Source organism: Copadichromis virginalis, linkage group LG9 (genome assembly GCF_057382275.1).
Source record: "Copadichromis virginalis isolate Kocher_CV1m ecotype Utaka linkage group LG9, C_Virginalis_male_GT1.1, whole genome shotgun sequence".
Classification (NCBI taxonomy): domain Eukaryota; kingdom Metazoa; phylum Chordata; class Actinopteri; order Cichliformes; family Cichlidae; genus Copadichromis; species Copadichromis virginalis.
The window spans coordinates 33,392,249-33,680,606 of NC_140626.1; the positions used below are offsets into that span (position 1 = coordinate 33,392,249).

Below are 288,358 nucleotides of genomic sequence, written 5' to 3' on the forward strand. Positions count from 1 at the left end.
TGTCAGAAAGGGAAATATTCAAACTCCCCCCCTTTCCTAAGAAAAAGGCAACTTTCTCAAGATATGAGGTTTCTTTGGGACTGATATGACACTGGAAATCTGCAAACCAGTTCGCCACCCGCTGTGAAACCAGTGACGGTGTAAATGGGACGACTGTGGTTTAAGCAGTGAGAAGATGCCTGGAAAAACCAAACCCATGACGGCGGGAAAAATAATAATAATAAAAAAAAACCAAAAGCATCATTTTTATTATCCTCATACTGTAAATAAGATACAACATCACTCACTGCCTGTTTACACAACTGTTGTATTGCATTTATCACACAGTTAATAGTAAGAATAGCAATAATAGAGAACAATGAAACCTCTGGTTTTCTGTGCATTTCCTCCGTGTGGGTGTTTGTCGTTTTGTTTCGAGGATGATGAAGCAGCTTTTGGTTTTCAAACAGGGGAAGAAGGCAAAAAGGAGCAGAGATTCTCAGTTTGTGTTTTAAACACCCCCCTCCCTTCATAAAATGGACTCTTCCAAACCCCTCAGTAGCACCACATGGTCTGACCCACAGCTTGGAGCAAAGATGGTGTTTAATTTGCTCAGACTTTGAACAGTTTATCATATCAGAGCAGGAAAAATCATAAAGCAGACAGATTTTTGTTCTGTTTTTCATTCTGAGTGCTCAAACATTTTGGAGGTTATTTAGAAGGCTTTGTTACTTTCCCTTGTACAGACTGTTCAGGGACAAAGCTGCTCTTTGTTTTGCTGCTGTAATTGCTTCATTGTTTGTTTCAGGTGAACAAACTTCTGAGCAGCCAACTGTCCCAGTGATTGCAGTAAGTGTTTGAATGTGTTTTTGTGCTCAGTGCAAACCAAAGTCTGAGGTCCAGATTCACTGAAGCAACACTCTGACAAAAGCTTGTGCAGTTTTCTTTTTTCCACTGCAGCAAATACTGAATATCAGTTTGAGAGAGCTGGATATGTCAGGATGAGGTTGCCAAGCAGTACCCACCAAGTAATATCACCCTGGAGCTGTAGACTGGCACAAACTACAACACTGTTAACAGGATGCCTCCAGTAGTAAACCCCGGAGGTTTGAGCTTTCAAGAAGCTTCTCAAAGCATAAAAACGGATTTGTCTCAAAGCTGGGCCTCCTGTTTTACTGATGAATCCTAAATCCTAAATGAACTATTTCTAATTACCTTTGTAAACTTGAACTGAAACGTCCATGATCAGGGGCAACAACTAGAGTATGTTTCTTGTAAACTCTTGAGGCTTTGCCATTCCCTGGCTGTCCTTGTAAATACGAATATGCTTTGAGTGACTCACCTGGTTAAATAAAGGCTGCACTGTCTCACTACAAAGACAGCTCAACTTCGTCTGATATCTCTCGAGCACAGTATTGATGTTTTACATGCATTGTGTTGATAGCTTTAGGTAATTTTGGAAGGATTTAAACAATCTTTGAAAACGGGATTCAAGACTTCATGAGCAGATCTCTGTTTGAAATCTAAGTAGACTAATGCCAATAACTGAGCCTTTAATTTGATGACTGTTCTTTTGCTGATATCTTTACTGACCTGGAAACACTCTGAAGAAAGTCCGTTTTTCTTTCTGGTCCTCTGAAAGGGTTCAAGCCAGCTCTAAGAAAATCACCGTCCTCTTTTAAAGTTCTAGTGAAGCTGTCTTTGTTCCAAATTTGGTAGTGAGTGTACAGGTCTACTGGAAATTTGATCTATAAGCTCAGTAAACGGTTTACTTATCCTTTATGATCACAGCCGCTAGTTTCAAGTCTTACAGATTAAAACATGATCTTCATTTTATAATTGATAGTCCTGTTAGAAAACCAGATTTTTGCTGTCAGAGACCTAAGACGTCAGGCTTGGAGACCAGCCAGGTTGCTACAGGAAAATTTGCATTCTTTTGCACAGAGTTCACCCAACATCTCCAGGTGAACTCAATTTCAAAGAGGTATACGCTGTTGGACTAAAAACTTTACTGCAATTGCTTTGGTTGCTAGAAGATTGCAGGGCGATCGTGGCTCAAGAGTTGGGAGTTTGCCTTGTAATCGGAAGGTTGCCGGTTCGAGCCCCAGCTTGGACAGTCTCGGTTGTTGTGTGCTTGGGCAAGACACTTCACCTGTTGCCTACTGGTGGTGGTCAGAAGGCCCGGTGGTGCCAGTGTCCGGCAGCCTCGCCTCTGTCAGTGCGCCCCAGGGTGGCTGTGGCTACAATGTAGCTGCCATCACCAGTGTGTGTGTGGATGGGTGGATGACTGATTGTGTAAAGCACTTTGAGGTCCTTAGGGACTAGTAAAGCGCTATACAAATACAGGCCATTTACCAAGATGGCCACAAGTTCCCACAGTCTTGGTTTCATTACTGCTTGTGAGTAGTTGGCAAGTGTTAGTGGACGTATTTCATGCAAAGTATGAGCAACCAAAGCAATCACAGGGTGCGGCAACTTAAACTGCTTAAAAGTTTCCTGATGAATTTATTTCTCTCACTCGCTTATTGAACAAAACATGGTGTTCATTTAGAAAACTGTGGCCCTATTAGAGTGAAACAGTCAGATCAGCATACAGGTTAGTGAGGGCCTAATCCTGCTTGCCTGCGTCAAGACATTTCAAAAACTTAAGATGGACAAGCCTTCCTGCTTGAAACTTGAAAAATGAGACTTGGCAAGCCAGTAAGGGATTTCATGTTCATCTTTTATATGCAGTTTATGGGAATTAAACAGCTGGATGTTTTCTTATTCAGCTGTCTCCATTTTAACATCTCAGTATGGAATTACATGCCAGCATGTGCTCTGCTGACAACACTGCACGCTTTTCCCTGCAGACATTAGTGAATCTGGACCTTTTTGACAGTTAAAAGTGACGTCAGCCTGTTAGCTCTCTGTGCTGTTTGTTCGATAGGTTATGAGGAAGAGTCACAGCAGTGATGGAGGGGAGGGGACTGTGGAGACTGTGTTAATGATCAAAAACCATAAGAATCAATGCATCAACCAACCAAACATGAAACCAGTCAAGAAATCAGAAAAATCAACTGGCTCATCAATCAGTCAAGCATATTATCAATCAACCAATGGTAAAGCATGGCTTGGAGTGATGGGGTTCATGTGTAGCAGGCACACTCTGGGTCTATTGCTACTGAAAACAGCCCTTCAGCACAACTGCAACCTGAAATATTATTATTATTATTAAATACGCCTCGCAGCACAGTTCAGCAGTGTATTAGTATTTACCTAGTTTATATCGTTATCTATTCTCAATAGAATCTAGTAGAAATAGAGTCCAGACGGTGCCAGTAAAATTTTTTTCTACTTTTTTTCCTTTTTAAAATTAGTCTAGGAAAGCGTTTAGTAAAGATCCCTCGGGTGACCACAACGACAGAGACAGAGAGAGAGGTTGTTTGAAATATTGAAGCAGACTGAACAAATGCTGTACACGCACACTTTGACACTTCGTCTTAATAAAAACAAGCGGTAACGCTGCTTCACGTCGGCTTCGTGCCACTGTATGGACCCGTGTGTCTGTAAGTCCACAGTAACGCCATCAGTGCTGCATCCGGCTAATCAGATTCCACCAAATGCTCAAAGTGTTAGTGTGGGATTTTTCCCTTTAATCCACAGACACATACAGTGAGAAAAAGCATCTGTGAAGTCAAGCGTTACTCAAGAAGTCAGTTAAAAGGTATCTGCAAACCGTTATTGCTTGACGCGGTTTGTGTTTGTTTTGTTAGGGTTTTTTTTTTGTTTCTCTGTGCAAAATAGATAAAGAGCCGTCTCGCTCGACCTCCTCTCCTCCTCCAGCCAAAATGCAAAAATAATTATCATAAAAAAGATAAATAAAAATAAAGCAATTGACCTGAAAATCTTCCCAAAAAAGTAGATGAATAAATAAATAAATAAATAAATGAAGCAGTGTTTTGGTTTTGAAGAGTTGATTTTTCAATCATTGGGGGAAAAAAATGACATCAGCAAAGTCTTCAATGTGCTGAATATAAAATCTGCACCTAGAAAAATGGGCACACCTATTTCACCACAGAAGGTTCATTTTGAATTGTTTGATATTTTCAGTAAAAACTAAAGCTATAAATTCTCCGCGTAGGAGTCAGAATTCACCAATTTATCTCCTCACACTGAAATGAAATGCTTCATTTGGAGAAAGAATGAAGCAGAAAAGCTTTCAGTGTCCTGGATAAACCCGAAATGTATAATCATTGAACAACTGGGATAAAAAAATGAAAGATGTTATTTATGGTTTATGGATTAATCTGAAGCTGTAAATAGTTCATATATTTTGGCAGCTGAACGTCCAGCACCACAGAGAGCTCTGTGGTCTTCTAGCTCCATAGGGGGCGGTGTTGAGCTCATCCAGAGTGAACTGGGCAGTAAAACAAAAATTTTAAATTTTCGAGGAAAACATTTTCTTCCCGAAGTTTGCATGTTTTTTTTTCGGTAGAAGGGCTCAAGACAATGAGTGGAGTTCGATTTTTTTTTTTTACAGGTTTCTATTGTAGTAGAATCTCTTTCTGTGATTATCAGAGATTCACAACTTCACCACATAGGAACTTCTGACGGGGTTTCTGCTGCCATGGCGGGAGGACGTTCCATCCCAATTGCTTAAGTAATCAGCACCCATTAGCAGCATGCTAGTGTTTAATGTGCAAAACCAGCTTAACTGTGAGAAAAACCGAACATAAGTGTTGTTTTGATTAATCTCAGACATGCTGTTGATGCTGGATTTATGAAAAGTAATATAGATGTTTTTGAATAGAAGCAGGTGGAAGTCATTAACTTAGCTGTTTAGCTCCATTCACCCTTTTTCACTAAAGACAGTCTTGCCAGCGCCCCCTTCTGGATCTCTGACTGAATTGCAGCCAAATTCCGATAAAATTTGGTTAATGGGAAGCAAAATGTGTGTGAATTACTGAGCCTCATTTACATGAAATGTATCTCCGCAGGGAGGCGTGTGACCTCTTGCGTTATTCATTGACAGTACCAAGAGTATTCATACTTCTGTCACACTGACAGCTAGTCAGGAACAAAATACTAAAACTTTGGCAAAGTAACAGAGTTTCATTGCCTTTTGTGCAGTCTCTGGTTTCTTCAATGTTGTCATATTGCTGTTGAGTTTTCAAGATAAGGTTGTTCCAGGACACTGGTGATGGTCAAACACGAGAGTCAGCGTGGCCTTTTAAGCTTTTCATGAAACCAAATGGGGAGAAATCCTGATGCAGATGTGCTGAGCTGATTGTCGCTCTGTAGTCAGAGCTGGCTGACACCACCAGGACCTTAAAGCCGGTTTGTGCCGAGCCGAACTCAGACCAGACAGATGCTGAATGACAGCGGGTGATTTGTCATAAAAGTTGACAATGTTCAGTTTGTACAGAGACATCAAATGCTCTTAGGAAAAGAAAAAAAATGAAAGGAGGCATTTATGGCATTAAAATAGGCTAACAGGTGTCCTGCATGAATCTCAGTGTTCTGCGCTTGTTATTGCTGTCTTGCTTCCTTTTGAATTGATCTTTTACTTCTGACCTGTGGTCATTTTTGTATGTTTTTTTAACCTCTTTGTTCAGATGTTTTTATTTTGCTTTTTGATTCTTTCTATGAAGCGCTTTGTAACATTGTTAGGAAAAAGCTATATAAAATCTACGACTATTATTATTATTACCATCATCATTATTTTTATTACATGTCTTTGTTCAGTTGTTAAAAAGCAAAGACTAGTGGTTTGCTGCATGCTTAAACCTATTTTGAATTTGTGCTAGGCTGGTGTTAAACCAGCAGTCTGATGCTTTTACTAAACTGAATAATAAAAAAAAGAGTAAATTCACCTGCAGTCTTGACTATTTTTGGCATAGGAGAATAACACTACAGTTGACAAGCCTCTTATTTTCCTTCCACCCAGGCAGGTGTTTTTCAAAGCATTCCATAAAACTTATTCCTAAATCATGCATCCTTAATCAATGAAAGCCAGTAAGCTTCATTTTTCTCCCCACTCAGTGTGGTGACAGTGAAATAGGACTCTTCTGCTTCATGTTATAGGGAAGTGAAGCTGGAATATCTAACATGACTTTTAGACAAATCACCCACAAGCCAACAAACTGCCGAGTATGAGGGCGTCCACCACTGGGCAAAGATGCGTGTTAGAAGAGTTTGGGACCGTGTAGAAAATCTCATTGTGCACTTGTGTCATTTTTTTGGTGTTATCGCAAAAAGTTTTGAGAAGAAAAATAATGAAATCCCAGGCTCTTCTACACTGTGCCTTCGCCCAGGTGCGGTAAAGCGAGAGCAGGTGCAAACTCAAAAAGTGCAAAACTGCCAACAAAAACAGATGAAGATTCAGGTTGTTGAGATTTTTTTTTCCTGACCGCACCTTCTCCTCTCATCTATTACAACATAGTAGTTCAGCCACTTTTTCATAGCTAGTGCCACTCCGAAGTCAAAAGAGAGACCGCTAACTGGTTTTCTTCAACTTACTCTAAAAAATATAAAAAATAGTAATAATTGTACCGCTATTAAAAGACTGGTAACATCAACAACGTACTTTTACTACGAAAACATTGTTTTGAAATCACGTTGTCATTATTTTCCCTCCTCTCTCAAGTGTCAGTCAGAACGCCACCGACCCTTAACGTGTTGAGAAACACCGCCGTCACTCTTACAAGAAAACATACTCTGAGAATATTGATCAACTGTGGGAAGGCACAAACTCCCCAGGCCAAAAAATGATGGATACATTTGTGATATAGTTGCTCTGCCCCCTCTGACCACCTGTAGCTTTGGTGAAAGGTCATTGTTCTAAACTCCCGGTTCTGGTTGACCCAAGAGTAGGTTTTCCTTTACTGTCTATTACTCCAACAAAGGCAGAGTTGACCTGACAGACAGGGTTACCCTCTCTGTTTTGCAGTTGCTTTGCTTCCTTTCAGGAAACTCCCAAAACACTTTCTCCAGGGAACAGGAAATGACATTAAAGGTAGTAATTCTTCCATGTTGCAGGCTCCTCATAGTTCTTCATAGCTTCTTTCTGCTGCCGCTTCAGCGTTCTCAGCTATGGTACATCCAGTAAACAAAAGAATAAACAGGCCAACCTCAAATGAGAAAATCCTCATTTGTTAATTATTTTTTTGCTTTTCTGTTCCTGCTATGGCGTCATTTCCTGCTGTCTGTCATGGGTGATTTCTGACTGTGATTGTTCACTTTGTTCGCTGCCCGCAGTGTCGGCAACAGTTTCTGTCTTGACAGCGAGCGGTTGAAAGATCTCGGATGTGGCCCGTGTTACGCTGTCATATGAAGGTGGAGATGAGGTGGAGGAAATCGTCTCTGAGCGCTCGATCCCTAACATGCTTGAGCCGTAGTTTTCTCTCATCATGGTAGCAATCAGCCCTTCTTTCTCAGGCGCATCCTCCCCAAACACTACTTCACCTCCTTGTTCACCTTCACCTCCCGCATGCCGAGGTGTGGTGATCTGGCGGTACATGTAGGAGGCGGCCTTCAGCTGTCGCCTCACAAGGTGTCTGCGGTAACACCTCTGGATGATGGTGGCGGAGACTTCTTCCTGCTTGCGCCTCAAAGTTGTAGTTATGGGTTCATAAGAGATTTTGGACGGGTTCGCCATCATGAACTTCTCCTCCATCTGCTGCTTGAGGGCATCCATCTCTCCTGACTCGCCCAGGACACGCTTGGTAAAGGCAAACAGGATGTCCAGGCAGTGGATTTTGTCTCCACTGACCATGGGCAGGTCCATGGAGATCAGTTTGATCTTGTTAGGCTTGGCGATGCGCAGCGGCTCTAGCAGCGAGTCAGCAAAGTCGGACAGCTTGGAGTACTCGATAAACTGCGTGGCCTCCGGGTCGAACTTCTCCCAGACCTCGTAGAACATCTCGAAGTCGTCTTCGCTGAGGGGTTCAGTGCTTTCCTCAGTGGCAACACTGAAGTTCTCCAGGATGATGGCGATATACATGTTTACCACAATCAGAAAGGAGATGATAATGTAGGTGACAAAGAAGGTGATGCCCACTGATGGGTTCCCACAGTTCCCCCTGACGGTGGTGCCAGTGTGGGGGATGTTGGCATCGCACTCCTCAGGGGAGTTGTTGAGAATGGGATTGAGAAGGCTGTCCCATCCTGCAGAGGTGGTGATCTGAAACAAGCAGATCATGCTGTTCCCAAACGTCTCAAAGTTGAACATGTCATCGATCCCCCCCTGCCGTTTCACGTAGGCAAAGTTGGCCATACCAAAGATGGCGTAGATGAACATGACAAGGAACAGGAGAAGTCCAATATTAAAGAGAGCAGGAAGGGACATCATGAGGGCAAACAGTAACGTCCGGATTCCTTTAGCGCCTCTGATGAGGCGCAGAATTCGTCCAATACGAGCCAATCGGATCACTCTGAACAGTGTGGGTGACACAAAGTACTTTTCAATGATATCAGCAAGCACGATCCCTGAAAACAAAAAGCAACAAAGATGTAAGTCACACCACTTATATGCATTTATAGAAACATTTGCAACTCCTGGGTGAGCTTCTAATTTGATTTGTTTCTTGTTTTAGGTCTGTGAAACAAAGAATTGTGTTTTGTTTTTATTCATTATCCACTTCTATCACTTGTTTCTCTGATAATGTCTCTGGTTGGAAAAGGTTACCAGTTTTTGTTGGGAGTAAGAGTGAAACGACATGTTTGATCCCCCCTTTTTATGTGAATGTGCTCAGATCCTGAAGTAGAAATCTTGGGTTCAATTTGATTACAACAATCATGACACCGCTTATGTCTGACTTCAGTCAAGCCAGCTAATGTAAAGAAAGTCTGACTATGTTGAACACGCACCCTTCTGGTATCTGTGGGATGCACCAATACAGTTTCTGGACACAGGGTGCTAACTAAGCTTGCCAGTGTTAGCTGACAGCGTAGTACGTCATCCTGAAGCCTCAGTCACACAGGCCTATAGACTGTTCCCCAATGAGTTGGTGAGTGGTTGCTGGATACTGCAGCGTGTTATCTACCACAAGAAGGTTGTAGCACCAAAAACCTGTTTCTTATTGCTTTGGTTGCTCCAGGCTCCAACTTGTCAGCAGTTACTTACTAGGACTGGGCGATATATTGAGTTAAAAAAAAAAGGATATATTTTTATTCGAGATATAAGATGTGACAATATTGTTTATATCGATATAGTCTATGTTACGTTATAATTATACTTGTGGAGCCGCAAGTTTGCCTCTCTTTCGTCCACTTTTGTCTCTATGCAACGTTACTCGGCCTCGCCTGTCCTTCACTGAACACAACTCCCCCATAGCTTCACCTGCAGGCAATGACAAGATGGACACGGCAAATCTCCGTTAACGAGTTACCGTGGATCGCCTTGTGCGTGGGGCTGGATGGCGTCAACGTGTTAGCGAGCTAACCGTGCTAATGAGCTAACCGTGCTAACGAGCTAACCGTGCTAACAAGCTAGCCCACAGGGGCTGCATGGCCTAAAATCCTTTCATTTTCTCACAAATCGACAGCACGCCTTATGTATGAATTCTGGTTGTGCTTACTGACCGTGAACCGATTTTATATGGTACACGGCGCTCAGCAATCTGTCAAAAAATGTTTTAGTATGACTTTGGTAAGCTACGCTTGATGGATTGTTGGAGCATTACGGCTACTGTAGTCTGGAGCCTCACGGAGGCTGATAATTTATTTTTGAGTAATTTCTTCATGTACATCTACGCTGTATGTTAATAAAAGTGCCTGTGTGACATCTGGGACACAGCTTTGACTAAGAGCTCTCTTTTTGTTCTTACCTTATAGCTTAAAAAAAAAATTGAGATATATATCGTATATCGCCATCAAGCTAAAAAATATCGAGATATGAATTTTGGGTCATATCGCCCAGTCCTATTACTTACCAACCAACCAGCAACTAATGCTGAATAAATATCATATATATGTTTGTGACCAATGTCACTTGGTGAGACATTTCCTGCAACTACTGGCCAGCTTGTTGGGGAACACATATTTTTCCTTAGTGACCAGTGGTACCATGGAGTCATTGGCCAGTCCTTTACCATACATGACTGGGGCCTAATATGGTCACTTCTGGCTCTAAAGAGATGTCCATAAAGTGGAGTGATCATCATCCAGTCTTTGACATTAGATGGGCATGCCCATCGTTTATACACTATAATTTTAAAAGTGGTCATTCCATCTATCACATGGTCTTAGCTATTAGTCACTGGTTCTACCTGCAGTGCCTAATTTAGATAATTTTGGCTTAAATATAACAATTAATAAAAAGCAGTGATACTTGAAAAGGAACTGTTTTCTGATGTACCAAACTAAGAATTGATTACCTCCAGACTATTGAATTTTCTTTAATGTGTTGGCATTCCTGTGAGTTACATCATCTAAAAGCTCTCAGTTTGGCTCTCTCAGTGTTTATGTGGCAGGTCTGCTGTGATTACAACTTGACTAATTGGATCTGGAGAGCTGAGGCGTCTTTTCCCACTAACAGCAAGTCAAACGCTGTAATTCATCCGTCTTTTCCTTGTTATCGGAGAGGGAAACACACACACACACACACACACACACACACACACACACACACACACACACACACACACACACACACACACACACACACACACAAATACTGTTTTCTTTCATTCACCTCCCTGTGTAAGTTATAGGTGATGGAAGGAAGGAGTGGAGGGAGTCGAGAGGGAATCACCATCACATCGTACATCAACTCAGCTTATGCCCTCCATCCTAACATCTCTCTCTCACACACACAGACGCAGAACAGACGCAATCATGTTTGATTTGTCTTCAGGGACCGCCCTGTGGCAGCTCCGATTGCTGCTGTTACCTTCACCTCCCCCATGCAGCCTCGCCTCAGCGTGCACACTAACACACACACAGACACACACTTAATTACACACATACACCCAATCTTGTCAGGCGAACAGGAGCAGCAGCGCACGCGACGTATGAACACTGATAGCTGAATTAACTGCTTGGGATACTCTGTGCTGTCCCTGCAGACTGCCTGTCATGTGTGTTATTGTGTGTATGTGTGTGTGTGTGTGTGTAATTGTAACATGACCGCACAAGACCTTGGTGCAGGTTAAACATAAAGGCCAACCACATGGTCACTTTGGTGACAAATAACTGTCAGGCAGACGTCCCATTGTTTTCTGCTGCCACAGCTGATGGCTGACACACATGTGTACACATGCGGGGTATCATGAGCTCCACACACACACAAAGCCTTATGTCAGCTGTAAGTTATGTGAAACAGCAGTATATAAGTTTGACACATGTCATGTCTGATAATGAAGGAAAGCAAGATGATTTGTTTAATCTTTCGTTTCAGCTTGTATTTTGGTCAAAATGATTTTAAACTAAGTTTAGAACAAAAGAAGAACTTTGAAATACTGCCTCACAGTTTCAGTATTGTAGTTTAATCACCAGCAGTTTTAAAAAAAAACCTTAAGAAAACATTTTAGTTTCCTAGAAACTATTTCCTTAAAGTTAGCTACGATGAATGAGCAGCTCTTTGTTGAGTACCGGTAATGTCAGAGGTAAGTGAAATGTCTCCTTAATTCAAAATTTCTTAGAAAAAAACTCTTAGAAGTTGATTCGTCAAAAATGTGACAGATTTTAGTCACTTTATTTTAGAGGAAACTTTGCACATCAGTCCTTCTGCTGCACCGCATTTAAAATAAAGTTGTCTTTATTTTGCTCCAGTTGGAGATCCTTATCTTTAAACCTTACCGATATCTAAACACGTAATAAAAGTTTTTTTTTACCATGCTGTTAACTTACTTTTTAATGCTGTGAATCTGAGCATTTTCATAAAATAAAGCCTGCCTCAAGAGGCCATTATTGGAACTGCAATTATTATTTTTCAATAGATCAACACAATGTACAACTTTCTAGGAAGCTTTGGTTTATACTTTGATTTATGTCTGTGTTTGAAATACTCTGCACTCACAAGACACTGCTCTTTTTTTCTTTCTGTTATTAAAATGAACTGAATGTGCCTGTGCTTAACACTGCAGATTTTGTGTGAAACTAACCGCACCTGTGAGCACTGTTTATGGATTTGGGGACCATCTGCTTTTTACCCCGTTTAGTAAATCTGGCTCAAAATCTTTTTGAAGCCGAACTCACCCACGATGGAGAGAATGACCACCACGAAGTCGAAGATGTTCCAGCCAACGGTGAAGAAGTAGCAACGCAGCGCCATGATCTTGATCAGGCACTCGGCAGTGAAGATGATGATGAAGGCCAGGTTGATGTTGTTCAGGATCTTCTCCATCTGAGGCGGCTGCTCGTCCGTCTCCACCATCATGGTGATCATGTTGAAGAGGATCAGCACCATGATGATGATGTCGAACGCTTGCTTCCCAACCAGGTCGAAGAAGAAGCCCTGCAGAGCGTTCTAAGAAGCAAGAATGTTCGGTTAGCCGATAAACCCCCATTTAGTGTTTCTGTCTTTGCTAAGCCACGTCAGGTTGTTTATAAGCCAGTCATTAAAGACGCCAATCAAAGTGCTGTACAGCAGACATTTACAGGCTTCGCTGCCACAAAGGCAGATGCAGAATTTTTTGCCACTTAATTCAACAACTTTCTGTCCAGACGAGAATAATCTGTTCTCTAATTTGAGACTTCAATTTTAATCTGACACTTTCATGCGCCGAGCTTCTTTAATATGCTGCACAGGGTTGTGACAGACGTTCATGCAAGGGACACCTTAGCCTTCAGTCACACTAAAGCAGGAAAAACTGGTAGCTGGAGAGTGATTGTATTCACTTTTTGGTTGCCCAAAAGTTTAGAGTTCTGAGAGGTTGCAGAAGAGAGAGGCAACCTGACTGGGATCCCTCTCAAAGAGCTCGGCGAAGGTTTGCAATTAATCGCCATCCTCTCAACAAGACAACCAGCCTGGCATGGTGACTCAGTCAGAGAGAGTGTGTGCCAGTGAGGTGAACATGAGGTCCGAAGGTTTGTCGCAGGTAATTTACTGCAAATGATGCTAAACGTAACAGCAAAAAGCACATCTTATTTTCATTTTATACTGCCACGTTTGTTTGTTGTACTTGTTAAGTTAATATTTTATTTCCATTTGATTTTCTTATTCTTTACCAGCTACTTTGTTCTCTCCCTTATAGAGACATTTAACTCTAACAAATTCTCGAGAATCTCATTTCTAATTGAGTAATTCTACTTTGGGGATTCTATTCTGTCTATTGTATTCTGAGAGTTATTCTGCTTTAATAAGTTATCGTATTATTCTGTTATTAGATGCTTTTCTTGCTGCTATAACAGGAAAGCGACCATTTAATTATTCAGTTTTAAGAAGAATAATGGACTTTGAGAGGACATGGAACCTGCAGGCTGATTAATGATGCTGAGACGCTCCTGTAAGCTGAACCTGGACTGAAAAAGACCTTCAGATGAGGTGCGTTTTTAGATCTGAAGACTGTTGGAGAGGGTCGATGACCCGATCTGGAGGGGGAGAGTTCAAGTGTCTCAGAGCGTGGTTCTTGGGACTGCTGACAGCTGCTGCTCAGCTGATGTAAATAAAACAGCCTGCGATTTAAAAGTGTACCAGCTCAGACATATACTCAGGGGGACGCCCATATTTGTGCTTATGTGTATCATGTATGTTTTTGAAACAAATCCTAAACTTGACTTATTGTTCTTATTGTGTTTACATGCACCAATAAGGAGTCTAACACCTTTCTACACTTACATTTCTACAAAAGTAAAGGACTGAAGGAATCTCTGTACGTGTGCATGGTTGGGGCGTGAGAACGTGGAGAATTTGTCATCCGTCGCCTTCTTTACTTTGATGTTAGTAAACAGCTGGAGCGTGACACAGCAGCAAGATTCATGCAGTTCTGCTGTAATGTGAGCAATGATGACCTTTGTGCAGGATAAACATCAAGACTGCCCGGATGGCCATCCTGCTGACAGATAACTGTCAGGCAGACATTAGATATATTAGCTCACTGCATAGTTTTATATTTTTATCTTTATGCTTCTCAGGCAAGTTACAAGAAACTCCACTATATGAATTTTATAAATATCAGAAGAAAATGTTTTAAAACTTGAATCTTAGTTTAAATTAATTAGAAGTTTACAAAATAGAAGTTTTTAGATTGCTTTTTAAACTCAACATCAACTGCTGTTGAGCCCCGGCCACAGTTTAGCTAATGATTAGTGATTAAAAAGAAAACCTTGACAAAAACACTTGATTTCATGTTGTTCAATTTCCACAAAAACTCTTTCTTTTCCTAGAAATGTAAGAGGTTAGATGTATAATACAAACATAATTACTGCATAGTTTGGTACTGATTACTTGAAATGGAAAGTGTGGTTGTGGCTACATTTATTATGCACCCACTAACGTAGCAGTTAACTGAAAAAAAAAAAGGCTCATAAACTATCAGTTTCCTAGAAAGGCTCGTCTAAATTCTTGGAGCAGTAGAAGCTGATCTTCAGGTGAATTTTGAGGTACATACAGAGGTATACTATAGGTGTATATCATAACATCTCTTATCAGGTATAAAGGGCATGTTGTGCGTCACTGTGAAGTACACTCATATTAATGGTCCAGATCTTTTTAAGTAAACAGATTCTTCAGTGAGAGGCTGCTCTGTTTTCTGATATGCTGGTAAGTCAAACATTCCTCTGAAGGCCAGTCGATAAACTGAAGATGACATACATGTCTTACTACAGCTACATCTCTCATACACTTTCCCAACAACGCTTCCTGCACATTTCAGATGTTCACAGGACGTAATCTCTAATCTATTGAACAGTTGGATTCATATGTTGTTTGCACAGTGGCACAATTTTTCTAATTTTGCTTAAAAAAACTCTTAAAAAAATGAAAATCTGAACTTGGATCACTATGATGTGATCCAAGTTCAGATTTCATTTTTTTAATACTTGGATGAAACTCCTTTGCATTTAATGACAGCCTGAAGTCTAGAAACTGTGACCATCACCAGAAGCTGTGGGTCTTTGTGGGTCTTAACTGGGCAAACATTGTCTCGAGTTGAGATCAGGAGACTGACTTTGCCATTTAAGAAGATCCCATTTCTGATTTCTCCTCAATTTCTCTTATCCTGAGAAACTGCCGTTTTTTCTCTTCCCATCATTCTGGGACAAATTCATCTTCGGTCTTTAGGGTTTTTTTTCTTTCTTTCTTGTCTCTTTCAGATGTTTTCTGTCGAAGCCTAATCAGACCTTGCTGAGTGTAACCAGTGGTTTGCATCTTTTATTATGTTTTTTTTTTTTTTAATTGAAGACTTTGATTATGGCTCTCGTACGTTCTTTAGAGTTTTCGTGATTCAGTTAGATGTTGTCAAATTGTTTTTCTTAACTAAGGAAAGAATTCTGTGATCATCCACTTCTCTTGTCCTTTAGGGCATTTTGGTACTGTTGAGCTGGTCAGTGCAGTCATCATTTTTAAGACTGTTTGTTGAGCCACTTTTAAAAGTTTGACTCGTCTTGCTTTGTCTTTCCAGCCTAACGATGGCATCGCTCACTTCCATCGACATCTTTCACGGCCTGATATTTAAATTTAAAGTGAAAAGCTATAAAATACAAACTTAACGCTTTGATACTTCACTGGCCACAGGACTGCTGGCCAGTCAATTATCCAGTTAATTCACACTGTGTGTGAAAATGTCTGTAATTCCTAATCAGTTAAAGCAACACTTTTGTGAAACCCCTCAAATTAAAGCTGAAAGAATCCACTGTGGTGGTGTACAGAGGAAAAGTGAAATCTAATAACTAACCTAACTATTGTGTTTGCAGCCAAATATTAATTGAAAAAAAGCAAAAGTGGTCAAAATTAATTTTAGATCATCATTGGAATGATTACATACATATTTAAAGGTAGTTTCCTCCATTCAGCTTCGACTTGATAATAAAAAACGCTTCTGTCCTTACAAAGTTAACTTTAACATACTTAATAAACTGTTAATTAAAACTGAGTGTTCAAAATCTGTTTGAATAGAAACAATACCAATGAAACCATTTCTGGACGTATCATGTAGAACTGAATCTGTTTTTAAGGTGGACGTGCTGTGTGTCGGTACCATCGGTCTGGGAATGGGCTTCTGAGGTTTTTTGGAGCCGAGTTTCTTCATGGCGTTGTAATACTTCTTCTGCTCCTCGGTCATGAAGATGTCCTGTCCTCCTAAGTAAACAAACCAAGCAACATCTATGTTATTTTATAAGACTTAAGGTTGCCATCTAATGTTCTTACAAAGAACCTGCAAACCTGTTAATATATATTCAGACGCTTTTGCTTTGATTTAAAATGCGAAGCTGTAGAAAGTAAACGTGCGTTTCCTGTGCCATGTGTGACGCTGGTGTCAGCCGTGGTACTTATCTTTCTCTTCTGCTGGTTGAAGTTGTCGATGATGACACCGATGAACAGGTTGAGGGTGAAGAAGGAGCCGAAGATGATGAAGATGACAAAGTACAGGTACATGTATAGATTGATCTCCTTGATAGGCTGCTCCTCCACCTGTTCAGGGAACACACGGATCTGTTTCTGAGTTTCAGTTTGACTGTATTCAATGTTTGTTCCACCTTTAATCCTGTTCACATCTGACATTTTAAAGACATTATCAGTTATTAACACGACATCATATCAATCTGTTTAGATTTCTTTTTCATTGAACTTTAATTTGACCCTTTTTTGTTTCCAGTCCTAATCGAGCGCCAACATCCACAGAAGAAAACTAAAGATGACGCTGAAGTGGCGAAACCTGCAGTTCCTCTAATGTCCAGAGGAGGTGCTAAAAGTGATGCTGAACTCACTTTGAATCTTACTCTATTCAGAACGTGAAAAGATTCAGAATCACGTGCACATTCAAAATGTTGTCGTTACTCACAGCTCTCGAGTCCACCGCTGCGTACATGATATCCATCCAGCCTTTGAACGTTGCCTTGAAACCAAACAAAATCACAGAAATGAGTTAACTGTTGTCACTTTAACCTTACCAACTGTAGCGAGACAGAACCACTGATTTCTTTAGTGTAGGGAGATGTACAACTTTCCCACTCCATAAGAGACAATTATTCAGTTCATGTTCATGCAAACTTGTGATCGAAGTACAAATTTTATTCAGTTTTTTGAGGACAGAAGGCTGATACCCACTGACCCGATGTATGTATGTTTGCATGTGAAAGACTTTAAGATGTCGAGACTTAAAAGTCCGAGATGACTCTCTGGGAGAGGCAAGAATAACTTAGCTGAACACTCAGGACTGAAACATGTTCGTTTACATCAGGGGTGCGGAACTCCAGGCCTCGAGGGCCGGTGTCCTGCAGGTTTTAGATCTCATCCTGGGTCAGCACACCTGAATCAAATGATTAGTTCATTACCAGGCCTCTGGAGAACTTCAAGACATGTTGAGGAGGTCATTTAGCCGTTTAAATCAGCTGTCTTGGATCAAAACCTGCAGGACACCGGGTCTCGGGGCCTGGAGTTTGACACCTGTGCTTTACATGAACCTGACATGAAGGGAAGACATCCAGTGATTGTCCTCGCTTTATGATCCAAAAGGAATGGGTGGTGGGAATCTGCGGCAGATGTTAGTGCATGTGCAAAATCAGGGAAGGGGGTGTCGGGGGTGTTTGGTCTCTTCAGCTGTAGAAGGCTGCATTTTTGATTTGGGATTTCAGGTTGAGCCGTTTGCACTGACTTCATGTTTTCAGTTTAGTAAAATCACAATTCGCAACACCTGCAGGCTACATGAGGCTACATGAGGCTACATGAGGCTACATGAGGCTACATGAGGCTACACTCAATGCTAATGTGCTAAACGGACCGCCTACTTTAAGCAGCCATTAGCTGCACAGACTGCAGCTTTAAATAAAATCTCTTCTCTACTTTTCAGATGCTTATCAATAGAAAAGAGAGAAAAAAAATCACAGCTCCTGTTCTTTCTGTTTCTGGGGATGTCAAGCGAGTTTCTCTGTTCCCACGTCACCAAGGCGACGTTGTGCACATTTCCTCCACTCAAGAGAATAACTGAACAAAAAGGGTCTTGAAGCAAACCTCCTGCTTTATCAGAAAATTAGCAGAGAGCAGTACTGCTGCTGCGTTTTTCTCAATGAAGGATCAACAGGTCCATTTAGGGACTTCCGTCCTCGCCGAGAGAGGATGTGAGATGGAGGGAACAGAGAAGAAAGAAGGGAAACAGGATACTTTGGTCTGAGTGGGCACCTGCTGTCTGTCACATTTAGACCTGAAATCAGCTTGTCACCGCGGGTTACCACCTGTTGTTATTATGGGCTGTCAGTGAGAAGGGTTCACGCTGTAAAAGGATGTTAAAAAGTCAGCGATGACATTTACGGGTGGCTGCTGAACATTATTTTGTGTGGTTTTTGAAGCGCAGTGCTGAGTCTCCATAACTGAGCTGCTCCGTCATAAACAACGCCCGGTCAGAAGTAAATCCCACCACTGACAGCCAGCTGCGTAACACAGTCATCTTAAATTATCTTTTGGTCACGCCGTCTTTGATCCTAGTCGGGTGCCCAGACCACCTCAACTGGATCCGTTAGATGTGGAGGAGCAGGGGCTACTCAAATGGCTGAGCTCCTCACCCTGTGTCTAAGGGAGTGCCCAGCCACAGGTAGAAGGAGAGTCCTTTTTGGCCCTGGTATCTGTAACCTCTCTCTTTTGGTCACCACCCAGAGCTCGTGACTGTAGGTGAGGAAGCAACATAGATTGAGCGGTAAATGGAGAGCTTCGTGCTGAGTGCTGTTGGGTTATCTCCACAGTGACTTTGATGAGAAGCAGCACCTTCACTGACATCACGAGGAAGCGGTGCCAACCCATTATTTTGGGGAAGGTGATGGCGTGAAGTGACACTTTTCAGCTGTGCTAACTTGAATTTTAACAGGAGACCATTAAAAATCATACATATCGTATAATATTATTTATTGATGATTAACTGAGAGAACACACTGGATTCAGAATCTCAGTAAAGTGTCTGCATCACTTTTTGCAGTGTGGAGATATTTCCAGATGCTAATAGAAGGTTTGCCCCCACCAACTGTTGCCGCGCCGACCAGCCAAAAACAGAGATGTGCTGAGCAACTGGTTGCCAAGGCGACCGTACTCTGGCAACTCTTAAGTTCTGGGAGGCTGACGGTGAAAGCAGCAGCACGCCGTTCCACAACTTTTTTTATGGTCCTTTCGCCTCCTCCTCTGTGAAATCCACCACATTTCCCTCGACTCCAACCTCTCCGTCCTTTTATCTCCATCTTCGCCTTCTCTTTCACTGCTGTTTAAGTTTAATATTTCTAATTCTACGTGCACTTTTCCTCCCTCCATCTCTGCATTTCTCTCCCACTTGGCTGAAGTCGCTCTAAAAATAAAAGCCTCTCAGACGCTGATTGATTGGAGGCTCTCAGGACTCCCATGGTGGGCGTCAGAGAGCGAGAACGAAGGAAAAAGGAGTGAGTGAAGTAAAGACAGAGAGATAGAGAGAAGAAAATGAAGGTTTGCAAGGAAGGTGATGGAGAGATATAAAGGACGGAGGGGGAAATGGAGTTGTAGTTGCAGTATTTTGCCCTGTCCGTGTTGTGTTGAATAACAGAAGATGGAGAGACAGGAAGGAGGGACAGGCAAAGAAAGAAATGGAAAAGCAGAAAAGAAAAAGAGAGCGAAAGGATGAAGAGCAAGAAACTCATCGTAAATTCTTTTATATCATCATGTGAAGTTTGTCGTTCTAACTCTAATGCTCCAGGCAGGCATGCCACTGCCAGTCTCTTTGTATCCTGAATATAATAAGTATAAAGGCTTTTCATTTCATATCTCATTATGTACCTGCGTTGGACTTTTAGTTACATGTGCAGTAAATCTTACAGTGTTGTTGAAAAGCTGGAGTAACAGCAACAGAACGTCATTTTTATCTAATTATGAAAACAAGCAAGTGACACGCAGCCGCAGACAGTTAACCCAGTGGTTTTCATGCTTAAACTGAACTAGGAGACATATTTATTTCATCAAATCAAATCTGTGCTGTATTTGACTTAAACGTGCGTCTCTGACATGTGGGCCAAATGATTTGCTCCACCACAAATCTCTGCAGCCTCCAGATATGGACCTTTTTTGCCTTATAAAAGTGGAAAATATTTATTGTGTCTAAGCAATGAATTTGCAACAGTTGTTTAAATGTTTAGTGGTAAATACATTTTAAAGAATTGATTGGAACATTGTATGTGTCTGATGTGTGATTTGATCCTCACATATAATGATACGTGGTGTTAGGGCTGTTCGATATAACGATTATATCGGATGACGATATAAAAACATCGTTTCATTTTACGCTATCGTTTGTTGTTTCGTGGTGTCGCAAAATAAACTGTTTACGGCAATATGTTTTCATGGTTCTGATGTCACTGTAGTGGCTATATTCATTTCTTAAAGTTCTCTCTTTCTCTTATATGTAATATAACCACACTACGGACGGATAAGCACCTGTTTTTATGTGTTGACATTAGCAACAACGACGGTAACACCATCGCGTGTCCGCTCATTTATGTGCCACATAAACCTTTCACAATAAAGCTCAAGATCCTGCTGAGACTTTTCAAAATAAACTGAATCACGTGAAAGAGCAGATTATTTACGGATGAGAAGTAAAAAAAGAGCCGTCAGGTGCTAAAAAATAAATCTTAGACTCAAACGTTAGAACAGGCTTTCCCCGCAGCAGGCTGTGTAATAAATACTCACAAAGAAAACGGCGTCCGTTACAACTTATGTCTAAAAATGTATCGTTTCATGCATCAGTTAAAACACTCGACTCCAGCTACATGGCGCCCAGCTGGAAACACTTCCCGCAAGTCGAGCTGCCCGAGATTCACAGAATTTACAGAAAATGTTACGTTTTTGTGATTTATATCGTTATCGGACGATATAATTCTTATATCGGGATATGAGATTTTGGTCATATCGCACAGCCCTACGTGGTGTCACAAACAATGGCAGTAAGAAATATAGTGAAATAGCTCTATAAAAATATTTCTACTTTGACCTCGGTTGATGTCAGCCAAATTTGAATCCATTGTTAAGAGTCCACTCTACATCCCCCCACAGTTTTATCAGAATTCATTCAACTGGTCCCTCTTTTGACCAATAGTTAAATAATGTAAAATCAAGTTTAGTTCTTGAGAAGCTGACCTATGTGGTTAGGAAAAGATCACTAGAATTTTTCATACATTTGGAAGATGTTTCTGGACAGCCCGTTCTCACTCCCGAGGCGTAACAACCTGATGATTTGTCACGTCCCGCAGCGTTCCTGAGGAATGCGAAAGGCGACCTTCGGCGTTGTTATGGTACATGCCAGGTTATGGGTGAAATACAGTCAAATGACGCTCTCGCGGTAAAACACGGTTCAGCCATGTATTGCAGCCCATGTATTGTTGGTTGCCCAGAAGCGTAACATGTTGACGATTTGTCACCTAGCGTAATATATTACGCCTCGGGAGTGAGGACGTGTTGTTCTGGAGCTATTAAAGACTGGGGAAGTTGAGGAACTGGAGGGAGAGCGGGGTAATGAAAATATGTAACTAAATTTGGGAATGTATAAAGTAACCTCTACTGTTTTTATTGTATTTTATTTTATATATATATATATATATATATATATATATATATATATATATATATATATATATATATATATATATATATATATATATATATATATATTTAATTTTTTAAGTATAATTTTTTTAATTTGTTTTTGTTTTTTGAGTGTCTTGTGTTTTTATTGCTTTCTTACTGCCATATGTTTAAAGTGTTTGATGTTTATGAAACCAAAATTCAATAAATATATGTTTACAAAAAATAATTCATTCAATGGTTTTCCACTGATCATGTTTACAGACAGAGTGAGGTGCATGCATGAAAACGCTGCCAACAACAAAACCTGTTCGTTGGAAATAACTAATCAAAAATATGTGACTCTAAATAAATTCATGTCCGGAAACACAGATGAAGATTAACGGCTGTGACTGACCGTGAGAGGTATTATTTTTTTAATAATAACCTCCCAACAGATTTTCAATTATTTTTCCCATCAGTACCTCCCAGTTATTCACAGCTTATGTGTTACTTATTCAAATTGCAGTTTGTGTACCTGCCACTTACTGTAGGCAATGTGAGGTTTAAAACTGCTCTCATAAATGACAGAGAAGACAGAAGGCTGTGGAACGACAGCAACGTTAACAGGACAAAGAGAGGCAGGCAGAGTGGACAAGTGGAAAAGACAAAAGCAAGAGCAATGAAGAACAGGTGTGGGAGGAAAATTAAGGCGACAAATTGATGAAACGAAAAGACGAGATCAAGAGAGAGAGAGAGGGACGGGAGAAGCGGAAAAGTCAATCCTCCTACGGCATGTGGAGGAGACTCTCAGCTTTAATTTGTTTTGAAGGAGAGGATTTTTCACTTTGTGCCTCGATTTCTTCACTCGAACCTCTTTGTTTCCCTCAAAGCTTCACACAGGCGCCGCAATGACAGAATTTTGTTCTTCGTTTTCATCTGCGGCTCTGCCTCGTGATCCTGTTTCAGTGGGTGTGTGCTAGTGATTGTTTTGCACAGCTGCACTGAGATCTGTAGGGGGTAGAACTTCCCAGGGAACGCGTCTTCAAACAGGACATATAAAAAGAGTAAAAGAACCGCGGCTGGCGTGGCGAGTCTGAAAACATCCTACACATTTCCTGTCGTGTCACTCTCTCCAGGTCTCTGGGTCTGAATGCATTTTTTGAAAACACAAAGTAGGCAAGGAAAGCTGCGACCCACGCCATAAATAAAGCACTGGGGGTGCTTTTAGGTGTCTAATAACAACTTAAAAGTGACCTTTGTGAAAGGTCACATAATGAATCATGACTCACTGTGCAGCAAAACCCCAAGCTGGCATCTCTCTTTGCCAACTGTGAAAATGGCTTTTAAAAAAAGTGCTCCAACTTTTTCTCTCTACAGAGCACAGAAGCACAGGCAGCGGTGGGAAATGTGGGAAACTTCCATTCTGGCCTCATTATGCATGATAAGTCTGTGCATATTCACCGTGCATCATAATTATCTGGCTACCTTATTAAATTAATGCAAACGTGAAAATGTTGGCCAAAGAGCCGCTACTAGAAGCTTTCTTTTATTTAACTAACCAGGATCTGTGTGTACATCTGTATTTTTATACCTTAGTAAAAGAGAGAACCTTGGCACACGTTTGACCAGTAAAAACTGAAAATAAATCTTTCATGGAAACCAAAGAAATCTAAGTACAAATTTGAAAAGCCAAAAACAAAAAAAGTGGAGATCATAAAAGTCTCTGATTCCAATAAGTAAACATAAAGTATCTTACCACTTGTAGCAGGGCCAGGTACCCGGCACCCACGTTGTCAAAGTTGACCTTGACTTTGCTCCAGTAGTGCGTCGAGGTGTCGTTGTGGGTCTCGCACTGCGACTTATTGGTGATTGCAGAAGCGTCGTAGACTTGGCCCGTGCTGTTGACGCAGCGGCCAAACTTCCCGGCAAAAAGGTTGACGCCCATGATGCTGAAGATGAGCCAGAAGATGAGACAGACCAGCAGCACGTTCATGATGGAGGGAATCGCGCCGATCAGAGCGTTGACCACCACCTGCACGGAAACCAGCATTCATACGTACAGACAAACCATTTACATGTGGTCTCTAGTTACAGTAAATGTTAAGGTTTCAGTGTGTTGCTGATCAGGTGGTGGCGGAGCAAACCAAAATCAACATGCTCAAACAGATGGATGAACCCAGAAACTGATCAGAGACCAGAGTTAGACCAGACAACATCAGTGTTGCCAACAATGAATGACCACCTGACCAACACATTAATTTTAACAACACAGCACGCCATGCAGTTGGATGATAGACAGTATAAAAGATGGACATGTAAACTGTGAGTCACCCATTGGTTCATCAAGTCCTGTTTTGAACCCTCAAGATGAGCACTGGCATTTTAAAACTGGTGACAAGTGATTGGTGTATCTGACTGTGAAAGTGTATAATCCTCCTTTGTGACACTTTTCATGGACCAAAATGTACAAAACCGACTTCATTTCCCCCCAATATGACTACAGATGAGCGACCAAGCCTATAAACTCTAGGGGTGCAACGATACACAAAATTCATGGTTCGATTCGATACTTTGGTGTCATGGTTCAATATTTTTTTGATACAAAAAAATGTTCATGCTTTTTTAATTTGTCATTTATTAAAATTATAAATATATATTTTAACTCAAAAATACAGTTTTTAAATTTAATGTTGCTGAAACAAGAAAATAATAATAAAAAAAAATCTATCTGATGGAGAAATCAGTCATCTTTGGAAAAGAGAGTTTATTACAGAGAAATGTCTCTTTCCAAAATAACAGCTATACTATACGCTTCTTCTGGGCTATATTCTCAGCAGCATATTAAACATATCAGGTCCCCATAAGGAGAATCCTGTGCTAACGGCTGTCTAAATGACTCGGGTAAAGTTTGTAGCATGCGTGCTTGTTGTTTTTGTCTGCTTCCACTTGTCTTTGCACTAGGATGCTGTCGGAGTAAATGTGCAGTCATATTCGTTGTGTTCCCACTAGTGCTGTCAGCGTTAATCTCGTTAAAATGACGTTAACGCCATAACGCGGCAAAACTCCCTTAACGAGTTACCGCTGGACGGCGTCAACACGTTAACGAGCTAACTGCGCTAACGCACTAGTTCCCACCAATTGAGCATTGCGTGGCACATCCGACATACTGTTTTACTTTTGTCCATGACTCGCTTACCTTCAGGGTCATACGTCACATGAAAACCAAGATAGTTCCAAACGCCAGATCTGAATGAGGGTGGGGGAGGTTCAATTTGCCATGTTGCAAGGAGAGCTTAACTTCTGTCTTGCTAGCTTGCCCTGCGCTCAGTAGATCTGCACTCGACAGTCCAGCCTAGGCGGAGTAGTCGAACGCAGATCCACTGAGCTCTCAGCACAGCCAGCATCGTCAGAAGAAAAGTTGCTAAAATAAATAAAATTTTTTGTATTGTTCAATACATATGCGTACCGAACCGAAAGCACTGTATCGAACGGTTCAATACCGATACAAGTATTGTTGCACCCCTAATAAACTCATCAGGAAAGTGTTTATTTGCTTCACTTTGTGGACTCGGAGGCTACGTCCATCTTCTTTATTGTCTTTCAGTCGGATGTGACAGAGGAAAAAAGTGACAGTTTAAATTCGACGTTGGGTCGAGAAAAGGCTGCAGAGTTGTAAATCACTACGGTAACCATCGGTTGCTTTATTAAAGTATATTTCGTGACCAGTTGGTGAGTTGTTGCTTGCTGTTGCTAAGTGGAATTGGTCAGAAAGAGGTATACAGTGCTTTTCTTGGTCTTCTATGTGGAAGATCCTGACTCGCTGAAACTAACAGATGTACCACAAAATGAAACCGTTCACCTTTGAAGGCAAATGATTATCCCTTTGCAGTAAAGCTGGCATTTTTCATGATTGTGCAACCGATTTCATACAGTAACAGCCAGCAACTTCCAGCAACCATTCCCCAACCAGTCTGAGAATACTCATTTTTCACAAGCAACCTGATGCTGACAGCAGATCGCCAGCCTGTGAAACTGAGGCCTAATATGGGAGAGAACACAGTTTCTAAATACATACAGTATTTAATTAATGTGACATTATTTTACTAGTTAATCATTTGTGTTTTTAATTGTATGTCTTCATTTTTTTTTCAAGAAACTGACATTTTTCAACACTTAAAAATGTGAATTTCTTGAGTAGATTCATCCGACATGTTTATGTTGATTTACACTCTGGAATTATTTGCTAGCATTTCTTTACAACCTTAAAATCCCAACTTCTTTAAGTTACATTTAAGTGTGGCATTGAACGTCCTAATTCATTTTGGAGTTTTAAAATCAGACAGTGGATCTATACATAATGTTCACAGAGGTTTATGTGACGCAAACCCGACTTGAAGGTACTTGAAGTTTGTTTTATTTAAGGGTTGCATACAGATACTATGCAGTTCAGTGCAGGTTAAAGTGGTTAGTTTGCAGTGTTCTGACAAAGATTACAGTGATGCAGTATCGGGCTGCTTATATCTAGGGTTGTTACTAGGTTACATCAAATCTAGCAGACATTAATTTATATTTAAGTTGATGATGCTGATTAGATTCACCCGCTAAATTCTGCCTTTGACCTTACAGTGTCCACTGGTTTGAAACCAGCCATGCAGCTCGTGTGACTTGTTTAGGTTGAATCCTGTACGTCATGATTTGATTTATTTTATCAGCCTTTTATAAAAAAGGAAAGGCAGTGTGAACTCACATGACTGTTTTCGCCAATTACTTGATGAGTCCTGACATGCAAGAAGTAGAAAATTCTGCTCCCATGTGAAATAAATGCAGTGCCATTAATCACTCGGTTCTCCTTCATTATGTGATTTTTATTTTTCTGAGAAATCCACCGTCCTGCTTCCTATTGTTGCAGATCTATAGACGGCGGTGAGTCAGCTTGTGTGTTTGGTCGTCCTCATCTGCACTCACAAAGCACATTTACGTCTTGTGTTTTTTTTATACCCAGAATGCCTTGCTGAGTAAGCAATGTGATGCTGAGTGCTGAGCATTTTTAAATTTAACACAGAAAATCATCTGTTTAGTCTTCCAGAGAGCGAGTCTGTCTCCTGCAAACCCCAAGCTGCTGTTTGATGAACCGAAGAGTTCAAGTATTCTTTAGGTTTAATAAAAAAACAATTATGTTATGTGTTAAATAATTGTTATGTTAACCCCAAAATTAATTCCATGTTTTTAAACATTATAAGGCCACATATTCTCTTGTGAGAGCTTTGATACATAAAAGCTTTCCTCGTAAATTCCCACCATTCACATTGCCCATTTACTTAGTTTTGTAAGTTTTATGTTTGTTTTTCATGTTTTGAAATATATTTCTACACAAAAGAATTGAAATCAAAATTGTGAGAATGATTTTCTATGAACCAAATATAGTTTTGTGTTTTCTAAATTTGTCATTAAAGTCTGACGTTAGTCTTTTTGCAGGACAGGGGCGTGGTTTCCAAATATTTACCCACAGCTACGGCTAATATTTGAATGTAAGTGAAAGGAGTGTGCTGTCAGGAACATTCGTCCTCATTTCAGGAGACTGTGTTTGCAGGACACCGACTCTGTGCTATTCACAGTAATACTGGTGACAGAAACACAAACAGTAACTTGATATTTGTCTCCTGCTCACAAAGGCTGATGGACATAAGTTAACATGAAAGAGAAATCAGAAAAAATACACATCAAATTCACAGGAGGCAATAAAACAACACAGCAAAAAGAAAGAAAGAACTAAATTCAAAAGAAGATGAACCCGTCAGAGAGCAGGAAGCAGAGAGTAAAGTTTAATATGAAGTGACAGATAAGAAATGATAGGATGACACACGGTGAGAAAACACTGAGGGGATGTTCATTACAAACACACCTGGGCACAAACATGTCCTCACTTCAGTTAGTTGATTTATCTTCCTTTATATCTAAATAATTCAGTTCAGTCAGTAATTCTAGAATTTTCCAGAGAACAGATTAGCTGTGTTACACTAATAAAAACTGCTGTAATAATACATTTACTTTACAGTAATTTGCTGTTATGTGTGAATTACAGGCGAATGATGTAAATATCTTCCGTGAAAAAATATTTTTAGAAAGCTACTGTATTACACATTCTTTTTGTAAATTTAAATGTTTAAGTTTAATTTATTAATTCAGAAGCATTAACTGTGATCTGTTTATGGAGAAGTACTAAACTGTAAAAACAGTTTATACAATAAATTATAGATTTTTACTATTGCTTTTACTGTAATTTAACTTATTGATAGATCAGTTACTTTTTTCTATTTGAATCATATATTAATAAATCTAAATTTTGAGCCATCGGGCAGCCTGCACAAACTGTTAACTAAGTTGCCCTTCTTTTTTTCTTCTGATTTGTAGATCAATAATATGCAGCGGTATGAATCCCTGATGCGTTTTCCATTGTTGATCCGTTTTTCTCACCAATCAGAAAGCAGTACACAGTCATGTAAAAGTACATCCTTACTACCTCCATAGGACTTAAAAGAAGCCACATGCTGCTGATGAAATACACTTGATTAATTGATGATCATCAGTGTGAGCTCCTCCATAAAAGTGTGTATGAGTTAACACAATGCCACAATCCTCCCAGATGGGAATTTTTCGGCAAATAATTGCAATTTTTGGACACTCGCACTTTATGTAGTCCAGCGTTGATTGTCTGTTATATGTAGCACCATGGTCCCGGAGGAACACTGTCTCGTTTCACTGTGTACTGTACCACCGCACAAGGTTGAAATGACAATAAAGCCACTTTACTTGAAAATCAACCCAAGGTCAGACCGTGCAATGCTGCACTGTCCACTTTCTGTTGTAACAAAATAAATTTCCCATGTGTGGGATTAATAAAGGTTATTTCATCTTATCTTAAAGAAACTGTAAAACCCCCAAGAGCTTCACCTTCTGCTTCTACATCTTCAACTCTACAGGCCTCAGTAAGCATGTTAAATGTTAAAGTCCATTACAGCACATCAGAAAAACACTGAACTCCACCTGAACAAACCACAAGACTTCTGGATTTCCAATGGACAGATGAGATGAAAGTGGACGATAATCCCAAGCACGGCAGAAAATCTACAACAAATACCTTCATGTATATACACACACACACATATATATATATATATATATATATATATATATATATATATATATATATATGTATACACACACACAAACACACACACACACATATATATATATATATATTCTCTTATATCTCTTTTATTTTGAAATTTGTATTTATCGTCTATTTTAAATGCCAATGCCTATGTTATTGAAAAATTGCTAATTTGTTGATCATTATAAATTTAACACACTTTTTTTTGTATATTTAATGTGAACTATGTAACTGCAAAGAAAATATATGTAGAGGAGAAGCTCTTTTTTTACCCAAGATCTTTTACTTTTTCCCGTTTTTAGTGATAAATTAAAGCATAAGTGCACTAAATCCTTTGACATTCAGCTGGACTCTCGACATTGATGCCCAGATGTGTTTGCTTTGATAATACTGACTCTTACCCTCATGCCTTCAAATCTGGAGAGGGCTCTGAGGGGCCGCAGGGCCCGCAGCGTCCGCAGGGATTTGATGGCTGCTAAGTCTGAATAACCCAATGTGTTGGCTACCAAACTGACCAATGAGACCTGGAGGAGAGAGAGAGAGAGGACAGAAAAAGATAGGGACAGGAATATAGAGACAGAAGAAGGAGGAAGGGAAAGAAAAGAGAAGCAGGACAGTTAACTGCTATTCTAATGAAGGGAAAGTGAGAGAAAGTTCTGATCCAGGAGACGAAGCTGCAGTTGAATGATGATGCCTGAAAAAGGAAGGGTGATGGTTTGTGATCACTGAGCTCATGACGAAGGACTCACTGCTACAATTTTTTTTATCATTGTTGAAACCTTTCTCAGGTGAAGCTGCAAGCAGACAAGGAAATGGTTATTTTACAGACTCTTCTAGGAAGCCAGCACAAAGAACCGGAGAAATGAGAAAGAATAAATGTGTTTATTGATTGGTCGAGTGAGTCCTGAGTGATCCATGGCTTTTAAAACAAGACAATAAAGCAGACTGTTTTGTGACACTTTGATAAGCCACTGAGTGCTTATAGAGATGGATGTGCAGATCACTGAACGACTGCTTTAAACAGCTTCAGGGTTTATGTTTAGCTGTAAAAGGGATGGTTAGGTGTTAAACATACTACCTGTATCCACAACAGTCTGAGATATCACCTCTGATTAAAGCCAGGATGGCATCACCTCCCAATCAAACCCAGAAACATTTAAAGCCACGACACATATGATTTCCAGCACCGAGCAGCAGGTCTCAGGTCGGTCGAGCTGCAGGTGAACGCAGCTCATTCTTACCCTGATACCAGCGAAGCGGGACACAGCCCGGAGAGGACGGAGAGCTCTTAATGTCCTCAGCACACGCATGGTGGTGATGTGGTCCACTGAGATGTACTGAGCCATCAGACCCAACACTGAGATCTACAGGGTTCGGTTACACAGTAAACAACAACATTTCTACACATAAATACAAAGTAGCTTCAGACTGTGCAAAGAACAAAAACATGATCGAAATAAAGGGGACGTCCTCTGCTTTTCTGTCATTTATAATTTAATAAGTAATGAGGTCGCAGCCCATGCTGTGAGCAAGCTCCATCCACCAGCTATTTAAATCTTCAGTTTAAGATGGGCATCCAATCAGGAGAAAGTTGGCTTAAAGGGAGGGGCAGAAGCTTAAACAACTTGTTTCCAACTGAAGATGAGCTGACAGGCTGCAATCAACCAACAACGTCTGAGTTTGGAAAACTTGCAGATCCACTAATGTCCTCAAGTGGACATTACTGGAACTTTTCCATTTTTCTATACAGTGTATGTGTGCTACAACAGCACCAGTAAGACAAATAAGGATGAATTTGAACTAGGAATCATGCAAAGCTACTTCAGAGAATCCAAGAAGATATTCGAAATGCAGAGCAGGAACTTAGCAGAAAAGGTTCCCGTGAAAAAGTAACAGACATTTTAGCATTTCTTAAATTCTTACTCTGTTGTTTTTTGTTTTTTCTTACTATTTTTCCCTAATTAATTTCAGTTTAAGTTCACAATTCTTAATTTCTGTGTTAAGCTATGAGCCAATAAATAGCTACACTTACTTCTTACATTTCAAAATAAAAGCTTCTTAGAAAGAGAAAACTTTTTATTCAAGCAGTTTCTTTCAAAATAATGATAAAGCAACACAGCAGAGATAACTAAGTAATTTGCAAATAAAAAAATCTAAAGAAGCTAAAACTTTCTTTTGATTACTTTATATCATCTTCTGATGCTTTTCTGCCCTCTAGTGCTCAAAAATGAAATCCTGAAGCTTTAAGCATGTCTCTCTCTTTCTCCATTTCCGATTGTGTTAATAAAACTCTGTTTCTTGTCTCATCTTTGCTTGGTTAGTTCGGTGACTCAAGATTTCTCCCTCTCGTTCCCCTTCAGGCCACTACAGTCAGATAAAAACGTCAGTGTCATTTATGAAGACGGCTAGGCGGAAAACACCCGGAGTGAGAGAGACGGGGGAGTGGGTCGATTTCCGACTCAGTGCATGCATATGTATGGTGTGCATCATAAACTTTGTGTGCCACTTGCCCAGAACACTGGAAGAAAGTGTGAGCGTCTAAACATACACATCTCTGAGTGTGTGTGTGTGTGTGTGTGTGTATGTGTGTGTATGTGTGTGTGTATAGGTTCAAAAGCCACGGCTGATTATTTGTCCGGAGGCTGTTTGAACTTCTTTCTCGCTCTCTCTCTCTGTGCCTCTCTTTGTCGCTCAGTGTCTCTCACTCTTTTATTTATAGTGGGAAGTTGCTGCACTAAGACAACAACTGTGACACTGCTGACAGTGAGAAATACTGAATCATTCTCTTCTTATACATAAACTGCACATTTAACATAGACCATGTTTAACATGGAGAATTTACACAGCAAGGGTAAAAAATAGATATGAAGTGTGATTAAAGAGTTCAGACAGCAGGTCCATCACAAGAAACCCTTCCCTGATTTAAATTTGGCAATCTCCTCTTCAAAGTCATCCTCTCAGGAATGCCCAAGAAGCTCCCAGCACCGCTGCTATTTTTAGATCTCTTCCAGGACGTCTCTGACATTATAGTTTCCACATTTGTGGTTCGCTTGGGTCCCTGTGACGTGACTCACTCACTGTCCATTGACGAGTTTGAATGCGAGAGTCTGAGCGGACGTGAAACATACCTGCCTGATTTTTGTGCCCATGCAAAAAAACGCGCACCAACTACAAATGTGCCCAGGCACCGAACCTAAAAGAAGTATTACTGAGGAATGATCACTCGGCCATCGAGTCTCCAGCTGTACATGTCCACAACAGAGTATAATCCAAGCTCGCTACTGTGCACTCTGTGATTTTACTGTGAAAACCTGCATAGAAACTGACCTGAATTGTGTAAGGAAGCTCGTAGTGATGAGAGCTGAGATTTCGGCTACAACCAAACCTGTGCAACAGAATTTGTCCAAAGGAGAGGAGTCAGACTGTTGGAATGCATCGGGACAGAATGAGAGATCTAAAAATAGATGTTGTACTGAAAGTCATCCTGAGGTTCACAAGACGATGATCTTGAACAGTCAAACCCAGGAAAGATGTTTGAAACCCTGATGTTAAGTCCCTGGAACATCTGCAGAAACTGAACTACAGACAGATTGACGTCCAGGAAACATTAAACATTAAATAAACACCTCAAACTGACAGTGAGTTTTTATCTCCGACATCGCAACAACATTTATTCTGGAGCTTTCTTCCAACCATGACGAGACGTAGAGAGAACACGTCCTGATGGTTATTGAATTTCAAAATGTTTGCTGGGACTTTAAATCAGGGGCCCGATTTTTAGAGGTCAGTCTCTGGAACTTTTTGATCACACTCTTACTTTTGCATCACAGCATTCATAGTGTTTCCCAAGTTGTAGACTAACAGGGACAAAATACCATCTATGACAACACAATGGATACATGCAGTCAATAAAATACTCAGATTACTTTTGTCTGTACAAAATACTTATTATACTTATTTTTTCTTCATCACAGTTTGCTGTCTGTCAAAATTAGGGATGGGTATCGTTTAGGTTTTATCCGATACCGGTGCCAAACCGGTACTTTTGAAACGGTGCCGGTGCTTAAAGAATGGAGAACACAAACTTTGTCCAAAAACCTCTCATGTTCAGCTGTTTTTTGTAAAAAGATAACAATGTTAGCCTTTTCTGCAGCTATGGGGCATATATGGCATCACTCTTGGCTGGAAGCAGTGCTTAAACAATGGAAAAAACACAAACTTTGTCCTAAACCTCTCATGTTTAACTGTTTTCCACTTTTTCTTTGGTCATTTTAGCCTTTTTGGCCAGGGTGAAGGGAGTATCTGCCATCAAACAAGAAGACAGCCGCATGTAGCTATGATGATGTTTGCTAGTTCACCTTACATGCATTAATGTAATAACGTGGTTAGCCTACTCAACGTAAATTACACACGAACAACATTAAGCTACTCACGCAGAGAAGAACGGCTGCTGCTGCATCATCATCCTCATCATTTCTGCTACACTGGCAGGGCTAGGGGCCAGGATTCTCCTCTTCGGATGTTGGGATGTTGCTAACTCCGGGTCTGATAACAGGCACCACACCCACAGTAGATGTGCTCGGTGTGAAGTCTCGCAGCAAGCTATCAAATACGGCGCATTTCTCGGCTTTAACAAAAGGCTATGCGTTGCCAGGTGTTTCATCGGATTCAAGGTGTTACCTCCTTTGACAGTATCACAGTATCAGCTTAAAGCACTTGTTGCTGCTGAGTTTGCATATTTTGCTGTGAAGTACAGCCAGACTTTTGACCGCTTCGCCTTGGACATTTTTGATCCGTAGCTCTGCTCTAAAAGAACGTATGTACCTGGACCCGTCTCCTATTCTTGGAAAGGTAAAATGATTGGCTAGAATCCAAAGTGTATGACATCTCAGAAAAAAAAGCACCGAAATAAAGCACCGAAATGTGCACTGCTTTTCAGTCTGGTTACTACCGTTTATGCCAGACACCGGTACCCATCCCTAGTCAAAATTTGTAGCCTTTTTGTGTCACCAACATAAAAGCTAAAGTGAGTGACTGGCTGATAATCTGATAAATAAATAAATCAATAACTTACATCAACGATGAGGAAGTCCAGCCAGCACCAGTAGTTGGTGAAGTACTTTTTGAAGCCGTAGGCGAGCCACTTGAGCAACATCTCCAGGATGAAAATGTAGGTGAAGATCTTGTCGGCGTACTCTAGCACCACTTTGATCACCCTCCTCTGCTCGATGTAGATGTCCTCAAAAGCCTGAACGGGGGTGGAGAGAGCTTTGATTTGATTCACTTCAACAATTTTTAGTCTCAGATTTTAGCGGCTCACTCCAGCTATGTAGTCCTGGATCTCCAACATCAACTGCATACATTATATGTTTACATTATATTATTACAAACAGCTGTGCTGATGATCAGTGAAATGTGTTTTATGTATATATGAAGATAATTGTGTAAATCACTGCTAATCCAGAACAAAGAACGGATTTATGTTGCTGCTGTTTGTCTCAATTTTTGAAAGCGAACTCAAAATGTGTTGATCATCTGTTCTGTAATTAGACGGTTCATTAAATGTAAATCTGTGTAAGGCCGGAGTTTGACTTCATCCAGATAAAAAGTGAATGTTTTCATACGGTTTATTTTTCAGCACAAAGACTCAGGAGACAAAGAAACAAAGACGTTTTTATGAATGCTTAATGGTTTTACTGGTCTGGCTCATTTGAGATTAAATGGGGCCGATGAACTAAAATGGGTCTGACAGTAGAATATATTAGTAATGCTGTGTATATAAACACAAATAAACACAGTAAGTGATATAAACTAAAGTACAGTGAAGTAAAGTGGTATTCATTGAACTAATTCAGTGATGCTGCCTTCATTAGACAGTTGCAGTCAACTGAAGCAAGAGGATTTCTTTAGTTCAGTTACTTTACTGAGTAAATATATAAATGTAAATAGAGCTCATTTATTGTATAAATGAAAGTACATTAAGATACAAAAACATAAAGTTAAAAATACAACCGCAATAAATAAAACAATAGTTAGCAAAAAATTATCTTTATTACAGTTAGAATGAAGCTAAAGGAGACTGTGTGTGTGTGTGTGCGTGTGCGTGTGTGTGTGCGTGTGTGTGTGTGTGTGTGCGTGTGTGTGTGTGTGTGTGTGTGCATGTGCATGTGCGTGTGTGTGTGTGTGTGTGTGTGTGCATGTGCATGTGCGTGTGTGTGTGTGTGTGCATGTGTGTGTGTGTGTGTGTGTGTGTGTGTGTGTGCATGTGCGTGTGTGTGTGTGCGTGTGTGTGTGTGTGTGTGTGTGTGTGCATGTGCGTGTGTGTGTGTGTGTGTGTGTGCATGTGTGTGTGTGTGTGTGTGTGTGTGTGTGCGTGCAAGTGCAAGTGCGTGTGTGTGTGTGTGTGTGCATGTGCGTGTGTGTGTGTGTGTGTGTGTGCATGTGTGTGTGCGTGTGCGTGCAAGTGCGTGCGTGTGTGTGTGTGTGTGTGTGTGTGTGTGTGTCTGACCAGCGCTCCGGAGCTGAGGAGGATCATGAAGATGATGAAGGTCTCGAACCAGCTGTGCTCTACAATCTGGTAACAGGTCTTCCTCGTCCTCCACCACATCTGTCCGAGACCTACGGTGGTGTCGATGTCGCAGCACTGAAACCTGGCCACGCACACTGTGGGCGAGAGAGAAGCGCACAAAGAGACAGAAAAATGACTGCACATTCATTTCATTACACCTTAACCGTCAGATACTTTGAAGCCCTTATCATAATAATGAGGTATAACAAAGGAGCAAGATGAGAGGTTTTCCTCCCGTCGACTCTTTCCTTGATCGCACGAAGTTTAACAAACTGAGCTTGTGTGAGTTTGAACTCACAGTTGTGCCTTGCTTCGGGGCACGCTGGTGTCATCGCTACAACAGAAACTCAGGACCACAACACGCCTGCTTTGTAGTATGCAGATGACCCGGAGCCTAAAGTGCTGTGTGTGTGTTCTCTTGCATAAGCCCCGACTCCTCGGCAGATGTTAAGCTTCCGCTTTCCCACAACAACCCAATGATCGTGCGTGTGTGCATGTGTGTGTGTGTGTGTGTGTGCATGTGTGTGTGTGTGTGCGTGTGTGTGTGCATGTGTGTGTGTGTGTGTGCGTGATGCAGTGAAGATGGTAGCAGATTGCTGCAGATTTATTTTCTGCTCCAAACTGTATTTAACTCTTTCAATCCACTTTCCAGTTTCTTTCATGTTTCTTTAAAATGACCTTTTGTGTCTTTCTTCATATTTCCTGTCATATTTCTCCTGTTCCACTGAGATGCGATGTTCATATTAAACGTGGCCAAAGATTCAGTTACTAAGCTGTCTAAGCACCTTATTGTCATTGCATATGTACAAGGAAATTATGGAAAATACATTATTTGACTGAATTCAATATTTGGTATTTTTATATGAAATGATATAGATTTCATGTGGGTGATTAAAATGATAGTGAAGTGGTACAAAAAAGAAACCTGAGCCAATAAGATGAATTTTGTCAAATTAATTTAGTTTTTCAAGTTTTCAAGTGAACAAGATAAAATGGTAAATAAATAAATTAAATGGTAAATGGCCTGTATTTATATAGCGCTTTACTAGTCCCTAAGGACCCCAAAGCGCTTTACACATCCAGTCATCCACCCATTCACACACTGGTGATGGCAGCTACATTGTAAATGTAAAGTTTAGATAAAATCTGGTGCTTAGTTACAGATCCTAGTTATTTTGTTTTTCCTGTATAACTTTCTGATCTGCGTCTGTCATTTAAACTCTGATGAAAAAGATCCTAAAATGAAAAACACACTACAGCTTTGTGCTTCTCTTTTTTTATCAGTGCGTGTCGTCACTTTGTACACTGAGTACTGCTGAGCTGCGTTGAAATGCAGTGATATTATCACTCAGCCAGTTACTTACTGCCGTGCATCATCCTATGAGTAAGTGCTGATGAAGCGAGGATCAGATTCCCGTTATTCCTGCTTTATCGCCCATTAAACGCTTGCTGCTAGCATGTCCGGGTTCAGCCAGTTTGGGCTACTAGAACAGCAGATTGCAACCTGATGTTGACTCACAATCAGGACCGGGAACTTCAAGACAATGATTGCTTGAGTTAGGGATGCTGACGTTCCCTTTGGCAAGACATGATGATGGCTTAGTAACTGACAGTGGAGATGGGGGAATGAGCTTGACAACTTGATCAAGTGCATGTGGTCAGTGGAGAGTGATGGCTCAGCGGTGACATCACACAGAGAGGGGTAGGTCATGACTCAACTCTATGATCTGTTGTGCAACAACTTCCCCATCCATATTTTTCCAGGAGTAGCTACACAACTATAGTTTTTTCTACTAATGGCAATTTCTCAGCCATGTGAATTTGATGCTTGTGTTTTATATTCATTCCTGCTAAAATCAGACAAGACCCCAGCATCTGTTAACAAATGTTATTTCATGCAGGCCTTTTCCCACTTGCATGATGGATGAATGGACAGAGTTCGTGTTTCCTCCATTTGAAACTGCTTCCGTAGGTTTAAGCGGGATTATTTTAACATTTAAGAATTAGGGGTAGGGCATCTCACGGTTTTGATAACCAAGTGCTGGTGAGTTGGTAATGTTTGAATGCTGTGATGGTGAGAGCTGAAAAGAAATACTCCTTTGGTATGACATGAACTGTGGGTACTTCTCACTTGTGGGCTATAAAAAGCTGGCACTTAAAACATGAAAAAATGTTTTTCCCCCCTTTTGATTTCTCTGAGTATTTATTAGTTGCTGACAGTTTGTTTTGCTATGAACCACCGGATGTCAATTAAACCTCAGTCACACAGTCGTAGAGACTTTTTGGTGACCCCCTGGTGACTCCCAGTCCCTACAGAAAAATAACTATTCCTCAACCAGTTGGTGAGTGGTCTGGACATTGTTGGCAGTTGCTGGTTAACCCTTTAAGACCTACCATAGAACCAAGTCCGCCAGAGCTTATATTATATTTTTACATGCTGTAGTGCCATTTTTGGGAGCATTTCAAGTTGCTATGCATCAATACAACCATTATAGCCGAAATGTTAATAATATGTCTGCATTAAGTGCATAGTAACTACATAAATTGCAAAAAAGTGCAATAAACTACAAAAAAATTGAAAATCGTTTTTGTTTTTTTAACATATATTTGTAGTTAGAGAAATTTAAGAGGCTTATCCCTCAAAACTGTAAATACAAAAAAGTTGCACAAAATAGTTTCCCACCACAGGAAATTTATTTTGAGTGTCTTCATAGTTTTATTTTTGAAAGACACCAATTTTTATATAGTGCAGGAAAAACGAAAATAAATATTATAGTGCAAATTTGCAAAAAAGCAGCATATGCATCAAAATAAACTATTTCCAGCAGTGCAATATGAGTCCTCAGCATCCCAGAAACGACACAGAAAGTCATAAAGTCAAACATAACTTTTAAAAAGACCAGTATAGGCCCTGAGGCCCTGATGGTAAAAAACTACATTTCCGTGAAAATGACATCACTTCCGGTTTCAGGAAGGTCATGGCGGACATGTGATAGTTCGCACTGACATCTATTCCAACGTAGGAAGTGTTACAAACAGCTGATCGGATCGGCAAAGCGTGTTTCTGGAATATTATGTTTTTGTTGCTGCAAGTGCTTTTTATGCAGTTTTTGCAAAGCTATATGTGGAAGGAAACTGTGACCGAGGACAAGCTGATGGCATCAGATGTAAGTACAACTCCTCCAGTTTCGTATGCAAAAAAAATTATTGCGCTAGCTCACGTGGTTGCAGTGCTACCGGGATTTAAAAAATAGTTGTGCAAAACAGAGCGTGCCCGCTCTGACCGGCTTTGAAGGGTTATAAGTGCAACCAAAAACCTCCTTGCATTCTATTTGGCTGATAGCAAGTTGCTGAAATCATCTGTAGCTTGCTTGGAAGATGCCAGCTTGTTTGCAAACCCTGGGATTCTCAGGCAAATTCTGTAGTTCTGTTTCCTTCAAACGTATTATTATAGGAAACAATGCAAGCGTTTGGGTACAGTTTAAAAAAATGAAGTAAACCGATTTTCAGTTAACACCAGTTGATGATTTAAGAACTGTCAGTGAATTTTTCTGATAAAAATTTTTTTTTTTTTTGTTTCAACTGCACCAGAATTCTTTTTCAATGACTGAAATTTAGACTTAAACAAAAAGGAAAATCTGCAAATATAAAGAGAACTATATATTTGGATTTAAGCCATTTATATGGAAGAGGAATAACTGTGGCCCAAGAGTGGAGCCCTGATGAACACCAAACTTTTACTGTGCTTTTACAGAAAGGCAGCTCAACTCTATCATTGTTTCATTTTAGTTGTTAAGACTTAATGCCTTCAACTTTAAGGCACCCCAGTACTGCCATCAAGATGAGCCGTAATAAATATGTAGTCACATGTCACTTTATGTACAGTAAGTGAAAACATTTTCTCCTGGTTTCATGGTTGTTTCCTATAACAAACAGAATGAAAAAAATCACAAGCTGCTCTTCACTCTGCTGATTGCCGCGTTCGCCTGCCTGTAATTAGAGCTCTGATTACCCCGGCTTTCTGTCTCCATGGCTACTAATAGGCTTTTCTCCAATATGTCAGTCGGATAATCCAATGAAAACAAGTGAACAGTAATCCGACACTCAATCAGCCCACTTGGCAAGAGTTATTATCTGTGCGCGTGTGTGCATTAGGAAACCCCCTCTGCTTGTACTGACTGCAGTCTTAATAAACACATTTGCTGCTATAAACTCTTACTGAATGTCTCGTTACATCACCTGTTGGTCAACCTGACGCCTCCTTCGTTACTCTCGATCTCTGCTGTGCACACCATTGATCCGTTATTGAACGCTACTGAGAAAACGCTCCTGAATGATCTCCTGCCAGGTGATTGCATTTGATCCTTGTTGCCTCCACATAAATGTCACAATCTCAACACACACACACACACACACACACACACACACACACACACACACACACACACACACACACACACACACCCCTATACTATATCAGCAGAAATTCTAGAAAGTTCAAATGTGAATATTCTTCCAAAAGGTGTCTGATGGGCGAGTGAATAAGCTGACATCATCAGCCTCAGCTCCCTACGCTCTGCATACTACGTTCGTCTTCATATATAAAACTAATGTCACATTTAAAATAAAATAAAGGTTAATAAACAGTCGGGCGAGTAGTAAAGTCAACTAAGTAAAGACATAAAGAGCAGAGGCTGTGAAGGTGCTGGAGGATGCCCATGACCATGCATTTACAATAATTATACACTTAATAACCTTTTATTTTCTTTAGTTTCTCCTTGTAATAGATCCTGTACTTATCCCCTTTGTCAATGAATTATATATACCTTCACGGGGTCACTTCATTAGGTACAGCTTGTGCTTTAATACCTCATAACTTTCTCAGGGATTCATAATATATTCTGATTCTGATACAGATTAAGTAAAGCTGCTGATGGACGTAAATCAACTAAAGGCTTCAGTCGGCTGCAGGAAAGTTTCACATTTCAAACTGAACCCTTGTAATTTGAAGATGTGAGGAGGAAAGTGGTTCAAAAAATGAATAATGTGATCAAAATGACTAAATATTTAAACAAGAACTGCAGTTTTGGGTCTGTTTAATAGTAGATGTCCACAGTGATTTACCTCTGGTGGGTGAAAGGTTCAGTACATGCTGTCCTCAGCATCTCGGCTCACATTAGGAGGAAGCGTTTAAATGATCAAGACAAAGCGCTAAAAGATCCATGCGACAGTGTGACAGAGGAGGCGGCGGCATGTTCGCGCCTTGCTCAGGGGCCCTTCAGCAGCCACCTTGTGTCGGCTCATACCTGAGACCTTTCAGTTAGAGGAGCAGCAAACGCTGCTGCTGCCGCCTCTGCAGGCATCACACGCTGCCCACCGAGGCAGAAACACACTCGCATATTCTGTCTCAATCGTGTGTCGCGTGGCATCAAAACATTAACCAATGAGCTGGCATTTAGAGGACTAATGAGGCAGCTAATCTAACGCTCACTGTTAGTACAGATGTGTCTGTCTGTGTGTTTGTGTGTGAGCGGGAGAGAGTGAGTCCGACTTGAATCAGTGAATGTCTGTGTTTATATCTTCAGTGGAGCTGATACATTTTCTGCATTCATGTTAAATGATGACCTGCTGTGTGCACACCTGTAAAGCACATATATGTACATTGTGTGTGTGTGTGTGTGTGTGTGTGTGTGTGTGTGTGTGTGTGGAGATAAGAGTGAGTGAATGTTTGTGCCAGGACATCAGAGCCTGTTCGTGTGTGTCGGCTCTGGGCCCGGGGAAAATACTGAAACTACAGCAGCAACCTGGAGACGACTGAAAGCAACCAAACCTGCTCTGATGTGGGTCTCTTTTTCCACCAAGAGCCCCCAAAAGACTTCACTTTGCACATTTTACTTTTAATTTGATGACAATGATGGAAGCAAAACATAAAGCCAGAGGGAGACTGGTAGTAAATGCAGTAAAATAAAACCACTGAGCAATCTCATGAAGAACACGCACTGAGAGAAATGTGGTGGAGAGAGATATAATGTGCTAAAAGTCACCATCCTGACTACACTACACAGCAGCAGGAACCGAGTGACCTAACGGGCAGGACCCTGAAGGATTTGATGTATATCAGATATTATGACATCTTTGTGTTACCTAGCAACCACTCTATATGGGCTAAAATGGGCCATCACATCATATTAATTTCATGTCAATAAAAAAAAATCAGAATCTGTACTAAACAAAAAGGCAGAACAACATTTAAAACCTGATTCTGTGATGGGGTCAGGAATGCTTCCAGAAATCCCTGTCTGGGAACACAGCTCACCATCCCATCCACACACGCAGGTTAACGCGTCATTGTGCAGAGAAGAAAGGACATGGGAACGCGATCCAGAAACACTGCTGTCAAAAAGGTGGACGGCACATCCTCTGAACTAAAGAGAAGAGAGGGGCCATCCGACTTGTTATCAGCGCTCAGTTCAAAAGCCCGAATCTCTGATTGGATGGGAGTGTAAGGAATTAGCAGGCTGCACATCTGGAAAGGCAACAGATCCTCTCAGATCCTTCAGTGAGGGCTTGCATATGTCAGCAAGACGATGCTAAACTGCACAATGCAACTACTCACACAGCACGGTGTCATACAGTACTACAAGAGTCTGGGAGCTGAATTGGCCTCAAATTTTCCTCTTTTCTTGCATTATTGCATTAAATTGTAAAGCAGGACCGCACAATGTTTATTATGAAGTGCATTAAGTATAGGATTACTTTGAGTTTGCTGGGTTTGTTTCGCTCAGGCAGATTGTTGTGATATGTTCAACTTTAACCTTTTCAAAGCTGTTTCGAGGATGTAAGTCATCTTTAATATATCTCATGTAATGTATGTCAGGTGATCATGTAAGTCAATTCACACTTGAGCAGAAGGAGGAGATTCTGTTTTCAGTGTGTGCTTTAAAAAAGCGAACACGCGACCTTTATCAGCTCCCGCAGATAAACACTGACCCTTTCATCCCACTTGCAACTGCACACATGTGAACTTCCTCTCAGAAAGTGTGAGTGTTGCTTCAGAGCTCAGGTCTCACAGGGTCAAGTACATCTTTTGGAGCTGTCTTCCCCTCACTGAATGCTCGGGTAATTATTTCCCCTTTAAAGCAGAAATAAAGAGGCCTTTGTTTGGTTTGATCAGGTAAAAGCAGGAAATGTGAAAGCGAACCGATGACCTTCATTCATCTGAGGAGGTTCTTTATGCTGCCGTTCTCCGGCTCGTTAGCGCTACTCGCTGAGCTTTCCCCGTTCGACCGACCTTTCTTCCCGCCTGATGAATAATTAGCGGCAGGGGAGCGTTGCCATTCAGGCCGACACACACACTCTGTCTTCCTGACAGCTAGAGGGAGCAGCAGGGAGGCACGCTGCTTTTTGTGCTTTGTAATCACAGCATGGAGGAACACACACATATACCACATGTATATAAATATATACAAAGACATGAAGACGCACAGAAACAATTCTTCAAAGCTGACACTGCAGCGCTGTGAGGATTAAAAACACTGCTCCAGCATTTGCATGTTAGCAAGAAAAGTTTGAATCTGTGCGATTTTAATGTTCTCAAAGAGGCTGAACCTTCCTTCTTCTTATTTATCTTTCCTCATATGTCTTTTTACTCTTTACTCACTGTTGTCATGTGTACATTCAAACCCAGGATTAATAGTAAAACTACAGAACACATCAAGTCCATCAGGTAATATTTCACATGACTTCTTCCTGTTTTTTAAAGTAATGCAGTACGTTAAACACTGAGTTCCTAAAGAAAGTAATTTGTTACGCTACTTGTGGCATTAACACTCCAGTCCCGATCATCTCTAAAGTGGCCTGAAAGTTAGTTAGTTAGTGCTCTAATATAACTTAACAATATGACACTTAAGCTACAGACCCACACACCAACACAAAACTTTGTCCTAATGACGACCCACATACAATCTTTCTATTAGTTTTTTTGTATGAACACAAAGCACAAAGGAAACAACAAAACCAGCACAAAGACACTTCAAAGCCATCACTTTGTGGTTGCTCGTTTTCCTTTTGTTTGCTTTGTTCATTTGTCTCTTTTAATTCTATTTTTTTTATACTTTTTCAACATGTTCAAAATAAAGATTCAATCAATCAATCAATCAATCACCATGGTGATTCTACTATAAAAACACGAACAGGTTACAAACCTTTGGGCCCGACTGCCCATCACTGCCTTTGTTACCTTTGTTTCAGGTGTAAGATCGCTCTGCTAGCTTAGCATTAGCTCGTCCGTGTGCAGATGCTCGCAAAGAGCTGAAGTTGTGTTAGCGGCACGATGCGGCGGTTTCTGTCCTGGACAGTTTCCACTTTACCATCACGCTCTCGTCCTTTTGTGCAACAAAAATAAAAGTAATGAAGATAAATAAGCTCCTCAAAAGCTGTATCGGCGTAACGCTCCGGCATTTCCCTCCTGCCAGCACGCAAACTGAAACGAGCTGACTGCAGCACAGAAAGAAAAGCACGTTTGTTTGATGTGTCTCTCCCATTTCTATCTGCCCAGCCTCTGTAACGCAAGTAACGACATAATGGTAACTGAAAAACGTAATGTGATTACAATAGCGTAATCACACCCTGACCATGTGTGATGAGTTGTGAGAAGATCAGGATGGAGATCTGTTTACAATAAATCCATATAAAGCTGTTACGAGTGGGGACCGCCTGACCGTGGGTTTAAACGTGGGGCAGCGTGGAGATGTTAAAACACTCCCGGGACTCTGCCTTCCAGATGGCCACACACACACACACACACACACACACACACACACACACACACACACACACACACACACACACACACACACACACAGCAAAGTAAACTGCTTCCTCCTCGTATTCATATACACACACAGCTGGTGCCTGCCTGCTGCTGTTAGTCATTTTCCTGGCCTACTTCTGCAGCAGCTGGCCGAGTCGCCGGAACCACTGCTCCCCACACACACACACACACACACACACACACACACACACACACACACACACACACACACACACACACAGCAGCACATAGCTGTGTCAGCATACTGGTGGTACTGGTCCAGTGTGTAAAGGGACTGTGAGCTGAGTCAGGAGGGAAGCCAGGCGGCAACAGCGGCAGCACGCCGGAGGTCGAAATCTGTTTCTCTATCCAAAAATCTGTTGATGTCAGTAAGGTCAAAAGGTCAACAGGTCAAACACCACCATCATCATCATCATCTTTCCTTCTGGGCCTTTCTGTCCTCGCTTCCTGTTCCTCTCTCTTCTGTTTTCCTTTCGTCTCACTTGTTCTCTTGAGCTTTTTTTTTCATTCTAATTAGCAGCTCTTTCTTCTTTTTCTCTCGCACATTTTATCCTCATCTTCACCCTTCCGATCTTCATCATCACATCTTCTGTATCAGCCAGAACAACATTTTTTTCCAAGAGGTACGGAGAGTGAGGTTCATACCGTCAAGGTCCGCTTTGTTTTGCACTTTCTCTCACTTCCTTTTGTCTCTTTTCACATCTTATTCATTTGTTTTTAATCTCCTCTCGTCTATAGCTTCTTATCATGCACCCGCTTGCCGGCGACCCATCGAGGGTCAGGGAGGTGAAAATATCTCGATGACTCTTCTTGTTAAAACCGATTGGAGAGGAGAGTCAGTGGCAACGCATGGCCCGCCAGGTCACTCAGAGTAACACGTGGTCTCAAACTCAACCAACTTAGAGTTAGTTTCCAGCCCTTTTAATACAGTTTTGTCTGTGTGGAGCTCTGTAGCATTAGACCTAAACAAAAGCTAACCTCAGATGGGTCGACAGTAAGAGGCTTGTTCTCTCACAGAATTTTTTCTCCTCCCTTTCTGTTTTTCAGCCACTCTTCCCTTCATCTCCTCTCTGTTCAGTTTCTTCTTCTTATTGGTTTCATGTTCTCCTTCTTTGATTTTCCTCTTTCCCTTTTTCATCAGTATTTAACACAGACACACAGGTGACAGGACTGCAGCATAAAGAAGGACTTTCGTTCGTGTTCATCTCTCTGCTGTCGCTGCTCCAGCGGCTGATCCGAGTCCAGCCGGTGACAAACGTCTGCCTGCTGTGAAGGACTCTGCTGAATCAGGAAGAAGCGGGTGGCGTGTTGGGACATTCGCGATGGACGCATCAATCTTCTAAATGAATCAAAGCTAATACAACATCTGCTGTTTGGCAGCCGCTTTCATACAAAGCACCGCTCGCTGGGAACGGGCCCCGCTTTGGTTTAACACTGGAAAGTGATGGAGAGTGAGCCTCTGCAAAATATGATCCAGTACCGAGCGATACCAGGGTCAGAATTAGCAATATCAAGAGCCTTTCTTCTATTGTGTCACAGTGAATTATGTTTATTATGTATGGAAGGCCAACCCGTTCTCACTCCCAAAGCGTAACATTTTACGCTAGGTGACAAATCGTCAACATATTACGCTTTCGGCTACCCACCACGTTCCTAAATGACGACCTCGGAAAAAAGAGGACATATGAGAACCGTCTGGACTGAATCTACACATGTTCGCTCTTTTTCTTCAAATCACTTAGAAACACGCTATTTAACATCATTAAAGACCTGGTTAAGGTCAGGAATAAGGTTATGGTTAGGGCTAGGGATAAGGTTAGGTTTAGGGCTGGAATACAGGGCTGGAACGTCTATTACCGCGGGAGTGTCATTCACTGGATTCCAGCCATAACCCGCCGCGTACCATAAGAACGCCGAAGGTCTCCTTTCGCGTTCCTCAGGAATGCCGCGGGACGTGACAAAACGTCGACATGTTACGACTCGGGAGTGAGAACGCTCTGGGAAGGCTTTCATGTCCATGTGCTATATGGTTAGTGCTCAATTGTGTGGCAGTACAGTCTCATGTCCAGTGCTTCTGGCATGCAGGGTGTCTTTACTGGGTAGTATTTAAGCTGTAAAACCTATGTCTTTCCTGTGGGGAATCATAATATGTGGGCCATTCGTGCATTGCACTGTTTCATTCGGTAACCAACAGTGTAAAAGTCAAACTGTTTCTGTTGATCTTAAAGGCTAACCATTGTGCTTTTTGAACTCTACTAGAGTGGCTTTGCATAAGTCATAGTTCATAATAATCCTTGTTTACCGTACACTAGACCTTGGTACAGCCTCTCAGTTCACTCTGAAGGGGAGGGGGAGGTAAAAATGGTGCCTGAAACACACTCCTTTAAGCCCGCTTCACTCTTATTGGCTCTCCTTTAAATAGAAAGTTTGAAGAGCTGGTGAGTGTGGCTTCTGTATTGCTTTCACAGCCTGAAATGACCATATTAGACATATTAAAGGTTATCAAATGGCAGTCGATGTGGGTGAAGAATAAAGCCAGTGTGGAAGTAACTGTAGTCTCACAGACTTCCATGTCAAAATGTCCAAGAGTACAGCAGACATAAACATGTTTACAGCCTGCTATGAAGAACGGTTTGGCCTCTGTGGCTAATTTCAGCCAGTTTTTCATAACAGATTCAATTCAGGCTCAAGGTTAAGGGCTTGTCTGTGCAGTAATTGTACTAGCAGATGGTACAAAAAGCCTGTGCTTCAGTTTCAGTGAGTTAAATTCAAGGATTTTAGCAGTCTGTTACGTAGCACTAATGCAGGTATTGGCAACTTCACACTTTGGACACAGAGCTTTGGTAGTAGCAAGTCAAAATTGTGGCAGCCAAAATGCTGACCCCTTGGCTATGTCCATCCTGGCCATGTTTAACAAGAGCATCCAACACTGTAACGGCACACATGACAGAAAACATAGTCTTGGAAAGAGTCTCTTGGCAAAATCCAGTCCAATTTATGAAGTAGCATTTATTTGTATTCTTAATTATCTATTAACAAACTGATAAATAGACACAAAAGTAGATACTTTTTTTGTAAGCATGGGGCTTGCATTGTTATAATCTACAGTTTGTCTAATTGCTCTGAATCATTCAAGATGTTTGTCACTTGTAAACACTGCATGTTACACGATGGAGTCTCACTAATGAATTCTCTGCAGGTGTTCCACAGAGAGGGTTTTCCAGCTGGCTGGCCTGATTCTTTCTGAGCCTCTTCCCACTGTAACCTCACATTACCTCCCAAAGCCAAATACAGACATAAAGGTTTAACTGAAAAGCTTGACGAAATTAAATTAGTTATCGATGCATTTTGAGTCATTTTACCAACATGTGCAAACCATCCCCCCGACAGCTCATGTGTCTCTTTTGTGGCATGCTGGCTTTGCTGAACTGTGTCTAAGACAAATCTGTGCATTCCAGGAGGAAACCGGCTGAGTCAGGAGGGAAACAAGGTGTTTGCTTTTCACCTGGGTTAGTCCGTACAGGATCATAAATCTCGTTGTGAAAGTATTGGGGCAAGTGGGTGGCGGGATGGGCTTGTGGTTAGTGGAACCATTATGTGACTGCAGGGATGCATCTCCACTCCCAGCAAGTCAGAGGCTTTGTACTTTAAACCAAGCTCGTGACCAAAAGGGCAGCAATAGATGAACATGTCCAGATTCTACCATCATTTTGGGAAATACGTGAACTAAACCAGATGGGAGTGCACTTAATTGAATGTATAAGTACTACCACAACAAAGAAAAATAGCTAAACACGTCTCTAATCAAATTAAGTTGCATTCATATCTGCATAATACAAAAGATGCTTTCACTGGAACTTGAAACCACAAAAAAGATCCATGCAGATTCAATTTAAAGTGAACTGTGCATCGTGGTTTTCATGTGGATGCAGCCACCCAAACTTAACAACAACAGCTAAACGACTCATGGAACATGACATTAATCATAGCCAACGAGCTGCCCCCCATACTTTCAAAACCCCAATCAAATCAAGAATCCACGAGACTTTCTGGAACTGGTTGTGCCGTGGAGGCCGTTCGGTTACGTAAGCCCTGAAGCACGTGGTTGCCACTGTTGCTTCTCAGTGGTTGGATCCTGGGACTTATTGTGAAAAGTTCGCACCTTCTATGTGTGCTTGCATGGGTTTCCTTGGGGAGCTCTGGTCTCTCCTCCCATCAAAAACTTGCCTCATTCACCTGTGACGGTGCTCTTGACTACAGTACTGGCTTACAGCTGCAGATGGTCCCCAGGCTTTGCAGTTCTGAAATCTCAGGATGGATTAAATGCAGGGAATGAGTTTCCCTATTGGGATCAATAAAACAGATCTTATCTCAGAGGATCCAATTCTAATGCTGAAGTGCCCCACAGGACACCCCCACAGATCCTATGTGTACAGGCCGATGGCAGTACAATCTGTGGAATGCATTTTAAATGCTGCATCAATAGTGTCACTCTCATAATCTGACTCATTAAACTTTTAGTGTACAGCAAAACAAAAGAACTGGACTATGTAGCTGTATCACAAAAAGCAAAAAGCTTGGAGGCTTTTCCACATCAAAGCTTAAATTATCTCAGCTTTTACTTTGAAAATATGTATTCAATTCCTATAACTACCCCAGGACATTTATTTTGAAAGTCAGGCACTGCACGTCTTTGTGCGTTGGTTTGCAGCGTTGTTTCAGAGAGCAGCAAAGGCAAGGATGATGTTTGACCTCAGGTTATTTGACTGATGACCATCTGTCCCGCTGTAGCTCCTATAAATCACAGCTACTCTCTTCTTTTGCTCTGATAATGACCTGCTCCGCCTTATCTTTCTTATCTCGGTACAACGTTGTGTAAAGTGCATGTGAAGAAAATGAAATCTGGCAATATGCAAATGAACAGCTGTGTGTCATCTGCATACAGACAGAAATAAATGTGCCTGAAGTTCTGCAGCTACCGTTAGAACATAATACATCATATTTCACCTCCGCTCTCCATGAGCTTGCCCTTCATTGGCTGATGTTAGCCCAATAAAACTCCAGTGTTCCCCCAGTCTCTCTTGCTCCCCTGTGCCTCTGCATCATTGCCACACTAGCCTGTGCCGAACGGGGTCTAAGACAAATCTCTGCGCTCCAGGAGGAAACCGGCTGAGTCAGGAAGGAAACAAGGTGTTTGCTTTTCACCTGGGTTAGTCAGAACAGGATCATAAATCTCTTGCTGAAAGTTTTGGGGCAAGTGGGAGGTGTGGACGGGCTCTCATGGCGAGTGAAACTACGAGAGTCTGAAAGGATACAGCTCCACAGCTTCAACAGATCCTGAGATACAGAAATGTAATGATTGTACTGGTGAAGACCAGTATGGTGGTAGAATTACAACTTGATATGAAAGCTGGATTAAAACATGGAAAAAGAAGGAACTGAAGAAATCCGCTTAATGAAGTGAAACGGTAAAGTACACTGTTTTAGAAACTAAGACGATGGAAAACAATCTTGTGAATGTGCATCATGGTGGAGCTGCAGTAAGGATGTGGTTTTGGGAATGTTGTAACAAGTTACAAATTACTCTGGTAAAAATGTAACAAACGATGTAGCTTTCGAACTATTCCATTAAAATAAAGATACATTTGATTGCTTTATTTGGTTAACTATTGATTAACTGTTGATTTCTCAGGTTTGACATTGAGCTTTAACACTACTGGTACTTGTATCGATACCACCACATTCACAGCACAATATAGGCATTCTGTCCAAAGACATGGTCTCGGTGTGGTTATCGCACACACAGGTTGCTTACTGGAATGTGCGGTGATTTGATGAGATGGAGCTAAACAGAAGAACCCCTCAAAAGCAACAGAGGGATAAAAAACACTCCCACTCTTATAGATGCTGAACATCTATAAGGAACATAATGACTGGGGTTAACAGTGACCGGGATGGCGTCATCACCTATGAAGATTTAGACCCCAGAGGGTTAATTAAATACAAGAATTCTTTCAGCAGATTTAGTCGTTTTTGACATCGGAGTTGTTGAAGTTTAAAGATAATGAATAAAGGCTGACAAGGACAAAAAAAATCTGTGGATGGGGAGATTAAGGAAGTTATTCTTTGCAGTATTACTTTTCCAACAGGGAGGCATCCATGGACATGCTGCCAGTCCATCTCAGGGACACAACACATGCTCAAATGCACAGCAGCAGCCAATCAAAATCATCCTTTAAATTAGGGCGCTTGTCTTTAATTGTGTGTGTGTCTGTGTGTGTGCTTACTATCTGGGAAACAGTTGTCAGGGTCCATCGCCTCTTCAGCCATCTCTGAGTACTCATCCTCTTCCTCTCCAGGCTTCCTCAGGTCCACCGTGCTGCCCTCTGATAGGCTGATGTCGTCTTTCGGCTGAATAAAACAAAAACAAACAACCAGTCATGGACTCGTCACCTTCACCACATCGACCTGAGACTGGTTAATATCACCTACTCACGATTAAAATGAATAAATAAATAAAGAAGAATAGAAAACGCCTGCACAGATTAGGTGAGGGTGGGTTGGAAAGCAGCTTGCAGATGCAACAACTACTGTAGGAAGGTTAAAGACAATTATGTAACCTGCCCTATACTGGAGCTACCACTTGAATGCATGAAGAAGGGTACCAGCTAACAGGATTGAGCTTAACTCTGCGTCTTGCCTGAACTAATGTTATCTAATGCTAACAGTCAGTTTAACTCTGAGTGAAAGTATTCATTAGTGCCAATCATAGCACTAATGTGAGCAATCAATACACGTCAGCTGTTTTTAAATTATTCTTCTATTTTGTATTTATGAAAACAAAAATCATTCTGACTCAGAGTGTTTAAGCCAAACCACTAAAGGCTAATCAGTCTGAACATGCTGCCAACTGATAGGTCAAAAAGTGAGGTTTTTCAGTTGCTATTTAATATTTTCTCATTAACAGTATAAAAATGGCTGTAGTGGTTAGAACAGACCTGTTATGAAGAGTCAAGCTGAGTGTTTTCACTTTGACAACTGAGGTTAGGAACAGATTTTGAAACCACACACAATCCTGGTTACTCTTCCTTCTGACTCTTAGATTGACTTTAATTAACAAAACTGAGTTAATGTTGTATTAATTATGACTCAAAACTAGTGACTGAACCCATCAATCCAGTAGGAGTTCCCCTACTGAAGGAACGGGAAAAGAAAGATGAGTCTTCTACAGGTCGCCCCCTGTTGGCCATTAAAGAAGGTTAACGGTACTTCCACGCTGGCTCAGTGTTGTCATGCTTGTGAACTGAGGCATGCGCCAAAATCAATCGCTTTTCTAATCATATTCCAGCCCTGAAGCTGGATCAGATCTATCATTAACTATAAATACTTACAGGGGTGTGCTGATGTCACAGTTAATGCTAACAGTGACCAACGCAACAACCATAACCACAACATAACACAACAAATACACTGTAACAGATTTAACCTCATAAAAAAGAAAAATTCTAGTGTGTAAATGATTTACGCAAGTCACCAAACTTTTAATCAAAGTCCTTGAAACCAGTGCTGACTATCAGCAGCCTCTTATTCTCATTCTCTGTTGTTATGTCCACCTATCCATCCACCGAAACCTCCTCCCTGCCTTTAAGGCTTTTAAATAACTCCACTTTAGCTCCAACCGGTGTTGTCATTTCTCTGTAATAAAGGAACACATTTCAGAGTGTGTTTTTAATAGTCCCTGGGCAACAATGGAGCTCTAAAACACACACACACACACACACACACACACACACACACACACACACACACACACACACACACACACACACACACACACACACACTTGACATTTTCATCTGTTGACAATAAGAAATCACATCTCCAGTAAAGTAAGGCTTCCTGCTCGCATCTGAATTTGTTTTACTATGAGCGCTGTTCAAGCTGTTTGTATGTATTTGCGCGTTTTTTGTTTGTGCGATTGTCACTTTGCTACAGTCGAGGCTGAATGAGTCAGATTTAATGTTACGTAACTGACAGGAATCCTGGCTGAGAAAACAGAGAGACGCCACCTTCCAAACCTTCCCTCCCACCGCTAGGAAAACTGCCGTCTGTTCGATCTGGGCAAAACTAGACGTTAGGAAATCCCCCCCCACCCCCACCTCTCACGTCCCCCCTCATCCCAGCGGACTTCAAAGGTCCCTGTTTGCTAAGCATCATGGGAGTTTAACTCTACAAAGGGACGAGAGAGATGAAGGGATAGGAAACAGGTTTTCTGTTGAGGCCTGAGGAAGGAAATTTGGCAAGTTTTGTTGACTGTCAGGACAAAAGACACAGCAGGGGTGTGAGTGTGTGTGTGTGAGTGTGTGTGTGTGAGTGTGTGTGAGTGTGTGGACAGGTGAGCTAACTACCTGTGTCAACAGCTAACTCATGAATACATTCAGAGTCTGGGAACAGAAAGCAGCCACTGTGACGAATGCCAGCCTTGGACACACACACACGCATGCAAAGGTGAAACTAAACAGACGTGAATACACGGCTAATCTCTGACAGACACACACACACACACACACACACACACACACACACACACACACACACATACACGTGAAGAGACGCACACATAAAGTGGATAATATAATATAACACACACGCAGCAGCCTTGGGCCAAAACCTCCTGACGGTTGACGTCTATAATGAGCGGTTTAAATGTATTTCTAGTCATAAGCTGTTTCTATTGTGGAGCCAGAGAGGAGCAGCAGGCAGCACATTCACGAACATTAGAGTCACGTGTAATCGGATTACTGTAATCCAAGTAAGAGAACAAGTACATAAAAAACAAAAATTACAATTAATGAAAACCGTCTGTGCTTTGAGTGCATCAGCAGGTTTATTTAACACGTCTTCACTCAGTAGAAAAAGCTTTCTGTAATTCATCACTGACATCTGCTGATTTGAAAGATTCTGATGATGTTCTTTTAACCCTTTAAGACCTACCATAGAACCAAGTCCGCCAGAGCTTATATTATATTTTTACATGCTGTAGTGCCATTTCTGGGAGCATTTCAAGTTGATATACATCAATACAACCATTGGAGCCTAAATGTTAATAATATGTCTGCATTAAGTGCATAGTAATTACATAAATTGCAAAAAAGTGCAATAAACTACAAAAAAATTGAAAATCGTTTTCGTTTTTTTTAACATATATTTCTAGTTAGAGAAATTTAAGAGGCTTATCCCTCAAAACTGTAAATACAAAAAAGTTGCACAAAATAGTTTCCCACCACAGGAAATTTATTTTGAGTGTCTTCATAGTTTTATTTTTGAAATGCACCAATTTTTATACACTGCAGGAAAAACGAAAAATAAATATTATAGTGCAAATTTGCAAAAAAGCAGCATATGCATCAAAATAAACTATTTCCAGCAGTGCAATATGAGTCCTCAGCATCCCAGAAACGACACAGAAAGTCATAAAGTCAAAGGTAACTTTTAAAAAGACCAGTATAGGCTCATAAGGCCCTGATGGTAAAAAACGACATTTCTGTGAAAATGATGTCACTTCCGGTTTAGGGCAGGTCATGGTGGTCATGCAATAGTTCGCGCTGACGTCTATTCCAATGTAGGAAGTGTTACAAACAGCTGATCGGATCGGCAAAGCGTGTTTCTGGAATATTATGTTTTTGTTGCTGCAAGTGCTTTTTATGCAGTTTTAGCAAAGCTTTATGTGGAAGGAAACCGTGACCGAGGACAAGCTGATGGCATAAGATGTAAGTACAACTTCTCCGGTTTCATATGCAAAAAAATTATTGCGCTAGCTCACGTGATTGCAGTGCTACGGGATTTAAAAATAGTTACACAAAACAGAGCGTGCCCGCTCTGACCGGCTCTAAAGGGTTAAAGAAGACAAGTGAACAAAGACCATCGATAGCAGCTTTGTCTTTTGTTTTTGTCCACTTTATTAATTTAATGACAACAAAAAGTGAAGCTGACGTGGAAATAACTTAAAGCTGCATTCTCCTAGTGGCCAACAGGGGGCGATTCCTCTGGCTGCAGAAAGGCTTCCTGTGATGGTTCTCTTCTTATTTGTCCTTCTGTATTTTGTTGTAGTCTGCTCTCTGTGTTCTGGATTATTTCGTGTTTCTGTATGAGCTCTTCATATTTGTTAGCGTTATGTTCTGATTTTGAGCTTTTAGCTTTCCTGACAGCGTTGGAGTTTTTCCTTTTTTAAAATCCTGTAGTCCTGGGATACTCAATTAAACTTAAGGAGGCCCAGTTAGAGAAACGTCCTCAAACAAAGGTCCAGAATATCATAAAGTTTGCCATGCACTACAATTCAGTGCAAAATATTTTGAAGTATTTTATCCGATCAACAACTGGCTGTCGAGTAAAATAAAGAAAGCATTTCAAGAATGTTTATTATGAATTTTCATAATGACGTGGAGCGTACTCTAATAATAATTAAATATTAATAAAAAGTTATTTTCTTGTCAGTTAAATATTGTTTGCAAACAAAAGGAAAACAGCTTTTGAAAGTGTCTTTGAACAAAGTGCGTGATTTAAAATAATGTTTGAGTTTCCTCTAAGCTGCATTTGTGCGACTGGATTCTTCAGACTTCTGTGTCCGGTCTCCTCGCCGAGCTTCCTGTGTTCACAGCCGTTCTGAATCAGTCATTTAACTGTTTCAGGTATGTGATAATAGTTCTCCAACTTATGCTCCTTATTAGAATCAGAATTAGGATAACCCAGGGTTTGCTCATCATCTGCTGCCTCGGTCCGGCACTGCTGGTGGTTTCTAGATACCAAGATGGTGACAGGGAAAACACTTGGGGGTTCAACAGTTTATGGGCCAAAATTAAATATTTTGCAGCCCAAAATAAGCAAACGACTGAATTCTTATCTTAAACTCAACAAGATGGCAGCCCAAACACAAAAGCTTCAAAAGGCAGAAATCTGAAACCGATGGTGATGTCACAGAGGCGTAATCCATCTTTTATATACAGTCTATGCGTCTGAAACCCTCTGAATAGACAATAAATTGAAAATCCACAACAATGGAGTGTTTAGTTGTTTGTTCAGCAGGTAGCTGCCAGAGTGAAAGACATTTCATTCATTCATCAGCAAAGCCAAGCGTGTCGCATTGTTCGTCTTCACTAGGCAGGAGGAATGGCATGTCCACTACTAACGAGGACCAACACAACATTGTTTGTTCCCTGCAGTCTGCCCTTTTGTTTGTTTCAATCCAACAAATGCAGACATAAGATAGATTTTATATTTACACAAGGCTGAGAGAGAGACGGAGAGAGGGAAACAAGCGAGAAGGCAGCAGAGATGGATGCAGGCAGAAGTGCAGACTCTTACATTTAGTCAGATGAGCAGCTCCAAGTGGAGAAACATCTTCTGCAGCACAAAATAATGACATCACACATGCAGAAAACAGCTGAGCGAGCAGGTCAGGAAACACACGGCGCGTTGGCCGGTCGGGGTGAACGTGGACATACGGCAGGACGGTTTATGCTTCACAGAGAAGGCAGACCATGTTCAATGCATTGAATTTAATCAATTCACTTCAGTTTTATTTGTACAACACCAGATCACAGCAACAGCTGCCTCAAGGTGCTTTATATTGTGAGGTAAACACAACTGAAAATACAGACAAGCCTTAACGAAGGTGAGAAGGAAAAACCCTTTTTTACAGAGAAAGCTTTGAAGAATCACTGCATGTTTCGTGCTGCTCATGCAGCTGCTGTAGAAGCTTCTGGAGCTTTATTAAAATGACATTTCCACCAGTCACTGACAGCAAACTAGAACATAATTCCCCTTCTTTCAATGCATGGCAGTCCCAGGACCCAAACGAAGCTAATATACACTGATTTAATGTGGGGATCATGTCACATGATCGCCTGGGTTCCTGTGTCTTTACATCAACAGCAGAAGTTTGAAAACGTAGGAGTTAAAACCGATCTTTGCTTCTTTAGATGAAACCGTATGTCCGGTGCTGGTCCTGTGGGTGAGGATGCCTTTCTGTGTTTCTCTGAAGTAACTCTGCAGAGCTGCAGCTCGAGAGCTCATCGACATCCAATCCGGGAGGTTTTGATGTCGGCCATTTCATAACAGACAGGAGAAATCAAAGCCAGGCCGCCGCGTCCATTTCCCACCACCTGTCTCTGCAGACAGCACCTGGACATCTGCTGGCGGGGATCCTGAACTATACCGGGGTCAGAGGTCACCAGCTTGAGACTGTGGTAGCAGTCGGGGTCACAGTGAGTTTTACTAGCTGACATTTAAGGGCGCGCACACACATGCGCACACACACTCAAACAGCTGTGAGGACAGGGTACAGCTGGCACAAACAGAGGAAAGTCACACACATGCTCAGCTGTTTCTACATTCATGCCTGTAAGAGCCAACCAGCTTCAGTCCACTCGTGCTTTTCCTTATGTTGCTTATTTGTCTCCTGCTTCACTGGTGGATGTTCAGACCAAACATGGCCAAAGCTTCAAAAAATGACATCAGTGCACTGAAAAGCAATCAGCAAGCGATCTTTTTTCTGCTTTCTGCTCTATATGATGTCACAAAGACAGGACATCCTTAATATGGTCGTCTCAGGCACAGAAGCTCCGCCCACCTGCAGTTCAAACCCTCTTTGTGGGAAGAACTGAGGGGCTGCATCGAAGCCCAGTATGAGATCAGTGTGAACTGTGCAAAGCTGCTGTAGTAAAGTCACAGAGTGAAAACACGGAGCTGGAGCTTTAACCTAAAGTCCGACTCCAGCGTTTGCCTCGCAGGCGTCCTGACGGTGGAGCTGTTTCTAAATGATCTAAATAAAGAAGCGCGCTGCGGCTCACTCAATAGTTTTCCAACAACAGTGTTGGTCTTTAGCTCGGAGAAATCAGACATGTCAGGCTTCTTGGATTCTTTGTTTTAGCCCAAATCACAGCGTGGACACGGAGTTTTTATGCCTAAACCAAAGCAACAGTGACAGTTTCAGCTTTTGTGTCAATCCTCGGATGTGTTTGTGTCTCTGCCACCATCCTAATGTGAATTTGTTTTTAAAGCAGCAGTGTCCCTGTACGCAGCTGATCTATGCAAATCTACACGGTTACATTTTAACCGCAGTGAAACATGTAAAGCTCATTTAGAGTTGTTTAGGACGAGCGTGTAAAAGGCTGCAGTGATGCTGCAGGGATTCGCTGCATTCTTGAAATGTTTTGGACCATTTGAATTATGAAGCTTTTAAACAAGAGCAATTTTGACATTAGAGTCGTTGGGAGGTCGAGAGGTGTTATAAAAGGAGCCAGAATGCTTTACAGCAGATGATTATGAAGCTTCGTGATGGTATCCAGGCTGCAGCCGTTGCGTACCTGAAGTACCGAGCTTAGAAAACACAAGCAAACAATAAATCACAGGAGCTTTTATTTGGCGAGAACAATGCCGTCTTAATAACACTCTTAAATTATTTAAAACTTTCCCATCCAGTCGGAGCAAAAGGATCTAAAGGTCAACTGCCAATGACTGCCACTTTGGTGACCTTTGACCTTAGCTGTTGACCATGGGCATGACGACCAGCTGATTCCAATCTTTTACAAGACAGTAAAAAACCACATTCAGTGATTTATAACACCATTAAAGGCTCGGTCAGCTATTTAATCATTACATAACCAAACCAAGGGTCTATTAAAACTGGAGTGCCGGAGCGGCTTAACAGCTTCTATTTACAGTGAGCTGTTTGTGTACTGGAAATAAATTACATACAACTGAGCTGGCGGGAGTGGGGAGATGGGCCGAGAGATATAGAGAGTAGCAGAGGAGAGAGAGAGGACGACAGCAGAGGGGAAAAACAAGGAATTACAGCTGGAAGAGACGTAACAAGAGGGAGATGAATGGCTGCGGTGGCTTTGTTAGCTTCACTACGACTGATCAGCTGTCGCAGCTGCACATTTAAAATAAAGAATTTTGGCCTTTATTCGGTTACATAACAGACTCTATACAATTATTGATATTCGAGGCCGGCTAAAGAGTGAGTGAAAGTGATAATAAATAATAGTTAAAAATCATAAAATGGTAACCCCACTTGGAAGTCAAACCCTCGTCTCCTGAGTGGAAGTCTGTGGACTGCGAGCTTCTCACCACACAGCAGGAGAAAACACGTTTCTGTCAAACTAATGAACATGAAAGACTCATGAGTGCCTACATCAGCCCGTCCCAAACTTTAACCTTGACTCTGAATCATCAAGAAACGGGCCAGAACAATCTGCAGCTAATCTCTACTGTTCTGCTAAAGCTGAACATGAAAGACGCCACTTTGACTGTAAAGACAGAGACACACCCTGAAAGACCCACAGAGGGAGAGGGTGCTATAGAGATTGAAAATGTGACGTCATTCCGGGGTAAAACCGCAAAGGATTGTGGGAACGAGTGGCAGGCGATACTAGCGCACGCAGGCTTTCACATGAAAACAGTCACACAGCGATAAAAAGAAACACAAAGAATGGCAAGAAGCTGTTGTATTATTAACTGCAATAGCCGGTCGCATGACAGCCACAGGAAGCCGACGGGTAAAGTGATCGGTTTTTATCGGATTACGTCGTTGAAGAGAAATTGTTCGAGCCACGTTTCCGAAGTAACAAAGAGCCGACGGATGGCCTGGATTGCAGACCAAATATGACGTTTCAGAACACTCCAGCTCACGTGTTAGTCTGCTCCAAGCATTTCCACAAAGGTAAGTCTGCTGTTGTAGTTATTACGTAATTTTTCATAACATAATTGTTGATGTAGGTTACAAATAAGTCTTCATTTGAATTGAATTTGTTGCGCTATGCTGCTTTGTTCACTATAGCTTTGCGGGCTAATGTTTGTTGTGTTTTGTAGGAAAACCAGCCTACAAAATGCAGGAATGTGATCCAGACTGGCGCCCTCTATCAACCTGGGTCAGACCGAGTTTAAAGCTGCTACCATAGCCAGATTTGATCGGTTAAGAGAGAGAGCGAAATCAAAACAGCCACGAAAAGTCCCGCATATATGTGTCCAAGTGTTGTATTGAAGCAATCCAGTGATGATTAACTGTTTTCCAGTATGTTGTTTTGCAATGTTGTTGGATGTTTTTTTGCATTGTTGATTTGTTTTTCATCGAAGCAGCTAATAAAGCACCATTGAATACAATTTGGGGTGGCTGTAGCTTAGGTGGCAGAGCAGGTCAGCCACTAATCAGAAGGTCGGTGGTTCGATCCCAGGCTGCCTCCTGGCTGCATGCCCCAGGGCAGCTGTGGCTACAATGTAGCTTGCCATCGCCTGTGTGTGAATGACTGAATGTAGTGTGAAGCGCTTTGGGGTCCTTAGGGACTAGAAAAGCGCTATACAAATGCAGGCCATTTACCATTTACAATTTTGCATCTTTCTTATAAGATTCTATAATAGAATGAAACAATAATGCCAGTTATAAACAAAGATAATAACTGAATGAATTACGATTAAATTTTATTTCTATTAGATCTGAAATGTTGTGTAACACTACAACCTGAAACAACAATTAGATTGCGTTGGCCTGTACAGGAGATAAAGGACAAAAATGTAACAACAGCTGTGAAATGGAATAGTCCAAATCACCAAAGTAAACTGGACCTGGGCTTGTTGCAGGGATCTGAAGTTACTAAACATTTTGTGAGTGTATGCACTCACACTTAGGACCATATAATAGTAAATATGTGCGTGATGAAAGCTGGGCAGCACGCTAACGTCCTTACTCCACTCTGTATGCTTGTATGGGTCTGACCCTTTCACTCCTTTGATTTTTTCGTCGTACTTTTTTTTTGTTTTGCCTTTTCGTCAAGTCTGTCTTTGTACGGAGCTTCCGTGTTCTCCGTCGTTTTGTACATCACTGTTTTTGGGGCAAATAAAATGCAAGTAGGGATTAAAACCGGTGCTGGAAATACTAGCGCTTGATGCAGTGTTTTGATTTTGTTGCCACGGGTACCCACAAAGCAATGCACAAAAGTCACGTGGTCTGTGAATCTCTATAAGTAAACCCAGGCTCAGTGTTAATATGGAGGTGTTAGCTGTGGATTGAGGTCGGTGTTAAAGCAAAACAAACAGATATCAGCCACCTGCAACCCGAGCTCTGAGTGACAGACTGCTACGCAACTGCTACACCGATCACACTGTCTCCATCCCCGGCTTAACTTTACTGCTCTCAGCGAGGTTCATATCTGTCTGACTTTTATCTTAAATATCACAGTCAGAACACACAACGTGGTTATGATAGTTGTTCTCCTTTAAATGTATTGTGTGAATCATAAAAGTCAAGTCAAAGTTGAGCCAACATGCCACGTCATGGCTGAGCAGGGATTGGAACCATTGGGGAACACGTTACAGAAGTACAGAACAGTGTTTTTATAGAGTCTAAAGTTGGACAGGACTGACTCATTCTTAGAGCCTGCCTCAAGTGGACACTGGAAGAACTGCAGGTTTTGTAGATGTCCACAGCTTTGATGAAACATGAAACACAGTGTAAAAGACAGAGATCAAGAACCGCTACTTCCATTCTGGGCATTAAGTAAAACAGATTCATTCTCTTTTTGCAGTGAAACGGGGAATAATATGACTTCTTATCACTGGATTCCCGCCCTTGACCCCGACACTAAACCACAGACTGGTCCGGTCGGCGCTGACAGCTCATGTTCATCTAAGCCTAACTACACATCGCAGAGAGAGCGACGTGGAGCTACACCTGACCCCAGCTGCTGACTAATGTTCAGATCTCACCAACACCTTCTTGCTGGTGCATTATTTAACTGCGTAACTAGGTCACGAGCTGGCCAACACGCATTGTCTGACATAATAAAAAAATCATTGTTCATTCATGTTGCTGAGCCAGCAAGAAGGCTTGCCAAAAACAACACCGGCATGAATTATTTAGATGTCAAAATATTACGTATTTAACAAAAACACAGCAGCCATGTCTATTACTCATGGTCAAACCCCCAGTGTGTGTGGCTTTGTCTGAGACTCGTTATTTAAAGCACAGTTACACTAACAGTCGGTGATGACGCTGAACAACGTCACATCGCCGCTGCCTCCGCTCATCTGCAGATAAATTCTGAGCATGCAGGTGATTGGGGATGCTGCAGGACACCAGCTTCTTCGATTATAAAGCATAAAAATATCAGAACAGCCGAGCACAGATTAAACGGGCAGGTTAAACACCACCTGTACAAAGACTGTGCATCATAAACTGTATTTGTGAAGTGTGCACACTCTCAGGCGCCAGATTGGCCGCTGAGTGCAGCTAACATTAGCAGGTTAGCATCCACGTCCCTGTGCTGATTGTAGTCACACATCGCTGCGGTCGAGTGGATGTATATCAGCTGTCACGCTGACTCTTTCCAAGGTTTCTTCACAGAGAGAGAGAGATGCTGCTGCCTGCTAGATCCCTAACATGTCAGACCTAACTTTCACCCAATCAGAAGGAAGTTGGCCCAAAGGTGGGGCAGCCTTAAAGGGAAAGGATGTAAAATGTTATTTTTCAGACAGGGGACGAGCTGAGGGGTTGCACTTGGGTCCAGGATGAGTTAAAAAAGCTAAATCATGCAAAGTTACTCCAAGTAGATCCAAGAATAAAAAATTGCAGCTAAAAACAAGCAGAATAGATCAATACTCATCTAATCTAATAAAGTGCTTCCAGCATTGCCTCAGCTCTGCCTCACAGGAGGAGCTGTCCTGGCAGGGGGAAGCTGCTGCTGTGACTGGCTCATGGATCTGTTGCAAACTAAATGTTGCAATAAAGAAATGTCTTTAATACTTTTTCAAAAACAAAGCGTTTCTCTGGCAACACGAAAAACCAGCTAAATAAGTCTTGTTACAGTTCAAATGAGTTCAATCTCAGTCTACGTCTGAGCCCTGCCAGTCAAAAGCTCAGACCTCAGACTGCTCTAAATGACTGGCTACTACATTTTTTTTCTACTCTGAGATCTTTATGATGTCAAAGAGAAATGATTTCACTTATGTGGTCATCTTAGCCAAAGTTCTTCTAAACAAAAGGAAACCAGCTAATACCAGCATTCAGAAAGGAGCTGTCCAGAGTGTGAGCACAAGCATTTAGTGACTGGCAATGCAACCCACATTTTCTCAAGTTATCCCAGATTCGAGGCAAGCGACAGAAGTGACAACCAATGAGAACGAAGGATGCCGTTGATTGACTTATGAGAGGGTGACAAATACATTTAAGGGTTGCCTGGGCCCAGAATGTCTGCTGAGGATGCATGGTGAACGGACTTCCTGTGTGGATGCGCGTTCATTATAAGACAACAGTGCTACAGGAAGTGCTGAGCTACGGCCATCCCCAAATTAAACCCCAAAAAGAAACTTTCTAAAACAGAGATGCTGGAAAAAACAGGGTCATTTTATAATGGTGGTGATCCCTCCCCACAACCAGAGTGGACGAACCAACGAGCTTGTTAAACTCAGAACAATGGAAACCTCACAGCTGGAGAGTGTTTGTTTCCTTCTCTGTCTCTCGTAATTGTTAAATATTTCAGGGGGTTCGGGAAGAGGGTTGGTCACGTCAGGAAACACGTCGTAGCTCGCTGACTGTAAGTCAGCACCGTTCAGTTTACAAACGCTCGCATTCAGCTGGGAGGATTTCAGGCGATCTGAGGGGAAATGAGACAAGCAGAGTAACAGGTAACGGGAGGAAGACGAGGAACGATGCATCAGTGCGTGCCTGTTCTTCTCTTTTCTGCTGAATGTCCAAGTGAATTAAGAAAAAAGGAATAAAGGGAATGAGATGTTACAGCAGTGGCAGAGAGAGAAAACAGCCCTCTTGCATCACACACACACGCACGCACGCACACACACACACACACACAGGAAACAAAGCTTGATGCTAAGGAGTTCTGAAAGCAGCGATGCTCTGAGTCCCTCTCTTTCTGTTGTCCCGCCCTCCAATCCAGCCTCCCGTCTCAAACAGCGTTAGCGTATCCATCTCTGTGAGGACGACGCTAACCTCCAAATGATTCTGCTCTAAAACCAGATTCGGACGCTTGGACGGCTCCTCTGAACCTCCAGCAGATGGTGATCGGACCCTCACCCAGACCCGTCCTCACAAACATATACATGTATTTACACCACCACCCCATCCCCCTCTCTGGCTCAACAGCAGCTGATTTAGGGGGAAAATATGTTCCTGAGCTTTGTTCTATTTATGCTGCCCTTTCACATTAGGTCACAGTGTGTATCTGTGTGTACATGTGCCGCAGCTCTCGCTGTATTTGCATGTTTCACCTCGCGGCTAAATGTCTACTGCACCACGCAGTGGATACAGAGATCCTGTAAAGCTAGAGCAGAGCAGAGGAGATCTGGTACTCGGCTGTTTGTAGGCGTGTTCAGAGCTTGTAAACAAGTCAGTGACTCTCACCTGTTTTTCATGCTTGTGTTATGTTAACACCCTGAGCTACAGCCATGGCTACCAATGGCCGCCCCTCCCTGAGGCCGGTTCTATTGGAGATTTCTTCCTGTCAAAAGGGTTTTTTTCCTTCCCCCTGTTGCCAAGTGCTGCTCAAAGTTCGTGTGATTGTTGAGGTTCTTTCTCTAATACTGCACGGCCTTTATTTTTCAATATGAGGCAGCTTGAAAAGACCGATGTTGTGAAGAGAACTGAGCTATGGATTTTTAATAAAGCAACCTTTTTTAAAAAGCCTGTGATTACATGCGCTTGATGTGAAAGTAAATGGTTAATGTGGAGATCTCGAACTACTAAACGGTACAAACACACAGTCTTCCTTTTTCTTTCTATGAAAATTATCTTTGAAATGGATGGACTGAGACGAAACACACACACACACACACACACACACACACACACACACACACAAAGTAAGAGGGTCCCTCAGACAGAATTGGAGGCCTCCGGCAGTGCATTATGGTCCAGCATTTTTCTCACTCTGCTGTGCTGCGTGTGTGATGTGTTTGTGCTAAAAGGGTGTTATTCAGACTCTGCGTGCCTCTGTGTGTGTGTGTGTGTGTCCTGCCTCACTTCATCTATTCATAGGACAAAAAGTCCGACTGAGCCGCAGACACCGTGTGTGTCTGTGTGTGTTTGTAAGTTCTTTGTAGGACTCTGTGTCACATTTTTCAAACAGTGTAATATCTCCTTTAGGAACAAAACTCATAAAACTAAAATTTCTTAGTGTGTGTGTATGTGTACCGAGGAAGGAGGAGAGGAAGAAGAGGGAAGAGGAGATGTTTCGTCGTTTCCTCTCTCTTCTCTTTGTATCTAACATGAAATGACAGATTTGTGTCATGTGTGTTTGCCTGTGTGCGTCTATGCGTGTGTGTACACACCTGTGCTGACTCGGTTCATCATCACCTCTCCTCTTTAATCATGTTGTGCACCTGTTCTCCTTCTCACCCCCTCCCTCCCCCTCCATGTCCTTCTATCACCATCATTTCCAGCCTGGAGGAAGGACCCTAAAAAAGCGATCCCAGCTCGAGGTAGTTGTGCGTGCACGCAGCGAATAGAAAGATTGTGGAACATCTTAAGTTATTCTTACAGATATTGAGCAGAAATCTTGCTAAAGTTTGCTAGAAGTTGCAGATAAACAGTTTGTGGAAATGAAACTGATTTTAAGAAAGTGCTTCCTTACACAGTTTCCTGTGTTTTTGATGCTCCTGCATCGTATTAATGCTCCAGTGCAAACGTCAGTCACGCTGTGATGTAATAGCTTTTTAGGAAAACGTCTTGAAAGTAGTCAAACCTAAACCTGACCTTTAACAGTGAAGAGCAGTGTTGGTCAAGTTACTTGAAAAAAGTAATCAGTAACTAATTACTGATTACTTCCCCAAAAAAGTAATCCCGTTACTTTACTGATTACTTATTTTCAAAAGTAATTAATTACTTAGTTAGTTAGTTACTTTTTAAAAACACGATTTACACCCTGAAGAGGTGATAAAGCGATAGATCTTTCAGCCCAATTCTACTTTTTCTGCATAATCCATCATACAAAATGTAATCAAATGGAAAAGTCTCTTTTTTTTAAAACTTGTTTTATTAGTTTTAATCTTTTAACTTTATGCATCAAGCAAAAATTTAATTATATGCAACATTCTCTGACTGGAAGAAATTAGTTTAACATTTAAACCTATTTTCTGCACATTCCAGCACATAAAATAAAATATTTTTTGTGTTTACACTCAGTCTTTCAAATAGATGCAAGTAAAACACAGCAGAAAATAAATAAAGTCAAAGACTCAGCGGTCCTGTTGCTCTATTTTCACCTGTAAAGCAGGACTGGGGTAGGCGGAGGTTTACCCTGGTGCAGGTGTGCCGCGGTCAGTGGAAGAATCCGCGAGTTTCTCTGTGAGTTTCCCATTACGTCGTAGCTACTCGGTGCTTGTTGGAAGTTTAGGGGTTTTTTCGCTGTAAAAAGAAGTTTTCTTCCCACGCACAGCGGACACTAATGTTTTTGTCACTTTTTATGGAATCAAACTCAAAGTAAGGTCAGTACTTCCACGCTTTAAACGCTGCACGCTCATACTCTCTCCTGCACTCGATATGTGATCCACTGTTGATCTGCACACAGCTGTTGTCACGAACGTCGCACTCGCTTACGTCACTGTCATGAGACATTCTTGCAAAAAAATCACGGTTTTAGTAACGCAGTAACGCAGCGTTCCTACGGGAAAGTAACGGTAATCTAATTACCGTTTTTGCAATAGTAATCCCTTACTTTACTTGTTACTTGAAAAAAGTAATCAGATTACAGTAAGGCGTTACAAGTAACGCGTTACTGCCCATCTCTGGTGAAGAGTCAAATGTAATGACTTACACAAACAGGAGTAACATGCAGTACTGAGCATACGGTTCATCAGAGTAAAGCTGAAGGACAGCTGAGCTCAAAGTAATAATCCTAATAAGCCAACAGCGCCGCACCTGCCTGACTTATTTCGATTATTAGAGCATTTGAAGCTCTGAGCTGTTGTGACTCAACAATAGGGACTCGTGAGCTTCAGCCCTCACTGGGAATCTCAGAGAGTTCCAGGTCAGCTGGGATTTATGTGCCGTCCAAAGTGCTCTTGGACTGCAGCCACGTTTTTATTAAACTGCCTATAACTAATAGCAGTAAAGTCTTCACTGCATGCTAACGTACTGGGAGGACGCTCGGCTTTACTCAGCAGAAACGATGAGATGGCAGCTGCTGGGCTGAGCGTGCTGCCAGCAGCTGAGCCGCCGCAGACGCGCTGCACAGATTAGTCGAGCTGAAAAGTGACATCGAGCCTGCACGGGATAATTAGAAGATGAAAACAACACATGAAAGCAGCACATGAGCCGTGGTAAAAATGGTCTGCACATGCTCAGATCAATCATTACGCACGTTATTGACTGGAGGCAGCAGCACTGATCAAAGCTTACAACCTTTTTATTAGTGTTTCATCAAGTAAATTCACATTTCCTCTGGAAACACTTTAGCACTTTAAGTTTTAATAATCCAATAAATCTGCTGCCTGGTCAGTGCTTCTGCTTTTTTCTGTGTAACTTATAATGGAATACTTTTAAGTAACTGTGAATATTTCTTCTAATAATCGTTTCACGTGACTCAGGATGTTACGCCAGGCTTTTGTGCAGCGCTCTACCTGAAAGACGGGAAAAGGTAAAGTTTTGCACAAAGTACAAATGTTTCACTTCATAAGGAGAAAGAAAGGATAACTCATACTTTTGTGTGTGGCTTTGTCTACTTAACTTTAATCAGCACAGGTGTTTTAAGCGACTGTTGTTATTATATTACTTGTAGTCATATTTGCAGTTACACATTTTTCCCAGTAGGAGGGGTCTGAGCCATAAACTGTAAATAAAAGATGACCACTGTTTCCTGAAGTCCCAGTTTGGTGCGCTAGGTGAGCAGTTCTTGCTGTTTGCCTCTTGATGTTTTAAAAAAAATCATTTTAGTACGATAAATATCTTGGGATGGCTCAAAAGAGGGCGCTGTCCGTACGCAACTTGTACATCGCACTGTAAATCATTCCCTGCTTTACGCTCCTTTCTGACCCTAATGCTGGGCTCACACTGTGCGATTTTTGGCCCATTTTGAGCCGATTTTTGAGTCGTGCGACCGTTTTGGCGATCGGCCCGATTTTGGCCTTCATCGTGCGTCGTGCATCGTGTAGTATACGTGGGGTAACGAGATGCGATTAACACCTCACGACCAGCTCCCGATCATCAATCGCTTGGTCGTGAGGGTGTCACCGCAGTTTGTCACACTGCGCACGCGCAAACACAAATGTCAGCGAAAAAGACGGCGCAGCACGGCAGTGCAGCGTGTGATCTGGACACAAGCGATGGAGGCACAACCTGTAGAACCATCCGAGCCTTTTCGATGTGGCCTCACAAAATTATCACGACCACAACAACCGTGAAAATAGTTGGATCTACACTGCTGCTCAATCACAGCTGCCTGATCAATGTTTTCCATTAGCAATTTAGCAAAGTTGATGGTGGTGGTGTGTCTGTGTGAGTGAAAGACAGAGAGAGCGCGAGCGACAGATTTTCTGTTATAACCTTCATGTTATGGACGCACAGTGTGAGCACTCAGGTCGCATCAGAGCATCGGGCCGTATAGTGTGAGACCCTGCATCGTGACCTATGAACTTCTAACCCCTGCGAGTAAATCGTGCAGTTTGAGTAGGAGCTGAATCGCGCGACTGAAAAAATCGCACAGTGTTTGCCCAGCATAATCGGGGACCATGACATACAAGATAAATATCGTGATGTGTTGAATAAATCTTTAAACCATAAACATGAGTGTTCACTGAAGTCAGAATTTGTGTGTTTTTACCACCAACTTTTACACAGCAAGACTTCATTTTCTAAGCACAGAAGTCGCCCCCTGCTGGACATTAGAAAACTGTAAATTTACAGACTTGGCACCAGTGAAACAGTTACAGTAACACAACATCATTTCCACGAGCACCGGTTAAAAACCAGCTGAAGCTTGTTACAGCACAGATGGGTCAAATTCAGCTGAATCAGCGTCCTTCGGATAAAAAAAACAATGAAATGCATGGAAAAGAATATTAGTTAAATATATGTTGTTGTGCATTTACTTAAGTATGTAAGTCTGGCTTTTTAAGATGAGCTGTAAGTGTTGAGTGGCAGATGGCGGTGCAGCTGTAAGGGTTAATGAACTGACCTGAAGACAGACCAGCCGACAGCCAGTTGTTAGAAGGTAACCTCGGGGGGGAACAGCAGCTGACTCATCCTCACACCTGAGCTTCTTACGTCACACACAGGTGTGTGTGTGTGTGTGTGTGTGTGTGTGTGTGTGTGTGTGTGTGTGTGTGTGAACCAGAAAACCTCAGTTGGCTCAGCACAGAGTCAGTTCTCCTTCCTACCTCCTCCCTCTCCTCCTCCTCTTCTTCCTCAGAACCCTCAGTCTGCTCCTCCTCTCCCTCCCCATCCTCTTCCTCCTCTGGGAACTCTACGTCCGACTCTCCGGGGGCGATGGGGACGCTGATGGTCAGGTTGGGATTCGTCATGTAGCTGTCATCCTCCGGCACCACGTACTTCTCCACGTGACGCCCTGGGATGAAGAAAAAGATGGATGGATGAACTAATGGAAATATTTTTATCCCTACCTTTCTGCAGGATTTGTTTTATTTGATTTTTTATGAAAGTTGATTTCTAAACAGTTTAGAAAATCCAAACTCAAGGCCGTAGATGGTCAGACAGCGGGGCCGCGTAACAGTCTAAGACTTAGAAGATCTCTCTAAGAAGTTCAATAAAATGAACTTCATGTCTACATATTAGAGGGTCTGCTTCCACCAAGTTACTTGCCCAAGGACACAACGACCGAGACTGTCGGAGCCATCCCCAACCCCCGGGCCACAAACCAGTACCGGTCGTTTAGTACCGCGAGAGTTGAGTCTCGGGTGTGAAATTCATGGTTATCAGGGCTTTTAACGTTTTTATCGTTATCTCAGTTTCACTGGGTCTTTTTCCGTGTGTTATGAATAAATCTTCATTTTTTTGGTACCGGTACTGGTTTTATTTTGTCGGATTTATCCGGCACACCTTAAAGGCCGGTCTGTGAAAGTATTGTCGGGCATAAACCGGTCCATGGCACAAACAAGGTTGGGGACCGCTGCTTTAAATAGATCAAGTTAAGTCTTAAATGCATTTCAAAGATGGAACTGCATGAATGCCACATGCATGGAAGCTTAATTTACTAAAAATCCCATCATATTTTACCAGATAAGACTTCAGCGTAGTGACTGAGACCATATCCACATCAGGAAAGTCCTTCCTGGGGTCTGTGGCCATTTTTTCAGAGACTTCTGCACAATCAGACTTCTGCTGCTCCTCTAACAGACTGATTTATTTGGGAGGGAACTAAACTACTTCATGGAAACTTCTCTTCAGCTCATTAAAAACATTCACTTTTGCCATCAGACCTGGAAGTTTCATGTTTTTGGTTTAATTTTAAGAGACACACCTGTCAATAATAGTTGACGGTGACCTTTGATGAAAATCTTATTTAAAGAAATTGATTTAGCAGCTTAATCTCATTTGTTAATTATGTACAAAGACTTTTTGAAAAGATGTTTGTTGTTTAACTGCTTCACACGGCTGATTGCTGTTTATGTGTGACTGCTTCTTGGCTGAGGGCAGGAACTTCCTGGAAACAAAGCTGGTCGGCTTTGAGTGGCTCTCACCCAAGAAGATGCTTGGCACACAACCATCAAATGGCAAATTAATGTGTTTATATCTTTTATGGATCGGCAGCTTATAAATACCAGATATTTTTACTCTTAAATCTCAGATGTCACAGTGCCTTACATGCATTAAACTAAGAAACAGCCGCAGCTGCATGACAGCAGTCCAAGGCTGGTTACTGAAAGGTGGAAATTAGCCAGATGAGGAGGTCATTGTGAATTCTAACAAAGGTAACACGAGAGGACGAGTACATCCGATCTGTGTTAGTGTGCGACAGAAATAATCTCTGAGGTATGTCACCTATGACAGCACCGTTGGCCTCCGTGTGGATGGTACTGAGGCGTTTCAGCTTCATCATGGCTTTGGCCTCCTTTCGCTTCTGACGACGACGCTTCAGGTTCCCATTAAAAAAATCCACCACCTGAACCACAGACAACATGAAGGAAAACACAGTGTGAGACAGAACGAGCTCTGTGGTAGTTTACAAAGTGACGCACAGACGGGTACCTGTCTGCGGCACCAGGCCAGGCCCCGGGTGATCCTGTGAATAGCGATATGCAGGTTGTTCATCTCCCCGTCGTCGTCTGGAGCCGAGAGGTTGTCAGAGCTGAAACTGCTGAGGAGCAGAGCCAGGAAGAGGTTCAACAGCTGGAGACACAGAGAAAGACAGCGAGGGAGAGACGCTGAGTTTAGAAATTCAGTTTGTAAGACAAGGTTCAAACGTGCATCAGGACTCTCGCCTCTCCTTCTCTTTGACGTCACGGTTTGCTGAACTGAACTGTGGGTGCGGTGTGAGCGTTGAGAAAAGTTCAACTGTTCAGGCTTTCTTTTTTCAAAAATGATCTTCATTAGTTAGCACTGATGGATATTTGCTGACTTCGCCAGTAAGCACCGAAACACCAGGGTTTCTCCCCAGAGGCTAAATCTGCGTCCTCGCTCCTGTCTGCACTGACCTCTAAAGCTAACAAAGACAGAGCATGGCACAAATCCAGCTGAGTCTCAGGGAAAGCTCATTAATATTTCAGGTACTTCGACATAAATAAGTTTTAATCCACTTTTACAATTTATCCTCTGGAGACCATGCATGTGTGAAGATCTTCAAGGTTGTTAGGAGCCATTAACCCTCCCTGTCACCCAGATGTTCCCAGTTGCTTCCATTCTCTCATCCTTTATTCTTTAGTTAACTCATTAAACACACACACTTACACACTCGCACACACACACAGCCTGTGTGGCGTCACAGTGTCCACGGAAGGTTGATTGCTCAGTGTGTGCTGAATAATGCCTGAGGCTCTTAGTAACTGATCACCAAGCCGGAGTGCTGCTCTTAGCCAGATTGCTTCTCTTTAACCACAACTCTGTGTGTGTGTGTGTGTGTGTGTGTGTGTGTGTGTGTGCGCGTGTGTGTGTGTGTGTGTGTGTGTGTGTGTGTGTGTGTGTGTGTGTGTGTGGTGACAGGTCAGGTGGCTCAGGTAGCAGCTTCCTGCATCTGTCTGATTTCAGCCAGCAGACCTCACAGCAGCAGACAGGTGGGTTTGTTTCATGCTCAGAGGCACTTCGGCAGGCCTTGCTATGCTTGTAACATAAATGACACCATGAGCACCACAACCGGCAGCACGGGTCTGTCTAACAGAACAGCCTACCAGATCAAAGTGTGCAAAGTGTGAAGCTGGAAAAGTTATAAAGGGTTTATCTTCAGATGTAAGATGAGGACTCGCTGCTCCTTTGTGTTGATAAAGAGCCCGATGAGGTGCTTTAGATCATAACGGTCCTGGATGCCCGCCCCCTTGGAGTTTTTTGGGGTGCATCCAACTGGGAAGAGACCCCGGAGTACTCTCCATAGAGATTACATATCTTGTCAAGCGTGGGATTACCCAGAAATAACTGGAAAACATTGTTGGGTAGAAGGGTGACCCAATTTCAGACAAATGAAGGAAAATGTATTAAATGTATTTTTATGGTTTATGAGACCATCTGAGCAAATTTTCTCCAATAGCAAAGGGTTATCGTCATAGTCAACCAAAGACATGTTGGAGAAGTTCTCGCAGATGGAACAAATTTGTCTTTTAACATATGTTGAGTTACAGATCTAACGCCAAACCCCAACCCTAACCAAAGAATCGAGAATGAACCCAAAAACGAAGTGAAAAAGAATCACAGAAGGTTTTAAAATCTACCCTGCATCCTAAACTCTAAACGAGAATCCCTGTATGTCAAACAACGATGCTGAGGCCCTGCTACTTCCTGTTAAAAATATTTCCGATGTCAGCCTGGGTATGGGCCCTGTGTCCTCAGGTCATCCTGGTCCAGTCCAGCTCATAATAATTATCTCGCCGTCCATTTCTGCCTCGGCCCATCTATCAAACATTCACACGTCTCATTCACAGCTATTGATGAATCAAGCAGCGCACACACCCCGCAGGCTGGACGTCCCGCAGCTGGTTGTGTTTATGTAACGACTCAACTGGATCCGGCAGCTTTCCAGTTTCTGGTTGTGTAAGAGGAAACCGGGCCAGTGGGTCAATATCTGACACCAGGAAGCAGAACTCTGACATGTGTGTGCAGGCATGCATTACTCGTGTTGTGAGGACATGATGCAGCGCATGCAGTCATGTTGTCAGGACTTCTCCCCCAATTAATAAATCCTCGGTCATTTATATTTATTTATTTGTCCATTTTTTTTCTTGAGAAAGTTTTCAGTCTGCTTTGTGCAGGTTTGTGAACTCTCCAATTATATTATTTAAGGGCTGTGACTAAAAAGTATTATTTTACTTTAAACTGAAATTTTTAATTACCTAGGTTACAGTGTGTGTGTGTGTGTGTGTGTGTGTGTGTGTGTGTGTGTGTGCATTGATCCCAGCTGGTGGTGGCGGTGTGTGTGCTGTTGTTTATAGTACTGATCAGCGTTCTGCTGTTACAATCCCAGTTTCACCAGCCCAGGTCGCTGGAATTTGATTGGCTGTGCCCTTGACTCAAACACCAATAGATCAATGCAGCTGATTGGTTAACATGGCAACATACCTTGACAGGTCAACCAGTGACCTTGCTGCTTTCCAACAGTCGATAGGAGATTGCTGACAGAAGTCTGTTTTATCAGTTTATTCATTTAAGCCTGTTTATAGGTCAAAACATGCCCAACCTTAATTATGTTTAAGTATAGTTTTGGCCACCTGGGGGCAGTAATATCGCCGTTAAAAGTGAGGAAACAACCTCCTACACCTACTGCACACCCAGAAGTTTAGCGTAACACCCCCGTCCTTTTCCAGCTACGCTTGTCTCAACAGTATATATCTGCTCTTGGTCTCTACCAACATTTAAAATAAATATCTGGCTCTTTAGCTCGTGAATACTCCACTCTATGGTTCACCAGCTGCCCACTAACTGTCTCTGTCAGCTGTTTGCAGCTGAGTAATTTAATATTGATTCATTCGGCTATAATAGATTTTTTGATTGATAAGATTTAATAAATTATCAGGAATAGTAAACAAAGAAGATCCAAGGTATGAGTTGCTCTCTATCAGTCAGGATTTGGACCAGAAGCTGTAACACACAGACTAACATCTGGAAATCCTGTACTCGGTGCTCAATTTCCTATTTTGAATTAAAAAAGTTCCTAAAAGAAAACACAAGTATCATACGAAACTTCTAACCTGCATAAATAAAACACGATTCAGGCCAGAGACCAGAAATGTGGAGCCATGTTGACTTAATCTAATGTGACAGGTGTCCGCTTGGTTCCAGCAGTCAAACTGGACTAAAGCCCTGCTGCTGTGAGAGGGAAAACCCTCCGTGAAACAGCTGCATGTATTATGATGAGGAAGTGTGTGAGGTGGATACAGTGAAAGAGGGAGAAGGTTTATAAGTGTGTCCGTGCATCAGCCGTGGATGTGTTTATGCTTGGTGACAGCGTGAGCCATCTGTGTGTGGGAGCGCGTGTCAATTTCTGGACCACCTGATCCCCCCAAATTCACCTCGTTTAACTCGTTAAACGGATCGTAGCAATTAGCCTGGGGATTGGGCCAACCATCCACGCACTCTCACTCTCTCACACACACACACACACACACACACACACAGAAAGTTAAAGGCACAGCTGAGCCACTGGTCGAGCACACGGGCGGCAGAAAGATTTTGTTATTTATTTCCATGTATTTCTGATTGGATGTGAGACTAATTTGACCTCTTTTCAAAGTTCAGGTAATATTCTTCTCACTGTTGCTGCGTCTGCTTTACTTTCACTTTATTTCACTTCAAAAAGCCGCACTGATAAAGCCGCACTGATCTCTACTCCATTAACTGTCTGCTTCATTATGTTGGTGATGCTGGTTTAAATCCATTCTAAAGTTTCTGTGCAGGTGAACGAGGCAGAACATCACTTCTTCAAATTACAAACATAGTTTGTATCGATTTTATTGGGTCTGTCTGTGCTTTCAGTGGCTGCATTTTTATGTAACACACCTTGTATCTCTTTTTGCGAGTGCTTCATGAATATAAAATCTAATAATGTACTAATAAGAACTATTATCTTACAGCAGTGGAGCTGGATGCAAATGTATCTGTGAGGAAGAAAAACATCTGATCGAGTTCTGCCCACATCATGATTCGATGTCTACATGCAAATGAGCTACACATATTGTATACATTGGTGAAGACCAGCACAAAAAAGTGAGACTGCGGAGACGAACAGACGACAGGTTTGCCTGTAGCTGCTTGGCGAGACAACCCAAGCTATGTCCTTCTAGAAGAAAGTCAGCAGCCATCTTTGGAACCAGTCTGTCCAGTTAATTTGTCCATCGGTCAGTCAAATCTGAAATTAACTCATATTTTTATACAGTAACTTTAGTATATTTAATGAAAAGTTTTAAAATCATGCCGTGAATATATTGAGAGTTACAGGCCGTAGAAGTACAAATGTGGCGCTTTTTATTCTGCATTATTTTTCCATCATTGAGTCCTCATAATGTCTGTACAGGCGTTTAAAGCCAACCAACCAAATCAACTTTACACATGGCATGAACTAAAAAGAGATCAATAACAGGCGTGCACCAACATGATGTCTGCGAGGCAGAGGAACCGAAAGAAATGCTGGTAACCTGGATAAACTTCAAAAAGCACATTTTGGGTCAAACTGCCAGCTCGAAATCAGAGACAACCCAAACGATGGGCTGTAACGCCACCTGTTGGTTTCAAACGCCACAGTTTTTACCTTCATGGTGGTGTTTCAGACACTTCATTGTGTTGATGAAAGGGTGGAGTGCTGAGTTATCAGCTAAGCTTGACAGACATGTTAACATGAGACTCTGTGGGAATCTGACTCACTGTCGAAGCCTGCCTCGAGCGGCCATCAGAGGAACTGCAGGTTTAGCTTCATCTTTCTTGCCCAAACAAATTACAGCAAATTTTGCCTGCTGTGTATTTTAAAATCAGAGATCATTGACTGAGGAAAGCTGTTCCACAGTTTGGGCGCTCCAACCTCAAAAGCACGATCGCCTCTGGTTTTAAGATCAGAGCGAGGGACCGTTAGAAGGGTTCGATCGGAGAGCCGGCTGCGTTGATAAGGCAGGAACGTGTCCACGTACAGCTTTTTGTGTTAGTAACAGTGGATTCTGAATTTCACTGGAAGTCAGTGAAGGGATGCAAGGATAGGTGTAATATGTGAGCATCGGCTAGTTTTGGTTAGCAGCTTTGAACTAAGTGGAGACGAGCTATGGAAGACCTAGAGATGCACACAATGATCAATCTTTAATCATTCACAATGTGTCAGGGGCTGGGTCTGTGAGCCGGCGTTTGTGTGATTTTGTGTTATGCTCTTATGTTAAAATCATGTGCTGTTCTTAAGTTTGGTTTGCTGGTTTGTTTTTTCTATGCTTCTGTGTAGGTTCCCCTTGTGTCCCTCTGTCACTCCCTCTATCTCGTGTCAAGTTTGCGTGTCCCAGTTCATGTCTCTTCACATTTCCTGTTTTATTTTGAAAGTCTTGTTTCTATGCTCTTTGTGCTTAGTGTACTTTTCCCTGTGGTGTCATGATTATTTGTGTCAGCTGTGTTTCCCCAGGTGTTTCCATTTCCCCCGTTACCCTTCTGTGTATTTAAGCCCTCTGTCGTTCTCTGCTCAGTGTTGGTCCGTCTGCTTGTCTTGTGTCGTGTCACAGTATATTTTCTGGATTGTTTTCACGCGTCTGTTTAGGTCTCTATTCATGTTTTGAGTCATAGTTTTTACAGGTGCCTGTTCAGATTCACGTCACGTCAATGTTTTCATGTTGAGTTTAGTTTATCCCAGTTCAGTCTTGCCTTGTTTTTCTGTTTTGGACTTCGGCTAATAAACTGCTGACTTTTGGTTAAAGCTTCGTCTCTCTGGTGTCTGCTTTTGGGTCCGTTTCAGAGACACGGATGAAGTTTGCATGTGCTGGATGTTGTTTGTTGTGAAATAAAGCGAGCATCTCGCTCAGATCTACAGAGTCCCGTCATTCATCACGGTCGCTGTCGCTGACTCGCTGAATACTTTCATCATTAAAGACCGACTGTGCATACAGGAGCGCTCAGCTCTGAGTGAAGTTCATCTCGGGTAGTCGAGGAGAGCCCAAGAATCAGCTGCTGCTGTCCTGGATAATTTCATGAGCAACAAACACACACACACACACTCACGCACACATGGGGGAGGTGGTGGTGATGAATGGGCAGGTAACACGATCTGCTTTTGGTGCTTCTCCTCGTCACAACAAACCCCTGTGAGCAAAGCCCCCTGGGAAAAAACGTTTGCAACGTGAGAGATGAAGAACGAGAGAGAAGGGTGAGAGAGGGAAGAGGAGAGAAAGAGAGCGGGCGAGGAGAGGACGAGGTTATCTCTTAGCCTGTAATATTGTTTTATATAATGTTTGAACACAGGGAGGACAAACTGAGTTACAGGGACACCTAAAATGTACAAATACAGAAGCAGAAGGCTGCGAGATGTGAACTAAAGTATATGGACGCTGTACTAAAACGGTTTAGAATCACTAACAGAAACGCTGGAGCCTCAGACTGATCATTAAAAGACATGTTAGGGTCACATTTCCACAGGAGGACGTGCCGTCTGTCATTTCCCACAATCTGTGGTTGGAGCGTTTTGAGGATTTTGCATTCAGAATAAGACTCAGTGTGTTTCAGATTAATACTCCCAACCTGAAGCTATGGGAACGTGATGATCCCGGGGAGTTGCCAGACAAGGTTTAAAGCCATTAAATACAAAGAGGGATAATTGGACCGCACCACCACTTCCTGCTGAAAGGGACAATGTGTGTCTTCTTTCATTTAAAAACAAAGTATTTGTATTTAATTAAATATTTGCGTTTAGTGTTTAATGATTTTGATTTTCTTCTTTGGTGTTTAGTTTATTAACAAACCAGAGTATACTGCATTGTTTGTTGTTTACAATTGTGTTTTGTTTAGTTACCCCTCGTGTGTCATAGTGGTCTGCTCAGCCATTGTATGACCCTTGTGCGTCATTTCATGTGTGGGTCAGTTATGTGTGTTTGGGCACTCATTTGGTTTGTTAAGTTTTGTTTATTTGACGTCTTTTATGAGCTCAACATTTATTACTTTTGTAAATATGATTTTAGGGGGTTAAATAAATGAAAACCATGTTTTTCTAATAATTCCTGAGACTCCTCCTGTTTTTCAACTCGGTCCTCAACATTTACCTTAAAATTAAGTTCAGCTCTTTCAGTGTTTCTGTGGTAACCGTGGTAATAACTACTGATCTTAGTAGTTATTGCTTATTTTTTTAAGGAAACCAATGAGAAATCAAAAGAAATGACCCAATTTCAAAAGGCTGTAATTAATAAAGTAATAAACACAAAAGCTTGCAGTAAATTTTATAATATATGGGTGAATATAATGTTTTACATACAAAGCAACTTTCACAAGTGCCCTATATGTCTCCCTTGGATGAACAGCATATTATATGTCCATCTATCATCCATGCATCCATGCTGCTGATGGAACCTATTTTACACATGTCAGTAATCACATACGTGGTTCTAAATGTGCAACTGAAACTGATGTGTTGGGTTTTCTGCCCTGGGTTTGTCTCTTAGGTATCACGTACTGGAGATGTTTTAGGACAACTATGAACAAACAAAAACAGTTCAGTCATAATTATCCAACCAGGTGTTTGTACGGTTGTTTAATAGGATAGCTGTGCTCTCTGTGGGGGTGTCAGGGGTAGAGTGCTGTTAGGAGGCAAGCCTGTCACAGCTGTCACAGGACGAGAGGTTGGACAGGTTCTCAGTCCATCATAAGGCTCATAGTTCTGTGCGATCCACTGGGTTTAAACATCAGTATTGGACACTGAGAGGATGCAGTTTGCGAGCCTCTCAGTGTTTACAGCATGGACATTTAATCATTTTACACAAAAAGTAGCGCTTTTGGGGTTTATCATTATAAACTCCATGTTCCGGACACAGAGGAAATAAAAAGATTGTTAGTGCTAAGAGTTAATATTCTTTATCTCCACTGGACTGATTAATACAAGCCCAACGTGTCATGGTTTCCATAATTGTCCACTTTTTCATTGTGTTCTGAATCCTGTTGTTTTATTTTTAACTTATAATAAAACTCGTCTTAGAAAAATATACATTTAATGTAACAGAGTTGATGCATCCCACCATTTATTTTCCTCCGCACGTGTGTTGTTTCTGCTTTGACCTGAAGCGCCTCATATAAGACCACCACCAGATGTTTCTTCTACTAAGAATAATCCATCCAGCATATATGTAATTAATCGGTCAGACAATTCAAACTGCTGATTTGTGCTGTTTGAGCAGCTTTGGAGGCCCTGCTAAAAATGACAATGATAAAAGTGAATGTACATGTATAAATGAACGGAGAGGAAAAGAAGTGGAAAAAAAACAGGAGAAGAAGAGGAGGAGAAGGTGGAGGAGGAGGAGCGCAGAGGCAGGTGTGCTGCTGCTCAAGTGCTGGCTCAGGAAAACACATTCAGCCGCTCATTTGTCATAAAGAGAAAAAGCAAAGAAACATCTGGTTCCCTCTGTGCAGCTGCACACACACAGACACACACAGTTCAGGAACACAGTCTGCAGGAAGTAGCAGGAAACACTTTTCAGAATAAAAGCCCAGGAACAAAGGCAGCTCAGAAACTGTTTCTGAAGAACATCAGGACAGAGATCTACATGAATGAATCCATTACTCTATTAGGATAATCCAGTGATTTACAACTTTAATCAACTTCACATTTACCTTTAATGACAAACTATCTATCCCAGGGGTGGGCAGTCTCAGTCCACGAGGGCTGGTGTCCTGCAGGTTTTAGGTCTCACCCTGGGTCAACCCACCTGAATCACATGATGAGTTTGTTACCAGGCCTCTGGAGAACTTCAGGACATGTTGGCTGTTTCCCAATTCAGGGTCTGCAGCCTCAACGATCCTCAAGGGCCGCGTACTCAAAGACCACTAAGGCCGGAAGTGCGAGGCTTGTGAAATGGGACGGTCTAGCCTCCGTCGCGCTGCCCAGGTTGCCTAGCAACCATGATACTAACCACTGGAAACGTGTCATACAGCTTTGTTTGACAGAAATGAAGGAGAAAACCTTTTGTTTATTTGTTTGTTTGTTTCTACATGAGCTTTGATCATTCTCTGTAAGATTAAGCTCAGCTATTGAACGGCGTATATTTAAAGTAAAGGCTTTAAAACCAAGTTAGTACAAACGTCACTAATGTCACATAACTTTGCCGACATGTGGCCAACAGGAATGTTTAATGTTCTTCGTTATTAAACATTTGCACATAAATAAGTGACATAATATTCAGTACTTAAAGTTTACTCTTCGGGGGCCCCTCATCCGCCGTTTTTTTTCTGCACAATTATCCACACCCAGCGCCACGCTATGCATTCTGGGATATGTTGGGCCACGAAGGACGCATTTGAGGGCCGCATTTCGAGCAGCCTTCAAATTGGGACAGCCTTCGTCGTGTCACTGTGACGTAATCGGCCTTAAAATGCGGCCTTTAAAGCTGCAGACGCTGAATTGGAATACAGCGGTTGAGGAGCTAATTTAGCCATTTAAATCAGCTGTGTTGGTTCGAGGCCACATCTAAAACCTGCAGGGACACCGGCCCTCGTGGACTGAGACTGCCCACCCCTGATCTGTCCTGTTCTTAAAGGCTATTTGGTGTGAGGCTGTGTTGAGAGTTTGGTTCGCTTTGCCAACAAGATCTTGACAGAAGGATGTGGGCCTTCTGCCGTCACTGAGTGTGTGCACACACACACACACACACACACACACACACACACACACACACACACACACACACACACTATATGATTGGCTAAGCAAATGTAAATAACAATACACATCATTAGGTGTGTGTGTGTGCATTCTGTTTTTAATTAAAATCAGAATCAGCTCTTACAGTAACGCGTCATCTGTGTGCTCATGTGCAATACTGTCGGTCTGCGAACAGCTGGTCCTCTCTCCTGCCCCGGTGCCTTCTGGGTGTTAGAGTAACATCGTGAGGTTCAGTGTCACGGCAACCATGTCTCACATCTTGCCCGCCAACTGTTTCCGTGACAAAACTCTGAGTCGTTAAAGTGAAACTTCCTTTTTTTGTATTTCTTCTTTTTCCTTACTTCCTCCTCATTTTTCCCTTTCCTGCTTCGCTTCGTGTTTTATTTTGCACTTTTCACTTTTCTTCCACTCTTCGTTCTCCTTCTGTGTTTCCCCCTTTTGGTCTTTCCATCTTTTAAATTCCTCCCTTTCATTTTAATTCCATCTCTTTATTTCCTCCTTCCTTCCTTTCTTATCATACTTCTTCCTTTTCCTTCTTACCTTTTCTCGTTCCTTTTGTTTTCATTTTCCTTCTATTACTTCCTCTTTTTCCTTTCTGGTTCTTCGTACCCCTCCATCTCGCTGTTCATTTTTACTTTTTCCATCTTTTCCTTCTTCTGTTTACTTTTGCTCCTTATTTCCTTTTATTTAAACAGGAAGCAGGAAGCTTAATTTCTTCCCTCTGTGCCTTGTTCTTGCTTTTTCTGATTTCTTTCTTGAAACTGTGTCAGATTTATTTTCCTCTCTTCTTTCCTCTTCTGCTCTCTCCCTCTCACCATTTACCATTTCCTTCTTCCTTGTTTAGTTTTTCCACTACTTTTCCCTCTTTAGTTCTCTTGCCAAAATGTTTTCCTTTTCCTTCCTCACCTTTTCTCTTCCTCCTTCATTTCTTTTATTCTCGTACTCTCCCTTTGTCTTCTTCTCTTCCTTTCTGTTTTTCTTTTCATCTTTTCTTTTCTCTAGTACCTATTTTCTTCCTTTTATACCCTCAGTTTCCTTGTACCATTTCCTCCCTTTTCCTGTCTTTACATATGAGACTACTTTTCTTGTTCCTTTCTTTTACCCTGTGCTTCTAAATTCTCCTCTTCTTTCTTTTATTGCATTTCTTCCCTCTTCATTTTCTTCCTCCTCAACTTTTCTCCTTCTTTCCTGTACTGTATCAGTTTTATCACTTTCTTCCTCAGGTTCTTACGTCTCTATTACCCCTTACCTTTTCTCCTCATCCTTCTGCAATAATCCTTTAACTCTGTTTTTATTCTTTGAATTTGTTTCTTGTTTGTTCTACTGACAACTTCTTTTCTTGAGTTTTTCTCACTTCTTTCACTTTGTGAGTTCCTCTTCTTGCTCCTATCCTTTCCCACTTTTTGTCCTCCTTCCCTTTTATTCTTTTCTCCTCCCCTTTTCCTTCTTCCTTCCCTATTTTCTTCCCATTGCTCCTTCCTTATCTTCTCTTGCTTTTCTTTAATGGCATCTCCCTCTTGTCCTTTCCTTTGATCTTTTCTCTCTCTGTCTCTGTTACCACCTCTTTATTCCTTTTGGCATCACCTCGAGTTACCTTAACTTGAATTACCCTTCCTGCTTTCCTTCCTGTCTGTTTACAGTATTTGGACATGCTTTCACTTGTTTCCTCCTTCCTCACTGCCTGTTATGAGGTCTGACAACGTGACATCCTATAACCACCACCACCAAAAAAAAAAAGTCATGCACACATACAAACACGTGAACGCATGCAAGGCATGTGCACACCTAAGCACGCTGAGGTGTGCACAATGGGGCCATTTCTAAAAGGATAAATCACATGAATAGCAAAGGTTCACACACACACACACACACACACACACACACACACACACACACACACACACACACACACACACATTCATTCACTCAGGTCAGCATATCCCTCTGTAGGAGGAGATACAATTCCTGTCACTGAGGACGGAATAAGAGGCTGTTGACGGCATGCTTGTCTGCGTGTGTGTGTGTGTGTGTGTGTGTGTGTGTGTGTGTGTGTGTGTGTGTGAGCTGTCTGGCCTATCAAGCTCATTATTAAATATCCATGAGACCATTAAGCTAAATAGATGAGTGAGACTCTATTATTGCTGCGCGCACACACATTTCATGATCCACTGACTGGTGAATATGAGAATCCACTACAGAGTATATTACAGGCTGTGAAGACTAGACAAGGAAGAGGAGGGACAGAACGAGGAGCCCAGGGAACAAATGAAAATGATAAAAACGGAAATTAAGGAGTAAAATTAAATTGTATTCAAGCTCCTTTTTCCACATTTGTTGATCCTGCTTTCTTTGTCATGTAAAGCATCCTTTAAATATATTTATTTAAATATATTTATTTAAATATATTTATTTAATATATTCTATTTATCCAGTTATATTTGGACCCCAAACTCTGGTGTTGGGATATATATACGCTAAGATCTGACTGCTACTCAGACACCTGCTGCTGCTAAAACATAAATGCAGTTTAGAATAATAATGCTATAAACTGCTGAATCTGTTTGGCTGCTGCTCTCCCTGCATCAGGCTCATGTTGGGACATCAACGATTATGGAGCCATACCAACAAATCTATGATGTACTGTTTGTTAACAATAAAACATTTTGAGATGGATCTAGTTCCACAGATCCAGAAAAAAACTAAAAACTTTCAATCCAAGATATTTTTATTCCAAAAAAGAAAAGGTAGCATCGGTGCAGCACCTAGTTTCCTCTGCTGCCCAAACATCTCCTGTTCACGAGTTGATTTATCTGTTTGACCTGTTGTACTTTGGTTAATTTAAAAAAAAGAAAATCTTGTATTCGTCTTTGTGAGTAATGTCACCCTGAGATCCCGGTTCTAGGCAGAAGCATATTTATGGGATAAATTCATCTACAATCCACTGAGAATTAGGGAAGAGCCAGAAACACAACAGCTGAGACAAACTAGGAAATCATGCATACAGCAGAAGAAGCTAAAGTAACACTTTCAAGTGCTGGGATTTTATTTCAGTGTTTTTAATGTTTACAGTAAGGGGGATTCCAGAATTTGAAGAAAATTAACTTCAGCTCAGTCTTGAAACCAAAGTTAGGAGGAGGTGCAGGAATCAGGCTTCACCTCAGACTACTTGAAATAAAAGCTTATTATGGATTTTATTTTTGTCCGGTGAGGCCAAACACAAGTTGATGACCGGCTTTATTGCTTGCATTCATTTCAGTCAGATATCCTCCCACGTTATTCCACAGAGGAATATCCTCTATAGCTGAGGAGGTAGAGCAAGTCAGGCTTTAATCACAAGGTTGTTACTGGACATTCAGCTACTCGAAGTACGGGAAAAGGTACTGAACCCCAATCTAGCCCTGATGAAACGGGGTATGAGTGTATGATGATAAGGTTTTTAAAAATGATTAAAGGCATAAAGGAGGTGTGCCAAGTACCTGTCCTGACAGGTGTATTGAAATCTTACTGTAGAGGAAAACTTACTAATATTTACTCAAAATCTGGTTCAGATGTAGTTTGACTGCTGAACTTACTCATTATTATTTCAGAGACGTGTCAACTCTGCCAGCTCACAAGTGACCAGTACTTTTGTTTTTTTTACTAATGCTGCGGAACAAAGTAATAACAAACACACCCTGCATGTGACAAAGTGGTGAATAATATCGTCTCACTTCAGCTATGACTTGTGTGCTTGAATGAGTGTGTGTGTTTGGGGGGGGGGGGCGTTTGACCATCTGATCGTGGAACTTTCTCTTCTCCAGTTACGTACTACTATAATCCCTCTCCCCCAACAGACAGACAGACAGACAGACAGACACACACACACACACACACACACACACACACACACACTCTGATTGATTGATGTGTTTAGACGTGCAGAGGTGACGTGTTCATGCTAGCAGGGGGTTGCATTGTATAGTAAGAGAGGTAAAACGAGCTCTCTCTGTGTGTGTGTGTGTGTGTGTGTGTGTGTGTGTGTGTGTGTGTGTGTGTGCGTGCGTTGGGGGTGCTGGGTAAGATGAGATGGCAGATAGTTATCAGAAGAAAGGAAATCTTTTCTGTTCTCCTTTTGTCAAGTGCTCCCTGCATTGGTCTGTGTGTGTCTGTGTGTGTGAGATAACACTTAGTCTACACAAAAATTAAACTGCTAATACAGTCCAAGTAAAAACAAAACACATAAAAATGGAACGAGCATAAAACAAGTGAAATGTATTTATTGGTCAAAGGAGCTCAGCTTCAAGAATTTGCTCTGGAAATTTCTTAATAATGAAAGTTATAAGATGAAATAAATGACTTTTTTGGATATGTATGTTGTGATGGTGAAGGCCATCAAAATCAGCAAGCATCCCTCCTCTGTGGACCACAAGTCTTCTCCGAGCTGGCTGAGCTGTCACATTTTCATCCCTCAGCCTCGACTCGAAGCAGGATTCGATACCCGCGGTAGCACATGGCTAAGTCAGGTCAGGAAAGCCCACCTGCTGACCAAAACACAGCCTTTCTCTTCTGCCCAACAGTTATTTTTAACGAGCTCTGTTTAGCCAAAATGCTGAATTACAGTTAACTCTAACCCTAACGACTGTAGACTCGGTCCAAAGTGCTTGGATAGAAGACAGCTGGCCTTTGATTCAAGCACTTTGGACTGGACCATGACCTGGATGATTAAGAACCTGCACAGACACACACAACTACACAACTACCAACTCAGTTTGCTCACAGTTATGAGCAAAGTTAGCCAGCATCTCTCACTACACTGAAGCAAATATCTCAACTTTTGTGAAAAATCTTCCTCACACTGCATTGAAACACTCATCAGCTGAGATTCTCCTGACAATCAGAATCCAAGGAGAAGCTTATGGACGCTGTCTGACAACAACAGGATTTCAAGGGTCTAACTTCTCTTTCACATTGACCCAGGGGGACAAAGGGACACAGCCTTGAGAAAAGTGAGAGAAATCATTAGACTTCATGGTGAGTTATGATAATATCTTACAGCAGTATTCGAAGTGTAAAACCTTTGTGTTTGGGTTGAATACATCATTGCACCAACTTAGGTCAAAAGCAGCCATTCCTCCTTCTGAACAACATTCCAGTTTGCCAATGTCGAGTCATTTAAAGTGACTGTCTCTGGAGACTGACAATGACCGTGAGACTACATGGACCAATGTTAAATAGCTAGCCAATGACGCTAATTTGCTAATGATGCTAAAGTTTTACATCTCCTCAAAACATTTGTTTTAACTTGCAGACTGCCAACACCAACTGACCGGCTGGAGCACAACGGACATTCCAGCTTAGTCCAATAGATGATCATACCCAGTATAAGTCAGTCACACCTCCTAAAAGTCAAAATTCCAGAGGGATTCTTTGATTAAGCAGGTAGGAACTCACCACCAGGTTTCCGATGACCATGACCAGCATGAAGACGAGGATGCAGAGCGGCTGCCCTGCGACCTCCATGCAGTCCCACATGGTCTCTATCCACTCGCCGCACAGCACCCTGAAGACGATGAGGAACGAGTGGAAGAAGTCCTTCATGTGCCAACGAGGAAGAGTGCAGTCCTTGGAGATCTTACACACACATTCCTGCAGAGGCGGCAGAAAGAAGCTCAATGTTCTGAACAAGCGACGTCAGGCCCGTACCTTAGTCTGGGTCAGAAGTGTTACCTGGTAGTTTTTCCCAAACAGTTGCATGCCGACCACGGCAAAGATGAAGACGATGATGGCGAGGACGAGCGTCAGGTTGCCCAGAGCGCCCATAGAGTTCCCGATGATCTTTATCAGCGTGTTGAGAGTTGGCCATGAGCGAGCAAGCTTAAAAACACGTAGCTGCAAGGGAAGCGAGGAAAAGGAAGAGACAGCAGAGCTAAAACCAGGTTTCTCAGATGATGTCATGGGCACATTGCTCAAGAGTTGTCTGCCATATTGGATGTAATTGAGCTATCGGTTGCTAGGGAAAAATGGAAGTTGGCAGTGGTTCCTATGGCTGTTTCTAGGTTAAATCAGATGTGAAGACAGTGCTACATGAAAAACCACACAGACATTCTCCTTCAAATTAAACGTTGTGCCTCAGCACTGCAGCCAACATGTTGCAAAGACACAACTATTACTTTGAAGGTAAACTCTTCATTTCTGGTTTGTGTCACACTTTGCACAGTTTGACTGCAGCCCAGAGAGCAGTGTTTGTGGGCAGGTGCATGACGTCCATTCCAACTACAACTGCAGCAACATACTGGTGGTCAAAGCAATCACAAGGAGGACGGGCAATTAGGGGTGGGCGATATAAACGATATACGATAGAAACAATATAAATTTGGCCAACGATAGAGATTTTGACTATATCGCTCTATCGCGATAGCGCATGTTGATGATGTCATCAAGCGGCGCCTGTTTTGGTCGAAAGCATCGCAGTGGCTAAAACCATTATCATCTGCAAATTATGGCCGGCGACAGTCACAGCAAAGAGATGAAGCCCTTTTGAAATTTGGGGAAAGCCAAAAACTGCGCTTCCTCCACTTCCGTAACATTGATTCATTAATGTTGAATTCTCTCGCAGCTGCTCTATTCCCATGTTGTTGCAGTATATTAATAACTAACCTCGTATTGTGGATGGATTATCTCAGTTGTTCTCCTGACTGAAGTTTGGCCCGTGTACAGCATCCTGCTATGCGATTGCATTTGTCCCTCACCACCAGAATCCCTCACGTTAACTTTTAATGAGTGGAAAAAAAGTTGGCGTTCATCCTCCAGCTTCACTGTGCTAATGTTATGCTAACATAGCTGTGTCGCTAGCAATCATGTAGCACAACATTATATATCAGGTAGTCAGACTTCAGTAACCCCTCAAAGGCCACTGCTGTTTAGTTTCTGTCTTCATTTATGTTGGAAGTGGTAGCAGAGCTGTACGTTTGAATTGTTTCAGAAATCTCTTAGAACATGTCATGTTTAGGTGTAAACTAGCGAGCTAACTTCCTGTTAACTTCTGTCTCTGTTAAATTTAATAAATTCTGTTTTCATGGATGCATCGATGTAAAACTTAATTGTTACACCCGATAAAGCAGCAACGCTGATGATTCTTTTAAAGATGAAAGAATTTAGACCATTTTTAACTCTCAGTGTTTGTTTGACTTTGGGACCTGAAGTGGACGGAGTTTTGGACCCAGATTACTTCGCGAAGCTCCTCACTACGGCAGCCATAATGCTCTGACAATCCATCAAGCTGTGCGGCTTACCAAAGTTGTACTAAAACATTTTTTTTAACAGATTTCTGCACGCAGAAATCGGTTTGAGGTCAGTAAGCACAACCAGAATTCATACATAAGGCACACTCTCGATTTTTGAGAAAATTAAAGGATTTTTAGTGTGGAAAATACGTTATACAGAAGAAAAGAATATATCGTGATATATATTATTACCGCACGTGCTTCAAATTATATCATATCATTATATGAATTTTAGGCCATATCGCCCAGCCCTACGGGGAATACACCTTTTTCCCTAGCAACCACTCATTGGTCACTGACTGGTCTCTAGGCCTGTGTGGTTGGGACCTTATTCATCTGATCCTATGGTCACATGTCAAGAATAATTAACATCACATGATGGGTGTCTGTAAAACTTCAATACAGGATTTCTGAGGAGAGTTTGGTGTGGCCTGTCATGGTTAATATGCTCGGCAGTTCCACAGTAACCAAGCGCCTAGCCTCCATTTTTATTAGGATGATAGCCAAGTTGCCTCGTGTTCATCTGCTAAATTTCATCAGCTTTGCCTGAAATGTCATGTTTGTCTGAAGTAAATGGTGTAAATGTCTCTAAGATTGAGAGATATTTGGATCTTTAACAAGTCTGACAAAACAAACAAATTTAAATCGAAGATTTGAGGAAAATTGCTGATTTTATTTATTTGAAGTTCATTTGACGATCGTGTCTGAAGCTGCATACTCATATTGCCACAGATGGGGCTTTGTGTCGTTTTTGGACTCACAGGTGTTTTTTTACTTCTCTCTTTATTTTCAATAAATCAACCGAAAGAGAGAGGAAGACTCAAAGACAATGAAAGCATGAAACAAAATTAAGGTCAGCATCAGAGAGAGAGGAGAGAAAGAAAAAAAACAGTATTCAAAATTACAGAGCACGGCTGAGAAAACAGAGGAACAAAAGAGAAACAGAACAGAGGAAGAAAAAACAAAGAAACCAGGCCGGCGCAGAAGAAAGGCTCAAACATCAGAGTGGCTTTATTAGTGTGTGCGAGTCTGTGTGTGTGAGTGTGTTTGCCTCTGGTAGAACCTGACAATACCCAGAGTGACACTTAGAAAGATCGACGCAGACTGATGAAGACAGCCTGCAAGGATCTGTGTGTGTCTGTGTGTGTGTCTGTGTGTGCGTCTGTGTGTGTCTGTGTGTGTGTCTGTGTGTGTGTCTGTGTGTGTCAGTGTGTGTCTGTGTGTGTGTCTGTGTGTGTGTCAGTGTGTGTGTCAGTGTGTGTGTCTGTGTGTGTGTCTGTGTGTGTCTGTGTGTGTGTCTGTGTGTGTGTCTGTGTGTGTCAGTGTGTGTGTCTGTGTGTGTGTCTGTGTGTGTGTCAGTGTGTGTGTCAGTGCGTGTGTCTGTGTGTGTGTCAGTGTGTGTGTCTGTGTCTGTGTGTGTGTGTCTGTGTGTGTGTCAGTGTGTGTGTCAGTGTGTGTGTCTGTGTGTGTGTCAGTGTGTGTGTCTGTGTGTGTCTGTGTGTGTGTCAGTGTGTGTGTCAGTGTGTGTGTCTGTGTCTGTGTGTGTGTCAGTGTGTGCGTCTGTGTGTGTCTGTGTGTGTGTCTGTGTGTGTCTGTGTGTGTGTCTGTGTGTGCGTCTGTGTGTGTGTGTGTCTGTGTGTGTGTCAGTGTGTGCGTCTGTGTGCGTCTGTGTGTGTGTCAGTGTGTGCGTCTGTGTGTGTCTGTGTGTGTCTGTGTGTGTGTGACCACTACTGTCCTCATCTTGTTTTCCTTGTTTGCCGGTGAAGCAAAATTGGACACAGTGGAACTTATATTTTGAGTGACACCGCTCATTATCAGCCAATCATCACGTCCTCTGTGAGGTGCGAAACATCCCGCTGAACACTGCCGTCTCATTGGGCCTTCAGCTGCCCATCAGCTGAGTTTCCAGCTTAATTATTATCTCCCGACTATGAATATACTGCGATGTCCACTTTAATAATTCCTAATGAAACAGAGAGCGGATGTAGCTGTTCTTGTGTTTGTACATTGGAATGTGCTTTCTAATGTCAGACTGCCTGTACGAGGGTAATGTGACACCATGTGACTTTCTATCAACATGTTTTAGAAACTATTTCTCCTGCTAAGATCTGACAAAATGTAACAAGTGCATTTCTTTGTTTCTTGTAAAAACTGACTTGTTAGCCATTTACTCTAATGTACCTACCTTTAAGTATTTGTAGATAAATAAAATTAGATTTTTATTCAAAATAAAATACATTGAAATTTAATTTAATTACTCAGGAATTACATCCTTAGTTGGGTTTCAGGATTTTTAGTCCTTCCAAATCAATCAGAAATCAGCTGGCTGATGAACTACGTGTTGTAATGATCAACAACATTTTAATTCAAGCCACCCCTTTGTTGAATTTGGTGGTAAATGTGGGACAATCGGTGTGATTTACCAGCCTGAAGGAGCGCAACACGCTGAGCCCCTCCACATCGGACAGGCCGAGCTCCATGAGGCTGAGGCAGACAATGATGCTGTCGAAGATGTTCCAGCCCGTCTGGAAGTAGTAGTATGGATCCAGAGCGATGATCTTCAACACCATCTCTGCTGTGAAGATGCCGGAGAACACCTGAAAGAGACACAGCAAGGAATGTAAGCTAGGTTTGGGACGTGGGGAGAGCGCTGCAACGCTGTTTTATGTTAGCATTCTTTAAACACACACATAATTTTCCGAGACTGTTTTTACAGCAGCACGCTCTGAATCACAAAACGGTATTCCTGTAAATGTTTATGTTAGCAGCAGATCGTAAATGCAGCAGCAAAGCCCTGTGTGTCCATATTATTTTGATTAAAGATGATTAAAAGGACCTAGAAGTGTTTCTGAAATATCACAGCCTCTGCCTGTGTCTGCAGGAAGTGAAAACATATTTAACATGGAGAACGATGACAGCGGCAGCAGCATGTGCTCATGCTGAAGCAGACGTCGAGACGAGAAGGTTTTTATATTTTGTCTTTCACTTTGCTGCCCCAGGATGAGAGAAATCGGGCTTATTTTGAACTGTCAATCATGCAAAGCTACTCTAACCAGTCCAAGAGGGAAAATATAAAGCTGGAAATGACCGGCTTAGACAGTCAGCCACCACCCATGGGAAAAATGCTTTTCACACAATTAGACGATACAAGAGCTACAAAGTAACAACACAATGTTCTTGTATTGAGAGTACACAAAAACTGAAACTAATTGTAACACTTCAAAGCGTTGGGGTTAGTAGTACTGAGAATACAAAGGAAGCTGAGTCACAAAAGTACACACAACACAAAGGAAAGAACGTGGACATGTGCAGGTAGAGACAGAGACAGTCAGGTGAGGACACACAACCACACAGAGATACAAGAACTAAATGAAGGGCAGAGTTAGCCAAAGGGTAGGACATTTCAGACTGGGTTAGGTTCACACACACACACATACACACACACACACACACACACACGTCACCTCGTATAACTGCTGCTGAAGTACACAAGTTCTTTAAACACCAGCAGGATTTCAGCTGCTCCAGAATAAAAGGACGTTCCAGCACACTGACCTGCTATGCTAACTTTAGCATGTGTGTCAGTTAGCATGAAGTGTAGCATCTTTCAAACAGCTGAAAGATGAAGCTAGCACAGAACGTACCACGAACTGCAGTTCCTCTAATGTCCACTCGAGGCTGTCTCCAGCACTGAGTCAGTCCCCATATACTCCCAGGTTCAAATCTCGGCTTTACAGCAGAAGGAAGCACGTTTAGAGCCTGATACAAGTAACAGTGTCGGACTTTAAAGCTAATTCCCCTCTTTGCAACATCGCTGAGTGGTGTGAGTTTTTAGGCAGCAGTGATCTGAGGACTTGGTGACAGACCTGTGTGACAGACAGAGTCTCTCAGTGTTGATTTGGTGATTTTAGAAAGTCTAATAAGACTTTTTCTCAGCTGGCTGCTCCTCTGGTTTGATCTCTTAAGCCTCTCTGTCTGCCTCTCAGTGCAGACCTCAGCTCATCCAGGGTCTGCCTCGCTCTGCTGTACATCACACGTGTGTCTGTGTGTTTGCTACATTTAAAGTGTGGGTTTATTCCACTCTGTGTGTGTGTGTTCGTGTTTTGCAGCAGCTCCTCTCCCTGCTTGTTGTTCCAGACTGAGGGGATCCTCGATGTGACACAAGCTACGTGACACACGTGTGTGTGTGTGCGTGCATGTGTGTTTTTCAGCCTGTGTGTGTTTCACAACCAGTTTGTATGAAAAATGTGTGCATGTACGTCTCCTAAAAAGTGAGTTTTCACTTCAGTTTTATTTCTGTGTTTGGGTGCTACAGAAAATCAGAGGCTCTGGGGTTACCTCTCTCTAAAATACTCACACACACACACACACACACACCTCGATCCTCTTATATGGGCTCATTAACTCTGTAGTGCGTTGATTAGCTACTCAACAATCATGCTGTTATTATTACTGGCATCAGGAGAGCCTCTCTCTTGCTCTCGCTCGCTCGCACGCACACACACACACACACACACACACACACACACACACACACACACACACACACACACACACACACACAGGTAAAGTGTGTGTGTGTTTGATGTAATGATGAAGGAGGCTCTTTCAGAACCAAAGGGTGAAGAAATACATAGAATCAAAGATTAAGAGGAAATGAATCAGTCTGAAAAAAAGGTAAATTTAAACAAATTTAACAGAAGGAGAACAAGAAGAGGAGAAGGTGAGGAAGAGAAGAATAAGAAGGAGGCTAAAGAGGAGAAGTGAAAGAAAAAGGAAGAGAAGTGAAGAAGAAGACGAGAAATGGGGTAACGGAGAAGGAGAGGAAGAATAAAAGAAGAATGATGAGGAAGATAAAACTAAGAATAAAGGAAAAGAGAAAGGAGGAGGAGGGTCAGGATGTGGAGGACAAAGGACAAAGAGGCGGTTGCTGGTTTGAATCCTGCCTGAGTTTGCATGTTCTGTGGGTTCAGCAGTCACATTTATCAGCGCTCTGTTTTTAAAGAGTGTGTGTTACTGATCGGTGCACAGAGTGTAACGGTGTGCTGACATCAGGCGGAGTGACATTAATCAAGTTAGACACAGTTCAGCTGTCAAATGTCAGCAGCTGCCTTTGGGCTCCAGCTAAAAATCACATCACTTCTCAGAACGCTTTATTTTATTATGCAAGAAATATTTGGTAAACTCTCTGAACGCTGAGGCTCAGCGAACATCACTCGGATTTATTTTTATTATAAAAACACATGGACTGATTTTTTCCCCCTGTTTTATTTCTAAAGTTTTTAAATGCAAGACAAAATGAACAGGAACACCATATGGAGTGCACCAACCACAGCAATACTTCATACAACTTTCAGAAATCATGGCAAAGTTCAAGCATGAAAAAAAAACCTAAATTAAACCAGTAAACATATTACATTACATTGTACAAGTACATTTCTCCCATAAATCAGTCTATTGCACAGCCTCTTCACCTCACTGTGCAATACCTTTTGTGCAATACTTTTGTAAATAGTCAACAGTGCAATAGACCTCAATACTTGAAATGTGCAATTCACTTGTATTTTTATTTTTTAGTCCTATTTATTCTATTTATCCCCTTCGTATATTTTATTTATATTGTCTCTGTATTTATATATATGTGTGTGTAATATTCTGTAACTCTGTAACTTCTGTCGGTGCTGTGCTTTTTTGGAAATCGAATTTCCCAGAGGAACCCACCCAAGGGATTGATAAAGTTCTATCTATCTATCTATTAAAAAGAAATCAACAGATCACAGTTTTCCTTCCTTTCTATTATTTTAAGAGATACATATATGCATAGATTTGCTCTGAAAATTAGGACAATATTAATTTGCATATATTAGTTTTCATTTGTATCTCATTTGCTTCATTAGCATTTTGTTATTAAATTAATCATTGTACAATTTATTTAGGTTTTGGGGTGGGGAGTGGAGGGTTGTATTGAATACTGAAAATAGGCCAATGAGAATAAATATCAATAATACAGTTTAAAATTTAGGTTACTTTACAAACAGCTGTCCTGACATTGGCTGTGAACAAAACTCGCCAGTCAGGTAGCGAGTAATCCCGCCACAATAAAGTGCAGCGTAATAATGCTTTAGGTCTCCATAAAATATGAAGATTAGACAAATAAAACAAGTGGAAACCAACACAGAAATGATAAAGCTGCAGTTCCTCTGTTGTCCACTTGAGGCTCACTTCCACCTCACAGGCAGCTGGAGCTGTTTGCTAGGCTTCACCTCAGCTGAGTGGCCTTTTGGAGCATTTTTAATGACATCATGTGACCAATAATATGGCTCCTGCCAAACAGTCTGAGCTCCTGTACTTTGAATGATTGAGTGTCTGTGCATTTGAACTCTATAGTTTACTGATACGAACCACTAACCAAGCTTGGTAGCATTGCAGCAGCCAAATCACTAATTTGAGTGCGACATCATCAACAGTGGTTTGACTGCATTCATCTTTTTATACAAGTTCTGTGTGGAGGGTCTTAAAGGCAGACATGTCTCACCTGAACTTTTCAGAGCACACTTTAATCAGGTAAGTTACTTTGCTTCATCTCCTAATCCTAGCACTCTGCGATTTTACTCCAAATCAGAGGACTTACGTTTAGCTTGCTTTTTAAAGTTAAAGGAGCTTGGAAAGAAAAGCGTCTGGACTTCTTTAAGTTGCTTGAAGACGTTTCACCTCTCATCCGAGAAGCTTCTTCAGTTCTAAGGTCAAATGGTGGAGAGTCCCAGATATAAACCTAGTGGCAGATTCCCCCCACAGAGGGACAAAAGGACCCCCTGATGATCCTCTAATCGCCTGAGCCAAGGTGGGAAACTGGGCGTGGGTCCCAATCAGCCAGAGTTTCGGGTGTGTTCATTGTGAAACCTGGCCCCACCTTATCATGCGAATTCCTCGATGACCTGGATGACTGAGAATCTTCACAGACATCTTGCTTTTTAAAATTATACACGACTAACTGTCCACACTTTGTTGTGAAACAGGCGTTAGTCTGTGGGCCGAGATCTAGGTCTGAGATCCAGTTCAGCCAGCAGACTCGCTCGCTTCCTCACCAAACAGTTATGTCTGTGAGAACGAAGAGATGGCAAGTTTAAGGTCTAGACACTGTGTTCTCCACTGAGTGTGTGTGTCTGCGCGTGCTGATTCATTGACTGAGCAATGAAAAACTACTCGGGTCAGCAAGTAAGTGTGTGTGTGTGTGTGTGTGTGTGCGAATGCTGCTGGCTCCCAAACAGGGGTTGTCGACATCAGCACTCAGTAATAACAGTAACATCAGCAGAGAGAGGATGACACGGACTGTGTGAGTGTGTGCGCGAGACACACATGATTATTTTTGTCACAACCAGGCAGATGTAATGAGTAAGCAGCACACACACACACACACACAGAGACACCGTGTCCATGTGGATTTCCTGATGATAAATTGCTTGTTCAAGTCTAAAGCTCATCAGTTTTTAAAATGTTTTTCCTAAATTCTGTTTATACGCTAATTTTACTTTAAAACATTTTACATCCCTGAGTTTTTGTCTTCCCCATCACTGTCCTAGTGCCTGTTAGCAAGGGCAGGACTATGCTGACCAAATTAGATAGGTTACAGCAGAGGACTGTGTGTTATTGTGAGGAAACACCACAGAAGAAGCCTGTCACGCAACAAACACCTTTCATCAGAGCAAGGAAACGTCTCATTCTTCACCTACATGCTAACACGACATCGGAAAAGAATTGGAAGAGTTACAGAGTTTGACTTTTTAGGTTTAAGACTCAAGACGTGAATGTTGTGGAGCAACATCAATGAATGACTTAATGGTAAGAAGCACTGAAAGAAGCGTGTCAAGTGAAATGATCCTCCTTTTATTCAGGAGTCTTTTGTTCATCAAGATGACCCCTGAATACACAGAACGCCCCAAAATCAGACAGCCCTCTATGAGCAAGCCCTTGGTGACAGTGGGAAAGAAAAACTCCCTTTTGACAGGAAGAAACCTCAGGCAGAACTAGGCTGCCATCTATTGCAACTGGTTGGAGGGTTAGGGAAGGAGACATGAAAAAAGACACAGTGTGGAAGAGAGCCAGAGATTAATATTGGCTAATTATGATTATATGATTAACTGTAGAGCGAATGATATTCATCCTGGAGATCCAAGACTTATAGACCTGTTCCGCAAGACTTTTCGATCACTCCATTGTTAGAGCAACTAAAAGTTCATATGCAATAATTTGCTTTATTTTGTAGTACACCTCCGTTATGTGACCTGCCTACTTTTCCATGCAGACACATAGAAAGCTAGAGGTGAGAAGACCAGCAGGAAAACCCTGTGAGCACCAATGACAACAGAGTCAGACAGCCTGAAGGGAAGAGCTGGGTTGGTGGCGGGTTGCAAAGTGGCTTGCAAATATAGAGCAATCAAAAGGGCAATCAAAAGAAATGTAAATGGGGTAGCCAGTTGCAAAATGCATGGGTCAGTTATATATATATCTCTACCTGTATATGTAAATATGATCTGCCCAGGGTTTTCTATTCTATTCTATTGACAGAGCTTAAGTTTTCAGTCTCACTGAACTCACTATGTTTGATTTATATTTCATAAATTCTGTGAAACTGCCACAACCCAAAGACTTTATATTAGCATGCTATATTAACATGCTATATTAGCATGCTATCATTTCCTAGTTAAACAGTGTTAACATAGCATTCAGCTGCTAGTCCCTCTCAGACTGACAACTCAATCCATCCATCTTCTTTCTCGTTGGAGCGTATCCTAGCTGTCATACTGTCATAGGTTGTGATTCAGGATACACTCAAAACCTTAAAATCAGATAAATGTTTTCAGATTTATTAAAATAAAAAACCAGACTTAATCTAAAATCCATCTAAAGTCCATACTGTGCTTCTATGATGAGAGACATTAAAGGTTAAGTATAATGAGGATGAGTTGTGCCCTTGATGCAGAGTGCTGCTCTGTGGATAAAAGCCTTCAGTGAATGTATGCATTCTATAGATCTTTGCACACATGGAAATATTGATAAGTGAAACCAGAGAGCAACGCTGAAGAGCACACGAGAAATAGCTACAAAAAGTGAAAACTGACATCGATTGTGTCAGCACAGAAATGACCTGAAATGATCCTTACATAACACACACACACACACACACACAAAGAGACACACAGCAGAGGCTCTCCTGTCCGTCAGAAAGGCTAGCTAAATGCTATGTAAACATCTGTGAGGATTAGAGGTTTTAGCCTATAAAGAACTTAGCGACTCCACAGTGCAATCGGATCCCGTTGACACGACGCGGCGTTTATCTGAGACTTCAGCGCCTCTGAATTGAAATGGGGGAGCGCTTCAAACTGTTTACGTTGCAAAAGTATATAGCTGCATTAAACTGGAGGCAAGATGACAGCAACATTAGAGGGATATTATACAACAGCTCGTGCTTTTGACTCCTTGACGTTCCTTGGGGGTTTTGAAGCTGTCTGAACATGTGGGCATACACAGCTGACCAGCTTAACGTACACAACATCATTATATAAATCGAATCAATCACTTTGTTTCAAAACTATCGATCCATCAGCTCTGTCTGCTCAATCCTACAGAGAGAGGTGAGCTATCAAATACCATCCACTCTCACACCTATACACTTAGCACATAAGAGTAAGACTCTTCAAGAGTAACAGAGAGCGACTCTTCCAGCAAAAACCAGGGCAAAAGATGCCTTAAAGCAGCGGCCCCCCACCCCCGGGCCTCGGACCGGTACCGGGCCGCGAGAGTCTAGGCTCAGGTGTGAAATGTATGGTTTTCAGGATTTTTATTGGTTTTCAGCGTTATTTTGTTATCGTTTTTTTTCATTAACTTGGTTTTCCTGGGTCTTTTCACGTGTGTTATGAATAAATCTTATTTTTTCGGTACCGGTACTAGTTTTATTTTTGTTGTATTTATCCGTGACACCTTAAAGGCCGGTCCGTGAAAATATTGTCGGGCATAAACCCGTCCGTGGCGCAAAAAAGGTTGGAGACCGCTGCCTTAAAGGGTCGTTTCATTGTTATTTTGCCATATTTTCTGCAGTCCAAATACACTCACCAGATAAATCATCAGAAGATCCATTCAAAGTTTTGGTGACTTTAAATTTTAAAAGCTTTTTTTGTCCCATAAATTATACAACTTCTTCAGATTAGTAAAGCTGCTCTATTAATGGGTAGAGATTAATAACATCTCCTGGCTTTGGACCGGCTTCTCCCCATTCTGTCTCACTGTATGGTTATAGTGAGCCAAGAAAATGAATACAGACAATTAAGTACGCCTTTGTTACAGTAACAAATATGTCTGTCAGCACACAGTTAAAGCTGCTGCGAGCCTGTTCTGAGCAAACACAATCAACTCATGCAGCTATTGATTGGGCCTCTGGAGGTTGTGACAGGACAGCTTCCATCTTTGGCATTTCAGAACTGTGCCATAGATTTCTATTTAGGATTCAGCGACATTTGCAATCCTTATACTGTGTCTGGTTAATCTAAAATTTAGAGTTAGAGCAGCTTATGAGTTTCACTTCTGTAGTTTGAACACAGTGAAAAGACAGCGTGAGCATTGGTGGCTGCGCAACCAATCAGAAGAAGCAATAAAGCAGTGCCGTATTTCTCTGCTGATTCGCCTCAGTTGAAACTGAAGATCATTTTGTTTACTTACTCTTTGAAGTGATTGGTTGTTTACAGAGGAAAATGAATGCTGGGGCATCATAGCATTACTAAAAGCATCTCTCATAATCCATGTGACTCTCCCACAGAGGCCCACCTTTGAGCCTGGCCCCACTGACTGAACCACTACTGCCGGCAGGCCAAAATCACTGTTTCTACTTAGAAACTGTATTACCATTTTCTGCCTGCAGCCTGAGCTGAGGAGACCTGACATCACTGGACGGAAACAAGTGTGTGTGTGTGTGTGTGTGTGTGTGTGTGTGTGTGTGTGTGTGTGTGTGTGTGTGTGTGTGTGTGTGTGTGTGTGTGTGTGTACAGGTGTGATTAGCACGCTGACTCTGGCTGAGGGCCTTTCACACCTCAGGTGAACCAATTACCATATTGCATCAACCTATCAGCTCCTGTCAGATAGTCGGGACACCTGCGGGCTCAAACACTGGAGTTAGTCACAGTGGTTTAAAGCTATCTGACCCGCATCTGTCAGCTCTAATACTGAAACCCACCTTGCCTTTTTTTTTTTACAAAAGGAAAAAAACACAGACTTTTCTAGAAAGGCAATGAAATTAGTTTCTATTTTTCCTCTCTGAATCCTGAGGATTTGAAATTGTCCAAAAAGATTTGCTGTGGTTTCAAATGTCCGACGGGGGTTTCCCAAACCGTCACGCTCTTTGTCACTTTTGGAAAATGTCACAGTCTCGTCAACCCGCCCGAAGTTTGTTTCCACACCTGCTTGTAAACAACCAGTGAGGAGCTTCCTTCACTCTGCTCTTCCAAGACAAGTTTGCATGATGTGAGATTCACGAAACTGACTGAATCTCTCATTTCAGCGATTTAGAGATAACCTTGTGTTACAATACAAAGAGATAAAGTACATATCTCTGAAAATGTGGCAGGTAAAAGTCCTGACATTTTTCCCAGCATGAAACAGGATATTGGATGTGACATTATCAGGTTTCTTTACATACACCATGCTATTAGTTTATGGAAGACAACAATGGATAGGTAGGTAGTACATGACAAGACGCACTCAGCTAACTTAAGGCCTCAGACACACAGGAGAGACCTGCCAGCGACCGTTCAGCACCCACTGGGTTTTTCCTCACCAACTGTGAGTAGTTGCAGGAAAATACATGAAACTGCTAATCTGAAGGCATGCAGCCTTAAAATACTGGTCAGTGACCCTCTGGTAACTGTTGGCTAAGAAACTTGCTAGCTATTTACTTGCTAGGAATAAGTGTGTATTCCGGGACTAGTTGGCAACTGGTTACTGGCAGCTGCTAGCTTGAAACTGGCATGCTGATCCACTGGAAATATCCTTGCAGTTGCTTTGGTTGCTATCAGGTTGCTAGAGCCACCAGTAGTTTGCATGGAGGGCATCAACTTGTCTGCACCTGTCTGCTACACAAAAGATAGTGAAACTGTGAAAAGTGTGATGAAATCAGAAACAACATTCGCCTTCAAAGTAAAAGCTGCATCTTTTGAAATGTGTTGGTTGAAGCGATAAGGCACAACTTTTATTCTTAAGGTAAAGATTTTTCGTTTCCGGTTTGTACTGTATCGCACATTTTATGACAGCTCAGAGAATAAATGGGGAATGTTTACAGACAAGTCGGTGTCTTTCATGCAATCTACATGCAACCATGGTAACCACTCACCAGCCAGTTGGTAAAGACACAGCAGCAGTCAAATAGATAGCTAAACTATGATTAACAGCTGAAACTTGAAGCTAACACTGCAGATAAACATGTTGAGCTAAACAGTACAAAGAGTTGAAAGATGTAAAAGCTAAAATGAACTAAAATGACAGAACCTAAAGCATTTCTAGCAGTTAAATTATTAACAAATTACGGAGCCCCGCAGGGGACATGGGAGGAAAAAAAATTAAGATGGACTTTTGCGAGATCTCGCAAAACTAACTCGGGATCTCGCAAAAGTTTTGCGAGATCTCGCAAAACTAACTCGGGATCTCGCAAAAGTTTTAGCCGGGAGTGTGTTCATGAGGATGGTCTGTCTATGGAGGTATTATTTGAAAAACCTGGAAATTATTCTATTGGTCGTCTTTATGGATATATACTATGGTATCAGAACTCGTCATTAAGAATAAAGGTGAGGAAATTTGTAATTCAAATTTAAATCCATACTATTTGTTACAGAGCCCCGCAGGGGACATGGGAGAAAAAAAATTAAGATGGACTTTTGCGAGATCTCGCAAAACTAACTCGGGATCTCGCAAAAGTTTTAGCCGCATTCTTCCTCCTTCGACCTCCCGTTAGCTCGAAGCTAACGGGAGGTCGAGACCTACTACAGCTGGGAGGAACACTGCTTTCCCGGCACATCGTGCCTAGTAATTGTCCTATAACCAGGCCTGAAATATAATAGAAAGCGCTCAGTTCACAAAAGAGCTTCAGGGGTTACTCCTAGTAGGTTCTTGAAGGTTAAAGTGTGGATAACCTGTTAAAACTATTAGTTAAACATTAAGGAAACATTTAAATGAATAGCTGTTAAATGGAGGTTTAGACAACAGTGTGGGCTTCAGATCCAGTTTAATTGAGCTCAGACAAACACATTTAAACATGACAGGGCTGCAAATAATCATTTAATGTTGCTCAAGCAATTGGTTCACGATGTTTCATCTTTCATGAGCTGCGTTAATTACTTTTTCTGTCTTTTGAGTTACCTGTCTGCTGCTCCAGTCATTCCTGGTTTATTAAAAGAGGAGGCAGAGGGTGGGGCTTGCTATAAATAAACAGGCCTCAAGGGCAAAATAAACCATCTGCTATAAGCACAGGGGGAAATGGGGCTTCTTTATGGTCCCTGTGGTTTCCCCCTTTACCTTTATGGGGTTTCCCCATCTGTTATTTAGGTTCAGTTTGTGAGCCTTTGTTAAGCAGCAGTTTTTGAGCTGATTATTCTGCAAATATCTGATCTTGTTTGCTTCTGTATTCCTGTGATTGTTTTGGGTGAACAGTGCACCTGTGTCTATGTGTCTCTCACCCACATATCTCTACCAATAACCATGCTTTACTGCTTTCCCACCAAGCATCCACGCATTCATTCATCCATTGTTCCTACCAGGTTCCCGATGGTGAGCATGCCATTGAACTCATCAGTCATAGGGTAGTGCTCCATGGCCATGAAGAGCGTGTTGAGGACGATGCAGACGGTGATGGCGAGGTCCAGGAAGGGGTCCATCACCATGATCTTCACCAGCTGCTTCACCTTAAGCCACATAGGGCAGCACTCCCAAACCAGGTAATGGTGGGCAAACGTGTACCAGCAGGGGTGACACTTCTTATGGGATTCCTCAAGTTCTGCACAGGAAACAAAATGTGGTCAGGAGGTTTCCTTCTGCATAAACAAAGTTACACTGGTTAAGCTGGAAACGGAACAACTGAGAAGCTGGAAAAGGGATAAGTTACAAAGCTGATTGTGGAACAGACTAAAGGTGCAAAAATACTGGGCCCTGTGTATGATTTTCCAGGTGTAATGATGACTGAAACAGATGACAAATTAATACATAGCAAGCTTAAAAGACGAGATTTGGCTTAAAATTTGCTCAAATTATCTTTAAGATCAGCTGATCTGCTGGGATTGTTGCCGACTTTGACTCTGATCTAACATTTTGCTCGATTAAAACAAGAACAGAAGTGATTTAAGTCAAGAGATGATTCGGATACAGCAGGATGGAGGCAAGGTGAAAAGAATACCAATCAATGGATAAATGTGATTATTAATAGGAACAAAGACTGGTCTAAAAGGAATTTTGGATTGATAAATGTATCTGTTGTGTTACGATCTGAAGCTCTTTCTATATAAATACTTGTGGAGCAGAGGCTCAGACTGCATTACCTGTAGTTATGTTGGTCGATAACAACAACGATAACAGAAATACTTGTGCTGTGTGGCACAAAGCTTGATGGCAAACAGTCCTGAACACATGAACTAATTAATCAGAAGATCAGTAAAACAAACAGTGAAGGCACGTTATGAAAAAAAGCACTGGCGGATTTGCAGCCTTTTATTTAAAGTAAAAAAGCGTCTCGTTCAGTGACGGAGCCTCGAAAATGCCGACTGTGAAAAGTCACAGGGCTGGAGTACTCCTAAATGTTTACAAGGTGTCCTCTGGTGTCAGTGTGATGACCGACGGCATTATGGCAGCAGTGAGAGGAGTCGCACTCCCAAACTGTTCTTTGTAAAAGAGCCCTTATAGAGACATTTACATGAGCTGAGCGAGGATCGATAGATGCTCTCTTTGCACTTCTTCATCACCATTTCCGATTATGGCATCAGATAAAATTATCCAGGCTCTTCAAGGTTCATGAAAACCTTCTTCAGGACCAAAAGTTGTCTGAATGTTGGGAAATCTCCAAACTGATATATCAAACGTGAACGCTGTTATTGTTTCTCCATTTCACAGCTTTGAGCTACATTTACAGTTAACATGTGATCAGATTAGAAAATGATTTTCACACAAAAAGAGTCATGGCTGAAAAATGAACCTCGTATTAAGTAAAAACTTTCCATATGGTATAACTTGTTTTAAGCAGCCAACTAAAGTTGAGCCAAACTTTCTGCAGTGAACCATCAGAAACTCCTCAGGTACGAGGTGGGGTGGCTGTAGTTCAGGAGGGTTGGTGGTTTGATCCCAGTTTTCATGCCAAATATCCTTGGACATGAAATATCCGTCTTACTCTCTGATGCATCCATTGGAGTATGAATGCGTATGAATGATATTTAGAAAGCACTCACCATATAGATAATAGTGCTTCTGTGAATGGGTGTGTATGGGGTGAATGTGGCATGTTGTATAGAGCGCTTTGAGTAGAAAAGCGCTCTATAAGAACCAGACCATTTACGAACGTCTCTGTTCCCCTTCATCACTGACATCATCTTCATGCAGTTTATTAAAATTATGCTGAACTGATTGTTTATTCTTTGAGCTGAGACACTTGGAGTGGGTGTAAAATTGATTGGGTTACAGTGTTTTAACAAAATTGTTTTTCAGTTGTGAAAATGCCCTATGACTACCTCCCGTGTAGGTTTCCCGACTATTACCAGACGTACTTTGAATATTTTGTAATTATGACAAAATCATAGCTGATGCAGAATGCAGAAGTAAATTGAAGCAAATATTTATAAAATTACAATTTATGTTTCGATTTATTTTAATATTTCTATTTTATTTTTGCACTTTTTCCCCCTCCATACAACCAAACGCCACCTGGTGATTGCTTAGTTAATCTGAACTGGTAAGAACATTTTGGATCGTAGTGCTGTTTTTATTTTTTTTAATCCAAAGAAGAGCTCAAGTTAAACCATGCAAAATAAATTCATAAAGCTTATTTTAAATTGAAGGAAAGTCTCCTGGGAAACAGATGATAATTTTAAAAATGACATGAATAAATCAAAGAGTGGAGCCGAGAAGGGACGGAGGGATGAAGGGTGTGCAGATGGATGCAGGGAGGACAGCAGTGGGATTTTGTATTTTCCTGTATAATGATCTGTTCTGTAAGAGCAGCGACTGCCGAGGGGAGAGACTGTGACTCAGCAGACCTATCACACGCACGCACACGCTTAGAACACACACGGGTGCAGATTTGATATGAATCCAGAAATGTAACACACCGATATCATACACACACGTACAAACACACACACAGGAAGTTGGAATGATCTCACGGTTAATGAGGGTGACCAGGATAACACTCTCTCCCTCTCTGTTTCTATCATTCTCTCTCTGTGTCTCTCTCCCTTTTCCCAAGTCCCTGGCGCAAACAAAGCCTGTGTTACCCTGGGGTTGACTAGGGCAGCGACACACACACACACACACACACACACACACACACACACACACACACACACACACACACACACACACACACACACACACTGTCTTTGAAGCAAACTCAGACACAGCTACACACACGCTCCTCTCTCGCACCCACAAAAGCGTTATAATTCGGACAAATACGTGGTTACACAATCACACACAAACACACACATATTGAGACACAAAGTCAGGCAAGGTTACAGTCCCATATTGACACACAAGCACAAACACATAAAACGTGAAAGGATGCTGGAGCTGATGCAGAAACTTGTTTTTTCCAGGTAATGAGCCTGTTTTAAATCGCTCTGCCATTTGGTAGAAATGAAGTGAAACAGAAGCTTCTGTAAAGAAAGGAAATCCATTTAATCCTGTGTGGGATTATTTTAAGAATGATTAAGATTAGCTTCACTTTGTTTCGCTGCTATCAAAGTCTGCTAAATAAATCAAAGAAGTCTCACCACTCAGCCTCAGCTGAGCGGGTATTTGGGATAATATTAGGAAGTCCCCATCTAAATGAACGTGGATAAAGACTTAGTATTGATTTCTATGGTCACCGGGGCATAAAAACTGCACGTGTAGAATCAATAAGTTGTTTTGATCTGTATTTTTTCCACCTGATAGAGCACATGCCCCATGCACCGAGGCAGCAGCCTGGATTCAACTCCACCCCTGGTCATTCGCTGTGTGTCATTTCCCTTCTCTCTTTCCCCACTTTGCCATCTGTTCTACACTAACACTGTCATATAAATGCAACCACTATCACATTAAGTCAGATACAGTACAGCATGAAACAAGGAGATGGGATCAAAGCGGTTTGCAAAGTCGATTGCAGATGCAAAAACAAGGGCACGGGCATGAAAACAGACATTAAAATGCCTCCATTAAACTCAGTCAATGAATTATAGCAGCTGAATTATTCCCTCTAAAAGAACAAACGGTGGACCATTAATTCAGAAAGCTCAGCAGAACATCAGCTAAAGTTTAAACTCAGTTTAAGCTATTTTAGCCAGCCTACGGCTCATGCCACATCTGCAAGCCACTTTGCAACCCTGACTTTGGTGTCTGCTAAGAAGCTAAGAAACCTGCTGCTGCTCTCCACACCTTAATCATGTGGAGGCCCCAGGACAGAGGCATGCTGGTAGCTAAACTGATGGGAGCTGGACTTCTTAATGAAGGTAATGAAGATGTTTCAATTCTCATCTGAGAAGCTTAAATAGGGCTGCTCGATTATGGCAAAAATGATAATCACGATTATTTTCACTGAAATTGAGATCGCGATTATTTGACGATATTTATTTAACCCTTTAAGACCTACTATAGAACCAAGTCCGCCAGAGCTTATATTATTTTTTTACATGTTGTAGTGCCATTTGTGGGAGCATTTCAAGTTGCTAAATAACTGTTATAGCCCATATTTTAATAATATGTATGCATTAAGTCCATAGTAACTACATTAATTGCAAAAAAGTGCAATAAACTACAAAAAAATTTATATCGTTTTTGTTTGTTTTTTTTACATATATTTCTACTTGGAGAAATGTAAGAGGTTTATCCCTCAAAACTTTAAATACAAAAAAGTTGCAAAAAATAGTTTACAACAACAGGAAATTTATTTTGAGTGTCTTCATAGTTTTATTTTGGAGATACACCAATTTTTATATACTGCAGGAAAAACTAAAAAAACAATCCTATGATTCAAATTTGCAAAGAAAACAGCATGTGCATCAAAATAAACTATTTCCAGCAGTGCAAGCATCCCAGAAACTATTCAGAAAAGTCAAACATGACCAGTAGAGGTTTTTAAGGCCTACAAGTAAAAAACGACATTTCCGCGAAAATGACGTCACTTCTGGTTTCGGCCAGGAAATGGCGGACATGCGACAGTTCGCGCTGACGTCTGTTTCACTGTGGGAAGTGTTACGAACAGCTGATCGGATCGGCAAAGCGTGTTTCTGGAATATTATGTTTTTGTTCCTGCAAGCGCTTTTTATGCAATTTTTGCAAAGCTTTATGTGGAAGGAAACCGTGACCGAGGACAAGCTGATGGCATCAGATGTAAGTACAACTCCTCCGGTTTCATATGCAAAACAAATGGTTCAGGTTCTACAGGGATTTAAAAATAGTTACACAAAACGGAGTGTGCTGCTCTGACCGGATTTAAAGGGTTAACAATGACTTTAAAAAATAATATAAAATAGTGTGCAACACCACTGAAGTTTTTTTTTTACCTCTCTTTTCAACCAACAGCAGTCACTCTCCTCTCCAAATAACTTCTGCTTAGCTTTCCGAGCTTCCCTCAGGTCCTCTTAATCAGCGGTCTCAAACCTTTTTTGCGCCACAGACCGGTTTATGCCCGACAATATTTTCACGGACCGGCCTTTAAGGTGTCGCGGATAAATGAGGGAGGGGCTAATAATCGGCTCAGTCATTTTTAATGATCGTTGAAAGCCCAGATCGTAATCGTGATTAAAATTCGATTAATTGAGCAGCCCTAAGCTTAAACACTTGTAGAAGCTGATGAGGACTCCCACGTGTTTTTGCTATTGTAGGGTTAAATATACTGAATTCATACCCTGGTTTATAACAACTCACATCATATTTAGTGTGTGTGCCCTGCATTCAAATTAGCGTGGCTCACTTTGCTTCTCACCTTCCATGACGTCGGTGAGGTAGCTGGCAGCACTCATTGCCCTGCCCCTGCGCTCCGAGTCCTGCATGGACGAAGGCCGAGGAAGTAGCATCGTGCTGAGCTCTGTGGTGGACGTGGGAACCTAAAAAGATGGAAGTCATCCTGATTACTTTAGATCTTTAGATGCAACCAGAGAATAAGAGATGGTATTACCCCACACAGAGTCCCATCCTAACAATCATGGAGTTGGTCTGGGATTAAGAAGCAATCTTAAAGATCTCTACCAGCTCCTCCAAGATATGTTTTAAAGACATCCTCATTTGACTGAGCCTGCTGTCACACATGCTCATCATTCATTCTTGAGTATTAGCTGCCTTGGACTCTTCTGTTACCATTGTGATAACATCGCATAAACACACATTTGTGTCGGGTCAAATGGGTCAAACGTAGTGCTGTGATTTCTTTGTGTGTGTGTGTGTGAGTGCATTCAGTCTATCACCACGGCAACAGAGAAGCAGGTGATGACTGGTGTTCAATGAATCAGAGAAATCAGCGTGCCGCTGCTGTGCGTCTGTTTATCTCTTTCATCCTCACTAAAAAGCACTGCTGGATTTTTTTTCATGTATCAGATGAGCTTCACGAGGGTTGAACTTCTAAAACACCCACTCGACTCTCCTCTTAAAGCCTGACTTCAGCTGCTGCCTCTCAAATTCAAAGTTTAAATTATACTAAGTAATCAACTGGCGCTCAACATTAATTTGCTGCAACCCTTGTTGATTATCCTGAGCTCTTGGTAGTGATCATCATGGCTCATGGAAGCCATTCCTGACTGGAAAGCGAGCAGACGGATTATAAAGTATGTTCCATCAGGTCTGGGAACATCTCAGGAGGAACGTGTTGGTACTACATCGAGTAAAACTCAGACAAATGTCAAGAAATAGGGGGATGAAACTAAAACGCTGATCAAAGTAAATGACATGTGGCACATGTCAGCCTGTGAGGCTTTGATAGTGTTTTTCAGCTCCACAGAACAGAAACTAACTTTGTCGCATGGAGTCACACAAACCACCTGCAACTCAACACCTCAAAGACTAAGGAACTGGTTGTGGACTTCGGGAGGTCCAGAGAAGGTCCACTGCCGGTTCAGATGGAGGGGGAGGAGGTGGAGGTGGTCAACAAGTACAAGTACCTCAGGCTGTGGGTGGACAATAAACTGGACTGGTCATGCAACACAGAGCACCTGTATAAAAAAGCACAAAGCCGACTGTACTTCCTCAGGAGGCTGAGGTCTTTTAACATCTGCAGGAAGCTCCTGAGGATGTTTTACCAGTCGGTGGTTGCTGGAGTACTTTTCTATGCTGTGGTGTGCTGGGGGAGCAGCACAGCAAAGAAGGACTCATCCAGGCTGGAGAAACTGATCAGGAAGGCTGGCTCTGTGGTCGGCATGAAGCTGGACACTCTGGTGACAGTGGCAGAGAAAAGGACATTAAAGAAACTGATGGACATTATGGACAATGCTGGGCATCCTCTGCACACGGCCATAAACAATCAGAAGAGTCTGTTCAGTGACAGGTTGCTTCTCCCAAAGACAAGAACTAACAGACTTAAAAACTCCTTTGTCCCACACGCCATCAGACTGTTTAACTCCTCTCTGGAGGGGAGAGGGAGGGGAGACAGGAGGACAAAGGAGGGGGGAACAACTAAGCTGTAGTGCCTCTTCACCTCACTGTACAATACCTTGTGCAATACTTTTTGTAAATAGTCAACAGTGCAATAGACTCAATACTTGAAATGTGCAATTCACTTGTATTTTTATTTTTTATTCCTATTTATTCTATTTATCCCCTTTGTATATTTTATTTATATTTGTCTCTGTATTTATATATGTGTGTGTGTGTGTGTGTGTGTGTGTGTGTGTGTGTGTGTGTGTGTGTGTGTGTGTGTGTGTGTGTGTGTATATATATATATATATATATATAACAATTCTGTAACTGTAACTTCGGTCGTTGCTGTGCTTTTTTTGGAAGTCGAATTTCCCAGAGGAACCCACCCGAGGGATTAATAAAGTTCTATCTTATCTTATCTTATTTTATCTTATCTTATCTTATCTTATCTTATCTTAAAACATGAGGAGCTGTCAGTGCTGCATCCATACAAATGTGTAATATATGCATCCTCCTGTTATTACCCTTCACAATAAAAGCCCTACAATTTACAGTGCAAGAATGCTCTCCTCCTGGACAGTATAGGAAATCTTGCTGATAAGGTTGTACTGCCTTAAACTAGATTAGACGAGCTGCGTGAATTGAGCTCACAAAGTTTGTCTTTGAAGTGTCTTTAAAGTGCCCATAACAGCCTTCAAGACCATATAACAGGAAATAAAAAGCAGGTTGTTGTTGCAGAGCCATCCAGGACTGATTTGTGTCAGATCTAATGAGGACTTAAAGTTTTCCTCAAAGAATAAACTTGCCCGAGTAGGTTTTTAAGACAAAGTCCTTCAGTTCTTTTCTGTGTTTAAATTTGCAGCACATTTTTTGAGTAAGCTGTACTTCTAACTGTCCTACCAAAATCCAAGCGTTGGATTAACCATCAGAGCCTCCTTACTGCCTACTCACTGAGATCCTCACCAACAGTTCAGAAAGTCCTCTCTACACTAATCATGTGTCCTTTTTAAATTCTCATTCCGGTCATTCATGCAAGCAGATGTCAGGGTTGTGTTCTTGTTAGTCATCTTTTGACCCAAGCACAGCTAGTGGAAGGTAATTTCAGATCCAACCTTTCAGACAGCTGAAGGCTCTCCTGGATGTCAGAACTTTGCTCTCGGAGATGGAGAGGCCACTCCACAGCACGTGATGTTTAATAGAAACTTTAATTTCAAAGGTTCATGTGACCTGCTGAGTTTGGTTGGATTATTTTTAACCCAATGTTGGATCTGTTGGTACAGTTATTTGTGTATTTCACATTGTGAGATGTCTTATTCAAGAAATCAAATGATAATTTAATTTAAAATGGTAAATTTACCATTTTACCAACAGCTTCTATAATTCTATAATTTAATTATAGAAGCTTTACATGAATACAAATGGAAAATGATATAAGAGCAGGTCTGATAGCTCGAGTTACACCTGCTTAAAAACTACAGAACGCATCGTGGCGATCGTGGCTCAGGAGTTGGGAGTTCGCCTTGTAATCGGAAGGTTGCTGGTTCAAGCCCCAGCTTGGACAGTCTCGGTCGTTGTGTCCTCGTTGCCTACTGGTGGTGGTCAGAGGGCCTGGTGGTGCCAGTGTCCGGCAGCCTCTGTCAGTGCGCCCCAGGCTACAATGTAGCTGCCATCACCAATAGGTGGATGACTGGTTGTGTAAAGCGCTTTGGGGTCCTTAGGGACTAGAAAAGTGCTATACAAATACAGGCCATTTACCATTTATCTGGTTGTCGCCGCAGTACAGCTAAGCTGACACAAGGAAAACTGCTGGAGCTCCCAATAGAAGTCCTTTTGCTGCTGCAAAACTGCCTTTTAAATAAAGTTGTTTAGGTTTGAACGGTGCTCAGCTGCTCGCCTTGTAAAGGCCTGACAGCAGTCCCCGGTGAGCTCCGGACTCCTCGGCCCTCACACAGAGGAACCTGCATGAACCTCATTTGCTCAGGTGTTATTACATAACGCTTCCTGCTAAGTGTTCTTCCAATGAAGCATGACGCACAGGCCTGAAGGTCGCCGCCCACAACACCACCTACATCCTGTCTGTGTGCCAGGCAGGGAAGCACCAGGGAAACACACACACACACACACACACACACACAGCCATTTTAGCTTCCGCTGGCTGCTGTGGGTTGCCATGGGGACATTTCCATGGCAAATAAGTGAGTTCTCGTCCCCTCCTCCTCCTCCCACTCGTCTCTGCATCAGTCTGAGCAGCAGGACAACAGGTTTATGGATGGATGGACAAGAGAAGCAGAAATACTTCATTTCAAAGCATGAAACTCTAACCTGAACTCAGAGCTGCTCTGAGCTCCCACACAACCCCTGCAGTTTACATTCAGTTTATCAAGAAGTAACTTTTTCTACACACTGCAGGAGATTTCAGTTTTCAATTGTGATGAAGGGGAATTTTGTCTGGCAGCAGCAGAAACCAGACAGAAAAGGTGAGATTACCAAAATGTGCTGACATGCTGTTGGAGGTGACTGTTGAGATTTGGCACTACAGAAATAAAACTGAACTGAACAGAATTAGACTAACTGTTTGCAGATGCTTCAGAACTTTCTCATTAGCAGCCACTTTAGGCTGGCTCCAGAGGTAAGTCACTCCTCATAGACTCCAATAAACCTTTTCAGTTTCCTTTGTACCCGAGTACAATGATTAAACGCTCACAGCGGCCCAATGCTAGCTAAGCCTTAAAAGTGCACTCAGGCTTTAAGTCACATCACACAACCAAAAAAAAGAAAAGTCCAGGTAAAAGGTTAAACATCAATATTGTTTACTTAGAATTAAACTTTTATTCTTTCTATGAGTAGTCGAAAGTGCTCCAGTCGATGGTCAATTGACTTCTTTCAGGCTCCTGAAGAGGTTCCAGCTCTGGCTTCATCAGTTCCAAAAGCTAAAGCAGAGCCTAAGTTATTAACCTTGGTCAGGGCTGTCACACAGAAGTCCCAACATGCCTAGATCATATAGGTCGGGGAATGGATGGTGCTTAACCCTTTAAGACCTACCATAGAACCAAGTCCGCCAGAGCTTATATTATATTTTTACATGTTGTAGTGCCATTTATGGGAGCATTTCAAGTTGCTATACACCAATGCAACCATTAAAGCCTAAATTGTAATAATATGCCTGCATTAAGTGCATAGTAATTACATAAATTGCAAAAAAGTGCAATAAACTACAAAAAAATTGAAAATCGCTTTTGTTTTTTTAAGATAAGATAAGATAAGATAAGATAAGATAAGATAACCTTTATTAGTCCCACACGTGGGAAATTTGTTTTGTCACAGCAGGAAGTGGACAGTGCAAAAGTTATGACGCAAAAATTAGAATACAATAAGAATAAATACAGTACACAGCTGTACAGAATAGAATAAAATAATATACTATATACAGTAGAATAAAATAGAATAAAAATATACAATAAGATAAAAATAGAATACGAATGCTATATACAACATATATTCCTAGTTAGAGAAATTTAAGAGGCTTATCCCTCAAAACTGTAAATACAAAAAAGTTGCACAAAATAGTTTCCCACCAAAGGAAATTTATTTTGAGTGTCTTCATAGTTTTATTTTTGAAATACACCAATTTTTATACACTGCAGGAAAAACGAAAATAAATATTATAGTGCAAATTTGCAAAGAAAACAGCATATGCATCAAAATAAACTATTTCCAGCAGTGCAATATGAGTCCTCAGCATCCCAGAAACGACACAGAAAGTCATAAAGTCAACGATAACTTTTAAAAAGACCAGTATAGGCTCTTGAGGCCCTCATGGTAAAAAACTACATTTCCGCGGACATGTGATAGTTCGCACTGACGTCTATTCCAACGTAGGAAGTGTTATGAACAGCTGATCGGATCGGCAAAGCGTGTTTCTGGAATATTATGTTTTTGTTGCTGCAAGTGCTTTTTATGCAGTTTTTGCAAAGCTATATGTGGAAGGAAACCGTGACCGAGGACAAGCTGATGGCATAAGATGTAAGTACAACTCCTCCGGTTTCATATGCAAAAAAATTATTGCGCTAGCTCACGTGGTTGCAGTGCAGTTACTCTGCTCTCATATCATCTCAATTTAAAATGTGAACATCTGTCTCCTCAAGAGTGTCTCCTCTCTTTTAGGTGTAGATGTGGACCCTACTATGGTGTGTCATGTATCTGTGGTCCTTTGGGTGATCCTATATCCCAACCACTCCTCACTGCATTGCACATCATGCATGACGTTGCTTAGTTTGGGAGTGGATGCTTTTGTCTTGGGATGAACCACTTTGTTATCTGGGAGTGTTGCTGGTTCTGAATTGCAGAAATTCAGGACTCCTGATCAACGTTTAGACCTGAACCCTTTTAGATAAGAGAGAACTTGATAAGTAAGTCCATTTGCCTTTGACTTAAGGTCCTTAGAATCCCATGAACTTGATGACTGAGGACCTACACGTCAAAATTCCATTCAGAAAAACCTGCATTCAGAAACACCCCACTATTGTCATTTAAACATTCACCACTGTACAAAGTATCAGTAGTGCTGCTTTCCTTAGTAGCTTCAGCAAATTCTATTTTCAGAAAGTATTTTTAGATGATCAGAATCCTGGGTGACTTCTTTCTAGAGATTTTAAGAATTCTTAAAAGATTTTAAGAATACTTGACCTCAAACAAATACTTGATTTGAATTCATCCAGGATTTTTGGCAGATGTACCTATGGTTTCAATTTGAAACTGCTAGGTTGCTTCATTCTTGAGTTATCGCATTTACAAAAAATTATGAAATATTGTCATCACATATTGTAAATAACTGCTCTTCTTGTATGTGTCTTTATTTAAAACATAACACACAATAAACAAAGTAACAGTGTGTTTAATCATGAAGCTGCACAGCATCATAAAACTAAACTTCCTGGCAGAACACTTACCCTACACCGAATTCAAGCCTACAGGTCTACCTAATAAAGCGAACTCTGAGTGTATTTAACTACTTTGCCGTGTTCTTCTCCTCTTCCTCCTCCTTGTTGTATAACAGTGAAGGTCTGGAAGCGGGTTATGAGCAGGTGGAGGTGACTGAACACCTCCAGGCGTGGAGCTGCTGTGTTTGTCCTGATGATACTCTAAACCCACTGCCTGACGGGGAAAAGACACCACTGTAAACAAGTATTAAAATAAGTGCATTCCCTAATGGCGTGGAGCTCGCTGCCTTTCAGCTGCCACAGGTTTTATAAGGCTCTGCTGTGAGAGTGAAGATGGAACCGAGGTAACGTTAAATTGACAGAAGTGTCTGAAAGCTGCTGTTTCAAGTGGCACTGTGCTGCAAGACAAAGACACTGAAAAAACCATTCTCACCCTTACAAACTCGAGATGTCATTTCAGAGTAACTAAAAGCTTTTCAAGAACAACGGGAAACTGTGAAAACCAGGAATGGTATTGATATTCGGAGAATCAGGACTTTGACTAAAGGAATCATCAAAAGATCAGAGCTCTGAAACAAAAAAATGTTTATATTTAATTTGTAACTCCATTTTTTGACTCCATGAGTTTACCATTCAAGCCAGTAATTTCACATTTCTAGTGATTAAGATCTAGTTATCCAGACAGGTTCATTTCTTTATGTTCAGGGTTATGACAGGCAGCACGGTGGATCAGTGGTTACCACTAACGCGTCACAACAAGAAGCTTGGGGCTTGAACCCTGTCAGAACCTCTCTATGTCACATTCGCATGTTTTTTCCCATGGTTGTGCTGGTCCTGGAGATCCAGTTTCTACCTTTATAAAACATGCCATCTTAGCCGAGGACACTCTCCTGAAAAGAGATTTTACTCTCAAGATTTTCACATTGTGTTTAACCTCCTGAGACCCGAACTCTTCCACGACATGCATTTTTAATTTCTCTTTGATATTTGGGCTGATTGGGGCCCGATGAATGTAAGAACGAAGAATTACCAGATTTTTTTTTACCTTATTTTTGTTTTTAAGAAAAATAAGAGCCTCATATGAGGATATTCGTTTAAAATTTTGATTGAACAGTAGCAGCATGATGTTATCGTAAGTGGATATCAGGCCCTTGTAGAGCAAAATTGAGTATTTTGGTCTAAATAACCCAAAATGTGATGCCAGGTCCACATATTGTTACACATGGTTAAATAAACATTAACAAACAAATAATTATCTGAATTGCCTTACTTTTCCTTTAACGACAACAGATTGCAAGTAACCAAAATTCAGCTTCTAAACAAACATCTATGTGGAAGCAGCTCTCCACTCAGTGCTGCAGAGGCAGGATTCACATACGAGTCCCTTCAGTGTTTAACAGTGAGCGTGCCTCGTGTGCTATGAACTGGTCTGCATTGGTGCATCATATCTTTATTCTCTTCCCCGTCCTGCCCCCCCCCCCTCTTTCTTAAATAGATAACTATCATATCTGATATCATATCTCACAGTACAATAATATTGAATGGGTTGCATTGTTGTATTTTGTCATGTTTCTCAGGTCTTTGTCTGAATTTCTACGAACATTATTGCTAAGGATTGTCTTATTGCATTGGAGTCACACTGGGTTAAATATGTACACTTGAGTTTTAAGGGGTATTTATTATTTTCTTCTTTTTTTTGGGTTGTATGGAAGCCCCAAACGCAATTTCATTGTTCTTGACAATGACAATAAATAAATAAATACTAAATACTGGTCATTGTAGCAACACCACATAACTCACAAGACAAGCTTACAGACTTCAGTTAGAACTAGAAAGCCAAGCTTCCTGTTACTAGCTTTGGTCATTTACGACATTGTGAGTGCTCAGTGCAACAATCAACCTCTGCTTCTCTGAAGATCTCATATCACTCCCGTTTTGGCCTCCCTTCACTGGTTGCCTGTAAGTTTTAGGTTTCTTTTTAAAGTTTTAGTTTTAACCTTTAGGGCCCTACATGGTCAAGCCACCCCAGTATATATCTGACCTGCTGAAACCACATTGTTCTTCCCCAGCTCTATGGTCATCAGATCAGAGATTGTTGGTGGCCCCACGCACTCGATTTAAAACTCGTGGTGATCGGGCCTTTTAGGCAGTGGCACCGAGGTTGTGGAATTTTCTCCCACTGGTTTTACGCTGTACAGACTCCATTGATTCGTTTAAAAAGCAGCTGAAGACATTTTTATATGGGCAAGCTTTTAATTAATTTGTTGTATTTTACTGTTTTACATTGTTATTTGTTGTATTTCCATTCTTTTCATTTTTCTTTTTCTTTTTTGTAAAGCACTTTCTCATTTTTATCTGTGAAAAGTGCTATACAAATAAATTTATATTACTTACTTATTTACTCTGACTTTTTTTTCAGAAGTTCTTAAACACTTCAGTTGGAGGAAACTGGACTACATTTTTAGGATCTTGAAGATGTCCCACCACTCATTCACCCTTTCAGTTCTAAGAACTGATGGAGAGTACCACTTATTTAACTTCTAACCAGGTTGTCATGGAGGCAATGCTGCAAGTTGTTGATCAACCATGTCATCAGCACTGAGGTCACATGGGTCTCAGTGTAAGTTGGGGTTGAATCACCTGGGAGGGGATCTCAAGACGGGGTTACAGATGGCTGATGGTGTGCAGGGTTCCTACACAGACAAAAACTAAAGTGCATACACCATCCTATTGTATCAGACAGAACCCTGTCCAAATATGATTTGTGAACAGCACTTGGACTACAAGAGGAAACCACAAAGCTTCTGGTACCAAGAATCTTGTTGCCTGTTTGCAGATTCTACAGATTCATATGCTGATATTCTTACTGTGCAGGTATTCGTGCTGGGTATGTTATGTCATTTGTCCCCATTTAGCCAAAAAAAAAAAAAAGTGCAAAGCAGCACGTAAACACCTGTTTCTGGATAACACATCTGCACAGGCAGACTTTCTCACCTTTTCTGCATGTGTTTGGTCAGTGAGTCATGCAGAACGAGTGTGATCTGATTATCATCTTGACTGGACATGACCCGGGATACATCTATGTACTGCATGTTTCCAGGCGCACAGCTGACTGCCGGATGTCAACAGCCTTGGTGAAAAAATATGTGCAGCGCAGGAAGCAACGAGAATGAGCCTATTTTAGGATTTCAAGTGAAAACTGTACATTAGTTACTCGTGGCATCAGCACAGCCCGTGTGTGCATGTTTGTAGTCCTGTTAAATACGAATACTGTCTAATGCTGAGTTAGTGATTCTGGCTTCAGTATAATTGTTGAGCCTACTGTACATTCGATGTTGTGGCTCATCAATAGACATCAGTGTTGACAGACTGGGCAGTTTACTGGGGTAAAAACATGTGGACATAGCTAGCTTGACATCGACCTTTCGTTTGTAGACTTTAGCTTGTTAACCACATGCTGAGTCATGAGCCAGTGCTCATTAAAAATGCTCCAAAGGCTCCAACACCTCAAACATGGTCCAGAGGTCCAGTTCAGAGACTGAGTTAGTTGAATTTAAGCCTAGCAGACAGCTAGCGGCTAGTTGGCATCCACCTGTCAGAGACATCCCAAATAATACAAACTTTGAACCTCACTGCAATTTAAACAGGCAACCCAGCTCCCCCCTCACAGTTGTACCAGGCTATAAACATGTTTATTTTTGCTATAAAGTTGGGAATGTTAATATGGGAGTCACTGGGAACTGATTCACTTTTGGACGGAGCTTCAAGTGGACATTAGAGGAACTGCAGCTTTTTCCTGGCTCCTTTATGGCCACTTTCAGCTGTCTCTTGATAACGTTTGTGGTGTGAGCTCTATTTTATTTGGATGCCAGCGAGCACTAGTTAGCTGCTATCTGTGTGATACAGTTCATTTACCGTGTTGGTGACTTCTGGCACCAAAAACCAAAGATAGCTTCTGTCAAACTGCAAAAGTTAACGATTCAAAAGTGTCTCCTAGTGACAGCTCTGTGTATCCATACATTTTGTTATACAGTATAAGGTTTGAAGGCACTTTTGCTTCATTTGACAAATGTCACAACCTATCAAGATCAACCTCAGCTTAGTCCACACTCCCCAACAGTTTTGCCCAAATTTGGACTTTCTGACACCTGATTGGCTCCTGGTAAAATATTTATCACTGTGTGAGGTGAACACACAGTCTGAATGAATCTATATCAGTTAGCTCTTCAATGATGTCGGTAACTGCACACAAAGTTCAGAGTGTGTGTGGAAATAGTCTTGTGTGTGTGTGTGTGTGTGTGTGTGTGTGTGTGTGTGTGTGTGTGTGTGTGTGTGTGTGTGTGTGCGCCCACGTGTATGAGCAGATGGGGGGAATACCATGGCACTGTTATCTGAGATGGTTGATATGAGTGTGTATGTGTGTGTGTCTTTAACCCATGATATCAGAGTGGAGTTATGCAAAGCGCTGATTCATAATTCACATGTCTGAGTGTTGGATGGCTTCAGGCTCCACCATTGTTTCCACTGCAGCGAACACACACACAGTCAGCACACGGAACTCACACTCTCCTCCTTGACCTTCTCCATGGTGCAAGCAGGCAGCTGCCCCTGCAGTGGCGGTGGGGAAACCCCGTTCTGGTCCATGGCAACAAACAGCTTCCCGTTGATGTTTAGAGTCGGATAAAAAACCTGGAAACACAAAAATCACAGAAGCATAACTACAGTGCCCCAGGAGGGACAAAATATTGTAAAGAAAAAACTCCATAAAGTGGAAAAAAACAGAAGAATTTCTCGGTTTATAGATACATTTACAATTTGTGAAGAAAAGAAATTAGAATTTAATTATGTGATTAGATTAATATGGTGTATGGTACAGCCTGAAGAAGTCACTTGGATGAACGATGGAACGTTTCTCCCAACGTTTCCGAAAACATTTCGCCCAGATGAACAGAATCAACTTTCTGGGAAGAACTACAATAATCTGAGAAATAAAAATGCTTCATTAAAAGGCTCTCATTGCCACACATGAGCTGTTACGCTCACCTGGGAGCTCCGGCTGGCCGTGCTGTAGGTGCTCGGCCTCCGTTTGGGCCACGGTTGGGGCAGGATGCCGCTGAAGGTTCCTCCGCTGTAGGTTCGACTACCGACGCCCTCCACCACGTCGCCCGGTACGCTGTACTCGTCATCGGCCATCTCTCCCTCCGACCCTCGGCTCCTCAGTCGGAAGTTGAAGATGGAGGAGACCTGACTGCTTCTCCGCGTCCTTGTGGAAAAGGAGCGTGCGAGGAGTGGGTGGAGCGGCTGGAGGAGGAGGGGGGAGTAAAGTAAAGTTTTGCACCGAACATAAACAATATTAAATCAGATCTTTCTCCACTGACCTTTCCACCATCAGTCAAGTCCACCTGCAGAAGCTTCTCCTCAGATAGGTTCGCCTCCACGTCCCCCACGCCCATTAGCGCCTGGCTCCGCCTTCGCTCCTCAAAGCTGTCCATTGGTTGGCCGAAAGGAGAGAGGTCTGGTGACATCAACGAGTCAGAGTCGGTAGCTTTTTGGGTGGCACCCTGATGAAAGAATTAATAATTAATACTCATATATTAATACATTTTCATTCATAAATGAGAATAAAGGACAGAAGGTGAAACAGAAGCCATGAAAACACTTATTTAAACACTCATTAGTTCACCTTTGTTGCTGTATTATTTTCACTGAAACACAGCAGTAACTGAGTTGGATTTATATCATTTATTTTACTTATAATTCCTGTACAGAGGACCAAAACTGCAAAAATAAAAATAATCCATTAATGTGACTCTTAAAAGAGCAATATTAAAAAAATCACTGATTTATTAACTATGACTTAAACTGATATTTGCTTTCACTTGTGTGTTTATTTGTAAATATTTACCTTTTTTTAAGGATATTATTTTATCTCCTATTTGGTTTATGAATCGTCTCAGTTTACAAAAAAACACTCTTTTGCTTTTAAAATTTGACTCGATTAATTTTAAAATCAGATTCATTTTCCCTTATTATGATGATTATTGTTATTATTTTTGACATTTTCATTTTGTATGTATGATTAATCATGCAAATGATTAAAACAGCCAACTTTTCCAGTGAGTAATATACATTTTAATTTCCATTAAAAAAAACCTGGAAATTGAAAAGTGTTATACAAAAAAAAAATAAAGGAAAACAATACAAACAAACAAACAAACAACCCCACAAGGCAAAACCTTTGCTGACTATTTTCTCAATATTTATTTGTTAATCATCATATGATTGTAACCTTCTTCTCTGTATTATTGTTGGGTCTACCTTACAACGTAAAGCGCCTCGAGGCGACTGTTGTTGTGATTTGGGGCTGTATAAATAAAATTGAATTGAATTAATTTATTAGATATTTTGGCAGTTTCTGACCTCCACAGTCCTACACCGCACCACATGCTGGATAATCGAGCACATCAGATCATCAGTTACCTGTTGCTCTTTCTTCAGTATCTCCATAGCTTGCTGAAACTCCCGCTCTTTCTGGCAGGCCTCGGCGATGGTCGCCTGGTTCTGCTCCTCGTACGCCATGGCGACGACGGCCAAGATGAGGTTGACCAGGTAGAAGGAGCCCAGGAAAATCACCACCACGAAAAACACCATGTAGGTCTTACCGGCCGAACGCAGCGTCTGAAGACGCACACGTGGCGGGAATAAAATCGATGCTGACTGAAGTGCAACATTAAAAGTGAAGCAACACGGCTAATAAAACCCAGCTGGCTACAACAAGAAATATGCTTCATTTCACAGAGTGGTCAAAGTAAAGAACAGTGGCTCACAGATCCTTTGTTCACTGTGTGGAAAGTGAACACATGCCCACTGCATGTAGTATTATTAAACATAGTTACAGTGATGCACTGAGGACACCAAAGTTTCACAGAAAATTCTTTTTATGCATTTTTACCCTGCCTGCAGTTTCTGCCCATGGTTGCACTGACATGACATCACAATTGTGAGAAGGCCAATCAAATTCTGGATAAGGGACAGTGCCACCCCAGGCCCCGCCTTTAGCCTCAGCCCTGAGTCGAGAGTCTGACGCCAAACTTGTGTCAGAATGACATAATGTCAGGATGAGAACACGCTGAATTAGACACAGTCTAGATGTCTGTGTAGGCTCTTAGCCCCAGTCTAGATTAGACACTGGAAGAAGAGACACTTTATAAACTTCAATCCAGGTTTTCTCTGACTTTAACTGATCGATTGGTCATAAGGCTTACCTGGTGGTAGAGGTTTTCCCAGTAGTCTTGCGTCATCAGACGAAACAGGGACAGAAAGGCCCACCCAAAGGTGTCAAAGCTGGTGTAGCCATAGTTGGGGTTTCTTCCTGCCTTCAGACAGACAAACCCGTCCGGACACTTTCTGCAGCACAGACACAGAAACATAACGTGACTCTTAAAATCTGTTTCACTTATTATCAGCAGAAATTTTTACATATAAATATTTTTTGTGGATGTTCAGGATGTCGTTTTGAGGACTTTGGAGTTGCCAATCATGATGTGATCGGGGGTGGGCGGTTATGTAACTGTAACTACTGTTTCTCTGAAATGTGTGATTTTGGGAAATCTAACACCACTGGTTTGTGCAGAAAGTAGGTGTAGGGACATTTTGAAAGCTGAGACAGTTCAGAGGATTCAAAAACACCGTCTGTGTGTCTCTCTGCCGTCTTTCCATCCGTCTTTCTATTAATTCTGTGCAAAAAACAAGAAACCAAAAAAACGCTCTGTTTCCTCATCGGTGTTTACGACCGAAGGCTTGTTATGGTCGTGCGATTGGGACCCGCCCACACGTGTCGCCGCAGAGACGGGGCAGATAGCACCGGGAAGGCATTCATCATAATTGATATTCCACATTCATATCCCATCACATTCATCGCCGCCCACGCGGTCACATCTGAACCGCTGATGCGCAGCAGTCCCATGGGTGGCGTGCTGGTCAGTGGAGGGAAGGCTGCTGCTGCCCACAGCAGCTTACAGTGGGACAGACACTGAGACCAGATGATTAGAAATTATTAAGTAGGAGGGAAAAGGTCAGAGGTACAGAAACCTGAACATATCCCTTCATATCGCTGATGATTAAACGAGGCACGCCGGAGACTAATCATGCAAAACTCAAAAACAAGTATTCATTCAGATTTTAGGTAAAGTGACTCTGCTGTGACTCAGAACTGAACAAAGTTACTTTTTTGGCCTTTATTATGCAATCAGACAGAAGAGGTTTGCAATCAAAACAATAAATCAGAGAGCAAAGCTGCAGACACCACACACAGAAATATCAGAGGGTGAGCCCAGAAGTTTGATTAGACAGCCGACAACCACGAGCGTTTGAGATGTTACAACCATCAGCCACATATAAGGCGGTCTTCAGATCCTAGGCAATTCAACCCCAACTCACACCTTGACCCATGTGACTGAGTCACACGATGGTGGGTCGGCTCAATGCCTCTCAGGACCACCTCTAAGGTTAAAGGCCCACTAAACTAGGGTCCGCTTGCGTCACTGAAACGTAAATGACATTATCAGACAGAGGGTCTGCCTGTGTTTTGTGATTGCACGGACTTGTCCACTGAGAATTTACATTATAATGCATCAACTACACGTGCACCCAAGCAGCGGACTTCTGTCAGGTTTCCAGCTATCTGTGTTTGCAGCCAAGTACTTTCCAGGATTAAGGCCTGATTTAGACTTCCTGTAGAGCCTGAGACATAACCTATATAAGTAGCAAACACTGTGGCCAGCATTTATGCTGGTACGGATGCTCTATGTGTTAATTTTATTGACATTAGTCCAATAGTTTGAGTCCTTATAATAATGCTATGACTATTATTTTTAAATCCTGAAGCGTAAATTCAAAGACTGAGCAGAAAAGTATCTGGACATGCACAGGAGGAATCAACGCTATTGAACAGGCCAATCGCAATAGCTGCAGGTCGCATTGACACAGCGTGTACTTACATTTGTAGGGATGAGCTGAGACGTGAAATGTAACTATGCACCTAACACCAACAAGACCAGCTGTCTTCAATTCAAGGACAACATTCACAGTCTTCTGTATTTTATGCTATACAGTATATTAGTCATCTAAACAATAATTCATTCAAAACAATGCCAGCAGCTACAAGCTGACAGACTGATGCGGATGCAGAGTGACAGATCACTTGAGATCACAATAGAGACACACAAGTATTTCCATACACAGCTCAGATCCACAGTCAGAATGTTGTATGCTGATTCATATTAATGTTTTCACTAAACACGCATAAAATGATCGGCGAACAGATAAAACACGGTGCACAACAAACAGCATTAAAACGACCCAGTTATTTAAAAGAAAAGATTTAATTCTCTGGAGCCAACGGACACATCACCACGTCCGAGTCACGTGAGAGATTTAAGACGACCTAGCTGTGAGATGCAGCCTCGCTGGGTCTCCGTTTCAACCTGTGTTGAAAGTGCAAACTTCACATTTTATACCAGTTTTTAATCCTAACGTCATCCATCCATCCATCCATGTCTGCACATACCAGCTGTTTGTATGCCCACATTCAAAAACAGAATAAATAAATACATAACTAAAAAAATGAGGCCACTTTCAGTTGGTTAACAAAGAGTTACCAGAGCAGGTGCTCTGCATACTTCATCTGGAAGGTTTCTTATGCCAGATGCACAAAACCCCAAATGCCAGGGCCCAATGGGTTTTTTTTTCTAGACATACAATTTGTCCTCAAGAAAAGGCAAAATCTTTGGGTCCTTTCTGGGCTCAGATGGAGGTCAGCAGATTTTTGGAGGATATATGATGGTACGATCCACAGATTAGAGTGAAACAGACTGTCTTGTGCAAATGTTCAACAACTGGAGCATAGATTTTGTCACAATGCCCTAAATAATTCAGTCATTCATGTCAAAAAATGTAGATTGTTCACTTTTAAACTGAAGAACCAAACCGTGTTCAGAAGTTGAAGACGTGTCACACCTGTGGGTTTGTTACCTGGTACAGAAGTGGAGGAGTTATGATGCATGCAGGCGAGCGTGGCATTAGCAGAATCACGACCACCACGCCATCAGCAAAGCTCTGGTTGAACAAAGCTCTGAGTCACAGATGAGCTTCAAGCTGAGTCACAGAAAAGACTGCTGCTGTGCAGAAGCTATCTGGGGAATCAAACCGACAACCACACGGTCACAAGCCCACTGCGGTGACCCGGCCTGGCTGGCGCCGCCCCCGCTGGGCCGCTGCCACCACAGCTGGGATGCTTTTGAGTAGCGGCTGCCGCTGACTCATTGCCGGCCAACCCGCCTGTATGTGTTATCGCCTTACTCCCCAACATTTGGTGAGTGCTGGTGATGGTAATTCATTAAGGACACGTGTAAATAAACGATCCAGTTACATAAGGTTTACATAATGCAGCTGGGAGCGCTTCTACTTCTGCTCAAAAAAGACAATACTGTAGTTTAAAAATCATCCATAACAAACGAAAAAACACTTACGCAACGTAGATAATGGCAACTAATGCATTTCAACATGACTGCCAGTAACATCTGAATTTATTAAAGTTGATTTGCTGCATGAGTTTACAGGAAGAGCCCGTTACAGGTTAACAAAAAAGGCAGAAATTGTGGTTTATAGCAGGTAAATGATGGAGAAATTCATAAAGCATTACAGTTTAATGCAGCAGATAGGACGCCTTAGTCCTAAATATTTACACAAACCAGCGTGAGTCATCACACTGCAGTGAAGACATGCTGTATTGACCCACGCCAGGCTGTAATTGGTCAGTAATTATTACAGTCTCCACAACCGACGCGGGCCCATTTTCAAAAGCTTTTTCTTAACAGCTCCTAATTTTAAATTTGGCCTTTTTTTTTTCCTTTGCCTTTTATAACTTTGAACATCATCTTCATCTGCATCATCATCATCATCTGCATGTCAAGCCTTCACAGTCCAACACATACATGCTACTTAGGTTCTTCTTTCAGGTTCTGTGTTAGGGGCGATCACGGCTCAAGAGTTGGGAGTTCGCCTTGTAATCGGAAGGTTGCCGGTTCGAGCCCCGGCTCCAACAGTCTCGGTCGTTGTGTCCTTGGGCAAGACGCTTCACCCGTTGCCTGCTGGTGGTGGTCAGAGGGCCCGGTGGCGCCAGTGTCCGGCAGCCTCGCCTCTGTCAGTGCGCCCCAGGGTGGCTGTGGCTACAATGTAGCTGCCATCACCAGTGTGTGAATGGGTGGATGACTGGATGTGTAAAGCGCTTTGGGGTCCTTAGGGACTAGTAAAGCGCTATACAAATACAGGCCATTTATCTGCCTGATTGCAAAAATCTTAACTCAGCACAGATTCAAACCTGTAAAGTTCAGCAGCTGATCCCACAATCACTGATATTTCACATTTAATTTTCTGTCATTAAACTAACACAATACACACTTTCCAAGGTTTAACTAATAGATGCTCCCTCCCAGAGCCCTGGCATAGACCTTTCTAAACATAATCCATAATCACTTTAAAATATAGATCATGCATTAAAACAACAAAAAAACAAACAAACAAACCACAAATGACTTGAAAAAATCTATTTTTGAACAGGAATTATGCTAATTATCAGTCGTAGCTGTTATGATTTGTCTAAAAACCCAGCACAGCTTTGCGGGGGTCTAAAAACTCCTCGAGCTCGGTCCTTCAAGTCAGCGGTCCCCAACCCCCGGGCCTCGGACTGGTACCGGTCCGTGAGTCGTTTGGTACCGGGCTGCGAGAGTTGAGGCTCAGGTGTGAAATGTATAGTTTTCAGGGTTTTTATCGGTTTTCAGCGTTATTTTGTTATCGTTTTGATCGTTAACTCGGTTTTCCTGGGTCTTTTCACGTGTGTTATGAATAAATCTTCTTTTTTTCAGTACAGGTACTAGTTTTATTTTGTTGTATTTATCTGCGACACTTTAAAGGCCGGTCCATGAAAATATTGTCGGGCATAAACCGGTCCGTGGCGCAAAAAAGGTTGGAGACCGCTGCTTTAAGTGCTTTAAATGTGCAGGACTGTGGCTCTGTGAACATGGACTCTCAGGAGTGGAGCTCAGAATGACGGATGCTTGTCTGATCTGTGACAGCACGGTTTTTCAGACTCTCACACTTAAAAATCTTTATGTAAACATCTTTGCCATCTTCAACCAGAGAGAAAATGTGAGCAACACCATTTATGTGAGTCCTAATAAGTGATGAGGTCATTTATTTGGGTGGATTTCAGCTTCAAAACAAATCAGATCAAAACAGATCACTGATAATGTTACAGCAGCATTTACCAGACAATCCCTCAGATCAGCACTTATGCTAAAGGTGACTGGACTTATTTTTCTGTTAGATCTGTTTCTTGAAGAAGTTGAAGCAGTTCCTTGATCTAAATGTGACACATGTGAAGAACACTGCGAAATAAAGGCCTCAGCTGTCAAGTGGACTTGAACCACGGTCCTTCTTGCTATGATGCAACTGCGCTAACCACCACACGACCGCGCCACGTGAGTTCTCTCTGGTACTCTGGCTTCCTCCCACAAACATGTCCGGCAGGTTAAGTGGTGATTCTAAACTGGTCGCATGTTTGGATGCGAGTCTGAATGGTTGTCTCTCCGTATTTAATGGGTGTACCCCGCCTCCCGCCCTGCGACAGCTGGGATAACTCCAGCCTAACCACAGCTCTGAACTCGACAAGTAGAAGAAAGTGGATCTTTGTATATGCAAGCCTGGGCTCACCCTGAGTTTCATTGATTCTTTTTTAAATCAGTTAGACGAACACTTATGCAAGAGACTTTTAAGAAGTATTATTGTAGAAAGAGGGAATGCATGAGTGCAAGCAGGCTGTCGTATGCGAGAGCTAAAGCGGTATATTCTAATGTGTGTCGTTTTTAAAAGCCGGCCACACATTACAGTAAGATTTGTTGAGTCCCACATTGCTCCACACAAATATCTCTCTGTCTCACTTTTGATTTGTTGGGATCTGGTTAACGTATTTTCACCATTACAGATGCATTACAGAGTAAATGAAGTGACTTCTCATGCTGAGAACAGAGCCCAACAGAAAAAAACAGCAATAATCTAACAGAAAAAGCTACAAGAGTAACTGTCTACACCAACATCACTGCAACACAAATCTGTGTCGGTGCAATAAAAAGATGCAAACGAGGCTGATAATCCAGACATCAGAGTAAGGAACCAGACGGAGGGACCAACTGATTGCAATCCTCTGATCTAAGTACTTGAAAACAAAGTGGCTTGACTAAAAGTTAAAGACATCCAGTCGCCTTCTTTTCCAGACTGCCACGACCTGCATGACTGAGAACACACACGGACATGCTGTACTAACAGCAGCAATCCATTTAAATTTAAATAACACACTACAGAGCCAACCAGCGCTGACACGTTTCAGCTTACAGTAACAGAAAAGTTCATGTAATCAAGAGTCTTCAATGAGGGAAAAAGCAGTGGCAGTCACCGCGGCATGTGTCATACGTATACCTGACATGATAGCACAGAGCTGAGCTGCTTGTCTGAACGCTGGTGCCAACCCTTACTGTTAACATAGCTAACACCTCTAACTGGCAGCTGATTTTAGACTGGCAGCACAGTGATGTAACACGATAACACAGCTATATGGAGCTGCTGCTACAAACATTACGGTAACAGCGATCGATGCTGATTGAGTGAAAACGAGCTCACGGCGATGACGTTACAGTAACAGAAACTTACAGTGGCTGAGGACAAAATTCTGATCTGCTGACACACACACACACACACACACACACACAAAACACGACTAACTGGTCATGCAAAACCAGTCATCATGATGCCAGTTTGACTGACACCAACAGTGAACGAGGCCACTCAGTCTAACACACACACACTCAGCGATGTGATGTGTGTCATTCTTCCACTTCCATCCATCCATCTCATGGCAAGTGAGTCAACATGGTGGCATGCGAGTGGGGAGAGTGGCTGTGAAGTGTGTGTGATGGACTGACTTAGTGTGTGTGCGTCTGTGTGTTCAAGGGGCTGAAGGACATAAAAAAGTGTGTGTGAGAGGTTTGGGAAATGTAGACAGGAGGTCCTGTGTGGTGTATAGACTGTGTGTGTGTGTGTGTGTGTGTGTGTGTGTGTGTGTGTGTGTGTGTGTGTGTGTGTGTGAGGTGTCAGAGTGTGAGAGCTGGCAGTTATCTCTCACACACACCTCTGTCTGTGTTAATGGAGGCACGCCACTTCAGACCCCCCCAACTCACACCAAAGGGAGGCCCCCCCTCTGTCCGGCACTTTACACACTTACATCACACACACACACACTAAAAAGCAAAAGACAGTCTGCTGGTGTGGCAGCACAAAGATTCAAACACTCGTGTGCCAAATTTAGGTTCAGTTAGAGAATCGAGCATCTTCATTCTTCACAGCTCAGCGTGCAGATCAGCCACGTTTGATAGAAAATTAAAGTTAGCTCATTTGAGACCTGACTCAGCAATAAGTCCTTCAAGTCAGGGATCTTTTAACGTGTCCGGCACATAAATGGTGTGTTTGCAATCGCGTGTTTACACTTGTTACTCTAAGTACACACAGTTACACAGAGAACTGTGGCTGCATGACGTGTACTACAAGTACCCAACAGGGGTGTTTCCAGGAGTTTTCAATCAAGGCACAGGAACTTTGTAAGTTAGAAAACCGGTCTGCAAACCAATATTTTCAAGCTCATGCTTTAAAACTAAGTCATTAAAACTAAAAATAAATAGTATTCAGTACAAAGTGCAACAACTGAACTCAAATAATAAATTGGCAGCATTATCAGCAATAAAAAAGAGAAAAGTATAAAAGAAGTGCATGAAATCTGAGTACAGTAGATGTACTGTTACATAGCCACAGTCTTATCTGTGCTCTCGTGCAATGGTACTTTAGTCTAGTGGGGAGGGTGGAGTGGGGGTGGAGGGTTGTATAGTCATAACAGTCAGAAAGGTGAGTGTGGACATTGGACACTTTGAACCCTCAATGGTTGCCATCCCCACTGTGGAGTGGAGGGGGAGGAAAAGGAAGCCGCTACAATCAGCTATATTATTACAGATGAATCTGCTGAGCAGTATATAACTTTAGCCCACTCGCCGGTCATGTAATTTCCACATCCACTGAGTGTGCGCTCGTTTTCCCTTCAGCTGCGTAGCCGGCAGCTGTTTCCATTGATTATATTTAACAAACAAATGCGATTGTCATTTCCAGTAAGTGAACAATTTGCCGTGACACAGCCTTGACTACTCAGATGTCATGCACTACACCAGCCAGTACAGACAGTGAGCTTAGTGTATTAATGGAAGCAACCGATGGGGATTCACTGAAAAAGTATAGAAGGAAAAAATCCTTGTATGAACCCACTACACCAGCCAAATCTAATAAAATACACTTAAAAGATTAGAAAGACTCTACTGGAATAAAAGTTTTTTTAAAAATACAATTCATTCTTTCCAGAATCACTTACTGTCCTCTGGCTGTCAGTGCTGTTAATAGACATTTTTGTGTGAACAGGAAAGTTTTAGAGGTGTGGCTAAAGGAAACGTCGGCCTAGAGATGTTCAAAGCACCAAGAAATAAACTGTCAAAATCAAAATACCTATAATAAGACGCGATGACTCAAACAAATGTACAAGCTTAGTTTTGAGGAGGGATTTCCTTTAGTCTCACCAACCAGCTCAACTATGGAGCTAGTTAGCATCACAACTGAGACGAGAGGGGCTAATGTTGACTTTGTCATCACAGGCAGGTGAAAGCTGCCTTCTGCACGCTTATTCTGTTGGCAGGTGTAATAAAAGCAGGCAAACATAAACACTTGTTCAGCTTCTTTCTTCATAGTTTTTTTAAATCTTTGCATTATTTTGTGTTGCAACTGCTTTTATGCAGCAGTTTTCGTGGCTCTGTGCCACATGTGAATAAATCTGGAGCTCTCAGTTTCATGTTGGATTCATTAATAGATATAATAAGGATTCTAACCAATGTTCCCTCTAATGTTTCATGTGTCTGAACACACAAACTCCCTGAGCGTCCCCTGGACCACTGTGAGCAACATCAGACGTGTGCACTGTGGTCACGCCAGCATCCAAGTTACATGTTTATTAAAATAATCGAATTACAGCATTTATGTTAGACTACTTTTAATTAACTGCTTTAGCCCACTTACAATGAGAAGAAGTCTTGTTCATGACATGTAGCATGTTAACACTATTGGAAGTAAATATATATATATATTTTTTTTTTATAAAGCTCTGACTTGTATTATGAGTCTGTGGTCTGGGAGAGAGTCTGTAACTGTCTGCAAAATACAGTAAATAATGACCAATGTTGGGCAATTAATTACATAGTTACTTCTTCAAAAAAGTTACTGAGTTTTGCAAACAAAGTTTTTTGCAGCTGTTTACCTAAAAATGCAGCCAAGGTGTTTTTAAAATAAACATTTCAAACTATTTACAGAACAATCAGCTGTTCTGCATCAAATCTGATGCCACACAAATTATTTGTTCACTCCAAAAAATAATTTCTGTCCACTATGAGATGAAGGAGAACAACAGCCTGATACCTGCAGGCCTGACAGCAGCAGATGTATCACTGCTGTAACACCTGTAACACTCAGCAGGCGCCTCATTGTTCTGACACACACAACAACACTGTTGACTACACTACACACTAACTACACACTAACTACACACTCACTACACACTGACTACACACTAACTACACACTAACTACACACTAACTACACAAGATTTGTGCTAAACGTCACAAATCTCTCACATCTCAAAACACGGCGTCACTCCTAAAACTTCCCCCTCCCTAAACAACTAAATGCCATGTTGCCATATCATTTTTTGATTGGTCGACATGGTACATTTTTCCACCAATAGGAAAGGGTGGAGTTTTATTGGTTTCGTCTTTGCTCACAGGCTTTCAATCGTTTTCCTTATAAAGTAAATATATTATATATATATATATTATAAAGACAGTATTCAGGAAGAAAAACAAACATTGCAGATATTTTATCATAACTCTGGTTTTTCGCGGCCGATCAACACAATTTAAAAACTGGTATAAAGTCCACACTTTGTCCGTCAGTTGTTCCGTCTGTCCTGCTCACATCTCCAATGGTTGTACACGTTGTCATTAACGTGGCTTCACTCCACATCAGCCGCTTTGCTAAAACACCGGTGTGGGCACATAAGGACACTGTCACAGCCTGTCAGCGACGTTGATTAGCTGCGTATATACAAATGTGAATCGCATTATTGGCTGCACTATGGGATAATGTGGCATCGTTCTGATCCCATACAGGAGAAGCCAGTCACTGACTCACACTGCAGAACAGAATTGTTAAAGTTTTCATTTGATTTCAATTCAGGTTAGATTTTTTTTTGTGCACAACGCAGATTTTCTGTGTGCAGAGACCATGCCAGCAGTGCTCAATCGCGCACGCGCGCAGCTTAGAGAGAACATTGATTCTAACTGTGAAAGCTCTTTCTCCTGAACATAGAAAAGTGGAACTCAGTGGGTCTCTGGTCTCCAGACAGATGCTGAGTCATGACATTCTTACAAGCGTTGGGTGGACTGAGAAGCCCTCTTTTTAACTCCGCCCACCTCCGAAATAGAGGGTGTCATTACATGTATACAAATGCAATTATTACTAAATTAAGATGTTTCTCTACACAGATACTCAGTCCACTGAATACACAGTTTGTTTCCCGGTGTCATAGCAACTGTTCTTATTCTGTTACTAAATTCTGATTGTGACCTTTTCCTAAATGAGCTGCACTCACTTTAAACCAGTGAGATGAATAATTGGGGACTGCATCAGAGCATCCTGGCGGGAAACAGCTTAACCTGGTTCGGGAACAGCACCATGCAGGACAGACGAGCTCTACAGAGGGTTGTGCGGTCAGCTGAGCGCACCATCCGCTCCGAGCTCCCTGACCTGCACTCAATCTACAGCAGGCGGTGCTGGACCAAGGCCAGGAAGATCGTGAAGGACCTCAGCCATCCCAACAACAGACTGTTCTCTCTGCTGAGGTCAGGAAAGCGATTCCACTCCCTGAAGACCAACACAGAGAGACTGAGGAGGAGCTTCTTCCCGCAGGCGATACGGTCTCTCAATCACACCACCACACAGTACTGACCCACACATATGGTTCTTACACACACACTGGACTTTCTGGACTTTGTTTTTGCACAACACTGGTCACTATATTCTTCATTTCCGGTTAATACTTGTACAGCTGCTGTTATTGTGTATATATTTATTTATATTTAGATTTCTTCATACATTCTTATATATTTCTATATTGTGTATTTTGTTGTACAGTTATTTTATTTTCAACTTTAATTTATATATTTATCTTTATCTTATTCTTCCCAGTTAAATTTACCCTTCATTCTAATTTGTGTTGTACAGTTATTTCATTTTTAACCTTAATTTATATTTTATTCCTTCCTAGTTAAATTTACCCTTTTTAATTTTTCATATTTATTTCCTATCTTATTCATAGCCTTTTCCTTTTTTGTTCTCTTTAGGTCACGAGCAGTTGTCCAAGCATTTCACTACATATCGTACTGTGTATGACTGTGTACGTGACAAATAAAATTTGAATTTGAAAATTTGATTTGAATTTCATGCTGAGGCCACAAAGCCAGAGTCAACCACCTCATGTATTCAGTTGGTGAATTTGATACAAGAGGCAAGATTTAAGCTGCCTGTGAGTCTTGTTGCTGCATCTGTAAGCCCCTTTGCAACCCACTCCCACCCAAGTTTCTCCTTTTTATGCCTTTTCTGACTAAATGCCATATCTCTTATCTCTGTTACATTATGAAATCTGTCATGTGCAACGAAAAAAGAATTTCAGAAGTCACTAATAGCAAGATGGTGATTGAGAGCTCAGTTGTGAGGGACTAAAGTGCATTGACCATGCAAACATCAATAGACAAAAAAGCAGAGAGACAGAGAGGTGGACAGACTGACACACTTAGTCAAAGACAAACATGCACGCAGGCTGGGGCTGTTCTAGGAGACATCCTGGGGATTTCTGTGTGCATTCACTTCATGTTCCCCCCACATTCCACTCTGTTCTCTATGACCTCAAACACACACACGCACACGCACACACACCTCTAATTATAACACTCAGGTAAACTCCAGTTCAGGAGGAAGAGAGTACTTAGCATTGCTATAGCAACCGTATCCTAGTTCTGGTTGCTGGGGGAGACTGTTTCGTGCCACCTCTGTTGGGAGACAGAAAGACCATGTTTTCATGTGTGTGTCTTTACGTGTTTCATGATCCTGGCATGTTCAAACTTGGTAACATGCTGGAAGTTGCTTCAGTCTCTGGGTCCTCAGAGCCTCAACAAACGACTGTATGATGAATAAATATATAATAAAAAATTAATAACTATACATCATTTTGATTAATCTACTCTTAGAGTGAATAAAATCACATGACTTGAAGTGACATCAGTGTAGGTCATCATACAGCCATCAAAATCCATTTGAAATATCTTATTGCCTACAATCTATTGTCAATGTGCAGAAATGCAATACAATGTAACTTAATGTTTGATGATCTAATCTCATGATACCCTTATGTAATCTAGTCTTTGACATTGTCTAATTGAATGTACCCTAATCAAATTTATTCCAACTTAATCTAATTAATTTAATATAATCTCATGTAATCTAATCTAGGAAATTCTATATTATTCTAGCATTGTAGAGTATATTTTATCTAATCCACTCTAATTTAGTCGTTTCTCTCCTCATCTTTCAAGGAGGCTTTCATTAGGTTGAGAATATGTGAGTGTTGGCAACAGGAGAACAACCTTAAACTCCCTCCTTAAACACATAAAACATCACAGAGGGGATTTCAGAGGTCCCACCTCTGCTAGACCAGATGAATTACACTGGAGGGTGAAGGGATTTGCAGGTTCTGAAGTTTTGAAGCGGTCTACATCAACTTAAGGTCAGCGTTGTGCTCTCAGTGTTTCCATGAGACGGGCTGAGAAAATCCCCGCAGCTCTGATTGTGTTTTAATTTCTCATCAGTGACACAGCAGCTCTTGAAATAGCAGCTAAACTATGGAGGCGGGTCGCCTAGCAGTTAGCATCACAGCACAGACCGGCCTGGCTCCGAACCAGCGCTTTGATCACAGCCGAACGGTTACTGCATGTGCGTGTGTGTGTGTGTGTGTGTGTGTGTGTGTGTGTGTGTGTGTGTGTGTGTGTGTGTGTGTGTGTGTGTGTGTGTGTGTGTGGGTGCGCGTGCGTGGCACTTTGATCACCACATTTGGTCACATTAATAACAGAGTCGTCTCCAATGTGTTATCATTAGAACATCTAAACCATCCTGATTACCAGGCACTCACAAGGACACACATGCAGTGTTGTGTTCTGCTGATGCACTCAGGCCGGCCTGATCCTGATGAACTTGTTCACAGTAACCCGCTGGAGTTAAACAGGGAACCGCTGAAGAGAAACATGAAGCTCAACAAGCATAAATTCAGCGTTTTACTGTGTTCTGCTCTAAAGAGAGTCAATTTCAGGGTGTGATTTCATGTTCCTTACCCCCTTAAAACAACCAAATTGATAATTCACAGACATAAAGAAATCCTTAAGCTGTGCAAGCTCCAATTCTGTTTTCAGAATAAGCTGAGTGACACAGTCAGGCCAAAATTTACCATCTGCAGCTGCTAAGCAGAAACAAAAACCAAAGCTTTGTGTAAATGTAAAGCTAGATGCAAAAATGAGCAAAAGCTTTCTTTATACTATTCAAAAAGTCAAGAGGGAAAACAAAAAGTAAAAAACAACTCTACTAATAATGTAAAACTGTTTGCTTATTTAGTCATTAAGAAATATTATTTATGTAGCACATTTAAAATGAAAGTGCTTTCCAAAATAAACAAAAATAAAAAGGCAGAAAAAGTGTTGCTAAAACTCTGTCTACACACATTCAGACTATTCATATAAAATTACTCATGTTTCTGAAAGCTTGACTAAAATGACTGGATTTAAAAACAGTCACAGCTGATGCTCATCTGATCGTTCCAGAACAAACAACAGCAAAGGCACGACCCTGTTTCTAAATGAGCTTTGGCTGTGAGATGCTCATCGGGAAGCAGACCTTAAAGACTCTGAGGGATGCAGGGAGGGATGCATTTCTACCACATATGCAGGTGCAAGGCCATTTAAGGCTTTAAATACATACAGTACTGACTGTGCACCGCACTTACAGTCCTTGCACTTACAGTTCTGTAAGTGCAAGGACTGTAAGTGCGGTGCACACTGGCAAAAGCAGTTTCTGTGTTTTGGCCTGATCAGTAATTTCGCAGTGGCATTTTGAACTAACTGTAAACGAGTGAGTGATCATTGTTTGTCTATCCTCAAACCACAAAATTTACAGGAGTTTTACAAAAAGTTGGGGTGCGTGCATAGCTGGTGCAGTTTAATGTAAATTCTCCATGGATAAATCTGCACAGTCACAAGAAACAGGCAAGCTCATCAACATTCAAACAAAGTCTGATGGCGAGATTTACATCACGAGACCCCAGAAGACCTTTGCAGACTCGTGGGCTGCCAATGTTTAAGGTTCAGAACACAGATTCTAACATCAGTGGGTGTTGATTGGTGGGTACATCCATCTGTGCTTGATCCTCTTGGTGGTGAACTTCACTGTTGCACCTTTGCCTGTTCAAGCCGACTTTTCCACCAATCAGCATTTAGTCTATACATAACACCACTGATGGCAGGCTTGGTCCCTGCAGAGATTGGTTGTTGGAATATTTCTGTGCTATAGGTCACATGATGGTAAAAAGAAAAAAATGGAATAAATAGATGCAGCTTCGTCTTCTCTAATGGCCACCAGGGCCAGTGGTATAGAAGTCTCGGAAAAAATTGTTTTTGGCTCATTGGATTGATTCTGATGACTTTCTGTTCAAGTGTCAAGTCTTACTGAATACACAGACACACAGAGAGGGACTGAAGTTGAACTTTGGATGTAAATAGAAATGAAATTTATCTTACATGTTATGTCCTTCGTTTGTCAAAATCTTAATGTGCCATTGACATCAACTTTATTTTAGTTTGATTATGTTCACGGGGAAAAGGCAGCTTTTTACTTTTGCTTGGTTCAGCAGGCTCGCGGTCGACTTTCCATCGTGGAAAATGCCAGCGTTCTATTTATTTCAGTGAAGAGCTTTTCATGCCAAAGAGTGTAAAAGCTGCAGTGGAGGGCATCTTTAGTCTGCAGGAAAAGTGTCAGGCACATCTGAAAGGGAATAAAGGCTACTTAACCTTTTCTGGACTGTCTCACATCTCATTATCTTCAGCAAAACATTGTCCAACTTTGCTTTAAGGCTCTTCTGTGTGTTCTACATTTGCGTTAGGAGGTTCTGCTGCCTTTCACCGATGGCAGAATCTCATATATAGCTTTAGTGATGCATGCAGCTGTAATATCCCGCAGTTTAAGAGTCTAATCAGCAGTCGACTTTGAACCCATCTGTGATCAGTCAACTGTGGTTTCACTATAGTCCATATGTCAGCATTTTTAATATTCAAGTATCTGAAAGTTGCTTGTTTTCAAAATGTGGACTTTATATTTAAAAATTACATTTATTAGTTCATCTTTGGCAGATGCCTGAACCTCCTGGCTCTATCCAACCATCGCATTTTTCAGTTCATCCCAACTGCTTCAAATTTGCCTGGTGTTGTAATGCTGTACAATGAAAGAGCAGTTCTGATGTTTTGGGCTACAAGCTGATGTGCTCCACTCTGTGTGTAAGGGGGAAAGAGACACACACTCCCAAAAGTCTTTAAAGGGAATGGAAAACCATGTATAGATCTTACAAAACTGAATGCCTCCGCTGTTATAATAATTAAACTGCTTTTGTAAATTTGTAGAAGAAACAAATCAGGGTTGCTTTCTCTGGGAGTGTCATTGGTTACATGAAGAAACTTCTGCCCATCTGCTCTTTGCCTCACTCAACAACCACTTCAGACTTTGTGTGTGTGCTGCCTGGGATTTACAGTTTTTCTCAGTCGCTTTGGTGCGTTCCTCAGAACACCATTAACATTTGCACAGCAGTTAGTGCATTTCCCAAAACAATTAGTGCAAACTGCAAAACCTAGTGGATAGCCTGCAAAAGCACGTCACATGCACAGAATTGATTATCCATACCTCAAAAGCAAGTATCCATGTCAATGAAACTGTCAGTGCCATCAAAATGAAAAGTCTTGACACCATCTTTATGAACAAGATAGTCAAATGGCATTGTCATGTTTCCACTATGACAGTTTATAATTTCAGTGTTTCCCATTGCAAAAGCAATTGGTGACACCTGAAAATGCTGACGACAGCACTATGGCCTACCTGTACAGCCATCTGAAATGTGCAGTAAAGTCACTGTAGATGTTATGGGAGTCTTGGGAGTAACTGAGACACTGAATACGTACGTTTCACATTTCCATTGTGTAGAAGTGTTTGTAATCCTACAGAATTGTGCAAAAGAAAAATATGCTACAGTCACTTGTTCACTGTAGAATACATGTAAACATAAAATCACCCATTTGGTAGAGCCTCCTCATGAGTGACAGCTGTAATTCACCTGAGATCAATTGTTCAATTTCAGAGACATTTCCAGGAAAAATGATACAGAAAGGTATAGGATTTGCTTGACAGATGGCCAATATTTGGCATGTGATAACTAGTTCAACAATTTTGTGTGTGATGACTCAAGCAATGGATGTATGACTATTAGTTTTATTGGGAATGGCTATTCAGCATCCATAGGTATGATTACTTTTGACTGACATGACATAAACAAATGGAGATGTCAGAAAGCAGCAGGGAAATGTATGGAAGCAACTGATTCATGTCCAAAATCATTTGCAGTTTGTTCAGAGAGAGGAGAAATTGCTACTATGATGTGCACAAATGACTGAGTGTTGTGGAGGTTGAACTAATAGTTATGAGAATTTCAATTCTGATCTGAGAAACGCACCAAAGCGACTGAGAAAAACTGTAAGTAAGTACAATGCAGGTACTGATATAATTTGGATGAACCAATCTCATATTTTGCTATAAGTTGTTCTTTGTGCTGTCTCCCTACAGCTACATTACTCACAGTGAGGCTGCTGGGCCGATGACAGCTCTTGGTAACTTGCTGTGTGGCCCAATGATATAACACATATAGCATTTAGCAGGACAGAGCAAGATCAAGAAAGCATTTCTGTTCAGTTTCAACTTTTCTATTTCAGTCATGACACCAAACGTTTTTTACACTGACAAACACAGCTGGTGTCAAGAAATGTCACGGCACTAATGACTAAAAAACCAGCATGTAAATCATAGTTACCAACAAATACCACCATGTCTTCACACAGACTACACGTGCTGTTCTGCTTTATATAGTGAGGCCCTCAATTGCATGTTCTCGCTCTAAAATTCTTCAGGGGTTCTCAAAAGAGAACCCAAACAATAACCCTGATCCTGACCGAAACCTGACTTACTAGCTCGAAATTTAAATCTATCCCTCGAACAGACCTGTCAATGTGTCAAACATTGGAAACATTTGATATTTTAAAAGTCTTTTTTACATTTATACTATATTTATATTATATTTTAATATTTTATATACTTTTATTATATTTAATATGATGTGTTTAGAGACTTCTGTACATTTTAGCTACAAAAACTAGGCTTGGGCATTGAGGGAAGACTTAAACATGAAGACATTAGGAATACTAGTTCAAACACAGTCTGGTGTTAACAATATACAGATACATAGATATAGATACAGATATTGAGATATCTGAGTAATGAGCTGATAGGGAGATTTTGTTTGTCAAAGTTTTTTCCATTAACTGTTTTAATATAAAGGTTTAACATGGTGTGATTTGAATGGTGTTTACTTTCCCCAGCTCTGGTTTCACCGAGGGACCTCAGTCCTCTACATGTATTTTGAAAGAGAGGAGCAGCCTGACAACTGCTCTCGGCTGCTGTAAAATCCCTGTGAAACGAGCTCTCAAGTGGCTCATTACTTAGCTATGTGTGTTGGTATGGGAAGAAGTCGTGTTGGCTTTGATTCAGACACTTGTTGGCGTTCCTCGAGAATACTGCAGAGTGCTAAGTCATGTTCATTTCACCAGCTGCGTCCGAATGATTTATAGCGGCGAGGGATAATGTGACGCTACAGAAATAGAGCCTGAGGGGGCGTCGGGGACGGCGTCTCAGCGGTACGGGGAGCCCACTGTGGAAGGAAGCCGTGGGTTTGAGATCAGCGCTGGATCTGGCTGTCAGTCCCACTGTGGATCAACTCTCACTCCAGAGAAACTTGTGAGAACTCACTTCACTCTTCTTATCTCTGCTCTTCTTTACACATACTTCTCAGGCTTCTCCGTCTTTTTTGACCTGCTGGCTTAATTTTTCCTTTTCCCCCACTCTTTAAATATCTTCCTTTAATTTTGGTTTTTAATGAAAGAATCTGATGTACAAGTGCATTTGTCAAACACATTATGATGGAACTGACAAGTAAAGCTGTTAATGTCTCAGGTTTGTACACATTGCAGTATCGGATGTTGTGAAATTGTTGGTTTAAATGGCGATAATGCTGTGAATGTAATGATGTCCACTGGAACATGACAGCTGGACTTTATGTTTTATATACATGGTGGTTAAGTGATGTGGAGGCGGAGGAAACTTTATTACAACTGCATCATTACAGGGAACATGTTTGAAATCTTCAACAATTGTCCAACTAGAGAGAAGCAGACTGTTGCCTGGTGGCCCTAAAATAGACATTCAAGTAATACTTTGAGAAAATTATGCCATCATGTGTCAGAAACATCATCTCACTTGATATAGATAAGCATCAAGTTGCATACTGACTAAACTGCTCTACAGAAGAAGCCTCTGCACACTGAGACATCCAGCAGTACAAAGCGTTACATGAGGATGCTATTAGTGGACTTCAGTTCTGGATTTAGCACCATCACGCCCTACAAACTGGTCAACAAAATGCAGCCTAGGGTTAATAATTACCTGTGCTTGTGATGGCAGATTGTGAAATAGTCACAACTTCAAATGTATTGATTTGTCCAGCAGGAGGGCAGATTTCAGACAACAGTCAGGAGACAGCCTACTGGTTTGAAACAGTTTAAGGGTGACGATCTGAAGCTTAACATTCCTAAGGCAGAAAATCACCACTGATTTCAACGGAGTGAAAGGGAGAGAACACCTCCTCTTAAATATAAACAGAGAAGCAGTGGAAAATTAAAGCTTATTGCAGTGTATATATCAAACTGACCTCCAATACCTCCAACACAAAAACTTTACTTCCTTAAAAAGCTGAAACTGGCCCAGCTCCCACAGGGACTGCTGGTCCAGTTCTATGGGAACATAGAGAGGATTTTCACCAACACTGGCAGCCAGCTGCATATCTGCTGGAAGGAGAGGCCTGCATCATTCCCAGACTTTGGCACCATCTATGCCAGCCGAGTGAGGAAGACGGCCAGCAGCAGTATTTTTAAAGACACTGCTCTCCCTGGCCACTACCTGTTCAAGCCACTGCCATCTGGCAGGTGGTTCAGGGCATTCAAAGCTCACGACAACAGTCTGAAGAGCAGAGTTTTCCTGAGGGTGTCACCTCCATCACACTCCTCTTTACCTCCCGGTCAAAGAACTGATTTTAAGGACTAGAATATGATCACACCAACTTGAAATGAATTGTATTTGCATTTAATAATTTTTTTTTCATTTTGGTGAGAGACACCACATATCTCCTTGTACCTCAGTATCTTTACGGTAAAGACTATTGAGCTTCAGATTTGAGGAGCAGATTTGTTGCATTCAGAATGAACACCGAGCTTGGCAAGTGTCAATGATAAAGATAAAAAATTATTAACTTTTGATCTTGTATAAAATGAAATCAGCACTGAAAAAACAGTCTTACAAATATTTCTTGCAGCCAAGAAATTTAAGCTCTGAATAACTGATTTTAAACTTTAAAATAAATGTAAATACTTTTTTATTTTTTTAAAGTAATTTGAATGAATACATGAGTAGAAACAAGAAATGTAGGTGCTTCCACACAGATGCACCACCTAATAAAATTAAAGACTTAACATGCATTAATGCTCTGCGTTAGCTATGAAAATACTGAGCAGGCCCAGTTAATTTTGATTTTATTTGGGGTTTTTCTCCCATTGCTTCCAAAGGTACAGATTTCAGATATTGTTCCCCCCCAACAAAAAATATCATCATAAAAAGGATTGAAATTACTTAGTCATTTGCATCACTGGGAATTTTATAATGTTTTTCTAACAAAGCATGGTCTTTTCTTATTCAGCAGTTAGTCTTTTTAGTGCTGTCAGCACTATGTTTTGTTTTATATGATATGAATATCAATTATAAGTTCAGGAAAATTTTTACTATAGGTGTGACCACACACCCATTGTGTTGTGAACTAAATCAGCAGCTCCTCAGCATCAAATCCCGGACGAGCCCCCAAACAGAACATAGTTCATTAGCTGGAAGTAACCAAAAACCACCAACATAGTGCTGGAAGGATGGCGCAGGGGCAAAGATTGACAACACCTAGCTCTTATACTCTCCAGAAAGAATGCCTGGTGCTCTCGGCTGGGCTGATGAAGTCTACCTACTGGGAACCTATGACACAACACAAGAGACAAATAGTGGGAAACAAAGGGTAGGTCCAGTCAAAGTAGGAAGGTCATCACAACAATCTTGTGCAGCTGGAAAAGCTAAAACAATATAGCAGGAGGTCTTTTTATTGCTCTCTGCAACGTGTTTACCAGCATGGTAACAAAAACTGTTCAAACACGATTGGACTTTGACACATCAGACTACATAGCTAAAGAAAAGACAACCAGAAGACTTCAGGTCCCAAAAATCCAATCGCATGGCTACAAATTCTTCCTGTTTATTTGCAGAATTACCTAACACACTACTAACACTTGGTTAGTAAATTTATCACATCCTTGGCAGTTTGTAAATGAAAAGCTTTGCTTTACATTACAAAGACTCTCAGAGACAGCTCATTTAATTGTGACAATCCACTTTCCCTTGACTGCAAAACTTTTAAAATTCAGTTTTAGGTTTTTAGTTTGACAAGATTTCAGGTAAAAATTTCTAAAATTGACAAACAACAATCTCACAGATCCATTAAAACAACTGGCTACATTTCTTGTACTTTTATCTGTGGATAGCAACATTTTCACTAATCTAATGAAGTTCTTTAACTTAAACCTTGGTCAGAACTTCGCATCATAAAGCTGCATTTAAACCCATTTACGTGAAATCTTTCCAAAGTCTCCAGAGAGGATACGGGCCCGTCTGATATCAAGTAATGGAAAATTTTGTGTCTTCCTGTCGCTAAACCATAAATCCACTATGAGGTGTTATCTGACCAGAGTATCAAGTGATGGAGGATAATTTCAGCTTCAGTCAGACACATCAACACAGTCTACTTTATTTTATCTGTATTTATTCTTTCCTGCTGGCCATATGTCTCTGTAGTCACATCACTTGGCCAGGCATGAGACGATATCGATCAGAGCTCATGCACAGTGTATGGCCACCATCTGCTCCCACATGTCAACAGTGTCCACGCATTCCATGTCAATAAACCTATTTATCAATAAATATTCATTTCTCTGAGAGCACTTCCTCCTTGGTCTCCAGGGTGGACTTTGTCATATTTAATTTTTCATGCAGACTCCATAATTTCACTAGAATCAGCTCTGCAGCAGTCAGACTGTTTACTCACACTGTTACATACACAACAACGAAAGGCAGATTACTGTATCTTAGTGTTTTTGTTTTACGACTTTTGGAAAGTAAAGCTTTGACTTTAATCGGGTTTAAGGAGAAAACTGTTTTAACAAAGGTTATGGTTTGGGAAATCTCAAATAGATGTGCACACATACATAAAAGGTTGGAAAAGGTTAAGATTTCTGGTAAGGGAACCTTTCTGGTTCCCATTTGTAGCCCAAGTTCGATTGACAAATTTTTTATTTTATTATTGATTTTATCTCTACTACTTTTCATTTATTTTCTAATTGCTCTTGATTTAATTGAATCCTGTTTTACTTAAGCCAGAGCTTCCCAAAGTGTGGGGCCCGCCCCCTACGGGGGGCGCAGTATGAAAAGGGGAAAAAAGACCCAAAAGGGGGGGGCATAGCAAAAAAGTTTGGGAACCACTGACTTAAGCCATGAATTATTTTTAAAAATCTTTATGTCAAGTTTATGTTATCGTCTTGGAAGTCATCTGTTAAGACCTCAGACTCTAATAAGCGTGATTGAAATATTATTTTTGCACTGCACACTGGATATGTGGAAGGTAACAGAACACAACCTAAAATGTCAAAATAATATAACTTCAAGCTAATAAAAGATGTAGTTGTAAACTACTTTGTGTTATTGTGTATTATGTTATGAACGGTATATGCAGTGTTTAGACTGGAAGGCGGGCCTGTGGCAGTTTTGTGACTCGGGTCTGCAGTGATGATAATCCATCCACCTTCAGAGGCCATCAGGAGACTCGATGATGGGTTGCTAGACTTCCCCTCTCAAGAGAACCTTCACTCTCTCAGATATACACTGTTAGGTGTAACTGTTGCTGTTCTTTGTTAAATCTCTTGCATAAAATACAATAAAGCCTCTTTAATACAACAGTTCAGTTAAGATTTTTGTGGAGCGACTGTATTTATGGTTAAATTAATCTGTTCTGGCCACAAAGCAAATTCAGCTCCACTTATGCTGCTACAACCACAGTGGAGACACTTAATTAACAACTGCTTCTCCTCCTAATGACAAAAAAGACACAACTCACTCTTTATCGCTTGTTTTCTGCCAAGCTTTACATTTGTTCATAATTATTTGGTGGTAGAGAGGCAGAGGAGGATGAATAAACTGGATCAAATTAAAAGCCAGCTACTTACAGACAACACTCAGTTATAAGAACAACCCACACTGGAAGAATAAAATGAACTTTATTGATCCCTAAGGGCAGAATTAGGTCAAGGCAGCACTGGAAACACAGGCGTAAGCTGAAGAACCAGGCGAGATGGAGTCAGAGAACATTAATTAAAATACAATACCAAGAAAAATATGACCTACTGGGATGGAAACGGCAATAACACTGCTGGGATTTCTGCAGACTTTCTTTGAAAAAGGCATTTTTTCTTCCAAGAAGTGACCAACAGCACACAGTCCAAACACAAAAGGACAGGTGACACCTGAGCTGAGCACAAATAAAACTGTCAGCAGACAGCTGCGTGTGAACACACCCACCGGATGAAAAACAGCATCAGAGTCGACACCGTGACCTTCTCTTCCAGCCTACGTTCAACTCCCTCAGACAAGATAATGCCGACCATCTTGATCATGACCCCTCATGTCAGCTGTGCTGATGGACCAAACCCTCCCACCACACACACACTGAATCATGGGTAACCAGAGGACAAACAAGAAAAAAGGGACAGCGATAGCAGCTCTCCTTACTCAGGGAGAAGTTGGGTTTTGTAGGATTGTGAGTGTGTATGGTATAACTCAAACAAAGAAACCTAAAACCACAGGTAGCATCAAATTTGTGCTTTGAATGTGATCTTCCAGCTGTGATTGCGTCTGATAATACATTTCATACATTTTCTTGCTTATCTAAAATGGCTTTGGAAACATGTGCTTACGTGTGTGCAATCAGAGCCTGCTCAGATAAGCTCAGTAGATTACAAACGGACTAGAAGTGGAAGCTACAAAATCTACATAACTATATCCTCCTGAGAACCGAGGAAAACTTTTGTATGATTTCCTTCCTCTTTGGAGCTAAAAGAGGCCACCCAAACACATTTTATATAAATGGAAAGCCCAGGATGTCCTCTGTTTAGGTCACCAGGACCAGGAGTAGGGGTAGCTCAAATAAGTTAAAAGATATAGACCAAAAACAAATACATAAATGAATATGCTGGAGGATATGCAGATATTAGTTTATAGAGAGAAGAAATTAATGATGATTTAAATTCTAGTTCACTTCAATTCAGTTCATTTAAACAGCGCCAAATCAAAAACAAACAACAGTTGCCTCAAGTCGCTTTATAAGATAAAGATGAAAACGCTACAATAATACAGAGAAAACGGGGCAAATGCTTTGGCAACAGTGGGGAGGAAGACCTTGTTTTGAACAGGAAGAACCCTCCAGCACAAAGAGGCTCACAGACAGGCGGCCATCGGCCATGTCTGGTTGGGGTAAGGGGAGGAAGGCAGGATAAAAACAACACTGAAGGACCACTTAATTTAACACACAATTTAATTATCTACTTGTGTCTCTATGTTTGAAATTCAACATGCTTTCCACCGAGAATGAATCTCAAATTTTAAAACTGTCAAATAAAGCTCGTCAGATATCGCCACAAACAACACATTTTAGCAACCAGGGATCAGGGACGGCCACAAAGCTGACCTCAAAGCACAAAGACACGCTTATTCAGGGCACACTCAGCCAGCTCTCACGGGCACTGGGAAAAATCCCCAGTGGCAAGACATTTTAATTCAGTTGGCCATGATGTGTTAAGTTAAGTTTCTAAGGTGTAGAAACATTTTCCTTAAAGAAAAATTGGTTCTTCAGCCTCATTTTAAATACCCAACCTTTAAGTAAAGTACATGAACCTGTTACATGAAAGTCAGTCAAAGCATTCCTGTAATAAGTCTCCTGGACACGACTCTAAAGCACAAAGGTGTAGATGCTAAAGTCCAGTTGGACTAAACACATGAAATAACCATTTACAACCATCAAAAAGGCAGTTAGGCTACGTTCAAACTGCAGGCGAAAGCGCATTAAATCCAATTATTCTGACCCTCTGCGACCCATATCCAATCATGGCATGACAGTGTGTCAACGGCACAAATCCGATATTTTCAAATCCGATCTGGGTCACTTTCGTATGTGGTGCTGAATCCGATACATATCTGATGTTTTAGAAAACGACTGCTGTTTGATGGTCATGTCGCATTAAATCCGTCTTTTATATCACTGACACAAGACAGACGCCAATTATCAGCTAGAGCGCGTTTGCTGTCGCATTTTATTTGTAGTGTGAACGAGCAGACAAAAAAATAGGATTTGATCAAAAAAATTGGAATTGAGCATCAAGACCTGCAGAGTGAACGTAGCCTTAGACCCCCACAGCATCTAATAGTACTTTAGAGGCTACGCTGAAGGAGCAAAAACATAAGCACATGTATCACATGTTACCAACCACCACAACACCTGCGAAGAACCACAGCAGCACCGGCCACATTAGGCAACGTAAATATCCTGTTAGTGCTGAGAACAAACTGAGGGAACAAATGTTCGTCACTACCTTCCATAATCTACGATAGTCATATTTCACACAGAGCTAAGATTTCTGGGGGACAAAGCAACACATATTTGATTGTTTATAAATATGACAGATAGAAAGTTATTTTTATAAAAAGAACCACAACTTGACGATAAGCCTGGTATCAAAATAAAAGGAGCTTTCATGTATGCTATAACTTTTTTGATGGCAAAAGGTCATTTTGGTTTTAGATCCTGTACTTACAGAGTTAGGAGGGCTGAAAAATATCTGGGAAATTAGTTTAAAGCGGTCCAAGTTCGGAGTACTTCGATATATAACTTCGATACTATAACCGTGAATACTCATAGTATTAAGATAAAACATTACATTTTATTTAATATACTTTATATCAAAGAGGCAGTGCTACACCCTAAACATAATTACAAATTAAGTTGTCCAATGAAGTGTCCAAAAAATGTCTTTAAATATCTCATAACTGAGGATTTTTACAGCTTATAGTGACATGAAGCGGAGGAGAGGCTGTAGCTGTGGCTGGTGAGCTGGTTATAACCTTTTTATAAGAGCACAGCATACATTAAATATAGTTTTTTTTTTCACAAATACAATCCACGTTGCATTAATCGGACCAATATTTTGGGAGTGGAAGAAGAAGCAGTAATAATAGTTTATTTGCTTTGTATCCAACGCAGATCAAACAGTTCTGCTGCACAGATAAAGGAGCGGGTTTCATCAAAGTTCTTTTTCTTTGTACCGAGGAACTGAGAGTGCTTTAGTGCTGCCTCTTATCAGCACACACACACACACACAAAGACACACTCTCTCAGTTATCTCCCCGTGGACCAGCGTTTAGGTGGTGGAAGCCTCTTTTGTGTCTTTGGCTAAACATTGGACAGATGTCACATTCACAGCCTCCCGGAGAGCTCATAACTCAAACCAAACACACCCACAGCAGACGGAGGGAGGCAGAAACACACACTCACACGGGCACTCAGACAAAATCAACCTGCATTCTGAAAACTGTTCTCAATACTGTACTTGAGTTATTGATCAGTGCAGCTTTTAACATAATGTTTTAACCATTTATATCAGAAAGAGAGTGCACTGAGAGCTTTATGGCATGTGCAACATTCAGTCACTCTCTCACACACACACACACACACACGCACATGCACACACAGGTGAAGATGGAGGTGTATCACCAATTGCCAACAAACACACACAGATGCAGAGTTGGAAATGCATCGGCAGAAATTAATGCTAAACTAATTTAATGGAACACACAGAGTTGTGCGGCAGAGACGTGGCTACCACCAGCAGTGAACGCTAGGCTAATGGAATGATGAATATCAGCTATATGACGCAGTGTATTCCAGGAAATTCAACCCCCCCGGCAGCTATTTCCTCAGACTTGGGTCAAGCCATATTTCTCGCTAACTGCTCCGATGACAGCAGAGTCTCTCTAAGAGGAAGCTGGGTCAATGATGATTAAAGCCATACACCTCCACCTTTTGAATTTGCTTTTGTGTTTTCTGGTCACATTATGGGGCAAATAAGAGGCTCGAGCTGTTTTCAAGGTTTAATGAGAAAACAGCTTCTCGCCACAGCTGGATTTTCTTATTGGGGACTGCAGGCACGTGAGGCTGAAGTAGATCTGAGTTTCTCATTGGGCAGAATAACATCCAGGTATTTTTTTAACACTTACTGGATTTCCTCCTCTCCTGCTACCTTCTCCAGCTCTTCTGCAGATGATACCGAGTGACCTCAGAGACATATTCTCTCCAGTGTGCCCTGCATCTTCCCCGAGCTTCCACCAATCTGTTAATGCTTCAAAAACCTCACCTAGAAAGCATCCAGGAGGCCTATCCCCTCCTCAAGTTAGTGCGTTCCATCATTAAAGGGGGAACAGCTCCCTTCATAGATAACCCAGTTCTTTTACCTGAATCAGCCGTCCACTAACTTTTTTTGTCTAATAACTACACACAGTTCATGAAGCTTAGGTGGGATTCCCCATGAGGTCCAAGTACACAGCAAAATCTCCAGTGTTAAATTAACACTAGAGAGTGTCTATATGGGCCCACACCTCTGAGTGTTAAATACAACACTGTTGAGTGTTAAATTAACACTTTTGACAGTGTTATATGTTTAAAAGTAACCTAGTCAGTTTTGAAGATTAACAATGGCTAACACTGAGCAGTGCTGATTTTCTAACACTGGAAAATAACTCAAAATGTTAGAAATATTCCAGTGTTAATTTAACACTGGAGATTTTGCTGTGTACCAACACGTATTCCTATTAATGTGTGTTAACGACAAACAAAAGGACTTTTTTGGATAATTCACTGAAATCCCCCAAATCATATTCTTATAGCAAACAGTAAGAGCTCTCACTAATGTCGACTTAGACGTCAGATTAGATTTGATCTGAGGAGACTATACACCTGAGATGTGACATTTTGTTCCTGTCCAAAAGCAAAAAAAGACCAAACGTCCCTGTTATGGCCCTGGCCATGGCTGTATCCCAATTCAGGGTCTGCAGCCTTAAAGGCCGCATTTCAAGGCCGATTACGTCACAGCGGCGCGCCGAAGGCTGTCCCAATTCAAAGGCTGCTCGAAATGCGGCCCTGAAATGCGTCCTTCATTTCCCTGAATTTTAAGACTGTGGCAGTGTAGACTTCGTGGCCCAACATATCCCACAATTCATAGCGCAGCGGTGGGTGTGGATAAATTTGCAGAAAAAAACGGCGGATGAGGGGCGGCCGAAGAGTAAACTTTAAGTACTGAATATTATGTCACTTATTTATGTGCAAATGTTTAATAACGAAGAACATTAAACATTACTGTTGGCCACATGTCGGCAAAGTTATGTGACATTAGTGACGTTTGTACTAACTTGGTTTTAAAGCCTTTACTTTAAAATATACGCCGTTCAATAGCTGAGCTTAATCTTACAGAGAATGATCAAAGCTCATGTAGAAAGAAACAAACAAATGAACAAAAGATTTTCTCCTTCATTTCTGTCAAACAAAGCTGTATGACACGTTTCCAGTGGTTAGTATCATGGTTGCTAGGCAACCTGGGCAGCGAGACGGAGGCTAGACCGTCCCATTTCACAAGTCTCGCACTTCCGGCCTTAGCAGTCTTTGAGTACGCGGCCCTTGAGGATCGTTGAGGCTGCGTACTTTAAGGCTGCAGACCCTGAATTGGGATACAACCCATAATGTGCTTTGGTGGCTGTCTCTTGTTCTGTGTCTTTAAGTCTCTGCAGGTCCCTGATTGGATAAGCTGACGGCTGCTGATTGGTCCCCTATTCATGCGGTTGCTTTCAAAATTCCTCACTAGCAGTTGTCCTGGGGCAGCAGCAGACCTGACCCTGGCCTCCAAACGCTGTGATATTTGTGATTCTCGTGACCTATTGAGCTTGTATATAGTGTGTAAATTAGCCTTCACTTGTAAATAGCACCTTGTAAACAGTGACTGAAGCCGAAGGGGTGAGCTGCCCTGTTGTTTTCTGTATTGTTTCCTCCTGTTTATTCATTTAGGGAGTTAGGCATACCATTTGTCTTTTGTTTGTTCTTTTCATCACGTAGGGTTTAGGTAGCACCTCCTTGACTGATTAAGCTGGTTTTGTTTGTTATTTTGGCCTTTGTTCACCCCGGAGTCACGCTTCAGTTTAGACAATAAACCACTGTTCACGAAGAAATTGGTTTTCCCTCTGTGTAGGCTTTTGGTGACCAGGGCGGGGTCAATCCTTTTCAACTCTTATGTTATGTTCCTGTACCCCTAGACTGGGGCGTAACAGTCCCTTTTTGTTCTTGACTATGAATCCTGGGAAGTGGAAGAATAGCCATGGCTGAAGTCTTCACCACAGTTACCCATATTGCATTTCTAAAGAGCAACATGTCAAGCTGTAATAGATTTTAATAAGATGAGCACAGAACTGGCTCCATGGATCAGAGCCAATCAGTTAACAAAGCTAATCATCCATGATCAATGTATTGTACATTTTTAAATGTCATTTTTAGCACGAATCCCAAAATTGGGCTTATGCTGGCGCTCCATCCGTGAAACCAAAGGGATTTATTGTTTCTTGTAGTGTACATTTCTTTATTTCATCTGTGTCATATCTTTAAAATCAAATGTGTCATCATAGTAACTGAAGATGGTGAAGAAGAAAAGGTCAGAGTCTTATCTTGCAAGTTGTCTCCTCTGCTCACGAGCTTTGGTTGGCGACCAAAACAATGAGATCACCACCACAATCAGCCAAGATTTCCTTCCTTCCCGATGAGTCTCTGTTCACCCTTAGAGAGGAGGTGAGGAGCTCTGAGCTCTGAGCAGATTGCCATTCCTTCATGTTCCAAAGCAGTCTGTTAAACCTGAACCGATCAGGACGCCTCCTGGACGGCTCCCTGTGGAGTCCACCTGGGATGCAATCCAGAACACTCTCTGGGTATTTTAAATCCCATCCGGCCTGGGAACGAGCTGAAGGACACGGAGGACATCTGGGCTTTAAAAGAAGCAGCTGAAGATGGATGGATCATCCAGACTAAAAACACTTGAAGAACTCTGACCCATGCATAAATAATATGCAGTTTTTTGTCTGTCTGAAAGATGTTTCATCCCTTTCTCAGAAATAAGACAGCAATTATGCTGAAAATAAGGTTAAACTTAGAGGGAAAAAGGATTTGACTGCACTTAGAGCTGCAATGACGGCATTTACCAAATCCCTAAAGACTTCTCCATCGTGCTTATCTTAAAAGATATTACATTGAATGTACAGTGGCAGTGTGCAGGCTCAAGATGGAACTTATGAAAGGAGTTAAAACTATACTTGAGTGCATACAAACGGGATATTTCCTCTTTGAGGATTCTGGACGTTACTTCAAAAACTTGTTTTTTATATTCTGTTTTTTTTCCATGAAAATGTTGGCTTAAATCTTCCTGTGACTGTGAACACACTCATTACTGCCTGAAATGTGAAAATGATTAACTGACAGGTGAAAACGAGCATCCAGATCCAAGCGGGACTGGTTGGATGCGGTTCTGCTGAATCCTCAGAGCAGCAGAAGCAGGAGAATCAGGCTGCCTCAGATCACTTCCTCCCAGCACAAACCCACTTCCTCCCAATGACCTCATGGGTCACATGCTACATGCCATCGAGCTCCAGTGACAAGAATAAGCTAATTAGCATCTGTAACGAGGCAGCCCGTTGGGTCGGCTGTCATTCTGCATCTTAGCTGTCTGCTGCTGTCGGTCGGGGCTTTGCAGGCATGTCAGATGGACTGCACTCACATATTTTACCACATTTTCTTCTTAAAACATTTACAGTCATAGCTTGGAGACTTTTTTGTGATGGTTTTCAGCACTAATTAAAGGCAATACGTCTGAACCCAGTCATGATTGGCTTCCCTCTCTAAAGAATGACTGAAATCTGTCCAATCGACGAGTTTCTGCTCAGCGGGATTACCTCGTTTGAATTCCAGTTTATCCGTCATTCATGTATTTCATTTCAGCTCCGAACAGAAAGAGATTTATCTGCAGAACATCACTCTGACTGTGAGCCAGAGGAAATGAAAAACTGTGGACAACTACCAGGCCTAATTCACAACATTCATTATTCTATAACAGCACTGAGACACAGCTCGGAGCCGACTCTAGACTTGGATTTGATGTGACACAACATCAGCATTAAGAGCAGAAGGAGTTTCTTTAAGTAGACATTGACCATGGCAAGATAAACACGATACATCTAATTTGTTTTTAGAAGTTTTATACTTGAGTTTAAGATTTTACTGATCTTGTTTCACTAGCTGGGACCACATCCTCAGAAACGATGAGCGAAGAGGGTTGAGGAAGTATGAACTGGTGCTGCGGTTTGGGGAAGGCCTCGAAGGGGACTGGCGATGGCTCCCGGGCAGGGCAGATCCCCATGTACTAACGAGAAATGAATGAAAGAAGGGAGGAGAAGAGAAGAGGAGAAGAGAGGGAAAAAGGGGGGTAAGGGTGGGGCATGGAAATGAGAACAACGGGTATTGGAGAAGGGGGCATTTATAGTCTGAGGTCGGAAGGGGCGTGAAGGAGGAGTGGTCCTGGTCCTGAAATTGTAGAGATTTCTCACAAGTCCAATTCCATTGCTTCCTAACATGGCTAGTTACTTAGTTAAATGAGCTGATGCAAAGCAAAATTGGGGGTTTTCAAGGTTGCTTTTCATCAAATACTATCCCTCTTCTTACTCCTGGCACAGACGGTTTACAACTCGACTGCGATTTACTCTAAGTTGGAGACCATAAAGTAAAAATCAAAAAATTTCCAGCAACAAAAACCAAGAAAAAAAAATCTTATGAAAATAGCACGCAGAATAGCATTAACGCATCAGGATAATCCATCTTTCCACTTCAATGGGGGATCCCAAGGTGTCCCACGGCCAGATCGGCCATATATAACTTCTCCATTTGGTTCGTAGTCCATCCCAGAGTCTTCTACATTTCAGCCATACCTGCAAAACATCTGAAGGGAGGCAACCAGGAGGCATGCTAACCAGATCTCACTCTGAGTTCACTCCAAATGTCGAGCTCCTCATTCTACCTCTAAGTCCACGCATCTCATGGAGGAAGCTCATTTCAGCCGTTTGTATTTGTGACCTTACTGGTACAATGCCCACATTACTGCTCACACCTCAGCAATCAGGTCTACCTCAACACTAACAGATAAGATCCCAAGATCTTTCATTTCCCTTGCTTAGGGCAAGAACTCCACCCATCCCAGAGGGAACACTTCATAGTTATACTTGTAGTTTATAGTTTGGAGGTGCTGCCTTTCATCCCAGCTGTTTCACACCCGGATGAAACACGAGACGAGTTATATCACAAACAGTTTAACTTAAAAATCACTTAAAATGACACACAAACTTATTAAGATGCCAAAAATAATATCCCAGCGCCCGCAGTTGGTCCGTTTCTTTTTATAAAAAAAAGGCGAATGTGGACTTGGCATTAATTAGCACAAGGTGTACTTTATCCACGGACTCATACAAGTTGTACTGTGTGCAGTATCGCATTAATACAAACAGAGGGCTGATAAACTTTAATGCAATAGTTTCAGCTTGCAAAAACTTTTCTGAACATGCACTTAGACTATGATTGCAAACAATAATTCTATCAAACATGCCTGCAAATCTGATACCTGGAACTAATGGAGAAGAAGAGTCGGACAGTGCTCTGTGGGTTTAAGCACTTAACATCAGCCGATAAATCCAATAAACCTTCGTGTATACCCTCATCATCCTCAGCGTAACTTCCCCCCCCCCCCCTTCATGTAATCAGATATTTCATATGTTTGTATGCTTGTAACCTTGCCCCCGAGGCCAGCAGCGTTCCCAGCCTAACCCGACCAGATGCTGTGAAGAGTGAGGTCGGCACGGCATCTCCGGAGCAGAGCCGAGGGTGTGACGCAGGGAGAGAGCGGCGTGAAAGAGCCTCCAGCTCTGCTTATAAGACACAGCTTTTTCTGTGTCTCACACTTTTTATTACAGTTTTACACATTTTGCTCATTACTTGAAAGTGTAACATCAGAGCCAATCAGAACCAAGCCCGAAAACAAAATGGCCCCTCAGCCTGACAATTTCCTTCTACCCCAATACTGCGCAGCCCTGACAAATGCTCTGCGCTTGTCTGATGAAGTGCCTGTGACTCTGTTGCAGCTGGTTGTAGGAGTCACAATGTGTATGTCAGACTGGGTTAGCTCAGTGACCTTTGCCCTCAGGCTCAGCGAATCAGCATCATGCGCGAGCGGAGCAGCTTCAGCACAGAAAGCAGACAACACAGCGATCAACATTGCTACCGTGACCGCTCGCTCCCTCCTCCAGCTCTCTCTCTGATAACTCGCCCGTTGACTCGTTTTGTGCCCACAGAAAAGCTTCCAATCTCAAAACCAGCACAGAAAACATCACAGAAATTGCGTGTTCATGTAGAAAGGTAAATATGGACTCCCAGGCTGTGGTAAAGAGAGGAATAAATGACTGGTGACACGTTTATTTGAACAGACTAAAGTGCAATCACAGAACATTCAGCTCCAACGTTAAAACAAGGTGACAGGTGATGTGAATATGGCTCATCGTCTCTGCTCGCGCTGCTGGTGCTAAAAAAACGGATGAATATTCAATATGTGAAGAGCTAGTGCTGCTGCTAGCCAATCAGATCACACTATGCAAATATCCTGAGCATGCAAGGTCATCATTGCTCAAAATAAGAAGAAGGTGGTCATTGCGAGGAGTCACCATGTTGCCTAGGGGTGCAACGATACTCGTATCGATATTGAACCGTTCGATGCAGTGCTTTCGGTTCGGTACGCATATGTATCGAACAATACAAATTTTTAAATTTATTTTATCAACTTTCCTTCTGACTATGCTGTCTGTGTTGAGCGCTCAGTGAATCTGCTCTCGACAGTGCAGCCTAGGCGGAGTAGTCGAACGCAGATTCACTGAGCGCAGGGCAAGCTAGCGAGACAGAAGCTAAGCTCTCCTTGCAACATGGCAAATTGAACCTCCCCCACCCTCATTCAGATCTGGCGTTTGGAACTATTTTGGTTTTCATGTGACGTATGACCCTGAAGGTAAGCGCGTCATGGACTAAAGTAAAACAGTATGTTGGATGTGCCACGCAATGCTCAGTTACATTGGTGGGAACTAGTGCGTTAGTGCAGTTAGCTCGTTAACGTGTTGACGCCGTCCAGCCCCACGCACGGGGCGATCCACGGTAGCTGGTTAACGGAGATTTGCCGTGTTGTGGCTTTAACGTCATTTCAGATTAACGCTGACAGCACTAGTAGGAACACAACGAATATGACTGCACATTTACTCGACATCATCCTAGTGCAAAGACAAGTGGAAGCAGACAAAAACAACAAGCACGTATGCTACAAACTTTACCCGAGTCATTTAGACAGCCGTTAGCACAGGATTCTCCTTATGGGGACCTGATATGTTTAATATGCTGCTGAGAATATAGCCCAGAAGAAGCGTATAGTAGAGCTTTTATTTTGGAAAGAGACATTTCTCTGTAATAAACTCTCTTTTCCAAAGATGAGTGATTTCTCGATCAGATAGATTTATTTTTTTTATTACTTGGTTGTTTCAGCAACATTAAATTTAAAAACTGTACTTTTGAGTTAAAATATATATTTATAATTTTAATAAATGACAAATTAAAAAGGCATGAACATTTTTTTTGTATCGAAAAAATATCGAACCGTGACACCAAAGTATCGAACTGAACCGAACCGTGAATTCTGTGTATCTTTGCACCCCTAATGTTGCCTTATGAGATGTTTAAGTGGTCGATTTGTTGATCGTACTAACAAAGGTACTCCTCTCAAACATGAAACGCTGCCCTTACTCAGGAGTCTCGGTGTCAGGAAGGTGGGTCTCTTTTATAACCTGGTTCTATCACCATAGCAACTACTGCTGAACACGTAACCTGGGCTACAGCACCTCATGGGTTCAGAGTTTCAGTTATCAGTGCCACATTTCACTGACTGCTGTAAGATGTATTCCATTAGCAGATAATATATATACACTTACACCCTGCTGAGCTGAGCATGAGTGAATGAATGAATGAATCCATGCAGCGCAAACTCAATCCACTGCGTAGCTGTGCAAAGTGACAAGAATCAGGTGCAAAACACAAACACGGCAGTTTGCTTCCTGTCACCTGATGGACAAACCAGGTGATGAATGCCAGCAGCACCTCTACCTAACATGGGCTTCAACCCTTTTTTCCCCTTTTATTTAAACGAACACCAAAGGACACCTTGCGTAGGGACAACAACAGGCCAGTTCGGGATGAGAATGCTTTGTTAGCTTGACAAACAGGATAAGGGAAACTTCCCTACCCTCCTAACTCCTCAGATGCAGCAAGCTGCACGGATTCACTGTGTTTTTATAATATTATGTTGGAGTTTTAAGCTCTGTTCAACTTCACCTTCTGCACCCGGGTCACCTCCTTCCCGTGCTTGTTTTCACTCATTTATGTTTTCTATCCTCTTTTCTTCCTTTCATTTCTTTTTTGATGATCCACCTCATCATCCTTACCTCTCACTGTCCCCTCTTCTCCTGCTCCTCCTCATCTTTCTTTCTCCCCACGTGTCTTTTTTTCTTTTACCTCCTTACTTTTCTCCTTTTGCTTCATTCTACTTCCTCTCTCTTGTTTCTCTCTGTGGATCTAAAAGATGTTTCTTTGCCTGGTTCTACTGAACACATCTCTCTGCCTCTCTCTCCTCACCTTATGTTTGTTTATCTCTTATTTCTTCTTTATTCCTTCTCTTCACATGCTTTCTCTCTCTCCCTCTGTTATCTTCTCTGCTTTGCCTTGCCCTCGTTCGTCTTCCTATCCCTCTGTTTTCTCTTCTCCTCCCCCTCCCGTCTCATCTAATAGCCTTCTGTCCATCTCCTCCCTCGTTTATCTTCTGCCCTCTGTATCTTCTCCTCTTTCTTTCCCTCCACCCATCCTCCTTTCTGCTTCACTTCTCCTGCACCATCTCATCTTCCTCCCCTCCTCCTCCTCATCGGGTTCATGCCATAGTATGTTTCTGTTTACTTCCTGTTTCACTTGCCTCCTAGTCCTGTTTGCATCAGTTTCAAATAACGTGGTCAGTTAGCTTCAGGCTAACCGTCTCCCCAGAGGAACAGCTACTTGGAGTTGGGTGATGGTCTATTTCTCTCTGACACACACACACACACACACACACACACACACACACAGTACTGTCATAGCTGTGTCACTCAGTGTCCTGCTCTCAGCGTGGTCAGACGCTTCTCCTTTCTGACATGTCACACAACAGTCCAGCACACGACACCAGCAGCAAGATCCAAACACACGATGAGACACGCTCATACCATCTCATCACGCTGAGGCAGGAACGAAGAGCAGCAACATGAAAAATGAAGCCAATGAGGAAGTGACAAAAACTGCACTTATAGGCTCTAATGTTAAAATGTCTCAGCAGAAATAATCATGTTTACGGCCTGATATGTGAAAAAAAATCCCTGCTTTAGCCTGCAGGGCTATTTTCCTCCAACACATTAACTGTGCAGGGGTTTTATTCACTCATGCATTCAGATTTCTCTAAGGTGTAAAGTTAGTGGGTGCTACGACTCACAGGAGTCACAGGTGGATGGTGACAGCCTGTGCGTTACAGCCTGCCTGCAATATCTGTGCTTCTGTTTGAGTGAGTGAATTTTTCTTCATTAGCATTAATTAGCAGATCAGCAGATGTGCTGTGCACACGTATGAATGCAGCTTCCTGATCAGTACCAGCTAATGCAGCTTGCTTGCATTAGCTGGTAGCTTCACAGTCCAGCCTCTTGTCTAAATATGGTCACTTCTGAGTCCCAAGGAGTCTCGACTAAGGACACATTGACACTTGGAGGTATCACACACAACTTCAGTAATTATTAGCAACTAATGAAAGGTTTGGAAATTACAAACATGAGATTTCACTTTAGACTTTAGGTCATTTTATTTTAAACAAGAAAAAGGCCAAAAATGGAGCCAGAAAGTTCAGCAGGAGCTACAGCTGACATGACAACATTGCTCTAATGAGATTATCCAACAACCTTTCCCATATTGGAAGAGAAACAGTAAAACAAGCAGATATTGTGTATGAGTGAAATGAGACCTAAAATATAACTGTTGGTAATGGAGAGATTGGTTGTTTCTTTCCATTTCCTTTGCAAACTGGTGATTGTCTTTCTGTGGTGTCCAGAAAAGCCTACTCCACATGCAGTAGCTAACATGTTTCTATCAGCCTCCATCCATCTTCAGTCAAAAAGCAGAATTTCTCACTGAGGTCTCAAAGTGCAAGAGGAAGAAATAAGTCAAAGATTCAACTTTAAAATATGAGAATGCGGTCTGGAGCCAAATGACAGAAAATAGGAGGTAATTTCAGATGCATTCATAGCGGGATGATGAAGTTACTATAAACCAACATGCACGGGTTCTGCAAAAGCATAAATGTTTCTAAAGATGGAGTGTCTACTGCCACCAAGCACGTTTTTACTTTAGCTAAGGACAGTTTAGTGAGAAAATCTTTGCATTTTGTCTCCTTCCACTGAAATTTAACCCCACCAGCAGATCATTTCTGCCTCCGTCTGAGAAAAATATTTGCAGAACTAAAGACTCAGCCTGCTGTTTATTTGGACTCTCAGGTGAGACGGGAACAAAATGAAGCCCAATCTCATTCCCTCTTTGTTGTTTACATCCTCAAACAGCTCGAAACAGTCAGCCAAAGTATGAAAAATCATCAGACAGATTCGAATGTGAAGAACATTCAATAAAGTGATAACTAAAGGTTGTGAGGGACAAACTGCTATGCTGCATGATTGACAGGAAAGTAAAGAGAGATTGATGTTTTCAGCTCTTCGTCGTGGTGAAGCCAAAGCTTTTCACACATGCATTTTTAGCCCCAAGCTCAGCTGAACCTCAGGATGCAGAAAGCTGGAAACTGCAGCCGAAGGTCATATACTGGGGGTGATGGATGATTTTGCACATGGTTAAAGTGGGACTTTTAATGTGACAAGCAAACAAAGGCATACATGTACAAATAATAATATTAATAATAATAAACATATGGGAAACAAGGAATATAGATAAATGTCATAAAGCCTGATCCGTCGCCACCTCACCAAAACCTAGCCCATGATTGTGATGCTGCTCTGATGATGCTTACATCACATCATAAACCCGCTCACAGCAGCGTACGCTGTGTCCCTTCAGTTCAAGCACCCACACCACTGGAAAAAAATTATATAAACAAGAGACCATCTTGCAACTGCATACACCAACAATGAAGCCCATCAACCCAGCAAGCAAAAATGCTACTGACTTCTAAAAAGTGCCAATCAGCACTTATTGAAGTGACCCTAATGACCTAGTGCGCCAACTGTAATAACTGTAAATCCTGAGCCAAACCAACTTGTGCTCCAACTTTAACCAAACACCTGGAACAAAACACAAACTACAGTTTTGGGATAAATCCACTTAACACTACCCCCTGACACCAGATTGCTACCACCCTCACATGAGGATACCCCCGTGAGCTATAATGTTTATGCCCCAATCATGCAGGCCCAGAGACTTCAACTTCCAGTCGCTACAGGAAAAAAATCTTGATTTTTTGGCAAATGATTGCTTGAGGTTGACGGCAGTCACCAGATGAATTCCCCACAAAGAGGGTGTTGCCCCCAAAACCTCTTTGGGAGTGTTTCGGGTGTTAGGGACCTGAAAATGAGCCAAGTGCTAGTGAAATTTGAAAAAGTATGATGCAAGCTGGAATAGAGGCCTTTCAAAGTAAAAGTTTAGAGCTAAGGCACAAGTTTCACTTTGAAACCAAACGGTCTCAGTTTCCAGTTTGTGTTTTTTTCTCAGAAACCAGCAGCTGCAAGGTAGGAGAAAAATATTGTCCCCGAGTCTGTGTGACTGGGACCTTACTACGCTAGCAACTGGATAAAGGTAAGACCAATTTATCATTATTAGGAAGTGAAGTCTTTCTGACTTCCGGCGCCCCCCCCGTGAGTGGCAACCTGTTACAGCAGCTCCGCTCATTCTGAGCTTCTTTCGTATCTCCTCTTTACTTTCTCTTTTTTGTAACTAAAGTTTAAGCAATTAGATTCTGCAATCATGGACTACCGTTTTGTGCTAGTCTTGGTTGTCTTTCTCTTTTCTTTCACACCATTTTTTACCCGTGTTTGGGAACCCAGCATATGGATGCTTTGTTTACAGCAGGGATCAGCTGTTAGCGCTGTGTCCCACAGCAGTGCTGCCGGCGGACAGACACGACATTCCCACTGAGCTGAGGAGGAAAAGACGTGGGTGTCGTGCTGGGAGGGAGCGCTGTCACCCGAGAAGGAGACGTTATAGACCATCTCTCCCTTCTGTAATCACTGGAAATGTAACATCGCTGCCCAATAAGATGAGCTCACGTCGCTAACCTGGTCACAGGGGGAATACCAGCGATGTAGCATTGTTTTGCTAACGGAGTCCTGGCTAACACCGCTAACTCCGGACACGAGCGTGATGCTACCGGTGGCTCTGACATTCCACCTGATGAAGACCCTGGAGCGGCTGGTCCTGACTCAGCTTCGGCGCCTGGTGGGCTCATCACTGGACCCACTTCAGTTTGCCTACCAGCCTGGCATCAGAGCGGATGATGGCATCATTCACCTCGTGCATCGTTCCCTCGCTCACCTGGAGACCGCTGGGAGCACTGTGAGAATCATGTTCTTTGATTTCTCCAGTGCCTTTAACACCATTCTTCCCACGGTCCTGAAGGACAAGCTGGAGAACTCTGGAGTGGACCATCACCTCACTACCTGGATTTTGGACTACCTCACCGACCGACCACAGTATGTGAGGACTCAGGGCTGTGTGTCGGACAGGGTCGTCTGCAGTACGGGGGCCCCACAGGGAACGGTTCTGGCTCCGTTCCTCTTCACCATCTACACTGCAGACGTCTCCCACAACTCCACCGAGTGCTTCCTGCAGAAGTGCTCTGACGACTCTGCAATAGTCGGCCTCATCACTGATGGGGACGACAGGGAGTACAGAGAACTGACCCAAGACATTGTGGACAGGTGCCAGCAGAACTACCTTCAGATCAACACTAATAAAACCAAGGAGCTGGTGGTAGACTTCCACAGGCACAAACATCCTCCACTGCAACCACTGAACATCCAAGGTATGGACATTGAGGCGGTGGACAGCTACAGGTACCTTGGTGTTCATCTAAACAACAAACTGGACTGGACTCATAATTCAGATGCCCTCGACAGGAAAGGGCAGAGCAGGCTGTACCTGCTGCAGAGACTCAGGTCTTTTGGAGTGAAGGGCCCACTCCTGAAGACCTTCTATGACTCTGTTCTAGGATGCCCTCTGGACCCAGTGGAGGTGGTGAGTGACAGGAGAACGGTGGCTAAGCTGTGATCCCTGTTGGACAACATCTCCCACCCCATGCAGGAGACTGACAGCACTGAGCAGCTCCTTGAGTGGCTGCGGCACCCACGGTGTGGGACGGAGAGATTTCACAGGTCTTTCCTCCCCACTGCTGTCAGACTCCACAACAAAGACTTCAACTGATCTAACACATCCACACATGTGCAATAGTAATAAGTGCAATACTCTTTCTGGCAATGTTGTATTATACTCATATTGTATATAGCATTTGTATTCTATTTTATTTAATTTTATTCTATCCTATTGTGTGCAGTATCTTATTGATATCTTATTCCAGTGCTTTTCTCTAATTTTTCTATGCAACTTTGCACTGTCCACTGCTGTAACAAACATTTCCCACACGTGGGACTAATAAAGGTTATCTTATCTTATCATGTCCTGCCACCAAACACACACAGCTTGTTACTGAATTTTGGGCAATAATCCAACAGTTCTTACCTAATGTGTGAAAATAAGTGTTAAGGACCTGACCATCCAGATATTCTGTAAATCTGACTTTCTCATTAGCCATCGCAGAGCTGTGTTTGCTCTGCTGGTAAACAACAGAGTTGTCTGATATTAAACCAATGAGGGAGTCCTCATTTGTGTGCTGTTGTCTCCGCATGTCAACTTTCTGAGTAAATTACAGTGTCAGTGTCACTGTTTCATTGCTGACATTTATTGCTCCAATCCAGCTTTGCTGTGAGTCAGTGGTCGGTCACCATATGCATGTATGCAGCCTATATTTTCTGGATGTTTTCAGAGATGATTATGCTTTCATACAACAATATTATATTTATCCATCTTCATATCAGAAAACATTTCACAGCATTTATTTTCATCCTGCTCTTCTTCATATGGGTTGTGAAAAAATTACAACCCAACACATGTTACATCATCTCCACAGCACCCCCCCCCCCCCCCCCCCCACTCCATGGAGCTTCTTCCCAAGGCTCTGCCTGAAGTAACGCATCGCTCCTCAGAACATCTTGAAACTGTGCTACATTTATCTGCTATGACTGGCAAACCAACAAGGGGAACATCTCTGTAACCCCCAAGTGGTTACAGAGGGAAACCAAACAACTGTCTGTTAAAACTCTCTTTTAAACTTCAGGCGTTACCAGGCTCAGGGTGAGTGGCCCTGACTGGTTCAGTGGTTTGTAATCACACTCAGTGTAACCATGAACTTCAGAATCAAATCACACCCAGGCAAATCCACGTCTCCCACCTTCACAGCGGAACAAGAGAAACTGTTGACTCACCCTGCGTCGCTGCTGTTCCCACAGATTAAGGCATCCTTGGCTCCCTCCACCTTGTAGAAGTTGTCTAAAATAAAAAAAATAAAAATAAAAAAAAAGGAAGAAGGTGAGATTTAAATCTGAAACTAGCTTTTGGAGAATCCTCTTCTTCCTCACCCCCTTTCCCCCCCTACTGAGCCACACAGGTGTTTTCAGTCATCATGTTGATCAGGCTTCTCCTCAGGACTACGTGGGCGTTCGCTGACATGTCCCTCTTCCTCCTGTGTGCACTGCACAGGAACTCCTCTTCATCGTTCTTACCTGATAGACTGCACTAGCTGAGATGTAATGAGGATGAATAATACAGTGAAAGATGACACTGTACTTAAGGCTTGCGAGACCTTTACAGCAAGAGACAAACCTTTGCAGAAAGAATATTAAACTTTTTTGTGAAGCTAGTTTCAGCCACGTGTTCACAGAGGAAAAACAAATGCCAGACTGTATAAAAACTGGGTTTGTAATTGTGCTAAAGTACGAGATATTTTTAAGAACGTGTTGTGTCGTCTCCTGTTGGAGGGAAATGGTGATGTTGAAGCTGCTAAATGGAATTCAGGGACCATTTATTTTGTAATTTAGACCAGTCTTATTCCTAATGTGGCATGTCAGAATATTTTTGGTGCTTGTCATCAGTCGAGGTTGATTTCCCCGAACCCTAAAGTGGATCTGCTCTGCTGTTCTTAATTTCCTGCCATACACTGTACTGTTAAAATGATGGATGCTCATAGTAAATATGTGAAACTGTTACATAATGACGTCAGAATACACAGAAATAAGCCCTATGAGCCAAAACTTCATGCTTCTCTAAATGCTCAGTTTCAGCATGAAGCGACTTCCAGGTTGGAAAAATGAAGCCAACAAGGAAGTGCCAAAAAACTGCAATTTCTCTAACGTCCACTTGAAACGTCAGCAGTGACTCAATGCCCACAGACTGCCATGTTAATGTTACAGCAGAAATAAACAGGTTACAATCTGATACAAAAATGGCTTTGTCACCTATGCATAGTTTCTCATTTTATTATAACGCCACCTGAATACTAGTATTAGGGGCGTAGTCACTCTTCCTGACAGAGGTCATCTATGTTTAGCATGTCCTTTATGTTTCCATGTTTTCTTTGTTTCATTTATGTCTGCTCATTTCCGTTTTTCCTGTTTTGCTTTTGATTTGATTGAATTTTCTCTTTCTTCTTGTTTTGAGTTTTATTGTTTTGATCATCTTCACCTGTGTTTTGTTCCCCGCCGGTCTCCACCCCTCTGTCCTCCAAGTATATGAATGTCTTCTCCTTTGTTTTGTTTGAGTCTGTTGTTCACCATCATGTTTGTCCTGGTTTCTAACCTTTTCCCTGTTTGTTTCCATGGACCTCAGTTTAGTTCTTTCTTCCTTCTGTTCGGACACACTTTATCCTGCCTATTCTCTGCACAGGTTTGTTTTTTTATATCTGTTCAATAGAACTTCTTACTGGATCATGGATTTGGATTCCTATCTCACTACATTAGACATATTATAGTAATTTTAATGTTTGTCTGGAACAGCTCTCTCTTGCAAATGAGACATTGGGTTTCAGTGGGACTACTTGTAAAAATAAAGATTAAATTCCACTTGAAAATAGATGAAATATGTTAATTTAAAATCATAACATTCCAAAAATCAACATGTGGCGACACGACATCTACATCGGTCTCTTATATTCCACCTCTGTGTCATGTTTATTTATTTATTTAATTATTTTTGATACTGCACAACATTAGTTAATCATTTTGAAATCACTTTTGTCAGGTAACCATGAGAACTGAGGTCACAAAAACCAATGAGCTGCATGATTAATCTGCACACATTTATCCACATCTGTGCTACAATAAGCTAGCTCCTCATAAAAACTTGAAATGTTCAAACTTCATCAGGATTCAGGTGAGCTCCGTCAACTCGTCCTGACTGTTTTGTGTCGGTGGAAGTTTGTGCTCACCTCCCACTCACTTCTGTCTGTCTGTGCTACAGCACGATCAATAAACTCATCAAACTCAGATTGTGAGGTGGTAAAACCATAACCATTACAGCAAACACAGTTTGCTGAGCAGTTATTCAACACTTAGATCTGACCACAAGCCATTTCCAAGTACATTAATACACTTTAACATCATCACATGAAGTACTTCGGGTGTTCCTTTGTGCCAGACACGCTTGAGAACAAAAGTATCCGTCATAACAAGCTCAAAAGCTTTTAATGCAAGTCTGCAGGAGGAAAACAAGCACTTCTTAACTTTAGCTGTGGTTTGAGGATACAGCAGTCCCTCCTGACGATGGAATTAATGTATTTAACCTTTACCATTCCTCTTCTAAACAAGAGGACTCACTGAAGAACATAGCTTAGAAATATCTGTGAGCTTGAGGAATCAGACAAACCCTTAAAAAAATAACATAATGTTGGTGCCAAGTAGATAAGTGTTATACAAACACATGGATTAGCCACAGGGACCCACTGATTTGTAAAGTACCAGACTGAAGCCTCAACTATAGCTTTGCCACTGCCATCTGTCCTAGAAGCGTCATGGTCCTGGGTGACCCAGCGTTTAGAGTTTATCTGTATGATGATGATGATTTAAGTTCAAGCTTTGTACAGTTTAGTCTTGAGTTTAGTTCTTTTAGTCTCTCTGAGTTTATTTGTATTTCAGATTCATTGTTCTTGTCTGTTAAGTTCCTTTTGTGTCTTTGTCTCATCCCTGTGTCTCCTCTGAGAGTCAGTCATGTGCTTTATTTATGTCCTCTGTCATGTCTCTGTGTATTCCCTCTATGTGTCATGTTGGTTCTTCCTTCTGTTCATGTATGCCTCGCTCTCTCCATCTTTCTCCTCTACCATGTCAGTTTTCCATGTGTCCTATTGTCTTCCCACGTCAAGTTGTGTGTCTTAGTCTGCGTCTCAGTGGGTTTTCTGTCTTATTTTGATAGTCCTTGGCTCATATGCTTGTGTTTAGTTTTGCTTCCCCTGGCTCTGTGTCTAATTGTTCCAGCTGTGTTTCCCAGCCGTCTCTACTGTACTAATCACCTGTCTGTGTATATTGTGTCAGTTCGTCTTTGTCTTTTGGCAGAACATCAGTTCACCTCCCCCCATATTCACAGTGGATTTTCCCAGTCTAGTTTTGGTTAGTGTAAGCCTTCATTGCCCTTTATTTTTGTATCATTGTCTGATCTTCTATCAGCCCTTAATAAACAGCTTGCATTTTCTTAAGATCAAGTTCTGTCTGCTTTTGGGTCCTCTCTTCAGAAATGTGACAAGAATGTTGTAGAAAATTCTAGAATTTCACTCACCAAATCTGGAACACAGCCTTTTTTGACAATCTTTTAAAACAATTGAATGCACAGTCGTGTTATTTGTCAGATTGTTGCATTAAAAATACTTCCAAAAGGCACCAACAGCACAAACATGCTCAGCTAGCAGCCACCTGAATTGAATTGAATTGAACTTAGAAATACCAAATTCATCCCGGATACAGTTCCTATAAAGACAAACTAGCTAGAGACCAAAACTGATGTTTGCCATATGCTGTAAACATGCTTATTTCTGCTGGGAGTCTATGAAGACTGACTCACTTTCGAATCCAGGTTCAAGTGGGCATTAGAGGAACTGCAGGTCCTTGCAGGTCTGTCAGCAGCAGCTCCTAAATTTTTACTGTTTTCAAATGCAAGACAAAGACCAAAATCTTCGATAAAACCAACAAACAGCATTCAGAGCTTTCACACAAGAGAAACAAGGGGTGTGGTGGAGAAAGAAGGTGCACTGCTGTTCACACACTCCTAACATAGACAGTGTCATTAAACTGGACTCATATTTTAATTTTCACCAGCAAATTTTGGATATAAACCACTTCATTGCAAACAGAATCACTGTTATCAGACAGGTAATGTAAAATTACAAAGTGCTTTCCCTTGAGTTCATATTAAAAACTCAACAACTGCATTTTAACAAGTACAATCTTCCTTTTTTTAAACCGTAAACCACGCTGACAGCACTGACCTTTGAGGGAATGTGGACCTGGGGAGCCACAGATGGAGAATGCCATTTTATTAGTAGCTTCATTCCATCAAATTTTACCTTACCCTCTTTGCTGTGCTGATACAATTTCACACAACCCACAATAGACAGACACTCTTGCAAAACCCAGCAGTCAGCATGTCCCCTGCACCAACAGTTTAACAAAGAGCACAAATTCGTTTTGCCATTCTGGTTTTTGCTGTTGCACGAAAGGTAAGTGTCACAGTAAACCTGTGTCTGTAGAATATGTCATGGAAAGCGATATTTCAGCATGAAACCAAGGCCAAACATCTGAAAATGTGATGTCCTCGTTTTATTTTGCGCCACATCAAGTCTACAGAGGTACTGTAGTTTTTGTTTGGTCATTAATGCAAATATCTAATCAGCCAATCACAAGACAGCAACTGAATGCATTTATGTGGACATGGTCAAGACAACTTACTGAAGTTAAAACTGAGCATCAGTTGGAGCGTGGCATGGTGACTGGTGCCAGACAGCCTGGTCTGAGTATTTCAGAACCTGCTGATCTGCTGACATTTTCCCACATAACCACCTCTATGATGGCACAAAGAAAAAAAATCAGCAAGAGTCAGTTTTCTGGGGGGAAAATGCACCATGTCTGACCCTTTGGACACACGGCTGGCTTTAGGTTGTTTACATTTTCATTGCTTAAACAGGAAAACCATTTTGTTGTTGGGGTTTGGTGGTTTGCTTGTCTGGAAACATATATCAGAGTAGCAGCAGTTGTACTTTTATTGTGAAAAGCTGCTCCTCTGCGAGCCGAGCAGGGAAACTGTGCCGTGAGTAACTCTGTAGAGAAATAGTGACCTTAAATGCTGGCTTGACATTTTCATCCATTTGCCTTACGAGAACAACTGTACAGGATGCTCATCTTTTATTCAACACATAATTCAGGCCACACTCATTTAACTCTGGCCATTAGAAGCGATTACATAACATTGCAAAAGAAAGGACTAAACAGGAGGTCATTTTCTTCAATCCAGTGCCACAGCCAAAGGTGTAACACCTGTGTTTGTTTCACAGCATTAGGCTTCACAGTTCTGACGTACCACAGGTTTTGTTTTTCATATTCTCTGCTGGCTTATGTAACAGCTTTTATTTTTTATGTTACTGAATTCCACCAATTTTTTCATTAGTTTTGTTATTTTACATTCACCTCCACTTGTAAGTATCGATCAAAGCGTTTGAAAACCATTTTAGTTTTTCTGGAATGAAAATTTCTAAAACTGAACTAACTAGAAAAAAATACTGTAGTTGTAGAATTCGAAATAAGAAATATGTTTAGTTCATTGTCAGGTTAAATTTTCTGCAAAATCAGCCCGATTAAATTTCTTTACATCTTTTTTGAGAGTGTGATATTTACATGAGTGCAAATGAAGCATTTGTATTGTACTACCTGTTCTGAACGTCTTACATTTTGCTGCCAACAAACAGAACCCATGTTATTTAAAATAAAATCACCAAATAATAATAGGGGTGACTGTATGTGGATGTGGTTAAAATAGGCTTGTGAACACGCAGAAAGTGAGCCCTGCAGGTCGTTCCTGGTGTGTGAATTGTTTTGTTTGATGAAAACAAACATTTATTCTGTAAGTTCTTTAAAAGTGAATAATGTGCCATCAAAGCACCAACCACTAATATTGGCAAAGTACTAAGTACTAGCCACAAATAGCCACAAATGTTCACATCTTCAAATGTGTTTACATCATAGCGATCTGTCAGGACAAGCAAGGCAAGCAGTGCTTTCCCTGTGAAATCCAAATATAGGCAATTAACACGTACCAAAGGCAAATCATTTCTCTCTTTGCAGCTCCAAACATTCTACCATCGCCTATTTAAATTAATTCTGTAAATTATCACCATTATGTGGCCTCAGTTGTCTGTGGAAGCTAGCGTAACTATGGAGCCCATGCAAACTTTAGTTTCTGTCATTTTCCATCTATGTTAAAGTCTGCGGCTGGTAAAAACGCAAAACCAGCAGTTTCTGTGCTTACCGACCAGACCAGAGATCATTCATATTTACTTATATTGTCAATAACCGCTTTAGTCTTTGATAGGAGGCTAACAGGAGACCAGTATGCTAGAGAAGCTAACCCTGACTTTGCTTTCCCTGCTCTGAGATCAGTTATAATCTTTTCATTACACTAGCAAAAGCTCACACTATGGTCAACGATGTGTATGTACACATAACATAAATGTAAAGTTGCTATTCTTTTTGAGATTAGCCACAAAGGAGAATAAATATAATTTTAAGGACTTTGAGTTTTATAAAAATAACCAACTAAATATCCAGCTGCACTATGCAGTCATCTCTTTTCTTAGATTTATGTAAACATGAAGAAAATGGATGGTTTGGTTTTGGAAAAGGTATGGCGTAACATGCCACATATTTTAAAGAGATAAAAGACTCCTTAAAAAAAAATCAATCGCGCCTTTTTACAGGCTTTATTGTGGAAATACTGTTCTGGGGACCAACAGAGCTATTACGCAGTTTTCCATGAGGCCAGGACGTCTTATAGCATTTCCCTGAGAGTTTTCAGAAAAACAAAAAGAAGCTGGTGGACCCCAAGAAGCAGTGTTTAAACACCTTAAAAAAAACCTTGACTTGTCAAAGAGAAACAAAGCATTTTAGCATTTCAGTCTACAAACACGACAAAAGCCTTGTTCTTCTTTCCATGACAGTGGCTGCGCACATGCAAACGTTCTCCTTTCGGCAAACAAACAGGTTGTGTGGCGCTTGTGTTTGCCTCTGACCGTGTCTGACCGCCGCAGCACCAAAGGCACTTAAGCTTTTTAGGATTGCAGCCATTCATTTGTTATCAAGTACATCTGAGAGACTGCATCCCGGCTCGCCAACAAAAAACACTTCTGAAGTCTGGAGTGCTTTTGTTCACGGGTTCAAAGTAACCGCGAGGCCTTTTACGCAACACTTAAGATTAGCCACTGAAGCATTTTATTCTCATACAAAGCAGATAGGAGCAGTCATTACCTGAAGTTCATCGTTCAGATTCCACACTCCCCCCATATGTATGCATATTAGCCTACGATCTGACATTTAATAAAGGTTTTTTTTTTTCTGAGCGACCCCCATCTGGGAAGATTTCACTGAGCTGCAGGAACTTGGAAAATTGTCTCTGTGGGATATTGAGAGAGTGGGCTTAATTTCATTTCTTTTTAAAACTCGAGAGCTGCAAATTACTCTGTCAAGTCTAAACACACGTCCACCCTCCCCCCGTCCTTTTTTTCATCTGCAAGAGATAAATTTACAGGAAGAAAACCTGCAGGTATGACACGAGAGTTATTGGTCAAAGTGAATTAGACTGTTAATCTGCTGATGCATGAAGGAAAGGGATCAGATGGTGATTCATTTATACTTCCATCCATCCATCAAACGCTGTGTTCACTTTGTCGTGGAACAAGTGGAGCTAAAAGTTTGCTTTGTTTACAGTGATCAGCATAAAAATTGTTTTCTTTGGGTTTGAAAACGCGCATTCATTTTCTTTTCTCGTCACTTTCTTAAAAGAAACTTGAGACTGAGCCTTGACAGGGATAAAAAGAAGAAGGGGGTGTCTGCCAAAGAAATAACCTATTATTTTGTTCTTTTTAACCTTTTTTAACCTTTTTTTTTTCTTGCAAATGAAATTTGGATTGATGACTCATTGCTCTCCAAAACACTTATGAAAGTAAACTTTCTTAGCGATCTCAACGTTTCCAGTTCAACAAAAGTGCCAGACCTCTGACATAATTAAGACACAGACTCATTACTAAACTATATATCATATAAAAGTTTTGGACAAGCTGTGAAAAACACATGGGTTTGCCTATGCGCTCGATTGCAATTATTCCATTTGTTGTGAAAGCCATGAATGTTGTTTAAGGGACATCTTTCAAATTTTCTCTCATTTCTGCCCATTTGATGAATTTTAACAAAATTGATTAAATGCAAATTTTAAAAAAGGCCTTAAAGTAATTAGTTGATGTCAGGAGATAATGAGACTAAAACACCTACAACGTCCACATCGTGAGGTTGGAGCTGCTGATGATAGGATGGTGTAAGCAGACTTATTAGGGTGGATGTACTAGTCAGCAGGGCTGAGAATAAGTGAAATACACAGGGTCTTCAGATGTCAATTTTTACACCACATGGAGATGTTATGCTTCCTGTATGAAGCAGCAGTGAAATAGATCTTACATGATGCCAGTTGAAATGAATTTATTGAAGCACCGGGGACGTCTGCTGCCGTCAGACAGCTCTGACCAGACAGAACAAACAAAGCTTGATGGGAAATATTTAGCACCGAGACCATCCGCCATTGATCTCCCACCAAGGGCTGTTTTCAGATCAGCTGAACGTGCTGAGCTTTATCGCCACTGCCTCGGCTCTCGGGTTTCACGGCAGCTTTTAGAGGTCGATATGGGAGCCTGTAGGGGACATTTGTTTGACGTGATGGATGGCAAAGCAGACTGGAAATGAATAAATAGGCAGCACATTAGAGATAGGCAGCACCGTCCTGACGAACAGGCTAAAAGCTGACTTGATTTTGGCGGTTTTGCCCTTTATGCTGGCTCATGTAAAGAAAGTAAAAGGAAATGTAATTAATGCATTGCATTAAAAAAAGGTTTGCATCTTTAAAGAAAGCCTAGAGCATTTACATAAGGCCTCACTGGCTGGCGTGTCTGTCCATGTGTTTTTATGTGAACATTAAACTGTAGGTAGGTATGAAAACAGGAGCCACACCCAGATGCCCTTTTTAACTGTGAGTAATTTTATTTAAATTTTTTTTTAAATTGTATAAATGACATTTCATTACTACAGACGTCAGAACTGTGAGGCTGATCTAAAAAAAAAAATCTGCTGAGGAAGAACTGAGTCTAAAACGAAAACAATTAAACAGATGTTTGATTTCTAATGAAAAATGATGAATTTGAAATCATTAAATCTGGTTTAAAATAATTTCTGTTAAGCTGAAAGTAAAGCACACCATGTGCCAGTTACATTTAAACACATAGTTTGGTTTACTTGCATTAAACTTATTAATGCATAACAGTGGATTTTTAGGGGCATGGCTTCTTTGACTGACAGGTGCATCGTGACACAGGCGGTTGTAGCTGCACGCTGGCTACATACATATTTTGTGTACGTTGGTGTATTTTGGTCTCACTGAGCAGCAAAGACAGCGTGCAGCTCAGGTTAAGTGTTTCGTATGGGCTCAAATTGTGGTCATAAATATTTTGTACTTGTAAATCAGTTTTGTGTGTGTAAAAAGATTTGTGTGTGGACTTGGCCAAAAAATACGTGTGAAACTCTGCACTCAAGTTTCAAGTTACAAGTACGAATTTTGACCCTATTTTTCTTCCTTTCATCTGATTGGTCAAGGTCATGTCAATCACACATTTATCCAGTCAGAGAACAGATGGGTTTGGCTGTCGGCGGGGCGCTTTTTTTGAACTGCAGGTCCTTGAAGAGTGATACAGTTTGAAGCTGGAGGATCTCTATATAAATATCCGATAGATGCTAGGTCCCCTAACTTTCAGCAGCTGTTGAAAGGATAAAGTTGTGGTATATCAGTGGTTAGAAATACCATTATTACTTTAGGATTAGTTTAACACAAAGTCAGGGCTGTGGCTCACAGTGTGCAGCATAAAGGTCCTTTCACATCGAGCTCTATGTCCTCTACAAGAGTTTCTGTTTTTTTATCTTCAAATGTTCAAGAAAAACATGTTTTGCTAATTCATCACAAAGAAAGCTTTGTAACTATCCCCACTAGTGAAGACTGTGTCATTTCCACAACACTGCCCCCCACCCCCACCCCCGAGGTCCACAGCGCTGTTGAAAAGGCGCTGGAGGTCCCTGTATTAAGCAGGTAAACCTGTGACACAAGAATCACCAAACTCGGACAAACCACAGACTGTTTTCCTTCGTGGTGATGAAGGAAAACGCTGGGCTGGCATGTAAAAGAGCATTTATTCCCTTCAAGGACCTGAAGCTCCATAATGCACCCCTCCGACAGCCAAACCCAGCTGTTCTCTGATTGGATTGTTAAACTTGTGATTGACATGACATTGGCCAATCAGATGAAAGGAAGAAAATAGGGTCAAAATTCTTCTTAGTTTTGTATGTGTAAAAAAGTCTTTTTACACATACAAAACTGATTAACAAGTACAAAATATTTATGACCACAATTTGAGCCCTCAGCTTGTCTCTGTGTGGGTTTTGTGGCTGCGTGTGATGTATGGAAGTCCACATAATGTGTGTTATGACATGACTGGCACATGCCCTCTCCGTGTGTGTAAAGTGCCCAGTCGGACGGGCTGAACACATCCCTGATGGTCTGTGTGTGTCTTCACTGACGTCAGTTGTAACTACAGCAGCAACATGACATTGTCCAGCCCCGTTAAGAAACAGCAGTCGCCACGGCAGCATGACACACGCTTACACCACCCCTCTCTCCAGAACATACTACAAGCAGGTGACCGTCTCATCTTCCAGCCAACAAGTAATTTTGGTGTTTGCAATGTCCTTTTATTTATTTATTTATTGCAATTTTATTTTGCAGTAAACCACGGATACCAGGATTTAAAACTCTTGAGCCCCCTGTGGTGTCCCCAGCAGGCCACAGAAATGTTTATCTATTTATATGCAAATGGTACAGAGCCCCTGTGGTGACATGGAAAAAATATTATTGCATGGCAGCAAGTTAATAAAGCAGGAATGTAAAAATCTCGCCACAAGATGAAGAATTTGTGGTGTGTAGAGGACACTGGGTGAGCTGTGGGGCTATCATGTACAAAGCATGGACAAATTTGATTTCTTCTCAATTCATTTAAAACTTGAGATGAATTCTAATGATGTTTCTAAATGAGGTCCACCAGCTGAGAGACGGGCTGCTCCTGTGCTTCCCTGGAAAAACGCCACACTTCCTGAAGTGCACTGGACATTTTCTGCACAGTACAGTAGATGGTATAGACTGCAGACGTAGCTTCTGGATTTAAGAAGTGAAGCTAACTACTGCTACCAGGTGACAATACCTGTTTTTCCAAAAAGTTGAGTTTATGGTCTCAGTTATTCATTTTGGATCATATTGAATAAAATATAAACTCGATTTTGTATCAGGGAGGAGGTTTATCCAAGCGATGTTGTCAATCAAAAGTCCTGAGCCAGTGACGATGTGGTTTTAACAGGCATATCCACCCCTGGATCATTACATCTGGGCTCAAAACACCAAGATGGTGAGTCCAAATTGGACTGCACTCACCAGTGCGTAACATTATGGTGGCTTTATCTATTTTCCACTTTTGAAACATTGTTCTAGCTCTAACAAAGTTAGATTACTGGAACAAAAGGAGCCCACCCTGACCGAGCTGAAGCAGCACTGCATTCTTAAGTCATACAGACTGATCTTCAAAGATGGAGTTGACAAGTTGACATTTCCATTTTCACTCACAGAGAATCCAAAAGTACTGATACGTTCAAATCGTCTAACACGGAAACCCTTTCTGACCATACGGTTCATAGACCCTCATTGAGGTAATATTCCTTAATATAAACAAAACTTGGTTGGGGTGTAGTACTGGTAACAGCCACTGGTATGTATAGCTCTCTTACGTGTTTAGTTAGAGTGTTTAGATAACAAGCATATAAAACATACAAGCATATAAAAAGTGAAACAAATGCAAAGCAACATACGGCATATACTAATTAACAAATTTAGACAATACAACAAAAGCCTAAGTGGAAGCCAACGTTATGTTTAAGGCTTCAAATTCAATGATGTATAAAGTGTATTTAACTTTAAATATTTCTAAATAATATTCCATGTTCAGGATCTGTCTAAACCCTGGAAATTGTAAAAAGCGTATTTGGAGGTTTCAGAATAAAAAGAAAAATGCCACAAGCTATAAAGAGTTCAAGGTTCGTGGTCTGATCTGTTGAGCACAAAGGGAAGCTGGATGCAGTCATCCAAATATGTTATTTTAAACCCAAACCCAATATGCATAATTAAGACACAATCCAAGGGAGACCAATGGACAGCCAGACACAGACTTCCTTCAATCTTTCACAACAGATATCCATCAAAAGCTTTCTGAAGAAACTTTTTCAGTCTCATCTAAAGACACCATGTCCACACAAGCCCTGATTAACAAGAGGTCTTAGCGCTAACCCAGAGGTTGGGGTGATACTTTAACAGACTCCAGATGGTCAGAAGTTGGTTCCATGTCACGTTTTACCTCCTAGTATCAATTTCTTCAGTAATGACACAAGAGATGAACTTTCTATTTTCTAACTAATTGCACCAGTGCAACAAATTAAATTAAACATCTTTATGTGAAAATCAATCAAGCAACTTGTTCGTTCACTTATTAAATGCTCACCTTCATGTTCGGTGAAGTCTTTGATTGAGGCCCAGGTCTTGTTGTTGCAGTAGAAGGAGGTGTTGGCTGGCAAGGTGTCATTGAAGCAGTGTGCCGTGCTCCGCACACACTTCTGCCGCAAATTTCCCATGAAGAGCTGCAGGCCAATAAGTGCAAAGACACTGAGGCAGAAGACCGTGAGGATCATCACGTCAGCGAGCTTCTTCACCGACTGGATTAAAGCCCCAACGATGGTCTTCAGTCCTGAGGGACCGCCGCGGGTGCAGGGATGCAGAAAGGGTTAATAGTTGAATAAGTCTTTGAGAACTGGTGTAACTGGTCTATGAATGGCGGGTATGTTGAAACCTGCTAACTTGATGAAGATGGCAGCCAGCTTAAATGACATGATCAAAGCAGTATGCCTTCAAATATTTAACTTCAACCTCTCAGAGGTCCAATTACGTCTAAGGTATGATTCTATATGAGATTAATGGCTCTTTGAAAATTGCAAAGAGGGGATTTTCTCCAAACAGTTCCTTATTGTCAGTTGTGACTTGGAGTGTAAAGGTTGTTTTGTTTTTGTTTTTATGCACAGGCAAGGTACAAAAGTAAAACTAAACGACAGCCATCTTTATGCATGAAGGTGGAAAAAACAAATCAATGAACTGAAAGCATAAAAAATGCAAATACTCCATTCCTGTTAGGTGAAAACCTGAAAATATTCCTTCAGATGACAATAATTTTAAATATTTTGTAAAAGTTTTAGTCAATCATTGTTAAATTTTGGGGGAAACAGTCAGGTTTTCACCCATGAGCAGCTGATGAAGAAAAGTCACTGTAGGCTAATAATCACCATCAAAATACAGCAAAACAGACCACAAACTCCCCCATTCTAATACTACAATAACAACACTAACACACACACATGAACACATGGTAAAAACAGCAGGAACAAAAACACACTCAGAACACAAAGGGTGCAGACAAGTCGACTGTTATCAGCCAAGTCTTACCAAAGAAACCACCAGTTTCTTATAGATTTTTAAATCACCTCTTAGCACTTTTTTTGACTTAGTTCTTTCATTAGAAACAGACAGCTCAAATAGGTTTTCTATTACTTTTTCATATTCAAAGATTTTGTCTCACAGAATCAACTTTTGTTTGTTAACCTGGAGGTGTCTGTAAACTAATGAAAAGTGGGATTAGACAAAGCTAAGCTGCAGTTCTGACATGCTGTCATGGTGCTATTACTTTACTAAAGTTATAACATGTGATTAAACACTGTTATAACATAGCCACTAACATGGCACGATAATGTTTTCATCACATGTTAACAATGCTGTTAGCACTGCATGCTAACATGCACAGTGGAAACATACAGAGGCTAGCCAGCAGGACATCTGAATAACCAACTGCACAGTTTGCATATTGATTTGTGTCTTTGTGGACATAAACTGGTGTCTCCTGAAGTGTGCTGGGAATGTTTAAGTGACGTAGATATCTCCTAAGTGCATTAGCAAAGAGTGTTGCTATGTTCCCCGACCTTTTATGTGTCATGGCTACTCATTTTAAGCTTTTTGTGTGTAATTTTAGACCAACAAAAGTAAAAAGTGCAAGTCCCTAACACATAAAACAACTCATTGTCTTATTAATACAGTGTTTCCTAATATCAGACTGCTGCTTTTTCCTTCACAGGCTGAAACAAAAACAGCAGAATAGGTTAGGGGAGATTATGTCAGCTGTATCTGGCAAGCATAAACTCCATAAGCAACTGGATCAAAAAATGGGTAGCCATTTTTTGGATAGTCAGCATTTTCACTACTGGAATAGCGTAAAAAGCTTAATTAGCAGGTTGTTTTCCACTGCAGAAACCAGCAGGTGAGCAAATATGTTCTTCAGCGTGGGTACTTCTGAAAACCCCTGGAAAAACAGTTGGATGGGCCACAGTGCTGATTGGCCGAACTCGAAGAGTACACCTGCCCTCTCAATGGCCTTTTTAAGCAGCAATCTTCTCTCAAAGAGGGTGCTTGCACATGCACCACAACAATAGTGGCATTCAGTTTCAGAGATCTGTAGTTATAGCAACAACTTATGGCAAACTTTTGATCAACTTAAACCTAACCAAGGCATTTCAATATATAATCCCAACTTTGTTTTAATGATAATTAGTAATCACTAAAACTTCTGTCAAATTCTTGACTTCAACTCACTGAAATAACTCACTCGGCCAACAACCTCTCCAGATTTATTTTGTCCTTTAAAAGTGTTATTTTGTGTACAGGAACAAATTTTTAGGTTTGAGGCTGGACAGACAAACGCTTTTGTCCAAGAACACAAATAACCCCCCCTGGAAATTTTATGGCCACAAGACCCCATCAAGTAGTGAATCTGGTGAATTTTCCACAACAAAAGCAACAGAGGGGGTGAAGGGACGCACCAGGTGGTCAGTTCTGTATCTGTTTGTCCCACTTTGTGTGTTATTCAAATTTCTGCAGTGGAAAAAGAATTACTTACACTCTATCCTCCTTATCACAGGATCAGAATATTATCCCAGTTGCTCACATGATGGCATATCTTCCATTTTAGTTTATTAACTTATGTGCATGTAGGATTATTATCCTACATTTATTGCAGGATTTAGCACTGACATGATGTTACTGAGCAAGCATTTAGTGTACTTCTACGAGGTACAATCATAAAGTTTTGCAACTTTATGGAAAAAATGAACATTCAAAAATCACAACTGATTTAAATTAGACCTTTAACCTTTTTCAGGTAGTCCCTTAGTGTGACCCTGGACCACTCCCAGCATGTCTACTGCCCTACAATCTGAATTGGTTTATGGGAAGAGGACAACGTTTCAGGGAGCTGTGGTCTTCTGGGGAATGCTAATTTGGATAACAGCTGGTGGAAGTCCAGAGGTGCACAAGGGTATGGCCTTGAAGGGACGCTCAACCAAATTTAAATCAGGTAGGGTCTTTTGAGTCTTGTAAAAGTTCGTGATCACACCTTGTAGACAATAGTTGTGTTTTCTAAAGCTAAGTATGAATTTATGCTGATTTGTATGGTGAAGCATTAAATATTGGAAGTCCTTTCTCCTGTGCCATTACTTGACTCATGGCCAAGAGCTGTTTCTGTTTGCTAAGCCTCTGTTTTCCACTCACAACCAATTAGCATAAAAACCTTGGTGCTTCTTCCTGCATACTACCTCTGTTTACTTTGTTAAAGTGGTTGTTATGAAGTAGAGAGCTATCAGTAGGTAGTATGCGGGATGAGATTTCAAACACAGCCACTTAGTGCTTCCAGCAGATTGGGAGGAGTGCGTTTGGTATTCACTCCCCTGCATTCGCGGTCTCACCTGGGATGACAGAGATGGTTTTGAGCGCTCGCAGCACCCTGAACGTCCTTAAGGCTGACACATTACCCAGGTCCACAAACTCAGTCACATATCTGCAACAAGCCGGGAGACAAAAGCACAAAAACAGACACACACAGAAGGGTATGACCACACTGAACAGCAAGCCAGCACAGAGGGATAGAAAGGTGGAGATACCTCAAGAGACAGAAATAGATACAGTAGAGACAGGCCAGGTCGGATGGCAACACTGGAGGATCAAGCCAGAGACTCGACTGTTAAGAAGGGGAAATCAGGTATTCAAAGCTATGGATTTGGATGTAAACTGGAGAAAAGGCAACTCGGTCAAGCACTTTAATATTTTAATGCCTGTAAGGTTTTTGGGTTTTTTTACATAGTATTTTTGGGTATCCACATAGTAAACTTTAACTGATAAATAGTTACATTTTAAATGTCAGAGTGGTGTTTTCAACATCAGATACCAGAACCAAAAAAATGCCTTTGGGTTGCTTTTGTCTAACTTCAAACATCAAATGTTCAGTTTTGTGCCAAAAAAGACAGAAATCCAACAAACAGGACATGTTTTTAAGAGTTCATCATGAGAAATGCTTTTGTTTGTGTTTGGCTCTGGAATGGACACTGAATTAACCAGTTTAGTGCGTCAGATTTTTTTTTAGCAAATATCCCAACTTGAAGGCATTTTGTTGCCATCGATTCTCCTGTTAACAAACTTTTAGACATATCTGATTTTTCCTTCTTTATTGTTCCTTTAATGCAGATCAGGTGATTGGACCTATGGTCCCCGATTGGGCAAGGAGTGGGAAGTGGGTGGGGTCTGGAGCTGCAAGACACGGCAGACATGGGACGAACAAGAGAGGACGTTCACAACGCGATTACAATTGTCTCCTAGTTTGTTTGTTTTATGTCTCTTGTCGCCCCCTGGTGGTGGTGGTGGTGAGCCCTTACCTGGGATGACTGAGATAGTTTTCAGGGCTCTCAGCACTCTAAAGGTTCTCAGCGCCTGCAGGTTCCCTACTTTGATAAACTCTGTTAACAGCCTGTAGGGGGCAGTGTGATGGTTGTCAACAAACAACAAAGGAAGAGAAACACAACAAAGTCTGAAAATACTGCCGTGACTTTAAACCACCCAAAATTGACTTATTTGGAATATGTGAGCCCTACAGGTCATGCAATTAAGGTGTACTGTTACACACCTGTAAAGGAAAATTTCCAAGAATTTTTTTAAAAAAGTCAAGTTTACAGGAAGTTTACGTTTTGTTTATAAATTTTCTAAACATCACATTATTCTGTGTTTAACCGTTACTTTTTTTAAACTTTTTTTTAATCATAAGCCAGTCCTAAATGATCCACACTACATCCAAACAATTGTGAAAAACTGTTATTATTACCTATTGAGTTTACCTGCTCTTGAAAAACAAATTACCTATATTTTAAGCTAAAATTCAGCTCAGAGTTATAGCTTAAAAGATCAGATATTCATTGATCAACATTTTCTAGCAGTTGCAAAAAAAAAAAAAAACCACCCAAAAGAATTATGCAACTCATGTCAGTGCAAACTGACATGACTTGACTACAATACAACTGGCTACAGTTAGCACTGACTACAATTTCTTTAAATTGATACAGCCATATAAAAACATTTTTCCAGGACTCTATGTAGACTAGTGGAAAACCAAGTACACCACACAACTATTCAGAAGCTTGTAGAACCATCTTTAGCAGCAATAATGTTAAGCAATTGTTTCCATATGACTTTATCAGTTTATCAAATGGTGGAGGAATTCTGACCCAGTCTTCTTCACAACACTGATGTAGCTCATTGAGGTTTGTGGCCATTACTTTGACCTTTGATGATCTGTCTGAGCATTTAAGCCAGGTTGAGGTCTGGACTATGGGCAGAAATCTGTGCCATCAGAAACTGAATTTGAATTGCTTGGACTGAATCTGAATTGTAACTTGAATAAATGCTTTTAAAAACTGAATATGAATTAGCCTAATTTGAAATTCAATTTATTGATTTGAAAATGATCATCACTAAATTGAAATTGAATTTTATATTTTGAAAATGAATTCATGTGCTTTTAAACCGTATTTTATCCTTTAAAAATTTAGCTCTCGAATAATTTCAGATTCACTTCTCACCGTTCATTTTCAGTTCCAAAATTCAGTTTTTTGGGACTTAATCCGGTTCCGGTTCAAGCGCAGATTAATAGAGCTACGTTTTACTAGCGGACTGAAAGTGTTACTGACGGGAATCTACAGCATCTTGAGCTGAATTAAGACTTCAGAAGTCATTCGTCATGTCGAATGACCAGCGGATAAACTCTCAGGTTGGTAATAAATGCATTACATATATAAGAACAAGCGTCATGTTAACAAATGATAGCCGTAAGGTAACTTTTATGTTTATTGTAGCTGTTAGCTAAAAACGCTAATTTAGCGTAGTTTGCCCTGGATTATGATCGACTGTTTCTAGTAGAATTTCAAAGTTGTCATCTTGGACCCTCTCAGAGTACCCCCTCTGTATGCTTGCAGAGACTCCTACAGTAGGGAAACATGCAAAACGGTGTCCAAACCTTTGTGTTTTAGCTTTATTTATGTCTTACACAGCATCCCAACTCTTTAGCTAACTTAATAACTTTAGCTAAAGTGAATAGTTAGTCTAACTGAAATTGAATTGTAGAACTGAAAGTGAATCTGAAATTATTCGAGAGCTAAATTTTTAAAGGATAAGATACGGTTTCAAAGCAAATTAATTCACTTTAAAAATATAAAATTCAATTTCAATTTAGTGATGATCATTTTCAAACCAATAAATTGAATTTCAAATTAGGCTAATTGAAATTCAATTTTTAAAAGCATTTATTCAAGTTACAATTCAGATTCAATCCGAGCAATTCAAATTCAAATCTAACTTATTCAAATTCAGTTTCTGATGGCACAGATTTCTGCCCATACTGGGCTTTCATTGGGTCATTGCACCACCTTGATTATTTTCTTTTTCAGCCATTCTGTTGTAGATGCCATGCTTGGAACGAGGTACCAGTTTTAGTCAACCCTAAGGCATCAAATAGACGGCTTCACAATTGACTCTAGAATGCTTTGGTATACAGAAGACTTGATAGTTGACCCAATGACTGCAATGTCTCCAGATCATCACGCCTCCACTACCATGCTTTAGAGTTGGTGTTTGTCCAAAGATGCTGCATTAGGTTTTCTCCAAATGAAGCGCTGTCTATTATAGCTCAGGTTCAACCTCACAAAATTTCAACAACCACCAAACAGCTAAAACAGTAAATGAGAGCAGGAACACGGATTCTGCACAAAGACGTAAACACACAGCGCGGACCCGCCGACAGATCAGAATCAGTGAGATGTCGCCTTTCTCACCCGACGGCACGGACACGGTCGGGGCTGAAAGCTGACAGCTCGCTGATTCTGATGTTTCGGCGGGTCCGCGCTTTGTGTTTACGTCCTTTTTGCGCTGATTCTGAAGCTGTTTGATCTCTCTCCAAACAATATTGACTGAACCAGCAGCAAAAGAAGATCCAAACTACGCTTCACATAAACATCGTCATGAATTCCCTCTGACTTTTCCTGTTTTGCTTCCACCATAAAATTACACTTCATGCACAGCTCTCTCTCTCTCTCTCTCTGTATTTCAAGAACAGTTTCCCTTCTAAAAATCTGTTTTCTGCATTATTTGCTTGCTTGTTACACATCAGTCTACTGTTTACAGCGCTGTCGGACGCTGTTTTTTTCCTTTTACTTACTTCCAAAAAGAAAGCCTCATTTCTGCTGTTCAATAGGCTTCTGAACAAATTTAATCCTTAATTTAATCCTTAATTTTCTTCATGTTTTTCTGTTTTATCCTCAGGTACTTTGACACAAAGGCATCTGCTGTGATGCTCACACTTTGATAAAGTCTCGCATGTGTCAGGTTTCTTTTTATAGATATAAAAATATGGAAATGTACTGATGCATGATCTGAATTATAATATTTCTGACTGTCTGAGGCAAAATTTCACCGGTTCAAATTGAATCGAATCGAATTGATTCTAGAAATCAGTGACGATACCCAGCCCCAATTTGATTATCAGCACCTGCTAAACTGCTAGCCATGGAGGGATTTTCCAAAAGTGTTGGTGATATAGACGGGTAACAGAAGACAATCCTGGATGACAAACAAGGAGTTTCAGGCATCTCAGCAACAGTGTTTCCTTTGGTTTTTATACCTGTTAAAACTCATCAATTCAATCAAGCTGCAGTCTGCACAAGGTAAATTTAGAATAAAAGTGTTTTTTTTACTTTTACATCAACATCCACAGTATGAATCTCCAAGGGGGAAAAAACTACTAAAATCTGCTCTTGCACTCGATATAAAACAAACATCAAATCTATAACAACAACCTAAAAAAAAGAAGTTTATAACAAGAGACATAAGCCACACCCAAGCTGTGAACGCCCTCTTTAGATCGAGTCAGACGAAGCCCTGAGAGCCAAAAGGCGCCAGGCAACAGCGGCCATTTTGGGCCCCCAGTTAGCTCAAGACATTTGATACTCAGTTGCTAACGGCCCTCCATTACGGCTCATATTTCACCGGATTTGACTGTTAGGCTGATTGAATTACCAAGGAGGCGTCGAAAGGTGTGGCTGTCAGAACACGCCATTTAGATGCAAGAAGTCACGACCAGCTGATGGAAGCAGTGGCAGCAGAGACACTTCACAATGGAGGGCTCAAAGAACCAGTTCAGGCCTTATGTGAATGTACCTCATTGGTTGTTTTGTTGTTGTTATTTTTGTTTGTTGTTTTGTTACTGTGTCTTTTAAAAATGTAATCTTGAGAATATGAAATTAGATTAAATTCCTTCTTCCTCTGTTTCAAGTGATAAAAATGATGTACGAGTAACACCACATCCCATTTTATTGAAAGGTTCCAGTTTTACCAAATCAGAAAAATACCTAATATGACAAATGCTTTTCAGTTTTTTACAATTTATTCTTCTATTAAGTAGAAATAATAGAACACTGATCGATTTCTCATATTTGCTTCTGAAGACCAAACATGAAGTAGCTTTTTAAAAAAAAAGCTAGTAATAAATACTGGTAAATAAAGTATTGGCATTTTTGTTGTCATGACAACACTATACAGACTAAAATGTAAAAAATAAAGATTTTTATTGTGTAAGTTGAGATTTTAAGTGGTTATTAGCAGTTTTCAGAGATGATAAACTTTATACAGATTTTTTAAACTAAATGAACAAAAATATTTTATCTTATATATCAAATATTTCATTAAAAATGCATATGTGAACAGTATTTATAATATAATGTTACCATTTAGATTTTTTTTTTTAATTTTTGGAAGCCTCAAATGCTCAGATTATTTAGCAGTTATAATATGGACCATAAAAACCTTCAGTTCCCTTTAATTTTCAAACAGATGTTTATTTAAAAAGGAACTTTTCACTGAACTCCTGCATCAGAAACGTTACTCTTCTCCTGTTTGCTCTAGTATCACAAGTTTGGACTACACAAAGTTCATTTTTACTGATCATAATTATGATTTTTAAAGTACTGACTGTAGTCCAGGTCTGTAATTTTAAGCCTTTATCTTTTTGTCTTTTCTCTAAATGCTCATCAACCGGCAACGTTTTCAACCTTTTTGTCTTTGCTGCAGAATTTGTTCCTCTTCCAGTGTGAATATCATTTTATACCTCAAGAATTTGCATCATTAAATCTGAGTTCCTCCATCTGTTTTGTGCTATAAAAGAGGAAAATTCTGCTTTAAATCAGTTTCCACTGAAGAATGAAAGTAAGAGATCGTGTGATGGTGCTTGTTCAGCTCCATTAGTGCTTCGTTTCTTTACAGTAGTAATTTCAAATGTGTTTTAATTAAATCATGGATGATTTAGTGTGAGAAATGGATCAATACGACGCATCAAACGTTGCAGCTTTAATGCTGTGGAAATGACTGTGGAGTCTGCTGCTGCTGCCGGTGTGGTGATGGCAGCCATTAACATGTCATTACTCCAGCAATATCAGTAACACAGGGGTGTGTGTGTGTGTGTGTGGGGGGGGGGGGGGGGGGGGGGGATGATCCTGGTTACTATGGGAATCCTGACTCGATGGGAGGGGTCAAAGGCATCAATCAAAAAGTGTGTGTGTTTACTGACCATGACTCTGGTTTTAATAAAGCTCTGGAGCATAAGGGTGATGTGTCAGGGGCGGAGTTCTTTTGTGTGTGTTTATTGAGACATGTTGTGTGTGTGTGTGTGTATTAACATATGCACTTAACATGTTCTTCACTCTCAGTGTGTGTGTGTGTGTGTGTGTGTGTGTGTGTGTGTGTGTGTGTGTGTGTGTGTGTGTGTGTGTGTGTGTGTGTGGAGGTGGAGTAAGGACACGGTTGTCTTATTTTACTCATTTTCATTTGTTCTGTGTAACCTCTCAGCCTTGTTTAGCTTTTCTTTGTTTCTTGCCTTATAGCTTCCACTCTGGAGCTGCCTCTTCATGCTAATCATGACTGAATGTTTCAGGTAACACCTGAGAGCCAGAAGACTGGCTTCACAAACACTTGGAGGGATATCCCCATTACAGTCACCATAGGCAGCCAATCAGAGGGAAGTTGTTTCTACAAAAAGGGGCTGGAGTCAACTGGCTTGTTTCAGACAGAGATGAGCTAAAGAGCTGCACTTAGGCACTGCGTAAGATAATTAAGGATTATTTTGAACTGTGAATCATGCAAAGCTAGTCTGGTTGAGTCCAGAGCTTGAAAGTTCACAGCTCCAGCTCCAACTATAATTTCTTTCTCTTAACTTTAGTTGATGCACTAAGAAAAAATTACATCAACTCTTCCAATAACTCTAGGACTGTCTTCAAAATGTATGATTATACACTTAAATGTTCACGTGTTCCTGCTCTGGAATGCCAAGGACTTCACTTCCCTTACATGGTCGAATCAGTGAATGTAATCCAGACAACAGCTGCGTTTTCTTAAACCCTCTGACTCGCTGACAGGAATTCGGATCATCTTTGTATTTAATGGGGAGTTTCTCCTTTAAGTGAGACCATTTTGGGGGATTTCATGGGAGCTCATCAGGGTTGTACTATGTGACTCGACAGACTTGGCATCCCATCATCTGAGGGCACCTTCATGAAATGTTTCAATTTACAGTGTGCACGGCAGGGGTGACGGCGCTTCATTACACCACACTGTAACCCGCGAGCCGAGTCTCAGGATCATCTGTTGATCCGATCGCTTCGTTCTGACTGTTCATCTACCCGCCGCCGACCCTCGCCGCAGGCCTACTGCTAATCGACTCTCTGATTGATCGCCACCTCATAACAAAGCAAACCAAACTGCAGCGATTTTCCATCAGTCAGTCAATTGCCGATGTGGATGGGTCATGCTCTTTTTCTTTGTGAAACAAAGCGGCAGGATGTCGTTCACAGAGCGGGCGTCACCAACATTGTTAAGAGGAATAAGAGGCTCAGAGCTTTGGAGTCTTTTTCTTGACTTGAATTGATGGTTTGACAGTCGATTATGTGCTGAGGGGTTTGAGAAGCCTCGTGCTTTTTAAACCTGTAATTTGGGAAATGCAAGAGTGTCACTGAGGAAACCACTTCACTGTTTTTTTGTTCTATGAAAACACGGTAAAATGGCTTTATTCACTAAAAGTAGCATCCAGCCAATAAAATATTCACTCATCTCGCTTTGGATCTGCTGTCTCTTTTGTTGGCGACATTTCTTTTGTGCCTTTTATTGTTTCTTGCTGTTGATGTTTATTTGAAAGATTTTAATTTTTATTTCCCCAATTTAAAACAAGTATGCAGTCAATATTGGTGACGGTATTTATGTCACCTCTGTTATTGTGATGTCTTTCCTACAAAAAAAAATTTTTTTAGTATACGTGAAAAATGTGTTTTAGAAAGAGAAGGGTGTTCTCAAGTTAAGTTTAAAAACGAACCCCAAACAATAACCTGCACAACGAAACAAGCCATCATTTACTCATACTGTGGTCGTGTTAAAATATTCACCATCATAAGAAAAAAATCCAACCTAAGATTTAAAACAAAATCCTATACTAGCAAGTGCAGGAAGTCTTAAGAAATTCTCCTTTGTGGTGTGTATGCAAGTGCAATGAAATGAAATAAATGAAATAAATGAAAAAGACCTGCAGAACACAAGCGCGAAGACTATAAAGAGAGCAAAATTAATTTGGTTGTTCCAACTCTCATTCTCCAAATCTCTCTAATTAAATGCCCGAGTGGTGAACGCTCATTTGTATCCACAAAAAGTGCAGCCAATATTCCTCCAGCACCCACGACTCTGTCCTTTAGCAAAAGAAAACAGATGAAGTCCAGAGTCAGAGATAATGGCTTCACAAAACATTTCATCAGAGTGCGTGTCGGATTGGTCAGATGAAAATGACCTCAGTGTGAAAAGAAATCTCAAGGTTGTTTAGAAAAGCGTCAAAAAGCAAAAGAGAATCGAGGAAGACGAATCTTTTTGTCTCTAACGAGCTGCTGATAAGCAGCCCTCAGGAGAGGGTGAAAAAACAGAAATCACAGATTCTTTGACTCCAGTGAATCTGTCACTGAGTCCACTTACAGGGCTGAAAAAAAGAGGCTCACAGTGAATCTTTAAAGTATTAGGAGGACTCATTGTTTAAAATCAATTGAAAAAGCATAGTGTGTACAGGCTGAGCTTGTTCACCCCCTTAAAAATGGCTCCACCACTTTTCCAGTCACCCCACCTCTGCAGGAGTGGAAGTAGATGCTTTAGCCCCGTCCAGCTTTTAAAATGTTACACAACTATATAGTTATAAAGTATAATTAAGTTTTCAATAGTAAGCCTAAATAGGGAAACTGTCCCCTTTCAGGATGTCATGCTAGTCCTCCATGTATGTTTGTCTGCTCGTCTGTACAATTACACCCGAACCTCAAAGCTGAGCTTCGTGAAGCTTGGAGAAGAAGCCGATAACGTCTGGTGCAGAAGGAGGTGCAGTTTTTACTCTGAGAGAGGAAACCACGTCTCTAAGGCTACTTTCAGTAAAACGATACAGGCTGTGTGTGATCATCATCATAAGAAGTTTCAGTTTATTAGTCGTGTAAATATTCTGGCTGTAGAAGCTGATTTAGTAGTGACAAGTATATTTTGCTGAGGAACGTAAAAGAGACGAGCATAAGAATCAGTAAATAAGTGTAATGTACTATGTCATTTGTTCCCAGTGAAGAAGAAGCTCAAGAAGCAGCGATAGTCGTCGCCGGTCAGGCTTATGCTTATTAACGGCGTAGAGTTTGAACTGGCAGCACAAAGTCAGACTTTCTCCTTACTTTGCAAATGTGTCTTCTGCTTAGCTTTGGAAACTGAACATATATCTAAGTTCGTGTGAGACACGCCTTTATTCTTTAATTCCGCAGCATTAATCCGCTCAGAACAACAACAGAGTCACGTCATCCACGCTGCTCTGCAGCTCTGAGTCTCTCTTCAAAAAAGGAAAATGCTGTCTGATTAACTCTGGTCATTTCTGCAGATTTATTTATTTTTCTATTCCATTAAAAGCATGAAATAGCAGAATCACTACAATTTCCTGGTCATCTTTTATTGTTTGAGTTTTAAATTGTGTATCCAGCAAGGCCATGTTTTACCAGCCCACCGCCTCAATCTGCTTCTTTTATATCCAAGCAGTTTTCTTCTGTTGTATTTTCTTCTTTCTTCTGTCATCTTTCTTTCTTGATTTTGTGAAAATGAACTTGCTAAAATATCCGTGTGCAATAGGAGCGTTTTTCTAAAAACACAAGCTGAACTTCATCTGTGATGCTGCTGTTGCTCAAACTCAAACTTTCATGTAAGACCTGAGGTTTAGACTCCGGTGGTGCCACACTTTGAACGGCAGGTGGATGACTGGTGTTCTGCTATTTCATCACGCGGTCCTGCTGCCACTGTCACATCAGCCGATCGTCACAGAGTGCATTCAACTTTCACAACCCATTGCTTGTTTTTCTGATCACCACATGAAACAGTTACCACAGCACCTTGGAAATGGGACTTTCCATTTTATACTGATAATATCATTTGCAACCAGAACCTGCATATTAGTGATCAGAGGATGGAGATATAGCCATAGTAAGGCCCACTGGTCTTTGGCTGAAGCAGGGTTAGGGCTTCCACAGCTCCAGTTCAAGAACCCCAATTAGCTGAGGTGAAGCCTAGCAGCCGCCTGTGTCACCATTTACCTGTCAGTCAAAAAGGCCACGCCCCTAATAATTCAAACTTTAAGCCTTAACTAAGTTGAAATAATTTGACTTTAAAAATATCATCCTCATAGAAAAAAAAATTGGAACAGGCTGTAAATGTGTTTATTATGTAAATCTGAACATTTTAACATGATTCACCTTTGGAGCCTCGAGTGGCCACTGGAGGAACTGCGGCTGTTGGTACTTGAACGTTGGCTACACTTTAAGTCCCAGAAGTTGCCGATTATGGCTATGCTGACTTCAAAGGAGCTTTGTGTAGTTTGTGTGGTGTCACTGATACCAAATTTCAACCTTAATTTCAACAGACAAACTCTAGTTGCAATTTTTTTTGTTTTCATTCTCATATAATTTAAGAAACACCGAGGGACAAAATGTTGCCCGGTGCTTTTCGCGTTCCACAGATAAAACCCTGTGACTTTTTGGTCCATTCAGTAGACTACCTATGAGTTTCAGTGGTTTCAGTAAATGTAAACACGATTTGCAGTTTTTTGTGCAGGTTCACAATCACAATCGAAGAGTTATTCATGAAGACGCTGACCTCCATCTGCAGCTGTTCTACAGTCACTGAGAACAAACTGTACACGTAACCACATGCAAATCCATCAGGAAGGCATTTGATTGGTCCCAAATTTATTCTAGAGTAGCACAAAGAGCCCAAACATCCAGGCAGAGTCATAAAGAACTAAGTTCAGACAAAATACTGTGTGAAAGTATACTCAGGAGAACTGGTGCTCTTTAAAAGGCAAGGGGTGGTCACAGCATTGAGACCCTCTCTCTGTACTGCAGTATGCAGGAAGTTTACTGATTAATTACAGCTGTTCATGGCATTCATTTATAACAACTCTCACTTTAAATCTTTTGAGCTTTTATATAATACTATGTGTGTGTGTGTGAGTGTGTGTGTTTGACTCACGCCATGACAATGACGCTGAAGTCGAGCCAGTTCCAGGGGTCCCTCAGGAAGGTGAACGGTCCCACACAGAAACCTCTGGCCAGGATCTTAATGAGAGACTCAAACGTGTAGATACCTGTGAAGGTGTACCTGAATGAGGGATGATAACGTTTATCAGTATTGGAGGGGAAGGGAGTCATGTTGCGATGAAACAAAATGAAAAGGATAGAAAAGAAACAGCAAAAATAAAAGAAAGGATCACAAAAAGAGAAAAAAGAGGAAGGATGAGGGCACAGAACTGGACAGTAACAAGGTAAAGGAAGAAAATACGACAAATGCTTGTCCAGACGAAGAGCAGGGCAGAAAGAAAGAGAAAGTTACGGATGTGGAAGAAGTGAAGGACAAAGAAAGACAAAATGAAGAAAAGAAAGCCGGACGAGTGGAAGAGAGAGCCAGAATAAATATTCATAAAACTCTCCACCACACATCCTTCACTTATTTATTTTGTCCCCAGAAACAAGTTTGACCCGACTCGTGACAATTCAACCGTACAAAGACAGGCAGGAGCGCAGAGAGTCTGTCACGTTAGGCCTGACCGAGTAGCTGCAGCAGCAGCAGCCTCCACAGCTGGAAGCCAGCGATGAACTACTGTACATTAAAGGGTCTGTTCACCAAAAATATGCATTTTTCCAATGATCCCTGAATGTGCTGCAAAGGTAGCTTTAGTTTAAAAAACTGTCCTATTGAAATAAATGGAATTCAGTCCCAAAGCATCAAAGACGTGCTTTTACTTTTCGATTCAGCAGCATCTTAAGTGCACTTTGAACATTAACAGCATATTAGTTTAAGGGTCTGCGACTGACACAAACACACTAAAATTTGCAAACCATTTACCTCTGTTACCTCGAATTACTTTGCAATAGCTACTATGACTTGAAAGAAATGCATATCCAGTAATATCATTGATTAAATGTAAATTTACATAAATCACCTGTGGCTGATGAAGAAGAAAGAAAAGATCCCAGGTGTACTTACTCCAGGTATTTGGCCCAGTACTCCGGCTCGGACATGGCCATGAAGCAACAGTTTGTCAGGATGGTGCACATGATGAACAAGCTGAATAACGTGAACAGGTTAAGGACTGAAAAGATTTCCCATCAGACAATAAACACTTTACATTTGAATCAGAGTTCAGTACAAAGCCCACACTGTGTGGAGAAATCAAGACTAGTGGCATCAAATGTGGGAGTGACTCCTGCTACTATATCTGGGTCCTGCTGTCTTCTTACGTAGCCTGTTGTACATTATAGAGGGATTCCCAACAAGAAGTAGAAGTACTCCAAGTTTTCAATATAACTTTAGCTTCGAGCTACACCTGTAAAAGTGGAAACGGTCCCATAATCCCATAATTTACTATAGTTGCTCCTGGTATACTGCTATATACACCAGCATGATACTGTATTAAACCCAACTGCTTTGCCTGGGAAAAAATGTCTGGTTACTTGTCACAGATGATTTAGTTTGTTTCCTGTGTGTGTCCTTCAGAAGGAATGGTAGCTGATCAAAAGAAGCACTCGGGAGTATCTTTTGGAGAGAAAACATACCAAACACAACTATCTAGACAACATGGAAGTGGTTTGTTTGGCAGAGACTGGCAACCAGGAGAGTGAGCAGCACAGCCAACAAAGCTGAGGAGAGAAGCTGAATTATCAAGCGTATTATGTTAAAAAAAAATCTAAAAGAGCAGATTGTACAACCTGAAATATTTTTGTCTGTGTTTTAAACTTTATGTTAAATAAGTCATTTAGATACTCGTGATAAAGAATCAGATATTTTAATACAGTTGAACAGATCAACCATCAGCTCCTCCCAGGTGTTTCAACCTTGATATGTGACTTTAATAAGGCCCCAGTCACCCAGGCCTAGTGACCAGTCACCAACTCCCTACCAGCACCCAGTCCCCAACTGTTTGGCAGCTGGTTGCTGAAGGTTGCTTGTCATCAGGTGAAATTGTTCACAAAAGCAACCAGACCCCAGTCACCCATCACATGGACTCTTCACCCTCCTGCCCTCTGGGAGGCGCTACAGGAGCCTCCGGACTAAGACCACCAGGTACCGGAACAGCTTCTTCCCCACAGCTGTCAGACTCCTGAACTCTGCCTCCTGACATCTGACCCACGTTAACACATGGACTGAACATACACACACAACCACTAGCACTTTATATAGCCTCTGTAGGAATTATCCACATATCTCACTTATCTTAACTGCACTACTGTCTAAATAATCATTCTGTACATACGATAATTTTTAATTCTACAACTGTTTATAACCTGCATAGTTCACATTTCTCTATAGCTTTTTATTTCATATTCTTTATAGTTTCTCTATATATGTATAGTTTAAGCACTTCTGGATGGATGCAAACTGCATTTCGTTGTCTTGTACCTGTGACATGTGCAGTGACAATAAAGTTGAATTCTATTCTATTCTATTCTAAATGATAGTTCTTGAGTTTGTGTTACAAAGCTCTTGATAAACAGCCTGGATGGGATAAACAGTCAGATATTTTACCTGCAACAACCTTAAATTTGCAAATAGTCTTGTAAAGTTTGTTGGCTGGACAGAGGTCGAAATTTAGCACAGAGAACAAAAGAGAACTGCGAGAGAGTCAATTTAGTATACTTTTCTGTGATTTTCAGCTCCTAGTCAGTGCGGATAAAAGCAGCAGCTCAAATGTAAAATGGAAATGACTTCAGTGTGACGCTGGTGATCGAGGAACCGAGGCTTTTATGACTTGTTCTCTCATTGTGAGTCTCTCTGGAGTGTGTCAGCTAAACGGCTGAAATGTAAGTGTAAAAATGTCTCTTTTTGCCACAACATGCTGAAGTGATTTTACATGTGCCGTTTTTTTTAAATACCTTTCACTGATTTCCCATTAGGGCTTAAATAAAGATGAAGTGAACTGAAAGGCTGTGTCGAGTTAGCATGTGTGTTTCAGCGCTCCCCTCCAATGCCTGCCACATTCAATACAGCAAATTAATATGCCATTAACAGCGGCGATGGGAGGAAAGGCCCACTCTTGTCTAATCATCATATAATGGGGAGCAGTAACTTTCCAAACTGTCAGAAGGCAACAGTACATGTTAAATATCAGCTTCACCTGCCACGTTCAGCACACCGCGCTCGATGAGGTGGGAGAGACTTCATGAGACCTCACTCAGCTGTCAATCACAGCTATAAATGAATCATAATTATTGTAATTTGGCAGAAGGAACATACTCCCTGTGTGAAAGCGGCCCAAACTCCAGCTGAAACTTGTTTGAGCGGCGGGGTAATTGTTGATTGAGTGCCGGCTGTAATGATGTTGCTGGAGCGTTGTGGCAGGCGGCGAGATAATACTGTTACCAATTGACAAACAACGCAAATGTCCCCTCACCGCCGCCGCCGCCACAGAGCCAGAAGCTAATTATGGGGTAATGATAGACCTGCTGTTATGGACTTCCCAGGCCACCATACCGGTAATATCATTATACCTCCCACACCCACCACGGGATCTGTCTTCCTGTCTATAATCTACCCCGGTTTTATTTTTTCTCTCCCTCTTTCCACATTTGTCCATCTCCGCCATTCTTCCCTCATTTTTTCTCTCTTTCAGTTGAGCTGTCCAGTTAAACATATGCCACTGCCTGTCCTAAAGGCTTTTATTTTGAAAGAGGGGCTAGGAAGAGGAAATTCCAAAAGGATAAACTCAGAAGAGTTCCACAGCATGTCTTTTATTCTGACTTCATTCTGTCACCCCAACTGGTCGCAGCAGATGGCCCCGCCCCTCCCTGAGCCTGGTTCTGCCGGAGGTTTCTTCCTGTTAAAAGGGAGTTTTTCCTTCCCACTGTCGCCAAAGTGCTGCTCATAGGGGGTCATATGATTGTTGGGTTTTTCTCTGTTGCCTCAAAAGCTAATATAAAAAAATAAAGGTCCTAACTTTGGTCATAATATATAAGAACAAATCAGAATATTGTTTTTATTGATTTGTTCTCCCAACATTTTGATAATCATGAAATAAAGAAAATAATTATTCTGACTGACATGAATCACTTTTTCTTTCCAAAACGCAATTCTCCAAAATATAGGGCGAGGATTGGGTTACCAACTATGATGACTTGGACTTCAGAGGTTTAACAGACATGACTTTAAAGCTCACACAAATCCACAACAACAACTCAGCAACAACACACAACAAACACAAAGCTTATTGACTCACTTTGGTTCAACGTGAACACAATTAAAACACAACGGCACTGCAGCTGGTGGCTGCAGAGCAGCTCTGAGTCCCACAGCAATGCCTCATGGGATGCAAAAATCAAATGACTGTCCTCAGGAGCAAGGCCCCATGGGAAATAACACGGTTTGCCTTCAGAAAAACACAATCGCTGTATTCTAATATCACAGCGGTTCATGAGTGTATTTGTGTGTGTGTGTGTCCACCTCAAACAGCAGCTTGTCATAGTGGCGCCACTGTGGTTGGGCACAAATCCAGAACACACTTGATCACACACAAACACTTCTAAAGCACAAACACGTACTAAAACTCCACTTCAGCACCGCAGCTTGTACCCTTACATCGTGCACCTCCTCCACACAACACACACTAATTTTTATTTCATCTCTCAGAACAGCACGCACACACAACGTGGACATCAGCAGCGCCGCACCTCCATTGATGACCTCTTGAACCCACTTATTCCCCTGACAACAGCAGCGTGTCCGCCAGCTCAACGTCTCTCAACACCAGCAGCCGCCTCCCACGGTAAAAATAGACGGGTGTGAGGTGAGGATAAGGGGGGTGGGTTGAGTTTTGGGTGTGAAGTAATAGCTGTCATGTTGGCCTGGCGTCTGGGGCCTGAGGCGGACGCCAGCGTGGAGCTGGTGCACGGGCGACGGGCCAAAAACCCACAGCTATAGCCTCTAACTTCGAAAGTCAGTAAAGCGTCCTAAAGTACATCTGGATTCACATTTAATGTCAGCCCCTGCACTCAACTAAAAAATCTATCCACAATGGAAGCAGTTATCATCTGAAGTCTGAAATTAACTAGATAACTAGCTGAAAGTGCCTTAGAACTGCTACCCTCCTGATGTCCAGCAGGGGGCGAGTCATTTGGTATGGAAATCTATGAGAAAACGAGCCTGCTGCTCAACTTGATCTCTGACCTCAGTGAATGCTCTCCTGATGAATTTATGGTCTTAATCTGTAGTTGAAAGGCTTATTAAATAAAAAACAAATGTTTCATTTGTAAATTATGATGACATTTAGAGCAGAGAATGCTTAAAGATGGGAGCTTCCTTCAGAGTGTGCCATGTCCTCGGTGTGTCACTCAGTTCCTCTCGTTCATGGCATCAAATGGAAACCAGACAGGATATGACTCATTGTTGCAGTTTAACCCTGACCAACATAAAGCCCAGTTTGATCATACGTGGTACCAACCAGTAAAACCAGTAGGGAAAAAGCTGACTTTCGTGCATCGTTTAGAATTAAAGGTTCACATCTAATGACGGTATCTTAATTTCAAGGCGATGTTAATTTCATATTACATGTTTTTACAGTCCTCAGTGGAGCTGCAAAACCTTCACGTGTAGCTTTATTGTTGCTACCAGAAACCAGCATTAATAATTAATTTGACTGAAAATTTGAAGATATTCAATTCTTCAAAGCAGCTTTCACACTTTGAAAATCTTTCCAGTAGTTTGGATTACACACTTATAGGTGGAGCATGTTTTCCACTCTGGGTTTAAACTCAGATCTGTATAACTAACAGGCCAACATAAACTATACACAACCAAAGTTGGGATTTCTTTGTAACTAACACTAAGGGTACATTTTCCTGATCATATCACCTGCTGTTGTTCACTGTAAAGTCATTTAATGTGGTTTAGTTCCATTTTTATGCAAATTAATCATGTGTCTTTTATTTTAATAATCTAGCTATGCAAATATAGTCATAATAAAGTCATATAGCAGCCACACACAAAAAATACAACTTAGACTTTATTGTAACAGCAAACTGGGAAAGTTAAACTAAGACATCTTCACCATTCAGAGGCTGGATCGAGTGATTTGTGTGCTTAAAAAATGTTATCATAATTGCTGCCATAAACTTCCTGCCAGTAACTATGATTAATGAACCAATCATTTCTCTCTGTGGAGAGCCAGCTGGTTTCTGTAGCATCTATAGAAACAATGAAAGTGCCCCTTACATTGGGGAGGGGGTGGGGTCAACAATTGATCTGAAGTGACTCTTACCACCAAACCAGCCCCACCTACAGAACAACACCGTCACCCTTGACCCCTAACCGCAGAAGTCAAGCGTTCAGGCCTGAATCGTTCTCTTCGCCGCACATGAAGTCGCAGATTTGCCGAGTGTATGCAGAACGATGACTCATCGCCTTTTTTCCCCAGGTTTTTGTAAACCAGTGCATCTGCAGTTTGGAAACCACTGAACTCGAAACGTGCATTTGCTTTCATAACGACAGCCTCATGCTGACTCTGTTCCTCGAATGGCCTCTTGAGTGTGGCCGCAAAAATTAGTCAATACCACAATACAGTAGCGCCAAGTTGGAGCTTACAGATCCCAAAACTGAAGTGACTTAATTCTGCATTCTTGTTAATTGCCAGCAGGGGGCGACTCCTCACTTCCTGTAACCTCAAGGAAACTGTTTTCTTTTGATTTTAAGAGCTCAGTATTTGTAAACACAACATTGTGTTTTAGGCGGTTATTTTGTCAAAAAGGAAACAATATTCCATCAGCCAATGAGCATTCAGTGTTCAGTCTGCATTTCCAGTTCAAACACCAGGATGGTGACGGTGAAAACTCCTACCGGTAGCTTAAATTGTCCCGGAATACAGATGCTATGAAAGACGAATTTGTTTATTTTATTGGTTGCCTTAAAGTCTTTTTAAACCCGCTCCAGTTTTTATGGAGGTTTTCTTGTTTGTCACATAATTTTGCTCAGCAATGGATCTGTGATGTAATGAATCTGTGTTACGGTTCTAGGTCATTTCATTCAGTTCCTTATGTTTTAGTATTCTTCTGTATTATGACTTCTGATTCTTTTGTTATCTTGTTTTGAATATTATATCCTATGTTTCAATTTATTCTGGTTTAGGGTTTTGTTCTTAGGTTTTGTGTCTTGTGCCCTTGTGTTTAGTGTAGATTTAGTTTGGTGTCAAGTCTGCGTCCTCGTGAATTGTTTCCTGTTTTATTGTGAAGGTCCGTGTCTTATGTGAGTGTATCCTCATTTATTTCCTCTACACGGCTCACCCCGTTAGCCGTGACAATCTGAATGTGAAATCTGAATTTGACCTGATGCAGCCACACTGATGTCACCCACTATAGTTTCTTAAGTCCTGTTGTGAATGCTGGAGTTTTGTATTACTCATATTTCCCATCAATACGAGAGATGGGCGGGTCTTACTGAGAAATCAAGTGCTCATTGGCTGATCCCAGATAATCCTCTTTCCTGAACCTTAAAATAAAATTTATAAAAATGGATTCTTTTTTCCTTCAATATGACCCAAAATGAGCGACTGAGGTGACAAACTGAGCAGTTTACAGAGTTCAAGTCAGGGAAAGGCTTTTGTGTAGACTTTATAGTCTTTCTCCAACTGCAGGCATCGCCCCCTGGTGGCAACTGAAAGAATTCAGTTTTAAGACCCAGAAGCTCCATCTATATTCCTGCTGAAAGCAGCTGAGCCAGAAGCTGACAGTGACGCTCGTCACATAAATGCCCCCTTTTCAGAGTCACTTAGACCTTTTCCTCATGACAGCTTGTAACAAAATCAGGATCAGCTGGGTGTGCACACTCCACAGAGCATGAATGGATGGTAACTGCTCAATTACAACAGGCAGAGCACCTGTGTGGAAACACCTGCATTCATTGTGGGTTTTTTTAAATTCATTAATTTATTCAGATTTTCCTTTAATTTGTCACATGTATATATACGATATGTATATTTCTGATTTTTTCACGACTTCTTAATTTTTAAATCCAGACTACACTCCGGCTTGCCTACAGGTGTTAAGAAACCACAACAAGCAAACATATTAAGAGCTCCTGACAGGCTATAAGTCAAAGGTCAAAGGTCGACACTCCTCCAGGAACAAACTCAGAGATTTGGTCAGCAGAGAGATTATAGTCACAATATTTCTGTGTGTGTGTGTCCCTGTAATGCCTGTATATTCACCTGTGTGCATGTGTGTGCATGTGTGCCACCTTGATGAAGGCTGTGCAGTATTTACTGGCCATGTTTACGGCTCACCAGACAGCTCAAGATGATACCTGGCTCAGAAATACGACCGACAGTACGAGCCCTCTGATTCTGTCTCTCTCTCTATCTCGCTCTCTCTCACACACACACACACACACACACACACACACACACAGTCAGTTGACATGATCGCTTAATATGCTGTCATTACTGTGCGTGTGCCTGGAGACCGTCCAGCTGTGGGACCCAGTATAAACTCACCACTGGAGGATGTAAAGAGACGTCTGTCTGTCTAAAGCAGCCAAACAACGATTACACCATTAATGTCTCCGACAAATATCTGATGACTATTGGTATGCAGACCTGTAATGTCTTGCATAAATATATTCTGATAAGAGTGATGCTATTTTATGTATTTTTATCAAATAAAAAGTCTTTTTATTTCACATTAATAATTTACATTTGTTTAACTTTTTTCCATAAAACGCTGAACAGTCGCATTATTTTTGTTTTTCTGCTTCCATTTTTTTACAATGAGAAAAGCTCTAATCTGTGAAATTAAAGAGTTTTGAGCACAGAAATGCAGGAATTGGCCTTTAGCTGAATAGGTCAAGGTATTCACTTTATTCATAAAAGGCATCCCCTGACTGTTTACAGCCAGATCTGATTTGTTAAGAATCAGCTTAACACAGACTTTGTGTAGACCGACCCGTTTAGCCCAGGATCATCTTAGCAGTCTGAAACTAGACGTCACTTTTGGACCAGCTAGCTGGCTTGGCTAGCAAAAAGCATCTGCTTTTAACTGATATTAATGAGGATGGCAGTTTTTAACTAACCTCGCTGAAAAAAAAAATCATCTGAACTACCGACAGCAAACACTTGCTTATTTTAACTTTACACATCTGTGAGTTAAGCTAACAGATATTTTAATCGTACGCAACTTTGATTACAGTGAAATATGGAACATTTTTGAAAGCTATGAGAACCTTAGTGCCTTAATTAACAAGATACGTTCACCAACACAACTGGAGTATTCAAATGTGAGCTTTACTCTACTGTCAGGGAAGTATCCACACCACACCATGGGGGTGGCACAGTCCCCCACCTACCACACGCAGCAACCTCCACTCCTTTCAAACATATGATTGGCTGGTGCTGCCACACCAAATGATCCCCTACACCATTACACCAGAGCATGATTAGGACCCTTAGGAATCAGAGTACATTTACTTGAGTATTTTACTGACATTAAATATTTTCTAAGAGAGAAAAATCAAGTGAGTAGTACGGTTGTGTTCACAGTGACTGTTTCCAGAGGAGCTGCCCTCTTCTGGCCAGAGAGAGGAACTTATCGAACTGTTAAATACGTTTCATGTGTTTCCAGTAGGCATGCAGAATAATGAGTTTTGATTTACACTGAAAGCGTGTTAGCATTAGTTCTGCTATCCTTCAACATAACATAAGCTGAGCAGTTAGCATGCCACCCATCACACAGACTTTGTGTACGTTCACCTGTCAGCACAGAGCTGGACCTTTAAACCTTTATCTCTCACCTCTTCAGTTAACATACAGCATCATTAATCAGGCTGTGTGCCAGGCCCACATGCATACACGGTATGTATACGTAGATTTACAGGATCTTGACTTTTTGTGGTGCCAACCAATCAGCACATTCAACGAACACCAGGAAGCTGTCCCCTGTCTTTTATCTTTAAGGACCTTAGATGTACTGCTGTACAGTCAATGCTCACATAACTGCCCTAGCAAATTCTGTAAAAAGCAGGAGCATAATGAATAATTATCATCATCAGTGCAACTGGGATTGTTATTGTGATCAGCTCACGCGTTCTCGTACCTCTAAAATAAGGAAACAATGACAAATCCTAACACTGCTCAACAACCTGAAATCCTATACTACCAATAAATACTCACATATAACAATTAATCATTAAAATCCTTATCTAATTTATCTATTTGTTTGTTTGTGGTGTGACTGGACTTTGTTTAAGAAAAGCAGCAGAGACTAAAACATTACGTTCAAATCTCCTGGAGCCTACATTTCCCATGATGCAACCTTGTCTTAGACCCTCCTGCTCTTTAAACTTGACTTTTAGTTTATATTAATATTTATTTTCTGATTTTAATTTGAATATTTTCTGATAAGAATGAAGCTAAGCTTTTCTAACCCTCTAATCTTTACTTGTGAAACTGCGTGATGGTCTCTTTATACGGGACTGCGTGTTGATGGTTGTGATCAAAATAAAACAGTATCCGAGATATCGCTGCCCCGTCAGTCACAATGAGACGCAGTGAAGCAGACGAAGGCAGAACAACAACCACAACAACTGCTTCTGTTGCCGTCAGGGTGGCCTGGCTTCTCTCACACAGCATCCTTCAGCACACACTGAAAGCACTGGAGGCTCCTCTGTAACTGACCCCTGACCCCCACCCGCAGCCATTTCCCTGCAGATCATAAGGCAAGCACAGACAGTAGCAGCAGAGTTTGTGTACTTAAGGATATGAGTGCACGAGGATCTTGATGGCGAGTCTCCGGATAGGGTGGAAGGGGCTGAAGATGTAGAGGGCGGATGTGGCACTGAAACGGAAGATGGCCTTCCCTTTGTTCAGGACTATGAACGTCTGCAGGAGAACCAGACAGAAAAATACATAAATAGACAGATTTTATTAATAATGCACTGTGCTGCCAAAAAAGGCACTAAAGCAGTGAACCGGGGAGCCAAGGCCTCCATTTTTATTCCTTAGAATTTATTTCTAAATAATATGGGTGCTGTGTCTTGGGTTTGTGGTTTTAGGGTGGGTAAACTGTTCATCTCTATGGCTTTAAGATTTTTTCATGTATAATCTTTCTGTAAATAATGAAGTGATTAATCTACTTTAAATTATTTTAGTTCTCTGAAATGTAACAAACCATAAGATCTGATACATGTAGTATTTTCTATAACAGTAGATTTGCAGTTTAGTTTACATAAATTTTGAGAATAGTATGTAGATTGTTCCTGGCAGGCTCTACTGGAGGCTGGCTCCAGGAGTTAGTCAGTCCCAAAGACTGAATAAGACCTGGATGAGCCAGCGTCTGGTTTGGAGATCTGTGGCCAATGCTAACAGTCTTAGCTAGAGAAAAGCATATTGGCTAATTAGTGCTAAATAATGCTACAGCTACATCTACAGCGAGAAAACAGTGGCTGGCAACTGCAGAAAAACCAAAACAATCAAAGCCATGTGGAATAAACGTTTAAGCTAAATGACTTTTAAATCCTTTAAAGCAACTTTCACCAAGACGCCAATAAAGTGGCAACAGGATGAAGTCGGTGTGCTATCAGTGTGTTTCCATCAGTTTGTGATTGAAGGGGGTTAAGTTGGCAAATATACATGCAATCAGTTTGTGATAAAACCATGTTTAACTGTGAAAAACTGGCAAAAATCACAAAACTGTGCGATGTGTTGCAAAATCTTAAAATATACATACAAAAAGCAATTCACATTAGCTACTCACAACCAGAACTTCAGATCTGAGACAGAGGTTATTTTCTGAGCCTCCTCCTGAGGGGCTCAGAAAATAACCAGAACCAACCAATCGAGAACTATTTCAAAGAGATGCATTGCAGATGAGTTGTGCTCATCGGTGCAGATTGACTCCGACCGACTGAAACATGTTAGTCTGTTAGACGGCAGTTATTTCCAAACCTTCGCCAATCTGTCTGAGAGCTTTTCTGTCTCAGAATCAGGAAAAATTCAATGCAATCACTGAAAAATCACCAACTTTTCCCAATCACAGAGAGGATATCGTCCTAGAGCAGGGGTGTCAAACTCAAATACCCAGTGGGTCAAAATTCAAAACCGGAACAAAGTCGCGGGCTAACGTTAATATTTATTTAAATATATTTATTCCTCCAGATATAAGAATGAATCTTTTCTTATGGACTCAAACACGTTTAGCTGAAAAACTGAATATGGAAAAAGCAAAGCTTAATACTAAACAATATATATATATTAGCTGTATAATACCAGTAGGCCAGCTCTAATAGTAATTTGGTATGGCTTCGCGGGCCAAATGTAATTAGGCTGCGGGCCAAATTTGGCCCGCGGGCCAGAGTTTGACACCTATGTCCTAGAGTGTCTGCTCCATTGCAGACTAAAAAATAATAGAAATCCACTCACCAAAACCAAAGCACGGACTTCTGGGATGGTTTGTATCTCACATCAACCCACGATATTAATCAGATAACTTATCAAATATAACTAAAAAAAGAATAAAAAATGGCTTCCACCTGCTTGCTTGTGGAATCGATCGGCTTTGACTAAATATTTTTGATTACATGAAGTCTGAAGTCAGCTGATTTGTCCTATTTACATGGTCTCCACAATATTACCATGTAAACAGATTTGAGCAATCCAGGACACACACACACACACACACACACACACACACACACACACACACTAGGTAACTCTCCTGTGGTCCTCAGAGAATCTTCCAGGGATCCTCTCCAACAGCGGAGAAGGTACATCCAGAAACACACACACACTTTCTCTCTGGGTGACCTACCCTCTTGTCTTTGAAGTAGTATGGGTCGATGTCTTCCAGTGGAACGCCCACCAGATGAGATGGGATGTCAGCGAAGATGCGTGGCAGCTGTTTTCCTGCCTCCAGATCGGGCCGGGGCCGGGGGAGCTCCACGTCGCCCAGGTCCTGACGCACACACAGACACACAAACCACATCTGAAATATCTCACATCTGTCTGCTTATAACGGCTCACTTCTTTATTTCCACGTTTACCCTCCAGCATCTTGTGTGTGTGTGTGTGTGTGTGTGTGTGTGTGTGTGTGTGTGTGTGTGTGTGTGTGTGTGTGTGTGTGTGTTTGTGTTTGTTTTGACGCACCTCCTGGTAGTGTTTGTTGCGTCGGGACTCCTCCTGGGCGATGCGCTGCTCGATGGCCGCCAGGGAGTCCGGCGTGAAGCGCTGAAAGCTCTCTGGTCCCATTGGAAACACACAGCCAGCCATCTTCTCATCCTGATCCTGCTGCTGACTGGCCCAGTATACCAGCTGCGCACACACACACACACACACACACACACACACACACACACACACACACACACACACACACACACAGAGAGGACAGAGGACAGAGGTTAGCTATGAAAAATGACTTCCTACTTTAAACTTCCAGTTTGAACATAGTAATCTAATCTATTCCCACAACCTGCTGAATCAAACCGAACACACTTCAACACACTGTCACCAAAACCCAGCAGAGCTGCTGCTGCTGGAAACTCGTTCATCAAGTCACAGGAAAAAGAAATGCAAAGCATTGTAGCAGTTCAGTAAATCAAAATATAAATCGATCCAGTTGTGCTGTATACGATTATGTTTAAACTTAACAAAATTTAAACCAGTGCATGTTTGCAAACATCAAAAATGTAGAGATGACACACGAAGTATTTCAGATATTTCTGACACATTTCATTGTTGAGTCCTCTCCAAAGTTTACAAAAGCTTTAATGGTTTTAATAATTATAAGCAGCATGGCAGCTTCAACTTTACAGCAGGATTATTATGATGATTGTTATTTTTAGCTTTTACTGCTAATGCTGAAATTAAACCAGAATATGAAATCTGTAGATTGAAAAGTAAATCACGAGCCCAAAATCTGCTGACGTCTCACATATAGTCAGAAAAAAAACAGCTGACTGACCACCAGAACAACATCCTCGTGTTGTGTTATGAATCATAATTTTTCCCAATATTAACCCTTTAAGACCTACCATAGAACCAAGTCCGCCAGAGCTTATATTATAGTTTTACATGCTGTAGTGCCATTTATGGGAGCATTTCAAGTTGCTATACACCAATACAACCATTATAGCCCAAATTTTAATAATATGTCTGCATTAAGTGCATAGTAATTACATAAATTGCAAAAAAGTGCAATAAACTACAAAAAAATTGAAAATCGTTTTAGTTTTTTTTAACATATATTTCTAGTTAGAGAAATTTAAGAGGCTTATCCCTCAAAACTGTAAATACAAAAAAGTTGCACAAACTAGACACTTAAAATTTATTTTGAGTGTCTTCATAGTTTTATTTTTGAAATACACCAATTTTTATACACTGCAGGAAAAACGAAAATAAATATTATAATGCAAATTTGCAAAAAAGCAGCATATGCATCAAAATAAACTATTTCCAGCAGTGCAATATGAGTCCTCAGCATCCCAGAAACGACACAGAAAGTCATAAAGTCAAAGGTAACTTTTAAAAACACCAGTATAGGCTCATGAGGCCCTGATGGTAAAAAAGACTACATTTTCGCAAAATGACGTCACTTCCGGTTTCGGGCAGGTAATGGCGGACATGCGATAGTTCGCGCTGACGTCTATTCCAACGTAGGAAGTGTTATGAACAGCTGATCGGATCGGCAAAGCGTGTTTCTGGAATATTATGTTTTTGTTGCTGCAAGTGCTTTTTATGCAGTTTTTTCAAAGCTATATGTGGAAGGAAACTGACCGAGGACAAGCTGATGGCATAAGATGTAAGTACAACTCCTCCGGTTTCATATGCAAAAAAAATTATTGCGCTAGCTCACGTGGTTGCAGAGCTACCGGGATTTAAAAATAGTTACACAAAACGGAGCGTGCCCGCTCTGACCGGCTTTAAAGGGTTAACGACTATGAATCTCAGAGCAGCTGTTTGTAAAGAAGTCACTGAGCATGCTCAACATCCAGCTCACTGTGTTTGCCACTGTGGGATTAATCACTTTAGTTTTGACATAATTTTATTTTCACATCTGTCCATTTCAGCTTCACTTTAAAAAAAATCATTGGTGACATTTGCAAAGCATAAACTTGCCGAGCACATTACAATTAAGGACTATAACGCTGTAACTTCCATATTTTATGGTAATAGAGCTGCGAAATGCGTCAGTGCTGATGCAGAGGCTTTAGTAAAGAAGTCAAATAAAAGCGGCCTCCCTCTTTAGGTCAAAACTGATGATAGAAAACACTTGTTGAGTATATTTTGAATCCTCGAGTCATGAGCTGACGAGCGTTTGATTTGAGTGCCAGGAGTGTCTATGGGCATCGGGACAGAGCTGTGATTGAATGGCCTCGTCGCTCGCAGGATGATTACGTCCTCTGAGACGGCGTTCTGCCACTCAGGACAACCCCAGCTTCACCTCGCTCATCATTCAGCGGCCGCTCGGGCCCTTTGAAAGGGCAGCAATCAGCCTGAAAAACTCTCCACGATCGACTCCAACCTGATGAAGCTCAATCACACCTGCCCCCCCTCCCACTCTGCCTGACACCTCTGCGATGTCAACAGCTGCACAAGGTGTTTTACAAATAACCAGATGACACTACTGCATGGAACACCGAGTCAACAGGAGCACAATTTTCGATTTTGATCCGTTTTACATATTTAGTCCAGGTAAGACAATCACACTGCTCATTTTTCCTTTTCTACATGATGGTGGCCTGTTTCCATGAAGATACAATCCCAGTTTGGGATGGAAGAACCGGACTGGTCTGCACAGAGCGCCAACCTCAGCTCTATCAAACACACCAACTGATGGCTGAACAAAGGCACCAGACCTCATTAACAGGCTGCATGGAGGCGAATCCTCGATGAAGAGGAAAGCAAGCCAGAGTCCAATCCCCTCTCCATCAATCAATAAATCAATCAAATACTTTATTGATCCCTGATGGAGCCATTCACGGCAAGCAAGGACAGCATCACATTAAACAATTAACTCACAGACAGCACACAGACGAAGCTAATTTACACTTTAGATTGAGAAGCAGCAGCGCTCTTAGGGACGTTATTTCATTCCTTCATCACTGCAGAGAAGAAGCCACGCATGTTTTACAGTAATATGTAAAATAATTAAAGCTAAATATTATTACGCAGTCAACGAAGGAGGAAGCATTACATAAATATAGATAAGTATCCTCCTTTCTGATCCAGAGGAGTCTGCAGGTCTGCCAACCTCTACTTGTTATTGGTCACAGGGGGAAAGGACCCAAACAAAGGACACAGGATGCCAGAGCCAGGTTTTAATCTCTATTACAATCCTGCCTGTTAATGATTAATGAAAACAAGATAATCAGGACTGCTCCATGTAGCTACCACACAGGTCTTATTGCACACATCTGCACCCACACACACAGCTGCCCTTTCCAAGGGACGCGCCACAAGTCTCGGCCTATCTCCCAGACAAACTCCAGCATTTATGATTTTTGCCATAACTGAGCTCCCCTATGGGAGGAAAACATATTAAAACAGAGAAAAGAAACATCAGATTTAGACTGAAGAAAGTCAGTGAGGCAAAAAAAAGGGGGAAAGAGGGAAAAAACAAAGAAGACAAAGTCCTTGAAATAGACATAACGTAGGACTGAATGATGAAAAATGTGTAACAGGAATATATAACATGAAAACTCTCTTTGGCTCTTTTGAGCTTTTAAAAGAGTCTGTTCAGGAAATAGCATCCATGTGATTGGTGAAACGAAATCTTTGGGTTTCTCTTTTCGCCCTTCATCCACCTCACCAACTTATTTGAAGTGTACATTTGTATTTGCTCCTCCTTTTTTTTCCAGCCATACACCCATTAAAAGTATGTTTAATAAAACAGATCAAATCCATCTTGTTTATAGTTTAGTTGTAAGCTGAAACAAGTGCAGTGAAGTCTGCACGAGTCCACCAGGCCTGCCCAGGGGCTAATGTGCAGGTTGGAGAGGACTGTTTCCTGCAAGAAGGTCACTGTGGTGCAGTTAATATTGAAAGGAAGCTAAAGACAAGAAAACACACTCAGAAAGCATGCTATTTGTGTGGTGTTTTGTTTCCATGTATAGAGTCCGATAATTATGGGAAGTTGAGATAATGAAGTGCAGACCAACAATGGTCTCATTAAACTCAGAAACGGGGCAATCGAGTATAGGGTTACACTGAAGGAGAGAAAGAGAGAGACTGACTATAGGATTACACTGAGAGTTTCAAGAGAGCAAGACTGACAAAGTGCGAGTGTGTAACAGGTCTGTGTGTGTGTGTGTGTGTGTGTGTGTGTGTGTGTGTGTGTGTGTGTGTGTGTGTGTGTGTGTGTCCAGACCATCTGCCTTGGATCCTAATTGAATGATTAGACAGCCCTCGTTTTTCAACCCTTCATGCATTTATTCTTCACAGCTCCCAAATCTGATTTCTGAAGAGAGAGAGTGTGTGTGTGTGTGTGTGTGTGTGTGTGTGTGTGTGTGTGTGTGTGTGTGTGTGTGTGTGTGTGTGTGTGCATTCACGTGTGTGTGTCCACATCAAAGGAAGATCTAGCTCTGTTTTCCATTCTTATCAAAAGCTGTCATCCACTCAGTCTCTCTCTCACACACGTGCCCCAACTACAGTAGTTCCCGATGAGCTGCTTGGTCCTGGTTTCCATTTGACTCCATCACTTGGTCACGTACACGTTTATTGGCATCATGAGATTTGTTGGCCCTCCCAGCTGAAACAATAAAATTCCCCAAGTTGAGTTAGGAAAGATCAGCGACACTGAAAGATGACAAAAAGGCTGGAAAAGCAAATAAATCTTAAGTTTTTCTTCTCAAACAGGTCTCACAAGAAAACCAGAAATCATCAAGAAAAAGGTCCCAAAGTTGTCTCATGTTCATGGAGGCAATTGAATCCTTTTTATTCGTCACAGTCAGCAGGAATTTGTAAGAAATCTGTTTGTATAAGAAGTAACTTTTGTGTCTGCAGGAGCCTTGTTGTACAGACAAAGCAGGGACACGCTACAATGGAAACCCAAACCAGCTTTTTCTAAACCTAACACTCATATTCATTGTCCTTGAATGTTTACAGGAAAACAGTGATGCATTTCAAAGTTAGAGGAATACTGTTGACCAGACCACAGGGATTGGCAGCCAGTAACTCCATGAAGAACCTTAACCCACACAAGCCACAACCTTAACCCTTTAAGACCTACCATAGAACCAAGGCCGCCAGAGCTTTAGGGAGCATTTCAAGTTGCTATACATTAATACAACTGTTATAGCCCACATTTTAATAATATGCATGCATTAAGTCCATAATAACGACATAAATTGCAAAAAAGTGCAATAAACTACAAAAAACATTGAAAATCGTTTTTGTTTTGTTTTTTTTACATATATTTCTACTTGGAAAATTTTAAGAGGTTTATCCCTCAAAACTTTAAATTTAACTTTAACTTTAAAAAGTTGCAAAAAATAGTTTACAACAAGAGGAAATTTATTTTGAGTGTTTTCATAGTTTTATTTTTGAGATACACCAATTTTTATATACTGCAGGAAAAGAAAAACAGTCTTATGATGCAAATTTGCAAAGAAAACAGCATGTGCATCAAAATAAACTATTTTAACTAAGCATCCCAGAAACTATTCAGAAAAGCATAAAGTCAAACATGACTTATAAAAACACCAGTATAGGCTTCTAAGGCCTACAAGTAAAAAACTACATTTCCGCAAAATGACGTCACTTCCGGTTTCGGGCAGGTAATGGCGGACATGTGATCGTTCGCGCTGACGTCTATTCCAACGTAGGAAGTGTTATGAACAGCTGATCGGATCGGCAAAGTATGTTTCTGGAATATTATGTTTTTGTTCCTGCAAGCGCTTTTTATGCAGCTTTTGCAAAGCCATGCGTGGAAGGAAACCGTGACCGAGGACAAGCTGATGGCATTAGATGTAAGTACAACTCCTCAGGTTTAATAGGCAAAAAAAATTATTGCACTAGCATATGTGGTTCCGGTTCTACAGGGATTTAAAAATAGTTACGCAAAACGGAGCGTGTCTGCTCCGATCGGCTTTAAAAGGTTAAATACATACATACAAACAGCTTGAGTGTCCACCATCCATAAACCCTCAGCTAAAGCAATGTGGGGCAAGCAAATCAGTGTCTTTGTTTACAGGGCTTAACCTTCAAGCCTACCCTAACCTAAGCGAGATAAGATGGAGCTCTGCAGTAATACAAGTCTACCAGACCAACGTGGCGAAGAGCAAGTCGATCTCAGTTCTGGTCATTAGCTCACAGTAGTGACCAAAAAACGAGAATGTGATTCGGCTGTAGTGGAGCTAATTTATGCCAAAAAGGCCCTGATGATTGTGTCCACACATCTAATAAGGATATATCCTGGCAACTTTCTCTTGGAGGAAGGAAGTCCTGTTGTAGACCAAGAGTTTCATGGAGGGATCAGCTGACTGCTTGGTGTATCATGTTGCAATCAGGATGAATTATAAAACACATCTTGGGAAGAAAAGATTTGAATGGTATAATTAACTTGCTACCTCTACAGCCTAATTCCAGATCAGCCATAAAAGATGGATGGATTTCACTTTAGCTCCTCTCTCTTTGACCAGCAGGCTGTGGGGGCTTATTTGCCTGAGATAACAGTATGGGAGATACCCTCTTTCTATGCCATCAGCTCCATTAGAAGAAATAGCTGCTCTAAACTGAGTAGTTAGAGAAGGATGACCGCTGAGTTCTTGGTTCACTATACATTGACCTCAATATTTAAAATTCTGGCCATGTTTGATATGAGCATCCACTACTGGAACAGAAAATACATACACATTAAATAAGGTAAATGCTGCCAGGGCCAGATTAAATGTCTACAGTCTGAATCGTGTCTGAAAAAACACGATGCATGCCTACAATCTCACTGCATTCAGCCTGTAATCTTATCTCGGACACCTCACTGTCAGCTCCTAATTTTAACCACGTTGTGAATGAAAGCTGTCAGACGCATGTGTTTTATGAATGATTCATAACTCTAAATTACATCAAAGAGGCCTAAAATGTTCCGCTCCCTGAGTCACACAGCTTTCTGAGGACCTTTTAAGACCACAAGATTGTTTCCAGCAACCTTCTGACAAACTCCTACATTTATTGTACCTAATTTATAATCAGAGGAACATTCAGCTCTGAAATTACCAGCCAGGAGAACCATTACAACACAGTGACTGGTCACACTTGACTTTTAGTACATTTTAGTAATGGTGCCTAAGAAGCAAAGACCAAATACCGCTTCCGTCTGACATTTAAATGCATTATAATGTTCTTTACTCTTTGATTTCTATTTTGTCGTCTCATATATTTCAGCACCCTGTTACACCTTTTTTTACCATTGTCTTTTCATTAACAACTTCCTGTTTGACTTCTTCATAGTCGTGGACCTGCCTATACCCTTTCCCTTCTGTCTGTTTTCCTTTACTACCTCCTCCCATGTCCTTTCACGTTCTGGAAAAAGATGCAGGGTGCACGGGCATGAGACACAGATGAGCCAACACAGTAAAAGTCCTACAAGCTGATCTTCTGATCTTTCAAGGCTTCTGGCCATTTTTCCAGGCACTTCTCTCAAAGAATGCTCTAATTGGCATCACCTGAAAATATTTCTTCAGAGTCAGACAGAGTCATATATTTAATGTTACCCTTCTTTCAGACACTAATCAGCCTCCATACTGCTTCCAGCAGCTTCAGGCTAAACCACAATGAACTGCTACAAACTTCAAATGGCTGAACAGATGATTACAGATCCGTTGCTCTGCAGAGCTTCAACTGTGTTTCGTGCTTTTAATTATGTTCCCTGCTCATTGTGTCTTTGCATTGTTGTTTACTACTAATTCTTTTGCAGCTCCTCACTACAGCAAGACCTTAAGGTTTCAGGAAATGCTGAACCAACTAATGCTTAATGCCGATACTGCATGCTGCAATCCCCTTAATAAGTGATGACGTGTCGGCCGTGTGTTGGATGAGGCTCTCATCCTGTTAGCACGCTGCAGTGCGGACCTTAACCTTAAGGTCAGGACTTTTTCGTAGCAAGAAATCGTGCACCAACGTGTTAAGGACTAATCTCGTCCTATGGTTGGATAATCTCTGACGTTATTTTGGCTTCAATTTGGTTGATTTTCAGTATTTTACATCATGGAACCTGATAGCACATTATATGTCAACCAGTCTGACTTTACCACTGCCTATGCTGACTATACTGCTGTTTGGAGGGTTGGTAAAGTCTTTCAGTCTCCTGAGTGTTTTTTTAGGAATCATCAGTCAGAATTTGGAACATCATCTTTAGATTGAGACTAGCTATCTGACCACCTTCGTAAATACTCTTTTTCATGGATGCCTTGATGTTAAACTTTATTGCAATCATGATTTGTTTTTTTTAACTGTCAGTGGTGCCACAGAGTTTTGTTGCTTTTGGAAAAGAAAGGAGCATTTGGATCTAGAAATGTTATCCACTTAAGAGGTGAATAACGCAACAAAGATCGCTTTTCTTATGCTAATAATAATTAACATATTTCCTACTGGGGACAGCTGGGCTGTGTTGGTGGGTTTCCTCCAACAATTAAAAGTCATCCTCCTCTGCAAAGTCAGTAAGTCTAGAAAATTGCTAAATATATGTGCACATAGAACATGAAAATAACAAAAATGCTTCCCTTTAAAGTCAGTTTTTGTATCCTTATTTTAAGTTTCAGTATTATCACCAGACATTTAAACCTCTGTGAGCCAAAAACCACAAAGTAACTTGGAGAGTACAACCACAGCAACAAGCTGCTTCACCTCTGAAGCTAGACTGAGGACTGCCCATTAGCATTCGGCTGCCTTGCTCAAGAACAATCTGAGGCTTTAATTCTGCACAACATGAAACAACAGCAGAGGTTTTTTTACTACAGACACCAAAAGTGAAGATGTTATGAAACAGGAAGACGGGGGAGACTGGATGAATTTCTGGGTCACCACGCCAACACAGACAACCAAACAAGTGTCGCCCTCAGGAAGGACACACACACACACACGCACACGCATGCAAATATGCACGAGGAAAGTCACATTCAAGCACAAACATGCAAACAAGCTTCACAACTTTTACATTAGGGCTGAAACATTGGTTAATAAACCTGCAGCTACAAAAAACACCTCCAGTTTATTTCCTACATATTCATCAATCAGACCATTATAAATAATTATAAATGCAAAGCAGAGGCTTTATGAACAATCTTAAATTGGAAAGTCGCTTTATTTGAGTAGATCCTTTTCTGAAACCATCACAGACACCATTAACTACATTTACTGCTAGTAAATTCAGATCAGATAGGTTGCTGTTAGTCAACTTTGATGTCCTTAAACTCACTGTATCTCCTTTTTGTTTCAAAAATAATATTTCAGATAAATAATCCAAACCCTAGCAGCTGCCTGATCACGTCTTGTTACCTCAGAGTCTGTGGTGAAGACCTGGGGATGAGCATGATGGCACATTCTCAGGGTAAATCACCAAAGCTGAAACAGTGGGTGAAAATAGTGACTGAAACGATGTCAGTGGTGCTCTAAAATTATTCAAAATAAACAACGAAACTATTACTACACACAGCAAATAATCAATGAAGAAGAAACCGAATGAAGAAACTCAAAAAGTGAGCTTCAGATGATCCAACACCATTAAATTTAAAGTCCTTCCTGCTGAATGAGCAGGAGCATCAGGTCATGTGCCATCTTCCATCTCACCAACCAACCAGCTTATTCAAGTGGTTCAGCTGGTTTGAGTTTTTTCCTGTTAAAAGGGAGTTCTTCCTCCACACTGTCGCCAAGTTCATACTGCAGAGAATCATTTGATTTTAAGGGTTCTCTTTAATATTGGAGAGGCTTCACTTTACAACATGAAGCTACTTGAGGCTCCTTGAGGTGGAACTGAAATGAACACACTTATTGAAACAGCAGCCATAGTGTCACGACCCTGGGTCTCATGACCAAGTGTTTTGAGTTTTAGTTTATTTTGATGTTTATAGTATATGGTTAAGCTCATTAGTTTTTCTAGTTCATTTGTTATTCGATTCCCCTTGTGTCTTCCAACCCCTGTTAAGCCCTTCATGTGTTTCATGTCTGTGTCTTACGTTGTCAAGTTCAGGTTGTCATGTCTGCGTCTCATTATGTTTCCTGTTTTATTTTGAAGGGGTCCTGTGTTCCTATGTTTAATGTTTTTAGTTTTACTCCACCTCTCGTGACGTCGTTATGTTCATGTGTTCAGCTGTTTCCCCGTGTGTTCCCACTTCCCTCATTAGTCTCCTGTGTGTATTTAGTCCGTGTGTTTTCAGTCGTTCCTGACAAGGAAAAACTGCTGCTGCTACAGAAAACTGTAAAGCTTAAAAATGACACATGCATGAAGAAAATGACATCTGTCCAGCTGTGGCCTGTTCACTGACGGACATCAGACCAGTAAATAAAGTGGAGAACCCTTAGAGTTAAGTTAGCACTGTAGTGTATGTGGATGTGGAGGGCCCGGGGTTAAAGGGACGACCTTTAACAACACAGTCATAGCTCCACTGTTACTGTGGAACAAAGCAATAATAATGAACAATGATTAAAAATGTTGTGTACTGATGATGATGACATTCTTTATTTCATTCAAGAATATTTAAGTCGACTTGCTTGATTTTATTTCAGTAATGGTCACTAGTCTCATCTCCAAAGTGAGTTTCTAAGGTTATTTTTACACACTACTGCAGGACACCGTTTTGGTTTTTTATTTACAGTTTACAGACGTCCCCTAAACACGTCACACACACAGTTTTAGCAGCGAATGTGAGCTCTTTAAACCGTGGCCCTGCAGACGGCAGCTTTCCCGAGAAGCACTCATCCAAACAGCACGGCTGAAGTCGTTTGTGACAGGAAACCAAAGACAATGAATAAATAAAGCAAAGTAAAACATGTTGACCTGTCGTGTTAAGAAGCAGTTTTCAAATTTCTTTCGTAAGTTTGAGCACCGCATCCAGCTCCAACACTCAAACACAGGACAAGAAACCAACAAGATCAAAGAAAATGTTCTGCATGGTGAAGCTAGTTTTTTCATAAAAAGGTGAGGGACACATTCGGTCACGCCTGCTGCATGAAGACACACACCTGTGCTGTTCTATGACATCACACAAGTCTGTTAAAGACACAGTGACGTGCAGAGTCGGCTGAAAACAACAGAATGCTCCTTTAGTGAGTTTCTCCTCCTTATTTCCATTTTTCAGGCATTCATCAGCCGTGTGTGTGTGTGTGTGTGTGTGTGTGTGTGTGTGTGTGTATTCACTGGGCTTAGGTGAATGCATATTCTGTCCTCCTTTATTTCCATACCATTTCAGCTATTCATCAGATACAGTATGTGCCTCTGTGCGCCCCCTGCTGTGTGTGTGTGTGTGTGTGTGTGTGTGTGTGTGTGTGTGTGTGTGTGTGTGTAGAAAGGCCGCACGCTTGGTTTGCTGTTTTCTCCTTCGAGCGTTTCTTCCAACCTCTGGCAAGCTACAAACTCTGTATCTGTGCAGCGTCTCCACATCCTGTCTGAAGCCTGTTTGTGGAATAAGGTCAAACTAAAACACCAAAACAAAAAGATGTCTGTTCTTTACAGAAACGTAAATTAAATACTCAGACTGAGATGTTATTGTGGCCGGAGACGTGATCATTTCGAGGGGTGCGCTCCTGCTGCCGGAGTACGGAGGCTCGTTAGTGACAAAACTACACAGACTCCCGCGCTGTGAACAAACAGTGGATGGAGATTATGAAGCATTCATGGACAGATTATTTAGGAGGGTGAAGGCTGAGTTTAGACTGCAAGTGTGCGTCTGGATTCGGGCTCACCGTCGTGTCGGTGCTGCTTATTCTCAGCTTTGTCAGTTTATAAACATTGCATGCAAACTCCAACTGGGAGCAGCCGAGCAAACTCCGCAGGAATTCACCTGGAAGTGAAGCTTCATCTTCTGCTAACTAACATGAAGCTACTCCAGTGCAGAGCGGCTTCACCTTGTCTGGACGCTCCGTTGCTTGTACAGAAACGGGCTAACCTCCCTCCTGGGAAGTACTAAAGTTTGTAAGTGTTTCTTAAGTGTTTTCAAACCGGAGCTGTCAGGATATCAGTTTGTACAACATCACTGTTAATGTTAGTTCAAAGAATAATTTATTATGATGTTGTCACCACATTCCAGGATTTATGGAGAAAAAAGACAAAATGATCCCGGCCTCCTGGATGTCACATCAGACAACAACGCTCTCCAACCTTTCCAGAGTTTGGCAGAGGTCCTGGTCCCAGCTGATGTTCTGTTCCAAACACTTAACGGGTTTCCTCTCGCAGGGAAGCATGTCTTGCTTGATCTTCAGTGAGATGGATAGCGAGGACCAGATCGTTCTCATCCTCCAGAACATTGTTGGTGTCTTTTGTTGTAGCCCTCCACACTGTTTCTCCTTTTCTTTCCAGCCCATACCTCCACCTCCTCCACCTGCTCCCTACTCCCACTTCAGATCACAGGGTCGTCTGCAAACGAGTCCATAAAAGTCCATATAGACTCCTGCCTGACCTCATCTGTCAGCCTGTCCATCACCACTGCAGACAAGAAGAGGCTCAGAGCAGATCCCTGATGTAATCCCGCTTCCACTTTGAATCCATTTGTCCCTCCAACCGCACACCTCACCATGTCCTGCACCACCCTCACATACTTCTCTCTCACTACTGAATTCCTCATTCAGTAATAAACTGCAGGGATGACTTACTGTCATTTTTAACAAGAAGCTGAATGTATGCCAAAATATTTTAGTATTTTTAGAAGAAGAACATAAAAAGATCAAGTCATTTGTGCTTCTACATTTAATGGTATAAATGCCTTCATCAGTTTACACCATTAATCACGTTTCTGTGATGTTTGATTGGCAGGAATCCTGCTTTAAACACACCTAAACAGCCACAGTGCTAATGTTGTGTTTCTAATTCATAAAAAAGGGACAAAGTTAAAGTAACTCAGAACAAATGGACACTGGCTGAATTTGTATCACTTCAGGATGCTTCTCCGGATCTTCCCTTGCAGGTTAACTACAATTTTGACTCTGTTTTTGTATTTTTGTCTTAACACACCCTCCATACAGCACAGACGAGGCTGAAGGAGAGCAGCTCAGAGCACGTGTGGCAGCACTCAGGACCAATCCCATCAGCTCTGTTGGCTCGGCTCTGAAAGCAGAGCGTCCTGTCACAGCTCGGTGATGGAGAGCGAAAACTCCCACAGAAAAACCTCTACTGAGAGGACGCCGCCGTCCAGGAGCAGCAGCAGTGAATATGCAGCACCTTCAATTCAATTAGCCTGAGAGGAGGAAACGCATTTTGTCACCGTGCCGCTGCTGCGATCGCAGCGGAGCTGCTGCCCGGCACAGGGAATGATTCACTGACGTTGGGCAGAACGCCAAGCCAAGCTGGCAGAGGACCACTGGGACCGTTTGGGGTGGGTGGTAAAGATGAGGGGGGTGACCCTGACATGCGGCCGCTTCCGTGTGTCATGTCAGAGCTGCGTGTTGGATGACAGTCCCTCACACCTCTACACACACTTAAAATCCACCTTCCAGTGTTTGCGCTTCAGACGCACGCACCTCGGCTCGGTGGTGTCGCCATCATAACATAAACTGTGCTTTTGATTATGCGCCCTTTCGTATTTTCATATTTCAGGCCATTTGTGGAACCCTGTCTCCTGAAAATTACATTCATGCAGGACCTTTTTTAATGAATTAAGTGCTACATTTATGTATCACATATCACACTGCTGGCCATTGTGATGTTGGCTTGTGTCCTAGGGATTCAGTTGCTACGTGCTTTGGCTAATAAAGTACAATGTGGAGCCTCTGCAGACTTTTCTGTATTAAAGAAGGAAGGAAAAAAATCTCAAAGTGCTGCTAGCTCCTGGAAGCAACAGACAGGAGGAGCTAAACAATGGATGTAGAAATAGTTTCTGCTGGTCAAACAGTAAAAACTGATGTAAACAATATTATGTGCTTAAAGAAAAATCCTCATTTCTCAGATTGTCTCACATTCAACTAAAAATAAAACAGTCAAAACTTTTGTTTCTCTAAACAACGATGATCCAGCAACGCAGGTAAAGAGGCTGTTTGGAAAACATTGAATCCGAGCTAAACTGTGAGTCCGGTCTGCAAAGAACACAACAAATGTGCTCAGTCTTTCCACAGCGACCTGTGAATGCAACACCGTCGGCCTGCAAATGGATTCTTATATAAACTCCACTTCCTCCAGTTTCTGATCCGGAGAGCTGTGATCTTGTCTTTTTAAAAAACAGGGCTCTGCTCTCTCTTCTATTCTCTTCTATCAGACAGTTTGGCCCTAAATTGGCTTCCTGCGTCCCGCCCGTCAGAGGGAGTTGGATCAGTCTGCTGCTGAAGGTGCTTTTCTGTTTCTCGGTGGGGTTGACTGATTGTCCCTGACTGCCAGTAGTTGGTTCATTGTGCTTTGTTGTTGCTTGGGCTGCAGACAGTCCTGGCCCTCGCCTCCACACTGAGCCAACCTGACTCATTAGTTTAGCAAGTCCTCCGGCCTCGCCGGCTCGGACGCCGATGACTTCATCATAGAAGCTGTGCGCTGGCCGGCGCAGAGCTCTCGACGTGTTAGCATCAAGTCCGTCCTGCTGTTTGTTACCTGTCGCTCTTCACGGTCGTCTGCAGTGTTCACACAGGGTGCTTAATCCTCTCAGAATCAAAGAAGGCCGGCCTAAACTGTTTCAAACCCCTGACTCAAACATTACTTACAAAATGTGCACCAGAACCATTTTCATCCTTCCTTGTCTCCTCCATCACTGCTGCCTCTGCCACGATTTCTTAACTGCTTATTTGCCCTCCCTTCTTACCTTCATTCCTTTTTCCTCATCTTACTGCCTCCTTTTTTCTTATTCTTTCATTCTTTCTTATTCTTCTTTCATCCTCCCTCTATCTTTCCATCATCCTGTCTCCTACCTTCCTTTTTCCCTTTTTATCCTTCCTCCTTCATCTGTCCTTGTTTTTCTCTTTTTGTATCCTCTTCCATTCCTTAAATATTTTCATCTATCAACCTTAAACTGTCATTCTTCCCCTTTTTCTTCCTTCCATCCATACTTTATCTATCCCTAACCTTCTATCGTTACTTCCCTTCTTTCCTCTCCTACCCTCCCTTGTGTTTTCTAATTTGTTTCTTCCTTTTATCCATTCATTATTTAGCTTTCCCTGTTTTTCTCTTTCCCTTTCTTATTCTTCTTTCCTTTGTTGGCTCATTGTCTCTCTTCTTATTTATTCCTCCCTGCATTTATACTCCATCCATTCATCTTTCTCCCTTTCTTTTCTAATTACTTCTGTCATTCCTGTTTCTTTCCTTAACACTGCTTTACCTCCTTTCTTGCTTCCTTCTAATACTAGCGCATATATAACTCCACTACTGTGGAGTCCGCAGCTGGAGATGGCGGTCGATGCTCCGCACATTGCTCCAACCGATAGTGCGGCCCTCAGTGCTATGATGGGGTGGGAGTCGGAGTTATATTTACCACGGTATGAGAGACTCCTTGGAAAAGCAGCTGAAAGATATTAAGGACTGCTATGACAGGAAACATGTAGTACTGGCTTGATAGCAGGAAATGAACTTTCAAAATAAGAGCCAGAGGATCACAAATGAGGTGCTGTTCTGTCAGAGAGATAAAAAGGGAAATGCTTTGGTGAATCACCAAATGTACTCTGGCAGCTGTTAATAAATCCAGCCTGGCCCACCCATGTGAAGCGTGTGTGGGAAACTCTGCACAAGACACCTCAGAGTCCCGCCTCGGCTCACGGCTGCTCCTGCCGTGCGATATTACAGGAGGCTGTAATGGGCGATCAGTGGTTTTGGTGACATTAGGCACACAGGCTGCGTGTACTTGAATCAAGGTGTGTTTGTGCAGACCAATCACATCATATCATAATTTCTATATTAGTTCCCGCCACTGTCTCAGTTAAGTGTCTCCTCTGAGTGTGTCCGTGGTTATTAACACACAATGACGGAGCGCTGGTATCAGTTCATGTTCTGGTCAAGGTCGTATCGAAGATAAAGCTGTTATAGGTGTCGTCAAATCCCCATCAGACGGTAAAGGACCGCACTCGACCCTCCGAACTAAAAAGCAGCCATTCAACGCCTCGCAAAGCTAAAATTCATTTACGCACACACACACACTTTTCTCATTTCTGATTCCTTTGGCTTCTTTCCTTCCTTCAGTCCTTGTTTCCTTTATATTTCTTCACATCCTCTTGTCCTTCATTGGTTTCTTCCTCCCTTTGTGCTGTTGTTTCCTTTCGTGTTTCATTTTTCCCTCCCTGCAGCTGTAGTCCGATCTTCCTTCCTTCTTTCCATCATAACTTCCTCTGTTGTTTGTTGGTTCCCTTTTAAGTCTTCCTTTCCATCTTTTCCACATTTTCTTTATTTCGTCTGTTTTTCTGATTATCTCCTATGCTTCCTTCCTTTTCCTCTTCCTCCATTCCTTAGTTCTTGTCCTACCTTTTCTTAATTTTCTCTGTCCGTCCTATTTTTCATTCTTTGCTCCTTCACTCCTTCTACCTCATTTCCTGTTTTTCATCCCTCCCTTTTCCTGTCCTTCATTTTCTCTTTTCTCTTCTTATCTTTATCCCTTCTTTCTTTCCATCCTCCTCTCCTCCCTCCCTTCCTTACTGTTATCTCCCCTCCCTTCCTTCCTTGCTTGCTTCATTCTTCCATCTCCTCTTCATTGTCTCCTCCTTTCCTCATCCTTTCCTTTCTTTCAACCAAATCTCTCCTTCCTTGCTTGCTTCGTCTCCCCTCTTTTCTTTTTCTCTTTTTTCCCTCCCTGCTGCCTTCTCATCTGTCCTTCTTTCTCCCTTTCTTCTTTCCTTCTCCCTTCTTTTTTCTCTCCCTTACTCCCTTGCTTCCCTCCCCTACCCTTCTTTGCTTCCTTCTCTTCCAATCTTTTCATCTCCCTCCCTCCCTCCCTTATTTGCTTCCACATTTCCACTTCCCCTTGCTTCATCCTTCCCTTCCTTTCTTGTAACCCTTCATCTCCACTCTTTTCCTTCCTTCCTCCCATCTATCACTCTCCCTCCCTCCTATTCCTCCCCCCCTTACTCCCCTTTTTCATTCGTTTTCCCTTTCCTTTCTTCCTCCCTCCACTCCTTCCTTTCATTCCCTTTTCCTTCCTCATCTCTCCTCCCTTCCTTTCTTGCCTCCTTCCTTCTTCTCACCTCTACTTCCTTCTCTTACTCTTTCCCCCTCACTTGCTTCCTTGATTACAGCCCAATCTCTCCTCCCTTCTTTGCTTAAACGTTTCCACTTTTCCTTGCTCCATCCTTCCCTTCCTTATTTGTAACCCTTCATCGCCACTCTTTTCCTTCCTTCCTTCCTTCCTTCTTTCCTTCCTTCCTTCCTTCCTTCCTTCCTTCCTCCTGTCCTTCCTCAGGCCGTTCTCACTCCCCGGGCACAGCATACCCACGTTTTGTCACGTCCTGTAGCGTTCCTGAGGTCACCTTTCGCGTTCTTATGGTACGCGCTGGGTTATGGAAGAATCCCAGTGGAATGACGGTCCCGTGGTAATACACGTTCCAGCCATGTATTCAAGCCCTAAACCTAACCTTTTCCTTCCTTCCTTCTTCCTTCCTTCACTCTCCCTCCCTCCTATCCCTCCTCCATCCTTCACTTCCTTTCTTGTAACCCTTCATCTCCCCTCTTTACCTTCCACCCCCCTTTCTGTACTTCTCTTCCTTCCTTCCTCCGCCCCTCCTTTCCTCTCTGTCTGTCTGAACCTCTGGTTGTCTTGAGCGTCATCTAACCATCTGAGTCATTAGCGTGTCTTGTTTGCATGCTCTTTATCGTCACTTTTTATCGCTGTATTTTTTATCAGCTCAGCTGCAGGTTTGTTGTGTTAAACTGAAATTAAAGGAAACATGCGTCAGTGTCTCAGGCTGCAGCTGTCGAGTATCAGGCTAACCCGCACTCTTCTTTCTTTCTGATGGAAGTCTGTGTTTTTAACTTGCTGCATCATCGTTCACACAGGAACACGACAACATGGAAAAACATTTTGTAAACAGCTTCAGGAGTTTGGTTTATGACTGACAGCTGTGAAAATACGAATATGAATGTGAACGGAGCAGAAGTGAATCAATAAAGAGAGAACAACAGGCTGAAATAAGAGATACAGACACAGAAATAGAAAGCTATTTGTCCTTGCATGTACTGCAGGCATGCATCACTCTGTGAGTGTGTTTGATCTTCTCTGTGTCTGTCCTCATGAACAGAGGGATGTGGTTATCACTGCAAAATTATTACACTAAATATGACTTTTTCAGCTGTTTAACAATTACAGCTGATCTTTTATTAGCATGTTTGTTGGAAACATTCATGAGTCTCCCTTTTTTCTTGTTAGAATATAAGGTGCTCGTCCTCATTTCTTTCACAAACACGTTTCTTTACCGAAGTAAGATTTTCACTCAACTACAGAAATATAAATGAAACCGACTTTTGGCAGTAAAACTAAGTAAAACACACCGGGTGCTGTTAGGTAGCACAAAGCTGCTGTTTGCAGTTTGACTTCTAAAAGAGATAAAAGTTTGTGTAACCTGTAAATCACTCAAGGTTCCAGGGTCTCACCCCAACTCCCATTCCTGAGATTGCCTCTTCACGCTGCTCCCGTTAAAACTTGAGCTCTTCTAGCAGCCGTCTCTAAACTTCCTCATGACTGATCATTTCCTCCTTACACAGATATCTCTGATAACTACAGGTAACACAAGAAACTGCACTTCATACTCACCACCCTCTCAGACCTATCAGTAAACCTCCCACAGATGTTCACAGCTGGATTTTATGAAGTTTCTAACATATTAACAGACTCATGGCCTCGATCATCATGATCATCATTATTATGTGGACTCTTACTATTAGTGCTGATTTTTATTGACATATCGTTTCTTGTTTTGCACTCCGTCAGAGGCGTCAATTTTTAGCTGTGGGGTGGCTGTAGCTCAGGCGGTAGAGCAGGTCATCTACTGATCGGAAGGTTGGTGGTTCGATTCCTGGATTCCCTGAATGACTAAAGTGCCAAAAACTGCAGTTCCTCTAATGGAGTTCCACCAGCCTCTCATGTTAAAATGTTCAACTTTAACCCTTTAAGATCTACCAAGGCCACCAGAGCTTACTTTATATTTTTACATGCTGTAGTGCCATTTTTGTGAGCATTTCAAGTTGCTATACATCAATACAACTGTTATAGCCCATATTTTAATAGTATATTAAGTCCATAGTAACTACATAAATTGCAAAAAAGTGCAATAAACTACTAAAAAATTTAAAATCGTTTTTGTTTTTTTTACATATATTTCTACTTGGAGAAATTTAAAACTTTAAATAGAAAAAAGTTACAAAAAATAGTTTACAACAACAGGAAATTTATTTTGAGTGTCTTCATAGTTTTATTTTTGAGATACACCAATTTTTATATACTGCAGGAAAAATGAAAAACAATCCTATGATGCAAATTTGCAAAGAAAACAGCAGGTGCATCAAAATAAACTATTTTAATCAGTGCAATTTGAGTTCTAAGCATCCCAGCAACTATTCAGAAAAGCATAAAGTCAAACATGACTTATAAAAACACCAGTATAGGCTTTTAAGGCCTACAAGTAAAAAACTACATTTTCCGCAAAAATGACGTCACTTCTGGTTTCGGGCAGGTCATGGTGGACATGCAACCGTTCGCGCTGACGTCTGTTTCAATGTGGGAAGTGTTACGAACAGCTGATCAGATCGGCAAAGTTTTGGAGTTTCTGGAATATTATGTTTTTGTTCCTGCAAGCGCTTTATATGTAATATTTGCAAAGCTATATGTGGAAGGAAACCGTGACTGAGGACAAGCTGATGGCATAAGATGTAAGTACAACTCCTCTGGTTTCATATGCAAAAAAAAATTATTGCGTTAGCTTATGTGGTTCCGGTTCTACAGGGGTTTAAAAATAGTTACGCAAAATGGAGCGTGCCACTCCGACCGGCTTGTACCGGATGTACCGTTCTAACCAAGCTAGCTAATGTTTCCTAAAGATTTTTAATACTTCACCCCACAGCAGAGACACTTTTTGCCCTCGTGCTCAGATTCAAGAAACATTTAGAAAATCAGAGCCATCCTCAGTTGGATGAAGGTACTGGACACAACCAGAGCAGTAATTAACACACACACACACACACACACACACTCACTCACTCACTCACTCACTCACTCACTCACTCACTCACTCACTCACTCACTCACTCACTCACTCACTCACACACACACACACACACACACACTCACTCACTCACTCACTCACTCACTCACTCACTCACTCACTCACTCACACACACACACACACACACTCACTCACTCACTCACTCACTCACTCACTCACTCACTCACTCACACACACACACACACACACACACACTCACTCACTCACTCACTCACTCACTCACACACACACACACACACACACACACACACACACTCACTCACTCACTCACTCACTCACTCACTCACTCACTCACACACTCACACACACACACACACACACTCACTCACTCACTCACTCACTCACTCACTCACACACACACACACACACACACACACACACACTCACTCACTCACTCACTCACTCACTCACTCACTCACACACACACACACACACACACACACACACACACTCACTCACTCACTCACTCACTCACTCACTCACTCACTCACACACACACACACACACACACACACACACACACTCACTCACTCACTCACTCACTCACTCACTCACTCACTCACACACTCACACACACACACACACACACACACACACACACGTTCTCAGGGGAAATCAGAAATCAGGAGGACACAGACGGCAAGGACTCAGACACCTGTGGCTCCCTGCTATCAGCCAATCAGGCGTCTGGAAAAGATTCAGGAAACATCCAGATGATGAGGCCAAGAAGATGTGTGTGTTTGCAGAAACGTTTCACATCGAATGATGGAAGGAAACAGAAAAGAAAGACAAGACGGAGAAGAGGATTATCGATCAAATTATTGAAATAAGCTCCTATAAGAATGCTTTAAGTCTATAAGCAGATCAGGTGACAGTGATGTGTGGACAGATACATGAAGCTTAGATGAGATACTCATATACTTACTAAAATTAATGTTATTATTGTTATTGTTCTGTTCACGTTTTCTCTTTTACTCTGCTTATTTCACGTCTCTTTCTTCTTCTGCCTCCCTTTCTTACATCTGTGCTGACTTTCACTTCCTGGTCTTTTTGTTTAGTATTTTGTCTTGTGATTTATCTCCTGGCTTTTGTGTAAGTTCTGCTCCTTTATCGACTTTAAATCAGCCAGTACGAGCTCACAGTTAGTTCATTCTGTTGTCTCAGGTCTACAGAGATGGGTCCTGACTCCTGCTTCATTAAGACAGCGCAGGGTCGACATCTTCAACGTCTCATTCATCCAAACTGTGTTTGTTGTTCTAACAATTTATTCTGTCTCCAGGTAAAAACACCTGTTAGTCACCTGCCTGAAGCTCCACCCACAGTGAAAGTCATCTCTGTTTGAAATAGTTATTAGTTATTTGTATTGTTGTTTGAAATAATTGAACATTCATAATTTGTTATGTGCCTTAAACTCTCCATTTAATCACACCTTTAATCACCTGGAATGTTTGAGTGGATGTTTCAGTGTCCACAGGTGTGGAAATAGCTGAAGAATTCAAATCAAGCACCAAAAGACCGGCTGATACTGATCAGGACAAGAGGAGAGGAAACATAAATATAATAAGAAAGCAGTAAGAATAAGAATTTATAAAAGGAACATCAGAGATCAAAGGAACAAAATTTGTGAGTCAATAAAAAAAGGGGATTCTTTGTTTTGTTTTTGCAAAAATCAAAGATTACAACCAGAAAAAGAGGATGATGGAAGAAAAAGAAGTGGAAGCATAACAGCAACTAGTGCAGCAGAGAAGGGAGGAAGAGACGAGCTGAGAACAGAGAGAGGAAAAGAATCATTTAAAACCCAGAAAGTGTCAGAAAAAACAGAAGCGCAAGTAAACAGAAATATGACAAACAAAATAGGAAGTGTCAAAAAAAAAGAACGGAGAATAAAATCAGCTGTGGAGAGAAGAGGAAGAGGACGACAAAGGAGAGGCGAGGACAGAGGAAGCGATGAGAGCAAAAAGTAAGAAGCAAGAAGGAAAGAAAACAATGTGAAAGAGAAAAGAGTGAAATGAGAAACCAAAGAGGAAGAGTGGTGAAAGAAAAGAAGAGACAAAGGAGGTGAGAGGAAATGGAAATAGAGGAAACACTCGACACGTGGAGAGAAAAGGAGTGAAAAAGAAACAAGGAGAGATTGAAGAGGAGGTCTTAAATTTACCAACAGCTTCTCTGTCATCAGCTGCTGATTTTGGAGAATAACTCTCCTGCAGTCACCACACACACACACACACACACACACACACACACACACACACACACACACACACACACACAGTCGGGGAGATGGCATTCTGGGTAATTAACACCATCATGTCCAAAAGCAGCAGAAAAAGAAGAAAAAATGATGAAAATCTGCATGAAGAGATTTTTTCTGCCTGACTGGAACTCTGCTCACAACAACTGCAGTGTGTGTGTGTGTGTGTGTGTGTGTGTGTGTGTGTGTGTGTGTGTGTGTGTGTGTCTCAGATCGAGCACTCACATATGAATACATGAACTCCTTCTGGCTTTACTTCATCAGTGTGTGCCCTTTGTGCTACTTTATTAAGCTTCGTCAGTAACACTAATAGTTTTTAGTGTTAGGTGTGGATCATACAAACTCCTCAGTTGTGTTTAATAAAACTGCTCAGACTTCAGCATTAAGAACTACTCTCAGAAAAAGATCACTGTTGGGGTTTGTTTGTTTTTTGTTTGTTTTTTTAACAAACCTCTGTTCTCTTGGTTGCCGTGGCAACATGTCACCTCTGCAGACTCTACAACACACATGCTGCAGACACAAAACACGCTTTCGGAAAAATTCCTTTCACATTTTGCTGATTGGAGGAAGCAGAACGGGACAGTTGGTGTGAGCAGACTCACCATTTCTACTTTTCGCTGCAGGCGGGGCTCAATTCAATTTTGTAGCTCTCGATATTATTGCAGAATATTTTACACTCGTGTCTGTGTTTGCATGACTTCTGCTGTTTACTCCAAACTGCTGTAAAGCTCAGTGTTTAGATTCAGGGTAACACGGTAACAGGCAGAATTCTCCAGAAAATAAACGAGAGTTAATATTATGGCCTCTGAAGTGATACAAACATGACTCTGTGTGTGTGCACAGAGGAGCTCGTGCCAGAAGAAATGACCCTGACACAGAAAAGGGGGGATAAACAAAAGCCTGGCAACTAAATCGGCCTGGCAGCCCGGCATGCCGCAGCTGTTTGTTTGTTCATCCTGAGATACTGAAGAGGTGGAGGTGTGTGTGTGCTTCTCCCTGTGTGTGTGTGTGTGTGTGTGTGTGTGTGTGTGTGTGTGTGTGTGTGTGTGTGTGTGTGTGTGTGTGAGTACCAAACATAATAACCTCAAATCTGGCACCTGCACCAATCTGGCAACCCCACACTACCTTTCTGTTTTTGGCCTTCAGTGACAGGGATGCCCCTTTTTTTCTTCACTCGTCACGTTTGTTAGCACGTGGCTAAAAACAGCCTCCAGCTTCAGTTAGGAAGAACTAAAGTTAGCCAACTATGCAAGGTGCACGCACACCAGAAGGCAGCAGGTACATGCTAGAGACAAGGAGAGGCAATTATCGCCTCTGGAGACTAAAACGTGAAAACCTGAGAACCAGAGAAGAGTTGTGTGGAAACACTCTGTAGTCTTGTGAAGGAGACTGTGACCTTGCTGCTCCCACTAATTTAAAAAGAAATTAAAGCTTTGAAGCATTTAGTGTGTTGGAATCTAGGTTTTGTAGCTCTGCAGATGAGCAGCAGGAAGTGATGGAATTGTCTGTCCTTCCCCAACAGCACCACCTTTCAGGTGAGGTTACACTGTGACATCACAGCCACACCCGATTCGGGCCCCGAGCCGGGACGCCCGGCGGTGGAAAGCTGATATTTATGGTGAACCCCGCAGGCTCCGGTGAGCGGTGCTTACACAAAGTGACACATATTCACACATTCATTATTCATCTGCTCACTCTCTTATTCACCCACTCGCTTTTCCCCTTCAGTCAGTTCTCAGCTTTTGTCCTTCAACGTTCGCTTGAAGAACATTTTGCTGCATCACAAACTTTGTCTTCCTGTGATGTCCGTAAGTAGTGAAAAAAATAAAGTATAAATGTTCTGCACAGTGTAAGAAAGGAAAGGAAAGGAAAGGGTCATGTTGTTGGTTTTAGGACAGATTTGCATTTCCGACAAACCGTCTCATAACATTCGTTCACTCTGACAGCGCCTGAATACCTGATATAAAAGAAATTCCTTGAACATCATTTGCTTCCCATAAATCCTTCCAAACATCCTCTTAGGAGAGCCACCGTCTCCCGTAGTTTGTAAGATTTTCATCCAAACTGAGGCAGTCATTTTGTTTACAACACTCCACACGCTGTCCTCGACACACGCCGACACAAAGCCACTGGCAGTTATTTACTCTGAAGCACATTTTTCTCCTCAGTTTTTAATTTCTCCTCACTTCAAAGAGGTGCTGCTCAGTCTCTGCATCACCTGGAGTCTTTCTGACATCGTTCACATACAACTCTGAGGAGGTTTCCATCTCCTTACTCCTTACAAAAGTACAGACGTTCCTCACTTAAGTAGTGAAATACTGTAGTAAAAGTTACAGTATTGATTATTTATTCAAGTAAAAGTGAAAAGTAGAGGCTCTGAAAGGTACTCAAAGTATCTTTTTGGAGGACATTTCTACCAGCTAAGCTAACTGAACCTCATATCATCTTGATACCATAATAAAATAATATTAATGCAGGGGAATACGGCTTTATTTCAACCTATATTCTAACGAGTGTTCTCAGTTTGAACATCTGTTATTGAGAACACAAGCAGAGAAGAACAAAGGGGCGAGTTTGCCTCAACACATAATGAGAAACATAGAGAACCATAAGATCGCTGCAGTGTGGAGAAAAGAATCACATGAATAAGTCAAATAGTTTCCACTGTGAGCTCCAGTAGATCATCTGTGATCAGCTGACCTTTGTGCTTCAGTCAAGTGAATTCAACAAGCTAATGATAGATGAGCTCTGATTCCCACCTCTCCTTTATATAAAGCCAGTAAAAAGATGGGAAACTTTATGACTTTATACGGATTTCTGTCAGCTTTGATGTAATCTAACACTGACCATGAACAGCACAGCCAACCAGCACCAGTCCACCATAGAGTTTGTTTCATTCATCATCACGATGGTGTTAAAAGCGCATATATTTGGGTTATGAGTCAGGAAAAATAAATACTTCCCACCTTTGCATATAGATCCAGCCACTTTACTTTGGATGTGTATTTAAGAGTTAAAACAGATTGAAGCGAGTTAAATGTAGGAACCTGCAGCGGTGCTTTACATGTCTGTAAATCGTGTTAATGCCAGTCTAACATCATGTCTGATCACACTATAAACTCTGCTGGTTTCCAGTATTTGGTAACAAGACATTTCACTGTTACCGACACTCATCACTTACAACTCTACCAAGAAAGAGTCACAAACCAGTACCCGACCAAACCAGTTGAACAATCAGTTACAGGTTCTTTGAGTTCAAATGATTTTAAACATTCAGCCGTCACACTGAAGCAAAAGTTTTAATCCAGTGGTAACAAAGCTAACAACATGCAGACGGGTCCCAGCTTCAACCACATCAGTCATTAGTATATCAGTGCCCTTATCCTAGTGATCCCAGAATCCATGCTGTCCAGTGCAATGTGCACCTGGTTTGGTCTCCCGAGGCAAACTGGCTCTGGGTAAGATAAAAACCAGGTGTTACTTCACACATATGGGGGTCACAAGACCCCACGATAAGCCAGGCCTGGGGGGGGAGAAAGTCATCAATAGCATTTGGGGTCTGGTTGAGTTCAGCCCAGTTAGCCACATGGACCAGTCCACCAACCAAAGGAGGGCCTTGAGTTCACCTCAGCTCGCATCGTGTTGCTGTGCGTTTCCTCCTCACTCAGGTCATCCTCTGTCCTGTTTTGTATGTCTGGTTTGTCACTTTATCAGTGCTGCTTTCCTGACATTACTGTGCGGTGTTTTCATTTTTCATTTGTCACAGCCTGCCTCTGTTTTTGGCTGTACTTTACAAACATTGCTTCAGCTTGTAGAACTGCTTGTGTCGATCTAAACTGTGCTTTTGCTCATAGTGTGTAAAGAGACGCTGTTTGTGTTCTACCAGCCTTCATTTATGAGTTATTCATCTGAGAAGTTTGAATATGTGAATAACTTTTCAGCTAAGTAGCAGGTGCACTGCGCGCTTCGGGGAGAAAGCCTGGTCCGTTGTGCTGGTTCACTGCATGTGCACTTGTGTGCACAAAGTAAAGAGCAACTTCGCCCCCAGCTCCAAGCCCGACTCCACCCACTGCATAATTTTGAGAATGCAAAAAAGTCCCCGCAAGAGGGGTGCACATAGAGGCTGGGTGGTGTTCTGCTACAGAATTTCCTTTCCTTGGAGCGGACTATAATGTGATGGAGGATCTTGGTAGTCAGTGCTGGTTATGCCCAAAGCCAACTCCAACTGTGCAAACCAGCATGTAGCTGTTAAGGAAGGGAATGCAGTATGGTGGGGTTTGTACAGGGTTAGAGAATATCATGTAATGTGGCCATATAGACTGTATAAATGATGGGCGTGGCTTTGAATCTGACAAGTGAAGCCAACCAGAAGCGCCTTAAACCTGCGTTTGTTTTATTGTCCAGCAGAGGGCGACTCATATGCTTGCAAAATAACTTCCTGTTAATAGATCATAGAAACTGGACGGTGGCTCATCGCTCTGCGGCCTCAAACACTTCCCTGATGAGTTCATGTGCCTGCTCGCAAATTTCAGGTCATACTAAATAAAACTTTAATTTCATTTTATATATCATCATCATTCTAAACGTCAGCAAGCAGGATGATCATCTCTGGCTAGGAGAAACAGCTGACTCCATTTTATAGCTGACTTTAAGTTTGGGATGATTTCAAAGTTAAGAGTTTACAGCTTAAAATGCATAAAAGAAGTAAATATTTTCCCCTCTGTGACAGGTAACGAGATCCAAAGTGCACCAACAAGCAAACCAAAGCACAAACATGGAAGTGTTTTTAAAATCAAACTAAACAAGCTTCTAATCTCATGTGTTTGTGTGTGTCCTCTCCCTTAAACTCATATCGAGGTAATCTCCCAGAGTGGCCGGCTTTAAGCCTCGTCATCGCTCAGCCTCACACACACACACACACACACACACACACACACACACACACACACACACACACACACCTTCCTTCATTAGGCATCAATATTCAGGTTCATTTTAATTTAGCACCAAAGGAGGTCAGACGAGCGAGCTCATCACCCTGTTATAGCTTCGTCATGCGTGCTAACACACACACACACACACACTCAAGCAGACACCAGTCTTTCTGCTCTACTTCTGCAGAAGACAGAGGAGGAGGCTGTGAATCGACTGCAGCTGTCACAGAGTGACTGACAGAGAGAGAGACCTCCAACTTGTTGTTCGCACGCTTGTCCTAATATCGTATCGGGTGGATGAGCAAGAAGTCCTGATGCTGCTGCTAAGATTTACTGCACAGTGTGATGCACGTAATGCTCCGACAGGCCACACTTTCTGCAGTGAAAAAAAATTACTTTGACTAAACTACAAATCTGTGATCTTACCATAACCGTCAGAGAAACCCAAACGAGTGTGCAGCAGAATAACAAAAAACTGTTATTTAAAATCATGCAGTTTAAACTGATTAAGAGTTCATTAAAATCCTGATGAGTCATTCCGTATAAAATCAGTCAAATCTGAATGAAGTTTCCACCTGACCTGCTAGAATCAGTGTGTCGCAGCATTTTATAATAACATTAATATATTTAATGAATCTGCGCAAACTGTGAACTTTATAATCTGAATATTTTCTTAGGTGCAGGCCATTGAAATTCATAGTGAAGTAAAAATTTGCCACTATTTTCAGGGAAATTTAAAGAAATGAAAACACTTTTAATCTCCATAAAAAGTTACACCCAGGTCGTTAAATTGGTGCTTTTGCTATGAAAGCTGTGATAGATCGCATGATACTGACACTGGAAACTGGTCACAGAAAAAAACAAACAAAACAGATTTGGGGTTTAGGAGTGGGAGCAGTTGTAATGCTGATTTTAGAGGAGCTAAAACATATTTTGCTACACTGAAAATTTCAGGAGGATATCACCTCTATTTATGAAGTTACGAGTACTCAAACTTGATGGAAATTACAATATAAAAGCACCAAATTCTGACCTCTTTGTACTTCAATGGCCTGCAACTCTGAAAATGTTCATAGTATGACTTTGGTACAGCTTTGCTTGTTTTTTTAGATATACAAAACAAAAGGCCATCAGCGGGCGGGATCAGGTGGGCTGCTGCTGCACCTTTAAGACAGCTTTCTTGTGATTGGCTGACCCGCACAAACATGAGGTTTAAACAGCAGGTGGGTGGGACTGTGCTCATATAGAGATCCCCTATAATTTATATCACATACAGCTACAAAACAGAGTGCTAAGTTCACCCCATTACAATAACAGTACAAGGAGTGATTTGTTTTTATAGCTCACCTGTTGAAACAGGTGTGGCTGTGACCAATAATATGTCCATCTTTTAAATACAGGAACTCATCAGCAGCAGAGATCAGCCTTTAACAATGAGAGCTGAATGCAGCATGTGAGCTGTCCCCTTCATCTCTCCATAATGTCCGCCTGACTTTCCTTAAACTGGCAGTAGCCTAAATTACACCTGGACTGGACCACACGGACGCCTCATATCAAAACTATTCCTCGAATGTTCAGGAGCTCCGCAGAAACGTCACCAAGGAGACAACAAGAGCAGAAACGCACAAGTCGTCACAAACGCTACATCCTGGATAAGAGTCAGCGCGTGTTTCATGTGGGAGCACCTCCGTGGCGTGACGCCGATCAGCTTAATAGACTTTCTATTGATTCTGGCCATCTCGTCACACACACACACACACACACACACACACACACACACACACACACACACACACACACACACATACGCGCACACACACACACACACACACATACGCGCACACACACACACACATACGCGCACACACACACACACACTGCGACCCAGTTAGATTCATCCTATTTGAGTCCCTGTCCTCCCCACCTTGTCTCTTCAATTCTGTTATTCTTTCTGTGTGTGTGTGTGTGTGTGTGTGTGTGTGTGTGTGTGTGTGTGTGTGTGTGTGTGTGTGTGTGTGTGTGTCATGCTGTTCTCTTGTTCTTCTCCCTGTCGTCCCTTGTGGCTGATTAAATCAGTTTCTATTAGGACCACACTCTCCCTCGCCATCTCTCTCTCTCCGGTTTTGTCAACACGTCCCAGCTGCCAGTGTTTTTATTCAAATCTCTTTCTGCAAAAATTAAAACTCAGAGATGGAAACAGTTTAAACAGTCAGCATCATATTTGCTGTCGGGGGTGTGGCGGTACCAGATTACAGGTTGCAAGCACAAGTCGGCGGACTTCCGAATGACTCTGACTCACAAACACGCATTGAAGCAGGAACAAAATTGGCCGTCGCGTCACGTGAATCAGACAATCTTGCACGTGCACATTTCTGCACACCTAAGGAAGTCCTAAATAGCTTCAGGTATCTGGGAACATATATTGATGAGAAGATGAATTTTATGGATTTTATGGTTCATCGATATGGAAGCGATTACCAGGTTAAGAGGCTTCTGAGTGAGCCAAAACATTCTGGAAAGAGTTCGTGTCAGCTTGATTGAAAGCATCCTTACGTCTGGTGCGGTTACCTGCCTGTGGGAAAGAACAACAACCCAGACTGCAGGAAAAATCACTGGTCAACAACAAACCTCATCAGGACCACATTATAGGATGTTTCTAGCTAGTAAAAAGGCATATGAGGGAATATGTGTACTGAATATTAAGATGTTATGATGTATTCTGATAATTTTATTGAGCATTTTATTTATTTTACTTCTCTGTATTTTAATTCCGAATTGATTTGTTTGATTGTGGTAGAATAAAATAAAGTTATTCTATTCTCCAATAGTGAATGAGGTCCAGTGAGTATGAAATATTCAGCTTGGACTAGATTTAACAGGGACCCCTAAAGTCAGAAGAAGCTTGTCATTTCTATCTGACAGTATGGCTCCATACCGAGACCTCCCACTCTCACACGTAGCCACATGTAAAGGCTAAGGTGGGGATTACACGCAATCGCAGACACAGACAGCTGCAGGTACCACAGTGCAGAAGTCATTTCTGCCGTATTTCTTTGATGTTGGCTTGAAGTCCGCCTGAGAGGCCCCGTCTGAGGCAACGAGAGCAACACCAGCGCCGATGACAGAAAAAGAAAGGGTGAGGGGTAGTGGTTGCAAAGCAGCTTGCAGATGAAACCATAGGCAGCTTAAATGGCATCATAAGACTGGCTGCGGGGACACAAGTTGTGGGTTAAGCTCCACTTGTGGCCAGTTTGAGACCTTAACTGAACCAGAGAAGGCCGACGCTTCAGATACGCATCCGGCTCTACTACTGATTTAATCAGCAGAGAAGATTACTGGAGAAGGGCTTTCCTAACGATCAGCCAGCCTTTCAACATTAACATGAACATGAATGAGGGACCACATTGTGCCATTAAAACACTGAGTGATGGGGCTTTGTGCGCCTGTCCACATATTCCATTAAAAAAACATGAATGATTTATGGTTAATGATTCCATTAATTATTAATTGTAATTTACAAACCAGCATACTTTTTAAAACATTTGAAAAGAGCTTTCTAAGTGACCCTAAACTTTAGAGAGGTGGTGTAAAAAAGGCAGATTGATCTGTGTTTAAGAGGTTTCAGAGACAGAGACCACTAAACCAAGAAAGAACCATAATAAAGCAGAGGACGCCATCCCAGACAGTGTTTTCTTTGTAGTACACACACACACACACACACACACACACACACACACACTACAAGGCCACATCGTTAGTCTGTAGGAGAGCTGATGGATGATTTGCAGGACTCAGGACCGTCTAACTGACTGTTTCCTGTCTGCTCAGGCTGCTGGTGAACCAGTAAACAGATGAAGCTTCACATGAGCCTCAAGGACACACACAAACACAAACACACACACACACACACACACACACACACACAGGGTGGCCTTGCCCATCGCATGCTGGTGAACATAGCTGCCTGTCATCGATCTCTGTCTCTCACGGTGCATCATCTCTGATCATCTATGAGGCTCTGAGAGGAAAACACCGGCTCTAAAACGCTGCTGCTGTGCTCACGTGTCACGCACACAGTTTTTTTAGCTCGCTGTTAATTCTGCTCTGACAGCAGATGAAAACAATGAAAGTTGGAGCAAGAAAAACAGTGTCAGGTCAAATCTTTCATCCCCAACCACAGATTCAACGTAAAATATGGATGTAGACACTGTGACAGCACACACTGGGTTGTGATGGGCAGGTTTGAAACACTTTGTGCATTATGGCGTGCTGCATCCACAGACTGTATGGCTGAAACACAGAGACACAGGTACCTGGAAATTACAGCTAACACCCAAACAAAATCCCACACTGGAGCTCAGACATGTTAGACAGTGTTGTTAGTACAATGAACCACACTGCAGCCATATTACTGGTCAAATAACTGCATTGAAATCTCCAAAAGGCTCCAACAGCAAGACACAAACAGCGCTGATACCCACCCTGTCACATTAGAGGCATAATGATTAATGTTGCTTGACAAAGTTAAAGTCTACAAACTGAACTGTATAGCCGATGAGACATGTAACACTTTAATTAATCTAATTTATGGTGATTAATCAAGACATTCACACACAGTTATGTTTATTGAAGAATCAAGCCTGGAGTTGCAATGCCCCTGCAAACAGAAACTGCTCTTTAGTCATCCTCTGATCCAGTTTAGAGACCCAGCAGACTTATCAATAAAGAGATTAATTTTGATTTACAGGCTTCGGCTTATTGCTGTGAGGATGTGAAACGTGGCCTGGCTGCACAGCTTCCTGTCTGAAACTGAGTTCTGCTGCTCAGGTTCAGCAGGCGTCACCTCTGCTTCCTGTCCAATCTGAGACACGTTCAGGAACCTTCAGCCGAGTGTGTGTCTGTGTGTCAGCTGGTTAGCATGTTAGCTCTCCACTGAGATCTATAAATGCTAATGTTTCTCATGCTATGAATCCTCTGCAGTGTATTCTGGTCCTGAGGGACAATTCGCCAGCTTAACCCCAAACGACCCCGGCAACAACCTCAAGATGACCCCATGACTACTCTCACACACACACAAACACAGGCCAGCTGAAGGTTGTATGTCACTGCCAACATACATGAACAGAACCTGAGACCTCTGTCCTGTGTCCCAGTCGTCTCTGTGGTTGTTGTTCCCTCCATGATTTTTTCTTCTGCGATTTTATGTTCACTTCGCATCCTGTTTCTGGGTCTTTGAATTTGCTTTTAGTGATTTCATCCCTCTTTGTGATAATTTTGTGTCACTTTGTTAACAGTTTGTTTTCCTTTCTGCATCACACGATCAGTTTGCATCCATCATTGATCAGTTTTCTTGTGTTTCGAGTCACCTTGTGGTCAATTTTATTTCTGCTGCTTTAGCTTCACGTTGCTTTTGTCACCCTTTTCCCTTCGACGCGTCTCATGTGAACTTCAGACACACTGAGTTGCCTTTTTTTCACATTTAGGACAGAGTTAGGTAAAAGAAAACACACAGCTGTTAGCTTGCAATGTTTCATTGTAATTTTTCACCTTTTGTTGATCATTTGTATTTCATTATGTTTGCTTTGTATCTTTTTAGTGTATTTATGTGATCTTGTTTCAGGTAGATTTGTATTTCTTATTGCATCTGTTTTATACATTTGTATCTCTTCTTGTTTCATATCACTCAATTTAGACCTTTTTGTAACATTACAGCTTCTTTTTTGACCAAGTTGCAACAATATGAACATTTTGCTCGTCTTTGTTGGCAGATGCATCTCTTAAGTGTTTTCTATTGTTGTTCATTTCATCAACTCTCCTACAAGAGTTTAAGGAGTGTCCTGCTCCTTCTCGACAGCGTATAGATTAACTTTAACGCTAGACCAGCACATTTCAGAGTGGGGCCTTCATCCTGGTCATGCTGTTGGAGTTTTGTTCCCTTCAGACTTTAGTCTCTTGAGCAGATGAGCCAGGACCTGTTCCCGTTGAAGACAATAACCACATGATGTGTATGGTGGTGTTTTTCTAGTTAAAGTTTGTTCTAAAATGTTTTATGTTGCAGAAAGAAGCCACATATTATCGTGTTATGTCAAAGGTACACACAGACACACACTCAGAGCCGTCTCCTCGTGTTATCTCCTCCCTGCTGAACAGCCCTGACCCGCCTCACGCAGTCTGCTGTTAATTCTTTATTTTGTTGCAGTTTTGTATTTTTAATCCAACTCTCGGGCTCAACGGCAGGAAGTGATGTCATCTGCATGTTAGATATTCACAAGGCAGTTTTCTCCAAGTGCACACAGAGCTGCAAACTGCAAACAACAGAGAGACTAAGGCTGTGTCCCAATTAAGAGACCGCACGCTTGAAGTACGCGCACTACTATAAGTACAAGAAGTGCGGAAGTGAGAGGCTTGTGAAATGGGACGGTCTAGCCTCTGTCGTGCTGTTCAGGTTGCCTAACAACCATGATACTAACCGCGAGAAACGTTACATACAGCTTTGTTTTACAGAAATGAAGGAGAAAAATGTTTTGTTGGTCATTCATTTTTGTCATGACAGATTATTATGATGATTATGAGATATATATATATATAACAGGAAATATTACAGCAGTGAGCTTGAACTCTGTGTCAAAGATTCAAGTTGCAGTTATTTATATTTCCTATACCTTAAATCTTCACTCAAAGACAAGTATCTTTGACAGTGTGTATACAGATGTTTATATAAGAGACAAATATTGTTCTTTTAATATGTTGGCATTATTACATTTGGCTCAATGCTTACATATATGTGTAAAAAGCAAATGTACGAGCTGTGATAACTGTGTCTGATAGAATGAAGAGTAGACTGATATATGAAATATTCCTTTATTGGGTGAGAAAATCAGACCATGTCATAACTGCTGTAAGTCACACAGAATAGACATCAGAGCCTTAAACAGGCTGACGTCTGCTAAATGGGTCAAACTGGGCAGAAAGTCTACAAACACATAACATCCTTATAGAATATGATGTAACACTATAGATCAACTTACCTCATTCAGGTTATATTCAGGTTTCTGAACATTAAACTTGTTGCTGCCTTTCATGGTGTGTAACTTGAAGGCCCTGAGTACTCTGAGTACTTTCTCCCACACTGGAAACACTGGGATGATCACATTATTTGAACATTACCTAATAAGACTGATTCAGCACAGACAGTTATGTTAAAGTTTCCTAGCAGTCCTTCACAAACAGGGAACAGTCTGTCTATTCTCTCCATCTGTCAGCTGCTGCTGGCTCTTCCTCCTCCTCTTCCTCACACACTGCTGAGTTTGTCCTGGTGGATCATCAGGGGTGCAAAGCCTCACAGATGATGTGCAGCAGTGGGTCCCTCAGTCTGTCCTCACTCTGGACACTTGCAGTTGTCACACATGGAAATCAAATGTGTGATAAGCTGCAGGATTCAAACACAAGTGTAACTTATAAACACATGTTCATACTTTTATTCCACAATCAGAGAGAAAGAAACAGAGAGAGTGCAGGACAGACAGACAGGTGACAGTCTCAGGTGTACACACTGCTACACAACAGCACCAGAGAAGCAGGATTTAGTGTTTGTGTTATTACGAAACAAGAAGAGTCCCAGATGGTGCAGTGGACACATGTGTGACTGCTGTGATTAAAGCATCTTTCTTTCAGCTTAACGAGTGAACCGTCAGCTCGTTCAAACACACGTTAAAGTCCGTTTGGCTCGACACCACCGAACAGAGGCAGCAATATAACACAGCTAACATTAACAATGCAGTGAATCCTGCTTGTGCCGTGATATTCAGGACTGCAAACCGAGCAGCATCACTGACTTTCAGCCTGTTGTGTTTGTGTATATATGACTGACTTTAATTATCCATAAAATCATCACATTCTCTGTAAGATTAAGGTCGACTATATATATATTTAGAAGTAGAGGCTTTAAAACCAAGTTAATGCTGAAAGTACAAACATCGCTAATGTCACATAACTTTGCCGACATGTGGCCAACAGTAATGTTTTAATGTTCTTCGTTATTAAAAATTCGCAGATAAATAAGTGACATCATATTCAGTACTTACTTTTGACAGTTCACTCTTCGTCCACTCCCTTCTGTCGTATTTTGCGGCAAAATTATCCACACCCACCGCAGCACTATGAATTGTGGAATATATGGGACCACGAAGCGTGCACCGGACCACGCTTGATATTTGGGGAAATCGACAGCGCATTTGGAGGATGCATTTGAAGTACACTTCGGATTGGGACAGCCGTCGTCACGTGGCGGTGACGTAATCGCACTCAAAATGTGTACTTCAAGCATGCGGTCTCTTAATTGGGACACAGCCTTAAGCTCATTTCTGTCAGTAACCAAGGTCAAAGGTCAGCTGTTACATCACTGTATGATGTACTGAGGCAGAGGAGGCGAGCTGCAGAAGCCATTTCCTAAACTAATTCTTTTACTTTTCATACCTGTGATCTTTCCTGTGAAAAGTCAAGTGACCTTGTATAACACTTTATTTAACACAACTACTGCAAAAACTCCTTTTTCATGCAGTTCAGTGTGATTCTTTTAGCATCACTCAGCAGCCATCTTTGAAACACAGGAGTGAGCCCTATACCAACATGACAGCTTTACTAACTGCTAAACCCAACATCCACATCTCTGCTGCTGCCACTGAACACACCTCATGCTAATCCAGGTTACTGATGCTGCAAACTAAGAGAAGTAATGAAGTACATTTACTCCCATAAACACTGTGATAACAAACCGTACGATGCATCTGAGCACTGCCAACTCTGCCATTACACCAGCGACTTCTCATCCTAGCATATCAAATAAAGCTCTATTGTGTAACATCTGCATGTCATCAATATGCACAACTGTAATTTGATGCTGCTGCTCTAATTGGAGATTTGCAGGTGATGTAATCTGCTGGATTATCAGCCTAGAGATAATGGCATGCTTCCTGTTTCATCTGTTTGTTTTTTTCACTAGAAATTAATCTTTTAGGGGTCAGAAAAATATTAGAGTTGGCCCTTCACAGCAGTAACACCGCATGTTGACAAATTGCGAGTTGGGAGTGACAGATCCGTCTCACTAATGTCATAACCCGGCACGCAAGGGCACGGACGCGTTCAGCTAGATGTGACAATATTTAACATCGCGGGAACGAGAAGGGGCTGGCAGTCAGTGGCTTTTCTCTTCTATGTGTGTGGGATGTTTATGGGCTCAAATTGTGGTCATAAATATTTTGTACTTGTAAATCAGTTTTGTGTGTGTAAAAAGATTTGTGTGTGTGTAAAAAGATTTGTGTGTGGACTTGGCCAAAAAATACGTGTGAAACTCTGCACTCAAGTTACAAGTTACAAGTACGAATTTTGACCCTATTTTTCTTCCTTTCATCTGATTGGTCAAGGTCATGTCAATCACACATTTAACAATCCAATCAGAGAACAGCTGCGTTTGGCTGTCGGAGGGGAACTGCAGGCCCTTGAAGGGTAATACAGTTTAAAACTGGAGGCTCTCTAAATGTCTAGAAGCTAGGTCCCCTAACTTTCAGTGGCTGTTGAAAGGATAAAGTTGTGGTATATCAGTGGTTAGAAATACCATTATTACTTTAGGATTAGTTTAACACAAAGTCAGGGCTGTGGCTCACAGTGTGCAGCATAAAGGTCCTTTCACATCGAGCTCTATGTCCTCTACAACAGTTTATGTTTTTTTTATCTTCAAATGTTCAAGAAAAACATGTTTTGCTAATTCATCACAAAGAAAGCTTTGTAACTATCCCCACTAGTGAAGACTGTGTCATTTCCACAACACTGCCCCCCACCCCCACCCCCGAGGTCCACAGCGCTGTTGAAAAGGCGCTGGAGGTCCCTGTATTAAGCAGGTAAACCTGTGACACAACAATCACCAAACTCGGACAAACCACAGACTGTTTTCCTTCGTGGTGATGAAGGAAAACTCTGGGCTGGCATGTAAAAGAGCATTTATTCCCTTCAAGGACCTGAAGCTCCATAATGCACCCCTCCGACAGCCAAACCCAGCTGTTCTCTGATTGGATTGTTAAACTTGTGATTGACATGACATTGGCCAATCAGATGAAAGGAAGAAAAATAGGGTCAAAATTCGTACTTGTAACTTGCAACTTGAGTGCAGTTTCACACGTATTTTTTGGCCAAGTCCACACACAAATCTTTTTGACACACACACAAATCTTTTTACACATACAAAACTGATTTACAAGTACAAAATATTTATGACCACAATTTGAGCCCATAGATGTTGGAGTATCAGTGGAGCTGTAAGTCATAGGAATTTCAGCCATCACAGCTTGGATATTTTATACAAGTCTTAACAAGAGCTTATGGGGGAGAACTTTTCGAATGAGCTACACCGCATGTTCTTTTTCAAAGAGCTCTTGTCCAAAGGACACCTTGTGCCTGTCTAAGAAACAGCTTTGCCAAAGTGCACCACTGAATGCTCTGATAGACCTCTATTCTTTTCCTTGATGCATATAATTTCTCTGCTTCAGTAAAAAATGTAAAACTTTGGCACTAAGCTGGCTGCCGTCTGACCTTTAAGGTTATTAGAAGCCAACCAGACACTTTGCTGCAGCATCAGCAGCTCAAACGGAAGCAAATCTAACCACAGAAGAAGAAGCAGCAGCCTGTCTTCAGCCTCCCTTTCCCCAGTTCCTCAGCTGATCTTTCCTATAGGATGTCTAAACACAATTGGAATTCACACCAGAGCAGGCCTCCATCATAGCTGTCAGTGGGACTAAGCTACATCACCTGGAAGTCCTCTTTAGGACTCCAAAATTATGGCTGGCAGGCCGCTAACGTGGCTGCCAGGAAAGAATGGAACCCAAATGCGGCCAAAACCGGACCAGCGTTTGGCTGGCGTCCGCTGGTCATCTCCCAGCCTGTGATGGAGCCAGCCAAACGACCAGCCCTCCACATGGGACGCAGAGCTGAAGGAAGAGGAGCTTCAAAATGCCAAAGTGCAAATCGACAGCATTACCGGCAGCATTACCGATTCACCTGCTCCACCCGATACCTTCAAATAATATCCATCATAGCACTGTTTTTATGGCCACTCACTTTTTAACTTGACTCTTATTGTCATCAGCGGCTTTTATTGTTATTGCTCTTCTCTTCCCGTATCTCGTGTGTGTTATTGTGCACCGTGATGGTTATTTGAAAGAGATAACACAAATCAAGAGAAAAGGTCAAAAACTGGGGGAGACTGACGGAGACATGATTTAACTTGAGATTAGGTTTTATTGCCTGGTTTACTTTATACTTGTTGGATTGACGTCCTTGTTATCATTTACTACAGATGCCACTGTGCAAAGGATAAATAAACAGAACAGTGAGAGAAGAGAGGAGGACAGAGAATAACAAGTAAAGATCATTTTTGAATAACTTCTTTACTTTGTGTGTTTATTGGTCACTAACAACAAAAGAAGAAACAGCAGCCTGTCTTTTATATATTATATATTGGCCTTAAAGGATGCTACAAACAAATCCACTGCTGTCATCATCACTGTCATTCAGTTCCTGCCCTGAAGTGTGATCAGAAATCTGCACAGTAGAAAAAAACCCAACATGTTATTGGTTTGTCTCACTTTTCCAGATTCAATTTTTTTTTCACATGCTGCCATCAGCAGCCAGGAAAGTAAAACTTAAAAGTAGCTTACCAGTCAAAAGGATATTAATATAAAATATCTACATTGAAAAGAGAAGCAATATCCTTTCTTCCTTTAAATTAGTGCCCTTTACTTAAGTTAATGTAATGTTACCAACTTATTTTGAGTTTTCTGTTTCTTGGTTTTTGTGCTTGCACACAGACAAGAATGAATCTGTAAGTTTGTTTTATGTTATGTAATGGCAAACAAAGACTCACAGCACTCACCATTTCTGAACACTTGCGTGTAAGGGTTTTGAGTCCTGCAGTCATTTATGACTCTGGGTCTGTGTTCTTTTTCGAATGTTAACAAAACCTGTATTTCTGCCTCTGTTCAGTGTATGCAGCAGTAAAATGTATAATGTAAATATTGTAAAGCTTCTGTGATTAACAGGACCGTGACTGACACCCCTGTAGTGAGTAACAGCTCCTGGTCAGTGATCATATTCAGGGTATCTGATCAAATGTTAGTGAACTTTAGGTTTCGGTCTCTGTGCCGTGCCAAGACTGTAAACATCGAATATAAAATTTCTACTGTCAACTTGAATCATCGCTCATGTTTAAATAGTTCATTGATTATAAAAATAACTATATTATATTTGCATAAAGTTTGAAATTAAACAGAGCATGTTTTTATCATCTCTGATTTTGTTCCAGCACTTTAACCTTTGATATTTAAATGTTCTTATCTAGTTAATAGACTACAGGTAATCTTGAGTATTATTCCTTGTGGTATTTGAGTTCTAGTCACAATTTGGTATTTATGAAGTTCTAGACATCTGTTCTGATTTCGTTATTATACTTAAGTCAGATTTCTTTGTCTTTGATTTCTGTCTTTACTACATGAAGTTTCTGCTTTGGTTCGTGGTTTTGGTGCCTTCACAATGTTGAGTTTGAGTCTTACTGGATTATTGAAGTTCTGGTTCCTGTCAGGTTTTCATCAAGTTGTGGATACCCGTTTACATCATTTACTACTCTAGTTGTAGTTTTCAATTCTCGGCCTTCACTTAGCTCCAGTTTCTATTTTGAGTTTGTAAATCCTCGTGTGTTTAGTTGTGGCTTTGTAGCAGTTTAGAGATGACAGATCTCAGGTTTGAGACCAGGAGGAGACACATATCCCTTTGGGGTTGTGTCAGAATCAGATATGTGGAGCTATCTGTGTGGAGACCCTTGGTGAGTGAGGGGGCAGTCAAAACAAAGCTTCTTTATTCCCCGTGTCTTTAGTTACTGTACTGTTCTATCTGCTCTCCCCTGATTGTCTGCACCTGTGTCTCACTCATCCCTGCGGTGCCTTACCCTTTCAGCCTTCTCGGTGTATAAATAGTCCAGCCGTCTCTTTGGCCTTAAAGGCATCTGTTATACTTCCTAGTTTGTGTTGCTCTTTTTGTTTTGCGTCTCCTCCTTGGACTTTGTTAACCTCTGAACTTATACGTATACCAAGTTTGTTCATTGTGAGTGTGTAGTAATTAACAAGGAGTTACATGAACGAGCTAGTATACATCACTTTATGGTGTATTAATCGTCAGTGTTTGCTACATTTAAGTATTTATTTAAATATTACGGTGACCACGTTTTCCAGCTACTTTCGTGGAAATTTTATTTTTTAATTTTATAATTTCAAATAACTTACTCAAATGTTCAACATGCTTTAATATTAATGACAAGGATAGTGGAGAGACTCATCAGTAGGACACATTAGGACATGGTGTGAAAATATCAAATGTCCACACTTATTGGACAAACAATGTTGCCTGCATTATAAATTTGCTTGTCAGTCATTAATTCTTTAATTTATATTTGTGCTCATTCACTCAGCTTTTCACCTCCTAAAGCAAACAATATTTGCAGTCTTTATATCCACTGCAGTGGAGTTATTTCATTACATTTTATTCTCTTATTTCATATTTGAAATGTTCTCACTCATTCATTAAAAAAAAAGATGAATTATTAATTCAAAGTACCGTGGAGTTTCATGTGTGGCCCTGGAGAATAATGTAGAAATAATTATTCTCTGATAAATTAATAACTTCCCTAATTTATTCTGACTGAAACTGGCGATAAGTGAAAGGGACGCATGTGTAAATGTGCGGCCTCTTTACGGATTCACAAATCGAGGAGGAGGAGAAATGAGAGACGGAGGGAGGAAGAACATGGAGAGAGAGGAGGGAGACGGAAGTGTTTGACACGGCCGCCCCACGTCAAAATAAATCACTAGCAGCAAAGTGTTTTCAAATGTCGGCCTGCAGCTGAGAGCAGCGATTTACTGCGATGAGGTTCGTTTTTAATCATTGGTAGATCTGAGTCGCATTTAATGTTTCTGCTGCCGACGGACGGCCGACTGTAAAGCAGGCAGAGCAACACTTAGGCCACCAAATGTTGGTACACAAGAAGACCACGTTTCCCATCAGTCCCATGCTTTCATGTCTCACCACCTTTTCAAATTACAAACAGAATAAAAAAAAAACAGAATAAGAAATATTTTTCATAGTTAATATTATTATTACCAATTTGTAAGCAGACTGTAGCGAAAACACAAGGCTTTCCACGACTTTCTTGGCTCGGCCTCTCACTTCCTGGTTCATCATCTGGATGAATTTTCCACAAAATTCGAAACAATCCCACCTTAAAACTGAACAACGCAGCGTCACCTCAGAAATCAAGTCCAAATGTCAACAAATGACCAGATTCCACATAAATGGAAACGTGGCCATAAAATTACAGTCAATACTGCAGATGGAAAACAGGAAGTGGCTAAATTTGGTACATGTCATTTTTCGTTTTATAAGATTCATGTTTTTGTGCATGGTTACTAAAAAACTACAGAATAAAACTAACAATATCAGCAGGGTGTCTGATTTGTGAATGGATTGTTTAGTTGTGGTCAAATCAGATCCTAAAATATATATTTTTTGGCTAATGATAGCTAACCAAGCTAACATAGAGACATGCTGCACAGCAAAAAGGCCATGAGGTCAACATAACATAAAATTACATAACAAAATGTAAAGTCAATGGTAAGTGCACCACGGCCCTGTTTATGTCTCCATCTATTTTAACCGATGCTTACTGACAAACATGAGCTACAGGATGTCGACTGCAGTTCAGAGCAGTTTTCTGGAAGTTATGCAGAACTCCTTTAAATGTTCTCATTATTACCAAAATCAGACAGCACAGACTGAGAGTAACAATTTAGTTCAAAGAAGAGAAGATTTTTCTCTTGTATTAAAGCTAAATTCTGAATTGAGGTTAAATATTTCTGAGAAGAAAGGAGAGTACTGAGAAGGATGGGCATCTGGTGTTTAAACGGGTGGAGGAGGAGCAAAGGAGTGCGGGTGGTGTTAACAGGAGGTCGAATGACTCCATGTGTCCCTGATAAATCACGAGACCTCAAAATGGACAAACTGCCGCCAAGGTCAACTGACCAAACAGCCGGAGGCCGAGCTGCTGCCAATAAACCGCCGGGTTTGAGAGTGTTTAAGGTGAAGGTATCGTCTACAGTCTACAATAAATCTGTTGTTTCCTGTGTCGTTTACACAGCCATGCTACCTTAAATGTCTTCACACACATATGTGACTGAAAGAGAAAATACTGTTTGAATACCACTTTTTAAAAAAGTTTTATGGTTTGTAGTGTGTATACTGCACTTTATTATAAACCCACATTCCTATTTTAATTGACACTGGTCTTGATTAATGACAAGCTGGTGTCACATGTAAACAAACATGTAGATGATGGTGTCTGCACATGAGGCGGGGGGACAGTGCAAATAGAGGTTAGAGGTTAATTTTATGGGCTGACCCAGTGACCAGTGAATAGTTAACAAGAATACCACACAGGTTACAAACCGCCCTCACAGGTCCTTCATTTGACTCCTGGTCGTCCGGACTGTCCTGTTCCCACATAAAACAGAACCATGTAGTCGTAAATGTTTATGCTTTGCATGTTTTGTACAAGTCATAATTCTGATGGTTTCGTTGTGGAAGTGTCCATTAGACATAAAGGTCCCATAAGACAAATGAAACGTGGATTTTTTAGTATCAGAGGCAGATCGTTCTTCTGAGAAATCTAATGACGGTAAAACGACATTTAAAAAGCACTTTTAAATTAATTTTATTCCAGATTTTAGTTTGCAGACTTGTAATATTACTGGATTATTGCATTACTGGAGTCCTTGAACTGGCTGTGGTAAATGAGAGCTCGATTTGAAGCTGGTTGTCGGCAACTTTAAAGAAGCCAGCAATAAAAGGTGGAATTACTCATGGGGGAAAAAAAAAAGTCTTGCTCCTCAAAAATATCTCCACCCTAATATCTCCACCAGGTCACACTCCAGACAACTCTAGACAGGGAGCGGCCTGTTCCCACAAATACTTAAGCATTGCAGGGAGTGCAGGAGGCACTCTCTGAACCCCCGAGCAGCTTTTCAAAGAAACCTTTTAGAAGATCTTTTTCTGATCGTACTCAAACAGTGAGTGAAGAGAAGCCTTGAACTCCAGCCTGCAGCTCAAAGGTCCTTTAAAACTGGAAACAATATGAAACATGTAATTTCAGCATTTCTTAGACTGATCATTTCAGACCGTACAAGAAAATGACCTCCAAGCCCGAGCTCGCTCCACAGCTGGTCTGAACTCATATATTGAGAACATTGTTGGAGGAGTCCATGGATGTGCCAGATGTGCCCCTGATTAAGCCACCACCTGCCCCAACCTCCTCATCTCAGCACAAAGTTTTTTGTGACATCTGTTTAACATGAAAAGCAATACGAACAAAATGCAAGAAGGCTTTTGTGTCACGAATAAAGAAAAGGCTAGAAATCATGTGCACTGTTAGCTACACTTCACTGTTATCTGTAATGATTTGGTGGAGAACATAAATAAAGAGGATGTAATAATTATTGTTATTGAAAAGAATAACAATGCAAAATGAAATTGACCTTCTTTGGTTTAATTAACGTTCTGTAATTGTGTGCAAAACTGAAAAGCAGTTATTTCACCACCTTCTCCATGTCTTGGTTTTAACCTGACAGGATTAGAGTGGGGAAAACACAGAGTGAAGGTGAAGGGAGAAAAAAGAATGAATAAAGTTACTGAAGTGACTGAACTTCATTTAAAAAGCCAGAAAACCCCAGGGTCTCCGCTGTAATCAAAACAAACACGGTCCACTTCCTCGCCGCCGCTGCTGTGCTCATCCCGAATTATTGAAAAGAGTCCCGCACTGAACGTAAAGAAAGACTCTGGGGGGGTCTGCTGCTGGCACTGATTACAGCTGTGAGTTCAGGAGGCAGTTCCAGCATCTGGGTCAGAATCAGAAAAAACTTTATTGATCCCGGGAGGAACACCGATTTGCTGCTGCTGATGTTATGCTGCCTGCTGAGTGTGTGAACCAGCTGTGCAACACACTATGTTGTATTTTGAGACGAGCACTGAGTTGCCAGCACCTCATTTGCATAAAGCTCATGTCCAGGCTGGTTCCTGAAGTGAGCCCCCTGGTGGAAGTTGAAGTTACTGCAAGTAGACAACAAAGATCTTATAGTTTTTAGTTCAACAATGTGCACGCTGTTGAACTAAAAGCAGCTTATTTCCCACCTCGAGTGTTTTCTGAAAAATATTAAGGTGAACTTAGATCTACTAAATTAACTCAGATTTAGGTGCTAAAAATGAATCAGATAGGTTTCTGGTTAAAATGTGCTCTTTATTTTAAAAAGTAACAAGTTGGCAGTGGCAGACCCTCCATAATAAGCCCTGTCAAATGACACCTTGTGCAAAACTGAAACGCTGAAATATTTTATTTTATTTTACCCGTCAGGAATGAGAATGACATGTAGAGATTTACCTTTTTCCTAAAATCTATTTTTGGATCAAGTTTCGGTGTGTTAAAAAAAGCAAAGTGGTTGGAATACTTTCCATGCCTCTTTTCCTTCTCTTCTCCTAAAAAATAAAAAATAAAAAATATCATACTTTCCAAGATTTTTCCTTTTGTTCGGTTTTCCTTTATGGCGAAAGCTCGAACGGCTCAAGGTGCAGCTATCTGGCCTCTTTGTTCCTCCGTAAGCTGCCTTATGCTGCCTTGAACAGGCACTTAAGAAAAATGTTGACTGTCAGACCTCTATTAAAGCTGACACATGCTGCTCTTTGGTATTTTACTTTATATGACTCACCGATGCAGCTGCCTTTGGAGCTGCCATTAAAGAATATCACAGACTCCTGTAAAGAACGTCTGCAGCATTTAAACAAAAGCTTTTGTACTCTCAATTTAATTGCGGCACAATAAGTAAAAGGGACTTTAAGATTTGGCTGTCAGAGTTTTTTTTTGTTTTCAAAAAAAAAAATCTATAGCCCACCTTTACAGGACGAGGGGGGGAAAGTGGATCTTTCAAAGCAAAAACCAGCAATTTCAATGTGTCCAAAGTGCTGTGAGAACAATGCTATTACTCCACAGGTGGCAGTACTGGCAAAGTATTTATGTTTTATTTTTAGTCACAGAATAAAAAGTGGTTTTAAGTTTTTAATAAAAGGCTGAGAAGCTTTAAAACAACAGCAGGCTGCTGTAGCTTATTAATAGACACACGCGCACACACTGATGACACATGACACCATGTATTCAGCGTATTCACTGTGTCTTCACCCAGTGAAGATTGTGACATTGTGATAATACGTCTCAAGTACAGGCTGAGAACATTCTCGGAGGCTGCGTTGTTACGTAACCCGCCCCGAGAGCAATTAGACCCAAAAAATGTCAATTGTTCGAGTTTCAGCCGCGTCTCATGGTCTGCTGCAGCAGGTGGAGCTTAATGAGGAGCTCTGAAGATGCTACAGGTGCTCAGCAAGCACCAACAAGACAAAGACAACACAAACGCTGCAGTTCCTCTAGTGCCACAAAAGTGAGTCAGTCCCCATAGACTCCCATGTTCAAATGTCCAACTTTACAGCAAAAATAAACACACTTACAGCCTGATGCAAAAACTGTTTTGGCCTCTTTGGATAGTTTCACCTGACCTGTGCAACTTTACAGGGACAGGGATGTTTTTATAACACACACATTATAGAAGAGAGGAATGCACTGTTGGTATCAATACTGTTGCAAATAAGACGAGTTTGTAACCCAGAAGAAATTTTTAGTATCGATTAGTATCGCATTGTTGACAACCCTACTGACAGGTTTATGCTAATACAGTCTGCTAGCTGCCTGCTAGACCTCAGCTAACGGTCTCCAAACTGGACCTCTGGACCATTTTTGTGCTGTTGTAGCTTTTGGGAGCATTTTTAATGTAATCATCTGACCAATAATATGGCTGCAATGCAATTCAAGAAGCCTGTGCTCCAGCTCTTCTAAATATTTTCATTTCAGGATCCAAAAAACACCCTAAAGGTCTAACACTAAGGCTTTCAAACATCCTTCTGCTATAGATCATCTCTGATTCTTAACACATTTTGATTAGGACACATCGTGTTATCACAGTGAATATTGCCATGTCACTTTGTATTTCTTTGAAAGTATCCTGCTGGGATTGAAAAGTATATATATATATATGTTTAACAATTAACTTTAATTTGGAAAAACTTGATTAGACTCATTTTATGTCCACTAATGCATCAGAGTGCGTGAAGGTGATACAGTTGCAGTAAATCCTCCTACGTGAAGCTTATAATGCTCAGTGTTTGTTGGAACTGCTTTTATAAAGTGTTACTTTTATGGGCTGCATATGTAGTGCTGTTGCTATTATTTCAATCATCCCATTCAATCCAAATAAAAGACACGCCTCTATTTATAATGCAGTTCAGCTGAACGGCACCACAGACCATAATGGCCCCAAAGATGAATTGAACTAAATTTTAAAAGCTCTGAAACATGATTTACTGCAGGGCCGTTTGATTGGACTGCGCTGGTTTCAGCTAGGTGCTATAAACTGCCAAGTGAGCGTGTATTTCATTCAATATGAGCATCCATTAATCTGAAAAAAACAAGCTCTGCTGATTTGGGCAGTAAAATTGTTGAAGGACGGAGAGAAGGCGTCACTTTTAAGAGTCTTTCTCTGCAAGCTGCTTTAACAGAGAAATTACAGATAATTAAACTGTCAGCTCTGCGCTCTCTGGGAGAGAGGATCACTGAGATTAAAGCAACAGATCTGTCCATCCTGACTCAGCCTCCTCACGGAGCTGCTGTGCCGCTGAGTCACCGCCTTCGGTCTGAACCAGGGACTCAGGTGATCTACTGGAGGAAACGCAGTGAAATCCAGGCAGCTCAACAAGTGGTGACAAACAGTTAATCACAATAAAATTCAAATTCAAATTTATTTGTCACGTACACAGTCGTACACAGTACGATATGTAGTGAAATGCTTGGACAACTGCTCGTGACCTAAAGAGAACAAAAAAGGAAAAGGCTATGAATAAGATAGGAAATAAATATGAAACATTAAAAAGGGTAAATTTAACTAGGAAGGAATAAAATATAAATTAAGGTTAAAAATGAAATAACTGTACAACACAAATTAGAATGAAGGGTAAATTTAACTGGGAAGAATAAGATAAAATATATAAATTAAAGTTAAATAAAATAACTGTACAACAAAATACACAATATAGAACTATATAAGAATGTATGAAGAAATCTAAATATAAATAAATATATACACAATAACAGCAGCTGTACAAGTATTAACCGGAAATGAAGAATATAGTGACCAGTGTTGTGCAAAACCAAAGTCCAGAAAGTCCAGTGTGTGTGTAAGAACCATATGTGTGGGTCAGTACTGTGTGGTGGTGTGATTGAGAGACCGTATCGCCTGCGGGAAGAAGCTCCTCCTCAGTCTCTCTGTGTTGGTCTTCAGGGAGCGGAATCGCTTTCCTGACCTCAACAGAGAGAAATAAATACAATCTAGAGCACCAGCAGCTAACAGTAGCTTTAAGGACGACTCTTAAGACTCAGAAGAATGTGTTTTTCTTTTGACAATTTTCTGCTTAAAGGTATGACTAACTTCCTGATAATGAAGAAAGTTATTCAGAGAGCTCCTAACTGTTGGCAGTGGTGACAAAAAGGCCTTTAAAAGACTGTAGAGGTCCTTCAGCAGATTAGAAAATGCTGTAGAGATGCAGGAGTGCATTTTATTGTTGTTGTTGACATTAAAATGCTTAACGGTGTCATGATCGTTACTTCAGTCATGTTTAGACTTTGTTTCCTTCTGGAAAGCAGATTGTGCAATGTGCTGATGGAGACGAGGCAGCCAGAGACTGTGGGATAAACGTCTAGGTAACTGTTTGAAGCAACTACCAATGAGAGGAGCTCATATGTGACCAGCTGATAATAAACTATAGAGCTTTATGGATGAGCTATGAACAACCTGTGTGCTGGGTATGGGTAATAATCAGTGTTTATGAGCTTCTTAGATGTTTAGATAACTGATGTGTTTAAATCTGTCTTCACTTCCTACATTTTTACATTTGAATATAAAGTTTGCAAAACTTTTTAAAGTGCATTTGCTACACTGAGATGGACCTGCCGTGAATACTTGTGTAACTCCTAAAGCTTTTATATGACCAAATGAAAAGAGAGTTCGAATGTCATTTCTTTGGAGCGCAGGTGATCGTTCTGAGTTTGGATTCTCAGAAAAGTTTGTTTCGCTGAAATCAGCCGGCAGTGCCAGGAACCACAAGTTGCGGTTTGCGTTCCAGATCATTTCATGCTTTGTTTAGAGGGTACGACATGAACATTTACGTCTTTCATGGGAGTTAATGGCCATGAAAACAAACGGCAGGAAGACAACAAAGGAAATGAATGCTAAGCAAATGCTCAGAGGTGGACTGTGGGTTTCTAAGCTTGACCATAAAAGCTATAGAGATGCTCTCGGGTTTCCCGTAGTGCCTTTTCTGCACAAAGGTAAGAGGTAATAAGCAGGAAGCTGGTTCCAACCTGAGGACTGATGTCAGAGAGCCGCAGTGCAGCTCGTCCGGCTAACAGCAGCTCATGTTGTCTTAGCTCCTGCTCAGCAAAGGTCAGGCCTGCTGCTCCAACACTGAACAAACAGCACAACGCCGTGTGGGGCTTTTCAACCGCGCGCACACAGAAACACACCGAGAGGCATCCGGACACACACAAACGCACCAAATACGGGTTCAGACATGAACGGACCCATGTAGGCACAGACACACACACAAAAACACACACGTGATGCATGCGAGGCAGGCGGTGCAGCACTCGAACACCTGTTGTGGGCCGCAGCAGAGCGGCGGCGAGGTGTTGACACAGCAGCTACAGGCTGTTTGAGGAGGAGCTGCAACCATGACGAGGCAAACTGACCGCTGCTCTCTAAAGGTCCCCTACACCTGTAACTGCACCTGCACACAGGCCACACCCTCACCACACCACACCTGGCAAAATATATGAATATGCAAGGACAGTGATTGTTGAAGTGGCGCTTTCATTGCAGTTTTTATGACATTACAGAGTAATATTTTGCTACAATAACATCTGAGCTTTTTACTGAGGTATTTCTTTATTCTTTCAGTGGTTGCATTTCCTGTTGATACGCTGTCATTTCCAAGCTTCTGCGATAGACAACGTTCGTATCATCTTACAAATCTTTTTTTTTTATCTCAACCGTCACAAACATGACTTCAGCTCCCATCATTATTGATAAATCAACATATTTCATTGTTTCAAAATAAAATCACAATTTGTATCACAAGTTATTAAGTTTTTACAGTCAAGGCTTTTTTTTCATTAATAGAAGTCAATTCTAACCATAGTAATAATTTTTAACTAATAATTATTCATTATGATTTTATTCAACAATAAATGCTGAATGTTTAAATAGCAGTAAAAGCCATTTATCGGTTATTCAACATCTTTTTGTCATTCTATATTTAGTTTGTGAATTTTGGGGCTTCTGTCTACAAAGTAGATCTAAAGTCCTGTGAAAGTCTAAGAAAACTGTTGGGAATTTAAATTTCTGTCAGCTTTACCACACTGAGAGGCTTCTACATAAGAATATCAGGGGCGTTGATTCAACAGCTGGAAACAGCTGGAGATGTGTGCCATCTGCAGGTATTACGGTGAGCATAGGCCAGTCTCACATTTCTTCATGAACTGAGCTCCTGATATTGAGTTGCTTCATCTGTTTATCAAATATAACCTATTTTATACCAATAAGACCTTAAATAAGACTTTGGGTGTGCCAGCCAGTGTGGAGTTAGCCAGATGTGGCCCATAAACCATGGCTGACATCTGGTCCAGGTAAGCTGGACCTATGTCTGAATGAGACAAACTGTCAAGTAAGACCGAATGTGGCACAAGAACCGGCAAACATTAATCTCCATCTGGGTCTATACAACTGATTCTCCACAAAGTCACAATTTCCAGACAAGAAATAATCATTTCTAGGATGTGAAACTTTCTCCTCCTCCACACAGCCTGACTGAAACCAGCCACACAGCAAATATTTAAATGATTTAACTATTTAAACGTTAACATTTACATAAAGCAGATCTTTGTGCTGTTTTTCATTAAAATCTTCACTTGTCTGGTGAGAATCCTTAAAAATAAGTATATGAATATACGGGGAGTGCAGAATTATTAGGCAAATTGTATTTTTGAGGAATAATGTTATTATTGAACAACAACCATGTTCTCAATGAACCCAAAAAACTCATTAATATCAAAGCTGAATGTTTTTGGAAGTAGTTTTTAGTTAGTTTTTAGTTTTAGCTATTTTAGGGGGATATCTGTGTGTGCAGGTGACTATTACTGTGCATAATTATTAGGCAACTTAACAAAAAACAAATATATACCCATTTCAATTATTTATTTTTACCAGTGACACCAATATAACATCTCCACATTCACAAATATACATTTCTGACATTCAAAAACAAAACAAAAAGAAATCAGCGACCAATATAGCCACCTTTCTTTGCAAGGACACTCAAAAGCCTGCCATCCATGGATCCTGTCAGTGTTTTGATCTGTTCACCATCAACATTGCGTGCAGCAGCAACCACAGCCTCCCAGACACTGTTCAGAGAGGTGTACTGTTTTCCCTCCTTGTAAATCTCACATTTGATGATGGACCACAGGTTCTCAATGGGGTTCAGATCAGGTGAACAAGGAGGCCATGTCATTAGTTTGTCTTCTTTTATACCCTTTCTTGCAGCCACGCTGTGGAGTACTTGGACGCGTGTGATGGAGCATTGTCCTGCATGAAAATCATGTTTTTCTTGAAGGATGCAGACTTCTTCCTGTACCACTGCTTGAAGAAGGTGTCTTCCAGAAACTGGCAGTAGGACTGGGAGTTGAGCTTGACTCCATCCTCAACCCGAAAAGGCCCCACAAGCTCATCTTTGATGATACCAGCCCAAACCAGTACTCCACCTCCACCTTGCTGGCGTCTGAGTGGGACTGGAGCTCTCTGCCCTTTACCAATCCAGCCACGGGCCCATCCATCTGGCCCATCAAGACTCACTCTCATTTCATCAGTCCATAAAACCTTAGAAAAACCAGTCTTGAGATATTTCTTGGCCCAGTCTTGACGTTTCAGCTTGTGTGTCTTGTTCAGTGGTGGTCGTCTTTCAGCCTTTCTTACCTTGGCCATGTCTCTGAGTATTGCACACCTTGTGCTTTTGGGCACTCCAGTGATGTTGCAGCTCTGAAATATGGCCAAACTGGTGGCAAGTGGCATCTTGGCAGCTGCACGCTTGACTTCTCTCAGTTCATGGGCAGTTATTTTGCGCCTTGGTTTTTCCACACGCTTCTTGCGACCCTGTTGACTATTTTGAATGAAACGCTCGATTGTTCGATGATCACGCTTCAGAAGCTTTGCAATTTTGAGACTGCTGCATCCCTCTGCAAGATATCTCACTATTTTTGACTTTTCTGAGCCTGTCAAGTCCTTCTTTTGACCCATTTTGCCAAAGGAAAGGACATTGCCTAATAATTATGCACACCTGATATAGGGTGTTGATGTCATTAGACCACACCCCTTCTCATTACAGAGATGCACATCACCTAATATGCTTAATTGGTAGTAGGCTTTCGAGCCTATACAGCTTGGAGTAAGACAACATGCATGAAGAGGATGATGTGGACAAAATACTCATTTGCCTAATAATTCTGCACTCCCTGTAGTATCCCTCTACATTTTAATTTTTATAAATAATCCATCATATTTTATAAAGCACGACCCTTTGTAAACTGATATCGGTTCGATGATTCATTGTTAGAAACTGTTACGTGAGTTTTTGTAAAACTGATTTTTTTTTATAAGTGCTATAAAAATAAAGGTTCTTATTTTCACTTCAAACTTTATCTGCAGGGCCTGCCCTGTATCGCTGACAGTCTGTTCTCATGTTTGCACATTACAGGTTTCAGGTTTCCTCTTCATGCTGGTCTAAACTGCCCGTTACGAGAGGCTTGCCTTTCAGATTAGTTTGAAACTCCTTTACCGGCTGCACACATCATTCTGCACACTGAAGCCCAAACAAGTGTTTCACACTCTTGGCTGTCAGGTGTTGAGATTTCTTTTTAATATTGCTGCTCTTTCCAAAAAAAAAAAAAAAAAAAAAAAAATAGCTACACCGCTTTTATTTTATTTTTTTATTTTTTTCTCAGCTAACGGCCGCCGTTTACAGAAATATCTTCTTTAATCTTAGTGCCCAGACGTTCCTGGATCGACTTCAGAAGCCAGTTGCTTTGAGACATCCTGTTCAGTAAACAGGAACTAAAACATGATGAAGAAGCGAGTGGAGCTGAATACATCACGACCAGAGACTCTCTGCGAGCACTCTAACTGGTGCCGTCCTAACGCTCCAGTAAAGCGTATAATAACCCCTGATGGCCTCTTCTGTCTGTAACCGTCACTCCATCCAGAATCCAGAAGGCAATGGGATCACAGGACTGCAGATTATTTATTTATTTTCTTACATATTTTGAAGCAATCCAAGCGACACTGAAACTGCATCTTCAGTGCCACCGGAAGCTTCTCAGTCTGAGGATTCTTTTCTGACCTTCCATCAGCGTTTGTTCCACCAACAAATCTTCTTCTTTGCAGCTTCTCATTTTCTTTGACTTGCCTGTCTTTTTCAGCAGATTCTCGTGAGTTTTAAGTCTAATGTAAATGAAAAAGGAAACAGTGTTTTTGACCATAAGGTATCAGAAGCAGCAAGCCTGCAGCTTCTCCCAGGCACTGAGAGGCCCAAGCAGCTCTGCACACCAGGACATCTGAAGCTGAGAGCGGCAGAGCCGAAGCAAACGACCAAGAGACACCTCACCTGTGCACCTACAGCCTCACACCTACAACAGCACTATTTCATACCCATGCAGGGAGGTTAGAAGGTGGCAGTGAGAGATTTGCTGCCTGCGGCCGTTCTGTGTGCAGTTTACATAATATCCCGGTACCTGTGTAGGTTCTCTCCAGGTACTCTGGATTCCTCTCACAAGACACGCATGTTAGATTAGTTAGTGATGCTAAATTAGCCGTAGCTGTACCCTGCCTCTCGCCCCATCACACCCTGAATTAGATATGCAGATGGGAATGGGTGGATGAATTCAGGAATGGAGTAAAGGTGCTTCAGTTTATCACAAAAAAAGTTTGTTTGCGCACAGCTGGAGCTGAATGAGATCCATTAAGATAAAGCTGCCGGGGAGTTTAGTTTATGTGGTCCAAAAGCTGGTCCTGGTTCTTTGTTAACACGTTTAGGCTGCAAGTCTTTCATCTGCCGTCCCGCTCAAGGACACATCGCAGAGGTGGGGGGTGGAGTGGAGAGGAGACCTGATGTGAGGTTAAAATAGCACTCTGGCTAATTACCTGCCATTTTTCTTCCAATCCAGCGGTCCCCAACCCCCGGGCCTGGGACCGGTCCGTGAGTCGTTTGGTACCGGGCCGCAAGAGTTGAGGCTCAAGTGTGAAATGTTTGGTTTTCAGGGTTTTTATCGGTTTTCAGCGTTATTTTGTTATCGTTTTTATCATTAACTCGGTTTTCCTGGGTCTTTTCACGTGTGTTATGAATAAATCTTCTTTTATCGGTACCGGTACTAGTTTTATTTTGTTGTATTTATCCGCGACACCTTAAAGGCCGTGAAAATATTGGTGGGCATAAACCGGTCCGTGGCGCAAAAAAAGTTGGGGACTGCTGCTGTAATCTATTTACTCATCCAATTAAAGTATTAAAAATATTGTTACTGTTCACCATTTGAGACTTTTTGATGGAAAATTGTGGAGAAAGTATCTGCAGTAATATATCTCAAATATATAGTTGTGTTTCTGAACTTTGTGGTTGAAGAAAATAAAAGAAGTGAAACAACATTTTTAGCCTTTTTTTTTATTTCTTATAAGCTAAATGGTTAATTGGTTGATTACAAATCATTTATAATAATTCTTTTAATAATTTAAACTCGCTTCCTGTTAACTAGATAAAACTGTTGATTCTCATGCTTTCACGTTATAAAACTAACTTCACTTCTTTAATTTTATGAATCTGCACATAAATCATGTGATGATAAACCCATTCATGTCTTTATCAGGTGAGTTATATGAGATTTTATCACCAGGCGACAACAGTCACACTGCACGCCGCTGACCTGCGAATTATAATCCGAGTCAGCCAGGTGGTGTTTGTGACGGAGAGGCATTCATCCAGAAGGTGGAAGGTCAAAGTTTGTGAATTGAATTAACACACTGCAGCTCTAAATGTTGCTGCGTTTGTTCCTTTCAGGAGAAAAAAAAACCTCGAACCTTTGCGCAAACTAAACCGTTACCGACACCTGGTGCACGTGTTCAGCAGCACCGTGAGGTGATTTCAAATCTGCTTCTAGAAGTCAGAAACATTTATTGTATCTTTAAAGGTGCATCTGTTTGTCAGCTTTATGCAGCGGTTTTCACAGTGGTTCCCACGGTAACTCAAAGCAGGTGTGAGACTGTAGATCAGTTAGTGCAACACATACACACACACACACACACAGCAGCGCAAAAAAGCCATCGGTGCATTTTCATTTGCTGTATCAGTGTTTCTCAGGCACTGGTTTACCAACATTTCTCTAAAAAGCTTCTATGAAAGCAGAACAGCTCAGTCAGGGCACAAATCATAGCTGCAATTATGGTCAATACCACGACCACAATTACTCAGAGACTTTGAAAACTTGAAAGAAAGAAAGCTAAAGCTTACAGCCAAACTGCACAAACTACCATCTTTTACTTTTCTGTTATTAGTCAAACTTCCAAAACAGCCATCGTTCGGCTCCTTTCGCAGCTCATCGCTCGCTGTTTTTTCCTGTGGGCCGGTTGAGGATGTTGTGTCTTATGCAGACATTTTGAAATCAATTTATTAAGCGTAATTATGCAGCCCTGCGCTTTTCTCTGCCACCCGGACCTGGAACTGAATTTGACACCACTGTTTCCAGTTTCTGAAACTATGCATGTGTAGCATGTGGCTAAAATGCAACCTAACCCTAACCTTGCCCTCAGGGGGGGTTTATGGTGACCAGGTGGATGTCAGGAGGTTAAAAAGGTGCAAAACCAGATCCACATTAATTTATGACCCAGTCATTTCTAGTCTGACAGCTCAACACTTTTTCTCATGTCTGCACTCACTCAAAAAAATCAGTTGTTGGATGAACACAATTTAATCGTGTCACCTTTTTCCACGTGATTTAACCAAGTACAATAACCCAGTTTTGACCATGTCAAACCAACACGTTTGGCATTTAGTGGTTTAATGTAATCAGAATTTTGTTTTAATTCATTCTGCACAAGTTAAAAACTTCAGGAAAACACAATGAAATCTTGTTGTTTGAACAACTTTGTTAATCAAGGCAATTACGGCTAGTCTTGCTTAATGAACCAATATGGGGGTTGATGATTTCATAGAGACAGACAACCATTTGCATTCATGCATAGTTTAGAATCACCAATAACTCTAGATTGGATTGTGGATTTGAACCCAGGCCCTTCTTGCTGTGAGGCACCAGCACTGACCATCACACCACCAAGCTGTCACTCCAGGCTTAAAACTAGGAAAGCTGTGATTTCAAGGCTTGATGCAGACTTCTCTGTACGTTTTTGTCCTTGACAGGTTAAACCACAATAAATAGCGAGAGCATACACGTGGTGTGGGTGTAGCTGTCTAGTGATTTTCCTGCAGTTTGACATCTCATGTGATCGTGTGAATTGCGTGAGTCCAGCAAATAACCGCTCTTACTAGATTGTATCAGGTCATCTCAACAAGAACAAATTAAGTTGCTGAAGTTCATGCAGATGCTATATGATTTAATTACGTTCACCATAGAAAGATGAAATTATTTAGTTCAAATTACAAGTTTGAATCTTGTACATGTAACAACCACCCAATTTCATTTTTTTGAGTCCTTAGAGCCAGGAGAGAATCAGCAGATTGTGTTTGGCTGTGTGGGGAGAATGGAGAAATCCCACCCCAAATAAACAATAAAAGCTTTTAATAAATAAGCAGTTAAAACTGAAGGATTTGTAAGAACAGAGAGTCAGAGCTGGTCTGAACCACCGACTGCTGGACAGTTTGAGTTTTTACCCTGAGCTGTTTGGAGGACTGAAACCCTCCATGTCTCGTTTCTTCTGAGTGTTATTAATATGCTTAATAGAAAACAGGCCTTTGCTTGTATTTCTGTCTCTACTCTAGCACGTTTGCTCTTTTTGCTTACTTGGTAGAAATTCTTCCATTTCCTGTAATTAGTTTCTGTTGTATTTCTTGTTATAATGGGAATTGTTGCTGTAAAACAAATTTCTCATAATGCAATGGTGAAAAGAAACTTAAACCTTGTTTCTTTTCTGATATGCAAGACAGGTACAGGATGAACTTGTCAGAATACATCTAGAAGAACCAGTGCTGCTCTAAACCTCTGGAGAACACCTTTGAGTTCTCACATGGAGATACAGAGAGAACAAATCGCCCACGAAGGCTCAAACCCAGAACTTTCTCACTGTGAGGCAACCTTACAAACCTCTGTACAGACACCGAATGAGGCATGTCAGATTATTAAAGAAAATCCCAAATAAACAAATTGAAGACTGAAGTTAATATTTGAGCAGCAATTTTGAGCAAAAACGCTCTCCTGAAAATCTTGGAATAAACGGTGCAAATATACAACTGCGCACCTTTTCAGGCCCGGAGGACTAATAATGAGCTCTGCAGGGGACATTTATGGTGACTGTACCTGTAGGGACAGAAAATGACTTTGACTGTAGCAGTGTTTCTCTCTATGAGCGTGTAGCAAATCAACGGCTCCATTAAAATAAAATGAATAGACAACACTTCTGGTGCCATTTCCGTCTGTAAACTCATTACTCAGCGCCAAACACACACCTCCAGTGCCATTTAAATATTACAGCGATATAAGAAAGTCCGGTGTGACCATCGAGGACATCAAATACATGTACCAGACACTCAGAGTTCTAATCTGTGTCATACATGTACATCCTCTAACAAGTCCTCATATCTGCGAGATGCTTTTATGCGTTTCACAACAGAAAGATTCTTGGAGGAAAAAGTGGCAGAAAGGTCAGACTGACGCACTTCGCGTCTCAGCGGTGTTATTGGAATATCACAAAGACGTAAATGTGACAACCACCAGCCACCAGCACGGCCCCAAATGAGCCTCCTCTCACATAAACAAAGCCGCTTAATTAATGGAAAGTGGTGGCACGGGTGTGCTCGGCTCGGCACGGCCGGGAAGGAGCGGGGTTGCATAGGAACAGGGGGAGCGGAGTCTCTGGAGGGCGAAAGTGGCTCAAAGCAGCGGAGCAGAAGGGGAAGTGAAGGAGGGTGAAGCGCTCTGACATCTACTGAAAACTGCGAGTTTTCGGGGCTGACCTCCGCCTGCGTCATAAAAAAAACAAATTTGCGTGGAAATGGGTGCAAACGGGAGTTTTGAGGCAGGTGGGGGAATTCAATTACCTTTAAACTCCAGGAACGCGCGCGTGGGTCATTCTTTGCAGGGGAGTAAATAAATTAAGAGGCTGGGACGTTTTAACGACTTGGGCCCTCCAAACGCACCCGAACACTCTCCGGTCTGATTAAAGTTGCTCCGTGAACGCGCTCACGGGGCAAATAAACGGCTGATATCAGGAGCGCGCCGCGCGGCGTGTCGCAGGTGTTTGGAAACGCCAGGATCAGCGGGAAAGGTCAGAGTTCAATCGTTCAGGAACATTCCCGAGCTTTAAGAAGAAAAGGAGATACTCACATGTGAAACTCCTGCGTTTAAAAAACTGCTGCTTTATTTCACACCATCCCCGCCGCGCCGCTCGAACCCCATCCACACAGGAAAACTCCGCGGAGTGCGTGGAGTGAAATCTCTGAGCTCTTCTTCGCTTGTTTTGTTAATCCAGGGAAAGTGATGATGTAGCTGAGATGAATGAGCAAGTGTCCCCTGCGCGCGCCTCCAGCAGCGCAAAGAGGAGCGGACTGTAGCGCTTCAGTCCAGCCGGGGAGGAGAAAGTGCGCACCGGGCTCCCTCACTCCGCCTGCTCCGCTTCCTCCAGCATCTCCCCAACTTCTTAATTCTCCTGGAGTGGCTTTAGCTCTTCATCTGCTCCCCTTTAATCCTGAAAGGAGCCCTGGTCCGAATCACGAAAGCAGATTTTAAAAACAGAAAAAGAATTTTATCCTTTTCAGGTGTGATCATTAAAAAGCAAAGGAGCGCGCGCTTCCAATAAAGTCCCGCGTGGGCTCCAGCTGCTGGTTTTACTGTTTCTCTGGGTAGATTCTGGGAGGAGGAACACAGAGAAGTTGAGCCGTCACAGCGGAGTGCTGGGCTGCGTTTAGGTGCGTCGGTAGGCTGGCAGGGCTGACCGGCCGGACTCCCATCATCCCCGCCGCTTGATTGCCCCCAAGCACTGAGAGAGAGAGGGAGAGAGTTGGGAAAGGGGAGATAGAGAGGGAGTGGATTATCGCGAGGTTACGCCCCAATTCCCGTTTGTCTCGCTCTGTGGTGGCCGAGGGCACGCGCACTTTTGTAAGCAGAGACACGCAGATAGTCCACGCATGAGAGTAACGGCTAAGATGTATTAATGCAGTTTATCAGACCTCTGTACACCTGACAGTTCATGATGTGTAGCACTAGAAGTGTGCTGTGTAATTCTAACTGAAATATACTTTATGCTAAAAAATGAAATAAAAAATATTACGATAAAGACTTTTTTACATACATGTGCCCCAAACACCGCACACTTTACAGAAATTTATATTAATCATTCACAACATGAAGTCAGAGTCCATGACTTTCATTGTCTTATGCACTGTAAAAAAAAACATGTTTCCTTATAAAATAGAATTCTGCCTGTGCTGCCCAAATAAAAAAGCCAAACATAGTTTCAGTCCTACACACTTTATGTTTCATTTCTTGTGACCCATAGACCAACTTTATCAACATTTATCAACAATGACTACCTTGAACATCAACACTTCCCAGGAGTCTCGGTCCCGGTGATCTGTTAAACCTGCCAAACCTGCAAGTATAGAGTTTACATTTTGTGTTAGGAGAGAGAGAGCCTGCTTTTGTGCTCCATACACCGGATCATTTACAGGAACTCTGGTTTTATCTCATTTATTTAGTAAATCCTGGTATTATGATCACAGCTTGTCAGTCACTGCAGTGTATTGACATCGATTGATCCATTCCTGCAGTTCTGGGTCACGGGGGGTTGGGCCTAGGCAGAGATGCCCAGCTCTCCTCCTCCCCTGCCATCTCCACGTTGGGAAGGTGAGGATAGGAACATAGATCGATCCATAATTCCACAGTTTCACTGTCACACAGCTCTCTCATCACCACAGCGTTACAGCGCCCTCATTATTGTCTATGTCACACCAGTCCACCTGAAAATCTCCAGCTCTTTCCTTCACTCACAAAAAGATTTAACTCCTTCCCAACCTGGACTGGGCACTCCACTGTTTTTTGACTGAGAACTTTGGCCTTAGATTTGGAGGTGGTAGCTCACATTGATGTTGGCTGTCCCTTTAATGTATTTGCTGCAAAGTCATGTCTCAATCAGCAGTATCCTTCAGTCCAACTGTTATCTTCTCAATCACTCACTGTGAAGTTAAGCAAAGTTTAATTCAGCGTCACTAATTCTTATTATACACAAGTCGCTGAATTGCGTTAATAATCCACAGTCACTGGTCAGCTCATCACTGCTCGCGTATTCCTGTGTGGATTCACTGTAAAGCTGCTCTCAGCCACACAAACACAAGGAAACACATCACACACCCACAAGACTCTAAAGACAGCATCTCTAAAGCATGATCACAACACGCTAAAATCAAGGATTTAAAGTTAAACACGACCGTTTCAAACACACATGTGTGACTACACTGCCCAGAATGCACGAGTTGGATTGTAGGTTTTTCCTTGTCTGCTGTGAGAGATTGATGCGAGATCATAAAATCATGGCTGCATGTAGTTGTTTCATTCAATGATCCAACAAGGTTATTACAGCAAAGTAAAACTAACAACAAGAACTCAGTATTGTCCTTATAAAACTAACGTTAAGGTTAAGTTTGTCAGCACAACTGGCCTGAGGAGACTGTTGTTCATCATTTTATTTCATGTACTTGTAATATCTGCTCTAAACATCCAAAACGTTTCCCTGCACAAAACCACTGACATTATAAAAACTAAGGAGTAAAACTATCACTGAGGGATTTGGAAAAGTAGATTGAAACTAAATATTTTACAACAGTAACAACCAAAGAACACAACTTAATGTTTTCAATGTAATTTATAATATTTTTAAACATGTTCTGGAAGTTGATCTCTGCCAACAGTAAAAGCAGGGGAAAAGAAAAAACAACAAAAATGTTTCATTTAAGAAAAAAGAGAAATTAATAATAAAGACAAAAAATTGTAGCAACAGAATAAACATAAATAATCTAAAAACAATATAATGATAAATGAATAGAAACTCCAAAAAACATCAACTTTAATCAGCAAAATGAAGATGATTGAGTCACATCATCGCTTCATGATAGCAGTCCAACATTTATTTATTTATTTGCGATTTTTTCCCCAATCCGATAACTTTGAGTCCACTTCTCAGCAGGATCCATTATTTCCCAGCATGCCGCCTGTTAGCAGCAAGCCCACAGTGTGAAGCGTATCACAGTCTCCCCCTGGTGTGTGTTATCACTTACTGTCATCACAGCAGTTAGTAAGAGATGCTGCACGCATATTTTACATTTAATCATGTTTCACTAGAGATGAAAGTGAGCACGAAGTATTTAAAATAAGGTCGGCCGTAAACGTCTGCAGCTGTGATATTAATATAATATAACACTGTGGTGAAGGAGGCAAGAAACGAATCCAGCACCCTTTCTACATTTACACCAGAACTATAGACGCCACATTTTTGCAGTTCTTCAGACAGGAAAATGAATCTCCGCTTAACTCTCTGTAAAAGTCTTCGAGCGTCACTGATCAGTTCTCACTGCGAACAACTTTTCACTTCTTTTACAGATTATATTTCACTGGTTTCAGAAACACAGAAAAAGCTCTGAGCAGAGGACCAATCACAGGAGTCCAAGGCTGCAGGTCACAGGTTTGACTCCCACAGCTCCAGACGCCTGACCTGCTGTCGTTTCTTTCACTTTTAGGCTTCAGTTTGTGTTTGATTGGAACCAGGAACCAGGGTTCTTGTTGTTTTTTGTACTGCAGTGACATGAATACAGGTGAGGAGATGCCTCCTGTTTGGCTAAATATTAAACTACAGCGCCCTCTTTGGGTGAAAGGATAGAGATGCATATTGAGAGCTTTTCCATCAGAATTAGCTTGATTGACCAAGTATGTGTCAGGATGCGAGGAATATGGCTCCGGCTATTTCTTGGCCCTCAGTCTACAAAACAGAAAAATGACATCAGCATAACAACAAGACACACAGCATGTTTATGGTGCAGAGTGCAAAGATGCTGGATTAAATAAAGGATGCAAAAGTAGTTACTATATATACAGTAGATAGATAGATAGATAGATAGATAGATAGATAGATAGATAGATAGATAGATAGATAGATAGATAGATAGATAGATAGATAGATATCATACTTTAAATCAGGTTTAAGAGGTTTAAGTGTTTATAAGAATCTTGAAATCGATTTATTTTATACTCAGACATGCAGATAGTTTGTTTAATTTAAAAAAGTCCTGTTATAACACAGATGTTTCTGTGCACATGCAGCATCTGGGCTTGCTTCTCTGTAAACACTGTCCTCCTCAGGGGTTCTAACCACCTCCTGATGGGTGTATCGATGTAATCCCCAGGATGAAGTGGAGCCCGTTTAGGTGCACAGGACAGATCTCCAGTCTCGTAAATGTGGATTTGCGCCAACCAGAGCATCAGTCAGACAGAAACAATCACAAAGATGTGATGTGAAAACCAGAGATAATACAAAACTATTCCCCTGTCGTATAAATGGCCACAAAGTTACGTTGAAACCAAGCACACCATTGTTTTTCTTCTGACATTACCAATAAGTGTGATGTGTCACATGGCCCTCTTCCTATTGACAAAACAAAAGTTGTATCCAAGATGGCCGACTTCTAAATGGTCACTATGGTCACCGCCCATCTTGAGGAGTTTGCCCCCTCACATATACTAATGTGCCACAAACAGGACTTTAATATCACCAACCATTCCCATGTTATTACGCTGTATCCATATAAATGGCCCACCCTGTGCACTCACTAAACCAGAGTCCGCATTCATCTATGTGTATTTGTCTCCATCTAGTGGACGACTGGATTTATTATAAACAGTTCACCCCTTTACCTTCAAGTACAGGCTAGTACACTGAGGTGAAATGAGAAGAAACACAAACTTTCTATTAAAATATTCACGGAAGAAGGAAAAACAACTCACAATTAACAACAAATAAATAAATCTCTGTGTCCAGTTACCATTCGTTCAGTTTTCAGGGTTAAGGTGGAGAGAAATTCACACAGACTGAAGTAAATAAGAAATCTCTAATCATTCTGTTATCATCTTCAGTGCCATGGAGGTCCCTGCGTGCTGGCGACACTGCATGAGAGCACAGTTATAACTGCATGCATGCTATTACATGTGTGGGATCGATTTCATTCAAACGCAACATAAAGTGAAGTAGCGTCACTTTTCACCTTATGGAAAATTTCGAGGTTTTCTTCGGAATTTTACCTCCACCTCCTGCCCCAGCCCCTTATTCATTCATTCATTCATTCATTCGTTTATTCGCTGGCCATAAACACCACTATACAATTATGAAAAGGTAAGGCGAGCCCAGTCTCTGGCTTTATCCTTCCAAATTTAATCTCGAAAACTTTGACAGTTTTTTTCCTCGTTTTTAATATGTATATATATATAAAAGTGTATATATATGAAGTAGTCATAACCCGCTATCATAAATAAATAAAGTTATTATATTTTTCACCGTCAGCTCGTTTGATTTATGTCTTGAACCTTCGGACAGGTAGAGGCTGCCTACTGTACTGGCTGAATTGTGCTCAGTACTGGAATCAGCTGTAACCGGATGTGAGTGTTTCTGTGACTTCCTGTTAGGCTGAAGGATCCTGGAAAGTGTCCGAGATTCCTGCAGCTGTGTGTCCGCCATAGACTGCAGGCCCTTCAAGCACACACGCAGTCTGCCCGCTCGTCTCCGCCGCTTTGAGACACACTTCATCCCGGCGGGTCTGATCTGAACACCGGGGAAAGTGCTGGAGCTTCATCATGGAGCTGGTCTCGGTTTATGGTCTGGGGTCTTCTAAAGGTAACCGAGCTGACGTTAGTCTGGATCCGGTGTGGCTTCAGTTCGGCTCCTTATCTCTTTCGCGGTGCTTCTTTCCTCGGTGCCTCCTGACAGTTTGACCCGACTAAGAGGAAACGAGCAGCCGAAGCACAGCAGCTGTTTTGTGGCTGGACTTAGCTTAGCCTGTTAGCAGAGGCTGAAGGTCATTGCTGACCGCTGGACTGAGTTACTGTGATAACCTGTTTCCAGCAGTCGTGCAACTCTCACACTGATCACCTCAGAGAGGCATCAGAGCTGCTGCTCACATCCAAACAAACACATCACTGACATACCCAGCTCACTGCTGCAGGACAAAGGTGTGTGTGTGTGTGTGTGTGTTACACTGTTTACAAGATTTAGTTTGTAATTGTAACAATCAGATTATGTAAGATGTATCGATCTGTTCAGTAATATATGGTAATGGTAAATGGCCTGTATTTGTATAGCGCTTTACTTAGTCCCTAAGGACCCCAAAGCGCTTTACACTACATTCAGTCATTATTTATTTATTAACCTTTATTTAACCAGGAAGATCCCATTGAGATTAAAAACCTCTTTTTCAAGGGAGACCTGGCCAAGATAGGCAGCAGCAGATGTCTCACAGTTACAGAAATTACTCAAACACAGGCAGCAACAACACACATGCAACAATAAGTGAAAGAATACAAATAAAATAAAATAAAAATAAAAGTCAGTTAAAATGTCAATCAATCTAATTGAAACAGTTGCATGTTATGGACTCGGCCTCAAGGATTCGTAGCTTAGATTTATCTAAACTACCCATTCACACACAGGTTATGGCAAGCTACATTGTTTTATATGTGTATATATATATATATATATATATATATATATATATATATATATATATATATATATATATATATATATTCCCTTTGATGAACTCACACATTCAGAAACTGATCATTTAGTCACAAACATATACACCTCACACCTGGCAGTAAGGTAAATTACACACAGTTAACAGCCTGGTACGTCTCCATAGCTTTTGAAACTCCTGCATAATCCCAATCAGCAAGTGTTTCACTTAGGTGGTCATGATTGTGATATCCTGAGTGAATTTCAGCCGATGAAGAATACAGACATTAAATTCTTCTCCAGTGTTTCAGTGAAATGCAAACCAAGCCACACTGGATTTAAGGCCACCAGTTTCCCTAATCTTCATAAAGACTCAGGCTTCTCATAGTTTTTATAGTCGGGGTCACTGAGTCCATCTACAGTTGTTGTCTTTCATCAGTGATGCTTTTTGAAAGTACTGTGGCGTCAGTGTATGTGTTCTGTTTTAATGTGTGAGTTCTTACAGATCTGCACTGTTATGGTTAGAAAAATGGTTCATCAGCCTGTTGGAGAGCTGTGTGTGTCTGGGGTCACGCCCTCACCATTTCCTGCACAGACTTCAGAAAATGCCCGTCCTTGGTGTTGTACACCTGTGGTGGTGAAGCCATAATGGCTCTGTTGGCATCTTTGTATCACTGAAGAAGATGTTGGTATCTGTTTAATGTCATTATCCCAGGGAAATCCAGGCCTTGCTTTACTCTTCCAAACAATGCCTTAGTGCCTGGACATGTTGTGTTATGCCTTTTTTTTGGTGATAATATTCCCTTTTTTTTTCTTACCCCTAAAACAGTCTCTACTGATTCACACCGTCTTTGGGTAACATTTATGAATTTTTTGGAGGTTTTTCATATTTCATCAGGACAGGGCTGGACTGGTCTCTGGAGGCCCACCATCATCACTAATATGTATTTTTGTGTGTATGTGTATTGTGCATACACATGTTTCATTTTATTTGATTATTGATATAGAGTTAAAGTTTTAATCAGGTTGGTGCATGGTTCATGGCTAATGCTTGCTACAGCAGCCTCTTGTGAATGTGAGGGCTTTTGTTTGTTGTTGGTACTGCTGTTGACGGTGCAGCTGCAAACATGTCGGTTAATTTGATGCTTTTACTTCATTTAGTTTCATTTTCTCTCTTAGCTTTTCAGCTCCATCTTTTTTTTTTTCTTTGTCCATCTGTATCAAACACTTCTTCAACACTAGTCTCTGTTCTACAAGGTGCACCGCTCTACAGGGAAGGTAGGGTGACCGGTCACGTTCAGAAATTTGATTGGGCAATCCAGTGTCAGTAATCAAAAAGGAATCAATAGGCTACTGTCGGTGCTTGTAGGGCCGATGCACAGCAGGCTTTCAGGCCAGACTGTAGCGTGTATGATTATGACAAAGAAAAAAAAATAACATCCACCAATCGGCCCACGAGTGTGTCAGCCCACTGGTCAAAGGCTAGTGTGCTACGATACCAGTCCAGCCCCGATTCAGGATGTATGAAATGCATGTCGGATGCTAACTGGTGACTCAGACGTCTCCCAGTGTTTCAGAACTAAATCAAGTAAAACTAAAAGCAGAATTTCTTTTTCATTCAGAAGCAAAATTGACATATTCCTTAAGTTCATAAAGTTATTAGTTACTATAACTTAGGACTGGTTCTTAAATAGATCAGAAATATGTAATCTGAGTATTCAAAGCACTTTCAACAACATGTCTCACACATTAATACAAACACTGGAAGCATGAGGAGCAACTTGGGATTCAGTATTTTGCCAAAGGTTGTTGGTTCGAAAAAGCCAGGGATTGAACCAACAACCTTCCAATTAGCAGATAAGCTGATCTACGTCATGCTGATAAAGTGAAATAACATTAATCGAGCTGAGAACATGTCCCCTCTAACTTCTACTTTATATTTAACCTATCTCGTTCAGTGCCTGCTATTAGTTCAGATTTTATTTTTTGATGTTAGCGGTCTGCACTCACTCTTTTCCTGACTTTTAACTTCATGATCAAACCTGTTTGGGTTCATTTGAATGAGTCGTAACTGAATTAAACTGAGTTCAAACTGATTGTTGGCTTTAAATCGGGTTTCAGTCTCCTGTTTGGTTAGAAGTGAAAATCAAGGGTAGCCTAATAAAGATCTGTTTGATCTCAGGAAAAGACGAGTCTGACAGAGGAGAAGAAGAAGAGGAGGAATCCGATAGAGAAGAAGAAGAGGAGTCTGACAGAGGAGGAATGGAAGAAGAGGAGGAGGTAAGAAAAGTTTCACAGTAACATTTTATTGTTTGAACTGTCTGCTCTTGCCCTTTAAAACATATCCTCAAATCAAAATTCAATAAAGGAAAACAAATCTGAATAAAAATGGTTTAATACCTGCAGACAAACGGTTCACCTTGGACAGGTCGCCAGTCTGTGGCAGGGTTTCTAATAATCTTATTCAACCCAGGACCCAGTGTGTTCCTCCTGGTGAACGTCAGTGCCCGGCCTTAGGTGGTGAGAGCATGCAGGCATTTCCTGGAGGATGAAGGAATTGATACGACTGACTGGCTCCAACAGAGCACATCTGGGACGTTATGTTTCGTTTATGTTGCACCTCAGACTGTGCAGGCGCTGATGCCATGGGCTAGATCTTGCAGGAGTTCCCCCGGGACACCGTCCATTATCTCATTAGGAGCCTGCCCCGACACTGTCAACCATGCATACAAGCACGTGTGGTCCGTACCAACTGCTGAGTACCATTCTGCATTGTCAGCAAAATGGACCAGCCTTCCACATCATTGTTTCACTTTGATTTCCAGGGTGTCTTTGAATTTAGTCCTTTGTAGGTTGATCATTTTTATTTCTATCAAATGATGTGGCATCCTTTCATTCTTAGCACATTACCCAGTCCCTGTCAGTGTCGATATGAGCAGGATTTTTTCCCCTTCGACATCTGATCTGTTTATTTATCTGAGAACTCCTAACACAACAGCAGATTCTTGAATTTATTTAAACTTCAGTAACTTAAAGACTTTGTAGTGTAAGTTTGCTCCATCTCTGCATTTCACTTACTGCCTGCTTTTTGTTTTTGTTTACTGCAGGAGGAAAAAGATGAAGATGGGTCAAAACCTGACTCCTATCAGGAAGCTGACAAGTCCTTCACAGCAACAGGAAGTGGAGATAAATCTCACAGATGTGACGTGTGTGGAAAAACCTTTGCTCGGATCGGGCATTTTAAAACACATCAGCTGATCCACACGGGAGTTAAGCAGTTCATATGTGAGCAGTGTGGAAAGTCTTTCACTCGAATGGGTCAGTTAAAAGCACATCAGGTGATCCACACGGGTATTAAACTGTTCAGCTGCGACCTGTGTGACAAGTCTTTTTATCGAATGGACAACTTAAAAGCACATCGACTTCTCCACAGTGGGCTGAAACCATACAAGTGTGATGAGTGTGGGAAGAATTTTCCCACCACAAAACATCTCAGGACCCACAAATACATCCACACAGAAGTTAGGCCATTCAGCTGTGATCAGTGTGGAAAGGCTTTTAAATTCATGGGGGAGCTAAAAAGACACCATCTCATCCACACGGGGGTTAAAGCATTCAGCTGTGATGCGTGTGGGAAGGCCTTTACCCGGATGGGCGAGTTAAAAGCTCATAAACTGATCCACACTGGAATCAAACTCTTCAGATGTGACCTGTGTGGAAAGTCTTTTATCCGGTTGGATCACTTAAAAACTCATCAGCTGATCCACACTGGAGTTAAGCTGTTCAGCTGTGACTTGTGTGGGAAGTCTTTTACTCGAATGGACAACTTAAAGACACATCAGCTCACTCACAGCGGACTTAAACCCTACAGGTGTGATCAGTGTGGGAAGGATTTCACTTGTAAGGGGAACCTGGTTACCCATCAGCGCACCCACTCTGGAAGTAAACCATATAACTGTGACTTCTGTGGAAAAGCTTTCAGCCTGCAAAAGACCCTAAGAACACACCAACGCATGCACACCGGGGAGGACGTGTACTGCTGTGAGCAGTGTGGGAAACCGTTTGTGCAGTACTCCCACTTAAAAGCCCACGAAATTACCCATACTGGAGATAGACCACACCGCTGTGACGAGTGTGGGAAAGCCTACAGACGCATTAGTGATCTGAGAGTCCACCAGAGAAACCACACTGGGGAGAGACCATACAAGTGTGACCAGTGTGAAAAGACGTTTAAGTCTTCGGATGTCCTAAAACGACACCAACAGATCCACACCAGGGAGAGGCCGTTCAAGTGCAGTCAGTGTAAGGTAAGTTTAGTTAGTGCAGTTTCAATTTGGGAATGTTCAAAACAAGAAAGTAATTAGATCTAAATAACTCAGAACACAGCCATTATTGCCTAAATAATGTGAGTACACCTCTAAGTGAAAATGTCCAAATTGTGCCCAATTACCCTTTTCCCTCCCTGGTGTCATGTGACACATTAGCTTTAAAAGGTATCAGGTGCAATTGAAAACAGGTGTTTGAATTTCATGTTATTGCTTTCATACTCTCTCATACTGGTCACTGGAAGTTTAACATGCCACATCATAGGAAAGTATTCTCTGAGGATATAAAAAAAATAATTATTACCCTACATAAAGATGGGCTAGGCCAGTGGTTCTAAAACTTTTCAGAATGAGTACCACCTCATAAAATATATGGCTCCTAAAGTACCACCAAAGTTACATTACATTAGTATAAGCATTTACCGTGTTTTAGACTTTGAAACAAAGTTGATGTCAACAGTAATACCAGCTGCCTCAAACACAATGGTGGTGTGCACTTCAGCATCGTTATTACTGTGAACTGAAATTTACTCAGCTTTAATCTTTGAACAGATATTGATGCTGGAGTTTTAGGTGTTTTGCTGAAAATCATAGTAACATAGTTTGTACTAGAGATGGACCGGTCGGATATTACATATTGGTATCGGTCCGATACTGATCTAAATTACTGAATTACTAAATTACTAAAATTGTAATCTCATCCATTAAATATCACAAAAGCACTTCACAAAACTTGCAACATAGCGTAAGTCAGCTCATAACCGTAGCACGTCGGAGCAGCATGCGTTATGTGATAGAGCGGCTGTGGCATGTGAGACCTTTTGGTGGTCTGGTGGAGCATTTGGAGCCTCGCTACAAGGCATTTCATCTCCGAGAAAGTTGTAAGTTCATCTCTGAATGTTTGTAAAGTACGTTAAGCTTAACAACCGATATATGGAGCGACTGCCTCTTCTTCTCTCCCCCTCCCTCTCCTGTTGCTACTTCAATCATGAAACTGATTAATGATCAGCTGATCAGCTTTTCTGTCGCGAGTCCGTTTCTCTTCTTTGTTTGCTTTTTTGGCCCACTTTGTGCCAGAAAGAGGAAACCAGTGGCTGAATAACAGCAGCACGTTTAAGCTTGATAAGCTGTTGTTAGAATTTATTAGTTTCTACACCAGGATCCTTTTCCATGTAGCTGACAGCTGGCAACTGTGCAGGGGCGGGTCTAGCAAAGTTTTGTTGGGGGGCAGGTAATAATAATAATAATAATAGTTAAAATAATAATGGATTGCATTTATATAGCGCTTTTCAAGACCCTCAAAGCGCTTTACAATTCCACTATTCATTCACTTTCACATTCACGCACTGGTGGAAGCAGCTACAGTTGTAGCCACAGCTGCCCTGGGGCAGACTGACAGAAGCGAGGCTGTCAGTCTGCCCCATGATCCAGTAAGGACATCTCCTGGTTTCATCTTCATGTTTCCCTCTCACCACATATCCAAACCATCCTGACCAGCAGCTTTACAGCTGTGGCTCCAGCAAACATCAGCTGATACTAGAAATTAATATTAAATAAATTCTAACAACAGCTGATCAAGCTTAAACGTGCTGCTGTTGTTTAGCGCGACATCTGCTGGTTTCCCCGTTCTGGCACAAAGTGGGCGATAAACAAACAAGAGAGAAAAGCCGATCAGCTGATCATTGATCAGTTTCATGATTGAAGTAGAAACAGGAGAGGGAGGGGAGAGAATGAGAGGAGAAGAGGCAGCTGTGCAGCAAAGACACAGAATAACTCCAGCTTTGTGTCTTTTTCATTGTAGCTGAAGTCCGGGACAAAATGTTCCTTTTCACCTCAATAAGAAACGCGTAATATTTTCTCTGAATACGAGACGATTACGTTTTTTACGGGACGGTTGGAAACTCTAATAACTAAACCTTATAAATAAAATAAGATAAAACAAGTTCAACATCTGTAACATCATAGCACCCGCCCAGCAGTATATAAACTCTGTCATGCTAGCTAGTACGCAGTAAGAGTTATTGTAACTGACTGTAAAAAGTCAGCACAACGAAAATAAACTCCACCTAAACTTGGTTTATATCTGACCAGATAGACTGCAGGTCATAACTTCTTACTTGAAGTTCAGTTCACCGCCTCGGGTCTCTGCTCCTCCTGTCTTTCCGTCATCCACCTGCCAGCGTGTTGCACCTGCTGGCCTCCACCACTTGCTAATGTTATTGAATCTGTGGAAGCTCCGCAATAGCCACCACCAAACAACTGAGTTATTTTTACACATCTCCCAGCATCTGGCCAATCCACCACCTTTCAGTGTTTATACCGTCATGGGAAAAAACGGAAAAAAAACCCAAAACAAAACCCATCGGCCCATAAAAACGAAAAATCACCATCTGCCCACCAGGCAAATGCCCGGTATGCCCGATGGCCAGTCCAGCTATGCACCAAACCCAATATTATAAAAACCCCAAAACCCAAGCACAAAAAGATTCACCACACTCTCTTAACCCGTGATCTCTCCCGGAACCTTTAAATGGTGTCTGGACCCCCGGGAAACATTTGCCCAAACATCTTGAAGAGGACACAAGCAAGAAAGGTGAGTAATCATTATCTTACAAACACTTTTTTGCACCACTTTTATTCTTAGATTTCCCCCACACACATTTGCATTAGTTTTCCTTACTGGTAAACCTTAATCACAATCTTAATCATCATTCTTTTTTCCTCACAGACAACCACCACATTGCTTGATGAGGAGCAGCTGTGCAATATCTGAAACAAGGCTACAAACTCGTTTTAAAATTCTCAATAAATATTCAATAAATAATTAAACTTCTTGTGTGCAAATGTTTTACTGTGCAAATCCATGCTTAAAGTGCAATGCTAAATAAAGTACTTGATAAGGTGCTTTTAATAAAGTGAAAAGTGTGCTCTAAAGTGCTATACAGATAATATAAATAAATGTAGTAAGGGAGTCCTCTTCCGTACACGGTAAGTGTTTTGTTTTTTTAAAACTTGAGTATAAACTCATACAAGCAAGATATTGTTCTGTTAATTATAAAATGAACTGTACTATATATATATATAAAAATACTATATCGGTATCGGCAGATATCCAAATTTATGATATCGGTATCGGACATAAAAAAGTGGCATCGTGCCATCTCCAATTTGTATATTATATTTTCTGAATTGATTATCATCCCCTTGTCACCCTTGGAAACAAACTTTCACAGTTGACTCTGATTTGAAAGAGAGTTTAAGGCAGCAGCACTAGTCACCATTTTCCACATGTAGTTTTTTGTGCTATTTGTAGTTTTTCCTGTGGTGTTGGACTTCCTTTTTCCTTTGGCATGTAGGACAGAAGAACACTTGTAGCGCTATACTGCCCCCTTCAGTTCTGAACATCCAGAAACAATACCATCACATTTTCAGAATTTTGGGATCCAATAGTATCATAAGTATTGGTTCTGGTGACATGTCCAAGTACATCTATCAGTCACATAAAAACACTCAAACAAATATCAGTGGGTGTCTTGTGGCAGAAGTGATCTTTATTAATTCCCAGACTTACACAGTCTTTGTCTCACACACAGAGCAGTGACGGTGGACCCAGTGCTGAGCCCTGTCAGCACTACACCATCGTTAAACCGTACCAGTGTGACCAGTGTGGAAAATCCTTCAGCAGCCAAAGAACCCTACAGAGACACCAGCGTATGCACACTGGGCACAAACTGAACTACTGCAAAGAATGTGGCAGAGGCTTTCCCACACCGAGTGCATTAAAACGCCACGAACTCCTCCACAGGACTAAAAAGCACGTCTGTGACCAGTGTGGGACGTCATTCACGTTTGCCAAAGGCCTGCGACAACATAAACTAGCCCACGTTGAGGAAAGCATTCATATCCAGACACTGGAAGAAAAGCTTCTCGTACTCACGTCATCGTACACATCGTGAACACAGCTGTGCTGAAGACACCAGTAATCACAGCGTGGGAAGAGTTTCATAATCACTAATGCACTGTTTCACCGCGTGCAGCAATAATAAACTTCACAGGGCTTTAGACTCATTTTTTTGCCACGATTGCACTGGTGGCACCTTGTCTTAGGCGCACCCAAATTTTTCAACTGCATTGCTTAAAACAGGGGTGTCAAACTCAAATACACAGTGGGCCAAAATTCAAAACTGGAACAAAGTCACGGGCTAACGTTAATATTTATTGAAATATATTTATTCCTCCAGATAAAAGAATGAATCTTTTGGACTCAAACACATTTTTCTGAAAAACTGAATATGGAACAAGCAAACCTTAATACTAAACAATATATATATTAGCTGTATAATACCAGTAGGCCAGCTCTAATAGTAATTTGGTATGGCTTCGCGGGCCAAATGTAATTAGGCTGCGGGCCAGAGTTTGACACCTGTGGCTTAAAACCACAGTTTTACGTGTGCACTTTTTTGGGGGGGAAATTGCTGTCCATACAGACAATATTAACTTGTAAATGATTAACTAACAATCTTGTCAACACACAGTTCTTTAGTCAGAGCACAGTTATACAAGAAAGACGAGTTAATGATAAACTGCCTGTGCTTAAAGTCCTTTGGATGACCTGTTTGCTGCTGCCTGCCGCTGAAAGGCAGTGAGGAGAGGGGGACTTGGGCAGTGCATTTATCGCAGCATATAATGTGTTTTCTTGATACGCTGTGCTTTTTCAGAAAGCTGATTCTGATGCGTCGGGTCTGCTCTATGTTTACTTCTTTGCGTGGAATCCGTTTACCTGCTCTCAATTGCTGTTTGGTGGTTGTTGAAATAGTTTTGTGATCTTTAACCTGATATTCTGGCATTTCTGGCAAAATACTTTTATATTCATAAGTTGATTCAGGATTTAATGAATCGATATCGCTTCAGTCAAGCTACTCACCTCTCTCTAACCACCTGCACTTTCAAATGTACACACGAAGGATTACGGGAATATGTGGACTGCGGGCAATCTGAGATGTCCCGCCCCTGGCTATCTCTGATTGGTTTAGACCACAATAGAGGCATAATGTGTGTCAGTTGTTGACCACAGGGAGACTTTCAGAGTTGCGGAGAATTTTTTTTTTTTTTTTTTTTCTTACTCGAAAAGTTGGTCGCACCAGTGAAACCTAGGATTTTTTTTTGTTGCACCATTGAAAAATTTGGTCACATTTGCGACAAAATTTGTCGCACTCTAGAGCCCTGCTTCATTATCTTCTCTATGCAAACATCAGCGTGATCATGCAGAGCAGAAGATCATTTCCAATCATCTGCAAGAACACAGGACGACACACAGTGCATCTGAAACAACAGGAAGACCTCGTCTGGTTCCCCAAACAAAGCAGGGATCAGGTTTCACACAATTCAAAATTAATTTCCTGTGATTTGTTTCAGACAAACAAATCTGCTCTGCGATCTGTTGAAGCTGCTTCTGGAGCTATATATCTCTCTCTCTATATATATATATATCTTTAATGTAAATCTTTGTACGTATTATTATAATTTTGGTTTTCTGTCTTATGTATATTACAGTGGCAAATGCTACATATACACATTAGGGCTGCCACAAACGATTATTTTGATAGTCGACTAGTCACCGATTATTTTTGCGATTAGTCGACTAATCAGATCATCATCCATTGGACGTACAGCGTACAGCTTATTGCACCAGCAGCATCTGGTCTTATATAACTATCATTAGCTTACAGCTTGAAGTGTTTGTGCTAACTAAAAATAAAGACAAGATGGTAGTTTATTAATTTTTAATGAAATTTGCAGATTGTTTTGGTGAAGTTTAATAAACTCCTTGCTTTCTAAAATATAACAGGACAACGGAGTATATTCTCCAGCGTCTCACACTTCTGATAATCAGCTGTCTGCTTGACGTTTATTCAGCTGTGCAAAAACTATAACTTTAATCTCAGCCAAACCGATTTACTCAGGAACAAATAAAATACTAAAGAAAGCCAAACAATAACATTTTTAAGTTATCTAAGTGACTCATATATCATGTTTAACCTGACTAGCAAAAGACGGCGGTGGGTTTGAAAACGATTTGCCGGGAGTCCGGTGTTCTCACGGCTCTAGTTAGCCTTGCCCCCGCCTAGCTAACGAGCTAGTGGGTAACAGACGTCTCCGAAAACGTCGGAGCGCTTTTGAAAATATGTAGTGTCCTGATAAACTGAGCAGATATTTGAGGTTTACACAGCTACATTCTCGCCTGAAAATATGTTAAACGTTTATTTTGTGACCCAGAAAGAATAATAAGAGTAACATTAAAACTAACTAGCTGCCGCCATTGTTGACAGCTGCGCTATGAATTCTGGGACACAGCTTCTTCTTCTTCGGGGTTTAACGGCAGCTGGCATCCTTGTACATGCAGTGCTGCCATCTTCTGTTTCAGTCCGTTATTACACTCTTAAATCCTACTACTCATTTCTGCGTCCTTTGTGATCTTACAAAGCTTCAAACGATGCGTCGACTATTAAATTAGTCGTCGACGATTTTAATAGTCGACATAATCGTGACTAGTCGACTAATCGTGGCAGCCCTAATACACATACTCCCTGTGAGCCAAAGGTTCAGACTTTAAACACACACAAGCTGAGTCTGTTCATCTGGCCGGGCATTTTCAGTGGGAGAAATGTTTCATCACTCATCCAAGTGATTTCTTCAGTCTGAAAACACTACGTCCAGATCTGCAGAATCAACTTCATGGGATTTTCTACCTGGATGATTGAGCATGCATCAGGACACATCTCAACCAGCCAATCATAAGAAAGCTGACTTAAATGGGGAGGAGTAAAAACAGAGCAGAACACTACAGAAGTAATATGTGTGAAAAGAAATCTATGAGAGATCGTTATGATGCCAAAGAAGCCCAAACAGCCAGACCAGGAAACAATCATGACGTCACGCTGACACGTTCATAGATTTAAAATCAGAAAGCAGCAATAATGATAATGATAGACAGCAATAATAAAGCTGGTGACACTTTTCTCATGTCTGAATTCAGATCAAAAATACATTCTGTAAATGATGGCTGGAGTGTTTCTCCAGGTGAAGCTGAAAGTCCTGATCCAGCAGCTTCAGGGCTGATGATGGTTTATGATGAGTTTTCTGTGAGGAAGATTATTCAACTTGCTTTCAAATTTCAATGCAAGGAAACTTTAGAAATGCTACAGATTATTTGCATTTTATTGTTTTTTTCTGCACATCTATGAACCAATAAGCTTGTTTTTTTTACTACAGACATGTCTGCTGGGTGTGTACAGCTTATGTCACCATCACTTGTGATTCCTGCTAAATGTGTTGTTCGAGTGTTGGTCGAGTCAGTGTGATGCGCATCACTTTGGACGATGGTTTGTCATATTTTTGTAAGTTTAGATGATGTAGCAGGATGGCGGGAGGTGTAAAAGTGTTGTCACACTGTTATAAATTATAGTAATAAGCTCACATTTGTGATGTTTAAATCCTGATGATCAACTTTTTGGTTTTTGAGCTGGAGACTTGGAAGGTTGAGGGTTCTTTTAAATATAAAGGAAGTATACAAATAAATGTCATTTCATTACATAAGGCAGTAACCTCTCCCAGCTTCCATCTAAAACGAGGAGCGCTGGGTTCAGACGACATCATTATAACCAATGAGGACGACTCTCACGCAAGTGTCACAAAGGATAAAAATTAGTGCTGCACCTGAGAGGCTTCACAGCTTTCTAGCAGATGGACTAGTTTGTTGGAGTTTATTTTTGCACAGGGATTTCACTTCAGTTAGGCCTACCTGTGCAGGGCGCTCATCCAGCTGTTGAGGGGTTTTTTTTCTCCTGCTCTGCTGCGCACAGCTGGAAACACTGTGAAAGTCGACCTTGAAACGGAGCAGGCGGGAAGCGTCCTACATGCAGCTTCAGACACTTCAATAAAGCTTCACTCCTCATCTTAATTATGAAGACACCTCTTCAGCATCTTTAGTTTAAAAAAAAGTCTCTTTAAAGAAAAAATATAATTGATGTTGGAGTGTGTTTATAATATTTACTTCCCTCTACATTTCTGAAACACACCTACTTTGCCTTGTTCTGTAACTTTGATGGGAAAGGTGCAACCTAAAGTTATGTTAGGGTCCTTCTTGGACTCTTGAGAGTTCTTCCCCTGAAATGGGACACAGTTTCATTCATTTCCCTCAAATTGCATGGCTTTTAGCCTCATGTCTATCATGAAAAGAGAAAGATTACAGTACATGTCATTTTCCCAGAACTTGCTGGTTAACTCACCCTCAAAGTTGTGACTCAGAGGTGCCAATTCTCATCTCTGCAGAAGTCATAGGTCATTATTTGATGAAGCCAGGAGGACCTCATCATCCACTAGAATCAAAGAACTGATCCTGAGACCACTGAAGTGTGCTGCCCCTGCACCTTTGCTCCACATTAGTGCTGTCAGCGTTAATCTCGTTAAAATGACATTAACGCCATAACTGCATCAACGCAGCAAATTTCTGTTAAAAAGCTAACCGCACTAATGTGTCGACACCTTGCAGCCCCACGCCGCATTGCCGCATTAATGCAGTTATGGCGTTAACATAATTTTAACGACATTAACACTGCCAACACTACTCCACATACAAATTCTGTCCACGATCAGTGGACAAAGGGCTGAGCAAGCATTGACTGAAAGTGTCAGTGCTTGTTTGCCATTTTTGCAAACAATTCCTTTATCGATTCCAGTCGCCCCGAATGACGTCACCACGTTGCGGAGCTCAATTTACCTGGCAGGAAACACGGCGGCTCAAACGCTCAAAAGTTTGGTTATACTTTACGAGAACGGATGACAACAGGGCAACTTGCAATACTTGCAAAGTAGATATTTAATTTAGAAATAGGAGGAAACACTACGAATATGCAAAAGCATTTGCTCACAAAACACGCGATGACCTTAAATGAATGTCGTGTTTTAAATTCCGCTCCGGACTCGTGAATCTCAACCCAGCAGCAGCGGTAACGTTTGCACGTCCTCTCCCGTTAATGCGGCAGGTAAATAATCAACTAACAGTGCATATTATGTTAGTGCGATTATTATTACTTATTACAAAACCTGCCATTACTGTGCATTTAGGTGACCAGTTCTCGCTGCAGTCTACCGTTAGCGTCTCCTTTCAGGCCAGGATAGACGAATGTCACCGAGCAGTGACTCAGTTTGTGGTCAAAGGCTTGCACCCATTTGCCACAGCAGATGCCCCCGATTTTCGATAAATGAATGTGTTTGTAGGCAGGGACATTACTGGATATTCTTGTGTAATTGCTACAGAATAATGTATGTTATACTTTGTTATTGCTAAAGAAGAATATTTACTTTATTATTTTACATTTACAATATTTTTTCCTGGGGACCCTGTGACGCCCCATTGAAGAGCCGTAGGCTGGATCTCTTAAGATCTCACTGTTGGGTTTGTAAGGCCATGTTACTCCTAAATTTCTATCTTGTTCAAAGAGAAGATAAAAAAAAAAAAAGTTCTAAGCTAATCGACCTTAGTGTTCTCCTTTTTTTTAAAAAAAGAATCGATAAGAGAATCAATAAAGAATCGAATCGTTAAACAGAATCGAAAATGGAATCGGAATCGTGAAAATCTTATCAATACCCATCCCTACTTAGGACTTAACCAAGACAGAACCAGAATCAAAACTAGATGATGGTAGCACTGAAAATCATCATATACCTGCACTACACTTATTTTTTAATTCTACCAAAGTCCACTATTTAGATTCAGAAAGGTTTATATAATTATTTAGCCTTGTTGTGCAAACAAGCCTGCATAACTTAATAAATATAGAATTTGAAAAATAACAAATGGTGTCTAAAAAGTTACACTAGGTACGAGATACATGTTCTGATGAGTTTTGGCAAACAACCATTTGACTAACATGTGTGTCTCACCTGCTCTTGTTCCATCTCTGTTCTGTCCTCATTCTCCATCTCCCTCTCTGCTCCTCTCTGTCTCTCTCTCTCCCTCTCTCTCTCTCTTTGTGTAAGAAAGCAAGTCCGTCGAGACTAAGACAAGAACAAGACAATAGTCCATTGAGACCAAGACCACGTGACATCCAACTCTATGCTATACTTCCCCTTGTGGGACTAATAAAGGTATATCAATACCAGTATTTATCAGAGGGTCTTTTATTTCTGCACACAGCTGCTTTCTGATCAAATCCAGCCACAGTATCTTTGTAGAACATCTGTAAGAGACACATCTGGCATTACAGCACCGACTGAGACCAAAGGGAGGGTTCGGCTGTAACATGCCACCTGCTTGTTTATGCATTAGGCTCTGTTTGTAATGGTGTAGCTATCATAAGATCTGTGAATATTAGAGTATTGCTGGACTTTTGACCAAGAGCAGTGAACACAGTATATCTGAAGTGTTTTTAAGGGTTTTTTCTGGACTCAAACTCGTCCAGGTTTGTCATGTACCGCTGATATTCCAAGGTCAGGCTCAGCCCCGCGTCGTCATCATGCATTGGTTGGTGTTCTCGTCTATTGGACAATCTGCAATGCTGACAAAGGAGCACGAACCTGAAGGAAACTTTCAGTGATGCTGAGATCAGTTTTCAACTGATTTCTGTTGAAAGCTGATGTTGGACAGACTGATTTAGACTGAAGTATTTTCATCATTCTTCTCCAACTGAAGAAAAATATGTAATAACAATGTGTAATTATTTAGCCTTTAAAGTATTTTCTCTGTCAAAGGATGTAAATCCTGCTTGAATTTTGGAGTGATGCCTTTTTTTTCTGAAAGACACAAAAAGTGTTTTTCTGTACTCAAGTAAATGCATATCAACAAAAGACAGAACCACCAGAATAAAAAAGGAGGGGTTTTTTTTTCCGAATTCTTTCCACATGAGTCTGCATTCTCAGTTCAGTTATTAAAAGCAAAAGAACTATAACACGGATAGAGGGCTAAGTAAAAATACCAAGTTTTTCAGGCCACATGTTGTAGACGCAAGGTTTTTATGTTTATTGTGCATTTTTGTGCAACACGTTACAATGTATAAGGTCGATGTTCTAAACACCATTTGTAAATGTAATACCTACAGCAAATTTGGAGGGAAAAATAAGATAATAATAATAATAAGACTTTTGACTTTAAGTTCAAATTATTGCCAGGTAAACCTCCATCTGTGCCACTGAAAACAGTTCATCTGACTTTGATTGCAAACATGTTTCCATTTGTCACTTCGGTCTTTACTCTAACATACAGGAAGATCGAGAAAGAACTGGAAAATTAATCAACTGAGCGGAAATGTGTACGTGTGGTCACATTCATCAGCAGATGGTTCGTTTGCTTTATTTGTATTTGTAGCATTCAGCAGCTCATCCATCTTAAAATGTAAAACTTTCCATGACAGACAACAGAAACATTCCAAACAGTGGAAAGATGAATTGTGCATCAGTCAGTTGGATTGCATGATCAAGAGACACAACATTACACTTACTTAATAACGTGATAACTTTTTTTTATTGGGTGATGCCACTGTAGCTACATCTGTCTCATATATACAGTCTATCACAGAATTAACTTTTATAAAAAAAGCTCAGCAACATGGTGTCATGTACTGATATGGCTATGTCTTAATGTGATGACTTTTGAACCGGATGTTGTTGTCCGGAAGGAGGCCCCGTTAAGTGGCTAGTTGTCAGATCGACTGTATTGAATAAAGCAAGAGAAAGACCGTGCTTTATGTCCTGATTTAATTCAGGGTGCCCTGCCTAATTCAGTAATAAGGCGGGCACACAACAATGACGACAAGGATGACAGGGACCTGGATTTGTTTTTGTGAGAAGCAGACCCGGCGGCGGCATGGTGTTAGTGAAAACTTCGCTACGTGGTCTAACATGTAAAAGTCGGGCATTCAACCGTTCGCCTGCTACACTGACCCAGCTACACTCGGACCAAGATGGACGCGGTGGTTAACATCCTTCGAGTTGTTTGCTGATGGGAAAGGTCTTATTTTGACGGATAATGCTACAGATGTGGTCAGACAGCGGAGACGCGCTCTTCTACTGCACTTGGCCGGGCAGGACGTCTTCTCCACTCTACCACAGACGGGAGAGGCGAAGGACTACACCGCGGCGGTGACGGCGCTCAACACTTATTTTGTTCCTCAAGTGAATTTTGCATATGCACGCCAAACTTTCCACAAATTGTCCCAAACACCAGGTGAGACTGTGCAACAATTTTGTACATGTTTAAGGCGAGCTGCAAAGGACTGTGACTTTCAAGCTGACAATGATAACCAGATACGGGACGCTATTCTGAGTAAATGGCTTAACCAAACTTAACTTACAAATACTATCAGGCTGATCCTGTCACAATTTGTTCCCCCAGTTCAAATCACGGACAAACAGTATCCCACAGCTGTTCATGTTTTTAAACCCATTAAACTCCACAGCAGGTCCCAAAGTCAAATGATCACTGCAGTATTACTGAGAGCTGAAAAACTGTCTAAATTCTTTCATCTATAATAAAATGATCCGTGTGGCTTCTCTACCAGGTGTAACAATTAAGTTTAACATCCAGGCATCCATGAAAATGGAATTTATGACATTAGAGAGTTAGCTCACTAGCTTCCATCTAAGCATGTTCTCACTGAGGGATTTATGACACAAATTAAAATGTACAGCTCTGCTATCACTTCCAACATAAATGAAGACAGGAAAGTAAAAAGCAGTGACGTTTGTAGGGTTACTGAAGTTGGGCTAGCTGGTAAGATGTGCTACGTGAGCGCTAACGCGACAAAGCTATGTTAGCATAACATAAACAATAAAGCTGGAGGACGTTTTTCTACTCAATGAAAGTTAACGTAAGTGTTCCCAATGGTTGGGGGGAAATGCAATGGCATGGCAGGATACTGTAAATAGACAAACCGTCAGTCAGGAGAACCACAGATATAATCTGTCTGTGAAGGTTCTCAGTCATCCAGGTCATTGTAGTCATCTGACCTCAGGAATTCGCACAATAAGGTGGGGTCAGATGGCCCAGGATGTGAGGTCACATCCTGGGCCATCTGATCTCAGGAATTCGCATGATAAGGTGGGGCCAGGTTTCACAATGAGCTCACCCGAAACTCTGGCTGATTGGGACCCACACCCAGTTTCACACCTTGGCTCAGGCGATTAGAGGATCATCAGGGGGTCCTTTTGTCCCTGTGTGGGGGGAAACTCCCACTAGTTTTATATCTGGGACTCTCCACCATTTGACCTTAGAACTGAAGAAGCTTCTCGGATGAGAGGTGAAACGTCTTCAAGCAACTTAAAGAAGTCCAGACGCTTTTCTTTGCAAGCTCCTTTGACCACAGAGATAATCCATCCACAATACGAGGTTACTCATTAATATACTGCTGCATGGGAAAATCCATTATGTATTTTAGTCATGTGACCAATTAAACTAAGGTAGCGGAGGGCATTACACAGCAGTTATTTGGTTTGCTCTCAATTTTGACAGCCCTATAAACTGAGCTTTAAAATGATTAGCGGTAATAAATATACATTTACATATACATATTCCTCGGACGGTAAACTAAAAACTAATCTGTGTTGGCATTTTATTTGTTTTTCAGTTTATTTGTGAGGGAAAAGAAAACAGCCAAGTCTCCTCCTCTGATAAACCTCCATTTGAAAAAGGTTCATCTGACTCTGACTGTAAATAATTTTTCATTTGTCACCTCAGGCTTTACTCTGAAATACAGGAAGGGAAATCGTGGCTCAAATAATTACCTATGAAACCATTTCTTTATTTTTCACACCAAACTGTTTTGTAAGACAAACTTTACAGAGTTCATTGAATACAACTAATAACTTGAGCTTTCACAACAGAGCAATAAAAAAATCCAACAAATTAAAAACAGAAAATAATAAAATTAATCATTGATTAAAATCCAAAATGATGAAACTCCAGCTGGATTATTGTAATGGTACAAATCAATGTTAATTATCTCCTAATACTCATAACAACAAATCATAGTGTTCTCTTTGAGAAATGTAGTTTCTCTCATTTAATATACAATAATAATAATAATGACTCACGAGGCCTCTAATTATAAGTGTTAGCTGGTTACAGGGGTGGATCTAGAGAAATTTTCTTAGGGTGGCATAGAAATCAAATGGGGTGGCAAAATCAGAGTCTTCTTTTTGTCAAACACATACGCAGGTGGTTACATATGGTTAAAATGAGTCAAATGCAGTAAGTACACACGTTTTTCATATAAATATAGTCTGTAACTCAATTATTGTCTGTAGCCCACATAATTAAACACTTTAGTTACATAAAACAAGTGAGTTTTGATTGTATGTACTGTACAGCCTGTATAATAAATACATATGTAGCCCAATAAGTATAAAATCCAGAAAGCTACACAACATGGGGCGGTTGCTTTACAAACACAGGTCTAACTTAAGTTTCACTGTTTTTTGTTAGAAAACAATCACATTGTTACAGCTTAAACCGTCATGAACAAAAATTTAAACCTAATTTTTCATGATTTGTTGGATGAACCCACTGAGGTCTGAAATACAACCGGCCATGTTTGACTCCTTTTGAGTTTACGTTTGTATTTCACCCTCAAATTGTTTTATTTTATTTCCCCCGTTGCCTTGTTTGGTGTCATTCTTTTCAGCTCAACTGAATTTAGTTGTTTTTTTCACTGACATACTGCAATAGTATTAGTGATCTGAAATCACACAAAGAACTTAAAATCCTAGTAGTATTTTTTACTGTAAAAAAAAACAAAACAAAAAAAAACAGACATGTTGAGTAAATTTTCATAACTTGAAATGCAAATGTAAATTGTACATATTGTAAACATATACAACTATCTATCTAAAAATGCAGCCAATACACTTGCCGGTTTTTTTTTTCATTTTGTACAACCATTTAAAAGTATTACTAAAACTAAAATGAGAGAACAATCAGGTGTTGCACTAAGATGCCCCACAAATGATGTGTGCCAGTTAAAAAAAAAGTTTTTCCACCAAGAGACAGGAGAACAGCACAGGGACAAACCTGCAGGCCTGACAACAGGAGGTGTATCACTCCGCTGGTTTTCTCCTTAGTGGCAGTGTTTACATTGCAAATGTGCCTTTGTGACATTCATTAGTGCCCTCACTGACACACAAAACAAAACGACTACACAACAAACTAACTACACAAGACAACACAACACACTAACTATACACTCCACACTAAACGTCACAAATCTCCCACATCTAAAAACTCTCTCTCTCTCTCTCTCTCTCTCTCTCTCTCACTCTGTCTCGCTGCCGTTGCTCCCAAAACTCTCCCTCTTCCTAAACAACCAAATCCTACGTGTTGCCTTTTTTTTTTTTAAATTGGTCGACATGGTACATTTTTCCCCCGATAGGAAACAGGTGGCTTTTTTTCCCCCCTTTCTTTACTGTTTTCGCGCAGTCTTTAGAAAACGCTTAAAAAACACACACATAAAAATGTGACGACAGTGTTTAGAAAAAAAGCGTGGCTGATATATATGATCATAACTCTGGATTTACTGGCCTGTAATTAAAATTAAAAAACTTTGAAGTCCGAACTTTCAATATGGGCTGAAATAGAGACTCAGCGTGGCTGCAGCTTGTTGCTGTGTCAGCTTACATCAGTCATGTGATTTGGAGGTGCAGCGTGTCCGTGGACCACAGAGGGTTAATAACACTCACCTTGCTTCCATTTCCAGAGTGTAACAACCGACCACCTGTGTGAAATCTGAAATTCCCATGGTGTTATTCAAACTGTGCTCCGACACAATCATAAGCATCGCTGGCTACTGAAAACAAGAAAAAAGCCGGTCCTGCTGTGGGCTGAACCATTTGTTACTGGTGAAGGGGGGGTAACACTATAGAATATATTCAGTTTTAGCATTTATATTCACTGTTGACAGTAACTACGCTTAAAGTGTTAATGCTATCTTATTTTAATAAACAACACTGTCATATGCAAAACTGGGGTAGCACTTGGGGTGGCAAGGGATCATTTTAGGGTGGCACTTGCCACCCCATGCCACCCTTCTAGATCCGCCCCTGGCTGGTTATCAAAAAAAGCAAATACTGCACAAATTAAATCTTTAAATATGTATTAAACTTACGGGCGAGGACTGCTGCAGTATCAGTTCTGTATAACAGATACCATTGCTACATAAAAATTAAAGTACTAAATTCTACTAACGTCTTGATGCATTCTCAATCATCCAGGAAAGTAAATCTCCAAAAGTTGATTCTGTTCATCTGGACGTAGCGTTTTGTGGGAGAAACGTTTCGTCACTCATCCAAGTGACGTCTTCAGTCTCAGCTGACTGCAGGTTTCCCCAACCTTATAAACAGTACATTTAAATAATGACTGAAAACAGCCCACTGAAGGAAAAATGGGCTGGGAGGTCAGTTCCTTAATCTTAATTATGCAAATTCTCATGACCATTGATCAACAACCACTGACCAAAACCCACTGATCAATGGCCATGAGTACCATTCACAGAGAGTTGGGGAATGGCTGCAATCATAGCGTTGTAAGATGGTGAAAGATGTACCCTTAGGCCCCCTCCTCGATTCAGAGATGGTCGTTCCATTTTCACGTATATCCCTATTCTCTGAGAATGGTACTCATGGCCATTGATCAGTGGTTGTAAGAAAAGGAAAAAATCTTGGCGTAGATATCTATACTTGCAGATTCATAAATTTAACATCCAGGATTATTCACTGTCTCTTCAGATCCATTGTGATCCAGTGATTTCAGTCCTGCATGATCACGCTGATGTTTGCACAGAGCAGAAAATGAAGTGAATGTTTTTGCACATTAGTAAGAGTAAAACTATTTACAGCGTGGGATCGTTCATGTTTGGAGTATGAACTGAGATTCTTGAAGCTGCTTTTTAACCCCACTGTGACAGAATTCATGTCTTTTTAATTCACTTGATGTGGGGAAGCTTTTCCCACATTCTTTGCAGTAGCTCATTTTGTCACCACTCTGTGTACGTTGATGTCGTTTTACACTCCATTGCTGACTGAAACGCTTTCCCACCACCACAGTGACGACAGGGTGGAGAACTGGATCCATCTGTGTCGCTCTGCTTCTAAACAAAGACACACAGACAGTGAAGGTCAGGCAATTCCTTCAACATTTTTATCCCGAATATTGCCTGAAATAAAGAGCATTTCTGCAAACATCCACATTTTACTGTTTACATTATAACGCTCAGCTTACTGGGCGAAAATGACTTCATTTCTAGGTAATCTACTTAATGGGAAGATTGGTGGTTAAACCCCTGGATGTTCTACTCTGCATGCCACAAGATACTGACC

The 288,358-nt window shown here is 41.4% G+C and overlaps 3 protein-coding genes across 5 annotated transcripts in view; 1 reads left to right on the forward strand and 2 right to left on the reverse strand.

The window, feature by feature from the left end:
• Positions 1-5,732: 5,732 nt before the first annotated feature.
• On the reverse strand, positions 5,733-202,160 carry LOC146702341 (sodium channel protein type 3 subunit alpha-like). The gene is made up of 31 exons (XM_085468805.1): positions 202,033-202,160; positions 201,698-201,841; positions 199,652-199,770; positions 189,903-189,992; positions 188,889-189,017; positions 177,695-177,786; positions 174,358-174,600; positions 161,903-161,966; positions 120,499-120,640; positions 119,714-119,911; positions 118,612-118,794; positions 118,277-118,534; positions 117,797-117,922; positions 106,651-106,771; positions 101,243-101,481; positions 89,873-90,046; positions 85,894-86,055; positions 85,618-85,812; positions 70,413-70,553; positions 70,206-70,326; positions 68,585-68,772; positions 50,491-50,614; positions 35,311-35,465; positions 33,877-34,050; positions 29,204-29,326; positions 23,388-23,663; positions 16,905-16,958; positions 16,397-16,534; positions 16,101-16,205; positions 12,160-12,430; positions 5,733-8,448 (listed from the first exon to the last, which is right to left on the reverse strand). The coding sequence occupies exons 1-31, from the start codon at positions 202,153-202,155 to the stop codon at positions 7,145-7,147; spliced, it is 5,976 nt and encodes a 1,991-aa protein (XP_085324931.1). The 5' UTR covers positions 202,156-202,160; the 3' UTR covers positions 5,733-7,144.
• Positions 202,161-265,613: 63,453 nt separating this feature from the next.
• On the forward strand, positions 265,614-282,726 carry LOC146702342 (uncharacterized). Its single transcript, XM_085468813.1, has 4 exons — positions 265,614-265,832; positions 268,852-268,949; positions 269,777-270,976; positions 274,588-282,726. The coding sequence occupies exons 1-4, from the start codon at positions 265,793-265,795 to the stop codon at positions 274,948-274,950; spliced, it is 1,701 nt and encodes a 566-aa protein (XP_085324939.1). The 5' UTR covers positions 265,614-265,792; the 3' UTR covers positions 274,951-282,726.
• Positions 282,727-286,293: 3,567 nt separating this feature from the next.
• The window catches only part of LOC146702343 (uncharacterized), a 44,597-nt gene continuing 42,532 nt past the window's right edge, over positions 286,294-288,358 (reverse strand). For all 3 annotated transcript variants that reach the window (XM_085468824.1, XM_085468825.1, XM_085468822.1), the window contains one exon: positions 286,294-288,129. The gene's annotated coding sequence lies outside the window, so the exon portion shown is untranslated. The remainder of the gene's footprint in view (positions 288,130-288,358) is intronic.

Excerpts from the sequence above, each read along its gene's own strand:
- LOC146702341 (XM_085468805.1), bottom strand. The coding sequence starts at position 202,155 with ATGGCTGGCTGTGTGTTTCCAATGGGACCAGAGAGCTTTCAGCGCTTC. Across the intron at positions 106,772-117,796 it reads AGAAGGTCAAGGAGGAGAGT|GTTCCCACGTCCACCACAGA; the intron begins GTGAGTTCCGTG and ends CCATCTTTTTAG. Across the intron at positions 16,959-23,387 it reads ACCTGGCCCTGCTACAAGTG|GCAACGTTCAAAGGCTGGAT; the intron begins GTAAGATACTTT and ends TTTGGTTTCAAG.
- LOC146702342 (XM_085468813.1), top strand. The coding sequence starts at position 265,793 with ATGGAGCTGGTCTCGGTTTATGGTCTGGGGTCTTCTAAAG. Across the intron at positions 265,833-268,851 it reads TGGTCTGGGGTCTTCTAAAG|GAAAAGACGAGTCTGACAGA; the intron begins GTAACCGAGCTG and ends GTTTGATCTCAG. Across the intron at positions 268,950-269,776 it reads GAATGGAAGAAGAGGAGGAG|GAGGAAAAAGATGAAGATGG; the intron begins GTAAGAAAAGTT and ends TGTTTACTGCAG.